This window comes from Salminus brasiliensis, chromosome 22 (genome assembly GCF_030463535.1).
Source record: "Salminus brasiliensis chromosome 22, fSalBra1.hap2, whole genome shotgun sequence".
Classification (NCBI taxonomy): Eukaryota; Metazoa; Chordata; class Actinopteri; order Characiformes; family Bryconidae; genus Salminus; species Salminus brasiliensis.
The window spans coordinates 8,731,660-9,020,017 of record NC_132899.1 but is presented as its reverse complement, the minus strand read 5'-3'; the positions used below and the strand labels follow the sequence as shown (position 1 = coordinate 9,020,017).

The 288,358-nt window shown below is 41.3% G+C and overlaps 2 protein-coding genes across 24 annotated transcripts in view; both read left to right on the top strand.

The window, feature by feature from the left end:
- Positions 1 to 87,484, top strand: part of ryr2a (ryanodine receptor 2a (cardiac)) — a 256,694-nt gene extending 169,210 nt beyond the window's left edge. For 8 of the 23 annotated variants that reach the window (XM_072666821.1, XM_072666820.1, XM_072666819.1 and 5 more), the window contains 76 exons: positions 103 to 220; positions 1,090 to 1,250; positions 2,228 to 2,387; positions 3,162 to 3,248; positions 3,632 to 3,858; positions 4,980 to 5,832; positions 7,409 to 7,609; positions 8,238 to 8,343; positions 9,061 to 9,204; positions 9,379 to 9,652; positions 10,272 to 10,386; positions 11,785 to 11,917; positions 12,289 to 12,392; positions 14,465 to 14,600; positions 14,973 to 15,159; positions 15,787 to 15,898; positions 16,064 to 16,184; positions 16,429 to 16,598; positions 16,802 to 17,022; positions 17,982 to 18,072; positions 18,419 to 18,559; positions 18,652 to 18,815; positions 19,156 to 19,234; positions 19,365 to 19,454; positions 19,578 to 19,715; positions 20,798 to 20,875; positions 21,156 to 21,231; positions 22,053 to 22,176; positions 23,066 to 23,181; positions 23,440 to 23,504; positions 23,652 to 23,773; positions 24,966 to 25,015; positions 26,815 to 26,875; positions 27,110 to 27,348; positions 27,880 to 27,961; positions 28,950 to 29,080; positions 29,270 to 29,590; positions 30,128 to 30,368; positions 30,771 to 30,858; positions 31,290 to 31,382; positions 32,276 to 32,446; positions 33,685 to 33,744; positions 37,288 to 37,422; positions 38,962 to 39,074; positions 39,912 to 40,008; positions 40,405 to 40,511; positions 41,053 to 41,104; positions 41,796 to 41,846; positions 43,579 to 43,635; positions 46,530 to 46,629; positions 47,284 to 47,363; positions 47,486 to 47,562; positions 47,764 to 47,837; positions 50,347 to 50,364; positions 53,345 to 53,497; positions 55,816 to 55,904; positions 56,048 to 56,176; positions 56,387 to 56,491; positions 57,218 to 57,299; positions 57,441 to 58,243; positions 58,918 to 59,421; positions 60,089 to 60,162; positions 60,454 to 60,601; positions 61,512 to 61,598; positions 62,489 to 62,716; positions 64,856 to 64,986; positions 67,006 to 67,048; positions 67,210 to 67,343; positions 68,176 to 68,236; positions 70,083 to 70,229; positions 70,434 to 70,568; positions 76,373 to 76,529; positions 78,381 to 78,445; positions 81,855 to 81,955; positions 83,678 to 83,729; positions 85,448 to 87,484. In XM_072666821.1, coding sequence (XP_072522922.1) covers positions 103 to 220; positions 1,090 to 1,250; positions 2,228 to 2,387; positions 3,162 to 3,248; positions 3,632 to 3,858; positions 4,980 to 5,832; positions 7,409 to 7,609; positions 8,238 to 8,343; positions 9,061 to 9,204; positions 9,379 to 9,652; positions 10,272 to 10,386; positions 11,785 to 11,917; positions 12,289 to 12,392; positions 14,465 to 14,600; positions 14,973 to 15,159; positions 15,787 to 15,898; positions 16,064 to 16,184; positions 16,429 to 16,598; positions 16,802 to 17,022; positions 17,982 to 18,072; positions 18,419 to 18,559; positions 18,652 to 18,815; positions 19,156 to 19,234; positions 19,365 to 19,454; positions 19,578 to 19,715; positions 20,798 to 20,875; positions 21,156 to 21,231; positions 22,053 to 22,176; positions 23,066 to 23,181; positions 23,440 to 23,504; positions 23,652 to 23,773; positions 24,966 to 25,015; positions 26,815 to 26,875; positions 27,110 to 27,348; positions 27,880 to 27,961; positions 28,950 to 29,080; positions 29,270 to 29,590; positions 30,128 to 30,368; positions 30,771 to 30,858; positions 31,290 to 31,382; positions 32,276 to 32,446; positions 33,685 to 33,744; positions 37,288 to 37,422; positions 38,962 to 39,074; positions 39,912 to 40,008; positions 40,405 to 40,511; positions 41,053 to 41,104; positions 41,796 to 41,846; positions 43,579 to 43,635; positions 46,530 to 46,629; positions 47,284 to 47,363; positions 47,486 to 47,562; positions 47,764 to 47,837; positions 50,347 to 50,364; positions 53,345 to 53,497; positions 55,816 to 55,904; positions 56,048 to 56,176; positions 56,387 to 56,491; positions 57,218 to 57,299; positions 57,441 to 58,243; positions 58,918 to 59,421; positions 60,089 to 60,162; positions 60,454 to 60,601; positions 61,512 to 61,598; positions 62,489 to 62,716; positions 64,856 to 64,986; positions 67,006 to 67,048; positions 67,210 to 67,343; positions 68,176 to 68,236; positions 70,083 to 70,229; positions 70,434 to 70,568; positions 76,373 to 76,529; positions 78,381 to 78,445; positions 81,855 to 81,955; positions 83,678 to 83,729; positions 85,448 to 85,543 — 10,936 coding nt within the window. In that variant the 3' untranslated portion in view covers positions 85,544 to 87,484. The remainder of the gene's footprint in view (positions 1 to 102; positions 221 to 1,089; positions 1,251 to 2,227; positions 2,388 to 3,161; positions 3,249 to 3,631; positions 3,859 to 4,979; positions 5,833 to 7,408; positions 7,610 to 8,237; positions 8,344 to 9,060; positions 9,205 to 9,378; positions 9,653 to 10,271; positions 10,387 to 11,784; positions 11,918 to 12,288; positions 12,393 to 14,464; positions 14,601 to 14,972; positions 15,160 to 15,786; positions 15,899 to 16,063; positions 16,185 to 16,428; positions 16,599 to 16,801; positions 17,023 to 17,981; positions 18,073 to 18,418; positions 18,560 to 18,651; positions 18,816 to 19,155; positions 19,235 to 19,364; positions 19,455 to 19,577; positions 19,716 to 20,797; positions 20,876 to 21,155; positions 21,232 to 22,052; positions 22,177 to 23,065; positions 23,182 to 23,439; positions 23,505 to 23,651; positions 23,774 to 24,965; positions 25,016 to 26,814; positions 26,876 to 27,109; positions 27,349 to 27,879; positions 27,962 to 28,949; positions 29,081 to 29,269; positions 29,591 to 30,127; positions 30,369 to 30,770; positions 30,859 to 31,289; positions 31,383 to 32,275; positions 32,447 to 33,684; positions 33,745 to 37,287; positions 37,423 to 38,961; positions 39,075 to 39,911; positions 40,009 to 40,404; positions 40,512 to 41,052; positions 41,105 to 41,795; positions 41,847 to 43,578; positions 43,636 to 46,529; positions 46,630 to 47,283; positions 47,364 to 47,485; positions 47,563 to 47,763; positions 47,838 to 50,346; positions 50,365 to 53,344; positions 53,498 to 55,815; positions 55,905 to 56,047; positions 56,177 to 56,386; positions 56,492 to 57,217; positions 57,300 to 57,440; positions 58,244 to 58,917; positions 59,422 to 60,088; positions 60,163 to 60,453; positions 60,602 to 61,511; positions 61,599 to 62,488; positions 62,717 to 64,855; positions 64,987 to 67,005; positions 67,049 to 67,209; positions 67,344 to 68,175; positions 68,237 to 70,082; positions 70,230 to 70,433; positions 70,569 to 76,372; positions 76,530 to 78,380; positions 78,446 to 81,854; positions 81,956 to 83,677; positions 83,730 to 85,447) is intronic. The other 15 variants (XM_072666818.1, XM_072666815.1, XM_072666813.1 and 12 more) reach the window with 8 other exon arrangements.
- A 69,804-nt stretch (positions 87,485 to 157,288) lies between these two features.
- chrm3b (cholinergic receptor, muscarinic 3b) lies at positions 157,289 to 285,441 on the top strand. The gene is made up of 3 exons (XM_072667413.1): positions 157,289 to 157,615; positions 199,274 to 199,371; positions 276,413 to 285,441. The coding sequence occupies exon 3, from the start codon at positions 276,444 to 276,446 to the stop codon at positions 278,181 to 278,183; it is 1,740 nt and encodes a 579-aa protein (XP_072523514.1). The 5' UTR covers positions 157,289 to 157,615; positions 199,274 to 199,371; positions 276,413 to 276,443; the 3' UTR covers positions 278,184 to 285,441.
- The last annotated feature ends 2,917 nt before the right edge of the window (positions 285,442 to 288,358 follow it).

Genomic DNA, 288,358 nt, shown 5'->3' with positions numbered 1-288,358 from the left:
CTTCATTATGCTGATCAGCTCTCAAGATGGAGATGGATTAATAGAAGTGCAGGGCATTATCTTCTACATTATTCCCATGTCTGAGCTTTAACTGTTGTGCAGGTTCATGTTGAAGAGGTCTAAACCTGACTTCAGTACGAGTAACTCTTCAGCTCGTCTCTCAGAGGAGGTGTTGGCGGATGAGAGAGATGATTTTGAGTACCTCATGCAGACGTCCACGGTGAGAACATCCACATACAGATTGATGCTAACATGCAGAGCCTGAACTGTTGTTTTTTTTGGCCAATAAAAAAGGCCAAAGCTGAGGAACCACAGATTTTTCTGCATATACACCGATCAGCCATAAGATTAGTACCACTGATGAGTGAAGTGGAAAAACATTGACTTTCATCTAAAATGGCAGCTGTCAAGGACTGGATATGTTGGGCAGCGAACAGTCAGTTCTTGCAGTTGATGTGTTAGCTGGAAAAATGGGCAAACATGGTCAAGGATCTGAGCCAGTTTGACAAGGGGCAAATTTTCATGGCTAGATGACTGGGTCAGAGCACCTCCAAAACTTCAGGCAGGTCTTATGGGTCAGTTCCTACCAAAATTGGTCAACCAGCGACAGTGTCCTGGATAAGTTATGCTGCTCACTCTGTACTACTGCAACATCTTCACTTGAATCCATTTAACTGCCTTTGGTAAAGCTTGTCATGACCAATACTTCCAGTTGGTCATGTAGCCGGTAGTCATGCTACACCAAGGAACACCAAGTAATCAGAGGTACAGATTCTAAAAACAGAAGCTGGGTGGTCTTTGGTAAAGTGCAGTAACAAATAAACAACAGAAAATGAAAGCAGATGAAATATATGAAATATGAGAATTGGCATTTCATGGATCTGGGCTTCCCCATGGTTGGGAAGTGTAATTTGTGCTTTGAGCCACTCTTAAAGGACACCTTTTAGATATGCATTTTTGGACAAGCTGAGAGATCCATCACTGAGAACTATCACTGAATTATAATATAATATTATTATATTATAATGTTCGTCATAATCATCAAACATGTGTTGATCGTTTATTTTTGCTTGTTCTTTGGTATGTCAGTACTACTACTCGGTGCGGATCTTTCCGGGTCAGGAGCCGTCCAGCGTGTGGGTTGGCTGGGTGACCTCGGATTTCCATCAGCATGACCCGGCCTTTCAGCTGGACAAAGTCAGAACAGTCACTGTTACCCTCGGCGATGAGAAGGGCAAAGTTCATGAGAGGTTAGTGATGCTAACAGCGACACAGGTCTGCGGTTGGGTAGTTGTCAGTGGCAGGGAAGCCACATTGCACATGAAGAAGGGACAGCTGTTGAACACGTACAGAACACATACAGCCTGCTTATGTACTGAAGGGTGTTTTAACCATGTGTTCAGGTCTCTTGCCAGCATTGTCCAGCGCAGTCTGCTGAAGGTGCAGTATTGAATGAGAAGAGCTGCAATCATGGGCTCCTTAACAAAAAGACCAACGTTGCAGTAATGAGTAGTTTATTATGGTCAGGCCCTAGTAGAACTCTTTCAGCGCCCTATTTTAGCGATCTTTTGACGAGCCGTCCACCGCACAACATGCAGCTTGATTTAGGGCGTATCGGTGTGTCCTTGCTATTGTAACAACGGGAAAAGTACGCCTTGTGTGGCTCTATACGCACAAAAGGCATGTACTAAGTCTCTTACTTATTCATGGGTGTGTTTCGGGCGTAACGTGTAATAAACCAATCAGCGTGTCACTCTCCATTCCCTTTAAGAGCCAGGTGAGGCCTGACTTTGGCGGATTGCTATTTCATGGCGCAAAGCAGGGGTGTACAAGTGTTGGGCTGCACGGACCTGTGTTGACAATTTACTGCCAAGATAGCAACAAATGTCTGACTGCTGACGTCTGCCTAGGCTGTGTTCAGTCAGTGGTTCACCTGTGTTTTCCGTTGCCAAGACAGCAATACGCCAGAAATGTACCTGAACACATAAATATAAATTTATTGGCAAACACCGTTGCTATTAAATGACGCAGGTGGAAGGTGTGAAAATACTGTAGGCAGGGTGTAAAATAGCAATGAGCAACGCAGTGCACCCTGCACAGAGTGTAAGATAGCGGCCTAAGTGTTGTTGCACTGTGTGTCACAGTATTAAGCATCATGTTGTACTAAGAGTGCTGAGGTTTTGTAATTGTTGTGTCTTTTGCTGTGGTGATCTGGTGTCTGTTGCAGTATCAAGCGTAGTAACTGCTACATGGTGTGGGCTGGGGAAAGTAATAACCCGGGCCAGGGCCGCAATAACAATGGTCTGGAAATCGGCTGCATGGTTGACACAGCCAGTGGCCTGCTTACTTTCACCACCAATGGCAAGGAGCTCAGCACTTACTATCAGGTAGGATTGTGTGTGTGTGTGTGTGTGTGTGTGGGGGGGGGTTATAGGTATAGAATCAACTGGGTATGTGTGGGTTTGGGCAGCAAAGCATTGCTGTTTGTTGGTAAAAAAGAGAAGTTCTTCATGTGACTGTGATGATATAATCTACATTATATGTCCAAAAGTATCCAGACACTTTTTAATTCATGAATTCCATAACGTTGCACCTATTGCTGAGTTATGCTGCCTGCCATCAGCAGCTGGAGGCCGAGAGAGCACAATTGCTAAGGCCTTGCTGATCGGCCTCAGATGAGTTGGATTGCCGTTTGTGATCCCGAACTGAGCATCCAACCTCAGTAATGCTCTTGTGGCTGAATACAATCAAATCTTAAAAAAAAAACAGCTGGTGGAAAGCCTTTAGAGAGAAGTAGAGGACATTACTGCAGCAGAAGGGGGACAAACGTCCTTTTAATAGCCTTGATTTCAGAAGAAATGCTGCATAAGCAGGTGTCTACACCAGAGTTCCTCCAGTACAGTTCTGGAGGGTCAGTGTGCACAGTTTGGCGATTTCCCTGTTAAAACAAATCCATTACAACCGACGACAGACAATTTGATCCAGGTTTGTTTGAGGGGGGGGGGGGGTTGCCAAACTGTGCTGGACGCTGGCCCTCCAGGACTGAATTTAAAGAACCCTCGTCTACACCTTTTGGACACGTAGTATATTCTGTATGAGTTATAGTGAATAAGTATGAGTCTATGTGTAAGTGTTACTTTTACCTTTGTTTATGTGTGTAGGTGGAGCCCAGTACTAAGCTCTTTCCTGCAGTGTTTGCCCAGGCTACCAGCCCTAATGTCTTCCAGTTTGAGCTAGGACGCATCAAGGTAAGTAAACACACACACACACACACACACAACCTGTTCACACATATTAATCATATAAATACACTGCATTTAGCCAAGACATGTTTGCTATCTAAAGTTTGCTTCTTTAGTTTTGCACTGGAGTTACACAGCTACTGTACCTAACAGGTGATGGAAACACATATCCCACAAATTAGCGTGTTGAAAGCTGCTTCAGCTATTGTTAAGTGATCTAAAATAGACTGGCTAATGCGGGTTGTGCCACTGTGAGACACACTGTTATCAACAAACAAGGACAAAGATATGGACACAAGTAAGGTGTGTCCATATGCTGCTATTAAAGCCACACAACACTGTACAGAGTGTAGTAATTCATTGTGTGTGTGTATGTGTGTGTGTGTCAGAACGTGATGCCACTGTCGGCAGGCCTGTTCAAAAGTGAGAAGAAGAATCCGGTGCCTCAGTGTCCGCCCCGCCTCCACGTCCAGTTCCTCACACCTGTGCTCTGGAGCCGAGTGCCCAATCACTTTCTCAGGTCAGAGGTCACCAGGGTCAACGAGAGGCACGGCTGGATGGTGCAGTGCCCGGAGCCGCTGCAGTTTATGTCCCTGCACATACCTGAGGAGAACAGGTAACACCCATATGCAATATATAGTATATATATAAAAATCCTCTAGTACTGGTAAAAAATGAGCAAAATGGGCATAAAACAAAGTGATCAGGACAGAAAGCAGGACAGAAATCTAACCTTTCAGTTAGTTTTTCCATAATTTCTTGGCGAAGATCACCAGTAATGATTTATGGGAAATATTGTGTCGCTCATTAACAGCAAATCTAATAGAAAATTTAATATCTGAAAAAAATAATCTCATTAGAAAAAATAACTCTCTATAAAAAACAAGCAAAACGTAAAAAGTCATATCAGAATATTATGACCACTCCTGGTTTGGAATGAACCGGCCATTCTATCAGCTCCACTGACCATACAGGTCTATAATTACAGACTGTCTATTTCTCTGCATCCTTTTTTAGCCTCCTTTCACCCTGTTCTTCAATGGTCTGGACCCCACAGTACCACCACAGAGAAGATATTACTTGGGTGGAGGGTCGTTCTCAGCACTGCAGTGACACTGACTGACATGATGGTGGTGTGTTAGTAGTGTGTGTTGTGCTAGTTTGAGTGGATCAGACACAGCAGTGCTGCTGGACTGAGAATAGTCCACCAGTTAGAAACATCAACAGTGTCCTGCGGGCTGTGTCCTGTGACCACTGATGAAGGACTAGAGGATGACCAACACAGACTGTGCAGCAACAGATGAGCTTCTGCCTCTGACTTTACATCTACAAGGTGGACCAGCTAGGTAAGAGTGTCTAATAGAGTGGACAGTGAGTGGACAGACACAGTGTCTCTAAACTCCAGCAGCACTGCTGTGTCTGATCCACTTGTACCACCAGCGCAAGAACACACTCCATGGCAGTGTCACTGCAGTGCTGAGAATGGCCAACCACTCGAATAATAGCTGATCTGTGGTGGTCCTGTGGGGTCCTGACCACTGAAGAACAGGGTGAAAGGAGGCTTACAAAGTATGCAGAGAAACAGATGGCGGAACAGTGGTAGGTGAAGTTGATAAATGGACAGACCAGGGATTTTAAATACCTTTACTGACCATCACATTCTGAGTAGTGACCACTGACTTACATTTCATGGCTGCCTAAGACTTTTGCACTGTACTGAGTGTGTGTTGGTTCCAGGTCGGTGGACATCCTGGAGCTGACAGAGCAGCGTGATCTTCTAAAGTTCCACTATCACACCCTGCGGCTCTACTCAGCGGTGTGTGCGCTTGGCAACAACCGGGTGGCCAGCGCCCTCTGCAGCCACGTGGACGAATCGCAGCTGCTGTCGGCCATCCAGAACAAGTACATGCCAGGGCTGCTGCGCACGGGCTACTACGACCTTCTGATCGATATCCACCTGAGCAGCTACGCCACGGCGCGCCTCATGATGAACAGTGAGTACATCGTGCCTATGACTGACGAAACCAAGAGCATCACGCTCTTTCCGGACGAAAAGAAGAAGCATGGCCTGCCGGGCATCGGCCTCAGCACATCACTGCGCCCACGCATGCATTTCTCCTCACCAGACTTTGTCAGTGCTGTCACCGGGAGCAATGGAGGCTGTGTTGCCGGGGGTGACTGCTTCCAGTACAGCCCCGAGTTTCCTCTGGAGACTCTGAAGAGCCGCACCATGGAGATGCTGACTGAAGCCGTGCAGGAGGGCAGCCTGCATGTTAGAGATCCAGTAGGGGGCAGCACAGAGTTTCTCTTTGTGCCACTTATTAAACTGTTCTACACGCTGCTGATAATGGGCATCTTCCATAACGGCGACCTAAGGACCATCCTGCAGCTTATTGAGCCCAGTGTATTCTCCCAGGGCCCTGGGGCTGAGGGGTCGTCTGGAACATCGGATAAAGAAGGTGGTCCTGGGGAGAGACGGTCTGAGGGAGGCCCCACAGGTAGCGGAGGAGAGGAGGTGGACAGCACAAAGTGTAGCTTGCCCAAAGAGGGGTTGCTGCAGATGAAGCTGCCTGAACCAGTCAAACTGCAGGTCAGAACTTATTAAGGGCTTTGAAAATTAAGATGTGAATGTGGTTTTATAGCTGCACTGCTGGAGGGCCCACATAGTTTAACACAGCTTGTAGCTGTAATGTACTTACTGGACCCGATAATTAATTTAAACACAAGGATATGTGGACCAACACTACAAGTCCTCCTACACATAACTACATAATTTACAAATTAGTTTAATGGTAGTTTCTGTTAATAGTTAATGATGCTAAGAATGTAATATAAAAGCTTGTAGTAATCCACTAGATCCTGTATGTAAGCCTGTACTTTCTCACTCTTATAACTGCATTACTGTCATAATTAACATCAGTTTCATAGGCCCCAAAATCGAACCCTGTGGGAGTCCAAATGGTTACCAAATGATTCACAATAGTTTCTGTATTAGGAAAAATAGCTGAATAATACACCTAGAGCTCCATAAATGATTGAATGGTGAGTTCTCTGCTTTGGAGTTTGGAGTTTTACTTTTAGACTTGATTAAGCTTAGAGCCGGGAAATAAGACATACACTGAAAACCTCATTAAAGTACAAATATGCTGGTAAAATCTTTATTACATTTCAAGAACAAGGTGTAGTTTCTGTCTCACTCTTTTTACTTTCATTTTAAACGGAGTTATATACCCACCATTGCCCCTGCTCCTCCTGAATATTCAACCTCTACCTGGCAGGGGGGTTCTGGCTTCGGGTCCCATCCGCTCGAAGCTCCCTAAAACTCCAGCCTAAATTTCTTATGTTCTCCTTCCTTGCCTTAGCTAGCGTGGTCTGCACTTCACAAATAATAGTATTCAAACTACAAAAGCAATCACACACCGGTAATCAATGTAGCACCATATACAACAACACTGTACTGTCTGAGGTCAGAGCTCACCCCTCATTTATTATAGTTCCAGTCAAAACAGCCATTAAGTAGGCCAGTTGTTTTTTCAGCATCTGGAAAAAACACAGAAAGTGCCAGACGTCTCAACAGCTAAATCTAATATCAGTATTGTTCAGGAGAAACACACCCATCATCCAAATACATTTAATAATGTTGACTTCTGGACTCCATGTTCTGTTGTTTCTGTTTGCTTTCCCTTTAAAAGCGTCTTGACCAGCTCCACATCCTGTCAGAAGACACACAGTGTTTAGTCTTCTTCTACAGTTTTTCTCCATCCTTCCAGTGAAAGATGTTTTTTTAGACCCTTTTCAAAGCTCAGAGGCAGTTAGGTGGTCTACGGTTGTTGGGAGTTTGACTATGGGCATGTTTCTTTAGTCTAGGCTTAGACTCTGCCTTTTTTTATATAGGCTTAGGCTTCATCCAGGTCTGGGAAACCGGAAAACAAATTTTTGTCCCACTTATTTTCCTCTGACCTTCTGTTTTCGTATACAAGTGGACTAGATTCTGTCTGATCTCCTCAGAAGTATCTGCTGACAAATGCCAAACCTGTGCTTACTTGCTGTTTTGACTAGAAATTAAGTAATTGAAGGTCTTTGGTCTTTCAGGAAAACCAAACAAATTACATGACAGCAAAGGCCTTTCCCTCTCTCTCCCTCTTTCTCTCTCTCTACACTCTCAGATGTGCCACCTGCTGCAGTACCTGTGTGACTGTCAGGTCCGGCACCGTATTGAGGCAGTGGTAGCCTTCTCGGATGATTTTGTGGCGAGCCTACAGGACAACCAGCGCTTCCGTTATAACGAGGTCATGCAGGCGCTCAACATGTCAGCTGCCCTGACCGCCCGCAAAACCAAAGAGTTCCGCTCACCGCCCCAGGAACAGGTCAGGCACCTTTCAAAGACTGAGCTTTTGTAAAGACACAGGCTGATTAGGGATCGTACCATTGTACATTGTACTGTCTAAATGTACCGTTCACTTCCCAATCACTTTCAAGTCCAAACATAGCAGCTTGTTTTCAAGTCATCATGGCTGTGATGTCACAACAATGAACACATGTCCACATGTGGACAGGGCACTGAATGGTACTTTACCAGTGTTTACATACTGACAAAATTAAAAAGTAATGGATATGTAGCTTCTAAGTTAATTATTTCCATCCCTAGTCCTGGAAGACCACACATTTTAATGCTTAATCAGCTAATTAACAAGGCCTTCTTGTGTTGAAGGTGTTGTGTTACAGCCGAAAATATATGCAGGGCGCAGGATCCTGGGTTGACACCTACTAAAAGAGAGAAAATGGCTGTACATTGATGATTTGAGTGGACCTGAAGGGGGAAAAGAAAAAAGTAGAATAGGGTAGTAGTAGTAGTAGGGGTGTTAACAACTGTTCTGTGTTGGAAGCAACTGTTTGTTTTGTAATTAATACAATTATTTGATATATTTAATAAAGAGTACAGATGCCCTACTGTGAAGTCTGTGGCACATGTCATGTTTGCTTGTGTGTTCTCAGATCAACATGCTACTGGGCTTCAAGGACGAAAAGCAGGAATGTCCGTGCCCAGAGGACATCAGAGACCAGCTCCTGGAGTTCCACGAGGACCTAATGACCCACTGTGGTACTCCCAGTTTCACAATAACACATAGAGGCTGCACTGAAGGCCTTTTCAGAAGGAATGGCATGCGTGAAGATGCATTTCTGTTGTCTTGGTTACAGTTATTTGCATGTAATAAAGTGGATGTAATAGTCTAATCTCATATTATAGATCATATGGACCATAAGAGCGTAATTCACTTTTACTCCACTGTCATTAATACAACCATGCTTTGAGCACCACCTCCTGGACAGCAGTGCATGTGCATTTATTGACAAGCTAAAAGAAGCATGTGGACTGAGGCGGTAGAGTAATATCACAAGATTTTCTGGTAATATGATTCGGATTAAGCAGCGTTATGCAGTTCTGGAGAGACGTCTCGTGCAGCTTCTCCAAAGTTCTATAGAGCAGGAGCAGTGTTCAGGCCCAGAGTGGTAATGACAGGGACCCCATTCTCTATTGCTAAAGTTGTTGTTGTTGCTTTAATGGAGCAGTTTGGACAGCTAATTTGGACGTCATTGATAAGGCCTTTGTTTTTGGGAGGATTGTTGGTCATTTGCCCATGCGGGTCAGTTTGGCAGCATGAGCTCTTCAACATTTCATTTAGCTCTGCAGGCTAAAGAACTTGACTGCTAGAGAGAGAGAGTGTGTTGTGATATTGAGTATTAGTGTTAATGCGCATTCATTTTGATCATAATGTTGTGGATGTGTATCTGTGTGCATGTATGTACGTTTCTGTAGGTATAGAGATTGATGATGAGAAGGCAGGTGAATCTGACGGAGATTTCACAATCAGAGGGCGTCTGATGTCTCTGGTTGAGAAGGTGGCCTACCTAAAGAAGAAAATGGCCGACATGCCAAAGAAAAAAAAAGCCAAGAAACCCAGTAAGTCAACCATGTTGTTATTACCATTATTACAACTATTACAATTACTCCTGTAATACTCCTCCCTATCCAACAATAAACATTACATGGTGTGCCAGCCAGCTAACCTGGGCATCTACCCTCTCTGAGAACTAATAAACATGACACTGCTTCTTGCCTCCCTCTCTCCTGTAGGCACTCTGCAGCAGCTAATTTCAGAGACGATGGTGCGCTGGGCGCAGGAGTGTGTGATAGAGGATCCGGAGCTGGTGCGGGCGATGTTCGTGCTGCTGCATAGACAGTACGATGGTATCGGAGGGCTTGTCCGGGCACTGCCCAAAACATACACCATCAACGCTGTGTCTGTGGAGGACACCATCAATCTGCTGGCCTCCCTAGGACAGATTCGCTCACTGCTCAGCGTCCGCATGGGCCGCGAGGAGGAAAAACTCATGATCCGCGGCCTCAGGTAAACAAACACACACAGACACACATTTTTAGTGTCAGCACACAGCATTATACATATAGTGACGCCCCATGAAAACCTTTGTATTTTTAATATATTTGGACATTTGATCTTCATTTCAACAATATTGTGAGATGGAGGTAATATAACCCATATAACTGCAGTTTTCCTGTGAGGAAAAAGTTAGGACACCCCCACATGTATTACTACTTCAGAATAAAATAAGAATCAAGTGAAGGAAATTGGCTGCAGAAGAGTAGAACATAGTTAGAGAGGATTTTGGAGGAGTCTTGTCTTAAAACCTCAGACATTTAGATTGATTTGCTCTTGATTGTTGAAGTGAGTGGTGAAGAAGATCACCATGGCCAGATCCAAAGAGCTCTCTGGGGCTTTCAGAAAGAAGGTTGTAGATGCAGGTGAGTCTGGAAAGGGCCTTAAAAAACATCTCAGAGCAGTTAGAAATCTGCCGTTCCACTGTCTGGAAAATCATTTATAAGGGGATAACATATAGGTCAGGCCATCCTAACAAGTTCATCCCAAGAGCAGACCTTAAGATGTCTAAAGACGTCTTCAACAATCCGAAGATGTCATTACAAAAACCATTGTACCTCCTCTTCTGCAGTGACATCATGAACAATAAGGTGTTCTACCAGCACCCCAACCTGATGAGGGCTCTGGGCATGCATGAGACTGTCATGGAGGTCATGGTCAACGTGCTAAGTGGAGGAGAGTCCAAGGTAATGGCATTGTCACTTTCACCACACCTAGGAGACATTTACAGCCTTATCATTTACAACACATCCAGCAGAGCAGCATTGCGTATCACAGACTTAGCAGATAATTACTAGGTAATCACCTGGAACACTGCTAGCAGATATTTAGCACCTCATTACCCAGAAACGCTGCTGAAAGAGGGTTTGAACTTCATCACATGGTATACACTCCACAGACAATTACTGTTTTGTCACTAAGAAAGAGACCAAGTGGAGAATTCATCAGCCATTCTACCCAGCAGAGAGCAGAAATGCGTAGCATAATCAACACATGTACTGCAGTATTCCATAATGGCTTGATCTGACTTACAGTTAAGGCCCATTGCCTGTAATGCATCACCTGCTTAAAGACATTAGATTGTATCTGTATTCCACTCTCAACCCAGCAAATGCTCTCAACCCACAGTATCCACACCCTTCTTATTTAAGGTGTACCCATTGCTAAGTCATACAACGTACAATACAGAATCTCCATGGGAAAGCATTGCTAGGCTCCAGGTGGCACTATGACACTATGACCTGAAGATTGCTGGCCCCAACAAATCCTAGGTCATGCTGTGTGTCATCAGCAGCCAGGGTAGACTACTCTCTCTTTACCTCCATCACTCCAGTGTGATGCTGGCCAACATAGGCATCTCCGAGCCAACACATCAGAGCTGGATACCTGGCGCTTTTCTCTGAGTGTATTGGTTGCCTGGTGATACTGCATTGGCGGCAGTTTGAAAAGAGGTGGTGGCTGGTTGCACTGGTCGGAGGGGCTGGTCGGAGGGGGCATGTGTCAGTCCTCACTCTTCCAGTGTTGGGTGCATTATATGTAATGGTGAAAGAGAACCAACAAGTGGGTTGCTTAATTGGCAATAATATAAATAATAAATTTTTTTTTTTTTTTCTTTTTTCTGTATGATCACCATTGGGCGTGCTTGTATTAATGGTCCTCGTTCTGATGGATTTTTAAGCATGATTCTACAGAATAGGACACATTAGCCTAAAGTCACCATACCCAATGCACACATCTAGCCAATCCTGGTATTGGGCATGGTGACTTTAGGCCAATGTGTGCCATTGGGTTGGAACTCCACATTGGGAGCAATGTTCTCTGGAGTGATGGAGCTCAATACGATTAGAATAATTTGGAGTGGTGTTTGTGATCCATTACTAATCATCCAATGATCTCAATGATGCTCTTGAAACTGAATGTAATCCAGTCCTCACACTGGAACATTAGTGTACATTACATATCAGTAACTATGATATGACAATAATGTACACAAAAGCTTGCTATGTTTAGGTAGTTTACTTCTTACTGGTTTTTACTGGTTTGCATGGTTTGTCCTGAACTACCAGTTTCTTTTGCCTCTATAGGAAATCACTTTTCCCAAGATGGTGGCCAACTGCTGCCGTTTTCTCTGCTACTTCTGCCGTATCAGCCGTCAGAACCAGAAGGCCATGTTTGACCACCTGAGTTATCTTCTGGAGAACAGCAGCGTGGGTCTCGGTAACAGCTCCCACTTGTCTTTAATTTAAAGCTGACTGATGGTTTTGCTATTGGGTAGTGAACAGTCCCTGTGAGTGGGTTGAGATCTTTGTAAAAGCCAGAGAGCTTAAATCTTTTGGGGAGCCCAAACTTTCACATGGGGCTTCTTCTCCTTTTCTACCATAAAAGAGATCAGGTCATCTTCCACTCACTATTTAAAACTACTCACAGTATCCAAGGGTGCCTAAACGTTTGCATGCCACTCTATTAATTTCCAGGTACCTGGAAATCTGAGACATCATTCTGGAAACATCTAGAAAGGTTTTCTAGGTGTTTTTGTAGTTTGGGCAGTAGTGTGCTGTGTTTGCAGTAAAACCTGTGTTTCTCTCCAGCTTCTCCATCTATGCGTGGCTCCACTCCACTGGACGTTGCTGCTGCCTCTGTGATGGATAATAATGAGCTAGCCCTGGCACTGAGGGAGCCAGACCTGGAGAAAGTATGACACACACACACACACACACACACACACACACACACACTATTTTCTTTCTGTCTCCTTTTCATTCCCAGCCTCTTGTTCTTGTTCTTGTTCTTGCTCTGTTTCTTTGCCCTTCTTTATTCAGACTGGCAGCTGTATTCAGGCCGATATGTACCTGAAGTACACTAAAGCTAAATATGCACAGCAGGCCGGGCATACAAGGAGAAACAGAGCCAGAACAGTGTGTGACCAAGCACATCTAAAAACAGAGCACAAGCTAGAACACAGGGAACTAATTCTGTATTACTGTATCTCATCCTGAGTCACGTCCATACAAATACAGCTCAACCCACACACTGTTGCAGTTTCCTTTCTGCTCAGAATTTGGGTTTCGCTGACAGACGTCTCGCATATAAACATAGTTCAAATGCAAAAAGCAGATATTTCTGCTGCTCTTCTACATTAATAATATGATTTCTCACTGATTTTGTTGTGTTTATTTTATGTGAAGAATCATAGATTTTTATTTTGCTTGTGACACAAATTCCTTTTCTGAGAAAGAACAAATATAAATATGCCTTACATGCGAATTTGACCATGTTCAACCTAAATGGACTCCTTACTATCTGCCACTATTAATATTACCACTATTTACTATCATTACTCTGACCATCACTGCCAACTATATTAGGTTCTACTGCACCATGATTATTATATAATATTAATCATTAATTAAATATTATATTATGATCAGAGCAGTTCAAAAGTATAGATGGTTTGGTAAATTTTTGTCAATAATGTTTAAATAGTTCTGACCAGAGGAGGACGGGCCAGGTCCCCCTTGTGAGTCTTGGTTCCTCCCATGGTTTCTTCCTCCAGCTCTGAGGGACTTTTTCCTTGTCACTGTTGCTGTTGGCTGCTCACTGCTAACTTCTTAAGTTATTTCTTTTTATTTTCTGCTTTTTACTAATTACTAATTGTGTAAAGCTGCTCTGTGACAGAAGCAGTTGTAAAAAGCTATACAAATAAATTTGACTTGACTAGACTAAATACTCTGATTAATCCAGTCAGTAATAAGCTGAAGTGTGGGTGTGTGGATATTCACTTGGAAATTCACTTACTGGGAATTCCACTTTCAACAAGGAAAGGAAGTGCTTTGGTAAGAAATGTTCTGTGGTGGCGAAGAAAGTTAATTGTTTTTAAAAGCTAATTATTATAGAAATTGATTGAATTATGAATACACTGCCTGATGTCTGAGACTCTGTTTAAGGATAGTTTTGAGAAGACAGTTGGCTTAAACTGTATATTAGAAAATGCACGTAGGGCTAAAATACACTAGATGTCCAAATGTTGTGGACACCCCTTCTAATAAATGCATTTAGCTTCTTTAAGTGGGACCCATTGCTGCCGAAAATAAGCAATTGCACATACACATAGCTTTGCTAGTCCCTCTAGAGAAGTACTGTCAACAGGATAGGGCCCTCTGGGGCTCAGGCTTGGGCTAGAGGGGTGTAAAGTCCCCCAGCATTGAGCTGTGGAGCAGTGGAACTGTCTTCTCTAGAATGATGGTTGGTGCTCCATCCAGTACTTTTGGGATGACATTGGGAAGTCGGGATATGGTAGGGTGGTGAACATCCAACATGCTGTCCTCACTGAAACTCTGAATGCAATAAAATCCTTTTAGCTATGCTCCTCCAAAATTAGTAGTTTTTTTTTTTTTTCTGGACTGTAGAGACAGTTACTCCAGCAAAGGCAGGATAAACTCATTTTTAATACCCATGTTACATATTTACCACTATTGTACCATTGTCACCATTATAAATCAAACCCACGTGAAGATTGACTGTTGGGTTTGGATAGTAAATAAAATGGCTGTTTAAAATGATTGTATTGTGGACATGGCAACCCCGGTTCTCATCACCACTACTGTAAAGAAAAGAAAGAAAGAAGTCAGTAAGCTTCTCTAGAATACAGCATTTCTTATTAAACCACTTTCAGTGACTGTTTACACACATACTTATATAATTACTCTGATGGTTATGTACTAATGAGAGAGAGGCGTGTGTGTGTGTGTGTCTGTCTGTATGCAGGTGGTTCAGTATCTGGCCGGCTGTGGGCTGCAGAGCTGTGTGATGTTGGTGTCTAAGGGTTATCCTGATATCGGCTGGAACCCTGTGGAGGGAGAGCGATATCTGGACTTCCTCCGCTTTGCTGTCTTCTGTAACGGTGAGCGCTGCACTCTGATCCAGATCATCTCTGACTCTTCCCAAAGGAAGTAGTTTTGTGACTGTGCTCTCCTGGCTGCTGTCATGTTGCTTCCTTTCTGTCTGAATCGCTTTATCCTGTCCATCTTCTGCTAAGCTGAAGTCCACTGAAAGCAAATCTATCAGAACTAGAATCTAGAATCAGATTACTAAATAATGTGTTTTTCAATAATTAATTCAAGAAAAAACACTGAATTTAAGGTATGTCCAAACTTTTGACTTTTGCTGTATCTGGCAGAGCGCTCAGTTTGACAGGGTTAATAATCTTGACTCTGTGTACAGTGCATGCTGAACGCTTACTGTCCCTCTCTCTCACTCTGTGTCTGTTCTGCAGGTGAGAGTGTTGAGGAGAACGCTAACGTGGTCGTCCGGCTTCTGATTCGCCGGCCGGAGTGTTTCGGCCCCGCCCTACGTGGTGAAGGTGGGAACGGGTTGCTAGCAGCGATGGAGGAAGCAATTAAAATATCAGAGGACCCCAGCAGAGACGGGCCGTCCCCTACATCAGAGGACAGCAAAACACTGTATGTCATACAGTGCACACACACACACACACATAAAGAGCAGTTTCAGTCATGTCTGTATATCCAGACATTTGCAGACACCTTCTCTTCCAGAATTTCTCCTGAAATCAGGGAGTTTATCGTTTCTTTGCTGCTGTAACAGCCTCTACTCCTCTGAGAGGAATAACACAGATGCTGGAACACTGTGAAATTGACAATGACAGTAAAAGAGCTCAGCATGTGAAATCTGGTCACTGTTGTGATTCTGCTGCTGAATAAAAGGAGGTCCATGCTGCCTTTATTGATGGATGCACTGTGAGCGCATGTGCTTTCACTGCTTCACAGAGGACAATTACAGTGCTATGAAAACAGTGATTATCGTTTATTGATCAGAGTTTGTGGCACAAAGTAATAAAAGACACACAGTGTGACATTGATGTGAAGCACAGAGTACTGATCGCACCCCCCTTGAGTACTAATAGCACCCCCTTGTGGACAGTCTTTCTACATGTTAGTGAGTGACAAGCCTGGTACATGAGGTGCTTCATATCTTAAAATTACAGACAGATAGACGGACAGAGAGATGAATGGACAGATGGACGGATGTTTTCTGTCTATACACTGTGTGTGTGTGTGTGTCTTCTGCAGCAGTGATACTTTGGAGGATGAAGAGGATGACACCATACACATGGGTAATGCCATCATGACCTTCTATGCTGCTCTGATCGATCTACTGGGGCGCTGTGCTCCGGAGATGCATGTGAGTCTCCCACACACACACACACAAACACACACACACACACACACAAACACACACACATGCACGTACATGAGAAACATCTGTTTAATGTTTGAATTAGTGTGATGTTGGAAACTTACAGAGACACAGGTTAAAATAGTCAAATTCTGCTCAACCCCCCCTCAGTTGATCCATGCAGGTAAAGGGGAGGCGATCCGTATCCGGGCTATCCTTCGCTCTCTCATCCCCATAGAGGACCTGGAGGGAGTCATCAGTATCCCCTTCCCCATGCCCACTCTCGCTAAAGGTAACATACACTTAATGCACACGATCACACTCATTAAAGACCAACCGCTTTTGTCAACCTCGTCCACACTGGCTAGTGTCGTGCTGAGTTATTGGGGGAGAGCGAGGGCTGTCCTACCCACCTTCATGGACTCCAGATGGCTGTGGAATCAGAGGGGATTTAATGTGGGAGCTCCGGATGGAAGGAACTCTGCCCCTCAGGAGCCCTCCTTAATGTTTTATGTTCTGTCCCGTTTGTTCCTCAGATGGTTCCGTGGTGGAACCGGATATGTCTGCCGGGTTCTGTCCTGATCACAAGGCAGCGATGGTTCTGTTTCTAGACCGTGTTTATGGCATCGAAGACCAGAACTTCCTGCTTCACCTGCTGGAGGTTGGCTTCCTGCCTGACCTCAGGGCCGCCGCTTCATTGGATACGGTGAGTCATGTAGAACATACTTGACTTTATGTAAATTATGTAATTTATTTATTTAAATTTTTCATAATTTCATATTAGCAGACTAAAAGACATATTTGCAATTATTTGTTGGGGAAAGTTTTTTTGATCCATGTTAGATTTTACTGCTACATCACTCACACATCACTGTCTCATTGTCTTCTGATGCTCTGTGCGATGTGCAGGCTGCTCTGAGTGCCACAGACATGGCTCTGGCTCTGAACCGATACCTATGTACAGCCGTGCTGCCGCTGCTGACCAAGTGTGCCCCTCTGTTCGCCGGGACGGAGCCGTTCGCCTCGCTGATCGACTCCCTGCTCCACACTGTCTACCGGTTGTCTAAAGGCTGCTGTCTCACCAAGGCTCAGCGGGACGCCATTGAAGAGTGCCTGCTCGCTGTGTGCGGGTGGGTGAATAGTTCAGTGTGTGTGTGTGTGTGTGTTTATCAAAGACATTAAAATACACATTTTAAAAATATTTATATATTTATATTTTCTATTGATAGACATATCTTATACAGTATTATCTTAGTAATATATCTCCAGTAGGTGAACACACTTAAAAAGGGGTTCTTCAAAGGTTCTTTAGACCTTTTATTTATAAGGTTCTTCTCTTTAATCAGTATGATGGAACCCCTTAAAAAAGGGTTCTATATAACACCAAAAGGGTTCTTCATTGTCAATGATTTTAGAGCTGTATGGAACCCTTTTTGCTAAACATATACAAATATATAAATTAAATATATTAATTATTAATATTAATATTTTTATAATTAATATTTATTATATATATTATTATTGATTTTTGTTTACTTAATAATAATAATAATAATAATAATAATAATAATAGTATTAGTAGTAGTAGTGTTAGTGTATGTATAAATATATATATATATATATATATATATATATATAGAGAGAGAGAGAGAGAAAGAGATATAGATGATAAACATCTAAATATATTTAGATGACTATAATGTCTAATGAACATTAAAAAAAATTGTTTTAACTAATAACTATAGGATGAAACCTAAAGACCAGCTTGAAAATAAATTGTATGTGTTTATTACACTAATTTAGAGTTCTCCACCAACCCAAAACATGAGGCTGACAGCTGGCAGAGGTCCTGTGGTCAGAAAATGACCTCTGTGTAAATAAAATAAGGAAATGCCATGTTTGAGTTGGACATTATCTGATTGTTTTCTTTGTTGAAGTCTTAAAATGTTATAAATTTATTTTCTCATACATTTACTGTTGAATCAGAATCACAGTAAGACTGCTGATCTGAACAGATCTACCCCATCATTATAATAACAATAATGAATATGTTGGGTTTTTCACAACTGTTGTGCATGTGTGTTTTTAGCAAACTGAGGCCTTCAATGATGCAGCATCTGCTCAGGCGGCTGGTGTTTGATGTTCCTCTGCTGAACGAACACACTAAAATGCCTCTAAAGGTGAGAGATCCAAATCTAGTACACAGATTAGCACCAACTGACCTGAATTACCATTATGCAAATAAGGTTGTTTTAAATACATATTTGTACCAGATTAAGACACCTATATAGATCTGGTTTCTCAAACCTTGTTGCAAAATAACCCTGGCTTAGTAAAAGAGCACCTGCCCATTCTTTGTATCAGCCAGTCAGTCTGATCATGACAAATGTGTGTGAGCTAGTAGGGACCATTTAGCGTAATTGTGATGGCATTGTGCTGTTTTTCCATTCAATAGTTTCTGTTAATGACCTTAAGAACAGTTCTGTGGGGGGACGTAGGAATTGAGGCTTTTTCTTGTGTTCCCAGCTGTTGACCAATCACTATGAGCGATGCTGGAAGTATTACTGCCTGTCTGGGGGTTGGGGCAGCTTCGGTGCAGCATCTGATGAAGAGCTTCACCTCTCCAGAAAACTCTTCTGGGGAATCTTTGATGCCCTGGCCAGAAAGGTATGCCACGTCAGTGCATCTCGAGATAATTATCCCGACGACCTATGAGTCGTGCTTAGACAGTGGTAAAGGTGTCGTGTTTGTTCCCTCAGAGGTACGATGCAGAGCTGTTCAAGCTGGCTCTGCCTTGTCTGAGTGCTGTAGCCGGAGCTTTACCTCCAGACTACATGGAGTCCAACTATGTGGCAATGATGGAGAAGCAGTCATCCATGGATGCAGAGGGCAACTTTAACCCACAGCCTGTTGACACCAGCAAGTTAGTGCCACTTTTCTCATGGGATGGATTGTTATTGTTATGGATTGTTGTTATTTAATGTTACTAATGTTATACATGTGTTTAAAAAAAATATTCCCCAGATCACCTTCTCTTGACAAATATTGATCTTGAAAATAGCCGAAAATCCAAAACTAGTAAAAAAAATCGTAGCCTTAAAGCTTTAAAATGTTACATTTTAAATTTTCAATCTCAACATTAGCTTCATTTAATGTTTACTAAGAAGTACTAACATTTCAATGCACTGAAACATTTCAATTAGTGACATTGATTGCTACATAAGCCTGCTTTTATTGATGAAATCATTATGGTTTTTCCTCAGTGTGAATATTCCTGAGAAACTGGACCACTTCATCAATAAATACGCTGAGCACTCTCATGAGAAGTGGTCGATGGAAAAGGTAATGAGGCTCGCTGCCGGAGCGACATGAGCTCTTAGAGCTTCGGTTTCTGTCTTTCCCCTAATTTCTCTGTGTTTTTCCCCTCTCTCTCTCTCTCTCTCGCTCTCTCTCTCTCTCTCTCTCTACACAGTTTGCGAATAGCTGGGTACATGGTGAGCAGTTATGCGAGGCCTCTAAAGTTCATCCTCTGCTGAAACCCTACAAGGGACTGTCTGAGAAGGTACTCCAGCCACATTAGCTAAAGAGTAGACATAGTGTGTTGTGTGTCTCTTGTGTTAAAATACTGATCAACACTGGTCGTCCACGTTATATAAGGCTCTTACCTTGTACTTCTCTCCTCCAGGATAAGGAAGTGTACCGCTGGCCAATCAGAGAGACTCTGAAGACCATGCTGTCATGGGGCTGGAGCATAGAGAGGACGAGGGAGAGTGACCCGGCTAGCTTACACAGCCGGACTCGCAGGATATCTCTCTCCAGCCAGGTCACAGCACTCTTTACGCTGTATAGAGCTACAGTCCAGCTTTGTTAGCGGGAACGTTAGCCTTGTACATTGAGTTTTGGTGATTGGTCCTCAGAACAATGAGATTAATTAGTATTATGTTATTAAGCACTTAATCTAAAGTTGGTTTCAGGATATCCAGTAATACATTACTTTGTCCAAGAGTTAGCTAAAGGCACTTCTTGCTTAGAAGTATGGCTAATAACTGTGTAGTTATACATTAATAAATCATGCAAAACAGTGTAACTACTGGTGTTGTGCTCACTGTCCAAATGTTTGAGGACACCCCTTCTAATGAATACATTCATCTACTTTAAGTTGCACCCATTGCTGAAACTCTAAACACAGTAGAGAAGTATTGTCAATAAAATAGACACTCTGGAGCAGATAAACATGAACCTATTGGCAGCATGCCTTAACAGTAGGCATTGGCTGGAGGAGTACAAATTCCCCAGCATTGAGCTGTCTTCTCTGGAATGGTGGTTGGTGCCCCATCCAGTGCTTTTGGGATGAGTTGGAGAGTTTGGGTGATGTGGGTTGGTGGTCATCCAACATCCTGACCTCAGTATCTTCACAGCAATGCTCCAAAATGTAGGAGAAAGCCTTCACTGGACAGTAGAGACAGTTTCTCCAAGTTTCTCCCACAAACGCAGGATAAACTCATTTTAATACCTATTATTTCAGAAGAAACAATGTAAGAGTGTTTGTCCCAATACTTTTGGCCATACAATGTATTAAAATGAACTGTGGCTTTTTCTATTACGGCTGTTGAATTGCACTTGTGTAATTGCATGAGTCAGAACTGAGATTGATATCCATGTGTAGGTACACAAGCTGTACAACCACAAAACATCTGTAATAAGTTATTAGTAGTTACACGGTTATTACATGATTATTAACATGTAATTACACAGAGATGCAATATTAAGTGTGTTCTAATGAGCTTATATTCTTTTTATTTGAATGGGCGAACATCTAAACACAATTTGCTGTGATTCAAATTTCAAAGGAATGAATTATTAAATTTGTTTTTTTCTTTTTAATAAAATATTTGCTCGCTATAGCTGTCCATCGAGGGCGCCCATGGCTTCAGCCCCCGTCCAGTAGACATGAGCAATGTGACACTCTCCAGGGACCTACATGTAAGTGAAACCTTATTGTTTGTACAGTTCTAATTTACAGTAGAGTTTCACAAGTGCACTGTAGCGTTAATCTCGTCTCGTCAGTTTAAAACACTGCTCAGTTGGACACTTGCTCTGCCATGATCTTAATGTCATTAATTGATCATATAAATGATGTAAATGATGGAAGCTTTAGTAATCTGTTCCCAGGTCAGTTCCTCACATTACACACTGGCTCTGAGCTGAAGTATCTCCCACACTGTGTTTTTTCTTTCTGGCACTGTGTGATTGTGTTTTGCAGTCAATGGCAGAGCTGCTGGCAGAGAATTATCACAATATCTGGGCCAAAAAGAAGAAACTGGAACTGGAAGCCAAAGGTACGTCTGAGATCTGTTGAGTCAAAGCTGAAGCCGATATTCATGTGTAATTACACAAGCTGTACAAGCGCTGTGCATCTGTAACAAATTCATCATGAATAGTTACACTGTTATTATATGGATTGTGACTGTGTAATTACACAGTTATTAGAGACACAGTAGGTCTCTAGATACACTCAAAGACGTAATTTGAAAAAGCCATGTGTCACTGTGACTAAGTGAAGCCATGAAATAACTACATTTTGAAAGGTTGAACATGTATGAAGCCCCTCATCCAAACCCAAGGTCCTATAAATTCTCTACCTTGTTCCTGAGTCTTCACCACCCTGTCTTCTCCCTTTTAAGCCTGTCATCTGTCACCCCGGCTTCACTTATCAGAGGGAGCGCTGGCTCCTACCACAAAGCAGAAGCTACCTGAGCGAAAGTCTCTCCCCTCTCTTACAGTCTTCTCCCATATGATTTGTCATGTAATGCCCCTGATTTGGTTCTTTGACTGCTTTACATGCTCCTTTTGGGATGGATCAGGTTTGTTAGACTAGGGAAAACTCAAAAGAATGTGCAGAGCTTGGTGTCTTCAGGACTGGGATTGTGAGCCCTCGCTTTATTTAACAATCCAGTTCCCTCATTGCAGCTGACCATTACAGTCCTTATGTATTAACTTATGGATTAACCAGTAGCATCATTTTAACAGCATAGAGCTCCTGTAGGAATTCCCAGAAGTTGCTATCTGGATGTTTTTTAACCACGTTTTGACATTTATGGCCCAAACAGAAGACCTAACCCTAATGAATTTTCACTCTTTCATGTTGCTTATTTAACAGGTGGAGGGAGTCATCCGTTACTCGTTCCCTATGACACTCTAACTGCCAAAGAGAAATCCAAAGACCGAGAAAAAGCACAAGACATCCTCAAGTTCCTTCAGATCAATGGGTACACTGTATCGAGGTGAGGTGCACATTTAAGATCATTTATGGTTGCTTTAATGCATCTTTAATGGTAGTGTTTGTACAAACCACACCTTTAATATAACTGTTCTAACAAAGGCCTTTACCTCACTTTTAATACTAGTGTAGCACTTTTAATAGAAGTCCTTTACCTTTATTAACCCTCTGGAGTCTAAGGGCATTTTCTCAATTTTTTGCAAATCTTACATTTGCCTTTAAAGGCACTTGCATACCGGATAATACCCACATGTTTTATTTGGAAAATGTTTAGAACTACATCAGCTCTCTATTTAATGTGACCTAGAGCAGAGGGTAAAGAGATACTCTAACCTGAACCCTAAAAAAAAAAATTTAAGTCAGGATATTTTTCATATTTCCTGTGAAAACATTCATTTACTCATGTAGACAAATTGTTTTGGTGCTGGAAATGGCTTTACCAGAGTCTCAGCTTTACAAAAGCAGTGGAATTTAAAATACCAAGAGTATATAAATGCGAGAGGCAGACGGCAAGTTTCTCAGTGTCTATTGGTCAGTTTCACGCAAACCATAGACTGACGTACAAATCCACCAATTACAAATGAGAGGCAGATGACGGACCCATGAATTCAGACAGGGTGAGAGGCAGAGGTGAGTATCTCTTCTTGACAGTGTAATAGAGTAACTCCGGATGTGAGTAATGTACACTCTGACCATGAGAAGCAATGAAAAGGGCAGGCTCTACAGATCCTGGTAATGTCTGAGCTGCATTATTAAAAACATTGAGAAACGCATGAGGTGCAGGCGCATTCGTAGACTTCAGAGGATTAATGATGTCCTTACAGGGAGGTTTATTGTATTTTTACTTATAAACTTAATTCAGCTGTGCAATTACAAAAATCTTCTCTCATTAGGGCTATGATGGAGCAGGAGCTTGACACCCCATCCATTGAGAAACGCTTTGCCTACACGTTTCTGCAGCAGCTCATCACATATGTAGATGAGGCCCATGAACACATGCTGGAGTTTGGTGAGCACCTTAGAAACTAGCACTTCATCAGCACACCACTCAAAAAGCTTATTCCTTCACAAAGTAGGACTTTTCTTTCATACCTGTGTGCTTTGAATCTTAATATTGCAGCACTGTTTGACGAAAGGCCTGTTTATACTCATTATTACTGTATTTGACAGTAACATATAATAGCATCCATTAACCCCATCAAAACAGACATCAGTAGTACACTAATACTATGGTGTTTTCATGGGTTTATTTTCGTGTCTGCTTCAGATGTTAGCACACGACCGAAGGGAGAGAAAATCCCTCACGAGCAGCAGATGAAGTTCTTTGGAAAGGTCTGATGCTTGTTCTCGGTTTCATTACACTTGCAGTTCAGTCTCCCTCAGTATTATGCAATATTATGTGGAAAGCAGCTGAAGTAAATCAAGGGATTCTCAAGATCAAGACACACTCAAAGTTGCATTTTCACAATTCTCTCACAGGTCGTTCTGCCTCTTGTTGACCAGTACTTCAAGAACCATCGCCTCTACTTCCTGTCTACCGCTGTCCGACCAATTGGCAGCGGAGGCCACGCGTCCAATAAGGAGAAAGAGATGGTGACCAGGTGGGTGGTAAGGTGTCTCTCGGAGTAAAACACAGTAATGCATCAGAATGAATAAATGAAGGCAGGCTTACACACCTGCTACATAAATACAGGACTGGTCAGGGCTCCTCAGAATTATTAGCACTCCTGTGGACAAAAGTATTGAGACACCTACACATTACCCCCTACAGGAGCTTTTATGACATCCCATTCTAAATCTGTAGGCATTAAATATGGAGTTGGTCCCCCTTTGCAGCTCTAACAGCAGGTACAGGAGCAGCGTTGGAGGCTTTTATGCACTGTGCAATGGTGGCATCCTATTACAGTACAATAGTTGAATTCAATGGGACTTAATGAAACACCTGAATTCAACAATTAAGAGGTGTGTCCCAATACTTTTGCCCAGATGGTGTATCTTGCAACTAGGGAATTCAGCTACTGTTAAAAAAAGAATAGATAAAAGAAGGTGCATCCTTTCCTGACACAGGTGTTCAGTTGCATTCACACAGTGTATAGAATCCATAGTAAAGCATTGACAGTGTGGCTGTAGCATGTGGCTGAGTGCAATCAAATTTTCCAGAATCTAGTGTAAAGCCTTCACAAAAGAGTAGAGGCTGTTACTAGAGTAAAAGAAGGCAAACTCTGTATTAATGTACTTGATTTCAGAAGAAGTCCTGGATGAGCAGGTGTCTACAGAAGGTTGGATAGTGGGATGGTTGGATCTAAGGCCTTCAAGACCTTTATCTCATCTTTAGCAAGCAGCTGGATAATTCCGAAGGGCACTGTATGAATATGACCGTACAGTAAATTAACTTCTACAGAGCTGATGTCCTTAGTTTACAGCAACGGTGCTGATCCCACTACACAGGACTATGGGAGCTCATTATGAATGAACACAGTTTGAAGGAATAATTACTAATAAAAGACTTTATGCAGATGCATTAACTGTGAAACTGTGTTAAGACTGTGAAACTCATTCATCTGAAATGTTCATATGTTCCCCTTATAGCTGCTCTTCTTTGCCTTATTTATCTACTCTCATTAACTGTCTTAGTATGTGCAAATCTCTTGTCTAGGCTTCAAGCTGTCCTCTCAATTTGCTTCTTCTGCTTTTGTCTGTACTGTGTCTGTACAAGCAGCTCTACTGATTCCACTAACCTGTTTCATCTCCTGTGCTTCTGATTCTCTCTCCTATCTTTTTCCCTTTGCTCAGTCTTTTCTGCAAACTGGGAGTTCTTGTCAGACATAGGATATCTCTGTTTGGTAAGGTTTCTCGAACTGCGGGGGCGTGTGTTCTTCATCGGTGTGTTAAGTTTTTGAGTGGTGTGTGTGTGTGTGTGGCTGTGTCGTTGGTGTTGTCCTGCCTTTGGGGAGCCTCCTGAGTGAAGCAGACAAGATAGTCTGAGCCTTTTTTATGTCTTCTAAAATCAGAACAGCTCCAGAAGCTTTGAAGCATGTCCCTCAGCTGAAGCTCTTCTAAGCCAGTTATCGTGAGGTGACTTGAAATGGGATGAGCAGGAGATTAAAGTGTTGGGTGATGTTGCATGTGCCACAACGTGTCTCTCTTCCCGTTTGTTGTGCTGTGGTGATAAGACACAAAGTTTGATGTGATGCTTACTGTTTCCATCAGCCTGAATTTTAGTAAATGGGCTAGAGTCCCAGATTTTGGTTGAACGGCTAAAGGGTGTTGAAAGGGTGTCTAACAGCTGTCCAACTATGTGTGTGTATATATATATATATATATATATATATATATATATATATATATATATATATATATATATATATATATGTATATAAAATGAAGAGACATCTTCATTTCTTTTTTCTTAAATCTCTCTGGCAGCCTTTTTATTCCAGACATTTCATCAAACAAAGCTGAGTTACCTGAATTTGCAGACTATGAATGGCATAATGTCCCAACAGCAGTGTGAAAGACTAGTAGAGAGCCTGCCAAGACATGAGAACTGTGATTGGCAGTCAAGCTTATTTCACCATAGTGATTTCTGAATAGATAGATAGATCGATAGATAGATCACTTTATTTATCCCACGGGGAAAGTCTGTTTTACAGCAGCAAAATCAAACAAGAGAGCAGCATAATAAAGGCACTTAAATGCTCTCAAAGTTCAAATATTAGCACTGTGTTGTTTAAATTTGAATAATAACTTTGCATTATAATTATTACAATCATTTCTTTGCATTATTCGAGCAGCTGTTTTTGAGCAGTTGTCATTTCTGCAAATAAATGCTCTAAAATAGCAAATATTTTTATTTGGAATTTATTGGAAATGTTGTCCATGGTTTATGAAATACAATGAAAAAATAACATTTCCATTAAAAAAAATAGTACCACCAGAGGAACTGATTATGTAAGATGGTCTCTTAATTTTTAGGAGCTGTGTGTGAGATCCGTTGCTGATATAGATGTGGAAAGGCATCTACAGATGTGTATTCCCTGTAGAGAAGCATTGGCACACATAAACACACAAACCTATTGGCACTGTGCCAAAATGCCAGGCATGGGCTAGAGGGGTATAATACCCCTCTAAACGTTGTGGAGCAGTAGAACTGTGTTCTCTGGAATGATGGAAGGTGCTCCATCCAGTACTTTTGAGATGAGTTGGGGAGCTGGCATGGGGTGGGGTGGTGATCATCCAACATCCTGACTTCAATAGCAATCTTGTTGCTGAATACAATCAAATCCCCACAGCAGTGCTCCACAGTAGAAAACCCTTTCTAAACTCTTTTTAACTCTTTTAATACATATTTGTTTTCGTTGCCGACATAAAAATCTTGTGGCTCCAAAATCCCGGCTTACAGGAGAGGATTTTGGAGCATTTCTGTTGGGCTGTTTATCATGAAATTTGGACACACTGTAAAGGACAGCTGTCAGAACTTTGAGCACCCTTGTTTGAACAAAGTATTGGACTGTGATCATTGTAGCTGCATGCTATGTAAGTGTTTGTGCTTCACAAAATAGATGCTGTGCTACAAAATGTAAAGCATTACCCAGCAGGCTCTGTGCTTTGCTCTGACATGTTTCCTCTGTAACTTTCTCAGGAAACGACTCCACCTCTATTGTGAATTGCCTTCATATACTGGGACAGACACTGGATGCCAGGTCAGTGACGACTCCTCCTCCTCCTCCGGGTAACACTAGCTCAGGAAAATCAGTGCTCCATTAGCTTTAAAAGATAAAGCCATCTACTGTTACCGCTCTATGACTACAATGACTCTAGAACATCCCATAAAGTTAGCCGTTTCTGACATGCTACTAAACCTTCACCCACTACCCTATAATCATGCCCTTTCAGGCATTAATGTTGATGATGCTTGAAATCCCCCTCGTCTGTAGGACAGTGATGAAGACAGGTTTGGAGTCAGTGAAGGCGGCCCTGCGGGCGTTTTTCGACAATGCTGCAGAGGATCTGGAGCGGACGATGGAGAACCTGCGGCAGGGTCAGTTCACCCACACCAGGTCCCAGCCCAGGGGAGTCACCCAAATCATCAACTACACCACTGTGGCCCTGCTGCCTGTTCTCTCCTCACTGTTCGAACACATCGGGCAGAACCTGTTTGGGGAGGATCTTATACGTGAGTGTACATTTCACATGAAAGGTTGGGATGTGGAAACAATGGGCTGGCCCTGGAGTAGCTGAGGCACTATTATGAGGAATTCCTGCTTGGGTCTGCAAAGTTAATGTGGGTGTTATTACCATTGGTTATTAACCAGGGATTTCAGTTTCTACATGTCAGCAATGTGTAAAGCACCAAAAGCTACTATTTACAGGGATGCTAATCTTCAGCATGCAGGTCCATGTGATGCCTTACATTATATGCTGTCATCAAGCAACATTTTTGTAAATTTCTTGTGTAATAACTTTTTGTGATGTAGCTTTTAGAGGGTTTCCTATCAGTACCAATGTGAAAAGTTCTGACATGGCATGTTTCTGTGGTGCATTTCACACCAGATCACTCTGAATGACTTTGTTTTATATCTTAGTCACTTAATCATGCAGAACATTTGGGCATTTAAAAGCTTGGTTGTGACCCTGAATTAGACACTTCAGACCTGTGCATTCAGGCTGTACCAGTGTATTCAATTTACTGTGTCTTGTTTGGCAGTGGATGATGTCCAGGTGTCCTGTTACAGGATCTTAAACAGCCTCTACTCTCTTGGCACCAGCAAAAGCATCTATGTAGAAAGGTACTGAACAGATACATGCAGAATTTACATTTCAAGCCATTTTTCTATTCGCTTACATGAGTCAGTTAATACTTTTAGAGGCAATATTAGCACTCGGTATCACTTTACTAAGATGGTCCCTTATAGATGCCTCGTAGATGCTCACCTAAAATTCAACTGAATATGAACTAAATGCAACTAAACTGTAAGTTGAATGTAACCCTACACCTAATCCTTACATTAACCTTGCCCTTGAATCAACCCTAAATCCTAACCCTAACCCTCTCCTTACCCTTAAATCAACCCTAAACACTAATCCTAACCTCCACCTTACCCTTAAATCCACCCTAAATACTAACCCTAACCTTCACCTTACCCTTGAATCAACCCTAAACACTAATCCTAACCTCCACCTTACCCTTAAATCAACCCTAAATACTAATCCTAACCTTCACATTACCCATGATAAACCCTAAACCCTAACCCTAACCTTCACCTTCACCTTACCCTTAAATCAACCCTAAATCCTGACCCTCAACCTTCCCCTTACCCTTGAATTCATTCCAAATTCTAACCCTAACCTTACCCTTGAATCAACCCTTAACCCTAACCTAAATCTTACCCTTAAATCAATCCTAAATCTGAAGCCTAACCTTCACTTTACCTTCGAAACAACCCTAAATCCTAACCCTAACCTAAATTCTAACCCTAACCTTCACCTTACCCTTGAATCAACCCTAAATCCTAACCCTAACTCAAACTTAAACCTTAAATTTAACCCTAACCATACCTCTAAAAGGTTAAGGTTATTGTTAGGAGTAGGATTACTTTTAAAGTTGCATTTAGAACACATTAAGTTGAATGTTAGTTGAATACCAGGTGAGCATCTACGAGGCACCTACAATGGACCATCCAGGTAAGGTGTTACCTAGCACTGTTTTCTGTAACATATAATATAAGGTTTAGTGTTAGCACTGTGTTGTACTGCTGTGCTTTGGGCTGTGTGCAGGCAGCGGCCTGCTCTGGGCGAATGTCTGGCTGCGTTTTCCGGTGCGTTCCCTGTGGCCTTTTTGGAGCCAAATCTCAACAAATACAACAGCTACTCCATCTACAACACCAAAGGCTCCAGAGACAGGACAGGTGAGTAGAAACACCTACGTTCCTAAGTCTCAAAAGGTTGGTAGAGATGTTGGATGTATCGACTGACTATATTTAAGATTGAATTGAATTTGTTAGCTCTGTTATTAACTCAATTAAACTGAACTTAACTAATTAATGCAAAACATTCTCCTCTCTTTCATTTCCTCTCGCTCTCCCTCCTTCCACCAGCCTCCGGCCTCCCGACCCAGGTGGAAGAGGTCTGTCCTCTCGTGCCGTCTCTGGAGAAAGCTCTGGAGGAGATCATGGAGTTAGCAGAGTCGGGGATGCGCTACACTCAGATGCCGCACGTCATGGAGGTGGTCCTGCCCATGCTCTGCAGCTACATGTCCCACTGGTGGGAGCATGGACCCGAGAGCAACGCTGAGCATGCAGAGAGCTGCTGTACCTCCTTGACCTCTGAACATATGAATGCCCTGCTGGGGAACATCCTCAAGATCATCTACAACAACCTGGGCATCGACGAGGGTGCCTGGATGAAGAGACTTGCAGGTAATTTCAGGACCATCCTGATCTTTGACCTTCAGTGAAATACATGTCCAAACACAATGTCCAAATATTTGTAGACACCCCTTCGAATGAATGCATTTTGCTACATTAACTTGCACCCATTGCTGACACAGACGTGCAAATGCACACACAGCCTGTCTATTTCATGTAGAGAATTACTGCTATTAGAATAAGACTCTCTGATGCAGACAAACATGAACCTATTGGCAGTCAAATTCTCACAGCAATTCTCCATAATCTAGTAGAAAGTCTTCCCTGGACAGTAGAAACAGTTACTCCAACAAAACCAGGATGAACTCTTTCTTAATACTCTTGATTTCAGGATAAGTAGGTGTCCCAATACTTTTGTCCATGTATTTATATAATGTATTTGTTTAGTATAACTGAACTTTACATACATACCACCAGGTTAACCACTAATTAGCATGATGCTACATCATCACATACTGTACATACTGTACATCATCACACATCTTAACTTTTCACAAGCCCTTCTCACCACTACTCTTCCTCTGGCAGTCTTCTCGCAGCCCATCATCAGCAAGGCCCGGCCGCAGCTGCTGAAGACCCACTTCCTGCCGCTGATGGAGAAGCTGAAGAAGAAGGCAGCCACAGTGCTGCTAGACGAGGAGCACACCAAGGCTGAGGGGAGGGGCGAGATGTCCGAGGCTGAGCTACTCATCCTGGACGAGTTCACTATCCTGGTGCGGGACTTGTACGCCTTCTACCCACTCCTCATCCGCTTTGTTGACTACAACAGGTGAGAGAACACAGCTGAGCACACGGGTGCACTGACTGAAATATTGGTAGGGTATTGAAGTGAATGCCTAAAAAGGAGCTGTCCAAGACGTCTTAGACAGCACTTATAGCACCACCTAATGGGGAATCTGCAGCCTTCACATCTAAAAAGGCCAGTCAGTTGAATGTGGTTGTATGTATAGCATACACCCTGCCCCCTTTCAGCCCACCTTTTCTGATAGGATGCACCCAGATACTTCGTTTTGGTCATTAATGGTGGTTTCCACAATAAACAGAAAATCAGAGACTCCCTGAAGAGACTTAAAGACGTATCATCAGTACAGTTTTGAATGGCTGTGTTAGATGTTTTTGCCCGTGAGTGAATTCCTGTGAACGCTGCAGTTCACTGTGTGCTTGTTTTCAGAGCAAAGTGGCTAAAAGAGCCAAACCCGGAGGCTGAGGAGTTGTTCCGCATGGTGGCAGAGGTCTTCATCTTCTGGGCCAAATCGCATGTGAGTGAAAACATACACACACACACACACACACACACACCATCCAGAATCACCATCTTATGTGCACTCTATCATTGTCAGTTCTAGCTATTGGCTTATTAGTCAACTGTGACAATGAGCCTAATTCTCAGAGATACTCTATTATTTTCTGTACTTGCAGCATTTTTGATACTTTGTGGGAAATAATTTTGCTCTTGGCTTCTGGGAGAAGCCAGGCAGAGAGTCAGAGGTCACTGTTTTGTGATGGCTTTCTGACTGTGAATGAGTTTGGTTAATGTTAGAGGTTCAGCTGAACCATGTTGAATTGTGGTGAGACTCATTTGGAATGATCCCACTAAGAGGAAGTTCAGTCAAGAGTGAAATGAGGCATTTGGGGTATTTTCTTGTGAACTTTTTGACCCTGAGTGTTTTTGTGTTGCTTTATTTTACAGAATTTCAAACGGGAGGAGCAGAACTTTGTTGTTCAGAACGAGATCAACAACATGTCGTTCCTCATTACTGACACCAAGTCCAAAATGTCCAAGGTAAGAGAAGTGGTACACAGTAACGAAGTGCATGTATTCCATTACTGTACTTATGTACTTCAAGTATCTGCAGTCTGATATGTGCCAATATAGATTTTAATATATATAATAGATTAGCTTTATTAAAATATTTGGAATTTGTATATCTAACATATGGTTGTCATATTAAATTTTTGTGACATATATTATTTTGAATTGCCTATTTGTAAATATGAAACATATATTATACACATTTTTTATACATATTTTTATTACTGCTGCATATGTGTACATATCAGCATAACCATTTTAAAATATGGAATTTAAAAATATAAATTAGCTTTATGTCAACATGTGCAAACATATATGTGTAAAACATATAATTAACATTTGATTATTAAAACAAATCTTTATATAATGTATCATGCATATATTACATAGGTGATATATGTGTACTATCATTACCATTTGTTTATTTGTATACTACATATATGAACAAATATGTATTTAAGCAAATGTGGTGATTTTTACTACTAATTATATCAATAATAATAACAATAATAATAATAATATATATATATAATTTAATAATAGTAATAATAATATTAATATGTACATATATTTTAGAAAAATGCTCAATTATATGTGCATATATCAGATTGAAAAATATATAAATATATATAAATATATATATCCACTTTTTTGGTCAAATGTGTTGATGATACTTGTTACTCTAGGTAGGAGGTAGGAGAAAGAAATTGATCTACTAAGATTTCAGATAGAACATGTTTTTTTTTTTTATTAAAGCTAACTAGTCATAGCAGACATTTCACAAAAAACTTGCCCCCATTATTATTATTATTATTATTATTATTAATATTATCTGATGTGCATGTCTCCTTACTGGCCTGCAGGGGGCAGTGTCAGACCAGGAGAGGAAGAAGATGAAGAAAAGAGGAGATCGGTATTCCATGCAGACGTCCCTCATTGTGGCTGCTCTGAAGAGACTGCTTCCTGTGGGGCTGAATATCTGCGCACCTGGAGACCAGGAGCTAATCGCTCTTGCCAAGAACCGCTTCACCCAGGCATAGAAACACTCACTTTACTCTACACATACACACATCCTCACACACACTCCAGCAAGAGAGGTTCACGCCCATGCAGATTAATGGATGCGTAGAAAGTTTCATTCAAATTTAAATAGAACTGAGTAACGGCCAGAAAAGGCTGAGACCAGTTATTCATTTCCTAAAGAGCCTGCATCAAGGGAAACTGCGTTCCCTCACTTTTATGACATGATAATTGATATACTATGTAAACGATATTTTACATTTAAAAAAAAAATAGCTCCAGTTTAGCTCCACCCACTCACACTGAAGTTCATCCCGGCTTGCTTTTGGCATGTACACAGGACAGCCAATCAAGCATGTGTTAGTCTCATAGATACAGTTACTAAAAACAACCTGTTCATTTAAAAAGATGAGTATGGGGCTCAGCCGACTAAGAGGTTGAGGTGTTCGCAGCCACACAGCCAATCGTAAATGATTCCATGCGGCAAATCATTCATTATTAGCCATGCCAGTCTTCTGGGTGTGACCAGCTTATGTAATATGATCTCAGCACTTAGCACTGAGGACAGATTGTCAGGTTATGCAGAGTCCCTTATCTAGTTGACACAAGCTTTAAGGGACGTATCGAGGCAATCTGAGTGATGCTCAGGGGAGTGAGATCCACGGCCAGCTGTAATACCTGCTATACGCTGAGACTGTGGCCTGACGCTATGACACTGTGGCCAGAGGATTGCGAGTTCGAATCCCGGGTCATGCCGCTTTCGCCATCAGCAGCCGGAGCAAAATCGGGGTGGGTAGATGGCGCTCTCTCCCCACATCTCTCCCATTGTGATGCTGGCCGACACAGGGCTCTGTTGGATGCTGTATCAGAGCTGGGGATCCGTCACTTTCCTCCAAGCGCGTTGGCTGCCTAGTGATGCTGCACTGGCAGTTTGAAAAGATGTATCGGAGCAGGCGTGTGCTTATCGTCACCCTCCTGGTGTTGGGGGCATTGTGAGGAATAGGAGGAGTCCTAGTAATTGGGTGGGTTAATTGGCTCAGCTAAATTGGTAAGAAAATTGAGTAAATATGAAATATATATATATGATTATGGACCTCAGGAAAAGCAATGCAGGTAAAATGTAGGGTATGGGGCCTTTAATATTGCCTCACTCTTCTTAGAGAGGTGATTTAGCATAGCGGGACAGTTGTTGTATTTGTAATTTGCATTTTCCATTCAGTGGTCAGTAAAGCGTCTTGTTCTTATCCAACAGAAAGACACCGAGGATGAGGTTCGGGAGATCATTCGCAATAACCTTCACCTGCAGGGCAAGGTGAGGAGACTAGCAGTGTTTTGTTTTTTCTTCACCAAGACATCATATTCATGTATCAACATTCAGTACAACTCTGTGTGTCTGCTGTCCTTCCCATCTACTCACTCACACAGCCGCTTTACATCGCATGCCTCCCGTGTTAAGCTCCTCTTGCTCCAACGAAAGTGATAAAGCTAACAGGATAATGAATGAACACTAAATGGGAAACAGTTGAGACCCCAAACCCTCTTTCATTATTAGCCATGCTAGTCTTCTGGGTGTGACAGGCTCATGTAATATGATCTCAACACTATACTGAATTTTTCAGTCACTTATCATGGTGACACATGCTTTAAGGGACGTCTCGAGCCAAACTCTGCTTGCGGCAGTGAGGTGCGTTTGGTAGAAATTGTCAAGGGGTTTGAATGTCAGTAGTGTGAAACATTTTAAGGTAGGGAATGAAATCAGCTCCACAACCAGCTGTAATACCTACTTTACCAGTGCTGTGATTTCATTTTGGTTCAGCAGTTTTACACACCAGCTTCAAACTACTAAAAATCCCAGAAAACAATTATTACACCTGAAAAAACCTAATCCCGACTGACTGTGCCACCTCTCGCTTATGCGAAACGATTTGTATAACATCTCCTGTTTTAATACTGCAACAATCAGCGCTTCCTCTATGATGGCTCAGACAGGACAGAGACAGTACAGAGCGTGTTGTAGGTCACAGCAGCTCTGTTGGTCAGGGAAGTGAATTTGCATGTTGAACTCAGTGTGAAAGTTTATTTCGCCTGTCGGGACGACTCTCATTGAGATACACAGAATTTCGTGCAAAAATGTTTTCAGACAAAAAAGCAGGTGGGTGTTTCTGGCTCCCCCTACAGTCAGGAAGTGTAATTTGCGCTTTGAGCCACTCCTAAAGCACAGCTGCACATATGCATTTCTGGACAAGCTGGGAGTGAAATAAGCATGTGGACTGAGGCAATATTACAGGATTTTACACTAATATGAATCAGGGTACATAGTTCATGTAAGCCTTGTCCCCTTCACTTCACCAAAATTGCATAGTCGCCCCCAAAGGGGCTATGTTCTCCCCATGACCGGTCAGTGGAGCAGCAACATGATTTTGAAGCTGTTATAAAAGTGCTACATAATGCTGCTTTAAAGGAATGGTTCCGTCTTACCCCAGTAGTTATGTCTGGTGTCTGAAGTTTGTTTCTTTAGTTTTGAACCGGAGCTACACGGTTAATGTAGAAGTAATGAGCGCCTGCATCATCCAAACATTTTTAATGGCATAATAAATAAATGTAGCTTCAGTGCTAAACTAAAGATGCAACTTTAGACACGAAACATGTTTTGACTGATTGATTTTTGTGAATCATTTTTTAAACGTGAATCATTTATTCAATACTGGTGTAAGCTGGTGGATGCTGGTTTTGAGCTGGTTTAGCTGATCAGTCAACATTATCATGCTGATAGACCTATTGATACCATAGTATAATCATACTACAACAAACTATAATATAATACTATAAAAATAGTACAATCATGTAAATTTATACAAATAATGGTAATATTGCGGGTAATCATTCTAATGTCATTATAATAATAATAATAATAATATTAATTGTTATAATAATAATAATAATAAAGAGCACATTCTGCAAAAATGGTAGTTCTTCATGTTTTTTTGACTTGAAACCAAAATATTTGTTAATTTAACAACGGACATTATATATTATGGCATATTATGGTATATTATGGGATCAGTGATAAAAAAAAATACATTATTATTATTCTCATCAAAACTCATTAGGACTTTATACTTGCATGCCTCAGCATTTTACCTTCATTTCACTGTCTTTGTGTCCATCTCCTCCACTCTCTGCATGTCTGCATGTTCCTGTACCTGGCACCCCCTGCCCCATCAGTATCGGGTCTTCCACTTCAAAAAGCTGGTCAAGCGGCTCATCATTGTCCTGAAATGGATGAAGAGTCGCCAGGCCAAGCTGGCCACTTCCGAAATGCCCCCCCACAAACGCATGCCCCTCCGCAAGCGCTCGACCACTTTGGACCTCCCAAACCGCAACCCGCGGGTGCTGCTGAACGCCTTGAAGAAGTCCTCCTCTGTGGATCACACCTCCAAGCACGGAAGGCCCTCCCCGCGGCCACCTGAGAATCCCCTGTTCTTCCGGCCCCGCGAGAGCCACCTTACTGCACGCGGCGTGTTTGGATGTAGCACGCTGGTGTGTAGAGAACAGCAGGGGTCGCTCCTAACATGTAGACTTGTAGCATGTAGCTAATAGCATGAAGCATGTATCTCATAGCATGGCGCATTTAACACTGGGCTTTGGAAAGGCTGGAATCCTGCGTTTAAATTTAAGTTAAAGTTTTTTCTTTAGTATTGCACTTGAGCTACAAGACTAAAGTGGGTTCAGTGGTGAACTATAACTTTTAGAGCTAGGTCTTCAGTTTGGAAAAAGAAGATTAACAAGAAAGTATGAGAACACTCATTTCCGCTAGCATCCCTATGAGATTTCTAATAGTGTGTTAGTTCTGGATTTAACACACATATATTAATCCTAACACTTTCCTTATCATAGCTGACCTCCATTTCTGTCATTCTTTTTAACTTTTTGACATTCTTTGAACCTAGTGTCCAACTTATATGGTGAATGGACCAATAGAAATGCTCCAAAATGACTTGGTATACAGTCTTTATTCATTGAAGTCCATGGAAAGTTGAGAAGGTTTTTTTCTATCTCCTGTTAAGTTGCCATTTTGGTGATACAAGGTTTTTCACAGTGTTTTAACTGAAGCCCGTAGCAGATATTTGATTGTTGATTTTTTTTGCTATAAAGAGTCCTGGCACAGACTCACCATTGCAGTTCTCTATTTCTAATGCTGAGCTGAAAACCTGGCTAGACTACCACTTCTATTTGCATATTTGTAATAGTGACATATCTGAGACTTTTCATTTTCTCATGAAATTGGTCCCAAATTTCATTGTTGCTTAATTATGTTAGAGGCTCATCTGATGTATAGGATCGTCAGTCCAACTCCTGAGGCCTCCATGTCCATCAATTCAGTCGCTTAGAGATTTGCAACCATTTAGTTTTCAGTTAAAACTTACTAAGACTATTACTCTGATAAACAAATGGAATAAATGACATTCTTTTGTTTCTCAGATATCATTAGACCTTTTGTGAAGCTTATAAAAATGTGTAAAATTACAGACAAGATGAGACATCTGCTGCTTGGTCCCTTAAAATGTTCCACTTTTCAAGCCTTGCAGTTTGCGTAATGTTAATTGGTTGGGAGCTTCCTTTGCTCATTGAGTATATTTGTTCTGTAGCTCCAGTTCAACACTGAAAAAGCAAATGTCTTGGACCAAACATGTCATGGGCTGATTGGCTACATTTGGTAAAGGGGGAAAATTGTGTCAATTAGTTTTTTTTTTGCCAAACTTTTCGGCTTTAAGCGCTTTTTAATAGTGTTTTCTATTAGTTGATTGACTCTGTTAATTTCCCTAATGCTTTGCGGTGGTGCTCATCTGTGCAGCTGGAGGACCCTGCTATTCGCTGGCAGATGGCCCTCTATAAAGACATGCCCAACCGCAGTGAGGACACATCAGACCCGGAGAAGACTGTGGAGAGAGTGCTGGATATTGCTCACGTGCTCTTCCATCTGGACCAGGTCAGTGTACAACAGAATGGCAACTGCATGGTAGCAGTTATTTACTCTGGTACAACCTTAAGTATTGCTTTATGTGTTCAAATGGAGCAGTGTGGATGTATGGGATGGAAATAGGATTTGTGTACATATGTACATATCTGTAGAAACCGATACATAAGATTTTATAGGTTAGAAACGTTGATCGACATCACAGAGTAAGCAAGGATTCATTTCTGTAGGGTCACACATGATTGGCTGGAATGCTCAGGCCAATCAAAACATATCAAGTCACACGTTATGTCTGCTGGCAGGACACTTTACTTCCAAATTTTGAAATATCGCCAAGGCCTGAGGCATTCTCTCTCCTGCAGATAGTGAGGAACCTTTCCATGCATTCATCACATTGAGATTAGATTATTGCAGGGTAGTTTTATCTGCTCTCCCAAAGACCTCTGTTACACACCTGCAGGCGAGTCCAGAATGCTGCTGCCAGGGTTCTGACTGTCTCGAGAGAGAAAGTGGGATCATATTACACCCCCCCCACCCCCCACACACACACTTCAGTCACTGCACTGGTTACCTGTTAGTTTTATAATGAAGTATAAGGCTCTAGTAATGACTTTTGAATGTATTCATGCTCATGCGCCTCTTTACCTCGTTACCGTAGTGAGTGAAACAATAGATATGATCCAGCTAGGGCTTCCAGGTCTCTCCTCAATAATCTGCTGGCAATTCCCAAAGCTTGGGAAGATTGAAGACTATGGCCCAAAGCTCTGAAACTCTCTTACTGAGGAGCTCAGAGCCATTTCATCTCCAAACAACAACATATCGGCGATGAAGCAGCATCTGAACATGCAGTAGATTATAGAGAGACTTAGACTGAAGACTGCTACTGAATCCAGCTGTTTATTACTTAATTTGGAGAGTCCAGGTTCAGATCTGTAGATGTTCACCGGAGGAATTACTGATCTTCTAACAGATCTCCCAACCAGCTGCTATAGACCTGCTGCAGACACCAGTCTGGAACTGGAGCTCAACTGGATTAGGCTGAGGCCAGGTTCCGGTTAGGATTAGGACCAGGGTCAAGTTTAGGTTTTGGGTTGAGTTTCAGATTAGGATTAGGACCAGGATGAGGGTTAGGTTTTGGGTTGAGGTTCAGGTTAGAATTAAGGCCAATGATAGGGTAAGGTTTTGGGTTGAGGTTCAGATTAGGATTAGGACCAGGATGAGGGTCAGGTTTTGGGTTGATGTTCAGGTTAGAATTAGGGCCAATGATAGGGTAAGGTTTTGGGTTGAGGTTCAAGTTAGGATTAGGACCAGGGTTAAGTTTAGGTGTTGGGTTGAGCTTCAGGTTAAGATTAGGACCAGGATGAGGGTTAGGTTTTGGGTTGAGGTTCAGGTTAGATTTAGGACCAGGATGAGGGTTAGGATTTGGGTTTAGGTCCAAGTTAGGATTAGGACCAGGGTTAAATTCAACCTGTGGTGTTTGATGTTGAATGTGTGTCCAAAATCAAAGTTTTTCTTGTTTACTAAAATAGTGAATTTTGTTTGCTTGGTCAGGTGGAACATCCTCAGAGGAGTAAGAAAGCTGTGTGGCACAAGCTGCTGTCCAAGCAGAGGAAGCGGGCAGTGGTGGCCTGCTTCAGAATGGCTCCTCTATATAACTTACCCAGGTGTGCTTAACATATACAGTAGAAGAACACACTCCTTTATTTTTTAAGCAAGAATCTTTTTACAGTTTCAGAATAACATCAAGGATAGAGGGCACTGTTCTGCACCTGCATATCATTGCTCATTGCAGCCAAAAAGTAAATATGATGATGATGTAGCAATGGGTTTCTTCTGGTGACTCTTCCAAGAAGGTCATGTTTGTGCAGGTATCGCTGCACAGTAGAACAGTGCACCACCACTCCAGAGTATGTTAAATCTTCCTGAAGGTCTTTTACAGTCAAGCAAGGGTTTGGATTTTTCTTTCCAGCAATCCTTCAGGCAGCTATGTTCTCTTCTTGTGGCCCTCTCCTGATTTGTGGACATCAGGTATTTAAATTTTTAGAGTTGCTAGGAAGCTGCGTATTGAAGGAGATTCCAGGAGTCATAGTATTTAAAAAGCTTTGAGATTTGCATTACCAGGTCTTTTCTAATGAGGAAAAAGCCACAGCCCTAAAGTCTGAGACCCCTTTCAGCATTATCCTAGAGCTCCAACGTTTGCATGCGCTGCAACCTTTTTACTCTTTTCATTTTTTACTAAAACTGTTCAAAACAAAAGAGTTCTGTTCATCTTACTATTACTACTCACTGCAGTATTACAGTGCATTCCCTATTAAATGTACACAACAGTCAGTGAATGTCACACCATGTTTCTTACACACACTCCAGTTTTAAGCACTTGAGGACACCTATGTCTCAAGAAGCAGACCTGCAGTTTTTTAGTTATCATTTTAGATATTGTACATCATGGCCATTTCACAGTGCTGTATGAATGTTTGTCTGTGCTTTATCTTCGTTCCCAGGCACCGAGCCGTGAACCTGTTCCTACAGGGCTACGAGAAGTCCTGGATTGAGACAGAGGAGCATTATTTTGAAGATAAGCTCATAGAGGATTTGGCTGTAAGTGTTGTATGCTGTCAGAAGCTGCAGTGCGGTCTCAGTGCGGAAACTCAGAGTCTTTTATGCATCCTGAAATGATGCTCACTTTTTTTTTGTTTTACAAAACTAAAAACACATCCTGGGGCTTTTGTTTGTTACACATAATACAAGAACACTTTAGCCTTGCTCCAGAAAATAGGCTCCACGCTAGAGAGAAGAGACAACATTTTTATTCATCAGCAGTGTGCTGAGTATTTCAAATTGGACGAAACTTTACAGAAAACAACAATACTTACAATACTTACAATACAAGATATACGTGCTATAATATTATTATTATATAATAATAATAATGATGTATTTTTATTGGAAAGTCCTTGGAGATTAGGAGCTGAAGTTGTCTGTTTTGTATCGTAGAAACCAGGTGGAGAGGAGCCGTCCGAGGAGGATGAAGGGGTCAAACGCATTGACCCACTGCACCAGCTCATCCAACTGTTCAGCAGGACAGCACTGACTGAGAAATGGTGTGCTCCCCATATATATATATATATATATATGTAGCTCAACTCTCACCTGTAAATTTTCAAATCTTGGGTTGAGAATTTTTTATCCTTTGGTCTCATTTTTTTATTGTTTCCACGTTTAGGCAGTTACAATCAAAACACCAACATTATTTAATCAAACCATATAAATATGTCATGTAGAAACTTTAGCCTATCCTCAGAATATTTGGAGTATCTTTGGAGTAAAATGATAAAATGTTGTGCTAATGGAATATGGATTATTTTAGTCTTTTAGAGGATCCACACTCTCGAAAGGACATCGCTGATGATTTCTGTCTGAACTTAACATAGGCACTTTCAGTTCCGTATAATTCTGAGGCATATGGTGAGAATGGAAAATCGTTGTAATGGGTGTTAATAATTTATCACTGGAAAAGAACAGGGAGAGAAATATGTACTGTTATTAATATATTTATTATCATTATTTATTATTTATAATTTCACTATAGGTCTTGTATATCTTTAAGCACTAATACATACTTGTGTAAATTGTCTTTTTCAGTAAACTGGAAGAGGACAGCCTGTACATGGCCTATGCTGACATTATGGCTAAGGTGAGTATCCTTCATTTAGAGCACAAAATTTGGAGCACTGCATAAGACATGCTGCTAAAGAGGAAGATGGCCCTGTCTCAACAGATTGTATTCCAAAGACACAAAGACATTGTACACACCAAAGAGATTCACAAGTCCCTTAATGTGAGTCCAGTTTCAGTCCTGAGTCTCTGGGCCACAAGACCAAGGTCTTGAGCCTTTGGGGTGGAGTAGTAGAATCTCTAATGGCTGGGATGTGAGTCTGAGTCTGACAGACTTGACAAGTCATGTCATTGTCCAATAAAAAAAAGATTGCGATAGCGATGGGACAAAAGAAAACAAGACTACAGTTGCCAAGACAGCAGCAGTCACTGCAATATTCATAATTCAGTGTCCTCAGAACCGTAGGTGTGTGTTTCCCAGTACTGTGCATAACCATATCAACCCTGGCAGACACTCACAAATCACTCGCGTGAGGCCGGATCTGGTTTTATGATTTACTGTGTTAAGGTTGGTCTTTGGCTTTTCTCAATGTGCATGTCCTAAGTTTCTAGACCTCAACCGCTCCCCCCAAAAGACCACCGCTAAGAAAAGAAAGCTGCCTACAACAGGCTTACAGAAAAGGCCCAGTAGCCTGCAGTGAAAGACCTAAGCCTCTTCAGTAAGATCCATTCGGTTCTCCTGACACACTTGCTCTGTGTGTTTTCCACAGAGTTGCCATGACGAGGAGGAAGATGAAGAGGAAGAAGTGAAGAGTTTTGAAGTAGGCGCCGTCTTCCTTCAGGCTACATTCTCTGTCCCCATCCCACATACCTTAACACAGATTCGTTAATATGTGGGCATCCCACTTTTATGCTGCTTTTGAAGATTGCATGTTGAGTCTTAAACCTCCACCTCTGTCCGATCCACCTTCGTTCACTTTTTTTTTTGACACATGTAGAGTTGGTGAGATGCTACTGTGCTTATATTGTCTACAGTACAGTGTTCCCACTGGCATTTGGCTTTGGATTTGGTTTAATTTCTGATTTTCTGAATTTCTAAATTGACTCTCTTAGTCCATCTAATTAGTCACACTGTACTGTTGGCCTGTATGTGTGGTCGGTTTGGGACAGTTCATCATTAGCAAACAGCAGCAACCCAGTTCTAAGGCTGTGACAGAACCCTGTCAGTGTGCAGACATATTAACAGGAACAATACAACTGAACAAGACAACCATCTCCTCCATTAGTGTCGGACACAGATGGAACTTGGCTTCTGTCTTTAACCCATCCATGTAGTGAACACACACACACATACACACCAATGAAACACACATAGTGACTATGAGCACACATGCCCGGCACAGTGGGCAGCCATTGCTGCGGTGCCTGAGGAGCAACAAGGGTAAAGGGCCTTGCTCAAGTGCCCAACAGTGGCAGCTTGCTGAGCCTGGGTATCGAACCCATAACCCTGTCAATAATAGCCTGAAGCTCTAACTGCTGAGCCACCACTGCCCCTTCAAACAAGTGAATTACCCTGATGTCCTAACCTTTCTCATTATTAGCCATATTATCTAATAGTATCTAATGTAAATATGGACAAGGACACTCTGGTCTAGACTAGGAAAATGTCCTTCTGTGAAGGTAGGAGGACTGTTTGCCACAACTGCTTTATGGTGGATGTTTGTGGGTGACCTCTTTAAAATGTGTGTTCTGGTGTTCATAAAACCCTTTAGGATACACACAAAATAGACAAAAGTATTGGGACACCTGCTCATTTATTGTTTCTTTTGAAATCAAGGGTATTAAAAAGAGTGTATCCTGCTTTTGTCTGAGTAACTGTCTTCACTGTCCAGACAAAGCTTTCTACTCAATTTTGGAGCACTGCTGTAAGGATAAGAGTGTAAGTGAGGTCAGGCTGTTGGATGATCACCACTCATCCCCAACTTCCCAGCTCATCCCAAAAGTATTGGATGAAGCACCAACCATCATTCCAGAGAACACAGTTCTTCCACTGCTCCACAGCTCAATGCAGGGGGGCTTTACCTCTCTAGCCAAAACCTGGCATTAGGCATGGTGCCAACAGGTTCATGTTTAACTGTTTCAGAGCCTTCTATTCTGTTGGTAGTACTTCTCTACGGAGAGTAGACACACTGTGTCTGTGTGTGTGCATTTGCATATCTGTGTCAGCAATGGGTGCAACTTGTAAAAAGTAGCTGAATGCATTCATTAGAAGGGGTGTCCACAAATATTTGGACATATAGCGAACATCATCGGAGAAGGATTTTCCTAGTCTGACCGGAGAGTCCGTTTAAGTGTTTGCAGGAACGTTCACAAGGACCTCAGCACTGACTGGCTGCTTTTGTGTTAGCATGGCTAACGATCACTAAGGCTGTTCTAGAGGCTTCCATGGTTGTTTACCCCCCCCCCCCACCCATCTGTGTTTTTACTCCAGTTAGTTAAAGAGAGTCAGACTCTTAGGGTGAAATATGAATTGACCAAATTTTGTTTCCGCAGCGTGATATTATGAAAGATTTAAGCCTCAAAATTGCCAGCAAAGAAGAGCAATCTCTGGTAACCAAGCTAAATGTCTTTATTGGTTGCTTTTCCTTTCGAGTTTATACTTCCTTTTGAAACCATCTGCAATCAGTCATTTGTTCACCCCCTGGTATTTTTTAACTTGGGTAAAAAAAAAAGTAAACAGTTGGACCTGTGGTTTTCTGTTGGGTTTTTGTCTTTCCCTCTTCCCTCCCATTCAGACACATGCTGCTGCCTAGCAGGACCTGCTTGCTGCTTGCTGTGTGTTGCCATGGCTGCTGTAGCCCCACAAGGGCAGTGATTTCTGATTTCATGGACATGTTGTGGCCCTTCTTTATGCTAAGCTTCCAGCTCCCATGTCTCACAGCTTATACCGCTATTTTGAAGTGACACATTAATGAGCAATGTACACATGCTTTTCAGTGACTCGTCTTGTACGTTTTTAATGGAACAACCTCAGGACAGATCTTCGCAATGCAGTCCATAAGGAACCTGAACTTTATTCCACTTTATAGATACATTTTTATTGCTCAGAAAATTGCAGAATGTCAGCTTTCAACTTTTTTGACTTCGGTTACACCGATCAGCCATAACATTAATACCACCTGCCCAATACTGTATTGAGTAGGTCCCACCTTGGATCTCCACAACAAATCTGAGCATTCGAGGCATTGATTCCACTGTGGAATCTGGCACCAAGGCATTAGGTTGTGAGGTTGGGCCTTCATGGATCGCATCAATGAGCCCATGGGTACGTGCCCATGACCTTGTCATGAAATCACAGGTGTATACGTTCTTGAACCATTTTCGGTAGAGACTGACCACTGCATACCAGGAAAGACCCACAAGACCTGCCTGATGTTTTGGAGATGTTCTGACCCAGTTGTCTAGACATCACAATTTGGTTCTTGTCAAAGTGGCTCAGAATCTTTGCTTGCCCATTTTTCTGCTTTTACCACCTTCAAGAACTGACTTTTTACTTTTTTGCCCGATCTATTCACCCTTGACAGACGCCGCTGTAGATGAAGATAATCAGTGTGTTTCACTTCACCAGTCAGTCGGTGTTAATGTTATGGCTGATCGGTGTACGTCGCAAATTTTAGTTCATCTCAACATATTAGCTGTGAAAAAAGAATTTATTGGAAATTTATGGATAATGGGTTGGCTTTGTGGGAGGAATTGGGAGGTCATTATTTTTGCATTAGTCAGAAATGAAAGACAGTAACTGACAGAAAATCAGCAGTTATTTCAATGTACCAAGTTCCTTAATGACGCTGTTCCATGACTGTAGTGCAGATATTCATTACAGTCATTTCTTTAATAAGGCAGCTGAGCATAGTAATTTCTTCATGTTTTACAGATAAGTTGCTTTGTTTTTTTAATGAGTGGTTCTTTATTCCTACACACGATTTCTCTTCCCGTCACTCTGTTACAAGTTTGGTACGTTTTCATGTTATCTGCCTAGAAGACGTCTCAGAACTGACTGCTCGTTGTCTCTTTATTCATAATTCATTCTTTTATGTCTTTTGTGGTATTATTTGACTCTCAGATAATTACTCTCAGATAATTTCCACTTTTTAGTTCTGGTCCATCTGTAGTTTAGTTAGTTTCTGCACATCAGCATCTGTACATTAGTTTTTCCTTTTGCTTTTAGAGTCTTAGTTCCTCTCAGTATTTTTTCATCATGCTCTCATCATTCTTTTATTGGGTCTTGGTTTCTCTTAGCGTTCTGTATCATGGTTTTAGAATAGTTCTTAATTTGAACTATTCCTCTCAGTGGTGCTTTCTCACGCTCTCAGAGAATTTCCACTTTTGAGTTCTGGTTCCTCTGTGTAGTTATTCTTCATGCTTTTAGATTTTCACAATTTTGAGTCTTGGTTCCTCCCAGTATATTTTCATCATGCTCTTGCAGTTTCTTCTTTTGGGTCTTGGTTCCTCTCAGTGGTTCTTTCTCAAGCTCTCAGAGAATTTCCACTTTGAGTCTTGGTTCCTTGGTCTTAGAGTTGCACATTGGTTCCTATCCGTGGCCCCTTATGGTTTTAGAGAGCTTGTGTTTTTTTTCTTCATGATTGCTAGTTTAGCTAAGAGTATAAAATAATGCAAATACTAGACAATAACGTACACAGTATATCTGTGGGTAACTCGAGTTTTGGTGTGAGGTGTTGTGTTTTTCCAGCCCTGATTCTAATTAATATCAGTGTACTGGGGGTCTATTCCTGCATATTCCTGGGGTTAGACCTGCATATAACCGCTACAGAACAAGAAACAAGAAAGGTGAGTAGCATAGCAATTGTCCGGTTACTTTTGGCCCATCAAAAAGGGGGTACTATGTACAAACACTGTAATACAAACACAAAAGACTGTAATTCCTTTGTGATTCACATGCTATGGACATGAATACAGCCTAAAATGAAAGCTGGCATTCTGCTCCGTAAACTCGTAGTCATCGTTTCATTTCATATCCACTGTCCTGGACTGTCCGGTTAATTACGGGCTGCATTGTGGATGTAGTCTTAACAGGTTTTGGAAAATCTGAACACACTCAGATTTTGTATGAAATAAATGTGTATTTATTATAGAACTGAATCTTTGGCACTAATGCTAATGTGCTGTGTTTGGTTTAAGGAGTGAGGAGTACTACCCTGCAGCTGCTTTGCTGTTATACTGTGTTATTGGGTCCGTAGGAACAGCCATAGAAATGCTAATGAGTATGACAAGACTTCAGGTTGATGATGTGTAACTGTATCATTTGGCTTGACCATGCACTAAATTTCAGGCACTAAAAACACAATGATGATCTGTGAAACTGTCACTGTGCACCGAACCAGTGTAGAGATCCAGGAGCACAGCAGCAGTCTGTAGATGATGCTGATTTCTTTACTTTTGTTCCTGTCTTCCTTTCCTCTTTCCGCCCTGCCTCCTTCCTGCAGGAGAAAGAGATGGAGAAGCAGAAGCTACTGTACCAGCAGGCTCGACTCCATGACCGTGGAGCAGCCGAGATGGTGCTGCAAACTATAAGTGCCAGCAAAGGTGCAGCAGACTGCTCTTCTAGTTACCTCTGACCAGATATTAAGAAACAAATTATATTATATATACTATATAGTACAGTATGCGTGTGTGTGTGTGTGTGTGTGTATAAATATGTATACACTACAATAAATAATATATTTCAATAAGTAATTATAAATAAAACAAAAAATAGAGATTATATATACATATAATTATTGTTATTATTAATTTATAATATTGATTAATTGGAATACATTATTTTCTACATTATCTAAATGAATATTTTGCTGATTACATAATTGTTTTATTCTGCATGTGAATTAGGAGCTTTCTGTGTTGAAATTTGAGTTTTCTGTCACAAAGTGCTCAGTATTGTGCTCGGTATTGATTTGTTATCATACTGACTGTAAAAGGTCACTGCTATTTAAATTATATTCCTATTCACATACTTTTAACAAATCTCAGAATTTTCAGCTTTGTATACAGATTACATAAATGCAACCACTGCATTGAGACTATGGTGAAGAGTAGAATAAATGTCTGACAAAATACCTTTTCACATTAATCTTAAGTCCGGGAGGCTGTCATTAATATCCTGTTTTTACTATATGTTCTTCTATATTTATGTCTCTGCTGTGTTAGACAGTGTGGGTTTCTTTTAATTGTGCCCCACAGGTGAGATGGGACTAATGGTGGCGTCCACACTAAAGCTTGGTATTGCTGTACTGAATGGTGGAAACTCTACTGTTCAGCAGGTAAACGCTTCAGTTAGTTTGGAGCTGTACAGGAGCTGATTAACACTAACGTCTATGTGTTATACATGCAATGCTATGATGCTATTTCTTTTCCTCTAATGATCTTTTTTATCCACTGGTAGAAAATGCTGGACTACCTAAAGGATAAGAAGGATGTGGGATTTTTTCAGAGCCTGGCGGGACTTATGCAGTCCTGCAGGTAAGGCTGTAACGCCAGGTTCGGCAGGTCTTAAGCTCATCTCTCTGGCAGCTTCATGAGAAAATAAATAATGACAAATATTCACAACTTATCTACGACTTAAATTAAGCTAGACAGTGGCCTGTTGTCACCAGTTGTCGTCTCTATTTGTCTGTCTGTCTGTCTGTCTGTCTGTCTGACTGTTGGTTGTATTTACTACAGCGTTCTAGACCTGAATGCTTTTGAGAGGCAGAATAAAGCTGAAGGTCTGGGGATGGTGACGGAAGAAGGATCAGGTATGTTTTCCGACCGTTCTTCTAACGTAATATTGTATTTATTACTGCCATTGCAGTAATTACATATCTAATTAATAACCAATTGTTCTTAATTTATATTTCTAAGATGCGATTTCATAAACTGAGCACTCCTCTAAGGTTTAGTATTTATATCAAAACATACTCAATGTCTAATCATCATACATTTATTCATTTTCACCTTTTGTTTGATGTTTCTATCCTTTAATATTGATTTTAATATGTAGCAATTCAGCCAAGTTTCCCGATTTCCAGTGTACATGTCAGTGACATCTTTGTAACATTATTTTTCTTTATTTATTTTTATAGTATGTATGTGTATGGATGTACATGCAACTGTTAGATCAGATGTGTTTGTTTTCTGTCTGTTCATATTTTTAACCATTAACAGTTCACAGCTCAATTCGATCAGTGACAATCCACAGTCCGAGACAACACTTCATCCCAGCTGTTTATGAAATTTTGAAAGATGTTGATGTAGTCGTCTTTAAGGGTACCATGACAAAAAAACTGATTTCCATCTCTGACAATAAAAGCTAAAGAAGAATTCATGGAAAATGAGAACATTTAAGAGCACCTATTTTCCCTTTTATCTTTGCTACTAATTGATCCCCACAGAATTGTTTTTGATGACATACCTTTTATTAAAAATGCCGTATCCTAAGCTTGACAAGATGTCAACCATGTTTTAAAACCTCTGTGTTTTGTTGCTGTCTTACTAGCTTTATTGGAGTTCCAGTTTTGTTTTATTCTTCATTTTAACTTGAAAAATGAAGGACAGGTCTTTTTCCTATTGTTGCAGTTTGTTTCTTTTTCCATGACTTTGTGCCCTTCTTTTTTGTCATAATACCCTTCTATTAAATTAGAGGCATGTGCTGTCTTTTATTGCTCTATCAGACAATTCTTTGCACTTTTGTTTGGATTCAGTCAGCTACGTTCCTGCTAAATAATCAGCTCCATAAAGCCTCAAGCAGTCGAACACTAGTGGTGTCTGCAGAATTATGCACTTGAATCAAATCAGGAATCAACACTATCTGACTCCAGCAAGTGATTCTAGTGTGTAATGGCTCATTAAAATGATGTATTTGTCAACATAAAGTTGACCTTATAATTTTCTATATGTAGATGGTGTTAGTGTGAAGATTCTGTTAATTACAGATTACAGACTTATCAGTTTTCTCATTTTTTATGCATTCTATAAAATCTTTTCCCTAAAAGGTTTATAGTAAAACTGTATAGTATGTGTGTATGTTTAGTCATACTGCAGTGGATTATTCCTACCAATCTCATTCTTTTTATTTTTATTTTTTTCTGAACGAACAAATACACTAGTGTTCCAAACTTTGGAATCAACATTTCAACAATACTGAAACAATCTCATTGCTATTTCAGTGGAATTTACATCACTTACATGAATACATTTATAATTTCAGTGTATAAATTCTATAGAATCTAATGTGCTCCTCCTGGGCAACTCCACAGTTTTTACAAGCACACTAAAAATATGTAAATAGAAAAAATTAGAACTGTGTCCAGAGTTGAAAATAGCTAACAACAGAAAACAGTAGAACATCAAAACTCTTTACCTCATTAATTAATATGTCAAAAGTCAGGATTTAATATAAAGGCTGATAACAGCCAAAATTTACATTGCATTATTTCGCACTTTGTTCACTTTTAATTCATGTAATTATTGAAGTAGTAAGTAAATATTTGGTTTCTAAATCTGCATTGTGTAAGACATTATTATTATTATTATTAGTAGTAGTAGTAGTAGTAGTAGTAGTAGTATTAGTAGTAGTAGTAATATTATTCTTATGAGCTCCCAGGACAAAATAGTTGTCACCTTGTGTGTTAAAGGTGGTAGTAACTTCAGGCTCCTGCAGATGGCGCTGCACTAGGCTACTCAGGCTATAAACACCTGCAGGGTGTGCAAACGGGATTCATAGATCAAGAAGAGATACTACAGCGCAGTGAGCTTCTGCTTTCTGACCCATTTTCCACACATCCAAAGAGCCAAACACCCCACAGGTATTTATAGCCCGCCCATCCTTGTGCAGCGCCATCTGCAGGAGCCTACAGTTACTACCACCTTAAACACACAAGGTGACAATTGTTTTGTCCTGGGAGTTTATAAAGTAGCACAGATAATTACTATAGCAAGTGATTCCAAACTTCTGAACACTAGTTGTTTATTAATATTGTTATTATTATTATTATTATTATTAAGCTTTCTCCCAACACTTTTCTCCCAACCTGAACTCCTTACTTCAGAAACTCCAGAATCTACATGTAGAGTTCAGCAGTTTCAGAGGAGGGTCATGATGATTCAGAACTTTTCTGGAATGCTGATGATTGAATCCAAGTTCATTTTTTCCCACTCAAAAAAAAAATCAAAGTTTGACTTTGTACTCTGTTTGACCTCTCACTATTTTCTTTCCTTTTTTCTTTTTTCTTCTTTTGGGTTCATGTACTGTCTCCCCCTCCTCAGTCATCACCCATGAGCGTGGTAATTATGCACTTCTGCCATTTTGCTGTGGTTTTAGCTTTGTGTCTACTCTGTTCAGGTCCTGAGCCTCTATACGTGTCACATCACGTAGCAAGCCCCACGCAGACACCCACACACATGACCTCCCGTCACTCGGCGCACCCCACCCCACCCCGCTCTGCGCTCCGGCCCCACTATCGGCCCTTTAGTGCCCCTCTCAGGCCCTCTCGGAGCTGCGTTGCACCTGTTTCCCCCATGTTTCTCTTAGACTGCCGCCCTGCCAGCAGACCTGTAGCCAATCACACACTTGTTTTTGCCTCCCTCTCAGGATTTGCACAGTTTCTGGCACGCTAGATGTAAGAGCAGTTAGGTGTTTTGAAGCCACCCCGACCCCCTCCCTCTCGGTCCCGTCACGTCCAGTAATGTCCAGTCCCGTCCCTCCGTTTTGTCCCTGGTCTCTTGCCGCAGTGGCTGGGTGTTTTTAGTGGAGAGCGTCTGTGTGGTGTATTTTCGTCTCTTTGGACTCGTGGCTTACTTGGCTGCACCGATGTGTCCGACCGAAGGGTCACTCCGTAGCCCTCGTCCCCCCCAACCCCTACCGCCCCAAAACCTTCTTCTTCTGCTTCTTCTCTTTCTCCTCCTCCTCCTCCTCCTGTTCTTCTGCCTCTTCTTCCTTGTCTTCCTGCTCCAGGCTGTTCAGTCTGTGTTCTGTGGCGTTGTTCTTGCCGTTACTTTAGTTTGTTTGTTTGTTTGTTTGTTTGTTTATTAGGTGTTTTTTTTATTTTTTTCTCCACATTTCTTTTCTGTTTTTTTCTGAGTGAAACTTGTTTGGTTTGAATTTGTTGTTTTGTTTCTTATCTGAAAAAATCAGTGTTGTGTTCTTTGAACTTCTCTTGTCCCATCCATGTTTCTGTTCAGTGGTTCCATCCTCAACACACACTTTTAGAAGTGCGGTTGTACATTCTGACTGGTAACGAGAATGATAGACCAGAGGAAGTCTAACCAAATCAAATGTTTTATCCACAGATCTTTTTTTCTTCTGTTGTTTTTGCCAGGATTATGCGATAACCACTTTGCACTAAAAGTCTAGTAATAAAGTCAACACAGTTGCAGTATAGTTGTTATTAAGATGCTAGTATTGAGTAAGCCCGTAAAACTGCATTAGAGTTGTATGTTCTGTTGCATGTTAAGTATGAGGCAGCTGCAGAGACGCTGTGGAATCGCAGTGTGTAAATCAATGAGTTTGTAAGGCTTCTGTTCTGGTTTATCATCGTGTGAAAATAAGCCTGAAAGTGCTTATCTCAATCTTCAGTCGTCGTGAGGAAAAGTGGGCAGATAAGTAATTTCATCAGTTCATCCCTTTTTAATACGAGCGCTTTCTCGAGCGGCTCTTAGGTATGGGAACGTAAATGCATCCACGGGGTTCACACCAGGCAAGTAACACACAGACTGAAGCTAAGCACTTTCAAGCTAATTGGATGTAACACAAGTACAGCTTTTGTGAAATTAGTTAGACCTGTGCCCATGACTATCAGAACTGTATATTGTAATTAAACTCATTTCAGAATCACTCTTGGACGGTGCGCCCATATTCATTAACCATGAGAAGCCTGCATGGTTAATGCAGCATTTTATTCCCAGTAAAGCCTCTCCAGCCTGCAGACTTACCAAACATACGGAAAATGTAACCGGCTGTACAAAACAGCCCTGGGTAGATCTTGATCAGAATGATGATCATAAATGATGATCAGAAAAATGCTGCACTTGAAAAAAATACTGATTATATAATACTACTGTAGCTGAGTTCACGCGGCTTGCTTACACTACACTGCTCACTTACTTTGTGGCAGAGTGTTCATAAAATTCAGTGGTAGTAATGGGTGATATGGCAAAATTCTGTATTATATATAATTATATATATATTCTATATATAAATATTTTGTAGTATATATATATATATATATATATATATATATATATATACTATTCAATTCTATGTTCTATTTTGTATTCTGTTATTCTATTATTATTGTCATATATATATATATACATACATAAAACTGTGAATATATATATATATATATATATATATATATATATGTATATATCTATATATCTATATAATATATGTTTGGTTATATAATAGTGAATTGGCATTTGCTTTAACCTTTTTAAGTAGGTTAACTGTAATCTAAGTAGGTTAACCATGGCTTATTGTACTACAAATAGGCTTATTTATTTAACTAAAGTATATAAGTCAAATGTTTTTTATAGCATGAAACAGAAAAACAGAACTAAACAACATGTAAACCTGTTGTTAATGTCTTGTCTTCAAAACACATATTTTGATCTTTTTCTTCTAAAAACCTTCCCCTGAAAGTTCCTCCAAGCACCACAGTCTCAAATGGAAGAAGCTCTAAAGGCTCCTCAAGGATCTTATGCTTTTAACAGTGTGGAACACATGATTTACTGTAGAAGCATTCCCTTATCTGACTACTGTTGTGGATTTGTAGAGATATCTTGTCCTATGATGGAAGTCCCTGACTACATTTGCCCTCTTCATTATACTTTAATGCCCCCAGACCTTTCAAACCACCCGCAATGAAATAGAAGTACATAAGCTTTCATACTTTTACCTTCCTGAAAAAAACAAATCCACAGAATCTGTAACTAAGACTCCCAGTAGATCCCAGTAGAATTTGTGGTATCAAAAAAGCACAGCTGCACCGTCTGATTGTAACTTAGTCAAGTTCAGCTGATTAGAAGGCCTGTCTGGCTCCATATATTTGTATATTTATACAGATATTGATCAGATATTCAACATCACATTTCTCTGAGCTATCTGTATGTCATTAGTCGGAGAGGCCCAGGAATAAAATGCTGCTAATCCCCCCCATTGCCCATATGTTGTTACATACTCTGATAGCCAGTAGTGTCTCCCATCTGTGTGTGAGTGTGTGAGTTGTCTGAGGGCTGTGCTCGAAACATGCCCCTCTCTCAGACTCTGTACGCTGTGTGGAGTTGGCTTTCCGCTGCTGCTCTAACGCCTGTGTGCTCTGGTCTGGCCGTGCAGGCGAGAAGGTGATGCAGGACGACGAGTTCACCTGCGACCTGTTCCGCTTCCTGCAGCTGCTTTGTGAAGGACACAATTCAGGTGAGAGATGCTGCATTGCTCTTGGATATGATGTTGCACTTTCTGGGAGTTCTGGGAGTAGAAAATTCTGTGCTAATCGGACACAAGCAGGTTTCTTTGTGGACTATTTTGAACTACTGCCCAATATACTGCCCAACTCCATCTACTGGGAATAAACTATTAAAAAAAGTACACTATATGGACAAAAGTATTGAGACACCTGGTCGTTCATTGTTTCTTCCAAAATCAAGACTTCTAGGTTTTGAAGCATTGCTGTGAGGATTTTAATTGCATTGAGCCACTACAGCATAAGTGAGGTCAGAATGTTGGATGATCACCACCCCACCTCGACCAAAATATCAGATGGAGCCCAACCATCATTCCAGAGAGCACATTGCTCTGGAGAACACCACTGCTCCACAGCTCAACACTTTATACTCCTCTAGCCCACGCCTGGCATTAGGCATGGTGCCAATAGGTTCATGTTTATCTGCTTCTATTCTATTGACAGTACTTTCCTACAGGGCCTAGACAAGCTGTGGGTGTGTTCATCGCATATCTGTATGCATTCTAGCTCTATTTGAAGAATTGTCCACAAACATTTGGCCAAAAGCTTCTCAATACTATTGTGAAACAGTGCTTCAGACATGGAGTGTGTTCAGCAGTAATGCAACTTTTACAGACTTTAAACTCTTCAGATATCTGCTTTCAGTCACCAGCCACTGTGAACAGTTCTGACTGACGGTTTCTCAGGAGCAGAGCAGACCAAACCTCTCAGAATTACTGTGTTTACATCTAAACTATTTCAATTATGCTGGATTTTTGTATTGAGGATTACGTGGAGGCTACAAAACATCTGTATCTGGTTGATTTAGTGTTTGCTTATTCGAAATACTGACAAATAGCCCACGTAATAATAACCAACATATATTTTTCCAAATGACCCTTTTAAATAATAACAAAATCACTCTAAATATCGATATATTTGAGCAGCCATGCCCATCCCTACTTGTTTTCTTGTTTTTTTCAGTTTGTTTCAACACCTCCTTGCACACCTCCCATAAAAATCAAGCATGCACAGTCTCTTTCTGATGGTAGATGCTGTAGTTTGACCTCAACTATGGCAAGAGCTACCTGTAGGACCTGCGATGACATTTCTGGATTGTTGGAGCCTTCTTTACACATCTTGTGTCACCTTGTAAATTATAAAACGAACAGTGAAATGGCTTTTCTAATTGTGCTGAGATCTTTTTAAATTATCTTCCCAAACTCATCTGCATCTGATACCACTGACTTCAACAATCAGGAGCAAACCAAGCTGAATGTCTGAGGTTTAAATGAGACAGGCTCCTCCTAAATCCTCTCTAGCAATGTTCTCATCACCTGCAGCTGATTTTCTGCACCTGTTCTAATCTAATTGTAGGCATTTTAATAGTACTTTAATAGTAATACATGTGGGGGTGTTTCCTTACACTGTTATTCTAAATGATCTTCAGTTGTATGTGTTTGGTTATATTACTTTCAATTTCTATCACATTACCAATGCCAGCTTCATCCATATGGTATCTGAGTACTTGGCAATCTGTCACAACTGGTAAACACTGGTCTAACAACCTTGTCAGGCTGTCATGTGTAATCACCCTTAGCAAATTCAAGCGTTTAAGAAGTCTTTCCCAATGCACCATAATTTAACATAACGTAAATCAACATGAAGAAAATCTAATAAAATTTATTTGTATAGCCACAAAGCAACTTTAAACAATCAGTAATTAGTAAGATAGAAGAACAAAATTAATAACATAAAAAGACATGAAAAATCTAAGACCCCCAGTGAGCAGCCAACAGTGGCAAGGAAAAACTCCCTCATGGCTGGAGGAAGAAACCTTGGGAGGAACCAAGACTCACTGGGGGACCCGACCCATCTTCCTCTGATCAGAACTATTTATTAATTATTGATAAAAGTTACCAAACCATCTAGACTGTTGAAGTGCTCTGGTGTGCCACATATTCATAATCATAATATAATAATCATGGTGTAGTATAATATTAATAGTCATAGCAGTGATGGTCAGAGTAATGGGAGTAATGATAGTTAATAGTGGCAGATAGTTAAGAGTCCATTTAGGTTTTAACGTGGTCATTAGGAAGGTAGCAGTGGTGGGAGGGTGTGCCGCTGGTCTGGCATGGGTGGTGACGGGCCTGCTGGTTGGACTGGTAGGTGGCAGCAGGTCTGACGCAGGTAGTGGGGACCCCACCTGCGTCAGACCAGCTTTGAAAGGGTCTACTGTGGAGCATGTTCTTAGCTGGGCACTGACCTCTATGTGTGTGTCATGCCACAGATTTCCAGAACTATCTGAGAACGCAGACAGGAAACAACACAACAGTTAACATCATCATCTCCACCGTGGACTACCTTCTACGAGTGCAGGTGAGATAGGAGAAGGAGTTGCACCTGGTTCAACCGCCAACAAGACCATCAGTGCTATTCATGCTCTACTAGCTCATACACATGTTAATCAGCTTTTCTTTGACCATCAAAGCTGCCTTAATTGTGGTCTTTCATGTCTCCAGGAGTCAATTAGCGATTTCTACTGGTACTATTCTGGGAAGGATGTGATTGACGAGCAGGGGCAGCGTAATTTCTCCAAGGCTATCAATGTGGCTAAGCAGGTCTTCAATACTCTTACGGAGTACATTCAAGTACGTCTCTACATTATTCCTGGTTGTGATTCCAGTTTGTTGGCATGAAACCACTTTGGTTATCCTCTTCTCAGTTAATTCAAAAGGATGTAGTTCTTGGTTCCACATAATTTTCTAGCTAGGCCTCAGTTCATCAGTAATGACGCTTGTGGCAACCGGACCATGCAGTGGTTACAAGCCTGTCAACCCTCTTGTCATGTTTTGCCACAGGGTCCTTGCACCGGTAACCAGCAGAGCTTGGCGCACAGTCGCCTGTGGGATGCTGTGGTTGGTTTCCTCCATGTTTTTGCACACATGCAGATGAAGCTGTCCCAGGTACGGAGCTGGTAACTCTGGAAATAAGAGCAAGCTGGGTCTGATGATGCGTAATTCATTTACTGGCTCAAATAGTTCACCAGCCATGGCTTCCAGTGTGTATTTACCCATGTACAAGTCCTACTCTCTGGTACCGAAGAGTCAATGGTTCTTTGTATTGGATGTATAGCATTGGAGTGGTAATTGGAAGGACACCACTGTTTTAGTGTGTTCTACTAAGCTTTACATTAAGAATTAAGATTTTTTTTTTTTTAAGTAAAGCGTTACATTGCCCAGCATGACAATATATGCCACCTGTTTACTGAGTTCTGATCTGGGTTGTAATGCTAATGTTCAGAGACTTGGTTGAATCCAGGGTCAAGCTGTCTGCCATCAGCAGTCAGAGCCTGGGAGAGCACAATTGGCCTTGCTCTCTCAAGGTGGGTAGATAGCTCACCGTCTTCCCTCATCACTTCAATGTGCTGCTGGCCGGCATGGGTGTCTGCTAACCGATGCATCAAAGCTGGGTACCTGGTGCTTACCTAAGAGCGCCTTGGTTGCTCAGTGATGTTGCATTGGCTGCAGTTTGAGCTGGTGGCTCGTTGGACGAGAGAGAGTGGGTTGGGTAAATGTCTATCTAAGATTGGGGAGAAAAATTGGGCAAAAGAAAAAAATCAGCATGCCACACAGATAATGCCTGAAGGCAGGGTGTTTGTTCATGGTGACGATGACATTTCTGTATTGCAGGATTCGAGTCAAATTGACCTGCTGAAAGAGCTCATGGATCTCCAGAAGGACATGGTTGTAATGTTGCTGTCTATGTTGGAAGGTAAGTGTGGCCTAAGCTGTTGAATTCAGATCAGGGCAGTTCTTATTTGACCCATATATGAAAAACAGCATAATGGTAACAAGGTGATCTCCACCAATAGTCTCATCCCCAGAGATCTGAAAGCTTCTTTTCTCCTCTCAGGAAACGTTGTGAACGGCACCATCGGAAAGCAGATGGTGGACATGCTGGTGGAATCCTCCAACAATGTGGAGATGATCCTCAAGTTCTTCGACATGTTCCTCAAACTGAAAGACCTCACATCATCAGATGCCTTCAAAGAGTATGACCCGGACGGGAAGGGGGTCATCTCCAAGAGGGACTTTCACAAAGCCATGGAGAGCCACAAGCACTACACCCAGTCTGAGACCGAGTTCCTGCTTTCCTGTGCCGAGACGGATGAGAACGAGCTGCTGGACTACGAGGAGTTTGTTGAGCGATTCCATGAGCCGGCCAAGGACATCGGCTTTAATGTGGCTGTCCTCCTGACCAACTTGTCGGAGCACATGCCGCACGACTCCCGGCTGCAGACGTTCCTGGAGCTGGCGGAGAGCGTTCTGAACTACTTCCAGCCGTACCTGGGCCGCATCGAGATCATGGGCAGCGCCAAGCGGATCGAGCGGGTCTACTTTGAGATCAGCGAGTCCAGCCGCACGCAGTGGGAGAAGCCGCAGGTCAAAGAGTCCAAGCGGCAGTTTATCTTTGATGTAGTCAATGAGGGAGGTGAGAAGGAGAAGATGGAACTGTTTGTCAATTTCTGTGAGGACACCATCTTTGAGATGCAGCTGGCCGCGCAGATGTCCGACGCCGGGGAGCGCTCGGCCAGCAAGGAGGAGAGTGAGAGGGAGAAACCTGAGGAGGAGAGCCCTGAGATGGGCTTCTTCTCAGTCACCACTGTACGCACAGCCCTGTTGGCCCTCCGCTACAACGTTATGCTCCTGATGAAGGTGCTTTTCATTAATGTTATGAACAGCCAGAAGAAGGTTTAGATGAGGTTAAAGGAATAGTGTGGTGTAATATTTTAATTTCACCAAATACACATTTTCACAGTTTGGACAAAAGTATTGGGACACCTGCTCATTCTTTCATTCTTCAAAAATCAAGGGTATTAAAAAATAGTTTATCCTGCTTTTGTTGGAGTAACTGTCTCTACTGTATAAAGAAAATTTTTCAGTGAGGATTTGATTGCATTTAGTGACAAGAGCATTAGTCAGGTCAAAATGTAGGATAATCATCATCCCATCTCATCCCAAAGGTACTGGATGGATAACCCTCATTTTCCACTGCTCCACAGCTCCATGCTGGGAGCTTTATACCCCTCTAGCCAATGTCTGACATTAGGCAGCATGATGCCAACATGTTTATCTGCTCCAGAGAGTCCTATTCTATTGGCAGTACTTCTCTACAGGGACTAGACAAGCTATGTGTGTGCGTGTGTGCATTGAACATCTGTCTCAGCAGTGGGTGCTACTTAAAGTAGCTGAATGTATTCATTTAAAGGGGTGTCCACAAACAATTGGACATAGTGTGTAGGTTATCTCTAGACATCTTAAACTTGTTTATCTTGGTAAAAAGAAAGTCTGAAATTCAGTTATTTCCATTATTTCCATTCTAATTCAAGGTTCTGTCCATGAAGAGCCTGAAGAAGCAGCTGAAGAAGGCCAAGAAGATGACGGTGAAGGACATGGTGACCACGCTGGCCTCGTTCTATTGGAGTGTGCTCATGGGTTTGCTCCATTTTGCATTTAGTGTGGCCCGGGGCTTCTTCCGCATCGTCTATAACAGCTTCTTAGGTGGCAGCCTGGTGGAGGGTGCCAAGACAATGAAAGTGTCGGAGCTGCTGGCCAACATGCCAGACCCGACGCAGGATGAGGTGCGAGGTGAGAGCGAAGAGACAGAAAGAAAACCAGCCGACAAAAACTCACCTGAAGAAGACTTGGCAGATCTTGCTGTGGCCACTGAAGACACTGACCTGCTGTCAGATATATTTGGGCTGGATCTGAGGCGGGAGGGTGGGCAGTATAAACTAATGCCACACAACCCCAATGCCAGTCTGACAGAGCTGCTCAATACACCCGTGCCACCACCCCCTACACCTTCACCTGAACTCCGCAGGAGACACCAGGTATGAAAGCTTTGGGTTCATTTGAACTTCCCTGATGTACCCATGATCACTTCTGTTTACGTTACTGCCCTGCTGAAAAATCCAGCCCAAGACCAGCTTTTGCTGGTAGCTGATTTTGGATGGTCTGAGCTGGTCTGAGATGGTCAGGGTGGTTGAAAAGTTGGTCATGCAGGTGAAAACTAGCAAGTTGGTGAACCAGTTCTTGACCAACATAATCAAGTTGCAATTGTGTTTGGTCATACTTGATAGTGCTGGGCATTCTGGTTGACCAGCATGGTCATGACTAGCATGACTAAGCTGATTGACCAGCATAGCATCACCAAGCTGGTCAGTGATGCTGGTCATGCTCTTCAACCAGCTTGGTGACATGCTGATTGACCAGCTTGGTAGCTTGGTAACGCTAATCATGCTGGTTGACCAGCTTGGTGATGCTGTACTGGTTGGCCAGCTTGGTCACGTTGATCATGCTTGTAGACCAGCTAAACCATCAAACTCATACAAAGACATACCCTGTGGTCATCATACCCTAAGCTGGTCAACTATCTTAAACAGCTTTGCCAGCTTAAGCTGTCCAGGCTGTATTTAGTTTCAGCAGGGTCTATATGCTGTGTTTTAAGACATTAACAGTACACTTCTTGTAGTATTAACTCATCTGTTTGTATTCCAGACAAAGAGTTCATCTTCATCGACAGATGAGAAAGAAAGCATGGAGGAGACCAAGTCCATCCCTGAGAAAGCAGAGTATGTAGGATATTTTTCTTTGGTAATTTGATTGATTGTTATTTAAAATCCCTACGGCTAAAACACATTGAAAGAGCCTAGTTCACAATTTCACATTCAGGTTTGCATAATGTCTCAAATGTGTAGACTTCAGAAATACGCCTGAACGCATCTTCTGCTGTCTTCCCTTCAGTTTAACTCTTATAAGCGAAATACAGCAGAACTGCTGTAGCGCACCTGAAGATGCAACATGCACCGGGGGCTTTTTTCAATTTCTGCTTTCATCTCTGTGAATCTTTGTGTGTACCTCAGAGGGGAGGATGGGGAGAAGAAGGAGATGCAGAAGGATGTGCTCAAAAAACAGAAGTCTCGGCAGCACCACTCCTCCAAATCAGACGAGCCAGATCTTCAAGAGTCCGCCTTTTGGAAGAAAATCATTGCTTACCAACGCAAGCTGCTAGTAAGAGAGCTTCATGCAGACTGAATTTACCAGAGTTGCAATGGTACTGTTATTTCTGTCAGATAAGCTTTTGACTAGAGCTTTTAACTAACCAGTAATATTATTTGTTTTCCATTTATCAAAAAAATATTATTATTAATATTATTATTATTATCTATACAATTATTGGGAAATTGTATCTGCAGTGGGCTGGCTCTCTTCCCGGGAAGTATTCCTGCTTCGCACCTAAGAATGAGAAGCATATTCGAATCTTTCTGCTAAACAGAACTAAAGTGGTTTAAACTCAATTTATATATGTATTTTAAATTATATATACATAAATACTTTATATGTGTATAAATAGTTTCAATGGTTGTTAAAAACTATTTATAAAAACACCAATTATTTAGCTCACCACTAATTACTGGCTTTTTTTGGCTGCATTATCACTAGGACACAAGCTTCCGACCTTCCGATGATGGAATGACACCTTAGGCAGTTGTGCCCCTGGGGAGCCTAATATTAGACTCCTCGTTTTTTTTTTTAGATTCAGCGGCAGAGTCCAATGAGCAGAAAAGCATTACACGGTTTCTCGTAGACCACATGTGAGCTCACTGCTCATACAGTGTTATTTCTGTGCTGGTAATGGATTACAATTTGATCAAAAAGTCAAAACCTGTCTCTCATCTGGTTACTAAGAAAATATCCTGTTTTAAATAGCAAATTGCCCCTTTCTGAAACGGGACACTTTGAAATGTTAATGTTTTTGTTATTTCAAGTCGTTTCCATGTTATTCCCGTGACATTCCATTAATGGAAAGGTTCCAGAGAACGTCTGGCCCTAATGAACGTGTTTTACCAAACCCTCTGCTATTTGCTTCTCTTTTGCTGACATCTGTGATGTATTATGTTTTCCTTCTGTCCTATTATAGAACTATTTTGCACGGAATTTCTACAACATGAGAATGTTGGCTTTGTTTGTGGCCTTTGCAATCAACTTCATCCTGCTGTTCTACAAGGTACGCTATGTGACCGGCTGTCAGCCCAGGTTATTTGCTTTTGGTTACAAGACATTGTGTCACTGTGTGCACACCAGCCATTGACCCAATAGTGTCTATAGTTGTGCACCTGTTTACCTTAATGTCTGTCAAAACAATCGGGGGGGGGGGCTTGGGGTCATCTGTTTTTACCTTGTGTTTGAGCTTCCGGTACAACACCAGGTCCATTAATATGGATTACAACCACAGCGATCATAATCATACAGTCGTAGAGTCATCAATTATGCTTAGTTAGAGGGTGTCGCAGTGACTGAAAGGAGAGGGGAATTGCTATGGAGCACCTTATAACTTCTGTCCACCACCTTCCAAAGAAGAGGACCTGGGCCTGTGGTTAAAGGCTCTAAATTTAAAGCATCCACCCAAGCGTCCAACATCCAGAACATCCTCACCCAGGGAAATGGCTCAGTTATGAAGCTCCGGCAAAGCGGATGCATCGGGTGCTTATGGGGCTCCTAGGTAAGCTCTTAGGCTAACGTCTTACCTTACAGGCTCACAAGCACCCAACGCTTCTGCCTCACCAGAGCCTCATAAGAGCAGATGTGTGGAGGCATGGGTGCATGTATAAATGTAGAGCCTTCAACCTGAGATGCAGGCCCTCTTCTTCCTTACAGTGTTGTTATTTATGCTGTAAATAGCTCTAAATACTGTTAAATAGCCTGTAGCATAGCTAGCTACTTTATGATCAGTGTCCACAGCAGCAGGCTACTTCAGACTGCATTCACTCTGAATATGATAACGACCGTAAACCGTGGGTGTGGCAAGACCTATAAGGTTGGTGAACGTTCTGAAGGAGTGTATTATGGGTGCATGAAATGACTAGAATATCAGTTGGTCTCTGTTCTCTTTCTAAGGTGTCCACGTCCTCAGCAGTGATGGAGGAGAAGCAGGTTATTTATAGTGCGTCCTCAGACAGTGGCCTACGTTGGGACCCTCTAGGCGACACGCCCACTGATCGGCCAGTGACTGTGCACTTTGTGCTGGAGGAGAGCAGCGGCTACATGGAGCCCACACTGCGGATCCTGGCCATCCTCCACACCATCATCTCCTTCTTCTGCATTATTGGATATTACTGCCTCAAGGTGAGACGCAACTAGTAGTTATCCTGAACTGTCAAAAACAGCTGTACCACCATCATCTCAATGTTGGACTCCTGTGCATATTATATAGATGTAATAGCAACCAGCGAGCTGTTGTTTCTAGTTTAAATGTCAATTCATTGGCTAAAGAGGGATTGGAAATAAAGTTAGGCTCAGAAACAGCTGAAATCAAGTAAAGTGAATAAATGAGGTCCTCATATTAAAACAGGACTGAGCTGCAGACCCCCCAAAACCACCACACACTCTCTTACTTCAGTTATATTAGTTAATACAGGTCAGAGAGACTGCAGACTGGTTCATTGATCTTTATAAAGCCCTGACAGCCTCTTACTCCCTAATGCAGGTTGCACTAGGCATCCAGCAGTATAATTGCTTTTTAAATATTTGATGTAATTTATTCAAATATGCTTATCCAATACTGAAGCTTGGACGTTCACCAGAAAACACACAATGCACACCAGATACACTCAGGAATGTTCTTGTATAGCAATTTTTGGGAAAACAGCTTTCTAATACATTTTAAGACAGAATTGCACATGTTTTATGACATTACGCATCTGATTTTTACCAGTTTGACCAAGTTTGAGAACCTCTTTTATTTAAAGTGCAGGAGAGGTATTGTAGAGATATACCTAATTTGAAAGTTTCGGTACAGGTACAGTTTTACAGTATCACATTATAACCCAACCATTCACAGTGGTCCGATTCGTAAAATGTGGTGGTGGGAGCGCTATATGCCATGCAAAATGCCTAGTCCAATTCATACAGATACAGTGGCAAGTGGCAGGTATTTTAACACATGACCTCAGTATCAGTCAGTCAAAATCAACATGGTAATGGGCTCAAATGTTATGGTAATGGTATGGTAACACTTCTTAATGCCTGTTTGGGTTCCAAAGTTGACTGAAAATCTAAAAGAACCAGAGGTACTGTCTGATCAAATACAGGAAAAGACAATTCTGTTTTTATAAAGGAAATATTTAGTAAACAAACAATATCAACATGGAATTAAATGAAACAATAACTTTCATCCATAGTCAAGAGACATCATGTTGGAAAAAATGGAGTAAGAAAAAGAGTAGATACCAGATAAAGAGGCAGTTTAAGTGCTTGACACAAACTGCATGTTTGCTCTGAACTGATGACTTTAATTCTGCTTAAATTGTGACATGCCATAAACAGTGGATCTCTCCTCAATGTCAGTCTGTTTTTCACTCTAATTTGACATTAAACAATATTAAGAAAGTTACTTTTCAACTTCAACTGCATTAAACATGAAACGGCAGCAGCAGACAGGCAGACAGTAAATACAGGCAGTGAATTTGTACAAAAACACTGTACAAGAGACTATACAGCCATTTACTCTCTGGAGTCTGAGGCCTGTCAGACACTTTTGAGGTATTTTGACATGCCTTGGTCTTTTTACATACACTGTATGGACAAAAAGTATTGGGGCACCTGCTTGCTTATTGTTTCTTCCAAAATCAAGGATATTAAAAAAAAGGTTTATCATGCTTTTGTTGAAGTAACTGTCTCTACTGTCCAGGGGAGAAGGCTTTTAGATGTTAGATGTTGGAGCATTGCTGTGATGATTTGGTTGTATTCAGTGACAAAAGGTCAGGATGTTAGATGATTACCACCCCACCTCATCCCAAAAGTTCCACTGCTCCACAGCTCAATGCTTGGGGTTCTTATACCCCTCTAGCCCACATCTGGCATTAGGCAGCATGGTGCCAATAGGTTCATGTTCATCTGCTCCACAGAGTTCTTTTCTATTGGCAGAACCTCTTTACAGGGACTAGACAAGCTTTGTGTGTGCGTGTCAGCAATCTGCGCTTCTTGAAGTAGCTGAATGCATTCATTAAAAGAGTTGTCCACACATATTTGGACATATAGTGTATATTCAGAATCACTAAGCATATTTATTGAGATTTTGCAAGAGACAGTGGTGGAGGTGACTGTCCCACATTATCCGTGACATCTTATCAAGCCTACTAGACAACATGCCTGCCCGTTTGGGCCTAGCTCAATCTCCTTCCCATTCTGCAAGGCCCACAGATTTACAGCTCGACAGCTACAGTGTTAAAAAGCACATAACCAGCTAATCTCTGTCTGCTCTAGGTTCCCCTGGTGATCTTTAAGAGGGAGAAGGAGGTCGCCAGAAAGCTGGAGTTTGACGGGTTGTATATTACAGAGCAGCCATCGGAGGATGACATCAAAGGCCAGTGGGACAGACTGGTCATAAACACACAGTGAGTCTGAGCGAGTGTGTGTCAGTTTATTACTACACACACACACATACACATGCGTGCGCATATAGGCATACACACACACACACACACCCATTACAGGAGAATGCAGGTCAGCGAGAGATTGCAGCTTGGTTCGTTATAGAGCACTGAACGCCTGTTACAGCCTAATACAGGTTGCACTGGACACCCAAGAAGATTATCACCGTCTAAATGCCAAATGAAATGACCGTGCAGCCGTAGACGATCACACTGTCTGGTCAGCATCATCTGGAGCAATGTGTTTACCTTTTCTGTAGAGCAGGTGAGGAGAAGCTGGTAATGAGGCAATACTGAAACTACAAGGCTAAGTTATATAATCCTGTACTCCACCAATTAGTACTGAGTGAACTGCAAGACTTAATAATCACACTTGCTTGAAACCGTGCTGAGCTCTTAAGCAATCTGTAAAAGATTATTCCAGTGTTGGTTGACCTGAAACTGCAAGAGCAGAAAGACAAAGCGAGGTGAGGCTGTGCAAAGCTGGAGGTTGACCAGGACACATTTATATTTAAGGCATTTAGCAGACACCCTTATCCAGAGCGACTTACAAAATAGCTTTGCTATTTACCCCAAAAAAAACCCAGCTAGTTTTAATAGACTAATAATTTAAAGATACCTCTAAGTTTAGACACGACTAAACACAAGTCAATAAGGAGACCACTCTGCTATTCGCCCAAGTATTCTCGGTAAAGGAGGGTCTTCAGTCTGCGTTTGAAGACAGTGAGCGACTCTGCCGTTCGGACACCCAGGGGAAGCTCGTTCCACCACTTTGGTGCAGGACAGAAAAAAGCCTGGACGCTTGTCTTCCGTGGATTTTGAGGGATGGTGGATCGAGCCGAGCCATACTTGAAGCTGGAAGGGCTCTTGGCGCGGATCGGCTTTTGACCATTGCCATCAAGTACGGAGGGGCTGGTCTGTTCTTGGCTTTGTAGGCCAGAGTCAGGGTTCTGAATCTGATGTGAGCAGCAGCTACAGGAAGCCAGTGAAGGGAACACAGCAGTGGAGAGACATGGCTGAATTTAGGAACATTGAAGACGACCCGTGCCGCTGCATTCTGGATAAGTTGCAGGGGCCTGATGGTGCGTAAAGGGAGACCAGCCAGAAGAGAGTCGCAGTAGTAGGACACTATGGGCACTTTATGCCGCGAAAGCACTGTGATATCCGAATCACTAAGTGCAGGTATTTGCTTAAAGCAACCATATATGGCATTTTTACAGCTTCAAAATCAAATTGATGTGTCACTGACTGGGGAACCTGGGGAAAATGGTGTCACTATCGTTGCTACTCTGGACTTGGTAGACTGCACAGTGTAACATGAGTCATGTTTGTGTAAAATCCTGTATTACTCTACCACCTCAGTCCACATACTCCTTTACCTTTCATTGATGGTTCTGTATCTCAGAGGGTGTCCTTTAGGGGTGTCTCAAAAAGTGAATTACACTTCTACACTGTAGGGGGAGCCCCGGAGCAAGAAATACCTATACTTAAATAACACTGCTTTAAAAAACAGAGTTTGGATGATATTACAAGCTGATATTTGCTGATAGATTTATTGAGAATTCACATGTGTAAATGACACTGTGCTAGTGCACTAGTACTGCATTTGTAAAACTACAAATGGAGTTTTCCCTAATTTTGTAATATTTTTATTTGTACATTTTATCGTCTGCAAATGTGTACATTGAACACCTCAGATTTCAGCATTACAACCCCACAATTCCCATATGAGTGCATGCCTAGTTTATATTGAAACCCAGTGTATTTGATGGTAAGACAGGAAGACGAAGGACTCTTCCAGCTGAATATTATGCAGTATTATGCAGAGGGGAGGAAATTATCTACAACATAAAGCTTCAGTACAGAGCAAAATAAGCAAGCTGATGGGGGAAAATGTGATGTGAATATTTTTTTTAATATAATATAAAATAATATTTTAATAAAATATGTAATATTCTTAAAAGCATTCTGTCGGTTTTGTAGGTCTTTTCCAAACAACTACTGGGATAAATTTGTGAAGAGGAAGGTAAGTCTTAGTTTGTCAGTTGCTTTGAGATTTTGTGAATTTTAAACTTAATGAATGCATGATTCTAACAAAAGCTTTACAAATTACAAATTATTTTCAGAGGTTTTGATCAGTATTGTGTATTTGTGTGTGTGTGCACGTGTGTGTGTGTGTGTGTGTAGGTGATGGATAAGTACGGAGAGTTTTACGGTCATGATCGAATCAGTGAGCTGTTAGGGATGGACAAAGCTGCTCTGGACTTCAGCGACGCCCATGAGAAGAAGAAACCCAAGAAGGACAGCTCATTAGCTGCTGTGTGAGTGTGTGTGTGTGTGTGTGTGTGTGTGTGTGTGTCTGTGCGCATGTTTACTACCTGGTTGCAACTAAACACTAAACCTGTCACACAGGTACAGCAGGGGTTTTCAGATGCTGTCCAAAAGTTTCTTTTCTTTTAAAATCAAGGGTAGAAATAGGAACTCTTCTGGTACGGCTTTGCACTAGAGTTTGGAACATTGCTGTGACTATATGATTGCATTAAGGCACATGAGCATCAGTTCTGGATCACAAGGTGTTTGATGGAGCTCCATCAGTCCAGAGAACACAGCTACACTGGTCCACAGCTCAACGCTGAGGAGGGGGGGGGGGGGGGTCTATCTACTTATTTATGTCTTACACTTTCTGCCCAAAAGTATCCAGTGTATAGACATTTGGCCTCTTTTTAGTGCATGCATGTGTGTAGTCAGGTTTGCAGACCACAGGTCAGTGTTCCAGTGTGCCGGATACCCATTACACTAACCCAAATAAACCCAGAGGTCAACACATACTGACTCCAGCACCTGGAAGATATAACCCACAACCTCCCCTTCTGTCTCATCCTCCTCTCTAAATATGAATGAGGCTGGTCTTTATTTTTATACTTTGTTCAGCAGGGGGCAGTAGCGATTAATGGTTGACGCTTGCCAGCCAGAAATGACCGCCTAAGAAATCTTCCACATTCTCTTCTCAGGGTTTCTGCCTTGAATCATTTTTATATTGCACGTATGAAATGTGAAGTGATGTGGTGATGATGGCGATGATGAGCAGAGTTTGTTTGCCTGGTCCTCTGTTTTTCATGCACCTGCTGTTTCTCCTCTCTCTCCCGCTGGCAGATTGAACTCAGTGGACGTCAAGTACCAGATATGGAAGCTGGGAGTCGTCTTCACAGATAACGTAAATGAATATCTGTTATTCTGCACAACAGGGTGTAAACTCTGATCCCATATTGACTCCATTAGTTTAGGATTCTCTGCCAAGTGGTTTAGTTCGTTATGAAATCTTAGGAGATAATACAGTGAAAAAGATGCTACACATTAAAGTTAATATTCTTACAATCTTTTGTTCATATTTGATGTTTTCCCAAATGTAAACATTTATGTATGCAAATGAGGTGTGATCTTATTGAATATGGTTCAGGTCATTTTTGTGGCATGAAAGGGATTTATTACAACATACGTCTGTAATATCTTTCAGAATAGGGTTAAAAATGAACATGCATTACCTAGAGAGATCCAGTAAGCCAGCAGTATTTGTGGAAGTGCAGTAGTTATTACAAAAGTAGTAGACAGATTTAGATACTAGTGCTGCAACAAACCACTATTTTTACAGTCGAATAATCTATTGATTAATGATTATTAAAAACGAATTATTGGTCGATTATTCAGATTATTAATCGCTGAGTTACCAAATAACTCTGATGTAGCTAGCAACTTTTTAAATGATATTATATTATATTATGTTATGTTTTTCTTGATAATATAAAAGATGAATAAAACTCCAATGTATTTTTCCTAAATTTAGAACCAAAGATGCACAAAGTAGCAATAAAATATAACAAAAGTATTTTTTTTCTGAATCAGCTAAAAACAAAACAGGGAAAAAATTGCTTCAGTTTGATTTGCATTACTGCTTTGTTTGTATTAACCCTCCTCTGCTAGCAGCGAAACCAGCCATCTAATTGGCTCTTTTTTGCCAGTGGCCAGTCTTCTTATTTATAATGTCTCTGGGTTAACGATATTAAAGAATCCTCTTTTTTACACTCATTATTTCCCTGTTATTGTAATTAATAATTTTACATTTTAAGTCTCCTCTATGGCTCACCGCCTGCCAGAATTGTTCATGTAGAGAGAGCTCACCTATTGGATATTCACAATGTCCATGTTAAAGTCTGCATGAGCCAAGACTAAAAATGTAATATTTAATTTCATTTAATTTTAATTGTATTAATATTAAACATGGTTGAGTTTATCTGCATGTCAAGACGAGAAAAAGACAAGAGGTAAGACAGCTATCCTGACCTCCTTACACCAGACAATTACGATGATGGGAGCGTGCTGCAAATCTAGCAAGTGTCTCGCATTTTTTTTCCCGACATTGGAAATTTGTCTGTGACAGTGAAATCACTGTGAAGAAGTCTCTGGAGGCGGGGCTTAGAGGAGACGGAAGCCAGTAATAGTCCTCTAAGTATTTCACGGTTGCATGCACTGTAAAGTTGCAAATTTTGGGAATATACAGCAAATTATGAGGGAAAACACGCTGCAGTAACCATATTTGTGTGGAGTTTACAATTTCAGAGAAGATGGATGTTGTAGATGTGATTAATCCAAAAATAATTCATGTAATTCTTTTAAACACACAAATTATTCCAATATAGACAAAGAAAATATCAAAAACACTCTGAGAATTTTACTTGAGCTAAAAAAGTCCATGCTTTATTTAATATTACTATAGTCAGTGTTGAGGTTTTCTAATATATGTATTCCGTACCTCTCAGGCATTGATAGCACTACAGTTTAGCTGAATATACTGATGTGGATAACAATGAATAAAAGCTAGTGTTAATGAGCTTGCATAGTGTCATTTGCATAATGCTAATTGTTGCTGTTAGCTGCCATTAATTATTAATCACATTCGCATTTGGGTTAATGATTCTTGAAAATGTGCCTTTAATTGCCTTATATTACTGTTAAAGGTCTCTCTCCCTTTCTCTCTCGCTCTTGCTCTTTCTCTGTGTTTGCAGTCTTTCCTGTACCTCGCCTGGTACATGACCATGTCCATATTGGGCCACTACAATAACTTCTTCTTCGCTGCTCATCTGCTGGACATAGCCATGGGCTTTAAGACACTGAGGACCATCTTGTCTTCTGTCACTCACAATGGCAAACAGGTACGACCCGCTGTCTCTTTTCTGAGGCCTGAAACTGACCCAATACAATCAGGCATGACTGAGGATGGCTATTAGTGGCGCAAATGTAATGTTACAATTTATAGTCTGTCAGTGTGGGTTATTGTAACAGGCTGCAGCTAGTTATAACTGTCCTGTGACTAGCCTGTGACTGTGTTTCTCTTTCCCTGTGTTCATTGTGTGTAGCTGGTCTTGACGGTAGGCTTGCTGGCGGTGGTCGTCTATCTCTACACGGTGGTGGCCTTCAACTTCTTCCGCAAGTTCTACAACAAGAGTGAGGACGGAGAGTCTCCAGACATGAAGTGTGACGATATGCTAACGGTACAGTTTACTACAAATAACAATTGCTAATGACAACACTGCTTTACTCAGTGAGTGTGTTCACATGCACTTCATAACTACAGAACAGCAGATTTTGTCAGTTATCTGATCAACGTGTGTACATGCACTTGAGTAATCAGATAATGGCAAACACAGAAACAGACCGGTCATAAGCCACGGCATGTCAATTAGTTGTTGCAGCACCAAATGTGTTAAAACATGTTGGTGAATGTTGTGGTTATAATATTATGTAATATTGCAGAGTAACACTCTATTACATAGTACACTTCAGATGCTTTATCCATACCTAACATATCTTTCATTTTTGTTCAGTTGAACATCTAGGGTTGACCTGGCCCTCACCAGAATTTCACTAGATACACTATAAACTGTGACCCCAATGTGATCATAGTGGTTAATAATATATAATATAATAATGTGGGTCTTTATAAGACTAAAATGCACTTTTAATTAATCACATTTAGTTTCACTGGGTGTAATTATTAGTTATATTTACAAAAAAACACTATCCTAACCTAAACTTACTCCTGGTCCTAATTCTAACTCTAATCCTAGCCCTAATCCTAACTTTACTCTTAATCCAAAATCTAATCCTAACCCTAATCCTGGCCATAACACTAACCTTAATCCAAAATCTATTCCAACCCTAATCCTGGCCATAACCCTAACCTTAATCCAAAATCTATTCCAACCCTAATCCTGGCCATAACCCTAACCTTAATCCAAAATCTAATTCTAACCCTTATCCTGGCCATAACCCTAACCTTAATCCAAAATCTATTCCAACCCTAATCCTGGCCATAACCCTAACCTTAATCCAAAATCTAATTCTAACCCTTATCCTGGCCATAACCCTAATCTTAATCCAAAATCTAATTCTAACCCTTATCCTGGCCATAACCCTAATCTTAATCCAAAATCTAATTCTAACCCTTATCCTGGCCATAACCCTAACCTTAATCCAAAATCTATTCCAACCCTAATCCTGCCCATAACCCTAACCTTAATCCAAAATCTAATTCTAACCCTTATCCTGGCCATAACCCTAACCTTAATCCAAAATCTAAGCCTAACCCTTATCCTGGCCATAACCCTAACCTTAATCCAAAATCTAATCCTAACCCTAATCCTGGCCATAACCCTAACCTTAATCCAAATCTAATTCTAACCCTAATCCTGGCCATAACCCTAACCTTAATCCAAATCTAATTCTAACCCTTATCCTGGCCATAACCCTAACCTTAATCCAAAATCTAAGCCTAACCCTTATCCTGGCCATAACCCTAACCTTAATCCAAAATCTAATCCTAACCCTAATCCTGGCCATAACCCTAACCTTAATCCAAATCTAATTCTAACCCTTATCCTGGCCATAAGCCTAACCTTAATTCAAAGTCTAATCCTAACCCTCATCCTGGTCCCAATCCTAACTTTGCCCTTAATCCAAAATCGAATCCTAACCCATATCCTGGCCTTAACCTTAATCCAAAATCTAATCCTGGCCCTAATCCTAACCTTAATCCAAAATCTATTCCTAATCCCGGCCTAAGACTAACCTTGCTCTTAATGCAAAATCTAATTCTAATCCTGGCCCTAATCCTAACTTTATTCTTTATCCAAAATCTAATCCTAACCCATATCCTGGTCCCAATCCTAACCTTAGCCTCAACCCAAAATTAAAATTTCTATTCATAAAAAACCTCTCACAGAAATACTCAACATGGTCAGTGATTGGTCAGGATGCTCTCAGCACACAGTAAAAAGCATCGTGGTTGTTCAGGGGGCTCATTTGCATATTTCACCTTTCTGAAATATCAGTACTGCAAAGGCCGCCATCACATTAACATTTCACAAGGTATTTGCATTGGCCTTTGCAAACATTCATTTGTTTGACATCTCCTGTAAATAAAAAAAATGTGGTTGCCTTCTACAGTCACTATAGGAGCCTGATTGACTCCCCTCTGGAGGAACGTTTGCGTTTGATTTCCTGTTAATTGCCACAGTGTCTTGCTGTGATAGTATGAGCGCTAATTGTGCTGTATATGCCCTGACACTGCTCGGTGCGTTGATTAGGGCTGTGATTGCCCCGGCCCGTCCCAAACGCTCCCTTCATAATTAAGGCCTCAGAAAGGTCCCGAGCAGCCAACTGGAACAATGGCTTAATTAAGTGCACATTGTTTCTTATTGTCCCGAACAGAGAGAGAGAGAGAGAGAGAGAGAGAGAGAGAGAGAGAGAGAGAGAGAGAGAGGGGTGGGACAGCTGAATGCAATTAGAATCAAAAGGGAAGAGGTACCTTGGTCCTGCTGCCCCTAAGATTTTTACGGCAAGCGTTGGGTTGCTGGGCCGTACCTGTGTGTGTGGTGTTTTGAGTCTCTGTTCGCCCCAGTCCTTATTTAACAAGTCAGTTCTGTTTATCTCAAACTTTCAAAAGCAGTTTGCTAAGACATGTTTTCAAAAGTGAACTAGTAGATTAAATGTCTGCAGTGTGATTTAAATTTAGGGTGGAAAATGGGAACAGGCCTGAAGTCACTTGTGATAAAACACTTGTGTTTAACAAGCCTCGTTTTAGTTAAAGCATGGTTAGAGTGTGTAACTGTGCCACATTTGGAGGTACCAGCATCCTCGAAACCAAACTCCAATTCGAATGGACACATATTTATTGCTGTTCTCTGGAATTTACGTTTTTCGGCCTGGCCTAATATGAAAGGTGACACACAGTAATTGGACGCTTGCCAGGAGTGATCAGTCTAGAGCGTTCTGCAGGAACACTGCACAGCACTGCACAGTTTGGTTAATTACCTGCTCCATGCCCAACTGATATGGCTATGGAGGCTTTGATAATTAGCATAGGATTTAAAATAAGTGGACTATGAGGAAGAATAATAATAATAAGAGAGAAACTCCCCAAGAGCATTAGAAAGAACCATAGAGAAGAACCAAGACGGGACCAGTTCCCTGAGCGCATGAGAAAGAACCACTGAGATCAACCTAAACTATAAACTAATAGGAGAAATCCTAAGAGCATGAGAAATAACCCCAGAGAGGAACCAAGACTCAAAGTCAGACCATGATAAAGAATGACAGGTAAGATTCAAGACTCAAAAGAAAAACTCTAAAAGACCATGAGAAATAACCACTGAGAGGAACCAAGACTCAAAAGGAGAAACTCCCAAAGATCATGAGAAATAACCACTGAGAGGAACCAAGACTCAAAAGGAGAAACTCCCAAAGATCATGAGAAATAACCACTGAGAGGATCCAAGACTCAAAAGGAGAGACTCCTGGGGCTCATGAGAAATAACCACTGAGAGGAACCAAGACTCAAAAGGAGAAACTCCCGGAGCTCATGAGAAATAACTACTGAGAGAATCCAAGACTCAAAAGGAGAAACTCCCGCAGATCATGAGAAATAACCACTGAGAGGAACCAAGACTCAAAAGGAGAAACTCCCGCAGATCATGAGAAATAACCACTGAGAGGATCCAAGACTCAAAAGGAGAGACTCCTGGGGCTCATGAGAAATAACCACTGAGAGGATCCAAGACTCAAAAGGAGAGACTCCCGGGGATCATGAGAAATAACCACTGAGAGGAACCAAGACTCAAAAGGAGAAACTCCCGGAGCTCATGAGAAATAACCACTGAGAGGATCCAAGACTCAAAAGGAGAAACTCCCGCAGATCATGAGAAATAACCACTGAGAGGATCCAAGACTCAAAAGGAGAAACTCCCGGGGCTCATGAGAAATAACCACTGAGAGGAACCAAGACTCAAAAGGAGAAATTGAGTAAGAGCATGAGAAGTGAGAGGACTGGTTTATATAGGGATGTGGGTTTCTCATGTTCTTTACTTTTGGGGGTCTTTACAGTGTGTAAATCTAACCCTGCTTTGTGGAGGGTGTAATTTAGCCCGGCTGAGTATCTGTAATCTGTAGAAATATCTTCTCGAGTATGGTTAAAACGTGCAGGAGACGTTTGAGAACATGAGAAGATGACTAATGAGCACATTACCATGGTTTCACTACATAAAAGGTCTCTGTTACATTTAGTTTTACCCCACTCTCCCTGACATACCTTATATATACTCCTGAGGGGTAGAGGCTGGAGGGGCATGGTTGAGGTGCTGCATTTCATTTCTTGTGTTTCATGATTGTCTCATGATGTATCAAAAGCCCACTGGCATCATTATATCACTCAGTCTCTACTATAGCGTTCGGGGCGAATTGGCCACAAGACCTCGTCTCGGTTTAGGACACACAGAGACACAGAGGAAAGGCTATATATGGGGTGGTGAGACAGTGTTCACATGTGTGTGCTGATGTGGGGAGAATGCACACCGACACAGGAGTCATAGTAACACTCCACATCTCTCTACTTTAATCCTGCCAGAGCCAGCCACCCATGGCATTCAATTTCCATCTCTCTCTCTCTTTCTCTCTCTTGCACGCACTTTCACAATCTCACAGTCTCTCTCCTATTAAGGTCAGACAGTGTGTGGTTCTATGCTACAGTAGTGCAGATTGTCATCCTCCAGGAAAGGTGACACAAGGCTTAGTTATGAGGAGGACCACTGCCCCAGCTCCAAAAATCCCTCACACTGACATCTGAAAGGCCTTTGGACCATGTGTTTTTTTTCAGGGCACTTACAGAGGTGAGGAATGTGATCAGATGTTCCAACTGCAGTAATAAATAACAATAGTAATTTCCTAGGACAGAACATTAGTGAGCTTGTGTGTTGAAGTGGGAAGTAACTGCAGGCTCCTGCAGATGAAGCCATAGTAAGAAGGAAGTAGCTGAATCTGCAGGTGTATAGAAGCATACGGTCATACAGGTCTACCAGCAGTGGCAGAATTCCCAGTCTACATGAAATTCTTTTATTCAGGCATGGAATTGAACCTGGTCTGCTGCCTGAAGGACCTAGTAGTATGCCAGCTGTGCACAACCAGCACACTTTGACATCCATTGATATAGCTGTGCTGTATTACCACTGAACAAACAGGTTTGAATAATACAACCTGTTCAGTTAAGAGATTGTGGCTTTTCCCATAGCATACTCCAGTGCAGGAGTCATTGTATCTGCTCCTGGAGGGCCAGAGTCAGCACAGTTTATTCATGTCCCTGCTCAAATACCTCTGCTAAATCTAGTAATTAACCACTGCTTTGAAAATCAAGTGTGTTTAAACAGGGATGTGTTGGATTACAACCCTCCGGGACCAGAATTGATGACCCTTGCTCTAAAGTGTTCTAGCGGAGAAGCCTTCATGCTCTTTGAGAACAAAGAGAGGTGTAGAGGTTTGCGTAGTGTGGTGAGTAACAACACCGCCTTCCCTGCGGCAGACTAGGAATCAAATCCTCAACCGGACAAACACACCACACGAAACCAGTGAGGGTTAGTGGGCAAGTCTCCAAATGCTAAATTTACCTGCCTGTGTAACACGATTCACATGTAAGTCGCTCTGGATAAGATCTTCGGTCAAATGCCATAAATGTAAATAACAGTCCTTTACAGAGTTCTGCACCTACTGTTTAAACCCAAACTATGCAGAGGTCATTTAGTTTACACAGGCACTGGGCTCTAAAACACCCATCAGTTTAAACCTGTGTTCTCTTGGAGCTGTAAGAGACTTTCTGACCACTAGCCTGCTGTGACCACATGTGGGGCTGGCCACTTTGTTACAGCACAGAAGGAGAATCAGAGTTGCACACACTCCTCGGTAGCACCTGAGCTTGCTCAATTCTCTACTAAATTTTTTTTTATTAATTGTTTGTGTGTTTTCCCTGCAGTGCTATATGTTCCATATGTACGTTGGTGTCCGTGCTGGTGGGGGCATCGGCGACCAGATCGAGGATCCAGCAGGCGATGAATACGAGATTTACCGCATCATCTTTGACATCACCTTCTTCTTCTTTGTCATCGTCATCCTGCTTGCCATCATTCAGGGTAAGAGTGATGGGCTTTAAAGGGGAATTTCCCCAATTTATCCACATGTCTGAAAAATGTAGGCGAAATTGGGGAATACTACAAATGTGCAGTAATCCAGGAGGAAATATACGATAATTATAATAATGCCACTCAGTGTCTGTTAGCTGATGTTGGTGTTCTCCATTGTAGTGGGTCAACTGTACAATGATGCTGTGTTATCTCACTGTTATCTGTAAACATGTGTCCCTGAACACTGAGATAAATAGAGAAGTTCAGTGCAGTACAGTACAGAGCACTCAAAAAAAACTCTCTCTGAAGACAAAGACAAGGACAACCACAATTACTATTAGTGCTGGAATATGATTTCCGCCTTTAACCCATTTGTGCAGTGAACAGACACACACATACTAGTGAGCAAACACACAGTGGAAAGTAAGCACAGTGCTCAGGGAGCAGTGGGCAGCCATTGCTGTGGTGCCCAGCAAGCGGAAAGGGTTAAGGGCATTGCTCAAGGGTCAACAGTGGCAGCTTGCTGAACCCACAACCCTATCATGAATAGCCAAGTGCTCTAAACGCTGAGCCACCAGTGTGACCACTGTGGCAATAAAGACCGGGTTTACTCAAAAAAGGAAACTCAAATAGATCTTAATTCAATTCAATTCAATTCAATTCAATTAATTAATTGAAAACTTAAAACCAGTGGGACAAGCAGTGCTGCTTTCCTTTAAAGGCTAACATTTTATTCACATTTAATATAGATTGGTATTTTGCTGCACATCCCTTCTTTTGGATGACAGCTGGAAGTCTTCCGGGCAGGGAGCGTATGAGCTTTACACAACTGATGCTCAGCCAGGCTTGTTGGATTTTCTCTTTTGGGTTGCCAGAGCGTGGCAGCTTTTGAACACGCCTGTCTCTTTCCACCACTTTAGTGCACTTTTCACACTTCAATTTGGAACTTTCAGTCTGCAGTCTTTTTCACAGATGTTACGTTTAATAAAGGCCATGTTTATGAACCCCAGCATTAATGGTGTTACGCCAAGCTAAACATACACCACATCTCTGTCTATATCTTTATGTTTGAATGGCCCTTGTTTATAGCCATTCTGTAACACTGCTCTAAAATCCTTCTCAAAAAAGTCAGGTTTGTCTCAGTGGCAGTTGTAAAAATGTGCTATTTTATATGTAGGATAATCAGCTGAGTGTGTGTGTACATGAAGACTGGCCTGTGTGACCAAAAATGTTTGAAAACATTATAGTTTATATGTACTATATACATATATACACTATATGTCCAAATATCTGTGGACAGCCCTTCTAATGAACACCTTCAGCTATTTTCAGTTGAACCCATTGCTGACACAGACGTGCGAATGCTGTAGAGCAGTACTGCCAATATAATAGGATTCTCTGGAGCGGATAAACATGAACGTATTGGCACCATGCCTAATACCAGAAGTGGGTTAGAGGAGTATAAAGCCCCCCAGCACTGAGCTGTGGAGTAGTGGAATTGTGTTCTCTGGAATGATGGTTAGTGCTCCATCCAGTACTTTTGGGATGAGTTGTGGAGTTGGTGATGAGGTGGGGTGGTGATCATCCAACATTCTTACTTACACTAATGCTCTTGTCTCTGAATGCAATCAAATACTCAGAGCAGTGCTCCACAATCTAATAGAAAGTCTTCTTCCTTGGACAGTAGAAACAGTTATTCCAACAAAAGCAGGATAAACTCTTTAATACCCAATGATTTCCTAAGAAAGAATACATTAGCACGTGTCCCAATACTTTTGTCAAAACAGTGTAGTTTTAAGTATTAGCTTTTAAATTAGTTTTTGGGGATTTTAATGTGTTTGAATGTGTATGTGTTTTCAGGTCTGATCATCGATGCATTTGGTGAGCTTAGAGATCAGCAAGAGCAAGTGAAAGAAGACATGGAGGTGAGTACACACACACACACACACTTACCCACTTTGCAGATATCTGATGTTATTTCCTTTGAACCTCGTCAGCGCAGTCTCAAAAGCTTTACATCACCTTCGCTGACGTCTCCTGTTAAACTTGAAGCTAATTGCATATTTAGTGGATGTCAGGTCGCTGTGACCTGTGGCTAATGGGCTCTGACTGCTTCAGTGAAGAGTTACAGCCCGGTAGATGTGTCTCTGATAAAGAGGTTTTACAATGAGTGAATTTTTTTCCCCAATGTGGCGGCTCTGCTGTTGGGCTAATGGAATGAGCCTGTTCTCGCTCTAATGACTGTAATTACCAGCTGTGTCTGTGACATCACTGCGCTGAAATTTAGCTTTTTCCGTTACTATGACGCCGACCTGTTTCCAGACATGGGTCGAGCTGGAGATATTTATTTTGAGAGACATAGAAAATTTCTTTTTCAATTTAGCGGCGCTGTTCTATAAAAAGGTCATATGTGGTTGCCCTATTTTATAGCAGTGATAATGATGAAAATGTGGCAAAAATAGTCAGACAGTCAGCTTAACACAGCAAGACTGAGCAGCTTTAACAGTTGCTGTTCACTTCTACCTTTTTGCCATATGTGGGCATTAAAATAAAATACAAAACTGATCAGAAGTTTGGAATCATTTATCATCAGAGATGGACAGATCAGTGATTTGGGTGACGATACTCATCACCTTTCAGTAAGACCAGCCAATCATGATACAGATCTAGGGGCAGATGGTCCGAGAATCGCTAGTTTGCATAATAGGCCTTGCTCTCTCAAGGGTGGGTTGATGGCAGTTCCTCCCAAAGTCATTCCTACTGTGCTGTTGCTCAGCAGAGGCGTCTGTTAGCTGTTGTCTCAGAGCTGGGGAGCCATGCTTTCCTCATAGCCTGCTGGCTGAATGGTGGGCACTGGCTTCACATGTGTCAGAAGAGACATGTGCTAGTCTCACCCTCGTAGTGTTGGCGCGGAGGTGAAGGCTAGCATTGTGATAGAGATGGGGGGTAATTGGCCTCACACCTTCGGTACAAAATGGGGTAAAAATAGAAATTCATTATATAAAAAAAAGCTCAGAGTGTCATTAGTGTTGGTGTTTGCCAACTCTGCTGTGTTCTGGTACTCACTGTATTGGGCTGAGTGATGCTTTCGAAAGGGGTATCTGGTTAGTGGTGTTAAAAGTGAGCTTCCCCCAGAAGGCAGAGTTAGTTTTACTCATTCTACAAGTATGTGAGTTCGAGTCATATAATCCCCCAGTCTGATGACATTGTATCAGCACAGTATCAGACCTGGGCTTTAATGGGATTCTGCAGCAGTCAGTGAGGTCCGTATTGGCATCTAGCGGTTGAATGAGAAACTGCAGTGGGCTGTGACCTTGCACAGAGCTGCCCCAACTCACAAAATATGGATCATATACTAAAACGCTACCGCTATGGTCCAGGGGGCGTCGCAGGTTCCGATCTCAAGCCATGCTGCTTTACCATCAGCCAATGCAGTCCAGGAGAGCACAATTGGCCGCAGTCTCTCCTCTCATCCCTCCTGAAGCAATGTTGGCCAGCACAGGTGCCTGTTAGCTGGTGCGGCAGTGCTGGGGACCCGGTGCTTTCCTCAGAGTGGGTCGGCTGCCCGGCAATGCAGGTTGAATAGAGGGGTGGCTTGCTTCTCATGTCCTAAGTCCTTAGTAATGGGTGCATTTTTAGTGCCAGGAGATAAAGAATGTCTTATGTCTCATTCTGATTTCAAGACCCCAATTCTGTTTAACTGAATTGACTGAGATTAAAAAGAGATCTTGAGAAGACTCTTTTCTCTGCGATAGAAGCTTTGCTGTAGTGCCAAAATAATACAATACTGTTCAACCTGATCAGAGGGACCAGTCCCATGCCCCCAGCTATCTGTGCTTAACTTCAAGATAAGGATGTGACTGGGGATTCTGTGACCAGGGGATATTAAGATAAAGAGACAATAAGTCCAGGAGAGGACTTTAGTGCATTGCCCACTGCAGTTTTCACAGTAAGCTCTTAATATCCCAAGGACTTGTTGATCACTGTTTACCCACAATTCTGTACTTAAGGTTACACTTAACATCTTCTAGTGCAACAAACTGTTGATCTAACAAATTAGCTCATGAAAGAACTTTAGGCTTGTCATGGGATTAAGGTCTACACTAGTAGTGGTATTATCTCTGCTGATACAATACAGATGAGGCAACTTTTAGCTCTAAAATTTTAATAAATAAAAAAAATCTAAATCTAAAAATATTAAGTGAAACCAGAAAGGCATGAACCAGATTATTAGCTGTGTGTTACTGCAGTGTTGATTGGTCTGATTGGTCAGGGAGAAGAGTCAGACTATAAGATTATAAGATATTAAACACTAAAAACACTATAAATCATCTGATCTAAACTGTGGGGCTGCGTTATTTATACAAACACAAATATCAGATCGGTATCGGCTGAGCATCATGAGACTATGATCAGATCGGGGCAAAATAATCTGGCCGGGATATCCCTAGTTCTTATTCAGGAATCTGACACCACACACAAGGGACATATATATGTGAATAAAACAGTATGTCAGTGGTGTGAGAGCATTATTAACAGTTTACATGGTGTGATGTTTTTAATCAGCACTGTTTAGAATAGGAAACAGTTCAGTTCAGTAGGTTCAACTTATTGGTCTAAAGTAATGGATTTATTAATGACAGCTATGAATTTATGAATTTATGAATATGACAGCTATGAGTTATGAATAAAGTATTGAGGCTGTACCACATACTGTATTTTGTGAAGGAAGCAAATACCACATAAGAAAACAACCAAATACTACCTGCATAGTACCTGGTACACAGAGAGTTAGAGTAAAAGGAAAAGCAAGCTGGGGCTCCAAGTGGTCCAGCAGAATGAGGGACTGTCCCTATGACCAGAGGATTGCTAGTTCGAATCCCGGTCATGCTGCTAGCCCCGGTCTTGCTCCTTCTAGGGTGGGTAGATGGCACATACACTGGCAACTGCTGGCGGATGCATTGGAGACGAGTATGCGGCGCTTTCCCCCCGAGCGTGATGGTTGACTGGTGACGTTGCATCGGCAGCAGTTTGGAAAAAGAGGTGCTGGCTGGCACCCTTCACCCTCCCAGTGTCAGAAGCATTGCATGTGATGGGGAGAATTTGTATAGGTTGGGTAATTAGCCATCCAAATTGAGTCTTTTACTGTTTCTGCACTCATTCTCCCTCCAGCTTGCTTAAAATTTTGGTTTATGCAGAAACGGCGCTGGGGTGTGTGCTAGACACGTAGATTTTGAAAAGCTAAAGGGTCTTTTCAAGTTCTACAATAGTTCTTTTCTAACATCTAACATTCCTCAAATGTGCCAATCTGCTGTTCCTCTGCTTCTCCTGCAGACCAAGTGTTTCATCTGCGGAATCGGAAATGACTATTTTGACACAGTTCCTCACGGCTTTGAAACACACACCTTACAGGAGCACAACTTGGCCAACTATCTGTGAGTACTGTGTGTGATGTGTGTGTGTGTGTTTGAAGAAGCTAGAGAGAATTCTTTTAAACCTTAAGCACTTACGACGGGATGGCTGTGTGAGCGAGAAACAGAGAGGCAGAAGAAAGTGAAGGGACGAATGTGATGAAATTGATCACCTTATGCAGCTGGGAACATCAGGCCGACACACTGTGTGAATTAAGAGCATGCGTGTGTGTCTAGGCAGTACAGAATATTAATATAACACTTCACCGAATGGCTCTACAGTGAGAGTGATGACACACAGCATGTCAGTCTGAACCAATAAGACAGTCTAAAGTCTCTCTAAAGGCTGAGGAAGGGTGTGTTAATTGCCTCGTCCCTCCTGTGCGTCTGAGCATGTCTTAACCAAACACACACGTTTTGACTCTAGAGAAGGGAAAATGGGCTCAGGGACACCTCTCGATGAAACGGTTCATGTTTTATTTTTCTCATTTCATCTTGATTTTTATCAGGAGAATATGAAGAAGAAGAGTTTACTGAATATTCAAAACGGGGTTCGTTCTAATGAGGACCTTCAGATGAAATGTGCCAGTTATTAGAAGCGAACATGCTGCGCTAGATATTGTGCTGCTTTATACAACAAACTCAAGACTAATCAAAAGCTAATCAGACAGACATATTAATTTTGCACAGTGAAGGTACTGCTCTTACAAAAGGACTGGAGCTGGAGTGATGGAAATCAGTTACTTTGAAGTTTGAGGGTCGTAAACCATCAGTTGATCAGTAGGTTGCATTAGTAAATTTTGAACCCACCTGTAGTGGCCTTCTGATGTCCAGCATCAAGTTTTGATTTGAACCCTTTTGCAAATACGTCCCCACTGATGGGATTTGCTCTGGCAGGTTCCTAGTTACAACAGTACCACCCATGGGATTCGAACCTTCAGCTTTAATTCTACTGTTTTTTTAAATCCATCTGTTTTTCTATACTGTACATTGTGAGTCTAAAACGTGTGAATGTTGCTCGCTTGAACTCTCAAAATACATTCCTATGATGTCTTTCCCTCGTTAGCGTTACTCGCTAAAAGACAACGTTAATCATTCCACTAATCGTCTCATTTGTCCACCGTGTTTCTACTACAGCACTGATTATTTTGCTGCACGGTTTGAAGTGTGATCTTTAAAGTATAGAAGTGTGTGGTTTGTGACGAAGCCATAGTGAAAAATCTGCCTGATTATCCTGTAGAGTGGGGAACACACTAATTGGATTGGGTTAGTCTTACAGGGGAAAGTGGAGTAATGTAATTATTACCAGTGTTTCCTCAGACTTCACACTTCTGCATCACTGAAGGTTAAAATCTCAGATTATATTAATCCCATGTAAATATTTCATTATATTCTGTGGACAGTCAGCTTTTCTGAGGATGGTTACTGACAAATTTACATTGAACATTGAATACATGTGAACAGTCACAACTGGGTCATATAAAACATATAGGTCACTAGTGATTGGGCAAATTTTAGATTTTAGAAGTAGATTTGGTAAAAAAAAAACTTGTGTTTAATATTTACTGATATTGAATACCGCCCAGCTGCAGACCTGAGTCACAGGTTTAGTTTCATGCAAAAACAAAGAGGAAGGATTATCTTTAGAAAATGTTCTGAAAGTAAGATTTAATTTTTCAGGTCAGCAGGCAGGCGGAATGCAGTGGCGCTGACTGAAATGCTAATGCTTTTTTTCCTTTTATGCAGGTTTTTTGTGATGTATCTCATTAATAAGGATGAAACGGAGCACACAGGCCAGGTAACCTCCCAGTTCATCTACTGTCAATCAAACAGCACCCACACTCTCTTTATCTCTCTCTCTCTCGCTCTCTCTCCCTCCATTTGCCACTTGTAGTCTCTTGCTGAAACTTTGTGCATCTGCACAACCTATCGGCATGCTTTTTTATCATATTAAATATGGTTACAAAGTTATACATTTAATAACACCATTTAAAAAAATATATACCAGTCAGCCATAACATTAGCACCACAGGCAGGTGAAGTGATCAACTTTGATTATCTTCATCTACAGTGGCTCCTGTCAAGGGGTGGATATACTAGATACCCAGAGAGTAGAACGTCAGGCAGGTCTTATGTTTTTTTTCCTGGTATGCAGCGATCAGTACCTACCAAACGTTCTCCAAGAAAGGACAGTCGGTGAAGCAGTTGCATAGGGTCATGGGCACCTAAAGCTTTATTCATGTGATCCATGGAGGCCCCACCATCTCACAACTTACAGCACTTAAAGGATCTGCTGCTAATGTCTTGGTGTCAGACACCACAGGACACCTTCAGCGGCCTTGTGGAGTCCATGCCTATATGGGTCAGATCTGTTGTGGTGGCACAGGGGTGACCTAGTCAGTATCAGGCAGGTGGTACTGGTACTAATGTTATGGCTGATCAGTGTGTAAACTAGAATAGCATAACATATTAAATATCTAACTGCAACAACATCAAATGAATACAGCATAAGATATTAAATTGAAAGCTGATTAAGTGTTTTAGGCATTTTGATATATTTATATTTATATTTAGATATAATACATAAATAATGTTTACTCAGAAAATACTCTTAGCTAGTTTGTGTCGGCTAGGCTCCAAAAGATACCTCTAAGCTTAAATAATACTAAATACAAAAGTCAGTATGGAGACCACACTACACTTCGCCCAAGTCCACTTGAAAGAGGTGGGTCTTCAGTCAGCGAACAACTCTGCTGTTCAGACACCCAGGGGAAGTTCAGTCCACCACTTCGGTGCAGGACAGAAAAAAACCCTGGATGCTCGTCTTCCGTGGATCTTAAGGGATGGCGGTCAAGCCGAGTCGTGATTGAAGCTCGGAGAGCTCTTGGTACAGATCGGCTTTTGACCACTGCCATGAAGTATGGAGGGGCTGGTCCGTTCTTGGCTTTGTAGGCCAGGGTCAGAGTTTTGAATCTGATGCCTAGCAGCAGCTACAGGAAGCCAGTGAAGACAATATCCTCTCCAATATCCAATACATATTACAATAATACAATTAGATGGAATCAGTTATTAATTTAATAAAAGCCGAACTAGAACATATTAATAATAATAATCACTTCCAAAAAAGAGTCATTTTTCACTATAATTTCCTATACCTACAATAACCCAAAGGTTTCCATATACAGAGAAACACTCAACAAAATGACAAAGGTTGCACATAGAAAAGAAACTGAGAATTACAGAGATAGAAGAAATAAAATAAAGTGATATTCCAGATTTTATATATTTTGGAAGCTACACCACAATTATTTTTTTTATTTAACCAAACCCTCACCTAATTAAAGAGTAACCATTCAAATGACCAAAAATTGTGAGCAGCTGTTTGACGGGCAGTGTTAGAAACCCTTATTAATCAGTGCCTAAATGAGCTGATTTGATTTGATTAAGTCTTATTAAACTGCCTTCTGTCTTGGTCTCCTGTCTGTTGGTCACTGCCGCTTCTCTGTGCCGCTGCAGGAGTCCTACGTCTGGAAAATGTACCAGGAGCGTTGCTGGGAATTCTTCCCGGCCGGAGACTGCTTCCGCAAACAATACGAGGACCAGCTCAACTAACACAGCCTGTATACATATACACACAGCCACACACATGTACGTGCACACACACACACACACACAGAAACATAGCCACACACACACACACACACACAGACATACGTACACTTGCAGAGACTCTGGTCCCTTGGACTTCCTGTTTCTCCGTGGCGGATGCGGAGGAGGGACCAGGAATGCTTTTGAGATTCTGTACATACTGCTCCACTGTCTACCTGTACCCAGAGGAACACGCTGGGACAGAGAGCGAGCGAGTGAGAGAGAGAGAGCGAGCGAGAGAGAAAAAGAGAGACGTTTGAGTCTTTGACGCTTCTCCATTCTACATTTGCTTTATTCTATTCACAAACATAAGCAAAAAAAAAGAGAGGGGTGAGCGATGAAGAGGAGGAGGAAGCGCGTTCATCTCGAAAGGAGGAGAGAGAAAGGACGTGTGAACGGATGTGTGTGACGAACGAATGTGATCATCTCACTCATCCTTGGCCTCTTTGTATGTTTGTCAGGATGGAGGGATGAGGGTGAAAGCAGGGGTGATGTATGTATGGATGGATAGATAAACAGATGCAAAAAGGAAGGCAGGCACCCTGATATTGGCCCGGGGCAACAGAGGGGACACAGTGCCTTACCAAGCAAAGGGTGAGCTATGCAAGGTGGGATATGAGAGAGAGGGAGACTACTATAGAGGGGAATAGATAGCGAGTCAAGAGGGCTACAATGGGTACAGGCCTAATAGGGAGGGCATATGTTTAGGAGTGTGTGTTTGTGAGTCTGGACAGATGAGGTGAAACTGTAAGATGAAGAGAGGCGTTTTAAAAAAGTGCTACAATATAAAGAGTTACAAAGATATGAGGCTTGGGTGAGGTGTGGTGGAGTATGATTGAGAGTTGTTGTTTTTTTTTGTACCCCTCAGGACATCTGTTGGGTTTTTCATATCAGCAGCACCTCACCCTGTCTTGTTTGTTTGTTTGTATTTCTTTCTTTATTTTGGTAATGCATTTATGCAACAGCAGAGTTAACTGTTTATATCCAAGTTCTAGAAAACTTATCTCTGGAAAAAAAAAGAAAAAAAATCATTTTTTGCATGTTTATTATGCAAGTTTAAGAAAAATCTAAAGACGCGTTGCCTACGTCACACCGAAACGAGTTTTATAGGTTTAAGGTCATTTAAGGTATCTCTTATGCTATCCAAGTGTTGTGGGCTTTCTTGTATATTACAAACCCCAGTTGTCATCAGCCAAGAATACATAACTCTTTTGGTCCAGGAGTCTGTCCAGGCTTTCTCCCATGCCTCCCTCGAGACACTGTAGAAAACGTGCATCTCCGTCCAAATGGAAGTTTGACCCACGCCGAAGCAATATCCATTCAGGGAAGCCGTCCAGACTGGCCTTTGGAGCTCGGAAAATCTCGCTTCAAACCTGGAGGACCAACCGATCTCATAAGGAAGAAAGACCTGACATCATTTCCCAAGCTTTGGAGCACCTGATACCACGATCTGAGCACTGGATACGTGTATCATAAAGCAAAGTATTACTGCATTACGGTAGATTATCGCTTATTATTATAACTTCCCATCTTTAAACTGAACATTGCACTACTTTTTTTGGTTGTCGTTCATTCGTTTGTTTGTTCCATACCCTCGTCACCGACGACGAATAAGCGCTTTCCATATTTGTCTCACACGGAATAATGTGAAAACCATTGCAATAACAACAACTTCGGCTCAAGCCAATCTATATGATATAAGTGGAATTTTACTCATGTAAAGAATTTTGATAACAAAGATCATGGATTAAAGAAAAAAAAAAAACTCATCGGAAAATAACCTGTCACAATTACGTGTGCTGTTCAGAGTTGTGAATACATAACTATGTGTTAAACCTGTAAAGGAAACTCAAAGACAACAATGGACTTGCATGATTTTGAAAAATAAATTGCTTATTTATTGAAGGTTGTAGGGGGGGCGTGTTCTTGAAGTGCTCCAAATTAATGGGCATGACATCTGTGCAGCATTGTCACCTTAGATTCACTGCAGATATACAGATACATACCTTAATGGAGGCATATGCAGAATTGTCGATCACATTATGTGGACTCAGTGTCACTCAGTGAGATATGGCCCAGTCCTGGTCCACACTTTCTTACCTACTTACCAGGCATGCTGTGGAAGTATAGAATGACGATATGGAGATAAGCATGGCTTATATAGCTGAGACATGGCCTTACCTGACCCATAGTACTGTAACATCTGCTATCTGCGTTCTCAGAGGTAAGTTGGTGGAAAACTTTGGCAATATATTTAATGTACACTTATTGCTTAGTCCAAATGTAGTCGGACATCCAAGATATGTTGGTAACTCCTTCTTTTACAGTCCCTTAAGTTATAGATAGATAAGTATGAGATGCAAACTTGGGTAGCATGTTGAGTTACAAGACAGTCTAGGTAAATAGTGAATAGCAGAGTGGTCACCCTATTGACTTGTGTCTAGTAGTGTCTTAACTTGGAGGTATCTTTGAATTTTAGACTTTTTAAACTAGCTGAGGTTTTTCTTAAGTAAATAGCAAAGCACTTTTGTAAGTCGCTCTGGATAAGAGCGTCTGCTAAATGCCTTAAATGTAAATGTAAATAAGTCTACAATACCTGACAGGTTCAAAGTATTATCTAATTAAGTGGGAGGTACAAGCTCCAAAGTGCAGTATTCGAGCAGAAGGTACAGACAGAATTCAGACCTCTATTACTTTGAATGTGACAATGCTTCTACCTCTGCTCTTAGCAATGTGTCATAGTCCAGGACTTTGAGTTTGAAATTGACTCTGGACGGAGTCTAAATAGGGTTAAGATGCAAATGAGAGCCAAGACCGACAAGATCTTTCAGTTGTAATCCCTTTAATTCTTCACATTGATATCAGACTGTTTCCTCACTGTTATTATGAAATTCTTAGTTGAGATCACAGACTAAATTTGGCAAGACCGGTGATCACCATTACTTTTGAGTTCAGGACAAATCTGAGACAGTATGAAAACATCATCAGGGCTGAGTTAAATACTATACCCTAATATAGGCTCCCATTACCTGTTTAATGACAGTACCCTTATAGCTCCAGTGAGAGCTAAAGAAGCAAACTTTAGATACCAGACATAAGTGAAACGTAGAGGCCTATGCTCTTTAACAGTGCACTGTTAATTTTGGTCTGATAATGCTGGTACTAATACCGAAATGTCTGAGAATATAGAAGAATTGGAAGGTTATTTTTCTGTTAATATAATTTTAATTAACTGAAGTATTACCAAAATGTTACCAAAACTCATTGAAATGAGTCGCCTGACTGTTGTGGGAAGTCGCTTCGTGAAGGTGCTGCAAGCTCAGGAACTCCCCAGGGCCAGTAGTTCAGTCCATCACCACAATCTGGAGTGGTTTTCAACTCTTTGTCCAGAGGAGTTCTCCGGTCTGCTGAGCCACTTCACCACTGTCAGTGTTTAGTGTCATGCCAGCTCTTTATCTCTGGTCATGAAATGTGTTTACTCTGCTACCTGACGCTTCCATTAACCTGGAGGGCAGTTCCAGCAGCAGGTTGACAGGTAAATCAATGGCAAATCCCCAACAAAAAAAACGATCTGTGGTATGGTCAAGTAAGACATGCTTTAAACCTGCTATAGGTGGGTAGATTAGTATCTAAGGGCTGTGAGAATATCACAGTAAGAGTGCTGATCTGTCCTCTTATACACTTCGCGTGACGAATACAAAGTAAAGCCAGTGTTCATTCTAGATTTAGTTGAACCATTTCTCTTTTCTTTTGCCTCTTTGCTTTTCTTTCTACCTTTCTTTCTTTCTGAACGTTAAACCCCAGACTTTTACAGAAGCATCCCAGCTTACATGTGCATGTTGGGCCTGTATGGTTAGCCCAAGTGGACACCAGAACATTCTGTCCTCTGAGTTTCATGTTGGCACCACATATAAAGGGTCAGTGATGGGATTCGGAGGGATTAAACATGGGCCCCATTTGATTGTACTCGTAACATGGGCCTACAAGGTGGGCTGTAACAATGAGGGCCCGTTTGGGAAGTAAAAAGTCACATACTAACCCACTCAGAACCCATGCCCACCTGGAACCCACCAAGCCCTTGTTTATCTCCCTACATGAACAATGCTGGCTGAGATTATGTGAGAATGGGAATTTTTTGCTCTGGGGCTCCCCCTACAGGACACGCTTTACACATGCATTTCTGGACAAGCTGAGATATACAGAAGCAGTTGCTTTAAGGTAGAAATGCTACCTACTGTTGCTTAAAGTAAAGGTGTCTAAAATGTGACATTACAAAATTACAGTTAGACTCCCTGAGGTTTGCAAAGATGAAAGAAAGAAGAAAATCCACCAACCCAACATTTGTATTGTATGTCATGGTGGATTATCTAGTTTAAATAAAGAATTTGGATTAGAAAATCCATTAAATCTGTTTGCCCTTTGGGGTTCTAGTGTTGTAACCATTTATTGAGTCTCTATATTTTAACATTCATGTGAAATTAAGTTCATGTTCCATGTATCTGTAAATATCATTGGACAAAAGGAATGGGATAGAACCATGGGACAGAGGGGTAGGCAAATGAACTGGGAGACAACTTGGACTAATGTCTTTTGGGTGTCACAAAACCCCAATCACCAATAAAGTCAGTTATTGAGTCAGCAGAGCGTTGGAGACTTTCCTGCACTATGCTCTGAGCTCTGAGCTCAGCACTCGGCCCTGACCCCGCTCTGTAACTTGAAGTGGTCTGACACTTCGTAGCTGAGTTGCTGTGGTTCGGAAATGCTTCCACTCTTCAATAATATTTTATCCTATTACAGAAGCATGCTGGGATTCAGTGAGCTTTTTAGAACCACCCATTTTCACTAATATGTATAAAGGCAGATTGCATGGCTAGGTGGTTGATTTTATATACCAGTGGCAATGAAACTAAAACACCTGAATTCAATGATCAGGATGTGTGTCCCAATACTTTTGTCCGAATGGTGTAAATGAGTCCTATAAGATAATGGCATAACAGGCTGATGTCTAATTAGATGTTTATGTAATTCTACGCTGTTAGTTGTTTATACGTTCTCTATACATGGTCCTTATGACTTTATGGCCCATGCACTTTTCAGTGTTCTAGGAGTATTGATGATGCACATGGTATATAAGCACACAGTGATTGAATTTCCATGATAAAGATACTAATCAGTTTTCCCACTTTTTTTGTTTTTACCACACAGTTGTGACCTTTCCTGTTGTCCTTTGCTGAATATGAATGTGTATGCAGCTGAGGGTGTCCTTGCTATCTCCACTCTAATGACAATGAACATTATTTACTCCAGCCACTGCAGTGACCAGTAACTCCTCTGGGATTGAGGTGACTGTGATTAAGGTCATTATGTGGTTAATTGGATATGTTAGTGCTATTGGTATAGTGTTACAACAGCGTTTTCTTTGGGGATTCTTTGTATTCAAACAGTGAAGACGGGGGTGATTAGCAGGTATTGATTAGCCAAATGATTAGGGTAATGTGTGAGGGCTAATACTGGCCACACTTTGGGATTCAGATCTGTATGAAACTTCATATCCATCCTTCTACCCATCAAGGTTCATATCTGAACTGATAATTTCTACTGAGATCTTTTAAACAACACAAGCTTCAACGTCCACAAACCTGAACGATTATCCAAGTGCTGAGGAGCACACAGGTCACCCAATTTTGTGGACGGTGGAGCGGATTGAGGCCAGTGTTTCAGGGTGCTCCCATGTCTGTATTACCTTCTGGCTCTCCCTTTATGGGTCCTCACCTGTGAATCTTGGTTCTTCACAAGGTTTCTTCCTTCAGCCCTGAGAGAGTCGCCTTTGGCTTTCTCACCGGGGAGTTTGGGTTTTTATGTTTTGTTGATCTCTTGTCTTTTTACTGGATTCCTGTGAAGCTGATTTGTGACTAGGTCAGTTTTTAAAATCACTATACAAATGAATTTAATTCATTTTCCTATTCCTAAACCCATTCCAGATATTAGAACAAACAGCCATTGCTTTGTCTTATTCTGATAGCATTTTTACTTGAAAAAAGAAAGAGTAATAATTCATTCTTGACCTAAGCAGAATTATCTGCCAGTAGAATAAGAGAGTATCACTGGGTAAAATTACTTAAAATTAGTAAAATATCTCAAAACAAGTTAAATAATCAAAATAATACTGGACCTTATTCACCAGTTGTTCCTAAGAATGGATAGGTAGGTAGGTAGGTATGTAGATAGATAATACTTGTCAGATCAAAGATCTGAAATTTGTCTTGCACAAGAATAGTAGCTCTGTTAGAACACAATATATTAACATCACAACACATAAAAATACAACATTATACAATCCATACAACATATAATTACTCACATTTTCCACCTTTGATAATTATGGATTAATCTCTTGCTTTAATTTAAGGATTGACCTAAACTTTGGAACACTGAAGCATCGTCCAGATGGAAGAAGTACATATTCTCTGTTCAGGAGAAGTAGAAAAACACCACATACGATTGTACCATTCGCCAGTGCTTTCCTATTTGGGATTTGTTTAGTATATGAGGACAGTGGGATCCATCATCATAAGAGCAGAGCTGTGGACAATTCTGTGCTTCAGAAGCAAAACACATCACATCATTTTGTTAGGACAACATAAATTTCAGAGCAAATATTTTGTTATCTTATTGTTATTGTTAAGAAGATATTAATGAATGAGGCCCATTTTCCACTGTTTGCAGGGTCAGTGAGAATCTAGGTTTTGTCCAGGACAGAGGCAAGCATCGGCCACGTCCTTGTCTGAACTGGAAAGTCTCTTTCTGAAACTAAAACTATTCTGTAATGGGTTTCTGTCACGTTTCAGCTGGCTGTGTCCACAGCAGGGTGTCTTTTCACAGTTTCAGAACGAGCGTAGTGCAGAGTCCCATTTTGCATTCAAAACAATGCTCCCAGTGCAAGACTGCCTTCTTTCCCCCCTCAGCAAGTGGAGTCCACTGATAAGGGAAGTGGTGTGGTATGGTGTGATACAGCCATGCGATGATTTTTAACATGCATCCTCAAGCTCCGCTGCAGTATACTGTCCTGTCTGTTTGACAGATGTACAACTTTGAGAGACTGTACATTAATCCTGGTGACATGTTTACTTTGAAACACTTGTCCTTCTTTTGAAGTCTTCAGTTTGCGTCTGCTTTGTCTGCACAATTTTGAACCATATGTGGAATTGTATCATTTTACATGTCATTGCCATACTTAGCAGATGCTCAGATTCTGAGAGATACACAATTGTAGTCAAATGCCAGCTGTGTTCAGCCCTGATGAAATTTGCTTATTGAAACAGTTGTCCTTTAAACAGCTGTTTCGTGCACCAAGCTGCAGCAGCCTGCATTCACAGAGGACTTTATTTGAATCTCAGTGCTTGTAGCTTGTTACACACAAGGTGTGTTAATACTTTATTTGGAATAAATGTACTGTATGTTTGTGCCAAAATGAATGCATTGATTTGCTATTATTGTATTATCAGCAGGAACAATATGAGCGATTGTAAAGAGTCAGATGTTTAAACAACCAGATTATGAAGAAAGCACAGCTCTGGAGTTCTGCTAGAAGAAGATGAAAGCATGCTCTCATGTTGAATTCCTTCTTTTTTGTAAGCACCATCATGAAAGTGTTCCCACCAGCAGCAAGTTGAACTTCTTCCAGACAATGTTCCATTAATATGATTTGATCCAGCAGCTCTGTGAATAACCAGGTTTTTCAGCAGTGACCTTCAGTGGGTTACCCTCCTCGTGGAGGTGATGACCGTCTTCTGGACAACTGTCAGGCCAGCAGTCTTCCCCATGATTGTGGCTGCGTGTGCTGAGCTAGACCAAGAGACATGGTATTTGTACTGTTTAACTACTGTTTATGAATAGTAATTTGCTCCAAACTATAAATGAAATATTTAAATGATTTAAAATGATGGGGTTTTATGAGCTATAATGCATACTGTTGAAAAGTAAAACAAGGAAAGGCTTGTAAATGGTTGTAATGAATATAAAATATGATAATCTACTTTTTAAAATTAAATTAAAATAAAAAATTTAAAAAATGTAAAAAAAAAAAAATAAATTTCACCATATTTAAATTTTTAAAAGTGTGTTTGCACCTCATGTGCTAATGTGGCTTCTGCAAATAACATCATACAATTAGTTTTAGGAATAACTTTTATGGATAGATATGAATTTTACATCATGACAGGCCAGTAAAGGTTGTTTTCTGGCCCTAATGGAGGCAAACATGTAAGTTACAGGGATGCTTATATATTTCTCCAAATGCCTGACCAAGAATTGACCATCAATCTTAAACCAAAGAACCAAAAAACCCAAGGTGGAGGTTAGCCAACAAACTAGGTGTGAAAGCAGCCTTAGTCTAGGGTTAGGCCTAATCTGGATCTGTGAAACCGTCTCAGCTGCTGTGCTCTTCAAAGCAGCTGGATCAGATTGAGCCTCCCCAATTCTAATGAACATATTTATAGTATGGTCCTATGAATCCTTCGATACCTCATAAACCGGAAGAGTCATAATTAGGCTAATTAAACTCTTTACCACATCAGTGTACAAACCACATGTGTTAATGCCATGATTCCATGTGTCCGTCTGCTGGCTTCATTAGAGGAAGCTATGACATTTTGGCTGTAATGATAAATAGTGGTTTAGCGGACACAATGGTCCGAAGGAAACGGGCAGGAAAGCCATTCTGATTTCAGTAACTGCTCACGAAACAAGAGGAAAAAATCTATTTAAAAAAGCCCACTGGAGGAGGCAGGATTACGGTGTGCTGCCTCCTGGAGGAGAAGGTCCCTGCACACACACTCACAGTGGAGATGTGTGGTAATTCAGTGGCTCTGCTGAATGCAGAGCAGTGGTGCTCAGTAGAGGCTGAAGGCATTTCCCCCAGGGCTCTGCTACAGAAAGTTTGTGGACCAGAGGAAAGCTCCAGACCCTTCAGAGTCACCTGCAAATCAGAACAACTTTACAGGAGAAGGAAAAAAAATGTCTTAACAGTCAATGGAAATCAATGTAAAAATTGACACTTTTATTTTAGAGCATTTCTATTGGTCCAATCATCATGCCATTATGATACAATGTAAAGAACAGCTACCAAATTCACATTATGTCAATAAGTGACAGTACATTGAACAGATACGTAGGTGCATAGAAGTGCATGTTACTCTCCATACATGCTGCACGGCATTATTAACAGGAGTGGCTGTTCTGTGCCATTTCTACCCAAAGGCTGAGCATCACACGGGAGGAAAAGCGGCATGGATTTTTTGCGGACGTCAGCGCAGCACCTGACTCTCTGAAGCTGTCAGACAGGAGGACACCTCAGGGAGACATAAAGACATCACACCTGAGATGAAAAAGCCTTTATTCTTTAGACGTTCAGTTAGCCGTGTGAGAGCTTAACACCTCGGCTCCTATAAAATAGGAGATACAGAGAGAGAGAGAGAGAGAGAGAGAGAGAGAGAGAGAGAGCATTGCTCACTTCTGTCCCATGAGGAATCAGCAGGTCAAAAAGAGGGTCATCTAAATTGATGACAGTTTTCCAAATTATTAATATACATATACATAGCCTGGATTACCTGTATTGATCATGTCTTGGTCACTTTACAGTAACCACCTTTAAAAAACCTTTAGTTTAGAACCTTTAGTAGAGTAACTGAAGACAAACTAAAGGTTCATGGAGGAGAAGATCCGACAAACAGGAAGGTTATTAAGAGCTTTATACACGAGCAGCAGAATTCTCAAATGTATGCAGTACTTTAAGGGGGCCAGCGAAGGAAGAATAGGTGTTGTGGACCATCTGGTGCTTGTGAAGGGAGGAAGAACCGACACCAAAGAGGGGACTTACAATACTCTAAACGTCTGGAAATAAAAGCATGGAAAAAAGATGCAGCAGCAGAATTGGAAAGACATGCAGGTGGAAACAGAACCTGTAAGAATCAATCATGCAGTTTCAAGGACGTGCTTTTGGCCGTGTAAAAGTCTGAGCACCCCTGGTCAGAATGTCTGTAACTGAATAGTTAAAGCGATAGTCTGGATGTTTGGGGGATTTAGAGACCTCTCTGGTGACAAGGTGTAACTGCACCAAGCATGCGGAAGAGTACTTTCAAAACGTGATTTGTGGTGCGGTCTTTTTCCAGGCGGATGAATCTGATCACTGCAAGTTTACATTCAATCAATCTGTGGAGTATTCAGGGTGAACTCAGTCAGGGGAACGTCTTCAGAGGATGTAAGTGAATTATATACAGTGTCCTAATATACATTTTTCATCATGATAGGCCAGTAAAGGTTGTTTAAACGTAAGTTACAGGGTGCTTATATCTTTCCCCAAATGCCTGACCAAGAATTGACCACCAAAAAAAAAAAAACTAAAACTAAACTAAAACTAAAAACATCATGGGTGGAGGTTAGCCAACAAACTAGGTGTGAAAGCAGCCCTAGTCTAGGGTTAGGCCTAATCTGGATCTGTGAAACTGTCTCAACTGCTGTGCTCTTCAAAGCAGCTGGATCAGATTCAGCCTCCCCGATTCTAATTCTAACATATTTACAGTATGGTAATCATGCTGATCATTCACACCAATACTGTATTTAGGTTTAAACCATTTAAATGCAGATACATACTGCCGCTGTCTATAGAAACAAACATGGATTTCCACAATAGGGACTTTTTAGTTGATGGTAAAAACATTTAATGCAGTTTAATGTAAATTAATTGCCAGTATATTGTTTAGTTGATTTGTGATGAATTGTGTGACAATGCTGAGAGTAATTACAGCCAACAAACGTAAAATACTGAAAACTGGGGAAATTGGGAAAATTGATTTTTTTTAAAGGCTTACTTTAAGTTGCAGTGACAGTTGCAGGCTGTGTTTACAAAAAGACGGCTAGGATAGCACTTGAAATTGTGATAATTGTGAATAGCTATTTTTTCAAACCACCAAGGCAAAAAAATAAAAATAAAAAAGTGTTAGTAAGCAAACCAGAAACTGAAAAAATACTGAAACTACTGTTAATTAAAGTAAATGCTGCCCACAAAGCCAGAGAAGGCTACAAGAAGATAGCACAGTGGTTCCAGGTAGGTTTCCTCAGTTTTTGGTTCTCTGTATTTAAGAAATGGCAGTTCATGGGATTTGTGGAGGTCAAGTTCCTTCAGGAACATTTAGCAGACTCTGGAGTGGTGGTGCACTGTTCTACTGTGCAGCGACACCTGCATAAATATGACCTTCATGGAAGACACCAGAAAAAACATCCTCATAACAGAAGTCATCAAAACAAGCCTAATGTATGTTGGTTGATTCATGATTCATGCTGTTGGCCTGCATTTTGGGTGCCTCAGTCAAAATTGAGATTCATCAGACCAGGCTAAAGTATTTCCATTTTCAGATGTCCAGTTTTGGTGGTCCTATGAACACTACAGCCTCAGTTTTGGATGGCTGACAGAATTGGAGCCCAACGTGGTCTTCTGCTGTTGAAGCTCATCTGCATTTCTGTCTGCTGAACCATAGCTCCCTGGATGTGTGTGCATTAAAATCCCACGCAATCGGCATCCCTCAGGTCACCCCCCTCAGTTCACTCATGACTAGCGCACCCTTCAGGTCACAATATCTGACACCAGGTCTCAGTCACGCAAATGAATGTCTATCATAATGGCAAAAACCAAACACTGACATTTCTGAATTCATCTATGGGTCTGACGCCAGATAAACTCTACTAATGCTAGCCGCTCTCTCTTCCTCTCTCTGTCCCCTGTTCCTGCTTTAATGTGTGATGGGCATTATGCCTCATGTATTATAGCCTGACCTTAATTAGCCTCACTTTTAAAGGCTCCTATTAACAGCAAAGTGAAAATGCCACTGTTTGATTAATGGATTTGTAGTGGCAAGGGTTCGCTGAGGAAGTTGACCCCATCTGCCTGGAACCTCTGTGTGAAATTCAGAGGCATGTCTCGAGCAAGCAGCCGCTGTAAACAGCTCCCGCATCACCACAAGCTGGGTCAAGAAGCCGCTAATCATTTGGGGTGGTAGTCCTGATACACCCGGCCTTTATGAGACTCCAGTAATGCCTGGATCCTCACTTTTACCATGGACCTGACTCAGAGTTTGTGATTTATCTAACAGAAAATGAGTGACTTTGAAACACACACCCTCTGCTGATTATGACCACTATTTATGACCCTGCTGAATTGCTAATTAATATAATTAGTATTAATATTATTTTGAGATATCTGCACTATTCCAACTCAGAACATGATGTTCTATTCTGGTCAGGAGTAGCGTGCTAGCATCCGTTTTGTCCCACAGATATGAATGATGGAATTTAGCAGACAGTCATTTCTGCATTACTTTTGTGCAATGATACTAGTACCCTAGTAACACCTCTGCAACCACATGAGATCAAGGAAAACATCTAGCAACATCCTAGCAACCACCTAGCAATTGGATAATAACCACCCAGCACCCACCTGAGACATTATAGCAGTCACCTTAAATAGCATAGCAACCACACAGTAACAGCCTGAAACCCATTAGACATAGCATACCAACTAGTCAGCAGCACCCTACCTTGCAACCACCTAGGACATCATAGCAATCACTTGGAACAGCAACAGCAACCCCCCATTAGCAATCACTAGCAACCACTTGGGAATTGCTTCAGCTGTGCAATCACTCTGCATTTCCTTATATATTATCTTTTATTAATAATAATAATAATAATAATAATAATAATAATAATAATAATAAATAGATGAATAGATGCTCTTAGCTGCTGGTTAGTGTGGTGTATCTGTCTTAAACCTGTCCAGCTCTCCTGTCTCCTCTGCAGTTTCTGGGCCTCTGATGTGGAACTGCAGCCTGAGGCAGCCAGCTGATAACTGAGTGCAGCTTATCTCTGTCTACCTGTCAGTCTACACAGCCTCTCTGTATCTGACTGATTTCTCCTGTCTCTCTCTCTTTCTCTCTTTTCTTGTTAAACACCTCTCCATATTTCCATTCTCTCTGCCAAGCCATCCTTCATGTCCTTTTTAGATCATCTGGGCCTCATCCTCTAAGTAACAGAACTTCATCATTCTTATCAGCCATTTGAAAGTGAGGCATGCATAACTGTCTGTCTGGTTGACGGTGGCAGTTTTTACTGAGCCTTAGAAAAAACACATAAAAATCAAGCTTGTTAATTATATGTTTGGATTTGTAAGTTTAATTAAAATAGAAATTATTTAATAAAAGAATAGTTCGATTTTTAAAGACTTCTAATGCACATTGTTAATATTTTTTAAATACATTATTTCAGTGATATTAAGAGACAAATGAGTGCACAAAAAATTGCCCTTCCTAAGTATGCATTTAATAATGCATTTACAAATTTCATCAGTAGAATTATGCCAATTAACCATGACATTGGCACCACCTGCTTAATATTTCATAGGGTAGTGGGTAACCCAGCTGCCCTCTGCAACCTTGGCCCAGGGCAAGATTTCTAATGCTAGAAATCATGCTGTTATCAACTGTTAATGATTTCTGTTTTTACTTTTTCTTTCCATGTTTTTTCCATAGTATGTTAAACTCTGGCTACTGGTTATCTCAGGATGTCTCCGACTTCCCAAAACAGAATGCAAACACAGCCTCTAGTTTCCAGTGGTCAGTGTTAAGATACACATGCAAACCTTTGGGCCTTGAGCCTTGAGCCTGTCCTCATTGTAAGGCTGGAATTGTAAAGATAAATGTCTCATAAGTGGCTCATTGGTTTTAGCCATGCTTCCAGGACCATTATCATAAGATTATTTATTTTCCTCAAACAAATTATGAAATTGAGCTTTTGGAAGTCAAATGTCAAAAAAGAAGAAGAAGAAAGAAGCCAGCTCTGAGGTCATGTGGCTCACTGGTATGTGCAATGCCTCCATCATTAAGAGGTTGTGGGTTCAGCCAGGGATTCCTGACCATCAGCTCCTGACCATGATTCGAGCTCATGGGATCAGATGGCTGTGGAAATAAAATTGTCCATTATGGTCCATAATGGTCCATTAATTCAGATCCTTTTTTTATGTTTTATCTCCCATTACCTTCCTCACCAGTACCACCGTCTTACGCCTAAAGCCCAGACTTGGCCAAAAAGCCACTAAATGCTGCAAAGAAGATTTGTCTTGTGGTTAGAAAAAGAACCTAAAAAAAGCCCACTTTCAGTAGATCTGTTTATAACCAGCAGATAAGGTATCTCCTACTCAAGTGACCCTCAAAAAAACCTTGAGTAAAAACAAGCAGGGGAACCCCAAAACCAAACCCCCCAAAAAAAGGCTTGCTGCATAAGAGATGTGGTGGTGTAGTGGTAGATACCCTACCATCCTTCTAAAAGCTTTGTGCGGAGGTTGTGGGTTCAAATCTTGCTCAAGCAAGATTTGAACATGTTTTCAGAGTGAAGCTTGAAATCAGAGAGATAAATGTGCAAAAACACCCAACGCAAGTGTGAGATCCTGTGGCTTGATGGTAACTACCGTGCTTCCGTGATCAGGAGGTCAGCGGTTCAAGTACAGGTCTCCACGTCAAAGGTGATACCCGAGAATTGGGGGGGGGGTTTATCTGGGTCCCCCCCCCAGCCTGTGGCAAGGTGTGTAACAGGGGTTATGAAGCAGAATATTAAAGTGTTGACTTAAACTTTTATTTATCTATAGGTGCGCAGCTGCCAAAAAACCCTAACACCCACACTTTCATTTTTGGAAGGAAGACACCACTGCAATGCCCACCACCTGACACTCAAAGCAAACCCCACACAGGATTTGAACTCACAACCTCTTATGCCCAAGGCAAAGCTTTTCCCACTGAGCCACCAAGCTTCACACACAGTCACTTCTTTTTTTGGGGGGTTTGACCTGAACATTGATTGACAGCAACAACATCACCAGTTCCCTCCACCTCCTGAACACGTGTTAAAGGAGCAAACAGCTCAAGTAAGGACTGATGTAGCCTGAAGAGGGAGACTGAACAGAAACATGGTATACTCACGACGTTCTCAGATTCAGACAGTATCATGAGCTAGACAAGTTAGAGAAATGTGAATTTGATAGAATCTTTACAAGTGAAACTTTAGGTAAAACCTCTTTAAGTTTATTTTTTACTGCAATTTCAACCATATACAAGTACACAGTGACGCACAATTAAGTATTTCCAGGACCATGGTGCACAACATTAAGGACCACAAATGTGCAATCAGAGCAAAAACAGTAGAATAATTAAGATAAATATGAAGGAGAATATAAACAGTGCCATGCTGTACTGATTCTCCTTTACATGTAACGATTGGTGGCAGACAGTGGTTCATTTAGTGTTGGGTTTAAAGCCAGACCGCTAGACTGTGTAGTAATCAGTCGTCCTTACATTCCATCCACCCAGCACCAGACATCATATGGACATTGTTTTTTTGGACCACATAAAGCCAGTAATGTAGCCAGTGTAAGGTGTGAAGTGACCGCCTTTGACGACTTTGATCCTCGTGTGGCATCAAAGGACCACCAGCTGTAGCCAGTCACTGATGCTGTATTCTCCCGCATGATGGACTCGCCCTAGGTTCCAGCCTCCCTACACGAGTCAGTGAGTGTGCTCAATACAGTATTGAAAAGCACATACACTACATGGACAAAAGTATTGGGACACCTGTTCATTCATTGTTTCTTCCAAAAGTAAGGGTATTAAAAAGTGTTTATCCTGCTTTTGTTGGAGTAACTGTCTCTACTGTTCAAGGAAGAAGGCTTTCTATTTTAGAGCATTGCTGTGAGGATGTGATTGCATTCAGATACAAGAGTGTTAGTTGAGGATGAGTGGGAGGATCACTACCCACCTCATTAACAACTCCCCAACAGTACTGGATGGAGCACCAACCATCACTCTAGAGAACACAGCTCCACACCTTAATGATGGTGGGGCTTTATACCCCTCTAGGTCACACCTGGCATTAGGCATGGCCAATGGGTTCATGCTTATCTATACTTCTCTGCAGGGACTAGACAAGCTGTGCATGTGCATTTGCACATCTGTTTCAGCAATGGTTGCAACTTAAAGTAGCTGAATGCATTCACAACAAGGGGTGTCCACAAACCTTTGGACACATGCTGTATCTCCCGGAGGCCAGACTTCTAACGAAGTGGACAGTGAAGGCACGGACATGTGTGCGAGTTCACAGAAACAATGGAAAGGTGTTCTCTTTGCACAGAGCTGCGTGAGCTGTCCTTGTCCTTGTTAGCAGGTCCTTTCATACACTGGTTACTTGCTGGTTTTAAATGGGTAAAATATGACAGTAAACACACACACAGCACCCTGTTTCTCAACTAATTGGTGTTCTCATCAGCTTTATTGTGCCAATTAGGCAGAAGCCCACCATGCTTTCCATCTATTGATCAGACACTAATGCAACAGAGCTGCTTAAGAATTATTGATCTGTTTACTTGCTTGGTTGTTTATTTTTCAGATTGCATCACTTTAAAACAGGGGAGTCAGACTTCGGTCTTGGATGGCCAGAGTTCCATGAGTGTAAATGCATGGCCTTTAGACCAATTTGGACTTGGACTGTGTACATGCGTAGGTGTCATGTGTAGGTACCAGTCAACATTACTTTTAAAAATTTGGGGGAATTTAATAAAGAATTCTATAAAAGTTTCGCAAAAAAGAAAACAGCAACAAACAAAACAAAAACAGCAACAAATAAAAACAAGCAATATCAGTGCACTATCAAATGAAACAGCCGTTAATCTTCTGGGAAAACTTCACACCAAATGTTGCAGTGCAGTGAGAATCTGATTGCATTCGGCCTCAAGAGCACTACTGTGGTCAGGTGATGTTAATTCATCATCAAAAACCCCGGGCAGACCTCAATCATTTCAGAGAGCGCAGCAGCACTGCTCCACAAAACCCAATACTAGGGGGCTATACACCTCTATAGATGCTTGGCACTTGGCATGTTCTTCAGAGCACCCCTTTTTATTGGTCAATGCTTTTCTATTTTACAAGTTTTGTAAGCAGAACTGAACACTTGGGTCAGTAATGGGTGCATCTTAAAGCAGCTGAACTCTGAAAAGGATCTGGGTCTGGGTAATTTTGGACATAATGTGTATGAAACTTATTAAATGATCCAATAAATTATATGGGGTTTGCATTAATTCACCAGACATTTACGCAAATGTTGCAATTACCTCTTCTAATGGAGTTGTAACAGTTGCCTACTTGTCTTCTTATTTGTAGCAAAGTGAAAAAATGAGTCTTGCTCAATTCCTCAAATAAATAAATAAATAAATAATAAAAAAAAACAAATAAATAAATAAATCCCATGCTCTCCCTTACATTACAATAATTAGCTTGGCTTGGTTACACTTCGGAGTGATATTCTAAACTGGAAAAAAGTTGCATAAATGAAGAACACACTTAAAATCACACCAATAATAAAAGGTGTGACTACAGTATATGTGGACGTAGCGCCTCATCCCAGTAAAGCATGTGAAGCCCTGAGTCTGCCAATTCCCACAACTAATAGAAACTTACTGAAGACCTTTCAATGACTTGGGTTTTCTGGTAAGTGCACAGTTTTACCTGTGTTACACTACATTATCTACACTATATGTTCCATACTGTGCTTAATGTCTTTTCTCTCCTGGGGTAACAGAGACAGCTGTTCCCACCAGCTGTTTATGTTTTCAGTTTTGTGAAGCTGAAACTTGGGAACCTTCTGAGACAGGCGAGAAAGACCTGAGCAGGTGAGAAAAGCTCCCAGCATTAAAAGATGCAAGTATAAAATATATATGTATATAAAATAGTCATTTTAAAATTGTAACAATATGTGTCTCATTATATAACCAGCTTATGTTCTTACTTCAGTATTACTGGCAACACATCTTACCAAAATGAGTTCCCTGCATTAATACTGGGAAAATGAAAGAAAATGGATCATGAAACCCAAAATAATGAAAAAAGAGCTAATCATAACTAGCTCTTAAATTACAGTTATGATTTATTGCAATTGACAATCATTCAGCTTTGAAATAATAATAATAATAATAATAATAATAATAATATTAACAACAGAAGAACTTTATTGCATTTGTGCCTGGGCCATAATCTGGATCTGAAAGGGTTAACATTGCTTTACAATGTTATTTACAGTCAGATACCATAGTAAAATAGGTACTAGACAATATAGTAACCTAGATAAATGTAGCTTACCTTAGAACCCAATAACAGAACGGTTTTCCGCACAGTTTCATCATTCAGCTCCGAGAATGAAATAAATAAAAACTGAAGGCAAGGCTGACGTTGTCTCGTCTTTGGTAGCTCCTTAGTCTACTTTCCCAGTCCACCTTAAATGGTGTAACACATACAGTCCAAACGTACCATTTAAGGTGGAACTGAAAATTTGACCAAAAGAAGAAACCAACTTCAGTCTGGTTTAAAGTAACACCACCCTGCAGATGATTGACAGATCACATCAACTTCACCATTAACTCACTCTCTTATTAACCTAGTAATTTTAACAAATTCACTGCCGCCCAGAATCTCTAATCAGAACTGACGGCCAGTGATGGATTCTGGCAGAGAGCGCCCCTAAGAGTCTCACAAAATGAATAGGTTCTTATGGAGCTTCTGTGTAAAATGTATATTTAAAAATATATACATCCATACAGTAAAATAAATATTGAATGTGCCATTTGTTTTGCACCCCTCAAACGTAATATTTTATTAATAATTTGTTTATTTATTTATTAATCTCTTTTCAATATGGTGAATTAACAAATAAACAGTAATTAGGCTGTAGGATGGGCAGAAGTGAGTCTCTATAGAGGATGTAAACTTTTACTTAGAAAATCAACAACATGTGACTGTAATTGGATGGATTTTGCCATAATTATTTGATTAAAATATGATTTTGATTTAATGCTTTATTATATCAATAAAACATGATACATTATTACTATATAATGCATCACAAACAAGGATTAAATGAATAAAAGATTACATCAAAAATAAAGAAATTCACCTAAATCTGTCTGCTCAGGTACCACCATCTCAGCTTGGGAGAAGTGAATGTGTTCTGCTTGGTAAGCTCTGAACGTCCTCCCTAAATCAGCCGCCACTCTTTGCTTGCAGTTCCTAATTGCTGTCAGTGTGAGGACAGAGTTAAGCCCCACTCTCTCAGGCCTTATATGTAGAATCCAGCAGCTAGAGGTCAAAGGTCACTAAGATTTTGGAGCCGCTGTTTGGGCTTGTGATCTGAATGGTGGAAAGAGTCATTTGCATCCCAGCCATCTTTCCCGTTATGATACAGTCTGTGTCACACTGACCAGACGGGAGCCGATGAGATGCAATAGTGAGAAATTCATTACAACCACAATGAAACACTGGGAGCAGGAGGAGGGCTGGACTGCTTTTGGTCCTGGAGGGCCGCTTCAGCACAGTTTGCGGATTTAACTCATCGGTTTTGCCAGGTTTTGTGTTTAGATGTTGACTGAGCTGGACACCAGTTTTCCAGGACACTCCTGGGATCACAATGTACTGCAGTCTTTGGAAAAAGGGTTCTACGCAGTATTAAAAATGATTCTTTGATTCATAATGATAGTGGAACCCGTTTGGTGCTATATAGTATCATCTACTAAAGGTTGTCCACCTGTCCACCACTTCGCACCTGTCTCAACTATTTTTGAACAATATCGTCCCAATGTTGATGATGATAGTCACTGTACTGGTGAACGTCTCAGTGATGTACTCTACTCTGCTTCTCCCTGAGGCTTGTTAGTTTTCTACATTTTAGAACACTAGCTTTGGCTGAATTTGGGTCAGACAAGGTTATATATATATATATATATATATATATATATATATATATATATATATATATATATATATATATATATATATATATATAAATAAAACAACATGGACAGCAAAATCCCACATGGTGGATCTGCAGCTTGTGTGTGAGGAATTGAAATTGAAATATAAGCTACACATGTCCGTGTAGGCGCCTTTATTGAAGCATTGATCTTGCGCTGAACGCTTTTCCTACATGATAGATGTCGCGGTCTGCTCACAGACTCTGTGAAAATGACCAGAACTACAATGACCATCTGTGCTGAAATACACACAAGTGAACACAACGGACAATATCAAGATCAGAAAATGACTAAAATCATGTATGTATTGTACGATAAGTCATAAGCATAACTATCAACAGGCCTATACTTATATATACACTAACAGTCGTCCCAATATTGAGGGTAATCAATCTTTGTATATGTACGGTCTAAATGGAGGCGGAAAAAACAGTTTACACATCATAAGAAATATTAAAGATATATAAAAGCTTGGATCCTGGGACATTTGGGAAATCCTGGAAGGGTGTAACATACCCAGGTGCTGCATCTACATACCTCAAAAGCTGCTGCTTCTTTCTCCTGATCCAGCTTCTCTCCTCCATGACCCAGGAAATGATTTTGTGATCTTGCCGGCTGTTCAGATACCAGAGAAGATTACCGAAACTGCTCAAAAATAAATTTAAAATAAATAAATAAATAAATAAATAAAACTGTCAATGTATTAATGTTTCGATAAATAGAGGACATGGGGACTGCTAGTTTAGTACCAAGCCTAAAGTTACAAACTCTAGTTTATTTAATAAAAATAAATCACATCTGCATTATTTTTAAGATTCGATAAGTAGCAAAAATAAATTATTTATGTGTGTAAATTACAAAATGAATGGTTATACTTCAGAACAATGGGCTCTAACTGACATTTAGATTTTTCATTACAGATTTTGGCTCTTAAAACATTTTTCCTTATTTTATGCCACAGTAAAGGTTCAATAAATCACATCATTATTTAAAAACTCTACGGTTCTGTAGAAAAACTCCACTTTTCTGTAGGGTTCATTCAGGGTGTTCATTCAGGAGGGGGCAGATACTATTTCAAGGCACTGTGGAAACAAACATACAGAAAGCAGAACAACAAAAGGAATGAATTCATGCCCAGATTGAATAGCATTTTCACTCTGATGAGAAAAGTGAAGCTGAAGGTGAAGGTTAGCCGTCTCATCAGGATTCAGGCGTCCGTCGTCGTCCCGCCACAAAGCACGCTGGGTGAAAATAATTACCTACTGCGGTAATCCGCTGACCCTGATGTCCATCTGTCCGAGCTGCTGGAGAAAAGCAGAATGATGCTTTTCTGTTTGTCTGTCATGGTAAAAGATAACACAGAGGGGGGTTTATATACACTGAGGGTTTGGACGGTTCTGCTCTGTCCTGTCCTTACTGTAATGACCTGTCAGATCAGTCAGACACTGACGGAGCACTGATTCCATCACCCATTCAGTGCCTGAAAGAGAGAGAGAGAGAGAGAGACAGAGAGAGAGAGAGAGAGAGAGATGGGGGCCCTCTTGGTGGTGGGTGGATGGATGGGTGGGTGGGTGTCCTCTGGGTGCCAATGAGTAAGTAGGGGACCCTCTTTGCACTTTGCACTGAATTGAGGACCCTCTTGGCAAGGAGTTAAGTGGGGGCAGTTTGGGAGTAGGTGGTTTAAGGGCCCTTATGGTGGTGGGTGAGTTTGGGTGCCTCTTGGCGGTGGGTAGATTTGGGGGCCCTCATGGCAGTGTGGGTAGAGTTAGGGGGACCTATTGTTGAGGAGTGTGCAGTGGTAGGTTTGGTGGTAAGTGGGTTTGCATGCCTTCTTGCCGATGGGTGGGTAAGGGGCTCTTTTGAGGGTGGGTGAATTGGGGTCCCTCTTTTTGATGGGCCCCCCTGGTGGCAGTGTATTATGGGGCTTCTTGGTGGTGGGCGGGGTCTTTTTTTTTTTTTTTACATATTTAAATATTCAAATTTCTCTATTATTCTTTAGCATTCTCAAACATTTACACAATTCAGACTTACCATTACACACCAATAAGAGATCAGAGAGAGAATCTTCCTTTCTGGTCAGTGCACACTGTAATTAGTGTGTGTGTAAGAGTGAGTGAGTAAGTGAATGTGTGTGAATGGGTTTCTTACCCTTTTCTCCACTACTCAGTCCTTTTTTGCTCCTCTTCCTTTTCCACTCTCTCCCTCATGATTTTTCCTTCCTCTCATTTTAGTCTCGCCCAGAGCCTCCCTCTCCCTCTCCCTCTCTCAGAGCAACAAGCGATCAGTAATTTCCTACGGGAGTACGCAATTTGTAGCAGCAATTTGGTGACAAGTGGCAAGCAACACAGCGACACAGTGACAAGCATCAAATCGAGCTGAGATTTTTCTCAACTTTATGCAAATTAATTGTGATGCAGTGAAGCAATATTCTAAACGAGTGGCTCCAACAAAAGCTGCAATCGAGGTAGGGTGGGTCCTCAGTAGGAAAACTCTCTGTTTCAGGGCGTTTTCACACCTGCACTTTTGAGTCTGGTCAAATCAGACTGTGGTTTGTTTTCACCCTTGGTGCGATTTGTTTAGGCAGGTGTGAATACAGTAGTCACACTTGAATGTGGACTAAAACAACTGCACTGAGCCCCCTCAAGAGGAGGAGGCCTCGGTCTGGTCCCAAACGAACTCTGGAGCAGGTCGTTTGTGGTGAGAAATGATTTGACCTCGATTCGACCTAACTATCAAGAGTTATGTAATAACTACAAGTTTGGAAGAAGGGCCACGCCCAAACTCCTCCTCTCTGTTACTACGCACTATAAAAACGCCCTTCTCCCCCCTCCTTCTCGTTATGAAAATTCCTATCCCACCACCACCCCTGCTCCTCCAGCCCACATTATTTCCCCCAAGCGTGGTCTGCACTTTGCAAACCTCAGGTTTGAGCTAAACAGCTCCCACAGCCAGGTGTTAATAACAATAATAATAATAATAATAATAATAAAAATAATAATAATAATAATTCTTAGTAAAAGGCCAATAGTTAAATCATCTCTGATCGTTAATACTGCCCAGATAATTTTGCTACTACTAGAGCTATGAACTGATGCCATCTCAGCCGTTGCTCCATGTTAGTCCAGAACGCAGGGCCTTCTTCCTGTGTTTACTTTCTTGATCCCGCCCCAGACAGGGCTGACCAATAAGTGTAGAAAATGTTCTCACATGGTTTGTTGTGACGCATTTTGGTGTGTTGGCATTTTCCCTGTGGGAAAACAAACCAAACCAAGTGCAAAATGCTCCAAATGTACAAACTCTTCAAATAATTCGGACCAGAGCAAACCAACTATAGGTGTGAAAATGCCTTTATGGTCACACAAATGGAACAGTCTAACCAGGCTGTGTGGAGACATCACTGGAAAGGTCCCGCCTCATATATATGCTGAGAAAACTTGTGTGCTTTTCCATTTCATCACGGAAATCAATTATTAATCATAAAAACTAACAGCTTTTAAACAAACTTTTCTCCGGAGGTCTAGAAGAAGTAATCTAGAGCTGGGAAGGATACATCAGTTGCATCCTCCAAATCACTCTGAGTAGTAGGCTGCATGTCTGGGCTGAATATGAAGTGTCCATCACTTTGGAGCAGCCTTCTATCATATAGGGGCAGAGAAATGCAGCCTCTCTCGGCTCAAGCCTAGACTTTGGAATGCAACTAAATACACAGTGGTCCGAGGTCCCAACTTCTGCTCCCTGAATTCTTTGTTCCTATGAGCATTTCTTTCCTATTCTCAACAGTGTGTTGCTAAATATCGAAAGAAGCTCATAACCACTGTTATTTTAATATTGTTTTCATTTTGAACACATTTAATAATGATTTTTTGAAAGAAGTAGAACTTTGTACACATCCACGTGCAACAACGCAAGCAGCCTCAAACACACCCGTGAGAAATGACCTCGGGGCGACTTGTTGCTTGGGGCTGCTCTCTCTGTCTGCATCTCCTCTCCCTCCTCTTTATTTTAAAGCTTCTCTCTACAGTGGGGGGTGAGGTAAGGATGGTTGGGGTATAGTGTGGAGTTTGTCACTCGCTGTCTCTCAGACGGAGCCATGTGGATCCATATTTTACAGCGAGACGAGCCGTGTGTCAGGTTTCCAAAATTCACAATTAGATGTTTCTGGTTCTTTTTGTGTCTGTGTGAAATTTCGCTGTGAAGGTGCATGTCGGCCTCAGCCTCACCCAACCTCAAATCAAATTTACTGGTTTACAAAATCAGTCATCAGCAGGAAGACCAGAAATCAACAACATAAAAGGACATGACAACCTAAGTGAGCTCCCCAGTGAGCAAGCCAAAGGTCACAGTGCCAAGGAAAAACTACCTCAGAGAAGGACGAAGAAACCTTGTGAGTAATCCAGACTCACAAGGGGGACCCATCCTTCTCTGGTCAGAACTATTTATAAAATTACTGATAGTCACCAAACCACCAAGACTGTTCTACTGCTCAGGTGTGCAAAATAATCATATTGTGATTAGTAATGGCGGTAATACAGTCTGTCCTCTTTTCTATGTCCAAACTGTGGTCACTGAGTCTATGGTTCGCTGAGTCTATGGTTCACTGAGTTCTATGGTCGCCTTATTGTATTGTGTTTAGCAATGTCTAAGCTTAGAGGTATCTTTTGAATTATTAGTCTATTCTAACTAGCTAAGGCTTTTCTTGGGTAAATAGCAAAGCACTTTGTAAGTCGCTCTGGATAAGAGCGTCTGCTAAATGCCGTAAATGTAAATGTAAATGAGTCGGTACCAGGATCCGTCTCTGCTGTCTGTTCTCATTTTCTCTCTCTCAACAATAAATAATATTAAAAAATAAATAAATATTAGATTTAAATCTAAATTATGAACAAAAAGGGGGAAAGAGGGAATGTACACATATATAGCACTTTCTGACCAACCCCCCCGCCGAAGGTCTTATTGAGGTTGTGTCTCTGCAATTATAATATAGTGTCTAGAACATACCCTCTCGCTTGTTCTCAGTATTGATCCTACATAAACAACTGTGTATGATTATTATACTGGTCATAAAAGGACAAGCAGTTCAATACAGTCTACAGCTGCTGCCATTATAAATGAGCTGCAGTGTTATCAGTCATCACAGAATTGATGTCCACATCAGTGAAACTTCACTGTGGAGAGATTCAGAAGGAGATTGATTTTCGCATTTAATCCAAAAATATCATTTTATATTTAATACCTTTTGTTAAAAGGTGACAAACAATGCATTTATTAAATATTAAAGCTTTTTTAATAGCTGAGGTGTTAATGTATAGATAGGGAGTATGTGAATTAGGGGCAAAAAATGCTGATATGTTGTTTACAACCCTGTTATTTCGCCTCAGAATGAAATATGCTGCTTTTATTAGCTGGTTTACGCTGTCATGATAAGCGACAGCCACATAGCCTAGCCTAGCTTAGCACAGCTTAACCAACCAAAAAAAATGTAGCAAGTTGACCTAGCATTAGCTTTTAGCCGCTCCGGAGTCGCACAAACACAAAACATCAGCATCAGTGTCTGCTTCAGTCGGCCTAGCATTAGCTTCTCGCAACTCCAGAGGTGCCCTTGTGCTGGGTAACAACATCAGTGTCTGCCTAAGTTGGAGTTCCTGAGATGCCCTCAAACAGGATAACAGCAACCATGTCTGCTTCAGTAGACCTAGCATTAGCTTATAGCAGGTCAAGAGGTGCCCTTACACAGGATAACAGCAACAGTGTCTGCTTCAGTCGGCCTAATATTAGTCTTTAACAGCTCCAAAGGTACCCATGTGTTGGGTAACAGCTTCAGTGTCTGACGGAGTTGGCCTAGCATCAGGTTTCAGTAGCTCCTGAGATGCCCTGATACAGGAGAACAGCAACAGGGTCTACTTTAATAGACATAGCATTAGGTTTTAGCAGCTCAAGAGGTGCTCTCGTGCTGGGTGACATCTTCAGTGTCTTTAATATTCTCCCAAAGTAGCCATTACGTTTTGCCTTAAAAGGCTTTCTTTTTTGGTGGGCTGGGGGTATGTTGTATATTGAGTAAAGACTGTTACATAACAGAGATAAAGAGAGAGAGAGAGAGAGATTTGTTTGTATGAAAGAAAAAGAAATATTGAAAAAAGGAGGGGAGGAGGGTTGGCGGGAGAGTCTACCATAATGACAATCACACAGTTGGACATCTGGGAGATATTCAGCCTGAGGCGTTTGTCCTTTTTCTCAGGTCGAGACAGTCCGGGACTTGTTGGAGAGAGCAAAAGAGAATTTCCAAATGTCTAGGTGAGGCAAAGGGCACAGCTAATGTCTTTCAGATGATTGCTCTGCAAACCATGGCTCTAATGAACCCCCCCACCCCAACTCTGACTCAGCCATTAGTGAGTATCTGTGCTGAAATCTGGCAACCCAGCAACCCCACCTATTCACCATGTGGAAATGAATATGCAGCTGGACTGATTACATGCGTCTTCAGCATTGTGCGGCCTGTAAAGCATGTCAGATGATAAACGGGCTGAACATCTCCCACTGCTGCTCATCTCTGACACTGTCGGGTGGGGGCTTCTGTCCTATTATATTACGACCAATTACCCCCAAATAAATAAATAAACAAATAAATAAAGTCTAAAGCAGTTAAAGCATCTTAAATTCACTATGATATTCTCTGATGTTACGCAAGAAACTATCGGCACAGCCCGATCATCATGTAGAAGTATTGTATAAGTTCTTCACTTTCACTAGAGAGTGAACATTTCTTCATGCATCTGCTACGATATTGAACTACTACTGTTGAACTCCAGCGCTCCTAAACAAGTTCTCATTAGTCAGTTAATAATTGAATTAATATACAGAGTCGAACAGACAGAGTAGTAACATATGGAGTGAGGCAGGCTGCAGCTGAAGACGTGCCTTCTGTTGGGGCTTTCCAATATTCCTTCTCAGACAGGGGTCAAAGCACAGGTAGGCAGGTACAACAATAGCGAATCCATAGACTACAGTCCATACAGAACCCCCCCCCCCCAAAAAAAAAAAGGGGGGGGGGGGGTGTTCTTTCAACATAAAAGCCGTTTCTGAAACAATGCACAATGCCCTATTCACAATTCACTACATGTGAAAATCAATACAGATACATATATAACACACACACACATTTACATTATATATATATATATATATATATATATATATATATATATATATATACACACACACACACACACACACACAATATATGCAGATCACTATATAAAGCACTAATTTAAGGAACACAATTTAACATGGTAGCAATCAATTTTGGACACTGGAGCTGTGCGACAGATTGCTGCAGTGGTTTCCAGTAAAAATGTGTTTCAAACCCACCAAGATGTGTCAATAATAGCTGATTTTCAGCATTTCAGTAACAGTTAACCAAACCAACATGGCCTAATAAAGTGCTCTCATAAATGTTTTAAAATAAGTTAGATAAATAAATTATGGAAATATAAATTGTTTTGTTTGGGTATTCATTTTATAATTTATAGATTTTTTGTGGCACAATCCACGGTATGTTAATGCATTTATAATGTCAGGACACATGATCCTGCAATCAGAAATGTAATAAATAAGAATAAACTGGAAAACCATGAATAAAGTACAACTGCACATACAAATAAAAACTAGCTTACCTTTCCAAGCAATGCAGCATCACTGCTCATTCCCATGCCAGGTTAACCAGTACACGGAGGAGGTGAATCTCCTCACAGAGTATCAGATATAGTCTTGATATTTAAGCAGTGAGACCTGTGTTTGAATCGTTGCACAGTGATCTTTCAAGTCCTGGCAGAGGGCCCTGAATGTCAGTGTTGCAAAACCTGCCCAAACTGGCTGGAAAAATGCCCAATCTGGCAACACTGGTCACCGAACAGTCTGAACGTCGCTCTTCCTCAGAGAAGCTGCACACCAATCTTCAAACCAAACAAGGCGATGGATTATGGGTGTTCCATCTCTGTTTAGTGTACATGAATTGAACATTATTTTACAACAGTTTACAATGCATTGTGGGATTGTTACAATGCACACAGTGCAAATCCTGCACTCCCTTTTCAGACACTGATTCAAAATGATGACAGAACCCCAAAGTAGTACACTATATAGTGGATAGGACACAGTTCTGCACACAGCTAAAGTCACTTCACAAACACCTACTCCAACAGGAGAGTTGCAGAGTGTCCTAATGAGACTGAGATTGGCTTCAGGTGTGTAGAGTGCCATGATTGGGTGGAATCTGGGAGGAGTCTGGCCACAGACAGGACATTCTGTTGCAATGTGCTCCATTATCCTGTGTGCTCCAGAAAGGGTTGGAGTTGTGACAGTAATGATTTTTAATACATTTTAAAAGTACTTCAATTAAATTAATATTTATTATGCAAACAACCTACATATTGGTCCGTTCAGTAAATATTAAATTACTAGAGTTAAATGCCATGGAGAATTCAGATCATTAGAGGCATTAACATGCCCTTAAATCACTATACATTTACAGGTAATCTATAAATATATACATAATAATGAATACGTATAAATAATATATTATAAAGTACTTCAATTTGTTTTTTTTATGCAAACAACCTACATATTGGTCCGTTCAGTAAATAATAGAGTTTAATTAAGATCGGTTCAGTAATATTTGTCATAGAGATATCTGTTGCTGTAAGGAGAGGCATTAACATGCCCTTAAATCACTATACATTTACAGGTAATCTATTAATATATACATAATAATGAATACGTATAAATAATATATAGATGCATCACATCTACATAACTGTATAAATAATACATGCATCACAGTTACCTCCCATTCATTTCTAGCATATGGCTTGGCATGATGAGGGCCTTTAAGGATCAGTAATCACATTGGCTGGAATTTATTGCTTGGATGTATTACTGCACACACACAAATAAATCTATCCAGTGGCCTATCTGCACACCAGGACGTGGAAAAACTGCATCCTGGTGCGATGCAATATTGTGTGCCACCTGTCTTTCTGATAAAGGGTGAGGATGAATCCTCTGAGTGCTTTCGCTTTCCTGCCCTCCTCCAGATTAGGATCAGGCATGTCACTCTGGCTGAGAGGAGTGGGCGTCCCAAGTTCAGATAAGACCCCCCCCATCCTACTGTAGTTAATAACCCCGTGCGGTTGAGGTGTTGTGGACGAAGCACAGGCTGACATGTGGTTAAGGCTTTCAGTGGGAGTGATAAACTGCAGCTAAACTGCATTGTTCTCTCAGGGCTATTGTGTGTGTGTGTGTGTGTTGTTGAAGAGTCTTTTATACACACTATATGGACAAAAGTATTGGGACACCTACATGAGCTTTTATGTCATCCCATTCTGAATCTATATGCATTGCCTCTTTGCAGCTCAACTTTAGTGAGCTCTATATAACTACTTATACTTTCACTAATGTGTGTAAAGGCAGACTGCGTGGCTAAGTGCTTGATTTTATACACCTGTGGTAATATACCATATACCATATACGGACCATATAAGGTATATATTTGTATATACTCTATATAGGAGATTAAGATTAAGAGTCTGGTGGTCAGTCCAGTTTAGTCCATATATAGAAAAATAGCTGCCAAAGAGAGGTCGACACAAGGTGGGTCTACCCACTGGTCCTGTACAATCCACAAAGTAACTGGCCAACAGGTTGTGGGTTAATGTGAGCGGGTACTGAAGCACTCTGGGGCACGATTCTAAGGGCCTGTAACTGACAGGGGCCCTAAAATGTATTAACTGGGCAGGATTATTAGAGCTGTGGGGCAAAGTGTAAAATTTTTTCTTGGGGCCCAAAATCTTTGGCAGTGCCCCTGGGCTCGGGTGACCATGGTGTACCATGTAGATGCACCAAGCAACGTTGATGCATCTACATATGACTGTACATTTGGTCCACATCAGTTTAGACCTGCCCATTTCCAGTGATGTGGAGTTGCTTATTGGTTAAATTATATATTTAGTTGATTTTCTAAGTGTAGTTGTGGTAGTGGTAGTCATGGCCGAGTGGTTAAGGCGATGGGCTGGTAATCCATTAGGGTCTCCCCATGCAGATTCGTATCCTGCCAGCCACAAAAAGTTTGCTGGGGCAGTGGTGGCTTAACAGTTAGAGCAGCAGGCTATTGAAGACAGGGTTGTCTAGATACTAGATTTTGGAGGATAAATGCTGTGAGGATTTGATTGCATTCAGCACCAAGAGCTTTAGTGAGGTCATGATGTCGGATGATCACCACTCTACCTCATCCCCAACTCCCCACCTCATCCCAAAAGTGTTTATCAGAGCATCATCAATCAGAGAACTCAGTTCTTCTGCTCTACAGCTAAATGCTGGGGGGCTTTATACCCCTCTAGCCCACACCTGGCATTAGGCATGGTGCCAATAGGTTCATGTTCATCTGCTCCAGACTGTCCTATTCTATTGGCAGTATTTCTCCACAGGAAGTAGACAAGCTGTGGGTGTGCATTTGCAACATGTGTCAGCAATGGGTGCAACTTAAAGTAGCTAAACGCATTCATTAGATGGGGTGGCCACAAATATTTGGACACTGTTTTACATTTACAGGTATTTAGCTGTGCTGCACTGTTGTGTTTACACAGACTTGTGTGTCTTATTGTCCAGAATACACCATGAAATTGCCCTTCTCTCATAGTCACTGGCCCCAGCAAATGGTCTAGAACCTCCAGTTGTTCTTTGCCAGTTTTGTGCAATAAAACAAGGATTTTTTAAATTCTGCAAGCATAACTACATGCATACGTGTTTGTTCTGGCTTCTGGAGTGGGACGTTTGTGTATTATTAATTTTGCATGTGCTTCTCCTTGAGTGCTTACAGTTACAGACAGGTGTAGGTGAACGTTCTGGCTTTAGGGATCTGCAGAAATCTAGCATTAATAATTCAGCTGGAGCAGTCAGGGGGCAGCTACCCGGGGAGATACTCCCATTCATACGTAGCCTTGCCAGGTTCTTATTAATTTCTTTAGCTATTATAATAAAGTGCAGATTCAATTTCCATTTAAATAAGTACTCACAGTTGTGAGTCCACACACATGCTCTAATGTGTCAACTGTTCGTCTGCATAGGAAGCAGACAAAGACACATATACTTACACACACATACACACACACACACCCTGGTATCAGCACTGATTCTGTGGTCTTATGCATGAAGGAGGCAATTTCATGTGGCCTTACTAATACATTCAGTTCCCTTTATTACACAACATTGTGAGGCACATGCAGAGGTGCCATATGGAGGGAAGGGGAGTTAGAGCAATTATAATGGCCTGTGACTGACAGAGGCCCTAAAAAAAGTGGTGGAAATGAAAATTTTAGCTTAGCTCATAGTGAAATATGCTAATTTTGCTCCCCTAATATTAGTTCCTAAATAGCTTCCCAGAAAGTGGTGTTCACATTTCACACCTCTTTTGACTGACATGTAAACAATATAGGCAAACCTGTTTTAACAGTCCATTCATACTAAATCAGCCCCCTGCATGATGCCATGCTTAACAGATACAGCTTCAGGATCAACCACCCGGTCTGCACATCCCCATACCCCTACCAGTGAACCAGCCCTGTCTCTCCATCCCCATACACCAACCAATGAACCAGCACTGAACCAAACCTGTCTCTTCATCCCTATACCCCTACCAATGAACCAGCCCTGTCTCCCTATTCCCATACCCCTACCAATGAACCAGCCCTGTCTCCCTATCCCCATACCCCTACCAATGAACCAACCTAGTCTCCCCATACCCTACCATTGGTCCAGCTGTCTCCTCGTCCTCATACCCCTACCAATGAACCCAACTCTTCTCATTCATATACACCAACCAATGACCTAGTCCTGTCTTCTCATCCCATACTCCTATCAGCAAAATAGCCCTATCTCCCCATACCCTACCAATGGTCTAGCTGTCTCCTCGTCCCCATACCCCTACCAATGAATCAGCCCTGTCTCCCTATCCTCATACACCTACCAATGGTCTAGCTGTCTCCTTGTCCCCATACCCCTACCAATGAATCAGCCCTGTCTCCCTATCCTCATACACCAACCAATGAACCAGCCCAGTCTCCCCATACCCTACCAATGGTCCAGCTGTCTCCTCATCTCCATTCCCCTACCAATGAACCAGCCCTGTCTCCCTATCCCCATGCACCTACCAATGAACCAGCCCTGTCTCTCCGTACCTATACCCCTACCAATGAACCAGCCCTGTCTCCCTATCCCCATGCACCTACCACTGAACCAACCCAGTCTCCCCATACCCCTACCAATGGTCCAGCTGTCTCCTCGTCCCCATGCACCTACCAATGAACCAACCCAGTCTCCCCATACCCTACCAATGGTCCAGCTGTCTCCTCATCTCTATTCCCCTACCAATGAACCAGCCCTGTCTCCCTATCCCCATGCACCTACCAATGAACCAGCCCTGTCTCTCCGTACCTATACCCCTACCAATGAATCAGCCCTGTCTCCCTATCCCCATGCACCTACCAATGAACCAACCCAGTCTCCCCATACCCCTACCAATGGTCCAGCTGTCTCCTCGTCCCCATACCCCTACCAATGAACCAGCCCTGTCTCTCCATACCCATACCCCTACCAATGAACCAGCCCTGTCTCTCCATACCCATACCTCTACCAATGACCCAGTCCTGTTTTCTCATATGCTGAGCTGCTATATATTATGTTGTGGCCTCATTTATTTTTTTACAGCCTCAACATGTTATTTTGTGGCCACTAGAAATTGAATTTATGGCCTGAATATATTATCTTGTGGCCACTAATTCAAACAAGCACCAGGTCACTCATTTTATAATCATTTTTATTGATGCATCCTGAAGACATTTTCAACATGAACCATTTCATATTCAGCCACATTCTGAGGAATAACTGCGCAGGGGCGTTTATCCCTTGACAACTACCTTAAAAGCATCCACAGCTCAGATTCAGGGCTATTTTTGTTTCAGATTGATTTGTTTTATAAGAGAATCCATTTTCAAAGTCATTTTCTTAGCCAAGTTGTCCCACATGTGTTTGTCACAGATTTTCCATCCCTTCTTTACAGCGTCTTTTCACTGTAGCTGTAGCAATGGAGGGCAGTCCGTTCTGTCAGTCACTTTGACAGCCCGCTGGGTGATGTGGGAATTATTGACAGGTGAAAGTAATCACTGTCTTAGCAAATTACACCACCAGCGTAAAGATGAACAGAAGGTACGTGTCTTAATTAAATGTGAGTTTCTGAGCCTTTGAAGTCAGCTGCGTTCACTGTCCAACAGAGACTGGGTTTCTGCTCATTCGGAGACATGTTTTCATGCATCGCATTTAAGGTGAACAGCGGGGCTGTTTCTGGACAAATTCAGAGAAACATCTTACCCACCTCAATTATATTCATTTGTATGCATGAAAAAATAATTCATAATTATTAAACTGAGCAGGGATAAATGGTCATGGAAAGACACAAAAACATCCATTTTAACTAAGTACAGAGGACATAGAAATCTACTGAAATGTCAATTACAGTGTGTTTACACGATGTCTGTATTATACTAATTACATTTTGGCATTACAGACTTTTTGAAAGGAATAATAACAAAAAACATATTCGCATTATGTGAGAACACATACTCCTACTGCATTGCTTGGGGGTCCTAAAGAACTGCTTGTACCCTTTTTACCCCAAAGAGTTTGCAAACTATTGCTTTGCTACATTGCCACTCTCTGTGGTCTCTCCACCACACCTCAGAGACATTAACATGACTCTCTTTGATCTAATAACTTCTTTTTTTGTCTAAATTTTCCCTTTTTTCTCCTAACTTGGTACTGCCAATTAACCCACCCATTTGTAGCTCCCCCTAGCACAAGCAATACTCCCGACACTAGGAGGTTAAGGACACAGAAGGACAAGACACATGAGAAGGCAGCCACTATCTCTTTTCAAACTGCTGCCAATCGCTGCGGCATTGCTGGGCAGCCGACACACTCTGAAGAAAGAACCAGGTCCCCAACCTCCACCACACCAGCTGACAGACGACTGTGCCAGACAGCATGGCTTTTTTTAGATGGATGAGAAGAGAGAACGCCATTCACCTACCTGGAGAGAGCCTGGCCAATTGTGCTCTCTCAGGCTCTGGCTGCTGATGACAAAGCGGAATGGCCTAAGAACTTCTTTCTCTGTCTATGTCTGTCAAATCTTCTCCTCATTGGCTGTTTCTGGGCCATCTCTGCTTCCTGACAATGCATGAGGATATACATGATATCCTTGTCCACTTCCCCCATCCTGTGCACAAGCACTAACGCTCCCTGTTGTCAATTGGCTGTAATAGCGTTGCAGTTTTGTCTTAACCCCTTTTACAGAGCCAGGGCTGTGTAGGAACACTGGACAGCTACCAGACCATGAGCAGATATTCGCTGAATTTGACAAAAAGTCACATTGCTTTCTTCACCTTAAAACAGCAAACAGACGTGAGCAATAATTTCTCGTTCTGTTCACTTACTATTAAAAGTTCAGTTAACTCAATTTTAAGGTGGCCTGGTGTAACTGATGTGCATGGGCCAAATACACATCCATTAACCCATGAGTAATCGGCATTGTGATGGGTGCTGTGCTGCCTGAAGGAAGAACTCGGACCAAGGCCGCCCCTGACAACTTTGGCTGATGTTGTGTTAACAAATAGACAAAGCCATTAAATCTCTGCAGTGAACATTCATACTGCTTTCTCTCTCTATCTCTCCCTCTCTCTCTCTCTCTCTCTCAGATAGCAAAAAAATGTAATTTAATAAATGTATGCTGTGAACAATAAACAAAAGACATTGGGGAAACAAAACTAAATATATATAATATATAGTCCCTTAAAGCTCTGGAGTAAACATTTAGCTTTGAAGTAAACACTCTCTCTCTCTCTCTCTCTCTCTCTCTCTCTCTCTCTCTCTCTCTCTCTCTCTTTGGTATTTGGTAGAAGTTTAGGGACATAGAGACATAAAGACACTTTCTCTCATTTTTTTTAAATGTAAGATCATCCTTGTTGGCTGTGGAAGAAAAGTTACCTGTGCCTTATTTGGAAGAATAAGCATAAAGAAGTTGGGACCAACTGGTTTAAATAGACTGAATCAACCGTTCCATACAGAGAGATCACAAAGTCCAAGGCAGGAGCTGGGGAATTGGCTAACCTTGGGCTAGCAATGTGTTACTGGGCCACCTGCGGACAACGGCAGGCTAAATCATAGCTAAATCAGTCTCCTTCAAAAGTCACACCCTGACTTTCTCACTCAGTTGTGATGGTGAGAGACGGCACAGGGAGAGTTCAGATGGAGAGACAGACAGACTGTGCTTTTTAATTACTGGTGGACCAGCGCTAACAGCACTAGCTCCGCCAACCCGAGAACTCCTGCTCTCACTCTGTGGAGCAGGCAGGGAGAGAGTGACCTTCACACTCACACACTCACTCTCCTACACACAGAAGTTTGTATTTCTGTCTTTCTAGGGAATATTAATTGCCTTGGGAATGAAGTACATGCTGCTGTGCTCCATCTAACCCAAGTCTAACATTAACCTCAGCATCCAAAAGATCAGCTTCAGCCTTTTTCTTACTTTCTCTAATAAATGTTGTGGATTCTGGAAGTGAAAAGCATTTAGAACTCATTATTATACATTAAACTAAGTCCTTCATTAAAGTAAATCAGGTAGGCCACTGGACGAACTGAACAAATCCATACAGTGTCTGGAGAGAAAGTTAGCAACCATAGTCGTGTTCTTTTAACCAACAGATCAACAGCTTTACTGACTGCTATTACATTCTGACTACTGATCACAGGACCTGTGGACTCATTAGTTTTTATTCTGAGACTATAAAGTCTAACAATATTGATGACTGTCTAATACTTTTGAAAAGAACTGTATGGACCCTCTCTTACACCCTGTGCAAGGCTTGTTGTGATGCCCATTGCTAACTCACACCCTGTCGCCTGCGCCCATTTAAATAGCAGCAGTGCTCACAAATATATCCACGCTGATGGGCTTGGGGATCTGGAAATGAGGTGTGTTTAGGTCAATTTCTGGCGTATTCTGGTGTCAGACGTTCATTGCTATTTTGTCAGTGAATTGTCAACATAGGTGCGTGCCCAGTGTGCGTACACCCCCGCTTTACACCACTGAAATAGCAATCCACCAAAGTCAGACCGCACCTGGCTCTTAAAGGGAATGGCAAGTGACACACGCCTGATTGTGATTGGTTTATTGCACGTTATGCCTAAAACACACCCATGAAGTAAGAGACACTTTGCACATGCCTTTTGTGCATTTCAAGCCACACAAGGCGTACTTTTCCCGTTGTTACGATAGCAAAGACACATTGACACACCCTAAATCAAGCTGCACGATGTGCCGTTAACGGCTTGCTGAAAGATCACTAAAACAGGACCCCATGTGTTAGAAAGATGAATGGAGAATCACAGTTTGATCTCCGTTCTGATGTATTGTAATAGTCCACAGTCATTTAAAAAGGGATCTTCAGAAAAGTCATGTAGCTTATTAATTATATAGCACATATTGTGAAACCATTTTTAACATATGCACATGTACACAATGCAGCTGAGAAGCAACTACATATAATCACCACACCATTTAGGTTCACATATGGAAGATGGAAGTCTAAAATGCTGTGGCCTTGAGCCAGAACTGTATGGGAACATGGTCAGGAGAAGGTTCTGGCTTGTCGTACGTATGTTTTACACAGGAAGTTAATTCCTGCAGTCTGCCTTGTTTTTATTAGTATTTTCCAGATGTGGGGTTATAATCATGCGCATGGTTTCTAATAATCGTTTATTTATCCATATTTATTCATGCGAGCATGAAGGCATATTTGACCCTATAATTGCTGATTCTAGAGAGGATAAGCACGCCATGATATAATTAGCATGGCATTCAGCAATTTTCATGATGGAGCCATACCCTTCCATTTAACTCAACAAAGAGCTGAAAGGTAAAACCATTCAGTTGTATTTATTTATTATCTCTTATTTATTTATTTATTTATTCATAAATATATTTATTCATTTACTCCTTATTCTGCCTTAAAGGTAGGACTCGAGTAGGCACAGAAACATCCTTCTTGGCTCTTCAGCAATAAAATGCATTGGTTCGTATGTATGCAATCATCTAAAAAATCATCCTCTGTATGCTGTCTTTCCCTACTAGTGAATTTAATTAATTAGATAAATAAATAAATAAATAAATAAATAAATAAATAAATAACAATACAAAAGAAATAAAAAAACAGGCCCACATTGTTTAACCATCAGACAGGGTAACTTTCTGTAAAGGAGCTTTGAGAGGTCACCACTGCGAAAATGTCTAAGAGGGCCAGTAAGTACGTACTTTACAATTATAACAATTCGCCATTTCACACCAAACCCACTCTCAATGATTTTAGTCTTACTCTCAATGGATCAATTTCACATGGGAAGGTAGGGTAAGGTAATTGTCACATTTTTATTAAAATAGAAAATTATCAGTTTCTCATTGATTTTAGTCGGAATGATCCGATCCCGCAACTGTAAAGATTCCCATGTCTTTTACCTTCTGAAAAAGAAGCCATATAAATAAACGTAGGTAAAATGAATCCCATGCGAATCAGTGGTAAAGATCCTGTCATATCATATGTTTTTTCTCCAGTATGAAGGTGGTTAGGAAGCATTTAGTTTTGTTGTGTATGGCACAGATACCCCAGGTCATTCAAGCCTGTGGCAAATCCTGCCTAAGGATTTCCCAGTAGTGACACGGCTGCTGACAGCTTTCATAAAGTCGTTGTATACCACAGCCGATAGCCTACATATGTGTTACAAACATGTAGCTGCTAATTTTGAACTAAAATGTCATTATTTTTTAGTTTTTTGGAGGTGGTGGCAGTGTGTAAATCGAGTAGCCACTCTGATAAATGACTGCTCAGTCATTTATGTCGAGATTTATTATCCTGTGCTAGTCAGTCATGAATTTTACAGACGTCCTGTAGTTAAATTACATTACTCCACCTTCCCATGGGAATCTAGCCCTGTCCGAATAGGGCTTTTGTCATAAGACATTGCCACAACATTTTTCTTCCAGTCGCATTTGCCTGTAGGTGTTTACTGCAGAAATCTAGTCTTAGTCTTCAGACCTCTCAGCAATGTTTCTCTGAGGAAAGTCAAAAGCCAATGTCATTTTAAACCCTATTATTTGTGTCATGTATTAAACCCTCCCCTCTTTGTGACCTGTGTGTGAATATTTCGACTGTGAGGCAGAGGTCAGGTGGAACTAGGCCTTTGATAATGACACGGCCAGCCGGCATTAACCGCAAGCCCATTGTGCAAATCGCTCATCATTTTCTTTTCCCAAGGTCCACCATGTCCTGGAGAAAATCAATAGTTTCAGTTGCAATCTTTCAGTCCTCGCCACATAAGGGCCCTTTGATAGGGGGCCAGTGTTCATTTAATGCTACACTCAAGCGGCCACTTTCAGCAGAGACCACTCTAATGATGGACGTGACTTCAAAAGGGGGGCTAATAGCGTTTGCCATTAGACGTCCTTTTCAGTCTCTCCGCAGAAGCTCATGAAATTCATACGCAATCTTGTTGTGTACACACATTTAGAGACCACTGCGATGTTGGCCTTGGTTATTGTAGGACAGCTCGGCTCGGGCCTAATTAGAAGTCTGTTCTAAAGGCAGCTCTTTTTCTGGCAGGACATTTGAAATGGAAAGAGTTGGAACATTCCCTGGCTTTGTCAGACCTGTTAGAAGGTAAAGGCAGCACAGCCCTTTTCAGGAGCGGCCTGTCACACACATCCGACCTGAGATTAGCCGTGATTTAACAGCTTGTCTATTTGTCACATTTAATTGCTCGTATACAGTGAAGCGAGTCGACCTCACCAAAGAGAGAGAGAGCGCGCACGAGAGAGAGTGAGAGAGATAGGGGTGATATGACAGCTGAACCACCCCCGCTGGAAATCCTTTTCATTTTGTAAAGCAGACTGGGCTCATCTCTTCTCTATATTCACAATATACAAGACTAATGGGTCTATCTAGCACTTCAGACGTTAAAAAGCCCATATACTACAATTTTATATATCCCCCACCCCACAGAGGCCCACTGATAATGCTTGAGTGGGTTTATATGCCGAAAACATACATGGAATCCATCTTTTTATGACTATTTTCTTTATGCCTTAGTATCAAACAGGCTTTTTAAAACTGATAAATGCAAATGCCCTTTGTTCTGATTGGTTACCCTGTATTGTGCCTCATTCAAAAAGCAGACCAGGCTGAAGCACTTCTTAAAACTTCTGCATGAAGAGGTTGGACTAAACGGCTGTAGGCCGAATAGATGGCTGTACAATATGTGGACAAAAGTATTGGGACACCTACGCATTTCATCTACCCGAGCTTCCCATTCTAAACCCATAGACATTAACATAGAGCTTTAACAGCAGGGTTTGAACTCTGCAGTTATTGAGTCGGCAGAGCGTTGGAGACTTTCCTGCACTAAGCTCTGATCCTAGCACTCGGCCCTGACCCCGCTCTGTACATTTACGTGGTCTGACACTTCCTGGCTACGTTGCTCTATGTGGTTCCTAAATGCTTTCACTGTTCAGTAATACCACTCACAGCTGATGGTGGAACATCTAGGAGGGAAGAAATTTCACCAGCTGATTTGTTGATGCAGTGGTGGCTCCTATTACATACAGAACCATGCTGGAGTCCAGTGAGATCTTTAGAACCTCCCACTCTTTCACTCATGTGTGGAAAGAATATACGCCACACCGTCTATTTTACACCATGCAGACTGTTATCCTCTACACAGACCATTATTCTCCACACAGACCATTATATTCCACACAGTCCATTATACTCCACACAGTCTATTTTACTCCACACAGTCTATTTTACACCACACAGTCTATTATATTCCACACAGACCATTATACCCCACACAGTCCATTATACTCCACACAGTCTATTATACTCCACACAGACCATTATACTCCATACAGTCATTATACTTCACACAGACCATTATACTCCACACAGACTATTATACTCCACACAGTCCATTATTATACTCCACACAGTCATTATACTCCACACAGTCCATTTTACTCCACACAGTCATTATACTCCACACAGTCCATTATACTCCACACAGTCATTATACTCCACACAGTCCATTATACTCCACACAGTCATTATACTCCACACAGTCCATTATACTCCACACAGTCCATTATACTCCACACAGTCATTATACTCCACACAGACCACTATACTCCACACAGTCCATTATTATACTCCACACAGTCATTATACTCCACACAGTCATTATACTCCACACAGACCATTATAGTCCACACAGTCCATTATACTACACACAGTCCATTATTATACTCCACACAGTCCATTATTATACTCCACACAGTCATTATACTCCACACAGTCCATTATACTCCACACAGTCCATTATTATACTCCACACAGTCATTATACTCCACACAGTCCATTATTATACTCCACACAGTCCATTATTATACTCCACACAGTCATTATACTCCACACAGTCATTATACTCCACACAGTCCATTATACTCCACATAGTCCATTATTATACTCCACACAGTCCATTATACTCCACACAGACCATTATACTACACACAGTCCATTATACTTCACACAGTCCATTATACTCCACCATTATACTCCACACAGACCATTATACTCCACACAGTCCATTATACTCCACACAGTCCATTATACTCCACACAGTCCATTATTATACTCCACACAGTCATTATACTCCACACAGTCCATTATACTCCACACAGACCATTATACTCCACACAGTCCATTATTATACTCCACACAGTCATTATACTCCACACAGTCCATTATACTCCACACAGTCCATTATTATACTCCACACAGTCATTATACTCCACACAGTCCATTATTATACTCCGCACAGTCCATTATTATACTCCACACAGTCCATTATACTCCACACAGACTATTATACTCCACACAGTCCATTATACTCCACAGATCTTTTGCATACTTTTGCATGTTCCGCCTACAGCAGTTTAGCTCAGCTTAGCCCAGTGTTGTTTCAATTTTCTTTAAAATTAATAATGAATATGACTGAGGCACAATACAGGGCAGCCAGTCAGAACCGAGGCCATTTACATACATTAGTCTAAAAGCCACAGTGACAAAATCGACCCATTTTAAGAGATAAAGAGAGGTTGGACAATGGTTTTGTAAAAATTCATCATCTTTGGTACATAAACCCACCTCAAATATTATAAATGGACATCAGTAAACCATAAAGCATAGAAATTCCTCACACTGCTTGAGTGTAAACAACTGGAAATGCAACAAGTGCTAGAGGCACAACAAAAAAATCTTCACATTCATCCACACATATGCATTCATAATTTATAATCTACAGTAGTGGTTCCCAGATAAGGTGCAGTCATTAGTGTTCCCACCTGTGTCTCCTTTGTAGCCCTGCCCTCTCGTTATTTTCCCCAGGCGTTCCTGTCTTCTTCTGCTTGTGTTCTCTTAAACCCCTGTGTTTGCTTTGTTGGTTGTCTAGCATTGGCAATATTGTTGATGTTGGTTTGCTTGCTGTGGTTTAGGTTTCTTGGTTTGTTCACTGGTTATTTTGTCTTTATTTTGGGGTTTGGTTTTTATTTGTGTCTATATCATGGATATTTCTGTACTTCTGAATTCTGTGTGGAATTCTCTGTCACGCTTGCATCCTCCCTTAACCCCACAAATGTTACAAGGCTACAGTAAAAGTAGGAGAATAGTTTATCCGGTGGCATACATCCAGAAAGTATCTTGGCTCTGCTTACAAACTGAGAAAAAAACATCTTACAAATGCCTAATTTGAATAACTGATTAAGTAAACGAATACTAATGTATTCTGGTTTCTAAAATCGTTTCCAGAGCTTGCTCTGTACCTCAATTAGATTAAATCAGCATAATTAATCAAACATCTGGTTTCAATTTTTTCATTTATCCAAGAAAAAAAAACAGTATTCACATAGTTAATGATGAACTTTCAATAAAGCTGCAACAATACTGTATTGCAGACCATTGTGAAAGCATGCAGGCAAGACGGACATGGAAACCTATAGTTATACAGTTAGTATAGTTATAGTATAGACTGTATCAAAACTATCATGCAAAAAGCTTGTTTCTCCAAAATGGAAACTTTTCAGGAGAAGGAAAAATCTGGTTAACTTTCAGTGTAAGTTAACTGGAAGTCACTATGGAACATTTCTATTGGTCCATTCATCATGATTATCAAATGGTGTCAAAACAGTAAAAGTGGATTCATATTAAAAATGTAATTTATACTATTTTAGTTATATTATTTGGCCATTAGTTAAACATGAACCTTTTGGTCCCATACCTAATGCCAGAGGGCTTATATGGCATTGAGCTGTGGAGCAGTGGAACTGTGGAATGTTCTCTGGAATGATGGATGGTGCTCCATCAGATACCTTTGAGCTGAGGCAGGGAGTCTGGGATGAGGTGGCGTGGTGATCATCCAACATCCTGAGCTCACTAACACTCATTGTCACTGAATGACAAGATATATCGGACATTCCAGTTTTTTTTTATTTAAAAGTCAAATTAAATTCGAAGTAATTCTTTTTGTTACATTATTTGACCTTTAGTTATACAGACTAACTGCTGTTATGTAAATATTACAAGAACAATTACTGTGATTTTTTTTGGTTTTTAAATATTATTTCTAAAGTAATATTATATGTATTACTTTGTATGTTCTACAGTTTGGTGTTTGTCCCACTGGATCTTTCAGTTCTTGATCTGAACCCTGGTGTTTATTTGATTGCAGAGAGTAATCTCAGGCTTGAGCCTCTAAATTGAATATTACTTTTAGCTGTAATAGACAGTGGGGTAATATGAAATGCCCTGGAGGCAGCTGTAATAGACATTGATTAAAGAAACCTGTCTGTGGTGCTGACACAGATGCCTCACATATCTTATTGAGGCTGATTATGAAACAGAGGCCTGTTGTGAGAGGGGCGAGTCAAATAATTTATCATGGTTAAAGAGATACAGGTTCATACAATACAATCCATTTAGTGCCTTGTTTTGTTGTGATATTGTAAAGCGGGAGAAGCGCTGGATGATGAATCTGAACAATCCAAGCAAAAAGCAAATGGTAGAGATATATAACACAGTGTAAAGAATCACAAGCTCTGTCTCTCTTTTTATTCTGTGCACCCCTCTCTCCCTCTCTCTTTCTCTCTCCCTATATATAAAGTGTTGCATCTATATGTAGCATTTCTATGCCACTGTGTATTATATCAGATTTGTCAGCATTATAAACATCACCCAGGAGGGCAGTTAATGGGTCCGGAAGTGTCTCTAACATGGACGAAAGGCTAGTTTGTCTCAGCCGAAACATTTGTACATAGTGTGAGCCTGCACGTCTGCCACAGTGTGCTGTTCACCGCTGCACGGAGCTCAGTGGTGAAGTCGTCCAGCGGTGTTCATATGCTAGAGCTCATCAGAGTCAGAACTGCTAGGAAGCCTCCTGTGACGAGTTTAGCAGAGCAGAGAAGGAGCAGAGCATCTCTTTATATTAACACCACATCACATCTCTGAGTGGACAGACTAAAGACCAGCACTTACTGAGCTTCATTCTGGAGGAGTGGCCTGAACACCACAACGAGCAACGAGGCACATCGTCGTCTTTTTACATTTAACTGAACACCCGGCCCGGCGCTGACGAGTCTGTTTCCCAAAGGTTTCAACCATACTTTGCTGATAAACTATCTGCTCAAGTTAAAGGCAACTGGACTCGTCAGCAATCCATCCGAATTACTAATGATATCGATGTGTTGCCTGGCACAATTCATGCCTGCTTAGAAGATAAAGCCTCATATCTGAGAGCACAGAGTCGTGGGAATTGTCTTAGGAGAGTTTTCACCTGTTTTCAGGCTCATTAAATAGACTGGTTCATCCATGTTTGCTAAGTTTCTTGAGCATGCCACTAAATTTGCTGTGACAGTGGGCACTCTTTTGTCAGTCTGTACAAGGGGAGCTCTGAATTTCTGCTGAATTATGACTGTACAGTTACACAACAGCATTCACACTGAACATTGTTAACACTATAGTCACTAACAGCCGGAACAAATTCCTTGTGTGTGTGAGAACATATCAATGAATCTTGGCCAATGAATCTGATTCTGATTCTAAACGTCTTTTTGCCACTTGGTGGGCCTGGCCGCAGTGATGGACAGACATGCTGCTCATCTGGAGCAGCACAGAACACAATACAACTCCAAATGCTGTGACGTCACCATAATGGAGTGACCTAACCTGTTCCTAGTAAAGCAGTTTGGTGTAATTTCACCATCATGTCCCCCGGCCTGATTAAAGTGGCTGAGAACAGATGCTTCTTCAGTCTGGATCAGATATGCTTTCAAAAAGCTGATGTAACTCAACTTATGGGAGCTAAATTGGGTCTGAAGTGTGGTTGGAGTCAGTCTTCCTGACATTGCATTTACACTGCTAAAAGAACATTACCTCATATGGTGAAAAGTCACTCTTAGCCTAATCCAAACTGACCCAATCTGTGAACAGCATAAGTGCTTAGCGCCTCAGCTCCATTAACTGACAGGAGGACATCATTCTCAGACACAGGCTTTGTTCATTTACATTTACGGCATTTAGCTGACGCTCTTATCCAGAGCGACTTACAAGGTCAGTCGTATTACAGAAGAGGGCTAATGTAGTGTTAGGAGTCTTGCCCAAGGACTCTTATTGGTGTAGCGCAGCACAGTCACTCAGACCAGGAATCGAAGCCCAGTCTCCCATATGCACAGCAAACAGAAAGTTACACTGTACAATGAAAAGTTACACTCTACTAATAAAACTCTCACTAAGTTATTGAGACAAGTAAAAAAAATGAGGCTAAGAGGAGATCTTAACTTATAATATACATAAGGAATATTTCTTCATGATGAATGACAGATCTAAATTATTCAAGCTACAACAGTTTCAGTTTACTGGGTTCTTGGTAGCTGTAATGCAGCAGTTCTGAAACCTGTAAACAACAGTGAGAGCTAACAAGGTTAAAGTTCAGCTTCCAAACAGTAGAGTAAAATTAACTCACTGTTAAAACTTAGCCCCCCAAAGTCCACAATGTAAGATATCCATATCCCCAATATAAAATCTTAATGATCCTTTTTTGTAATTGATACATAAAATATATTATTGCTCATTACTTATATTCATTAATATTATTTTTCTTTAAAAATATTTATTTCATACACTTCTCTGGAGGAAATAAATTTTCAAGTTAAGATCTTATTTTAGTCTGGTTATATTTCTCCTCAACATGGTTAAGTTCTGTTTGAGACCATTAAGATGTTCTCCTGCTTCTGAACTTCAGCTCCAGAGAAACAACCCCGGGGTTTTCTCCTTTTGTTCAGAATAACATCTCACAGGTGGCTTCATCCATTTTGCTCAGACTGATCTTAGCTTCTTATCAGACAAGTGTAAGATCTTCTCAGTTCTTATAAAGCTCTCTTCCCCATCTCAGAGGTCTTTCAGCAGTCTATCAGAGCAGAAGGAGAGCTCATCCCTTTCTCATAAGTGTCCAAACCCCTCACAGTTAAGCGCTGATGTTGACCTCCGCTTTTCTCCTAAGGGAAGTTTACGAGAAGGATTTCAGAATCCAGTGAAACAATACTGAGATCTGCTTCATTTCTCCTCAGACAAAAATAAGAGAAGACATTTGTCCTTTGGGTTTATATATAATTTATATATAATTATATTATTTATAAATATATTAATATTACTTTTTTAGAGAGTTTTTAAAGACATTTTTCAACAGAGAAAAAATGACTACACTGTGGCTACAGTGAAGAAGTACTGGTAATGTACTTCTAGTTGTCATGGCGTGTTAGGCCAGACATGAAGGGATGAACACTCGCAGAGATGGAATCCAATGCAAGGGGGTTTATTCAAACAAACGAATATAAAACACCAAGAGTACAAAAAACATGAGCAGCAATGAGAGGGGAATAACGTGAACAAAACCGAAACATGACAACACAAAGGGTAAACATAACAGACCTGGGACTGGGAGTTGGGAGCTGAGCAGTGTGCTGCTGCAAGCGCAGGTCGCCTTCCTGGGACGTGGATAACCAGTGAATCCTGACAGTGAGTGAGCGAGCCTCGCTGATAACGTGGTTAGCAGGGTGACCTGCTTCTGAACTGTGGATACCGAGCCGAAGCTGACCGTAACACACCTCCAGTCGTATGAGGAACCTCTCGAGCGACCTCAAGGTTCCAAACGATACAATTCTCGGCTCCTTAAATACCCCCAGTCCCAGGTGAAACACATGAACCAAACAAACTGAATCATGAACCTATACAAGTGAACCAAACACATGAACAAAAATGAGGCGGAAGTCCTTATTTGGACCTGTGGCCGGCGGCTCAGAATCGTCCTGGGGGAGGGCGTGATACCGAGGTGCTGACACTAATAATACAAAGTTATCATGAAAAAGAGCATCTTTACTACTAATAATAATAATACATGTAAAAATGTAGTTAGAAAATTCTCCAATGACAGCAGCAGTACATTTCCAGGTTCCAATGGTGAGACAGTAAAAATATTACACTGTTTTTACACTGCACAGAGCCAGGTCTTAAATTAAGACCAGGTCTGAAACACACTACGGCCTAAACCTAGTACTCACATTATGTAACATGTAGAGCTGTAGTGCAGCACTGTATCCCTCATTTGCAGTGGTTTCGAGGAATTCGCAAGGTTGTATTCCATCGGTGTTTCTGTTCATCAATGTTCCTCACTACACTACCCAGCATGCACCACTAAATTCATCATAAAGCTTAACAGCGATAAAGACATCCTGACTTCAGAATCCTGAAGCCACTGATATAAAAGCTAATTTGCAAAGTGCAGACCACACTTGCTAGCTGAGGCAAGGAAGGAGAACTTGATGGAACCTGAAGCCAGACCCCCCCTTGCAAGGTAGAGGTTGAGCATAATTGGACCATCAGGAGGAGCAGGGGCGGCGGTGGTGGGGTGCAAGTTTTCGTCAGGAGAAGGAGAAGGAGGAGCGGTTTTATAGTGCATAGTAAAGGGGAGGAGGAGTCTGGGCGTGGTCCTTCTCCCAAACTTTCAGTCATTACATACCTCTATTAAATGCTGGTTAGCATTAGTGTAGCTCCTACCTACTGCAGTTGTTGGAAAGGTCCCATTTGTCTTTATGAAAGACACAGTTAAAGTAAGGAATGCGAGGAGTGGAAAAGGTGAAAAGTACCAAGAGGCGAATGCTAATGAAAAATGGGTTTGGCTCCAGTACCGGATAACACTTTAGCTCAAGGCGCTACACTTTAGAATCCATGCATTAATACTGCATTCTCCTGCCTTTTTTTATCTCCCTGTGCAAATGTGTTGTTTTCCTGAAGAAATATACTGAACATGGTTAATGTTAGTGATTAGTAGAAGTTAAGTTAACCAGAAACTCATTTTTAACCTTTCAGGCAGAGATATTGGAGTCAAACTGAGGTAAAGTATCTTAATATCTGGACTGTTATCTTGCAAATGCCTGGCCCACACTACAGGATCATTGAGCTGCTGATGAGCTGCTGCTAATTTAAGGCTGATTTGCTCTTCCTGACATTCGCAAAAAGTCTCCCGATTTCAGGGTGATCGTAAAGAATGATCTTCCCAGATGATCCTGTAGTGTGGGGTGTCTATAATCCACTCTTTAGTCCTCCAATCCAATCTCCTCTCAGAGCCGCATTAAACATGTTTAATATTTTTATGACTCTGTGTCCTGTAGTGTGGGGTGGACACCGATGCTCTTGTGAGAACTCATGCCTGAAAGACTTTTAATGAATAAGAGCAGAGCTGAACGGAACTCGTCAGTGTGTGTGCGGAAGAAATGAAAAGTATTGTGGTTTAAAAGTCACATCATTTATTCTTAGCCTTTCCTGAGCAGAAAGCACTCAGCACTAGCATAGCAATTGTTTTACTCTCATACACCATGTTTGTTTACATCCAGTTTGCGAGAAACTCCCACCTGCTCTCACAATGTAACAGTTTGTGAGAAAGTCCTGCAAGGTTTTCAGGATTGGAGCCTCTTGTTGGGTGTGCATAATCTTAAAGTGTGTGGTGTTTCATTCAGGGCAGATGGTGAAGTGTAGGGACTGACCAACAACGGTCAAAGACAAGATCGGTTAGGGTTTTAAAATCCTTTTTTGGGGCAGGTAAAAGTTCTCCTTTTCATTGACATTTTTGTCATTTCTGCCCTTTGAGAAATCCACCAACATTGTACTGACTTGAATGCAGTAGCTTAGCTTCCTAGCAATAGCATATCTGGCATCTACTTCTGAATTTGCCAGCTGGAGAAAACAAAATCCAAAGCACTTGGAGGCTTTCAAAAGTTCCATCTACCTTCAGAAGCAGTGATGGTTAAAAAGTGTTAATTTCGGTTAATATTGCATTTTAAATACACCCAGAAAAGTATCATGTTATGAGTAAGCAGTTTTTTTCCACATCATGAAGAATTGCAGTGTGCACAACTTTAATTAAATATTATAAAAGATTATTAGATGATGATGATTGCATCTGCAGTTGCAAATGAGGAAAAGCATGTGCCAATCATAATGAAAATGAAGATACAAAAAAAACTCTAAATGCAGAACTGCTGTCCTGTTAGCTCTAATGTGAAGTCAAGCCAGCAATGTGATTAACATCAGTAATGCTGAAATGATAATCAGAATGTCTTCTGAACATGGATCCCCAGACAGAGTGCTATTGCTCATTTGAAGGTAATTAATCAGCTCTCCACCTCAACACTGTTTTCACTCTGACCCCTCAATGCGAGTAATTGCCTGTCACCCCAAACCACACTGGGCTAATTTGATTATTCAAAATTCCTTTATCTGTTTTCTCCTCTCCTCCAATTAATCACCACGGACATAATTATACGGTCAATCTGGAGCTCAAAGCAACTTTGATTGCATCTATTGGGATATTCATTGTGTTTTTGGTGCATACGTTAATAATTATCCTCCCTCATCCTTTACAAAGTTCAATACCATTTTCATTTGTGTAATGGCCTTCTTTTTGTTTCGAAGCTGTTTGCTGCAGAGATCTTACAGAGGTAAGACCAACAATAACTAGCCAATCAGGCAGACACTGGTGTACCGATGCTCTGTCAGCAAGTGCAATCTTCCTTAACAACTGTTGTGAAGCTTAGGAAGCGATGGATTACAAACTAATCAATGAATAGGGCTCAAACTGTATTAATCTTGCCATTGTTGAATAATGGCAGGTTGGTATGTGAAAGTGAACTTTCTGAACCTCAAACACTGCTGTGTCAAAAGCAAAACCCATGTAAGTAATCTGAGATCTTGACCTCTTATATTTACTCCCCTAAAATGTACATACACCCAACACATCTGCTGGTGGGAGGCTAAATGCAATGGCTACTTCAGGAGAAAATCTAAAAGCTAACGCTAGGCCGACCAAAGCAATGACTGATACTGTTATCTGGCATGCTGGAGCCTTTGAAGCAACTAAAAGCAAAAGCCAGATGACCAAAACAAGGAGTGATGCTTTTATCCAGTGCACTGGTAACTTTGGAGTTGCTAAAAGACAACACTAGGTGACCGAAGCATGGGCTGATGCTGTTTTCCTGGGTACTAATGACTGCTAATACTAATCCAATGACTAACAGATAATGCTAGGCCAACTGGCTACAATCCTTTCAGCTAGCTAACAGCACACTCTGCCAACTGGACACGAAGAAGACCCTGAAAGACACTATCCGGTATGATATACTGCATGTTTTTGTGTTATAGCCAAACCTAGTATAGGCCTGGCTATGCAGCTACTATGACCTATTGCAGTGACTTAAACCAGCCAATGAAAGCAGATCTCATCTTTTGTTCATGAGCCCACAATAAAACGAAAATCAATAGGCTTCATTCAGAGACAAAATAACAGGGTTGTAAAATGCCATCTGAGCATTTCTTCGGCCAAAAATGGACTGATCATACATCAACGAACATTGCAAATAGACTTTGAATCAGCTGTCGGCTACAGGAATTAAATTTCCCCATTCAAACTTATTGAATTTAGGCTGGAGTTCCGGTTCACTACATTATTATTGAGATTCCATTTTAATGTGCTATGCAATGATGGTATTTGCGAGGAAGGCTTTTGACTCTAATTAGCAGCGATCATGACACTTTAATCTGAGCTGGGCCCCGGCCTGTATGGTAATAACAGCTTTAGTAGATTGCATTAGTGTCTTAATTCCTCCTGGGAGGCTGACAGGAAGTGTGTGGGAGAAGAGAGAACACAAGCTGTCCGCTATATCAGAATCCTAGTGATGGATTGATGGATAAATGGATGCATGGAGATAAGAAATTGGACAGATGTATTTTAATGGATGGATCTACAGTATGTGCTTTAAAGTGACTTGATCAACAAATTGAGCCACATTACATTATCTCTCAGGGCGAGGAACATTCAGACCTGCTTTTCAAATCCCTCACCACAAACCTCTCATCTGTGCATATCCTGTTACCTGTTGTTTTTGACAGAAGGAGCATTAAAGCAAACTGTGATGTCCATGTTCTGTCTAGACGAGGTGAATTTAGAATGCAGAGGGTGTTTCAAGCCTCAATTAAAGCTGCATCAAACAGTTAGTAAAGCTACACTGAACTAGTGATATTCGCTTATAGTGGGCCAGGGAGGGCTCTTAATCATCACTTTGCACCTTTATTTGCTGGGAATAATCTCTTCAGGCCTATTAATGCATTTGAAATGCAAATGGCGTTCATGAAAACAAAGTCACCTCTATCAGACAGACTCCTCATCAGGCCCTCTGCATCATTTCAGATTGTTGCCCAATCTTAGTCTGCTGAAGCCTCTTTGGAAGACCGCAAAGCATCGGAATTGCTTGCCTTATGGTTTACCTAATTGTTTAAGACTGAAAACAACTCACTGAACAAGCAGGAGCAGGTGCTAGCATCAGCAACAGTATCCATTTGTGGACTGGTGATGCCTGGTTTAGATGAATGGTACAATTGGACAGCTCTACAGCCTTATAGACCTTCTCAGCATTATGTGAGAATTGGTATTTCTTGCTCCTGGTCTCCCCCTATAGTTATAGTTTTGTGCAATTCCTAAAGAACATGCTTTTCACATGCATTTCGGGACGAGCTGAGAGATACAGAAAAGTCAGTGAAAGAGAAAGAAGCATGTGGATTAAGGCTGATAGCAAAGCTCTTCTTATTACAACTCAGTAGAGCATCACTTAAGCTAAAATGCTACATAATGCTGTTCGGACATGATTCGCTTAGCTCGACAATTTACGCATCACTATCCCACCAAATAAATTGAACATGTCTGTCCAGATAAGAGCATGGTAAGGTTTCATGGTCTTGTCTTCTCTGCAACAGCTCCAGCTCTAACAGGTCCATGCCCATTTTCACCTGTTTCTAGTTGGTTGTGACTATCAAACAGTTAGTAAAGCTGCACTGAACTAGTGGTATTCGCTTATAGTGGGCCAGGGAGGGCCCTTAATCACCACTTTGCACCTGTATTTGCTGGGAATAATCTCTTCAGGCCTGTTAATGCATTTAAAATGCAAATGGAATTTATGAAAGCAAGGTCACCTCTGCCAGACATCAGTAGGCCCTCTGCATCATTTCAGATTGTTGCCCAATCTTAGTCAGACCTATGTTCTGTGATGCGGACTGAAGTGCTCAACATCGTCAGTATCAACTGGAAGGCCACAGGGCTTCATGCGTATAAAAACATGCTAATGAGAGGACAGGTTAACTCACTTCCACAACATGTTTTGCTATGAAATTAGGGTAATTGCAGAAATCTGCTGCAGCCTGCATCCCAAGTAGCCTCTTTAGAAAATGGCAAAACATCAGAATTATCAACCTCATGGTTTACCTTATTGTTTTAGACTGAGAACAACTCACTGAACAAGCAAGACTTTTTAAGACTGGTGACTCCTGGTTTAGGTGAATGGTTTAGAATTAGACAGCACTACACCCTTATAGACCTTGTCTATCCTGGGAAGATCATGGAGAAGCATTAGCTCCAGCTCCAACCAGTGATATTAGCTTATAGTGAACACCTGTACATGTGTACTAATGGGTTCTGCCATAGAGGTAATCCAGAGTGTCCCTTGCCAGCTCCTAATTCTTTGTTTGTTTTCCTAATAGCTTATTATTTCATGATACAATCTGAATGATATGGCTACGCTCTTGTGTCCATGCCCATAATGTCTGCTAGTTTTTGAAGCTGACTGCCTGTAAAGCCACTACCTCTGGCAAAAACAAGAATGAAGTGAACTCACACTTACAGTAAATTGCCTCTGACTCTGCATTACCACAGGAGATTTCACTAACTATGCATGCGGCATGTATGCTTACACTCCTAGAGGGCATGTTAGCTGAATTTCAGAACAACCACCAGCTAGTTCAGCACAGTGCAGAATTAGTAGATAATATTAGAAGGTTAAAGCAGATCCACTATCTAACCTATACATAGCTTGCCACATGTAACAGTAGTGCCATTTACACTCACGTACAGGTAGTCAACCTCTAGGGTCCACCAGGAGTCTAGGCCCCCCTTGTCACTGTCTAAAGAAACATTTTAAAAATGGTGACTTTTCAAGAGAAGCCAAACATTTGCATGGAAGTCTATGTAAAATTAGAGTTTATTCCAAAGTGATTCAGAGCATTTGTATTGGTCCTTTCATCCCAAATTATTCGATTTGCAGTTTACACTAGATAAAGGCAGTCAACCCAACATCTAGGGTCCCCCAGAGGTCAAGGGCCACTAAAATACAAAAAACAAAACAAAATTCAATTAAATTAAATTAAAAAATACATTAATGAAAATGATTATAGCAGTTCTTCTACGCAACTGTAGCCCATTCCCACCTTGGATTACATTAGAACATGCCTTAGTTGTACACGCACTTATAGCTTCCATAAATGCAAATGAGATAAATCACCTGTTCACCTGAATGGACAAAGTTTCATTAAAGCAAAAAGGCTATTTGCACCTGAGAGCGTTTATATTCGCTTTCTGCCGAGTTTTTTTAACTCAAGCCCACAAATTTGAAGTATTGAAGTACCTCAGAATTGTCATATCATCAAGATGTTACTACCAGCTGTTTGCATGGCAACTGGTAAATGTACCACATTAACAATATGAATATCCACAGTGATGGAGCAGTGACACTGATCACAGCAAAGACAGATGGTCTACTGTCACGTTGTATCAGAAAGGGTACTGGCTGGTGATGTGCCACAGCTCCTAAACTCAGGAACATGAACAATTCTGGTGTTTAGGGCCTTCTGAATGCATCATTAGATCACACTGGTCCTGGCTGAACCCTGTTGCCACCCACGGCTACTTGAATGATCACTGACTCCTACTTCGTTGAAACATGAGCAAAGCACACCAGTGTTTCTGCCAGTTCTTTGTGAAACCTTGCTGCTGCTTTAGTACTGCTGAGACACGTATCCCAACATTGGTTCTTTGCTTATTTTTCCATGTTCAGACCTTGATAGCCTTCTCCTCAGAGTACATCTGTTGTTGTTAGAAACCTGATGCATCTGGGAAGAGCGTGAATAAAGCATTTTTCAACCTTGCACCCAACCACCTCTGGCACCTCGTCGCCACACTCACTTAGCATTTAAATTTTTGCATTAAATGCCTATGAAGAATGTGCTCTGTGGCTCTTTCTGGGAGTCTGAACCCAAAAGGAAAACAGAGCAGCTGATACCTCTGACAATTATATATGGTAATAAATCTTGCAATATTCCTTCATGCTGACTTTTTGGCACTGTTCCAGCCGCACAGGAAATCCTTGCATCCATATTTGGCGTTTTTACTTTAGAGGAGTTTTAAGGTTGCTTGCCTTCTGGACCAGCTCCAAATTAGGCAGAGGGTCTGTCCTTGATGGAGCTAAATAAGGCCAGACATGAACTGCTTTCACAGTGGGCTGAAACAATGGTAATGATTGCACTCTGCAAAGTGGTCTTTTAGTCAAAACATTACTTAGGCCTGTTGTGATGTCTGAGAAAGGGCCAAAAGGGTTTCACATTGTACTCTTAAAAGACAGCTCCTGTTTCTCTCTTTATGGGAAGAGGAAGCTCACTGACCTGGGTCACTTAATAAGCATTATCATTAAACCAGAACACTGATAGCTCTGAGAGGCTTTTAGGTGACATGCAAAGGTGAAAGCTCATCATAGTGAAGGTCATTAATAAATAGACTGCTGTTTTGTTGATGCTATTATTGATAATGTATCATTAAAGGAGCGTTATGCAAGATCTTTTTGCTTGAGTAATTGAGTAATTCACGCTTTGAGTTTTACACAGCATTTTACAAGTTGAGAGATCTAGTGCAAGTGGACTGAGGCAGTACACATGAATATCACTTGGGTTATGCAGCATTAGACAGTTCTCACAGGCATTATTTTGCTACACACTGTAGTTTCTGCTGTACCGAGCCAGGAGTAGCATAGACAGCAGCACTATTCTCCAAATTATATGTCAATGGAGCATCAACATGATACTGAAGCTGTTATTTTAAGGCATAAATGCTACATAATGCTCCTTTAAAGGAGCATTATGCAAGAATGCTTCCCCTAAATGTTGCAGATTAAAATCTATTTTTACTCCACTGCAGTAAATACACCTTGGTCAGAGGTGTGCATGCATTTGTTGACAAGCTAAAAGAGAGTAGAAGAGACAGAACAAGACAACCATATTCACCATTTGTGTTAAAGGACTTTGGCCTCTGCCTTTAACCCATCTTTGCAGTGAACTTGCCTCCTATAGCACTGTCTATACTGTGAATACCGAGCATGCTTCTTCTTATAGCTAGCTGAAGACCCACATTTGTTGGCGTATGATGTTTTGTTGCTGTAGTGTGTTACCGTCGAGCAAAGTTCCTGAGAGGCAATGACAGAGACACTATTCCCCCCTTAGAGGTCAATGGAGCATCAATATGATTTGGAAGCTGCTATTTTAAGGTACAATTGCTACATCATGTTTATTTAAAGTCAGAAGCTAGTTGGAAAGACTCTCAGCTTAAGAGAGGCTTCTGTCTCTCTCTTCATCTGCAGTTTGTATGAGAAACATTTTCTGAAGGACATTAGCTGGCCAAAGCTTTAGCATGTGTTTACATGCCTGGCATTATGTAAAGCTAGTAGTTGAGCCATCTGTTAATATTGCAGTGCTGCAGTACAGTCATTACTTTAGCTCAACTTTTTTGTTTATTTTGCTGAACCATTTTTTAATTATCTGTGCTTATGTAAGGGTTTCATTTCAACCGAGGCCGTAATAATGCTTGGGCTCACAGTAATGTTGCTGAGACAGTCAGAATGAAAAAATGAAAAGATAGACCAAAAAATGAAGACCAGCATGCTTGATTTCTGACACAAATTAACAGCTTGATTTACACCTTAACCATGGCTCAACGGAGAGTATAATTAGACAGTAAAAATGAACAGATGTTTGTGCTTCAGTTGTCTCACCATGTATGATGAAGACAAAGATACGCAGGGCTCTTCCACCTGTCCGCCTGGCCAGGTGAGCTGTGGAGCTGAGGAGTAGGCGTTGTTCTGACATGAAGACATTTGCTTCCACAGTGAAGCTGTGATTACACACTTGAGGCTTTGTCAGTGAGGCTGAAAATCGCCTGCAAACTTCCGTGACTGCTCTTGAATTTGATGCTGAGGCACAACCAGGCTTGTTAGCTTTCCACAGAACAGGACTAACACGTTGCATGCCTTTAAGGTGCTCCTACTAATCGGTTGCACATTTCTAACACTTTTCTATTTATTCAGAAGTAGATAAACTCAGGCCATTTTCAGGTTGTTTTGAAGCTAGCTGTGCAGAGTTGTGAGCATCTTGTGATACTCTAGGTTTAAGGTTAGAAGTATCCAGACATCCATTCTAAAAAAGACTCTGAACGTTTTTGTAAACTTACTACAATTATTTTGAGTACACCAAACTTCTAATGATAAGCTAACAGAACCTAAGATATGCAGTCTTGTTATTCTATTTTTAAAAGTTTAATTTACTCAACTTTATAGCAGCAAATTTACCAACATATTAAATTTAAGACACCAAATCTGGGATGCATTGGAGTGATGAAGGTCAGTTGAACATGGCAAGACAAAACAACCATATTCACCATTTGCGTCAGAACAAAGATGAAAATTGGCCTTCACTTTTAACCCATTAGTGAACACATACACACTAGTGATCAAACACACACAGTGACAGTAAGCACATGTGCCCACAGCAGTGTGCAGCCACTGCCGTGGTGCCCAGGGAGCAGGGAGGATGAAGCCCTTGCTTAAGGGCCCGACAGTGGCAGCTTGCCTAGCTTGGGTGTCAAACCCACAACCCTGTCATTGAATTAGAGTGATGAAGGTCTACTGAACTTTTTTATGATGAGGTGGAGTGATGAAGGTCTACTGAACGTTTTTAACATGAGGTGGAGTGATGGTCTATTGAACATCTTTGGGATGAGTTGGAGTGATGAAAGTTTATTAAACATGAGTTAGAGTGATGAAGGTCTGCAGAACACCTGAGGGATAATTTGGAGTGATGAAGCTCCATTGAGCATCTCTGGGAAAAGCTGGGGTGATGAAGGCCTGCTGAAAATCTTTGTAATGAGTTGGAGTGATGAAGGTCTGCAGGACAACTGTGGGATCATTTGGAGCGATGAAGCTCCATTGAGCATCTCTGGGATAAGCTGAGGTGATAAAGGTCTGCAGGACAACTGTGGGATTATTTGGAGCGATGAAGCTCCATTGAGCATCTCTGGGATGAGCTGGGGTGATGATATTCTGCAGAACAACAATAGGATCGTTTGGAGCGATGAAGCTCCATTGAGCATCTCTGGGATAAGCTGGAGTGATGAAGGTCTGCAGAACAACTGTGGGATAATTTGGAGTGATGAAGCTCCATTTAGCATCTCTGGGATGAGCTGGGGTGATGAAGGGCCGCTGAAAATCTTTGGGGTGAGTTGGAGTGATGAATGTCTGCAGAACAACTGTGGGATCATTTGGAGCGATGAAGCTCCATTGAGCATCTCTGGGATGAGCTGGGGTGATGAAGGTCTGCAGAACAACTGTGGGATCATTTGGAGCGATAAAGCTCCATTGAGCATCTCTGGGATGAGCTGGGGTGATGAAGGTCTGCAGAACAACTGTGGAATCATTTGGAGTGATGAAGCTCCATTTAGCATCTCTAGGATGAGCTGGGGTGATGAAGGTCTGCAGAACAACTGTGGGATCATTTGGAGTGATGAAGCTCCATTTAGCATCTCTAGGATGTGCTGGGGTGATAAAGGTCTGCAGAACAACTGTGGGATCATTTGGAGTGATAAAGCTCTGTTGAGCGTCTCTGGGATGAGCTGGGGTGATGAAGCCCCACTGAAAATCTTTGGGATAAGTTGGAGTGATGAATGTCTGCAGAAAAACTGTGGGATAAGTTGGAAAGATGAAGGTCTGATACACATCTTTGGGATAAGTTGAAGTGATGAATTAGAGTGGAATGTCTTTTGGATGAAATGGAGTGATAACGCTCATAAAACATCGTTAGGATGATGAAGCTCCTTTGAAAACCTTTAGAATTGGGAGTGGCAGTTTTGATGCAAGGGCATAAAATAATCTTTAATATGAGACAAAAAAGTTGGATTAGCTGATATCAGGACACCTTTTTGAACATATAGTGTTGTACAGCATCCAAACAATCTGTTGCTATTCTTCAGATGCTCAAATTCCTAACAGTTTCTTGACATCTGAAACTATACTCGGGAGATGAACTGGGAAAAGGAATTACTTGTGCTAAATGAACACAGCCATTCTCATTTTTGGCACAAATCATACTTGATATAATGAAACATTCCTTTAATAATCCTTTAATAAACTAGAACTCTGTTAGGGTCAGTAGCCTACTTCTCCATTCAGAAGTTACATACCCATACGCACATGAGCCTCTAGCAAACTCCTGTATGTGTGAGATGATAATGACCCAGGCTGAAGCACTATCATCTCACCATGCACGTTCCCCTCAGCAGAATGATTAATGGTAAATGTCCATTTGCATACCTTTCCACTTCACATGCATGGGTAAACCACAGGCCACGAAATGAAACGCAATGTGCAATTTAGTGGCTCTGTCAATTAATTTGCTCCCACGAGTTTGCAGACCATATAAGCTGAAGCATCCGCTCTGCTGCCTGTGCTTTGAGCATTGATAAATGGCCTACATGTCGGAGCTTGTTTTGACGTGGGAAAAGAAAAATGAATCTGCTCTGAAATCTGGTTATCTGGCAGCTCAAACAGTAGCCACTCCAGTTCCGGAGCAGAGTAATCTGGCCAGTATTTTGATAGTTCAGCTGAGATGCAGTTAAGTAAATGCATAATGCTAATGGCTTGTGAAAAGTAAATGCTTTGTTCCGCTGCGACTATGAATAGCTGGAACTTGCAGAACGCGTGTACAGTGAATTGGATAAAGAGGGAAAAAACTGAACTGGGAGCAAAATATCAGTCAGCTATCTAAAACAAGGGCTCCCGTGACAGAACTGCCTGAGCATTACCAGTTGATGCCACAGCCATGCATGGTTGAAAGTCCTAGAAAGCATAATTGCCAGTGCTGTCTCTCTTTCTGGGTGGGTAGGATGGTCCTTTCTCTCCCCCTCATCACTCTCCCCCATGTGAGGCTAACCAGAGCAGCCATCTGTTTAAAGGTTCTGTTGTAGTCAGATTTGCCAGAGTCGACACTAACACTCTGATGATCATGATTTCTATTCTCTGTAAATCCACACAGAATTAATTAATAGCTTTACTCTTTGCCAAGTTAACAAATACCCTCAAATCACCTCCTGCTACCTGCTTTAAACCAGTTGCCTACCCTCCATTTCCAGCACCCGTCAAGCTCCATTGAGCGTCTTTGGGATGAGTTGGAGTGATGAGGTCCAATTGAGCATCTTTGGGATGAGTTGGAGTGATGAAGCTTAATTAAACATGTTTGGGATGAGTTGGATTGATGAAGTTTAATCGAGCATCTTTGGGATAAGTTGGGGTGATGAAGCTCAATCAAACATCTTTGGGATGAGTTGGAGTGATGAAGCTCAATCAAATGTCTTTGGAATGAGTTTAATTGATGAAGCTCAATCAAACATCTTTAGGATGAGTTGGAGTGATGAAGCTCAAATAAACGTCTTTGGGATGAGTGGGAGTGATAAAGTTTAATTGAGCTTCTTTGGGATGAGTTGGAGTGATGAAGCTCAATCAAATGTCTTTGGGATGAGTTGGAGTGATGAAGCTCAATCAAATGTCTTTGGGATGAGTTGGAATGATGAAGCTCAAATAAACATCTTTGGGATGAGTGGGAGTTATAAAGTTTAATTGAGCATCTTTGGGATGAGTGGGAGTGATAAAGTTTAATTGAGCATCTTTGGGATGAGTTGGAGTGATGTAGCTCAATTGAACATCTTTGGTATGAGTTGGAGTGATAAAGCTCAGTTGAACATCTTTGGTATGAGTTGGAGTGATAAAGCTCAATTGAACATCATTGGGATAAGGTGGAGTGATAAAGCTCAATTGAACATCATTGGGATAAGGTGGAGTGATAAAGCTCAATTGAACATCATTGGGATGAGTTGGAGTGATAAAGCTCAATTGAACATCTTTGGGATGAGTTGGAGTGATAAAGCTCAATTGAACATCTTTGGGATGAGTTGGAGTGATGATGCACCTTTAAAAACCTCTGGGATAAGTTGGGGGGATGAAGTTCAATTTAATATTTTTGGGATGATCTCTTTACTCTTTCCAAGTTAATGACTGACACTTGTCCTGGTTCCTCTCAATGTTTCTTCCTCCAGCTTTTGCTTGCTACTATGGCCGTTGGTTTACTGACTTGTGGTTTCATTTTTTTAGTCATCGTTTAGTTTATTTTTATCGTATTTCTGAATTTCAGTAAAGCTGTAAAAAAATGCTAAAGTAATCAAAGTAAATTTGATTTGGTTGACTTAAACTGGTGTAACAGAATTGGCAGTTAGTGGTCTCCTCCAAGCATGTTAAGCGTGTGGCGCAATGGTGGTTGGTGTGGCGGAACAGATAACACCACCACCTGCCACTGAGCAACCACACTATGTGGGAGACTGGGGTTCGATTCCCGGTCTGGGTGACTGTGATGCGCTACACCAATAAGAGTCCTTGGGCAAGACTCCTAACACTACACTGACCCACCTCTGTAATACGAGTAACCTTGTAAGTCGCTCTGGATAAGAGTGTCTGCTAAATGCCATAAATGTAAGCTGTTCATTGACATTGAATTAGCAGCAGTTAAAAAATATGTGGCTGGTTGGCTTCATGTGAACCACATGCCAGCCTTTTTCCCTTCCAGCAATGGTGGAACTGTGTGATGCATTGAGTCTAGCTAGTGGGTGGGAGTTGGAAACGACCAAACCAAGGGAAATCATCAATCAAAACATGATCTGAAGTAATAACTGATTTTGCAATACACTGAGGTCACTTTTTCCCAAAATCATTCAGCATGAGTGCACGTTACAGGTCCATGCCTCTTTCATTTGTTTCTTGGAGCCCAGGTGTCTGAGGATGGATGTGATTCCATTTGCACAGATGTCACATCCCTGATCTATTCACTAAAGACCACGGCCCCTACCCAGCATCCTTCAGTAAACATGAATAATATGAGCAGTGGGGCTTGTGATGAAGAAAAATGAGCCAGCATGAATGAGGTAGAGCATTTTAGCATCTTCCCTGCAATCACACACACAGGTATGGCACACTAGAATTTGGGTTTATCAGTGTGGAGAATGATTGTTTGCTGAATTTTCTCAAAACAATTATGGAAAATAACCTTTTTGAGCTGGCCTAATATGCATGCAGAAACAGCAATGATTCAAGGCTTTGTTCAGCACCTACAGTGTGAAATTTGCACAGTTTCCATTTAAAGTTATAGTTTGTGGGGAAAAAATGTGCTATATGATACTAGAGCATAACACCAAATTATCTAAATGAACAAAATGTAATTTTTTAAATGAAATGTAAAAAAAAAATCATAATGGCTGGTACAACTGTTTTTAAATATGAAGCATCATTTTGTAGATAACCATAAGTGTGTTCACATGCACTCAATAATCTGATCATAATTGGATTTCTGCGGTTATCTGATTATTCAAGTAGCCACGTAAACAGCATACTCCGATGTTTTAGACTGGATTAAGGCCTCAGAAACCAGATTAATCTGAAATCTGATAAAGAGAGCTGCATTTTACGTCAGTAATTGGATTGCTTAGTATACTCTTAGTCTGATTTCTTTGCACATGCACGCAAATGTATCTGGATAGGACAAACACCTGTTCCAAAGTAGCTTGTCTTTGTCTTTTCAGCAATATAGAGAAAACTGAAGACAAGAAGCATTCATATTAATATTATAAGATTCATATTTTCTGGTAAAGTGAGTTTGTGCAGAGACATTATAAATGAGGAGACCAATGGCTGAAATATGAATGGGAGCTTGCATAAGGCTCAGCATGGCGTCTGTTTACAGATCAAGTCCCACCCTTCAGCAAAAAGGGACAATCAGCTTGCTGGTTACGCTACAAGCAGAGGGTCGACGTGCTAGCCCCCCTCAATTGGCCTGGCACTCTCCAGGGTGAGTAGACAGCGCATTCTCTCCCGTGTCGCTGGTGTGTTGGAGCTGGGTATGCTGGACTTCTCTCCAGGTGCATTGTTTGCCCGGTGATGTTACATCGGCGGCAGTTTGAAAAATGAGTTACTTGACTGCGTATGTATCAGAGGGGGCCTGTGTTGGTCTCCATCTTCACCAAGTTTGGGGGGGGGGGGGCATCGCGTGCAATGGGGGGAGAGTATGTACGGATTGGGTGGTCCACATTGGGGTGAAAATCGGGGAAAAATCTGAGAAAAGAAAAAAAAAATAGAAATCTGACCTTTAGTTTCCAGTATTTTGGTCTCTCCCCATTCATAGAGAGGTTGGGGCCTGGTTTTCTGTGACTGGAAATAACAGCCTGGCGGTGTTGTAAAGATGACTGCCAAGTGAACCGTCTTGCCTATAAGGACTATAAGGTCCACGATTACAAAAAGCTGTGTTTGATGTTTACGGCACATGCTTTTGTGAGATTATTGCCTGGTTGCAAAGTAGAATGTGATTACCTTTGGACTCAAATAAACCCAGAATTTTCCCATTGTCTGATTACCCAAGTGCATGTAAACTCACTCACTATGTCATATGTCTTGATTAATTGATGAGACATATTTGCATTTATCCCTGACATGACTCCAGAGACTCTGACATTGTGATTGGTCTCTCGCTGTATTTATTGTTAGACAAATTTCCCTGTTCATGTAAATGCATGACTTTAAGCTGGCAACGGATGTATTTATTAAGTATTTTAAGTTGTTCTTTGACATATAAATAATATATGTCAAAGTAGTGTTTGGGGTAAAAAATGCTCAGATGCTCTTTAACTAGCTTATTTACCACCCTGTTACTTTGCCTAAGAATGAAACAAGCTGATTTTCCTTTTATAAAGGGCTTGTAGGGGAAAAACCCCAGAAAAATCTTTTATTGGCTGATTCCTGACCCTGGTGACAGCTTGTTGAAGCAGTATATTATAGCTTAGTTTTAGCACTGTAACAAAAACACTGTAATAACCCGAGTCTTACTGGGGAGTGTTGCTGTACTAGCCCTCTAAGCTAGCCTTGCCCCAAGTCATTTCCCCAGGTTTGGCTTTCTTGAATAGCTCAGTAGCTCAGTACTCAGCAGTTGACATTTTAAGGAGTAGAGACAAAGAAAGAAGCTGTGCAGCTGTTTTTTTTTTGCTGTCTTTGCTGTTATAATGCATTTGATTTGGTGGGCCTTTGTTGCTGTGGGGCACACAGGGTCGCTTTATCATTCACAGTACAAACGCTGTGTGGTCCACTGCCTCTAAAGGTGGTTTAAGTGATTGAATCACAACTCCCGGGTCTCCTCGGAGACACACTGGACACTGTTGCCATCTGTGCTGCGTTGTACACGTAGGATCGGAACACTCAGAATGCATGCTAAAGCCACCGGGGCCATATTTGCATAATGGACAAATCACATGAGCAAGTTCATTCTACATTTTTGGACAACGTACCACAGATGTACCTTGTTGCTCGGGTCTCACTGGCCTTCAGCTTTGGTCCTGAAGGTCAGCCATCTGTCTGATTTGGAGAGCAATGGACCCATGGCATTTTCTCACTTCCTGTCTGACTGACACACAGTGACGTCCCTCATCTGACCGAGAGGCTCCGTCTCTGTAAATATGAATTTGAAATGTGCAGATTAAATGTGCTGGAAAGGTTGACGGCTGACAGAGTCAAATAATACCGGGCTGATAACCGTTTTTGCTTTGTTACAAAAATGCCTGGATCCTGTTCGGAAATGGTGTGCAGTTCTATGAGGGTACACAGCTATAATTCCCTGAAGCATTGTAATGCTAAGCTCATATCTTAACTGTTCAAAGTGATCCTTGCTTTATCGTTTTATGATGGCTTTTGGGAGCCTTTGCCATTTTAGTAGCTGGTTAGTGTGTGATCTGCTCAGTGATGTCCCTTGACGGTCTATGATGCTATAAATGCTATAAAACACTATAAATGCTGTTGCTTTTTATTGAAATGGGAAATACAACTCATGAACGTTTACAATATTGTTGCATTTGGGTCCATTTAACATTCAGAAGTGATAACAAAAGCATGGTGTCATTTAACATGAATAATTTCTTGCTAGTAGCTCATTGAATCAAGCAGAGAAAACATCCCGATTTCAGGATAGTAGTAAGTACAGATTATAATCCACACCACATTTCGTATAAGCAGAAAGAATTTGCATCCTTGACATCGTTACCATGTGTTTTTGTTATTATGCAATTATTTAAACTGCTGATGCTAAATTATTAATTATTAATATAGCTTTTATTAGTTTTAGGGGGGGGGGGGGGGTCTGGTTCTGATGCATCGGCCAGCAGATAGAGAGAACGCGCCATCTACCCACCATGGAGAGAGCAAGGCCGATTGTGTTCTCTTTGGGCCTCGGCTGATGATGGCTAGCAGCATGACCAGGATTTGAACCAGCGATCCTCTGGTCATAGTGTCTTATTCCGCAGGACCACTCTGGGGCCTAATATTATTTTTTTAACACCATTCACACATTTCTGTTCTCATATTGTCAAGCTAAAAAGCTGACTAAAAACATGACCAAATGCCTAGAATTAAGTTTTATGCTTGCACTCAAGCAATGTCCAAAACATTATGGTGCCTTGGAAACTTTGAAATTTAGAATTTGAGTGAAAAAAAAGAAAAAGAAAAAAGAAAATGTAGGTAGAAAAAAATATATATATATGACTAAGCATTATACATTATGGAGGACACTGCAGCTACATTACAATGCATTGAAAATAATAATAAAAACAAATATGACAATTTAGTAAACATAAATATAGAAAATTTACTCATAGGACAGTCCTACTAGCTGATACATCTAGCTTGTATAGGACTCCTGAAGCTTGACGGCTTAGTTTACAGACTGAAAAATGATTTACAAAAGCTTTTAAAATGAATTGTGTGTTCACTGTATGTTAAAAAAGGCTTCTCCAAACAAGAGCATGATAGCAAACCTCCAGACTTCATGTAAGAGCTGCACAATTTAGCTATAGACTTCTGTGTGATAGCTCACAAGGTCAGAAACATCCAGTGAAACTGAAGACATTCTAAACCACGATTCTTGTGCATTAACATTCAGCAGCCATTGGATATAATTTAAACTCCATCACAAACACACACAGACAACACACCTCTGTTAATTTGTAGTGCTAACCCCTCGGGCACGGGCAGCGGTGTCGCGTACGTGGAGTTAATTATTCGAACAGGGGCGACTGAAGTTCATGTCTTAATTAAAGAACATAGAGAGGATTCTGTCATTCCTTGTAGTTTTACTCATAAGGGTACATGTCCGTCTGAAATGGCATGATAATGTGACACATAATCACCTGCATGTTGCGGCCTTCATATACAACTAGCATGTGTTTGCACCTGGACTTTCAAGTCTAAAGATTTCTGAGATCAAACAAACACATGCCTGTAAATTTTATTACTTTTTTATATTTGTGTTTGTTGAATCGAAGGCGAGACACTGTAAGCAATGAAATGATTTTAGTTCCTTTAATCATATTTGTAAGATTTTAAGGACAAATTGCATACCATGCTGCACCAATGAGAGTCCTTGGGCAAGATCCTTAACTCCTAAAAAAATGTAATGGCAAGACTCTAGATAATCCAGATGTCCAGAGAATCAGGACATCTGGCACATTAGCTTTAGACAGATGAATCTTGGGTTTTGCCACAGTATGTTTTAGTAAGTGTTTCCTCTCTGCACACCTCCCAAAGACTTGCTTGTCCAGTTACGCTCAGTTTGCATGAACCTCGCACCTTTGCAGGGAAAGGTTTCTAATGTTGTGGAGTGGAGTGGAGTGGTGTGGTTATTCCAATGATTTCTGGGTGTTACTCTTAGTCTCACTCTCTGCACAGCATGCTATATCAAAAGGTCTTCATTAGCAACTCATTTGACATACACAAGTTTATCTTCAGCATCAGTTTAGATATGCCCATTATGTCCTGCAGTTCCGTCCATTCCTAGGCAGCCTGCTGCTGAGTTACTCATGACATTGTAATGGACAGAGAACACAGCTAAATACTTGTTCAGCACCAATGACGGCTCGAAAACTGCAAGATTCATCTCTCAGGCTCAGAGAGGCATCAAAACAGGCTGTGTGCTGTCTCATTCTGACACGTTCTCCAACAACACTGTCTTACAGTCTTACAGCATGATGGAGCTCAGAACCAGTGTGAGCTGCTGAGTAGGACTATAAGATTGCTGGCTAGAGCAGCTGCCTGCCTGGGAGAAGCACAGGTTTAACTTTCTGGTCAAGTCATTAAAGTGGATCTTTGTATTACTTAAGATATATCTTATTATTATTATTCTGACCATATTTTATTAAATTTCTCTCATTCATAATTCATTAGTCTGCACTGATCAGTCAATCACATTAACACCACTGAAAGGGAAGTGAATAGCATTGATTACAATGGCACCATACTTATTAAGCAGCAAGTCAACGGCCAGTTCTTGGTGATGTGCTAAAAGCAGGAGAAATGGGCAAGCATAAGAATCTGAGCCACTTTGACAAAAGGCAAACTATGATGGCTCGATGACTGCATCAGAGCATCTCCAAAACCTCAGACAGGTCTTGTGGGATGCTCCCAATATGCAGTGGCCAGTACCTACCAGATGTGATCCAACAAAAGACAACCCTCATGGAAGCCCAACGTTTCATTGATGCAATCCACAGAGGCCCCACCACCTCAGAACTTATAAGAATTGGCTGGTATCATTATGGTGTCAGATACCACAGGGTGCCTTCAGAAGTCCTGTGGAGTCCATGCCTCGATGGGCCAGAGCTATTCTGGCAGCACGAGGAGGACCTACACAATATTAGGCAGATGGTTTTAATGGTATGCCTGATCTGTGAACATTTCTCTTGGTATGTTTATGTAATGCCACATGAGGGAAGGGCAGAAGCTGGATAATCCACATGGAAACTCAGATATCAAAACTAGAGGCAGGAACTCAAAGCAACGGCTTGAGCTCAAAATAGGAATGAAGAACCATAACAGCATTACACATCATATTAGCAGTGCAGCAAGTACAGACATCCCCAAATGGCATAAACCAGAAGGAAGTTGATGAGCTTCAACAAGAGACAGGTGTGCCTCCTAATCTAGATCCGGTAAGGGGCGGAGCTTCTTGGAGCAAGGCAGAGAAAATCCAGACAAGAGCACATTAAAAAAGCCAAATCAGAAGCATATGGCCTGGTCGTGTGCAATACCACACTGAGCCAGGAGAGGGAATCTTTGGCAGTTTAGTAATATTAATATTTATATATTAATATTTCTCTATTAATATTTCTCTATTAATATTTCTAATATTTCTCTATTTTCTCTATTAATATTTTTCTCTTGATCTTTATGTGTAGTAATACTCATATGTCTATAGTTATGCTTAAGTATATACATGGACAAGTATTGGAAAACCCATGATTCAAAATCAAGAGCTTATACTTGCTGCATTCAGCAACAAGACCATTAGTGAGGGTCAGGATGTTGGATGATCACCACCACACCTTATCCCAAAAGTACTGGATGGAGCAACATCCATCATTCCAGAGAACACAATGCTAATGGGCTTTATACCCTTCTAGCCCACACCTGGCATTAGGTATGGTGCTAATAGGTCCATGTTTATCTGCTCCAGGCAGTCATATTCTATTGGCAGTACTTCTCTACAGGGATTAGACAAGCTGTGTGTGTGTTCGTCTGCACACTCTGTATATGTAAGCTCTCAACAGCCCTACAGCAGAACCCTGTGGGACGCCACAGGTTAAACCAAATCATTCACAGTAGTTTCTGCAGTAGGTTTAATGACTGAATGAGAAACTCAAGGGATTAGTGGCCATTTTGACTGAAATCTCTGTTTACTAATGTGAAAATGAGAAGCTCCTATTATATTTCTTACATCCCATTATATATACAATTTTCTCTACAAGGGCCAGGCCAGCCGTTTGTGTGCATTTGCACATCTGTGTCAGAAAGGGTGTCCACAAACATTTGGACATATAGCGGATCTACTAGTGTATCTCAGGGAATTAGAATATTGTGTAAAAGTCAAGCTCACACATGTGTACACAGATGGTCAATTATCACTAAATAAAGCCTAGACTCCCCAAAAAACTAGCTCTGCCATACGAGCACAGCAGGGCCAGGTCTCTCTCCCTCTCCTTCAGAAAAACACAGCAGTGCACAGCTGCTCTATTGCTCTGTTGGTGGTCCTTCGGCTGCTGCTGTGTGCTTTCACACATTTTTCTCTTAATTTCTGTTTTGCCATGATCGATCGTTCAATACTGTGACGTGATGGCTTGATTAGAGGAGACTTATGTAAGAACATGGCCTTCCTGGAACGTACAGGATCCAGGTTTAAAAAACACAGCCTACAGAACAGACTCTTGGATAAGGTCAGTGTGAGGTAATAGATTGAGAGTAAATAAGTGTGGTAATTAAAGAACACTACGCTGGAGTCTGTGGTGAATATGGCTTCTATAACATGGCAACTATAAGAGCATAATTTCTATTTTTCTGCCTAATTTATCATATTGTGTGGGGTAGGGGTTGTGTTTGTGTTTTCCAGTATATTAAATGAATCAAATAAAAAGCTATTCTTCACTTATTCTCACTTATTTTTATCAGCAACACATAATCTGACTCATAATTTATCTAAATAAGCATATTACTATGTATAAACCAAGGTTTAAACGACTATAAATGAATGACAACCACAGCTAGACTAACAGACACATAGCACATATCTTCCATATGAAATTATACCCTAAAACATCTGCTTATTTAAAGTCAGTAGCTCTTTAAATACAATGCATGTACTTAGCCTCTCCCCCATGGAGGTGAAAAGCGCATGGGGGTCTCACTGTTCAGGGACAGATGTTATTGTTGGTCTTGCCATTAAAATAAAGTCATGATGAAAGAAGGTTTACCAAGCCTCTGCACCTGAGCCCACTATACTGCTCACATCACTCACCTCACCATATAACAACTCATATGGTCACACACAGACACACACACACACAGACATTAATATCAGAAGACTAATAATAAGCATAGCTCAGAATGTCACTCTGGGACAGGATAAAAATCTTGCAGAAAGGAAGAATCAATAAATCGGTCACTCTCTACATTATGAAACATGACCAGGTTATGCTTCAGCGTCCTAATCTAATAAACACAGCCGGCATGATGTTGGTATTACCGTGGTGAGATGTGCAGTGTATGGTTTAATTTAATTGTAATAGTAACACTAAGAAATACAACTTTTTCTTTTTTGTTTGTTTGTTGTGGACCCATTCAGGAAGCGGATATGCAAGTCAACCAGCTGGTTGACTCGCCCAGTTAGGGTAATTCTAGGCATGAACTAACATGTATCACAGGATAGTCACTGTAATACAATAGAATTAAGTTTACTGAGCTAAATAAAACATGGACATAAATAAAATATGTTCATCCCTTTAATTACAGCCTCATGTACATGTTATATTTTTCAATGTGTCAAATGTGATGTTTATAGCTAGCTAGCTAGCAAGAAAACTGTAGCTCTAGCTATATCACAAACCTCAACAAGACTCAACAAGGCTAAGCCTGTTTTTATTACAATACAACTTTAATATAAAGAAGAATCTGTTGAAAATGTGCACTTTTCTAGCATCAGTACATCGCCATCAAGTAATGTCTCCATATGTGAGGTAAAATCTTAAAATTTTTATTGGCTAACAGGAGAAAGAGCGGTCAGTGCTCTCCTCACTATTTAGTCAATAAACACATTTGATTTGATACAGTGTTTAGAAGAGACAGATATCTATATATCTATCTAAATATATACATATATCTTTTTTTTATCTTAATCCCACCAATGATTGGTTGTAATGTTCTGACGGTAACTGTAAGACTGTGGCACCATCTGGGTGTAATCTGAATTTCCACTAAGAGCAGGCATAAAGTTAATGCCTAGTAGAGAGCAGGCTTAACATCAGATTCTAGACCATTTTAAGGTTATGATAACTGCCTAACATGCGAGATCATTGTTCTGTAAAAGATCCATTTTATTGTACTCCACGTTTCTGTATTCAATTCTATGCTTTACTGCTCTTTCTTTTTTTCTCAATTCTCTTCTATTTTATTCTATTCTGCCTCCCGGGAGGAGGACATGCCTGTGGAGAGAAATCATGTGCCTCCTCTGTTGTCTCTTTGCCATATCCTCCTCCCACATCTGTTAGTGTGGACAGGAAGCCTCTGCAGATGGTATGAATACTGTTCCACATCTGTGATTTGGCTCAGGTGCTATTAAACTAAGACAGGGCTTTCTGAATGCTACGACATCAGGTATTATTACATTGGCGAGAGCTTTAAATAAGACTATATATATATATAGAATTCAGCCATGTCACTCCTCTGCTGCGTTCTCTTCTCTGGCTTCCTGTAGCTGCTGCCCGAATCAGATTCAAAACCTTGACTCTGGTCTACAAAGCCCAGAATGGACCAGCCCCTCCGTACTTGATGGCAATGGTCAAAAGCCGATCCGCACCAAGAGCCCTTCCAGCTTCAAGTACGGCTCGGCTCGATCCACCATCCCTCAAAATCCATGGAAGACAAGCGTCCAGGCTTTTTGCTGTCCTGGCATGAACTTCCCCTGGGTGTCTGAACAGCAGAGTCGCTCGCTGTCTTCAAACGCAGACTGAAGACCCACCTCTTCTGAGAGTACTTGGGCGAATAGCAGAGTGGTCTCCTTACTGTCTTGTGTTTAGTAGAGTCTAAACTTAGAGGATCTTTAAATTATTAGTCTATTAAAACTAGCTGAGGTTTTTCTTGGGTAAATCTGGATAAGAGCATCTGCTAAATGCCTTAAATGTAAATGTAGAACATTATGACGACCTACCTTGGCTCAGATGATACTAGCGAGACATCATGCCTTGGACTGTATTAGGTGTCCATTATAGTGATTACTGAGACATCCTGACCTCAATACGCAAGAAGTCCATACTTAGTGCTCCTTCACTACATCGGCTCTTACAAGTCTTACAAGGGGGACCATCTATCCTCCTCTGGTCTGAACTAATTATAAATGATTGATAAAAATCACCAAACTACCAAGACTGCTGAACTGCTCTGGTGTGCAACATATTCATAATCATAATACTGTGTAATAATCCTGGTGTAGTATAATATTAATAATAATATTAATAGTGGCAGATAGTTAAGAGTCTGTTTAGGTTTTAACGTGGTCATTAAACAGGTAGCAGTGGTAGGAGGGTGTACCGCTGATCTGGCATGGGTGGTGGTGGGTGGGAGGAGGAGGGACAGGCCTGCTGGTCGGACTGGTAGGTGGCAGCTGGTCTGACGCAGGTAGAGGGGACCCCAGCGGGCAGTCTCCCAGCAGGTCTGGCAGGACGAGTGGGTGAAGGACCATTTACTCAGAGAAGGTGAAGAGACAGAGTTAGTCCTGACATCCTATACATGTTTATTGAGCACACTGACATTGATGCTCACTGTCCCTGAATGGAGGTGTGAGTTAGGCCCCATAATTTCCACCATCACCATAACGCCCTAGTAAACCTAGGGAGTAGGGCACAGGCACAGGCACTTCTGACTGAAATCTGACGTTTAGGGCGTAGACATGCTCACTAGCCACTGATTGTAAGAGGCTAGTGGGGATAGGTGGACTTAATATTCCTAAATGAAAGCCGGGGTGTGTGTGTGTGTGTGGGGGGGGGGGGGGGGGGGGGGTGATTGGAACCTAGGCTGTAGGTCACAGGCATGGTCACTTCTGAATGGTTTCACAGGGGGATTGTCCGTGACACTGAAAGTTAACGGGAGTGTGACTTGCAGCGAGGGCGGAGTGGAGGGGGCGGGGTTTGGGACGGTGCAGCCCTGGAGCAGAGCGCGCGCTGCGGGCTCCAGCAGAGTGAGCGCGTTTCTCCGGGACTCCCAGCAGCAGCAGCAGCAGCAGCAGCTCCGCGCGCCACCACTTTTATAGTGTGTTTCATTGAAGAAGCCGGTCAACCTCCGCGCACCTGCGCACGCGACTCCTAGACACATCCAGTTTGGCACGAGAGACAGAGAGCGAAAGATAGACTTGGAGAGAAGATAGAGAGACATATATATTACACACACACAGAGAGAGAGAGAGAGAGAGTTTCCCAGCAGGTGACCCGTGTTTTAGACGGAATCCGGATAACACACGGATCTGCACGGACCCCACGGAAACTTGCTGCACGCGCTCTCCGGTGGCTTTAGAGACTCGGAGGTAATGCACTTTTGATTCAGGCTCTGCTGTACTTTACCTCTTGCCCGTTTATTAGCTCAGACACTTCTTGGCTCTGAAACGGTGCATTCAGCTTTTCTGCTCTGCCTGAAGCTGTGCTGTGTGCGCTAAGGTGTGAGTTGTGTGTGTGTGTGTGTGTGTGTGTGTGTGTGTGTGTGAGCCTGGTTGAATTGGACTGCAGTGCGCTCCTGTTTAGGACTGCACGAGATGGACAAAATCACGGTGCTGCTGCTGCATATGGAGATCTCCTGATTTCACAGCTGTTCTGTACATTATATCAGAACTGCATGATGAGTGGACCAATAGAAATGCTCCAAAATGACTTAGAGACTTACATAGACGTCCACTGAAGGTTTGATGGTTCCTTCTCCTGTAAAGTTGCCACTTATGAGGTACATTAAGACTGGACTTGGGTTTTGAGGGCAAATGCTGGATGGGATATTAGATGGGTGAACTAATAAATGTGATCCTGTCTGAATCTGTCCTGAAGCAGCACACACTCCCACTGTGTAATGTGATGTTGGTGGCTGTGTGCTCCTTTCTTTGGGGTAGTGGGGTTTGAGTAGTTTGAGCATAATAGCCTACTTTTAGATGCTCGTCCTAATTAGGACTAGTAAGTTCACCAATTTTTCAAAAGCTGTTAATAAAAGTCATGTATAGTGGTTTGATATGGATTGTGCCTGAGTCTGGTTTCCCGAGAAGGATTTTACACCGGATGGTGGTTTGGATGGTGAAATTTTACGACATTTTATTATCATCACCATTAAATACAACAATTAAACACCCTTAACAGGTGAAGGGAATAACACTGATTAATGGCACCTGTCAAGGGTGGATATATTAGGCAGCAAGTGAACAGTCAGTTCTTGAAGGTGATGCGTTGGAAGCAGAAAAAGTGGTTAAGGGTACGGGCCTGAGACGACTGGATCAGAGCATCTCCACAACATCAGGCAGGTCTCGTGGCACCTACCAAAAGTGCTCCAAGGAAGGGCGACCAAGACTCATTAATACAATATATACAGAGGTCAGGTTGCGCCCCTTAGACGACTTAAGGGATTTGCTGCTAACGTCTTGGTGCCAGATATCACGTCTTGTGGAGGCCGTGTCTTGACGTGTCTCAGCTGCTTTGGTGGCATAAGTGTCGTCTACACAAAATTAGACAGGTGGTTTTAATGTTATGACTGATTGGTGTATAGGCCAAATCTCAGGAGACATTTTTTAGGCTTCTGAGCTGAATGATTTGGGTAGATTATTATTAACTCATTGGCCTTTTTTGTATCAAGCAGCAAAGACTAATAATGATGTCATTAGTACACCTTTTTACCCCAAAGCTGATATGATACACAGCCCTAACAGATGCATGGACATGTACTTTAGACAGAGCATTCAGATGAGCATACATCTTCACAGATTACACACCATTTAAACATGGGTTTATAGCCTTTACCAGTATGATTCCCAGTGCTTGTGTAATAGGAGGCAATTTTAGACAAAAGGCTGGAGCTTCCCCTTAAGGCTTCTTATTTTGTACCTTAAATGGAGTAGAAGACATCTTACTAGAGCTGGGCAATAAGACGATATTTTATCGTATCGTGTTAATTTTTTAAAATTGTGATATCAATATGCTTTCCTAAGCATATCCAGGATACTGTTAGTGCTAAATAAACACTGATCAGCTGCAGATTGAATTACTAACAGTGTAATTAGACTGGATTAATTAGATGAAGAGCAGCAGATGTTGAATAAAAATCACTGTATTCAGTACAGGAGAGTCTCTGAATAGTAGTTTATAAGAATCTGTCAATCTGTCAATCAATCTGTAATTATATATCTCGTAATAAATATTGTGTATCGTAAAAAAAGTCTTTAAATATTGTGATATAGTATTTTTACCATATCGCCCAGACTTACATCCTATCTAATGTACCAGAGTACTAGCTTTTGCTGTTTTTTTCACAGCGAGTGTACAGTGTAGACCAGCAAAGAATGACAAATGACATGTGTTTGCAGTCACAATTCACACAAAATCACAATAAACACACTGCAGGAATGTAAGCCATTAAGTTTAACACAATAGCCAGACAGCTAACAGGTTCCTCCACTGGAAATCTAGATGTTCTGTTGAAATAGTCACACAGCTTTACGGCTGTTTTACAGCTTAAGGAAGGGGCAAGCATGTGTATTCTTTCAATAGATGGTCAATCTTTAGGCAGTTGCAACAGGCTATATCTGACTGACCCTGAAGCTTCTGACCTTTTAACCTCTAGGCAACCTTCAGGAAATCTGCATTCCTGGTCCACCGTCACCATTAGACCATACTACATTTGATACATGTACAACTTCCATGCCTCTGATAGCCTACCACAACTGTTGTTATTCATGTTAAACACAGTGTTGCATCTCCATTAGCTTGATGCTAACTGTGCTAGGTTGAGGATTAGGCTAGCAGACAAAAAGGCTGCTTACAAAGTGAATATTCCCTGATGAAAAGCTGTTGTGTAATTGAATATGTATGATATATAATGATGAATCCACTCTGGAATGAATTTAGTGGAATATTCAGTGGTCTTTGTTAGTGCAGGGATGTTTTTTCTAGTGGATTGTGAAGATCACTATCTTTTATGAGGCTAAGACTTTATCCTATCTTTATTAGACACAATGGGGGTCTGAATGGGGTGTTTGATCCTTCATGTCTTATGATTTGTCCAGTGTCAATCTTACATTATTTCTTTTTTCTTTCTGTCTTTTACTAATTACTAATTATGTAAAGCTGCTTTGTGACGACAACAGTTGTAAAAAGCACTATACAAATAAATTTGACTTGGCTTGACTTGCATAATCTAAATGAACCACTTTCTGATTGGGCTGCTGATTAAAAGTTCAGATATTATAAAAGCCAATATAGATAAAACACCATATTTAATGACATTTTTTCAGGCAGAGTAGCAATGGTTTATGCAGCGCCTGTGTACTTTAGGCTCCTCATAAAATTGCAATGGAGACTGGCTGAAATTAGCTACATTAATCAGCCCAGTGCAAATCCTGTGTATGAAGATTTTAATATAGGTATCAGTAAAGAAAAGTGGTATCATGTCGTCTAGAAACACACTGGTGAACCCTTGATTCCTTGACCTAATGCTGGGCGAGATGCCTCTTAAATCAATATCAGGATTAACTGAGCATTTGACCTTGATTATGATTAATGAATGATTATGTTGCTGGATGTCAGTGGGGTTACACTGTTGGGGTCCAGTAGAACTGCTTTGCTTTAAATCAGTGGGATCCAGTTGTTGGGGTCCAGTGTCATTGTGTAGCTGCTGCTCGAGTTGCTCAGTTGGCCAGTGGGATTTTGTAGATGGTGTCCAGTAAGAATGCACCATTGCCAGGGTCCAGTGGGATTGATTTGATTGAATTCAGTGGGACTGAGTTGTTTGGCTTCAGTAGGATTGCACTGTTGGAGTCCAGTTGGATTGTGTTGTTGGGGTCCAGTAGGATTGTTTTATTGGTTTCCAGTGGGATTGCTTTGATTTAATCCAGTTGTTGGGGTCCAGTGTGATTGTGTAGCTGCTGCTCGAGTTGCTCAGTTGGCTCGGTGTTTGAGTTCACCTCCATGTTGCTTCCATGTTGAAGACTGGATGGGGCGGAGTCACCTGACTACACCTCTAGCATTAGTATGTTTTTAAGGGGACAGTACATGAACACACACAGTGGGGAAATGATTAACAGAATGAAAAAAAGCTAAATGAAATAATCAACATGGGCAAGATTGAATCTATTAGTGGTTTTAAATGTTGGTTTTGATAACTTGGCTGGTCAGTTATTTTTCACCAAAATCATTTACGTGTTGGATAAAAATGAATACCTTTAGTAATCAAAGCACCACAGAAGCTTATCTGAAAGGTCTCAGCATGCTCACAACACACAATTAGAAAAAACCCAGTCTTTGGTAAAGGTCTTGTTTGCATATTGTGAAAGAAAAAGATCAATGATAATTGTTAACAAATATGACCATGTCTTGTGAAGCTCTAATCCCAGGCATCAGTGCAGTTAATCAGTTTATGGAAAAAAAGCACCATGCTCTGGATTTGACCATGAAAGAATAGAAGCTGCTGAGCTAAACTAGCGTATAGGGAAAAAGCCATCAGTGACACAAGAGAAAACAGGGTGAAAAAAGGCTCAGTGGTTTTGTGTGCATCAGTGTTGAGTCAGTTGGGAATGACATGCATGTGGCATCCTTTATGCCTTTACTTTCTAGACATGGAACATTATCCTGTAAATATTCTATCTCTCCTCTCTTTCCTCTTTTTTTCTTTCTATTCAAGATACAACCTAAATTATTTTAAGCCACTGAATCAGAATTGTGTCTAAGAGAAAGGCATACATACAAACATCTTTCAATAAGATATAGTTTATAAATCTAATGAGGAACTATAAAGATTTTTTAAGAATGTGCTGTGAATATTCATGGACTGAATGATTAACTACATTCATTTTTATAGGATTTTGCAGGGCCGACTTATGTTTACGCTGAAATATCTATTTATTTGATTTGCTCTAATTAGTATTTGGCAATGAAGATATGTATTTAGTTTAAATGAATGAAACAGTGGATTTAAACCATGGTTTTCAGACTGTTTCCTGTTTGATCTCACAGTGTTAAATACACATTAATGGCATTGTTTGTATGGAAGGATATAAAGCTGTGTGTTTGGCACTGTGATTGGTTTGTGTTGTTGGGGTCCTGTGAAGGTGTGCTGTGGAGCTTCATTGGGACTGTTTGTTGGGCTCTATTGAGATTGTGTTGTTGGTGTCCAGTATCATTTAGATGTTGGGATCCAGTAGGATTGTGTTGTTGGGGTCCAGTGAGACTGTGTATTTGGTGTTTAGGGAGATTGTGTTGTGGGTGTCCTGTAGGATTGTTTTCTCAGGGTCCAGTGAGACTGTGTATTTGGTGTTCAGGGAGATTGTGTTGTGGGTGTCCAGTAGGATTGTGTTGTTGGGGTCCAGTAGAATCGTGTTATTGGTTTCCAGTGGGATTGCTTTGCTTTTATTCAGTGGGATCCAGTTGTTGGGGTCCAGTGTAATTGTGTAATTGGTGCAATCCAGTGGGTCCAGTGTGGTTTTGAGGTTTGACTCATCTCTGCAGGAAACAGAAGGAGGGAGGCAGTATGGAAGCTGTCCAAGCGTTCTTTTCGGCTTTTGAGACAGCCGGTCTGCAAATACGCAGTGTTTGTCTTTTACTGACCACCACTCTCTCTATTTCATTGTCTGTCTATCTGTCCACTTTCTGTCTCTCACTAAAATCTCTTTTACCCTGTTCCTCATTGTATCTCTTCGTTACCCCCACCTTCACTCTGTCACTCTTTCTCTGTGACTTAGAGTGAGCTTGGTCAGCTGAATGGTCAGTGATTTCAAAGGCTGCAGATCTAATGCGATGTCAGTGAGACTAATGCCAGAGAAGTGATTGATGCTCTTGTCTGTCAAGCTGTGTTATAATGCACCACTCTGCCTTCTGTGGGCATTCTGCAGTCAGCTCTAAACAACCTACTGTTATTGCGCACGTCACTGGTTGCATTCGTAGAATTGCTTCCCATTGTACAACTGTGAGCAAGCCGTGTGACTGTGTGTTTATACTGACATTAATTCTGTCACTGCGGTTGTAAGTTGTTTAATGTGTGACGTATTGCTGATGATGGTGAAAGAGATCAGATCAGATCAGATATTACAGTGAACATCAGATTGGAATTAGTTTTTATTTCAGCCAGATACCCAGATAACCTGAGGCTAAAGCCAAGACTGCTTGGTCAGAGAAGGTGAAAGATGTGGCATTCCTATCAGTGAGCCTTAAATCTATGCTACTCTGTAAACTGCAAAACCACACTGGTTTTCCCCATACTGTTCTCACCTTTGGACATAATGTCAATCTGGCAGTCGTTCTTTACATTGTGTCAGTATTTCTTGATGAATAGACCAACAGAAATGCTCCAACATGCTCCAAAAAATCCAAATAAACACTGATTCCCAATGAAAGTTAAGGTTACGTTTTTTCCACCATTTTGGAGATACAAGGTTTTTGCATGACTGCAATGCTCCCAGGCTCCCAGTTTACTGTTAATTGTCTCTCTGTAGGTGTCTGTAGCTCGCGAGGGCAGTGGCGGCTCAGCAGTTAGAGCACCGCTCCGGGCATGTGTGCTTACTGTCACTGTGTGTGTTTGATCACTAGCGTGTGATCAACAGATGGGTTAATGGCGGAGGTCAAACAACATCCGTGTCCAACACAAATGGTGAACAATGGTGAAAATGACTGTCTCATCTTGTCTTGTTGAACTCGAGTGGAGCATTAAAATGACCCCTCGATGTCCCACTCAAACACCAGCATGAGATGTCAAATTTTCATCTTCTAGTAATAACGCCCCCTAATGCAGATCAGTCAACATCACAACTGGAAACACGCTGCATTTACTCATTACTCTAGTACATTAGCTTAAGTAACGTCTTAAATAAATTGTCCCTTTATGAGTCATTATAACAGAGGACACTTTTTACTCTTCCTCTCGAACATATTTGGAATATTTTAAGAGGACAAAATGACTGACACAGGGAATGTTCCTGCTTTGCACCCAATCATCCAAGTTGGCTCCAGACCCACCGCAACCCTGATTAGGAAGACGTTGATAAGAAGATGATGGATGAATGATTATAATTCTGTGTGTTCTGTTCTTCCAGAGATGCCTATTTGGTGCCTTAGTTGACCGTCATTCACACTCCCACACCTCTGTCCAGTGATAAGCTCTACATGGTACCAGTCTGCGTCTACTTGTTACTGGTCATTAAACAAATTCAACAAATTCCAATTCTAATTCGGTTTTAGTGTGAATGGGCCCTTTAATGAAATGCTATTTTCATGGTGGCTGATTTAGTTTTTTTAAGTTCAGCATTGTTAAGGTGGCGTCCAGATGGGAAATATGTTCTGGCCCAGTGTTACGCGCAGAAGTGTTTATATATACAGCTGTTCTACATAAACAAGTCCTTCGAGTATTATTAATTAATAAACCCAACATTTAAGTGTGCTGGCTGAGGTTAGTCTGCTGGCTACATGCTCTCAGGCTACGTGTAATTTCACTGGAGTTGACTGTAGGCTTAAACATGTCCTGAAAGACTCCCCGAGTTGATGGTCCAGTAAGAGCTGATGATTGGTTGAGCACTACTGTTTAACACATGAGCCGTGTACGAAATAATGGAAGCACTACATGAACTATTCCTACTCCACTACACCATTCACTAATGGACAGGGACCACCATAGGAGCACCACTGACCATTTTTATTACGTAGGTAGAAAACCATTCTCAACACAGCACTGGCAGTGGCATGTTAGTGTGTGTGTGTGTGTGTGTGTGTGTGTGTGGTGCTGGCAAGACTGCATTACGACACAGCAGCTTCAGTTTTGTTGGGTTCTTTAAACACCTCAATGTCACTGCTGTGCTGAGAATAATCCGCCAAACAAAACGTCCAGCCGACAGCGGTCCTGCGGACAGGAGCTGACCGCTAGTGGACGGTAGAGGATGACTCACACAGATGTGTGTGCATGGAAGAAATGAGCCGTAGCTGTGGGGACAGCTACAGATAGGTGTGTCTAAAAGGGTGACCAGTGAGTGTAAACAGCATATAAAAACTCCAGCAGTACTGCTGGACCAGCACCACACACACACACACACACACAGTCAGAAAAGAATCCCCATAATGTAAGAAAAGCATTACCTTAACCACTATGGATGAACATTTGAATCATTTTTGCTGCTTAAATTTCCACATTTTTAACCTGGTAGTCTTCTAATATCTAATATTTCATACTGTTAGCCTTTAAGTCTACTGTATATCCTATATTTCTTTTTTTATTTTAGTTTGTGTGTCATAATTTATTTTCATGGGACCATTTTTTAGAGATTGAAAAATGGTCCCATGAAAATAAATGATGACACACAAACTAAAATATACATAAGGAAATATAGGATATACAGTAGACTTGAAGGTTAACAGGACTGGAGTCCAATACAGAGGGCTGGAGCCCAATACAGTTGGCTGATTTCCCTGCTCTAACACATATCCACTAAACCTGCCAATTATCAGGTGAGGAGAATCTGGTGAAACCGAGCAGGAACACCTCTAAGTTGTAAAGGAACCCAGCTGTCCAGGAATGAAGCTCCTCAACCCTGCCGGAGAATTCCACAGGCTGTTTTCGTTGCTTTGGCTTTAAGATTGTATGTGTAAATGAGCTGATTCTTGCTGGCGACGCATAACATCAGTGTGAGTAGAAGGGTCTCATCAGCTGTAGGTTACATAGATGGATATATGTAAATGAGATAACTTGTGATTCATCATAATTAAAGGTGCAATAAGTATTTTTTGAGTGAAAGTAATTTATATGTATAAATGCTATCAATGGTAATGCATTAATGCACATGATTAATCTGCAAACTTTTACACGTTAACCTTTTTTAACGCAAATTAATCATCTAACCAGTTCTATACAGTTCTATGCATTCAGTTTGCATTCTGAAGCCAGAGGCTTGAGTCTGGTCTTGTAATTTAACAGAAAAAAATGATGCTCAGATAAGTTTGGATTACCATGTACATAGTGTGTCCACCCTTAGTCAACAGAAAAAAAGTCTATTATTAATTAAACAAGTAATATTTTTACATATACACTTTTTTACTTCCACTAATAATTATCCAACTTATCATTATTAAACAATAGCCATATTTGTTCAGCTTTGACTGAGTAGTAATTGCTTTAACACGGTGTGATTGATGGCACCAGTGCTGTATAACAGCAGGCTTCAGTCTGATCCATAAACGGTTGGTGCAGGTCCAGGAATTTGGTCCAGCTATTGAGTTACACACCTGATTCAGCTCATTACAGTCATGCTTGATGGTGTTTGCTTGATCAGTTGAGTCAGGTGGGCTCCTCACCTTGGCTCACACAGATCATTTTTGGGAGAAGACTGGGGAACGCTGCTGAATGCCTTGGCTTCCCTCATCCGGCACACGCTGCAAATTGAAAGCTTGGCTTTTCCATTGTGTGACTTTAGAGAAGATTACATTCTTCTCTTAGGTCTTCACTTCTGCGCTGGGCTTGCTTGTCTCACACACTCTGTGGATCTCAGAGACTCCGCCAAGCACTGGGGTTTTGTTTTCATCTCCCCTCGGTTCTTTATGATGTGTGAGACGGCAGTGCTGAACCTCTGAACGTGTTGCTGTTAATGGGGTCAGCGGCACCAGCTGCCGGAGCCTCAGCGTAAACATGGGCCCTTTGTGTTTCTCTCTCTTTATCAGACGTCTCATTAAGAAGTCTTCCAGATGTTCCCCCGCGAGTCAAGCAGGGCAGTGTGTTTGGATAGCTTGTCTTGCTTCGTGCTTCTAGGTGCTTGTTGTTGGTCCCCGTCGTGACGCAGTGCTCTGTGATCGGGCTAATCTGAGTGTGACTTTCTGTGTGAGCTGATTGAATGACTGATGGCAGTTTCTAATATTTAAAACTAGATCACGTCAGCTGCCAAATACGCTGATGTGTTTGTTCTCAGTGTCTTACATAATGTACCGTCATGTCGTTATATTTGCAAGTGAACTCTGTTTAAGCTCAGCTAAGTGCAGTTCACTTTCAGCTGTAGCCTCTGTTCCCCCATTAGAATCGCATCACTGCTTCACTGGGGTGAGAAGGACGTAATGACTCCTTGAATAACCTTCTCTACTTCAGTCCTTGGGGCTTCTGAGCTGTAAATAATGTATTTCTCATGCCAGGACGTCTATGGGCTTCTGCATTTGTTTTTAATAGACATGCGGTTAGTTTGGTGTCGTATACTAAATGACATTATACTAAAATAATGGGGCTTTAAATGGTCTTTCAAATGCAGTAGAGGAACCACTTTTAGTTCCCTAAAGAACCATTATTGTACTAGAGATGAGTGAAGAGTGTGACAAAGTTTTAAATTGTTAAATAAAAGGTTATTTACACTCACCTCTCTGTTACAAACATGGCAGTGTTTCTTAACCCTGGTCCTGGAGGCACCCTGTCCTGCCCAGTTTAGTGCCTCCCCTGCTCCCAACACACCCGATTCAACTACTCAGCTCATTAACAAGATCTTTTACACGTGCAGGGGGTGTGTTATAGCTGGGAGTCCACTACAATGTACAGGGCAGGGTTGAGAAACACTGCTTTATGGAACCAAAAGTGCTTCTTCTATGGTATTGCTTAAAAAAACCTTTCAAAACAAAACAGTTTTAGTTCTTTGTGGAACCAAAAGTGGTTCTTCTACTGGATTAATTTTATAAATCCAGCACAAGAACCTAATTTTCTATATTAACGATATTAAAGGCCTTTATTACATTGTTTATAAGCCTTCAGTAGATTAACTGTCACTCTAATCTAGGTTTGGGGCGATAAAGTAAATTTAGATTATCGATTATTGTCTGCAGAATTAGTTATGAGTTACCCCATGTGAGCATCACAGGTTTTATTTGTTTCAGTCATGTGACCTTTTACTTACAGACTGCAGCTCAAATGTTAGAATTAGCTGCATCTCAGTCTGAGAACAAACAGAAAAAGAAATCTCAGCAAATGTTAAGTATGGAAATAAATGATTTGCTTAAGATTTGAAATAATGTATAGTTTCCAGTAGTTACAGTAGTCCTATGAAGAGTGTAAAATATGTTACAAACATAAAAAGCTTGCTTAAATAGTTTATTTACTTGCCTGGTTAGGTGGTGCCTCAACAAATGAGATCAAAAACTCTATTGTACATTTCTATGGTACGATTAGGATTGGCACAATAATTGAAATGATTAAATATAGTGCTAAATATCTGACTTAATAGTTTTCAGGGGTGTTTCAGCTCTGAGAGCTTTTTGAATGAAGCACAATTCAGGGCAGCCACAAGTTTGTTGTTGGGAAATAAAGTTGGGAATGGATATCGATGAGTAGCCAGGAACGTTCAGCTAACTGAGGCTCAGATCACCCATGTTCAGAGGATAAAACCTCATAGTTGAGTGATTGGCCTTAGGAGAGCTTTCGACTGTTTTCAAGCACATTTAGTAGACTGTTTAATCTGGGTTTTGCATGCTTTCCCTTTTAATCAAACTTAGCATGTTGACAAATTTGCAACTATGGTGGGCTTGTTTCCCACCTGTTTTCAGAGCATTACTTCACCACCCAGTGAAGTAAACCACATTTTGGTGCATGGATTCCAGAATTGCAGAAGTAATTAGCTTCTCTTCTCTTGAGCTTTTGGCAGTCTGTAAAAGGAAGCTCGGAATTTCTGCTGAATCTGTTTGTGTAGTCAGGTGCACAACAGCTCTTTCCTGTTTTGACTTTTAGTGGCATTCATCCTAAACGCTAATGTTGCCACTTGGTCAGTATTTTTGCCGCCAGTGACATCATGTGCATACTCATTTTGGTATTGGTATTTCCTGCTCCTGGGCTCCCCCTACAGTCAGGAAGTGTAATTGGTACTTCAAGCCACTAATAAAGGACATGCAGTACACATGCATTTCTGGACAAGCTGAGAGATACAGAACCGTCACTAAAAGTGAAGGAAGCAAATGACACAGCGTTGCTTTGCTCAGTACTCACAAGTGTTGTTCTGCCAGCTTTAAAAAGTTGCAGTAACATTGTGCAGTAACTGGCTTAATGAGCCTGACGTAATGACCGAGACGCCATCCCTGTTACAGCCAGTGGAGCATCGAAAGGAGTTTAAACCTCTTATTTAAAGGTCCAAATGCTACAATGTTGCTTTAAAAAGGGGGACGGCCTATTGTTGCAGGATTATGAGTTTAACCCCTTAAACAGCCTATGGGCAAACTTCTATTACCAAAGAATAGCCCCCTATTTTGTACAGAACTCCCTGTGATTACTGGATAATATGCCTTTCAGCATTAAGGGGTTAAATCCAGCAGTGGATCTTCCATACTGGATGAAATTACCAGCCAACCAATTTACAGGTTTAAAAAAAGGCCCTATTCAAACCTGCATGTTAACTCATAATATTGAGATAAGCTTGTTTAGTTAATTGTACAACTGGTATTCTGTTAACTGGACCTTACTGACTTGCCTCATTCAGAAGGGATTGTGATGATAACAGAATGCTCCCTCTGGCAAACATGTATGTGACCTAGAAATCCATATGCTTTCTCAAATATTTACTGGGCTGCTTGTGGAGGAGCTCTTAAGAGCACTAAATCCATCTGCGTATTAATTCAGGAACAGTAAATACACCACAAAACCGTGCTATATTTGACATTAGGTTTGTGTTACAACACATTCACAAAACTTCATTAATAAACTCTACTCATAAACCTTTGGTTACAAACTCGTTCAAGAAAAGGGGGGCGATCTTTAGTGCACTTTTACAACTGTATAATTACGCTCAATTTAAAGTATCAAGGTTAAAAGGGGTGAGCCGGCCTGTGAAGGAGTAAATAACTTTATATGTCTGATTCATCCCAGGGTGAAACACAGGGGTTGATCTCACTGATTCAAACCATTACTGTCCACTCGGCTCCAAACACCTCTCCTAAAAATAGATTTACCCTTTGAGCAAAAATGCAAGATTTATAACGTTAGCGTTCTGAGAGGCTGTTTGCCTGGTGTGGGAAAAAAATCTCCAGCCTGAGCAGGATTTAATTTCTGCAATGAACATCAATTTCATGACAGCAAAGGAGAAAGAAATACAGCTGGTCTTGCTTGCTCCTGCTAACCCATCCTGCTGGAATGACACCATAGATGGATGTCTGTAAAACCGTTTAACATAATTTAACCAGCAAGTCACTTTTCCTCCTGTAACTTCGATGTACAGCCGCAGTGCTTTCCTTTGCAACCAACGGAATTGAATTCTTTAGCAAAATCCCTGACAAGATGGTGCGTGCCTCCCAGAACGGACAGAGTTTGCTTGATTTTTCACTCATCTAACCATGATTTGTTTGCATTAGCTGCTGTCCATTATGCCTGTCTGGCAGTAAGTGCCTGCAAGGCTTTATTGAGGTTAAATAGGTCTTTGACTGGTCATTCTTTTGGGCTGACAGGTTTGACAGACCGTAAGCACGGCCTGGGCTCTAGAGAGAGCGCTGCCTCATGAAACACAAACATAGCAACTGAGGCCTCGCAGCGAGGGAGTATCAAACATAAACTCTTAAGTGCCTGGAGCCCCTGTGGTGACACCAAGCGTCAAGCTCAGCTCAGGCCTTAAGACCAACATTTTACGATGCTAAAGTAAGCAGCAAATCATGGTACCGTGAGGTGCCATGCAGGTCACGCAAGAACTAGCGTATCTCCTCTGAGATGATTTCATCCATCCTTTGGGTAACCTAGGCCAAATTAACACAGTTTCCGAGGTGGGAACCTTTATGTCTTATCTCTCTGTCTGTAGTTTAGTGGATTTGTAAGGCATGTTGAGACAGGCTTCCAGAGCCTTTTGTGAAAGTAGGGAGTTCTGAAACCTTCTTGGAAACCTTAGAGTAGCAAAGCTGTTCTGAATGTTACTGAAAACAGAAGGAACTATGACCATTACATGAAATGTGTCACAGTCGCATCATTTCCGTTATTTCCATGGCGATGTTTTGTAGTGGACTGAATTCCCAATTAATTTAAGCATGCCTACATTGTTCAGATCTTTTCATTCTGAGTTGATGACTCAAACTCTTGTAGATGATCTTACTCATACATTCTCAAACCTTCAAAGGTTTCTATGAGTAATGCCATAGAAGAATCACTTTTGGGTCCCTAAAGAACCTTTCAGAGGTGAGAAGCTTTCTGTCTTATCTCCATGTCTGCATTTTAGTAGATTTGTAAGGCATGTTGAGACAAGCTTTCAAGACAACCATTAAAAGGTTCAGAGAATATTCATGTAATATAGAAGTTGTATACAGGTCACACACACACATGGGAACCAGCATCTCGTCTAAGGACATATATCTAACTAACTCTTTAACTGTTGTTCTGTTGTGTACGGTTTGTTGCTGCTGTCACATTCACAACGAGGCTCTGAGCTAATTGCTAAGCTGAAGTTCCTTTCTACCTTAAGTAATGCAGCAGTTCTGTTCTGCTGTGGGAATGTGCACAGTGTAACTGGGGCAATGTTTAAGGTGAATGGAGAGCTAGAATTAGAAGCCAACTTTACCTCTGTTTTGGCTGCTAATTAGTAACGTCACCTCACTTATCAGTTACATTAAAGCTCTGGTTTGTTTTGCTCACCGAAATAATGCCACAGATTAGCTCTGTCCAGGGTAGTTTTTTATATATATATATAGCTCTGAGTTTAAACAGCTTGTTTTAAGGCCACACACTGAAGTTTAGTATGTTTTTACATAGAGACATGTACTTGTAATGAAATTCTAAACACCAAATAAAAAGCAGTTTGGTCGAGCTTGGTCGAGATTCTGTTTCCCTACTTGCTTACTGCATTGGGGTGATTTTCATTGTTTCATAGTTCTGAAACTTTTCAAATGTGCAGTTCCTCAACCAGTACATGCTGTTCCTTTTAAGAAGTATCAGGATTTATAGCCGTCTATAGAGTATTTAAGTCAGAGTTGGTATTGGTATCAGTACTCGGTATCAGCAGATACTTGAAAATCTGGTATCGGTATCGGAAAGGAAGTGGTATCAGTAATCCCTAATGGAGTTTAGTGAATTTGTATGGTTATGTTGATACAAGCTTCCAGAAACTTTTGTGGAACTAAGACATTCTGAAACCTTTTAAATTCCCAAATAATTTAAGGGCCTACATTTTTGCTGACTCAAACTCTTTTAGATGATTTTACTCATACATTCTGAAATCCTCAAAGGTTTCTTTAAGCGATGCCACAGAATAATCACTTTTGGGACCCTAGAGAAGTATGTATGAAAAAGAAATGTATCATGTGAAGAACCTTTGAAAGGTTTAGAGAACCTTCACGTAATGTGAATGCTCTATTACAACCTAATGCCTCTTTCAGCAACATATATGTTATGTGGAGATTCTTTAAAAACTTAAAAATCCATCACAAATCTCTTTAAAAAAATGTTTTTTTAAAGAGCCATGTATTGATTGCCATTCCACTATGGCAGTGAGTTACAACCTTGGTCCTGTGTTTATTATTCCCTGCCCTGCACATTTCAGTGTTTTACCTGATTCCGAAACAGCTGATCCAATTAATGAGCTAATTAATAATTCCTGAGCTGAAGTAGTCTAAAATGTGCAGGGCATGGAGTACTCCAGAACCTAGGTTGGGAATTTGTGTTCTGTAGCGTCATGCAAAGAACATTAATTGAATGTGCCATCTGTGTAGATCTGCAGAAAAACAGGTATTTTGATATATTTGATTATTCAAGTGAATTAATTGACTAATAAATAATGAAATGGCTATCGTATTCATATTTGCAAAATATGCTGGGGGGCTTTATACCCCTCTAGCCTGCACCTGGTATTAAGCATGGTGCTTATAGGTTCATGTTTATCTGCTCCAGAGAGACTTATTCTATTGGCAGTACTTCTCTACAGGGACTAGACAAGCTCTGTTTATGTATGCATTTGCCCATCTGTGTCAGCAGTGGTAGTAGTAGTAGTAAAAGTAGTAATTTTGATTAATAACTGAGTAATAAACATAGGGTTCAAGGGTTTATTGGCCGTTTGGACTGGAAGTTAAATAAACAAAGGGTGACATTTACCCAGGGTATATATTAAGTGTATGTTTACTGATATGCAGGCCAGAGGCTCTGCCATCTTTTTAAAAAGACTCCCAACTGACTCTCACTTCTTTTAATCACTGTCAAAGTGGACAATTAAGAGCTTCCCCTTGAGACACTGTGAGACCTCAGGCCTTTATGCTTATCTTGCCAAAAGAGTGACAGCGCTAGATCAGATCATATTCCCATCATGCAGTTTGTCATATTTGCCCTTGTTCTGGGCTACAGTGACTGGCAGTCGGCCCTGAAGGCCTAAATGCTTGTGATTGGAAGTTGCAGTGAGACAGAGGCAGGGGACCCAGTCATTCTCTTGATCCTGGAGTTGCCTACAAAGTTACACAAGGAATTTTGAAGTTTGACACAGTTCGCTTGCTTTGGTAACAAAGAATTCGCTTTGCGTGTCAGTTTTAATGGTGCCTGCCTACAGCACGTTCCCTTTGATAGAGGCGGGGAAAATGGACACGTTTGCTCTTATTAATGACATGACTGTCTGTCAAAACTGTGATGTTTCAGCAAATCACATTCGTGCACATTTAGATTTTCTCACAGATGAAGAACCATGCCATTAATACAAACTTTTACTCATTTGCATATGAATGCAGACAAGGCATGCTTGCCATGTGATTGATGCCTGTGAAGCTAGTGTCTAGCTAGGCAAAATTCTAGAAATGGAGCATGCTAATTCAACCAGGAGAAGTGTTTTACTGGAATACAGGTGAAACGCTAATGGAAATATGAGTAATAAATGTTATTTACTGAATTAAATTCCAACAAAAAACAGAAAACTTAAGATTCATCAGAAATCTGAGTATCGGTTGATGTGGTTCCAGAAGTTTCTGCTTTCAAATATTTAAAATACTCTTCACTGAACGTTGAGCATCTAAAAATAGGAGGTCATGCTCACTACTCCAACACTCTCCTGAGGTGTGTGTTTGTCTGAGCTTGATCTCAGACTAGGTCTAGACGGTATCTACTATTCTTAAACTGTCATACCTTGATAAATGACTGCGGTATACGGTATAATTAGGGTTGAAGAGTAACGAAAGCTGCTCAAGTAGCGCAGCTGGTTCTACATGAACGTGGCTTCCATTCACTCTCATCTGGTGTCATTTTAAAACCAATTACTAAAATACAAAGTTCAGTTTGCTCACAGAGTGACAAAGTATTTTTTTAAATCAACTGTTCAATTAATGTTAAACCATCAGTCTGACAACAACTGCAACTGTTAAACTGCTGTGAATCAGGGTGGAGAAACTGGTTAGCATTAGCCCAGTATAACAGCCTGAAGTATGGCTGACTGAAAGCCCACTGAGGACAATGACTCAGGTCGAGCGACTGAAGTTGGACGGACAGAAAGCTGAATTGAAAGTTTTTTTCCTGTGGTTTTGGGTGTGTAACCCACTCTCTGAACTAGCCATTGCTTAGCTAGCTCAGCTAAAGATTCACCAAGTATAAGACAGCTCTGTTCAGCTGCTGCGGAGTGAGGATGATAAAATCAGACTGGTGCTGGAAGTAACAGAAAGGTGGAATGTGACCGGTTCTGCTGTGTTTGGACTCATAGCCGACAATCTAACCTTAGAACGCTTAGCACGCTAAACACCACAGCACAGGCCGTGTTCCAGCTAACTGAGGCTCAAATCACACTATAGAGAATTAGGCCTCAAATCTGAGAGCACAAAGTAGGCCAGAGGACGATGGGTCGGGTCCCCCTTGTGAGTCTTGGTTCCTCCCAAGGTTTCTTCCTCCAGCTCTGAGGGAGCTTTTCCTTGCCACTGTCACTGTTGGGGCTCACTGGGGGTCTTTGATCCTTCATGTCTTACGTTATTTCTTCTTTCTTCTTTGTCTCTGTCTTTTATTAATTACTAATTATGTAAAGCTGCTTTGTGACGAAAACGCTATACAAATAAATCTGACTGACTCGACTTGACTTGACACAGTCCAGCGAACCGTGTTTTCGACTGTTTTTGGAAATATTAGACACGATGTCGTTCTAATTTTGAGATGGTCAACATTTTTAAATACCACAATATATGGTAGGACTGTTATATCACCCATCCCTGTCTCAGATTTCATCCTAATAAGGTTTTATTGAATAAATGAATTAATTAATTTCCAACAAATAATACATACTTTTACAGATAGAGCAATTGGAGCAGTATTACAATGAGCAAAACACGGTGTAGAAATATGATAAATATTCAGGAATAATGCATAAGACCATATACAAAACGCATAAGACATAGCCATATAATGTGCATTGATTGACTGAATGGTGCAGCATGTTAATAGAGTCTATCACTGAGGTCACTGTGCCTGTTAGCTCTTTGTGCATTGCCTGGGGCTGGAAACTAATTTTGAGCCTGGTGGACAGCACCTTGTGTCAGGACCAGAGAATAGATTAGTGTGTATCTGCATGTTACTATGCAGGCTGTAGGCTGTGACACTGTCCTGACATATAATTCCATTAATGTTCCATCTAAAAAGCCAGCACCCAACCGTGTAGCCCAAGGCAAACACATCTCAGCTGACCTTCACTTCAGGAGCTCAGTAATTTTTTCAAGCCAGGCTACTGCATCCCATCCAGGGACTCCATTATTAGCTGTATGAAGAAGAGGGGCAAATTTAAAGCAAAGCTAGCTCTTCAGTCAGTTCTGTAGCTCTCACAACTGACCGCTGGACTGATTGATTATATGGCCCTGCATAGATAAAAACTAGTTGCAACAAACGACTGTTTTGATAGTTGATTTATCTATTGATTATTGAAGTAAAAAACAATTCTTTTGTTTATTAAAACTAAATATGAACTTTACTGCTATTTTAAAAGATGGATAAAATGCCAGTATCTGCCGTGGCAATTTAAAACCAAGTATGTTCAAAGCAGCAATAAAATAAAAAACCTAAATCAATCAAGAAATGCAAGAGTAATTTTAGCTTCAGTTCGAAAGTATGTTTTTTTTCTGCTTCGATTGTATGGTGACTTTTATTCTGACATGGTCTTTCCGGAGCTGCATTATGGTCGACCCTTCCTCTTCTAGCTAAGTAACCAGCAAACCAGCTCTTTTTGTTGAAGGGTGGGACTTTATCTGTAACTGGCAAACCGATTGGCTCTTTTTGTTGAAGGCTGGGACATTCAGATGCCATGTTCAGCATTACGAGAACTTCTTTGAAGATTTCTCCTTTTCACACTCAGGGTAAACAGTAACAGTAAACAGTAAAAGCAGCATTAAAACTGCATTCCACACTGTTCGGTTAAACTTTGGCATTTAATTCGCGGCTCACATACGTCCAGAACTGTTCCTAGTTAGCACACGATACATACGCATTGCCAACTAATTTGGTCATCAATATTAGTCAACTAAATCGTTACATGGTGCTATAGCAGGAACCCCTCTCTCTTTTAGGTGGTGAACTAGTCTACTCTTCGATGATATACACTCCTCTAGCAGTTTATTAGGAACAGCTGAACACCTCCTCATTTAGGTGGTGGTGTAATGGTGTGGGGAATGTTTTCTTGGCACACATTGGAAACATTAATACTAATACCAAGTCTCAAATCCACACAGCCTTAAGCCTTAGTCTGTTCGTGACCATGAAGAACCGCTAACTATAGTTTTCCTTGTTAATAAGCGCTCATGTGGGGAAGATAAATTAAAGAGAGAAAAAGCAGACAGGGAGCAGAGAAAAATAATGAGTGCAAATTTATGAGAGACAAAAAACTTGGTTTGAAGGTTCCACTACGTAAAAATTCACATCCGTACTTGGTGTGAATAGCCCCGTGTCTGTATGACACATCCTTTGATCCAGGTTTTCAGTGTAAGGGTCAATGTTTAGTGTGAGGCCTTAGTGCTTTTTGTGCCAGAAGCAAAAGACAAAAGAGAACATTCTGTGCTTAGACTGGCTTGATCTACGTGTTTCTGTGTAACCTGTTACATCAAGAAGCTGAATGTACAGTCTGTGTGTCTGATGGGCCCTAGATCAGAGTTGTCTGTCCAAACTAGTAATTGTTTTTGATCGGAATCTCCATTCCACAACATATGCTACAAGATTTGCACCGAATAAAACAAATTCAGATTAAACCCTTAAACCAGAGCCCCGATCAATGGTCCCGTCTGTCAGAACCATTGTCTCCTTTGTAGCTAGTCTGAGAGCGGATCTCTGAGATTTGCTTGTCTTGCGAATCCCAAGCAGTGAGCAGAGTCTGCTGTTTCCGTGACGACGCTGATCCCATTCCTCTGCTGCTTCTGTCAAAGCGACATTTTTCCCTTGTTGTTTTTTTCCCTTCTTTTCTCCAGGAACATGACCTTCCGCGGGTCGCCGGATGAGGCGAGACTCAATTTGTCAGGTTTTGATTTAGAACTCAAAGGACTCAGGTGTGTGTGTGTGTTCCTTTGCTTCTGTACAGAATGTTTTTATCCCTTGACACCCCCCCAAATTACCTGCTCTGGCCAGTGGCCCCCGACCTGGTGAGACATCACCTTACACTCCATGTGATGGGCAGCACAGCGGGGTGAGGTCACAGGCTTGTTAGAAAGGGTTTGGGTAGGGGTGTACCGCGGTTTGGACCTCACGGTTCGGGTATGGATTCAGTACAGCAGGGGGAAAAAGGGAAAGAATACAGTTCCCAAAGTGATGCTTCTAAATCCACTACAGTTCCTACAATACATGCAGATCCAATGGCTTAAGGTTGCCTGGTTGCATCCGTGTTTATGATATTACCGTATTTACCATAATAGCACCTACTGTGCATTTACTGTGTGACCTTGTGCACCAAACTGTCACCCTGTACTGTGACATTTCAACAGTGTTGTAGCCTGTTAAAGTAGCCTAATCTGATTACTGTCTGTTAGATGTAAAAGAAAAACATTTAAAATGTTAATTTTTGTAATATGTTAATGAGTTAATTGGGTATAGAAAAAATAAGTCACAAATTTGTAGTCGGTAAATTGATATTTTAAATAAAAAGAAATAAGATACTCTAGGTCACACAAACAATCATACATCTCACGTTTTGCAAAAAGGTAAAATCTAAATAAAGCAATAAATTGTCATATTTCAAACATATGCACCAATCAGCCATAACATTAAAACCACTGACGTGAAGTGAAGTGAGAACATTGATTGTCTGGCTACAGTGGCGCCTGTCCTGGAGTGGGCTACACATATTAGACAGCAAGTGAACAGTCAGTTCTTGAAGTTGATGTGTTTGAAGCAGGAAAAATTGGCAAGCATAAGAATCTGAGCCAATTTGTGAAGTTATGATGTCTAGACGACCGGGCCAGAACATCTCCAAAACATCAGGCAGGTCTTGTGGGGTGTTCCTGGGAAGCAGTGGTCAATACCCACCAAAAGTGCTCCAGTGGAGGACAACTGGTGAACTGGTACCCAGGGCTTTCTGCTGCATGTGGGAAGCCTCTCTGATCCGATCCCACAGATGAACTACTGAATCTCAAATTGCTTAAAAAAAGTTAATGCCAGCTCAGTCTGGCCTTCATTTCAGACTAAGCTAGACAAATTGTCAAATATCAATAACTATAAGTATTTGTATGTGACACTGTATCTGTATACTGTATCTATCATTAAAACATTTGAGAAAGACATTGTACAGTTGTTTGCAGAAGTTCGGACATTAAATCACTAATTTGTCTACCTAAAAATAAGGAATAAACAAGCTTAAATATGTATTTTTAAGCACAATTTATCACGTTCTTTCCTATGAAAAGGACCAAATATCTCAAATGTGTTTTCTTCAAAGACTTTGTCTGTCTTTAAAGAGAATTAGGCAGAAAAATCCAATGAACATGAATTATCACTCACCCCAGACACAGTTTCTATCCTCTTTACATTGCTCCTTTAGTTTACAGTGGGAGATGTGAGGCTAATATTGCTGACAAACACTAGATTTAGACCATCGCCAATGTCATCTACTATGCTTTTTAGTTACTAGTTATTTAAAGTCGCCTTTTAGTAGAAAATCAAGCCTTATGATCGACCAAAAGGCGAACACCTGAATGAACACATGATCAGAAATGCTTTTTGGGGCTTTTTTCATTTGCAAGCCAAAGACCTGAATTAACATTGAAGTCTGAGTTTGGCAGCAGTTGAACCTGACTTGTTCTATTCATGGTCTATTCTGAGACGTTGCAGCAGGCCTGGCGTCAGGATCATGTAGACGAGCAATCACAGGTGGAGAGAATTACGCTGCTGTAATTATTCCTGCTCATTTTATTCCAGAGCAGGAGAAAAGGAACTGGAAATCTGCTCGTATGTGCAATTAGTTAGCTGCCAGACACTGTAGTCCCCCCTGCAGCTCCAGTAGGAGCGTTTAACAGAGGCTGTGATGTGATATATGCTCACGCTCTCTGCATATGATGATAAAGAGCCGGGCCGACTGAACCCATTAAACTTATTTCCTTTTCACAGTGAAAGCAATTCTTCTGCATTTGTAGAATTTCCTGCCTTGGGTAAAAAGTATAGGACTCTAAACCTCCCATTCTAGAGAACTTTCAGTGGAGATATTTAAATAAAAAAGGGGAGTGTATGTTGCACAGAGGACCTGGAGGAACATTTATTCATCCCTTAGTTTAGTTTGGGGGGGATGACAGAGTTTATTAAGTATCAAGCAAATACATCAAAGATTTAAAGATGCATCCAGGTCTTAAACTATGAAATAGCGGTAGGTAATAGGGCTGGAAATAATTGTAATCTATGTAATCTTGCTCATGGTTTGCTGTCCCCACTGTGTGTATTCAAGTACTGTCCCCTTAAAAACATACTACCGTATGTGTGTGTGGCTTCTTGTGATGCAACAGGGAGGAGAAGTCAAACACCGAGCCAACTGAGCAACTCGAGCAGCTTCTATAATCACTTATTAATCACAATCGAGATAAAATGTTCAGTTAATCATGATTTTTGATTTGACACATCACCCAGAACTAGTACTTATTCATTTTCAGAGAGGAGGCAGAGCGAATGTTGGAGATGCGAAGTGAGCGCAGTCAGTGAAGCAGCAAAGTTAAGCAGAGTTTAACCTTATGTAAACTTGGCAAGAATCAATGCGGTAATAACGGATGGGAACCGAGCAGGGTGCTGCAGGCTTATGTCCGCTATTGCAACACAGTGCCCCTTATTTGGTTCCTGGATATTTGTCCCTACAGTAGCTGGAGGAGAAACACTGCTGGAATCTGGCATCATTCATCATCAAGGCACCTCCTGCACCTAGTCGTCCTGCTTCATCCAGGCTTGAATTGTTTTAAGCACCTAGAGAAAACGGCAGTGGTGGTTTAGCCACAAACAGGTGGTGGCAATCACTAATAACAAATGCAGTTGTCTGCTCTGACTGACTGCACAGACAGTGATGCACTAAACACAGGTGGAATTTACATATAAGCAATTTCCCTCCAGGACTTTTGTCTGATTTATGGTATACAAATCAGGGAAGGTGTTTGATTTGTGATTTGATTTTGTTTACATTCTGCAATGACTATAGGCAGTAAAGTATGGCGTTTTTTTCCCATCATTTAAACCATAGCTATGATTTCCACGTAAAAGCCAACTGATGATGAGCAACCAGCGGTCTGGGTGACGAGAAGCAAACAGTATGTATGAGCGTACAGCAACACTGCACTGTATACTGCCAATACTGAGTTCACATAAGTAAAGTGCAAGTCAATTCTACATTTTCACACATTCCAACAAATAATGCTGATAAATTGCACTTGTGCTGTTCCAAACCTGGCTTGTGCTGCGCCCCCTATTGGCTGAAAATTAAGTTCTGCTCCTCTGTTCTACTTTAAAATGAAAATAACTCTTTCTCTCAGTTTAACTTTTGGTCTTATTATAAACTATATAAAACACTTAAGATAAGATGTTTAGACCATAAATCAATTCAAATCACATTTATTGTCACATCATATTACACAGGTGTAAAGGTGAGTGAAAAACTGTAGTAAAACACAGGAATTTACAATAGAGAAATACAGGATATATACACATTAACTTGTACTATAAATACTATATATATATATATATATATATATATATATATATATATATATATATATATATATACTCACTATACACACACATACATCCCTTGACATACTCTCTATGTACATCAATTTAACCAGCCAGTCAGATTTTTTTAAAACATCCTCTTCCCGACTGCCGACCCGTTAATTCTTTCACAGTTAGTAGCTTTGCTGAAGCCTTTGTAAATACACCACCACAAGTTCAGATTCCTGCATAGACAGACTGGAGAGCTAAGAAGCTAGTTACTGCTTTTAATAACACCACTCTACTTGATTCAGTTACTCCCTGGAAAACCAGATGAAAGCTCAAGCACCAGCCCTGACTAAACAACACCACTCAAGAGTAAATGGAAAAGAGAGAGGCTGCAGGTTTCTATTTAAATTTTAAAAACCTCCCAGTGTGCTTTTCAGGAAGCTGTGAAATCAGCCAGGGAAGACATCATCTCTAGAAATGGTCATGAACCTAAAGTGCTTTGTCAGTAATGGTAATTTTCTCTTCTTAAAAAAGTGAGTCTTAGTCAGAGATATTAGGAAATTTCCATCCAATCTCAAACTACTGTTCATGTTATTGGAAAGGATTGGGGAAAAAAGTTCTCTAGCAGAGAATGATGGTCACATCATACAAAGCCCAATTCAAATGTTCCGAATAAGTTTATATTGGGTGCTGAGGTAAGTTTAGATTAGGTTACAGAAGTTCGTCTGTGATTTTATTTCATCTGGATCGACCATGTACTTTTTTTCTGCCCTGGCCAGATCATTTTAGTCCCGTCCTGATTCAAGTCAAGTCAAGTCAAGTCAAGTCAAGTGGGTTTATTGTCATTTCAGCTACATACAGAGTACACAGTGAAACGAAACAACGTTCCTCCAGGACCATGGTGCAACATAGACAGTGCACATGTTTGTTTTCAGGTTTCACTCATGAGTATCAAATGCTTTCTGAATCTAATGGTTGTTGGAAATCCGGTTTCACCCTGAGCAAAACTAAAAGCCAGCATCTCTTCGACTGTTTGTACACAGCTATTAAGAATGGGATCATGTGACAATGAGATGCTAACAAGAAACTAGAAACTCACTCCTCCTCTGGTAATATGATTGCTGTCTGGAGGAGATGTATAGAGATGTTCTGCCCTGCCCTGATAAACTAATCCATTTCGAATTAAGGCTTTCGAATCATTTCAGTCTGGTTTTAAACCCCATCACAGTGAGTCTGCTTAGTTATAGGTGACAAATGACCTGTGTGTACTGCTGATTTTGGTAACCGTGCCATCTTAATTCCACTGGATCTCAGTGCCGCCTTTGACACTGTTGGTCACAATCTGCTCATTGATTGCCTTGAGCTCTTAGTGAGCCTCAAGGGGACAGCTTTGAGCTGGTTGAAGCACTATCTAAATCATAGGATGACCTTTGATAACATTGGAAATGTTTTTGCTGCTGTTTCCAACTTCAGCTGTGGAGTGCCACAAGGATCAATACTTGGTCCTGTGCTGTTTTTTCTCTATATGCTTCCACTGGGCTGAATCATTTCAATGCCATGCTGATGATGATACCCAGCTTTATCTACCTTTGAGGCCTACTGACCAGTTTTTACTCAGGCAACTTAATAATTGTCTGGAAGACTGTTATTAAGGCTGTTACAGGTAGACAGGTTTTTACAGGTTTTCATTCTCTTTAGTCTCCACAAGTTGACTACTGTTGTGGCTAAAAAGCTAATGTGTTTTCTAAAAAAAAGACACCTCAGGTAAAAAATCTTATGTCATATTAAACTTAATACATGCAATGTAGGGAGTGAGATCTCTCTTTGGCCCTCTTACAGCTTGTTCAGAATACTCCTACAAGACTGCTTACCAGTACTAAAAAAATGGGATCATATAGCCTCGCTGCACTGGCTTCCCATACACTAGAGGGTTCAATTTAAGGTCTTTCATTTGCTTTTAAGGAGTTGAATGGACTGGCGGCTTCCTACATCTGACCTACTTCACCCTGACTCTGGTTCCAGGTCCCTGAGGTCCTCAGATGAGGTGCTCCCTGGTCTCGGCTAAAGCTTAAGGGCGACCATGGATTTGTAGTCGCAGTACTGAGACTGCGGAACAGCCTGATATTAAAAACAGGGCTGAAAACCTATTTTTCTTGTTTAGCCTTCGCACGCGGTGGCTGTCTTTCATTGTTTTAGCACTCTGTGTTTACCTTAATTTATGTACAGCACTTTGGCTGTAGATAGTGCTTTATGAATAAAACTTTATTTACTTTCTAAATGAAGTTCATCTCTGTAGGACGTGATTACTGCATTGTAAATTTTTCTTCTTTAATTATTATTATTATTATTATTATTATTATTATTATTGTGACGACACACAGGATTCCGTTGGATCTCGGGTGATATGGTTCATTTTCAACATTCTTTATCAAAGCAACTATTTTGTCATACACCGATCAGCCACATCACACCGACCCATCGAAGCAAGACCTATGGCGGTGTCCTGTGGTATCTGGTGCAAAGACATAGAAGCAGCAGATCCTTTAAGTCCTATAGGGGCTATGTGGGGCCTCCATGGATTGCATTAATGTTTTATATTTTATCACGACACTTTAAAGCAAGCTGGACTTTGAGTGATGAATTGGTGCATGGTCACCTAAATAGAAACATAAATGGTAGAATTAATGGACCAGCTCTCTATGCCCTTCTTTTCCTGAGCTGCTGAAAAGAATGGTTGTAATTTACAAAGTTAATTGATTTGCAAGGTTGTGCTGAGAGCTAGAGGTCTTACCTGGGAATTCTGTGGTCACGGCCAATTTTAGAACAGGATATTTTTTTGTAAAAATTACCTTTAAACATTTCCCCCTTACTTTGTGTTTGCTAATGCTGGTAAACTCGCCCATTTCCTTCCCAAAATGAAACTAAAGCAGTTCATGTTGGAAATGCTGTGAAGTCTTTGCACTTTTTTTCTGTAATATAAAATGGGATAATTAATTCACTGAAGCAGCAGTTGACGGATTAGTAGATCAGACTGGTCATTAGTTGCAGTCCTATAAATGAACGTAACTAAAAAGCGAGGAGTCGTGCTAAAGACTCCTCCATCTGCTTTTGTTCGGTAAAATCAGCAGCAGTACTATTGTGCCAGCACATTTGGCAGGATGAGCAGAATTGGAGGGGAAAAATATGTGCAGTAAATTCTGTTTGTGAAGGCCGGGCGGATGCAGCCTGAACGCTCATTATTCAGAGATCCAGAGTGCTTTGCTAATGCATTCTGGCTACGCTAGTCACTGCGCTAATGCTTCCGCTCTTTTTCGTAAAGTTCAGTCACAGAGATTCCGAATCTTTGTCGCCATAAAAGAATTTGGCAAAGTTTCAGAGTGCAGTATGTGTGAAGGGAGTTGGCGCTTTGGGCTTTGAAGGCGGTTAGCAGGGCTCTCAAAATCCAGTCCTGTAGGACCACAACACTGCGCAACTTTGTATTTTCACATTTTCACAAAATCCACCTTTACTGGCAGTGTGTGTGTGTGTGTGTGTGTGTGTGTGTGTGTGTGTGTGTGTGTGAGGAAAGGAGGGAGTTAAAATCATGCAACTATGTTAATGGTCATTAATACATAAACATTTGCTCAATTACCAAAACTAATAAATAGCCTTAACAGCCTATATTGCTAAATGATCTCCCCTAATTTCACCCTGAGTGTCTTAAAATAAAATACATCAAAAACTTGACTTTACTTTACTTTACTTTCACCACATTTTTTGGTAAGAAATATTTAAAAATGTAAAAAATATTTTAATAAATACAGCAATAAAATTAAAAAGTCTGATAAAGTCAAACTGATTTGTGTTTATTTACATTTGCTTTTAGACCTTTTAAGGCTGTGGTCAATTGGTCGTGGTGGGAAGCAGTTTGACCAATGGCCGATGTAGAGCTGGTACATGTCGAACAATGGTGGTGGTGAGAAGGCGGGATTTAAACAGACTGACCATGTGGCGACTGTAGAATCAAATACTGATGTGAAATCAATGTGAAATCACTGACATTTTACACAGTTTTAGAGCAAACTGACTAATTTCAAATCCAAGGTTGTGTCCAACCTGGACACATTTGTCAAATCCCAAAAAGAGAACATGTCCCGGAAAAAGAGGACATATGGTCACTCTGTATGGATTATTCCAGAAACTAGAAAAAATTCTGCTGTTTTGACATATTTCCTTTCATAAAATGCATGTGCTTCTACAGGCTGTTTCTGCACAATCCTGCCAGATCAATCACGTGTCCAGCCGCCCCACAAACCTGAGCAATTTACCTGCACCTGTCCATTTACTAAACTCAACCTTCACACTTGTCGCAGTTTTACAGCCATTTCACACTATTGTGTCTGACAGACAGTGCAGAATCGTGGTATAGTGGCTCTCTGTAGGTGGACTGGACCATACCCTGTCTTCACTGGAGTAAGCTGGGTATTTTGCTAACTAACAGGCTCTAGTAATGATTAATATCAGGTTTAAATCTTTAGTGAAGGAGAAGTTCAACATCCAAAGTGAACACTTATCTTAGCAGGACTAAAATGTAAGCAAAAGCTACTATAAAAGGGAAATTAAAAAGGTGTTGTGTATTTAGAAAAAGTCCAACATGTAGGCTCACAATATACTGAGATATCCAAGCTGTACAAAGCCACACTCCTTTTGTGCCTCTACTGAGAGCAGTGGCCATTATTATCCAAAGTCAACACCCTAAAATGAACTACAGGCCAAACACATCATACGAGACTGAAAGCGTTATTAGTTGTCTTTCAAAGAGGACCATATTAAACTGGGCCATATTACAATAGCAAAAAAGGTTCTATTTAATGTGCATTGGCCAAAACTAATCATTTGTATGTATTGTCATGCTCAGTGCTGGCTGGACCTTTAAAGGTGTTCCTGGAGCATGCAAATTTTACTGATTGTATTTTCATTTTTGTTCATTTGTTCATTTTCTCCAGCATTTAAACACAGTAGCTGCTGAAGCGGATTAATAGACCAGTAGAAATGTTCTAAATGACCTGGAATAAACTCTTATTTTACACTGACTTCCATTCAAAGTTAAAGACATTTTTGCCTTCTGGAGACGTTTTTCATTGGACGTTGTTTTTTAGCACTATGTATATACATATGTGTAAGGACATTGTCAACATCATGAAATCTGTTTAGCATTTTTTTTAGCATTTTTTCTACTTTACTGAGCACTGAGATCTACCAATAAACTTACAAATGACAATTATATTTATATCTGATATATATTTGCACATGGCAGCTAGTCTTACAAATAGGTAGTTTTTAAATCTTAATAAGTATGATATATTTGATCTGGTTTCTCTATTTGCTCCAGAAGAATCCCATTATACTTTTAAAACACCAGATAAATGCAGTTTTGCTATTGAAAGCTCAATATAACTGCACTCAGTCACTGCTTATGTCATTCATCAGCTGTTTTATGTGATTCTTAACATTTTAAGTTTACCCTGCTGTTGGGAACTGCAATGTTTCACAAACAGATAAAGTGGGCATTTAAATAATCAACCAGAAAAGTGGAGGCGGACGAGAATGCGGGTACACAAAAAACAGACAACAAGAACCAGAAAAAACACTGGGAAACTAACACAAATACAAACACACAGGAACCAATCAAGCTAAGCTAAGCTAAGCTAAGCTAACAAAAGAAACCAAGACCAAACAGACCAAGCAACCAAACTGTGAGCTACCACAAACGCACACGTACAAGACCAGACAAAGAAACACTGGCACCAAAGAACTGCTTATACACAGACCAACAAGCAACACCTGAGACTAACAAGAGGGCAGGGCTACAAAGGAGGCACAGGTGGGAACACTAATGACAAGGCGGTGCTAGGGTGGATACAAGGAACAGAAACAGAGCCCTGTGCTGATGTGCAGATGGCAGGGCAAAACAGAGACACAGACCAGGAAGGGAAAACTCAAGGTAAAGACAAAGACACCCGCCACACAAAGTAAGTGAGACGAAGGCCGATCGCTGCAGCTGGGAGCAGCAGTGAAGATGGTGTCCTTCGCAATTTGACTTGGACAAGCTCACATCAGAGCACTGTGTAACAGCAGTCATATGTCAGCATGACGCAGCTTATATCCAGCCTTCGTCCATTACTGTGACATGTATTGCATGTCGTACAGTTTAATAAATGATACCCTGCTCTAGAAATGGTTCTGCAGAGTGGTTTGGCTACTGTAATATTTGAAAGCAAATGCAACTTGAGCTCAATTTCGTTGTACATAGTGCAATGACAACAAAAGTATCTTATCTTATCTTATCTTATAACATTAAAACCACCTGTCTAATATTGTTTAGGCATCATGTGGTATCTAGCACCATGGCATTAGCAGCAGATCCTTTGGACAGTAGGTACTGACCACTGCATACCAAGAACACCCCACAAAACATGCCTGATGTTTTGGAGATGCTCTGACCCAGTCGTCTAAATGTCACAGTCTTGTCCAACACATGTCTTTGAACACATCACCTTCAAGAACTCACTGTTCACTTGCTGCCTAATATATCCACCCCTTTACAAACATCACTGTAGATGAAGGTAATCAATGCTTTTCACTTCACCTGTCTAGGTTTTAATGTTATGGTTGATCGTTGTTTACGTTGACCCAGAGATTGATATGAAGATTATAGCTGCTTTTTTAAACCCTCGCGTACACACCAAACTCTCACATACACACCAAAAGGTATTTTCTGAAGTCAGTGATGTGTCCATACTAGGTATAGAAAATGGAGGTTGGTGTTGTGTAGTGAGGAACACACTACACCAAGTGTAAGACAACAAGACAACAGTATTATTAGTTAAAATCAGCAGATTTACCTGCATCACTGCTTTGCCCGGTTGCCACAATTTCACAGTGGTGTTTACTAGAGCTGGGCAGTATGGTGATATTTTATCAGATCGTGATAATTTTGTTACTGTGATAACAATATGCTTTTCTAAGCATATGAAGGATACTGTTAGTGCTTAATAATAATAATAATAATAATAATAATAATAATAATTAGACTATAATTAATAATAATAATTAGACTGGATTAATTAGATGAAGAGCAGCAGATGCTCAGTAAAAATCACTGTATTCAGTACAGGAGAGTCTCTGAATAGTAGTTTATAAGAATCTGTAGCTACTGATACTAATCACTAATCAATGTCTGTGATTATATATATCATGATAAATATCCTGTATCATGAAAAATGTCTTTACATATTGTGATATAGTACTTTAACCAATTCACCCAGCTCTACTTCAAATATTGTGATATAGTATTTTTACAGTATCGTCCAGCCCTATCTTTAAATATTGTGATAAACTATTTTTACTGTATTGTCCAGCTCTATCTTTAAATATCGTGATTACAGTATTTTTACCATTTCACCCAGCTCTACTTTAAATATCATGATATAGTATTATTGTCTATATTGTCCAGCCCTCTCTTTAAATATAGTAATATAGTATGTCACCCAGCTTTATTGTTTACCTCTGAAAGCTTAAATGTTAGCCTATCCACAAATCTACTACAGTGTCCTGTTCACAGTGCCTCTTCTGTCTGCCCTGGAATCTCATGTGAATATGAATGGGAACGAATATATACTCATTACTGTCAAAAGCAAAAATCTTATCCCAATCCCAATCCATTTTGTTTTTCACTTTTTGACATAATGTGAATCTGACAGTTGTTCTTTATTTTGTGGCAAATGTTCTTGACCAATGGGTCAACATAAATGTTCTAAAATGACTCATATATGTTTGCATTGACCTCCATTGAAAGTTAAGAAGGGGTTTTCCAACTCTTGTAAAGTTACCATTTCTGAGATACAAGATTTGTGCTGGTGATGATTTGAGACAGGAGCAGACATTTGAACACCACAACCTTTTGCCAAACTGATAGATTGGCCAGAAATCAAATTTACACAATTTTAGAGGTTACTTCAACATCTTGACCCCAAGCAAGCAAATGATGATGTAGACATGCAGATCATGTTTTTTAGAGCTAATTAGTGCCAATAACCTTCAAGGAAACTTCTGAGATTAGCTACATTAGCTTTGTAGTGGACAGAAGTAAATGTCAGACACTGACCATGTCTTGGTTGATCTGCTACATTTTGGATAAGCTGAAAATTGTGTAAATTAGTTTTTTTTGCAAGATTATTAAGATTTTTTACGCCTCTGCCCTCAGAGCACCACTGTCACACCCTTGAGCAACTCGCTTAACCCCCTGCATGTTGGTGAATAAAAATATTCTCAAGACACGCTGCCTTGCCTGCTGTCCTTAAAGTAGCCTTGCCGCAGTGATTAATGAACCTGAGAGAAGAACCGTGGAGAAAAGAGACTTAACGCTGGACAGCTGAATCTCTAATTGTTCTGAGCTGCTGACCAGGCTGTGCAAGCTCAACTGAAAAAGAACGAGGTTTCAGAACCATCACTGCCCACTTCATCAGAAATGCCTAGCTTGTACTTCCACTGACTGCCCACCTAATGAGCTCGGCTATATAGATGTACAGTTGGAGATGGTAGCAGATCTGTTACTGCACAGTTTATCAGCTTTCTCCTGCATTCATCACTGGTCAGTTTCTGACTGCAGGACTTCTGCTGTCCAGATATTATTTGGGTGGTGGATCATTATCAGCACAGCTGTGACACTGAAACTGTTCCCAGTTCCTTTAAAACAAGTCACTTTCTATGCATGTGTGTGTGTGTGTATGTGTGTAGTGGTACACACTCTGGTCTGATATATGTGTTTGTTGGTCTACTGGTGTGTAGTAACTGGTTTATAGTGGGTGAATGTGCTGTAATTGGGTTTCTATAGCGTGTGTGTGTATTAGCATTAGTCGGTTCTGAATGGGTTCTTCAGTGCTGGTTTATAAAAACGCTGGTTCTCCCGCTGGTAAAACAGAGCGTTTCAGTGAGAGTTTTATAAAGGGTCATATATTATGGTCTGTTTTCATGTTCCACTGTAAAATAGCTCCACACTGCAGACTCTCAACTCCTTTATTTACCTTCTGAGAACATCTGCACTGCTGCCGACTGGGCGATAATGTCCGCTAATGATGCCTTGAGCACACCAGACGGTGCTCTGACCACCGTTGTTAAAAGACTTGGAAGTGGGTTGGAATTAGAAAAAAGCCAATATCCAATCTGTTGAAATATGTCTGGACTGACATTCCCAGTGGGTGTATGTTTTGCTGTCTCAATGAGCAGATTTGTGAAAAGAGGAGATAATTACATGTTTACTGACGGTTAAGCTGCTAAGAGTGTTGAGCTGGTAGGTACTAAGTGAATGATTAGTAAATATTGGGAGATGGACTATGAACTTTAGATATGAACTTTCAGACATATCTAGGGATTCAGAGCAAACAAAGGGCACTCAAGAGACAACCTGTGACACCTGGGGAGGGGAATGAGAGGACAGGGCTACAATGTAGTTACAGGTGGCAACATTAAAGGCTGGGTGGGGCTAAGGCAAAGACAAAGACCAATACCGAGCCATGTGCAGTATTGCACATGACAGACTGAAAAAAAAAAACTGACACAAAGACCAGGTTCGACATGGGAGCAAGGTGTGGCCACACATTACATTATTTTACTTAAGCCAGACATTGGAGAAAAGAAGACAGTGACCCTTAGTTTCATGGCGAGTGCATTTGGAAAGCATCTTATTTTGTAAGATTTTGTAAAATGCTTGCTAAGAGAAGAACAAATAAGCCTAATAAACTGGCTAGAGGTGTCCGAATTTTTCTCAGTGTAGTTTCGAGACCTTTGGCTTGAATACGACAGAGCTCGGACAGAGAAGCTTTAAGATAAGAGATAAGATAAGATAATCCTTTATTAGTCCCGCAGTGGGGAAATTCTCAGTGTCACAGCAGAAGGGGATAGCAAGACACTTAGTTACAAAAAAATGTAGATAAATAATTTACACGATATACACAATATAAATAAGAATTTAAAAAAATAGCAATAACTATTATTTACAGCAAATGACTCTTAATTGCACATGGGGGGGATATTGCACATAGTATAATAGAGAAAATAATAGAGAAAGCGCTTCAACAACTTTTTAAGAGAGAAATGAGATGAAAAAATGAGAGATAGTTGTGAGATTAATTCATATTTCAGCATAAATAAAGTGTAATCTACTCTCTGAGCTCCACAGTAGTGTCGCTGTGTTCACATCGCTAAGTAAAACCGCTGATACGTCACTAGGCCCTGTTGCATGATTGCAACGTTTCTCTGAAAGGAACTGCGGGGTGCACCAAGCAAGGAGTACCTTTAGTAGTGCAGAGATTGTTGTGAAGTTGTGAAATGTACTCAGGTAAAAGCTGCTCTGATAAGATGCCTGAAAGAGGTGATATTTTCTAGGAAAATGAAGAATAACGTAGGCTCCCGAGTGGCGCAGCTGTCTAAGTGCTGACCTGCTCATCAAAACATAAGAGATTTAATGCTGCCAGGAGACCCAGAGTGAAGAAATGGCCTTGCAATTTCTGGGTGTGTACAATTGGCCTTGAACCCCCCCCACCACCACCACCACCAATCAGGTAGCATGAAGCTAGCCAGTGTGGCCCTCTGTTAATTGATGTGACTGGTGTGTTTAGCTATCCAGGGACACTGCATTAGCTGTAGTTGGAAAAGATATGGTGGAGCTTCATGCAACCCAGAGGAAGTACATGCTGATGTTCCCATTTCCTCCTCATAGGGCATTGTATGACGAGGGAGTTCTTACTAGTGGGTGAGAAGTGTAAATGACTAAATTAGGGAGAAACTAACAGGTGTTTTTCTCATGCGTTAAACAGTATTTACTGTCACCATCCAGTAGATGGTTCTTAATAACAATCTCCTCCTTTCACGTGCTTTTCAAAACTCCAATAAGTGCACATGCAGCGAGGTGAAAGTGCAGAAGAGTGATGGCCACCCTTTGACCTCATTAAAGTTGATAAAGTTTGTTGTCTATGTTGAAAATCACCACACTTACCTTTCACACCAGATTAACGACAGTGCAGAACATTAGAAAATCTGCTTCTACATTTATACGACGCCTAAGGACTTAAAGGACTTAAAGGGTTTTCGCTCTCTCTTTTAAAATGATGTGAATGTTGGTGATAGCGTCTAAATGTGTAGACTAGCGGACTGGCAGAAAACTAAAAATAGAAAAATGTATCTTTAACCTTAAGCTTAAAGCAAACCTGAGCAAAACACAAGAGGTGTGTGTGTTTAAACCTGTTAGTGTTGGGTAGGCCAGTGTGTTTGGAATAGGGCTCGAACCCTAGTTGCGATGGAGATGGTGTCACCAGGGGTGTGATGTACACATCGAGCACTGCATGATGAGGAATTTGATTTCCAGCGTGATTCAGCAGTCGCACGCAGAGCGGAGGTCCCTGAGTAAACTAATGGAGCTCACCGCCGCGCTCTGTCCGAAATCCAAGCACATATCGCCGCCGTCGCAGGAAAAAAAGCTCATAACTCTGCTGCTGACAGGCTTTGTTCCTTTATTTATTTGTTTGTTTCTGCAGACGGTAAACAGAAAGCTCGCTGGGCTTTTCTGCAACTTGAAAAGAAATGTCTCGTTTAAACAACATTTCGTGATGAATGGCTCAAATCTGCGTGAAACACAAAATGCATTTTTCTTCTCTCCTGAAAAAGCTGTTTGGATTGATTTTTGTGTGATTATTATTCCTCATTCAGTGCTGTGCATGCTAGCTCAATGAGAACAATGAATTTGTGCAGCTTTCAATTTCTGCCATTTATTAAAGCAGATGGAGCCCACAATAAGAATACAGACGTGTCGGTGTAAGTCACCGCAGGGCATGCAGTCGAAAATACTGATAGCATTCTGGTTTAACTGAGGGCAACAGTGTATTTTTGCTGTTTAATCTGATCTTCTCCATGAAAGATGTGATTTCTCGGGGCTGTAACTACTTCTCAGGTTGTTACAAACTACCAAGAAGACACATTTTTGGAAATGAAAGTCACAGTGGAGATGGACTTCTTATTTAAAAAGGAGAGTCTGTAACCACCGTCTTTAGTTGTAACAATGAAATTTTTTATTTCAATCAAAAGAACAGTGTGGAGAGAGTCTGCCAATTCTGAGTGCCCCTCGATCTTTCTCTCCTTCGACATAGGAATACCTTGAGTTTTTATACCCTACTTCACATCATATTCTGTTGGATTGTTCCCATATGTGGAATGTTTGCATTTCAGGAACACTCATTAGCCCCCACCATTACATACGTGGTCCACAGACACATCTGGACCACGTTTAAATCACTGTCATGTCCACCCAAAGGGATGTCCAAATCTAAACAGCATCTTATGTTTGTTCGATTCATGTATAGTTTTCACATTTGGTCAGGAAACGGGACCCCCTTTCTTTACTACATCTACCCCGTGTGGCTTACCATATCATTCCTCAACTCCATACCATTCCTTCAGGCCTATGAACATCTGCATAGCCAATAAATACACTACCACAGTACAGTAAATAAATTAATCGAGTACTTATCAATCGTTCGGCCATTCTGAACGTGCAGCATAGAGCTTCTTTTATTTTGTATTAGAAAACACAGAAGATTATGTCTTACACAACCATGCAGACCTGTTACTCATCTGATTTATGGGATTTAGGGAGTCAAAGGGGACGAAGACAAAGTGAGACAGTTTGGTCAGTTTAATAAGGTAAACATTGACAATTAAGCCATTAAAATGACATCATAATGGTTATTAGTATTAGTATTAGTACAGTTATTAGTAACTGTATTGTTCTTGTCCAATGAAAAACTTCCACAAAACAGCAACTTTACAGGAGGAGGAAAAAACCTTTTTTGGAGCATTTCTATTGGTACATTCATTCAGAATTATTTATACACTGTGCAGAGCAGCTACAGGGTTCAAAGGATGGAGGAAACCCAACATTCAAACAGAGCTGTGCTTCTCAACCTTGGTCTCGTTTTAGCGGATGCCCTGCTTTAACACACTCCTGCAGGTCTGAATAGGCTTGTTAATGAGCTGATTAGTGTAGTCAGGTGTGTTGGGAGCAGGGAAAGCACTAAACTGTGCAGGGTAAGGTGCCTCCAGGACCAGGGTTGAGAAACACTGATTAAGAGCATAGCTTACTAGCGCTAGCTTTCCCACGCAGCACAGAAACACTTGAGTGTTATGGAGCACCAGAAGACCTGCGTCTGTGGTCGAAGGCGATACATTTATTTATTTAAACATCCACCCAAGTATAACACAAAGTAAAGAAAGATGGCTTCCCCTATTGCTTCATAGAAAATAAAGTGGATAGGATTAAGGATGTGCAGTCAGTTTTTTTTTCAGATTTCTGTAATCGTAGGACTTAACTGTAAGAGTTAATGTGGAGTAGTGTGACAGTGGTTAAACAGAAGAAGAAAGAAACAATGTACAAGAAAAAAAAAATCTAAATTAATATGGGGCTGTATACTTATTTACATATAATTTTTAGGTGATAATACTGTTAATAAAAAGTGTGAAGAAGCGAGAATGTTAAGTTACAAAAAAATGGACAGCACATAAAGGAGTACGAAAATATGTATGTAAGAATGTATAATGAGTAATGAGTGTATATATATATATCGATAACAGGGTTGTGGGTTCGATTCCTGGGCTCGGCAAGCTGCCACTGCCTTGAGCAAGGCCCTTTACCCTCTCTGCTCCCCGGGCCCTGGAGTTGGCTGCCCACCGCTCCGGGTGTGTGTTTACTCACTGCCCCTAGTTCACTAGTGTGTGTGTGTTCACTACCACAGATGGGTTAAATGCGGAGGACACATTTCACTGTACAGTGACAAATACGTGCACCTTTACCTTTTTAAATATATATAGAATATATATATATTTCTGAATCTCATCTGTAATCAATTAAAGTAACTATCTATAATATCTAGCTAACTTCAGCTAGAGTAGTTAACATAGCTAGCTTTAGATAAACACGTCAGCTAGAGTTTGGTTTCATAACAAAAAATGCAAACAAAAATGTATTTAGTATTTACCACCTGAGCCTAACAGCTATTTCAGCATGAGCTCACGCTGTTCTACAGAGACCTTAAACTAGAACTCTACTAAAACTGCAGAGCGTTTCATCCTGAAATGTTATATTGCATCCATCTGTGAAAACAGCGCCCTGACCTGAGATTAATGACAGGGTCCCTGCATGCTGCGGTTCTTTAATGATAGGCTCTGCTGTCGGAGTTGAATAGTTTGGCAGTGACTGAGTTTCCATTAGAAACCGAAATGCAGGATGAGAGAAAGTGCATCTGAGGCGAGCGAGGGAGCGGAGAACGGACAATCAAACTCAGCTCTGTCATATTTCGTATTTCCACCTCACACGTGTTCAGGCCAGTGGAGCAGTGAAACACCTGCTTAGAGTCGTTACATAACGAGCCTAAACTGAGATGATTGAGCGAGTGGGTAAAACTGATTGTGGGTTAGTGGAGGTTGGAATAGAGGTGTACCTGTCTGTGCATCTGTTAAAGCCCCTATTAAGAAGCTGCTGAAAGATGCTGCAGCTGGCCTGCCAACTGCAATAATACCCAAGTGCTGGTACTTCTGCTGTAATACACTCGAGTCCAAAAGTATCCAGACACCACTTTAATTAGTACATTCAGTTGCTTTAAGGTGCACTCGCCTCCACAGGCATTCAATTGCACACACATGCATTATATGATCATTATAAAAAAGCATTGACCAATAGATCAGGACAGTCTGGAGTCTCTGCATGTAAGCCTAAGGACATACATATACACATATAGCCACATATGGCAACAACCATCTGGGATACCATAGCAGTCATATAGTAGCAAATACCCAGCAATCACCTGGGATATTAAAAAAACACCATGGAAACCAGTTGGCAAACCCCAGAGCAACCGACTAGCAACAGTATAACGTCCATGTACCAAACACTAAGCAACACAATAGTAACTACCTGGGAGATCATGGCAACACCATAGAAACCACCCAGCAACACCACACACCACAATCTACAGCTACCTAGCAACTCTATAGTATCCACTTGGGATACCATAGCAACTGCGTAGCAACCACCTAGCAACTCTATAGTGACCACTTGGGATACCATAGCAACTGCGTTACAACCACCTAGCAATTCTATAGTGATCACTTGGGATACCATAGCAACTGCGTAGCAACCACCCTTATAACAACATATATATATTTGAGAATTTCCCCACTGTGGGACTAATAAAGGATACCTGGGATACCATGGCATGCACCTAGCAACACCATACCCTAGCAACAGCCTAGCAACTGCCCTGGAAGTGAGAACCAACCATTCTGTGTTCATTTGCTTAATGGCCTCAGTACTCCAATCCCATTCACAAAACTACTATCACCAGTGTGCATCGTCTGGACACCCTTTTACTGACTGACCGGCCCTCAGTCACTTTCAGAAACTATTTGTGAATGAAAATCAATTAGTGGACATTTGTGAGCTTCCTTTATGGCCATTATCTCTAACACTGCTACACACTTACCGCTGTGCATTATAAAAGAGACAATCTTTGCAAGATCAATTTTGCTGCGCGTGTGTTTGCATGATTTTGCATAATTTGGAATGCATTTGAAAAGTGTGGTGTGTGTTAACTGTGTAATAATCAAAACACATAAAACAGGGTAAATCTGTGTCTCCTGTAAACCTGGTGGTTGTGATGGGTTGAGTGGTGCATCTGGGTCTAAGAACATTTTATCTGTTTGCCAAAATTATATGTTGTATTAATTTGAAAGCCCAGTCATGGTGTTATTTTTTGAGCGCTCAGGCTGATGTAGGCGTTTATTTTCCCATGCTTCTTGTTGCAGAGAAGCATTATCATGTTTGATTCTCTCATTTAGAGCTGATGTCTTTATGTAAGTAATGTGGTTGTACTGAGCCTGTGACTAAATGCTGTTATTTATTCAGAAGCTCATAATTTGTTTAAAACGATTGGGTACAGCATGGCTTCTTTTCAAATGTGCATTTATAGATGTTGTTTTAAGTTTGTACGAGAGAAAAACAACAGATTCATGTTAATCGAAGTGTCTTTCTTATGAAAAGATTATCTACAGTGCTGTGAAAAAGCATTTGCCACCTCTCAGTTTCTTCTATTTTTGCATATTGGTCGCATTTAGATGTTTTAGAATATCCGGCCAATTTTATTATATGACCAGGACAATACAAGTGAACTCACAATGTAGCTTTTGGCCCACTCTTCTTTGAGGAATTATTTTAATGTGGCTACATTTTAGAGTTTTTGAGCATGAGCTGTCCGTTTAAGGTCTTGCCACAAGACACTTTAGAGGAAGTGCAGCCTCTAGCGGAAACCAAGCAAAAACTACAACAATGATTACCTCAATCTACACCTATCAATCCTAATCTTAATCAGGTTAACCTACACTTTAATTTACACCATAGTCTACACCTAATCCTAATCTTAATCAGGTTAACCTACACTTTAATTTACACCATAGTTTACACCTAATCCTAATCTTAATCAGGTTAACCTTCACCTTAATTTACACCATAGTCTACACCTAATCCTAATCTTAATCAGGTTAACCTTCACCTTAATTTACACCATAGTCTAATCTTGACCTAACCTAAACCTAACCTTAACCTACACTTTACACCTAAACCTAACCCAGACCATACCTTAACCAACACCTTAATCTACACTTAAACCTATTATTAACTAAACCTACACCTTACTCTACACCTTATTCTAAACCATAATGAAATGAGGAATCCTTACTGATTCTCCGTTAATTCTCCAAAAGTCCCCAAAAGTTCATAAACAGCAGGATTTTCTCCACTATTGTCATCCAGTGCTGTTTTCCTGGAGTACGACAGGCATGCTGTGTGTGTTTGTGTGTATTTTGCTCTACAGCCCTACTTGTGCAATGAACTTGTTTTTTGGCAAATGTGAGATGAGCCTTTGTGCTCTGTTTGGTCAGCAGTGTTTGGCGTCTTGCAACTCTCCCATGGATGTCGTTTTTGCTTAGTGCCTTTCTTTTTGTGGGGTTGTGTACAGTGACCTTAACTGAGGAAAGTAAGGCCTGCACTTCTTTAGATGTTCGACTGGGGTGTTTTGGGAGCCTCTGGATGAGTCTTTGATACGCTCTTGGTGAACTTTGGTATGCCAGCAACTCCTGGGAAGGTTCACCCCTGTTCCAAGTGTTCTCCATTTGTGGATAATGGTTCTCACTGTGGTTCACTGGGGTCCCAAAACCTTAGCCATGTCCTTTAGATTTGGCTTTGATACTTTTTAAAACGTGGCATCATGTGCTGCTAGCCGTCTAGTCAGGTTCTAGCCAGTGATTTTTACATTTAACAGGTCTGGAAGTAATGATACCTGGGCGTGGCTAGTGAAAATGAACCTAGTTGTCATTGAATTTGGTAACTGGTTGATTTAGCAGCTAAGGGGACAATTCCTTTTCTCCATGATAATTCCTTTTCTCTGTGATATAGGTTTTAACTCATTTTTATCTTCAATAAATGGAACAATAATTTAAAAGCTATATAGTCTGTTCACAGACATCATGCCATTGGGCTTAAATGCATGGGCTTTGGCTTTATTCTTTATTCTATATTAAGGTAGCTCTGTCAATAATAATTTGCATGTATGATATTGTTGGACTTGGAATAAACCTTATAAGCTTATGTTATATTGAAAACTGATAATGAAAACATTTTGAAAGGATAGGTGTCCCCAAACCTTTATCAACACAGTGCATGTTGTGTAATGATGTTACTGTATTTATTGTAACCTAGATTAAAGAACTGTGTACAGTTTATGGACAGTTCAACATTCTCATTTCTCTGTTGTATCCTGTCTGATCCCCATTCTGTTTTGTTGTCCAGGCCCAATGTGTGTTGGTGAGGATGGCGTGTGTGGGGGCTGACCGGACACTGGGCTACACTGCGATGTGACTGCAGCAGTGTTATCCTCTACACTCTGGGTAAGTCCTGCGAATTCTTCTTTTTTCTCTGCTTCTCAGTGGAAATGGGTGTAGTGTAACTAAGAAAATGGACTTTGCTAAACCAAGGAAACATACTTAGCTTTACCTTGCAAATGGGTGTGGCTTAACCATGGAAATAGATGTAGCTTCACTGGTGAAATGGACCTACTGTAGCCTTTCCAGGTTAACCATGGAAATGGACATTGCTTTATCATGGAAAGGGAAGTAGTTCCATGGTGGAAATGGGTGTAGCTCAACAATAGAAATGAGTGTAGAGTAACCATAGCAATGAATGTCGCTTCACCATGGATATTGATGCAAGTTTACTATGAAACTTCGCATAGCTTAGCTTAGCACTGGATATAGCTTAACTATGGAAACAAACTTAACTTATCCATGAAAATGAGGGTAGAATAACCATGGCGATGGATATAGCTTAAGCATGGAAACGGGCATAACTTATCTATGAAAATGAGGGTAGAATAACCCTGGCGATGGATATAGCTTAACCATGGAAACGGGAATAAGTTATTTATGAAAATGAGGGTAGAATAACCATGGCGATGGATATAGCTTAACCATGGAAACGGGAATAAGTTATTTATGAAAATGAGGGTAGAATAACCATGGCGATGGATATAACTTAACCATGGAAATGGGCATACCTTATCCATGAAAATGAGGTTACAGTAACCATGGTAATATATGTAGCTTAGCTATGACAATGGATGTAGCTCAGCTATGGAAACGAGTGGAGAGTGACCATGGCAATAGATGTAGCTTAACCATGGAAATTAAAATAGACCCACGTTTTAATTCTGTTTGTACTGCCTGAATTACGAGAGCTAGGCAGTAAGAGTAGATCTGGCTGGTTTTAGATATTTCTCCCACAACATTTAGCAAACTTTGAAAGTGCACTGTAAAACATCATTTGTTGATTTAACGTAAATTCAAATTTCATAAACTTTCTTAACTTATTATTTAGTGTTCACTAACATCAATTGGTTATCAGTCAGATTACTTACATTGTGTTAAAACATACACAAATACACTGGGTTGTCTATGCTCTCTGTTTTTCTTCCTCCTCATCTGAACAAAATAACCGTAGGCACTAATGCCCAATCCGGTTTTAGGATCTAAGATCAGCCTGTATGACCAGGTCCAACAGAATTTAGCCTCCATATTTTACCCATCCACTGCAGTGAACACCCATACAGCAGTAAGCAGCTGCCTCGGACGCCTGGTCAGGAATTGGGACTTGCTTAAAGGCACCTTAGCTGTGCCAGTCCAGGAGATTGAACCATTGTCCTTCCAGTCCCAAGCCAACTTCTCAAACCATTAGTCCATGGCTGCCTCACTAGTCCTGACCGGAATCACACCTCTGCTGCCTCGTGTTGAAAATAAAGGCGTTGGTTGCTGCTGGACACTGTATTCAAGGGTGCATATCCAAGATTCCCTGGTAGACATTAAACACTTGTAATAGTAAAAAAAATTAAACCTAGAGAAACTAAACCTGATTGTGAAACAAAAATGAAATCAAACTGTTGTTGGAACTCTTTCGGCCTAAAAAAAAACTCACTCGTCCTGTGGTTATTGCCGTCCAGATGTAAGAGTTTTACCACTGGGGAGATGTGTAAAGCTTTGACTATCCAACTTTTTCTGTCTGAATAAGTGAAGGAAGAGCGAAATGTAAAGAATATATTTTCAATTATTTATAAGTTCAATCCTGGTCATGTTGCCAGCCATTGACAGCCAGGGCCCCAAGTAAGCACAATTGACCTTGCTCTCCTCATCACTCCAGTGCAATGCTGGCCCGCACTGGCTTTTGCTGGCCGATGTATCAGAGCCAGGGACACTGCGCTTTTTCCTCCCAGCGTGTTGATTGCCTGGAGACAGTGCATCAGCAGCAGTTTGGAAAAAGAGGCGATGGCTGGCTGTGCACATGTCAGAGGATGGCGTGTGTCGGCCTTCACCCTCCCAGTGTCAGCATTGCATGTGATAGGGGGAGAATATGTATGGTTTGGGTAACTGACGATCCAAATTGGGGGAAAATGGGTAAAAATCTAAAATGAAACTTGAAAAAAAATTTACATAAATAAATAAAAATGGATGAAACATTACATAACTTTACACACTTATTTAAAATAGACTGTGAAGCTGAAATAAGTATAAAATAGTAAAGATAAAGTATCTTGTGAAAACGACTCGGATGAGCACAGTTTTTTCACAGGGTTACTTACTTAAATCTGATGGTATAAATGTACTGTGTTGCTTCCCAATTTTGGATGTACCTCATTGCCCAGCCCTGTCCCAGCCTTCAATGCCAGCACACTGACCCTCCTAACATCACCCCTTTTTAAACACCCTCATCTGCACACACACTTACACACATAGACAGGCACTTTATTAAAATCAACCCCTCCACATATTTCTCTTTCTTTTATTCTCCTGATATTTCTTCAGATGTCAGTGCTCTAAACTAACAGGAGCTGAAGTCAATAAGTTGAGTCGGGAGAGGCCCGAGCCGCGGCGGTTCTGTTTAAAATGAGTAGCCGGAGGTGTGCAGCGGAGACGGAGAGATGACACGCTGCGATACGGACGACCTGCTCTCAGACTGCTGCCGCAGGGTCTTGTGTGTGTGTGTGTGTGTGTGTGTGTGTGTGTGTGTATGGAGATGAAAGTTGAGGAATTTGAGTCAGTACTCCGAGTCCTGATGGAAGATTAGGAACTGGGGCAAGGAAGCATGACTGTACAATGCTCTGTCCCAACCAGTGCGCTCTAGAGGGGGTTACAGATACTGAGGTCAGGAAGCATCTGGCAAAAAGCTCCAAATTTCAGTGTTAATAGGTAGTTGCTATAGTGCCATATCAATCACCTGGGACACCAAAGCAACTACTTAGCAACTTCAGTAGCTACCACTTTAGAATACAATAGTAACTACTTAGCAACTGCCTAGCAACCCCATAGTAACCACTTGGAATACAATAGCAGTAGAATAGCAACTTGCACCGTAAAGCAACTTTTTAGCGACAGCTTAGCAACCACCTACTACCCAATAGAAACCACCTGCAATACCAAATCAGTTTCTTAGCAACTGCACAGGAACTACTTTCAATAGCATAGCAAACACCTGGTATACTGTATTAAATACTAAGCAACAGCATAGCAACGTCTTAGCAACCCCATAGTAACCAGCTGAAATACAATGGCAATTGCCTAGCAGCAGCGCAAAAGCCACTTAAAACAGCATAGCAACTGCCTAGCAACTCCCTGGATTCAACCACCTGCATAGCGATTGTCTTCAGGAATTTTTTTTGTTGTTGTTGTTATTATACAATTATTTTATTGTTATTATTATTATTGTTATTATTATTATTATACAACAACAAATATATATAGAAGAAAAGAAAAGAAACAATACAGACATTCTAAATGATCTTTATTTAACTTCTAGCCAATTTACTGTGCCAAGCTCAAGACCAAGAAATGATGGTGCTCCATCCAGTACTTTTGGGGAGTTGGGGATGTGATGGTTTGTGATCATCCAACATCCTGACCTCACTAACTCTTTTGTTTGCTGAATGCAATCAAATCGTCACAGCAATGCTCCAAACCCTAGTGGAATGCCTTCCCTGGACAGTAGAGACAGTTTCTCCAACAAAAGCAGGATCAGCTTGTTTAATACCCTTGTTTTTGGACAGTGAGGAACAGTGAATGAACAAGTGTCCCAATACTTTTGTCCACATAGTGTACGTAACTCTGAACCAGAGCAGTGAAGGTTGTTCTTGGCCGCAGTCTACCTCAGTGGAGTGTTAATTATTCAGGGTTTTGCATTAATGACGCAGTCGACCTAAACTGGGCATTGTTTCGATGGGAATCTCTGACGTGGAAACCCAACAATTACACTTTCTCAGCATTTCTATTTACATATAAAATATTATATACATATTTTCTCTGTCTCTGTGTATGAACATATATGACCCTCTCTTGCACACACATATATACCTTTTCTCATGTCCCTCTCTTTTACCTGCTGTCTATCCAATAAAGGAGGAAGTGACTGTGGTTCATTCATAATAGAGAGTGTCCTTGGTAGCACTGCAGCAGTGTATGCAGGCAGAGAAAGAGAACCAGAGGAGATGCTTTTAATGCTTTTAACACTCCAATGGCTTTATCACTATTTAACATGGAGCTGCTCCTTCAGCTTTCCCAGCATATCTGCCCATGGCAGTGCTCTAACACACACACACACACACACACACACACACACACACACACACACACACACACTATTTTCTCTCTGCATTCCATATAACTTAGCACTCATTATCCTTGTTGATGGCTTGCTTGTTGATTCAAGCACAATATTTTGGAGCTGTTTTGAACGTATTTTTTCCCCCTGCTCAGGTAATGGACACTAATAGCCTCTCAGAGGTGTGTGTAGGGATTGGACAATAACAGCATGGCCTTTCCATCAAAAGCACACTTCATTAATTGCTGCGTGTGTGTTTGATTTAGGGCTGTGCTGAGTGCTAACTGAACTGCAGTAGCACAGATGGGTTTGCTCAATCTATGGATAGCAGCCACACAGTACCAGTTCCTCATGGCATGGATTCCACAAGATGCTGGAAACATTCCTTTGGGATTCTGGTCCATGTTGACATGATTTTGTCACACAATACCTGCAGATTTTTCAGAAGTGCTTTAGCTTTCCTGAATCTCTCCTGTTCTACGACATCCCAAAGGTGTTATGTTGGATTAAGACCACTGAGGAACCCTGGACTCTGGACTCTGGACTCTGTCATGCTCGTGAAACCAGTTTGAGAGACATTTGCCTTCTGACATGATGCAGTATCATGCTGGAAGTAGTCGTTAGAAGATTGCTAAATTGCGGTCGTGAAGGGATGCACATGGTCAGCGTTCATTCTCTACTCATTACTCAGTATGACTGGTGATGACTGGTTGGTATTAACAGCCGCAACATTTAAGGAGTTCCTTATTCGGAGAATACTTGGGCGAATAGCAGAGTGGTCACCATACTGGAAGAGCCTACAAGCCTGGTAGCTACTGTTTTATCCTGACCAGGTCAGCCCACATTAATGTCCTGTTCTGTTCATGTTGCAGCATAGGTGCAGCACTGGTGAGGAAAACAGTGTGGTCTTTCTGTTAGCTAGCTACAATTTTTTTAATGTGTTCATGGTACTGTGGCAATCAATGAGGTTATGTAAGGAAATGGGAGAACAGTCTGACCATCCAAATCAGACTGGGCGACTTTTTATATTTTTTCCCAATTTAGTCAAGATTTCTAAATTCCTCCCAATAGATAGATAGATACACTTCCCCTATGACACAGTGCTACCAGCACTGGGAGGGTCATGTGCTTCACGAAACTGTCACAAAACTGCTGCTAGCAGCTTATGCAGAATCACTTACACAAGTGCTTAATCGTTCACTCAGAATATCCAAAGCTAGTGGCAGTGAATTCAAGATCATTTTGAGCCATGAAACTGCCAGAAATGAGCACCCAATAACCCTAATGACAGCCGAAAGTGCTTGGACAAAAGCACTGACTGCCAGTTCTGTAACATTAGCTAACAGACACCCACCTGTGCTGAGTAATGGGGCATAATGAGGGCCATTCTACCCACCTAGAGAGAAAGAGAGGGGTCAGTTATTCTCTCTGGGACTCCCAGCTGGCTGTGGCACCATGGGGCATTGCAAAAATGTGCAGCCTCCTGATAATAGGCCTTGCGCTTAGATGGCTGCCCCACTCTAAAGCTCAGTTTAGACACTTGTAATTGAAATCTGACTATAAAACTATAAAAATTTATGATTTAAGAAACAAATATAATGTGCCCTGCAGAGATCTCCCAGTATAAAGTACACCAGTGTTCCTGTTAAACCATCTGAGCGTTTGAACAGCTCCATCCAGCTCCATTTGTGGAGCCCCAAACTGCCACGAGGACAATCTCCGCAGTGAGGAATTTCTCGCTTCCGTTACAAAAGAGACAACGATGTTTCACTTTCAATCCATCCTCACAATACCCGAAGCTTTCAGCAGCCAGCGGCCGTGAAATAGTGAAGACGCCCAAAACCCTGTTGGCCTCCAGTCCCATCAGGGCTGTGGCTAATCTGAGGCGAGTGAGGGAGGTCATCTCTCTCTTCTCACTTGCCTCAATACATCTGCAGCCCTCTGCCTTTGTCCCGCTGTAACCCTCAATTCCCACACAGTAATTTTGCTGGTGTGAGAAGGAGAAAGGCTTTTGCCATGACCTCCCAATGCAGACTCCACGATCAATAACCGCTCATATATCATTTATTTGGAAGATAGACCAGGTGAGACCCAAACCCCTCTCTCTTTATGCCGGTTTGTTCTAGTAATGCATCCATTGTTGTACGTCTGGTGTGTGTAGTCACTGTATGTGTAATTACTATTTCTATGTCTTTCAAAATAACAGTCAAGTCTTAAAAAATAGCACATATGGAAGTAGCCCTTACTTTGCCTTGATGCACTTTTACACACTCTTTTCATTCTCTCAGGCACCTCCATGAGGAGCCTCCTGGGACTCTTTTCCCCCAACACGACTGAAGAAGATTTACACATGCTTGAGACCTCTAGGGGGAGCCTGATCATAGTGTGACCAAAAATGGTCACACATTTTGTTATTGAATGAATCATACATCTCAGAGCCATCAATCAACATTTCCATGCAGAATTAGATGTAAATACAAATCTGGCTAACATAATACATACTTCAGCAAGAAGCTAACATTAGCATGCTAACTTGCTACGGCAGCGCTAATGGGCTAACACAAGGGCTAACGTGGTGATTACTCTAACTAATACAGACTGCTCTGGCTGGTAAGATTAACTCAGGCCCACTCTGTCTAAGATGTTTAGATAATGCTATGCTAACTTTAGATAATAGTGTAATATTTAAGATCTTAATCCTTAGGATTTTTATTTAGTTTATTATTTAATCCTAATGCAAAAATGATTGACATTTTTTGTCATCATTGGCTTAGCATATCTTGTGGAGTCCCACAGGGTTCTGTTTTGGGGCCTATGAGACTAGAATGTAGATATCTGAGCAGGTGCATTGCGGTCTACAGGGTTAATGGCGTAGTAGAGTATGCAGTAACTGTCTTTGGGGAGTGAATTCAGGATGGGGACGTGAGATTGGCTTTCACACTGGCTACTGTAGTCTTTCTGTGTTTACTTTTTGGATTAAACAAATAATTAACTCTGAATAAACAGATGATGCAGGCTTTATGCTGCTCGCGAAGGGAAAATAGAGTGACTAGTCAACTTTTTAAAGGAATGACTATCTGGAATATTAGGATCATATCTGGAAAAGGCCAAGCCACATTAAAATGCAAGTGTACAACCACTTTAGGAGGTGGTCTGAGACCCATTTGAGAAAATTAGACATTCCGACAACCTAAACCCCTCCCAGTACAACCAAAACCCCTCCCAGTACAGCCGTATGTGTATATCAGATTTCAGTCCGAACATTTGACTACCGAGTGTAAATGTGATTAAAATCTTAGAAGAATATGCAAAGTGACCAGGTATAAACAGGGTCTCAGGCTCATCACTGATAAAACCGTGTCTCCATAGAGTGTGCTCTTAATAATAGAGGTGCTACAAAACCCATCACAATTTTGGCTTCATAAAGAACCATGTTTGTAATAGAGATGTGCGAGGGTGAAGAACCTTTAACCCCTTAACACCCCAAGGCCTATTATGTGTGATGGTACCCTGCACTGGACTGGTGTCCTGTCCAGGGGGTATTTCTGCCTTGTGCCCAATGATCCCGGGTAGGCTCCAGTTCCACCGTGGAAGCCCTAGTGTCCCTCTCATTTTATGAGAAAGAAAGAGAGTTTTCTATTTTCCCCTCGTGACTGAACATTGTACGGTGTGTTTTAAAGCTTGAAGCTCTTCCAACATCCCCTTCCCTTTTCTTCCGCTCTCTTTCAGCAGTTTCAAGGTCAGAAATACGTGTTTGGCACGGATGGGTGTGTTTTTGTCAGCGCGGTGTCCTGTGTGTGTGCGTGGATTAGTAGTAGACAGAGGATGTGCTTTAAGGACTCCTGAACCTTGAAATTTACACATTGTTTTATATAGTGCACTGTCAGAGTCTACTGGGGGAAAGTAAAGAGTACGTAGTGCACAGTTAGAGATACACTGTGTGCCAGATGTATGAAGCTTTTGCTCTAAGCCTTAAGTTTAAACGCCTAAAATGTATGTGCCATTTTAAATATGCATTTCTCTTCTCCTCTCCTATCCTCTCTTCAGATCTCATCTCATCTCATCTCTCCTCTTCTCACTCTTCTCTTCTCTTCTCTTCTCTTTTCTTCACTTCTAATCTCCTCTCCTTTCCTCTCCTCTCTTCTAATCTCGTCTAATCTCGTCTCTCCTCTCCTTTTCTCTTCTCTTCTCTTCTCTTCTCCTTTCATCTCTTCTCTTCTCTTCTCTTTTCTTCACTTTTAATCTCCTCTCCTTTCCTCTCCTCTCTTCTAATCTCGTCTCTCCTCTTCTTTTCTCTTCTCTTCTCTTCTCCTTTCATCTCTTCTCTTCTCCTTTTATCTCCTTCTCTTCACTTCTCTTCTCTTCTCCTTTCTCATCTCTTCTCTTCTCCTCTCTTCTCTTCTCTTCTCTTCTCTTCTCTTCTCTTCTCTTCTTCTCTCTTCTCTTCTTCTCTCTTCTCTTCACTTCACTTCTCTTCTCTTCTCTTCTCTTTTCATCTCTTTTTTCTCTTCTCTCCTCTCTTCTCTTCTCATCTCTTCTCCTTTCATCTCCTTCTCTTCACTCCTCTCCTCTCTTCTCCTCTCTTCTCTTCTCTTCTCATCTCCTTTCATCTCCTTCTTCTCTTGACTCCTCTCTTCTCTTCTCTTCTCTTCTCATCTCCTTTCATCTCCTTCTTCTCTTGACTCCTCTCTTCTCTTCTCTTCTCTTCTCTTCTCATCTCCTTTCATCTCCTTCTTCTCTTCACTCCTCTCTTCTCTTCTCCTCTCTTCTCTTCTCATCTCCTTCTTCTCTTCTCTTCTCTTCTCCTTTCATCTCTTTCTTCTCTCTTCTCTTCTCTTCTCTCCTATCCTCTCTTCTCTTCTCTTCTCTTCTCCTTTCTCCTCTCCTATCCTCTTCTCTTCTCTTCTCCTTTCATCTCCTTTTTCTCTTTACTTATGTTCTCTTCTCTTCTCCTTTCTCCTCTTCTCTCCTCTTCTCTTCTCTTCTCTCCTCTTCTCTTCTCTCCTCTCCTCTCCTCTTCTTTTCACTTTTTTTCTCCTTTCTCCTCTTATCTTCTTTTTCTTCTCTTCATCTTTCTTCTCTTCTCTTCTCCTGTCCTCTCCTCTCTTTTCTTCACTTTTATCTCCTCCCTTACTTCTCTTCTCTGCAAATCTCACTAGTGAGACCGTACTTGCTAAAGGGTTAACATATAAGTTCTTCATTTTAGATTAGATTTAGGAGAGAAGATTAGATAGATGCTAATCCACGTCTATCATGAAGGAAGTCACCTGGCAGTTTCAAAGGCTATGCTCTTCTCTTCTCCTCTCTTGTCTTCTACTTTCTTCTCTCATTGTCTCTTCTCTTCTCTTTGCTACTCTTCTCTTTTCTTCTCTTCTTTTCTGCTCTTCTCTTTTTCTCTTCTTTTTTTTTAGTTCTCTGCCTGTCTTTGCGGTGATGTTGATCTCTTCAGAATACAGACAGGTGAAAACTCTGGCTTCTAAAATAAACTCTAAATCATATCCTAAATGATGATTCATTGAATAAGTTTTAGCTTGGAGCAAGTTCTGGGTCAGCCAGTAATCTTCGCTCACCTGTTCTGAGAACAGAGTTCAGCACATAAACGTATGAAAGATTTGTCTCTACCTGTTTTAAATGCGTGACAGACAGGGTGCTTTAGAGGCAGCTTCTCCTGGGGAACAAATCTGCAGCTTTTTCCACCCTGCATAGCCACACATTTAACCAAGGCAGAGGATTACAAATGTGTGTGTGTGAGATCAAATATTTATGGCACATCTTGTCCTCCAGTATTACATGAGCAGAGGGACCGGGATGCGAGAGTGTGTGAGAAAACGGTGTGTCTTCACAGATGGGGAGGGCATTAAGAATACGGGATTGGCCTGGTCTTGATAAAATGCTGTTTACAATGCAGACTATTTTTAATGTATGCAGACTGTTTAGAATGCAGGGATGCGCCCTGTGGCTGGGGCGGACTCAGGAGAGTCCAATAGCATGAATTCACACTAAAAAACATAATAAACTGAACTGAACTGACATTACTTTGAGCAGTTCACTGTGATGTGTTGTATTTCTTATATTGGATCAAATCTGAGTTCGGTTTAAAAGCAGAGCAGTGTGTTTTATAGCTGCACACCAGATGAAATGAGCTCTCTGAGAATGTGTGAATTGCTTTCTATAATTCAGAAGCATTGTTTTATGGTTTATGTTTTCAATCTGAACATGAAGCATGAACATGCATGTTCCAGCCAATGACTGTAGCTTGTAGATTCTTGTTCTGATGGAAGCTCTTAATGAGGATTGCTGCGAATGAGATGCAGCAGGATCCATATGCAGGAAAGCATTACTGCAGGAAGCCAAGTGTCAGTGTTGTGATCACAGTCCAAGGCCAGGAGACCAGTAGAGAAATGAACCAATTTGAATAGATTCAGGTTTGTTTTCATTTGTGCGAGAAACACTCTGGTTGACTGAAGGTCTGGGTCAGGCAAGATTCACCAGTCAGGAGAAACTAAGGACATATACGTACACAGTATATGCACAGTACTGTGTATCGTTGTTATTTAAAAACCTTGGATCTGGCAACTATACAACAACAATATATACTAATAACTAATATATGCACACACAGATGCTGTATAGACAAAAGTATTGGGACATCGGCTCATTTGTTGTTTCTTCTGAAATCAAAGGAATTTAAAAAAAGAGTAGATCCAGCTTTTTTTGGACTAACTGTCTCTACTGTCCAGGGAAGAAGGCTTTGTGCTAGATTTTAGAGGAGCATTGCTGTGAGGAATTGATTGCATTCAGTGGCAGAAGCGTTAGTGATGTCAGGATGCTCAAAAAATAAACAAAACGTCTAATCAACGTCTAGCTTCCCAAGTCAATTATTTTGATTTTTCATTACGTTAACACTTGCCCCGCTCTGTGCGTTTATGGACTTTCCCCTTACATACTATACTACCGCGTGTGTAGTCACATGACTCTGCCCCGTCCAGTCTGCTACATGGAAGCAACATGGAGGAAATGATGATTAATTAAAATAATCAATTAATCGTCATCTTGATTTGAGGTCATATCGCCCAACACTGCCTCTAGCCCACGTCTGGCATTAGGCATGAGGCCAATAGGTTCATGTTTAGCTGCTCTAGACAGTGCTATTCTATTGACAAGAGTGTGTGCATAGTAGGGGTGTCCATAAACATTTGCCCGTGTAGTACATATATGTATGTATGGATTGCCTTCTGTTTGTATCGTGCAGTGTGCTGTTCAGGAGGGCTGAACTGAAACACAGTCTATAGCCATAAAACTTTTGTCATCAGTTTACTCCTAAGCACTTGGTGTAATACCTCTGTGTGAGGTAACACTGTGGAAGGAACGCAAGACGATATCTTCAGTAAGCTTCTCTGTAATGGTACACCCCACATCAAACCTCGCTGAGACTTCATTCATAACAACACAGGCCTTAAAGCCCACCAAATAATGTATCAGTCTTATTAATGTGGGGAAATATAGTATAATAAAATCATTTTAACAGCCTCTAATTCCCCAGAAGCATTCCCGTCCACACTGATACAGTGAGGCAGTGAGGCAGTGATCCCTAGTGAACGCAGTGCCTGTGTTTATCAATGTTTCTTTCTCTCGTAACTTTTTCTAGGACATCGTCAGCTCTTTGTACAGTAAGGAACACACACGTCAGTGTAACTATTTGGAACAGCCAGCGATGAGACTGTGTGTGAGAGTGCTGGTCCGTACAGTACTGAGACAGACAGATATGGCTAATGTTGACATGATAGGAGAACAGGACATACTGATCTCCACCCTGCAGAAGGACAAGCCGTCTGTGTATCAAAGGGCTTTCTCTATTGTGGAAAACAGTTGCAGGACAAATGAACACAGCCCAAAACGCAGGACGGGGTCACTGCTAGTCAGAGTCTTTGGTATTTTATTAAAATGGTACTTCATTTGTGTCACTGCAGCATTTTTTCATTGTGTAAAACAATCACTAAGAATGTTGTAGCTGTTCTACAAATGTGTAAATTGTGAAAAATCAGTCTGTTGATCATCAGGATTACAGTTAGACACTTATTAAAGGTTTACTGCATTTTCAGGACTGTAGTTTTTTTTAAATAGTTCAGGCCAGAGGAGGATAGATGGGTCCCCCTTGTGAGTCTTGGTTCCTCCCAAGGTTTCTTCCTCCAGCTCTGAGGGAGTTTTTCCTTGCCACTGTCGCCTGTGGCTGCTCACTGGGGGTCTTAGATTTTTTGTGTCTTTTTATGTTGTGGTATCTTGTCTTTTTACTAATTACTGATTATGTAAAGCTGCTTTGTGACATCAACTGTTGTAAAAAGCTCTATACAAATAAATTTGATTTGATTTGATTAGTTTAGAAGATGGGTAAACACTAGAGATGGTTTACAGGTTTGAATATAAAAAAGTGTGCCAATATCCTTGTTGTTATATAACCTCCTGAAGACTAGTTCTAGGAGCTTTGGAGGGGGGTGACTGGGACTTTTTATTTGCAAACTTGGTGTTTAACCTTCTGGGATCTACAAACGCACCAGCACCTCAGATTTAATAGATCTCGATTTTTCTGTTAATATCGTTGTGATAATACAGAGCAGAAATACGGTTCAAACATTCCCTGAATGTATAGATCCTGTCTTTGGGCCCTCAGAAACTCATCACCTGCCTCTCACCATGTATACACTATTGTGTTCATAAATTCCACTGCTTTTGTGGAGCTGAGACTCTGGTAAAGCCATTTCTAGCACCAACACAATGCATCCACCTGAGTAAATATGTATGTTTTCACAAGAAATATGAAACATTTCTCAAATCTGACTTCAGTTTTTCAGGTTTATGGGCAAAGTATCTGGTCACATGGTGGTCTAGCTCAAATTGGGGCGTTATAGTGAGAGCTGACACTGTTCTGAACATGTGAGTATTATCTTGTATGCGTGTGCCTTTAAAGGCAAGTTTAGGAAAATATGCAAATGCCAGATTATTAAACAATGCAGTTGCAATAGCTTAAATAAGAGGTAGAATGTCTGTTCTTCATGATTCACACCATCACATTTTAGCACTGTGTTTTGCTATTTTTGTTGTTGTTGTTGTTGTTGTTGTTGTTGTTGATACTGATACAGATAATGGCACCTGAGACTAACTTTCTTAAATAAAGTACTCTAACTTTCAGTACCTTCAGTACTTTATCTAAAAGGTGCCGTTGTCAATATATGTTTAGTGCTCAAAGGTCTGTGTAGCTTTACAGACTACAGACAGATGCTCACAGTTAAAATAAGGTAAAATAAGAGGCTTTAATATCAAGGGCTCCAAACAAACCAAAACATCTGAGCACAAATGCAAAGGAAAGGGACTGCCAGAGGCAGAAAAAGGAGGCAAACACAGAACAATATACTAGAACCACGGGCAAAAAAGGAAAGGCCAAAACACAAAGACTATAAAAGGGGCACAACCGGTTAGTACACTGTATGTTCAAATGTTTGTGGACACCCCTTTTAATGAATGCAGTCAACTGCTTTAAGCTGCACCTATCGCTGACACCAATTTGGAGATCCCAGCTGAGATGCCTATTTAATTTGTCTAAAATGTGTCAAATACGTATGAATGTTTTTTTTCTACTAGACTACACTCAGCAATTACCTTTTATCAATTTCAAATCAAGTCTGGGCAATATGACAATAATTTAGGAATTTTCTGAGCATATTGAGTTTCAGTGCTTAATCTGATCAGCTGCACAATTTATTACAAACAATGTAGTTGGACTGGATGAAGTGCAGCAGATTTGAAACATAAACCACGATTCAGGATGGGAGAGTATTTGAATAGCAGCTACTGATGTATTTTGTCTGCAATCATATATCACATATCATGTCGTGTATCACAAAAATGTCTTTAATTATCATGATATAGTACTTTTACCATATCGTCCAGCCCCAAATCAATCAATACAGTTTTCTCCTACATACAAAGTTAAGAATTTCTCTGTTTAAATGAACTACAGCTGAGAAACAGTTAAGATGAAGTCACGCTATGCTTTTACATCACTGTCAGTGAGTCCGGTAGTTAATGCTAAGCATCTTCAAGCCCTCTACAGCAGACCAGCCCTTCATTTTTCTCACTGTTTTTGAAGAGTGATTTTGAAGAAGGTTTTGGTGGCTTTGGACTGAACCCCAGCAGGTCGCAGCCTGAAGACTGAATTGATGACTCTGGCTTTAATTAGTATAGCCTGTATTAGTGATGTGATCAGTTCTTTACAGGCTATGCTAATCTATGCCAGAATCAGCAATGCAATGGATCCGGATCCTTCTACACCCGTCCTCCTGGGGGAACTACAATCAACCACTTATGGATTTTTTTGTCATAGTTTGGTGTGGTAGTATTTAAAATGTGGGATTTCTGAGCAGCTGTGTAGCATTTTGACCTTAAAATAGCAGCTTCAGGATCATGCTGATGCTCCACTGACTGTAGGAGGGAGAATCACGCCTCTGTCACGGCCACTCCGGGCTGGAACACTGCTACTGATCTGTGGAACTTCGGTGGAGCTGCATGAGACCTGTAGCCAGAACTGTGTAACACTGCATAACCCGAGTCATATTTGTGTGAAACTGAATATTATTCTACAGCCTCAGTCCACATTCTTCTTCCATTTCTGTATCTCTCAGCTTGTGAACAAATGCATGTGTACTACTGTCTGCGATGGAGCACTCAGAGCCAGATTTGTATTCAAGGTTGTGGGGTAAAAGTGAATTACACTCTGTAATTACACAACTGTAGGGGGAGCCCTTTAGCAAACACTACCAATTCTTACATATTGCTGCTTTAATATGCTTTTAAAAGCAATCCAAACTTAATAGGTACATTTTGGTTAATTATTAATTAATTTATTTTTATTTATTTATTTTTGCTTAAAAAAATTGCCAAAAAACTCTTTCAAGCATGATACACTATATGTCCAAATGTTTGTGGACACCCCTTCTAATGAATGCATTCTATCTCAATACTTTTGTCCATATAGTGGAGATGATCATAATGCATTATAATTCTCCCAGTTATAAAGGTGAAGGCTCAGCATGCTGCTCTTATGTTGAAGCATTCTGTGGAATGAATTACTGCTTTTCATTTACTCAGCTTTTCATTTTTTACTAACATTAAACGGGTTTGTTTAAGTCTCGCATGCAAAGCTATTGGTTTTCAGTCAGAGGGGCATTTTCAGCTGTGCAGTGTGAGAGTTGGGTCTCCGATTACATGATTAGTCACTGTGGGAGCTCGCTGTGTCACATCATTAATCTCTGCTGCAACTTTATCTGCTAATTAATCGCTCTCCCTCACTGCTGTGGTCAGTGGCATTTTGTGAGTGTGTGCGGACAAGTGGGCGGGTGTGGATGTGCTTTGATATGAGTGTGTGTTTTTGGATATATGTGTATCTGGCATGTATGTATATATATGTGTGTGTGTGTGTGTGTGTGTGGTCCATATAAAGAAACCAAAAATGGTCCCTGTTTTTTACACACTTATATTTATAATGTTTCAGTCCTGTCCTCCCCTTTTTCAGCTCGCGTACACTACATTCAACAACATATTTATGTAAAGCTCACACTGTTGCTGGGTTAAGTATAGGAGTAAGTACACTTTAGAATTGCAATGATATGAGATTTTCATGAAAGTTCATGGTTTTACAGTATCACAGTTTCACAATACGTCCTTATCGTTGTTGTTGTTGTTGTTGTTGTTCTTCTTCTTATTATTATTATTAGACCCATTAACCCCTTAATAGTCCAAGGTTTTTTACACACTAAGGAATACTACAGGGACTTCTGTCAGGGACAAACTGATGGGACTATTCTCTGGTAATAGAAGTGTGTAATAAAACCTTTGGCCCGCTGGCAGGCCACTAGTCATTTAAGTAGTTAAAGTTAATTATATCATTTTACAAAAATAATGATTTAATAATTTTACAAAAAGGGAAGATAAATATATGTTATTAAGGGGAAGTATAAGTAATACTTATATTGCTTGACATTATGAATAAATAATGAAAAAAAGCATAGGAGGTAAAGCTCATTTAAACTTTTTTTTAGTGACTAATTATTATTTTCATTATGGATTTATCTGCTGATGCTTTTCTGCATTCATTAATTGATTGTTTGCTTTTTATACTCTTGGTGGGATTCCTTCGAATACGGTGGTATTTGTTTTTTTTTCCAATACTGTTATTAAACGAATGTACACGCTATGATAACCATTCCTCTTCATACCATGGTGAACCTAAAACTGCTATACTGCTGCAACTCTAGCCTATGAATACATACAGTAAGACCCCTGTTTTGTTCTATATAAGATATTTGATATAAGATATTGGTGGTATTTAAAGCTCTAAATGGCGTCTTTCTGACCTGTATTTTCACCTAAGCCAATATTCACCCTCCCATGTTGCTGTTAGCTACTCGCACTCTGAACTGATACCTAAATGTTTTCAGTCAAACTCATATTTTTATATATATTTTTCTGTATTCTCAGTCTCGGAATTCCTCTTAAATGGCCCTTAAATGGCTCGTAGCCCTGTGTCCAGGTAATATTTCATTCCATTTAATTTTAATTTTAACTCAGTTTTTAATACATATTTGTTGCTGATTTTTGTTGAATACTACAGCAGATTGTCTGACTCCTGTAGTCTGTAGAAAGTGCTGTAGAAAAACCCTGATTTCACTCGACTTTCACACCTTATATTTGTGTGAAAATGAAAGGTTCTTGTTTGAAATGAAAGTTTTCATCGTTTGGTCTGAAGGTGGTTTGGACACCTGAAGGGTTTGAGTGCTTATGGGTGGTGATGTCACAACAAAGGACCACCATGAGTGGGCTTGGGCTTTATTACCAAGCACTGCTATTCAAACTAAACTCAGTACATTTTGCAGAGATACAGGTAAACCTGCTTAGGCTTTACAATGTCCAGTTAGAGCAAACCAACACAGGAAGCATTTTCAGGAAACATCAGTTTTCTATCAGTTGTATTCCACAATATCAGACACTATAATGATGACGGTTTTCAGCATTATTTTATTTGAAGAAAGTAGGTGTCTGCTGACTGTGTACCGAATGCAATTCATATTAAATATTAAATCTGAATTTGAACAGTTCTTCTGAAGCTGGATTGGGGAAAATAGCCTGTTGTCTTAGTGTTCCTGCTTTGGTACTTATTGTCATTTTAAGAGCATATCAGTGTGTTGTCCATACTTCTATACTGTTTCTCTGCGTAGGGTAGGAAGCAGTTGCACAAAAACAAACAGCTCTTCACAAGTTGCAATGCCTGTTTGTGTGTGTGTGTGTGTGTGTGTGTGTGTTACAGGCTAATTCAGATCAGTAAGGGGGTGTATGTATGCCTCAGCGTATCATAGTTCATTCATCTGAAGTAGTATTTTAACTGCATCAGTCTGGAGAGGTAGAGAGGTAGAATTGTTATTACAGCAGTTTACTATCTGTGTTTAAACCTGCAAATATAAAATTATTACTAGATTAGATAGCATAGATTTATTTAGTAAAAGCTGTCCATCATAGAATCCACTATGAAATTAAATCAGGGGGGCTTGAGGAAGAGGTATGACTCTCTGTCCAAACATTAAAGCTGAGGTGGACCATGCAACATGACAATAACCCAACGTAAATCCAGTAAACTTGCTCAAAAAAGAAATAAAGAGTTCTGGAATGAAATGAAAGTCCAGATGTTAATTTGTTGGGATGTTGTGGGGCAATGAAACCTCTCAAAAAGCTGAAAGAATTCTGCATGGAGGAGTGGGAAACATTCTTTCAGTAGATGTCAGAGACTGGTAGATGGTTATAGCAAATGTCTGTTGGAGGTTATTTTTTACCAATGATCTAAATACCAGCTATTAGGGCATAGACTGTCCTAACTGTTTCCTCACATGAAAATTGCACTGCACATTTCATCAGTTGTATGTGTTTAGCTATGTTACCTCTCAATATAACATAATCTCTCAAAATAATATTTAAATTGAAATAATAGATATATAAATGTATATATATAAATGTTTAAATAGCAACCTTTACTATAATAAACACCTAAAATATTGTTTAGGCACCTAGAAATCATGTGGCAGCACCACAGCATCCACCTAGCAACCTTTTAGCAACACTATAGTCATCAAGGATACCATAGCAACTGTTTAGCAACCACATAGCAACCATCCTAGCAATACCATAGAAACCACCTGGAATACTTTTGTAAGTCGCTCTGGATAAGAGCGTCTGCTAAATGCCTTAAATGTAAATGTAAATGAATTCCATAGCATCTCCATAGCAACACTATAGCAACCACCAAGCAAAAACAGTTTCACCCTGCTGATCATGTAGCAAGAGCCTAGCAACTGCCTAGAAGTGGGGACCACTTAAGCGCCAGAAAATGTTTAACCTCCTAGCAGTCCTCCTAGCAGCAGCACCATAGCAACCATCTGGGATACCATATCAACTGCCTAGCAACCATTTAGCAAAACCATAGCAACCATCCTAGCAATACCATAGAAACCACCTGGAATACCATAGCATCCCCATAGCAGCACCATAGCAACCATGAAGCAAAATACAGTGTTACCCTACTGACCATGTAGCAACAGCCTAGCAACCGCCGGGAAGTGGGGACCACTTAAACTGCACAACCATCCAGCAGCTCCTTTTGTAGTTAATAATGACACCCACATCTCCGATGGCGCCGCAGCGGGCTGAAGCTCACGCCCGTGGTCTTTCATACAGCTCAGTCGGACACACAGAACAAACACATAAGGGAAGCAGACTCGGGGGCCTCTGTGCAGACTGGACTGATTAGCTGCTCCCTGTTGAGCAGCGCCCCGTGCATGTTGTTGCCGGCCAGGGACTTTTAAGGACAAGCCATATCTTTGTTGTGGCCCTGACTGTGTTTTCAGAGCTTCTGAGCAAATTGCCAAATAAGGTGACCTCACACACGCCCGCCGTTTTCTGACTTTCTCCAGTGTTCTCAGTTTTGTTGATTTGTGCCACAGCCAGCGGTTAAAACAAATAACCAGAAATACAGCAGCTCTGTTTCATCTAGGATGGGATTTCATAGGTGAGTGTTTGCAGAGGTTTTTATGTCTTTGTGTGTGTGTGTGTGTGTGTGTGGTAGTGAGTCCCTGGATCCATCTGCAGTGCAGTCCATTCCTAATTGGACCGTTCTGAAGTCTCTGTTGTAAGTCCAGTTAAACATCACGTAATAATCATCGTAAAATAATTTCATCATTTATTATTAAAGGCGGTGTGTCTTCGGCAAGGAGACTGGATTCTGTCCTCTTCTTGCTAATTATGTAATCAGCAGTGCAGCTAATACGGCAGAACTGACGTACGGAAGCTCTGTCTTAAGTTCTATATTAAGGATACGTTTCCTAGATTACTTCTCATTAAGTTATGATGCTCCCCGATCCGACCAGTGTCATTTAGTGCGGAGTATCAGCCGATACTGATCTGATCTGATCTTTGTGTTTGTATAAAAAATACACAGCCCCCCAGTTTAGATCAGATGAGCCTAGTATCAGTTTCTATAATCAGACATTCTGGACTGATTGATTTAGTTTAGTCGAGACTTTTCTTAAAATCACTGTTTTATAGTGTTTAATATCTTATAATCCAGTCTGACTCTCCTCCCTGACCAATCAGCTCCCAGCTCCTTTACAACACTGCAGTCAAATCACTTCCTGTGTGGACTGTGGACTGATATCTGTGGTTGTTGGTCTACTGGTGTGTAGTAACTGGTTTATAGTGGGTGAATGTGCTGTGTGTGTGATTGGGGTTTCTACAGCATCTGTGTGTGTTTGTGTGTGTGTGTGTGTGTGTGTGTTAGCATTAGTCGGTTCTGAATGGGTTCTTCAGTGCTGGTTTAAGAACAGAGAAAGGCGAGCAAGCGGTTCTCCGGTCCTCCTGCTGGTAAAACAGAGCGTTTCAGTGAGAGTTTTATATAGCGTCAGATATCATGGTCTGTTTTCATGTTCTGTAAAATAGCTCCACACTGCAGACTCTCAACTCTTTTATTGACCTTCTGAGAAAGTCCGCACTGCTGCAGCCGGCTGGGCAACGTTATCTGTTAATGGCGCTTTGAGGACACCAGATGGCGCTCTGAACACCGCGGTTAAAACAAAGACTGCGATTGCGATTAAAACAGCCAACATATAATCAATACATATAATCAATTAAACTATGCCTGGATCTGCCCCGATCCTGATCCACTAGATTGGTGATCATTCAAAACTTTTGCCCCAAAACTCCTGAGTTTGCCCCCCTGCCCAGCTCCATGGGCATGGTCCATACTCGCGGAACCAACTGGTAGGCAAAATGTGTCTATTCTACTGACATTTTCTCCTCAGAATAAAAATATTAATGAAAAATATTTGTAAGTAACTTTGTAAAGAAAAAAAAAAATTGTAAAGACTGCTGCTTGTGTCCGCCATGTTGCTTTTTCTCTCGAGACGGGCTGGCACTAACCCAGAGAATACACAAGGCAGCAAAGGATATGTCTACGCTGCCTTCGCAAATCAGCATGGTCAAGGTACCTTAGCAGGAAACTCAATGTAAGCTGCACGACCATGAACCAGCCTTTCCCAGCCCATTTGTGTGTGTGTGTGTGTAAATGTCTGTCTACTATGTGTTATGTTCCTAAGGACCTACTGTGTTCACACATACACACGTAAACCTCCTCACACACACATACATACACAAACAAACACATATGGTTTCACAGATGCAGCGGATTTACTTGTGATGAGAGAAGGATAAAGAGTGATTCTGCACGGCTTACGCTCGGACAGAAACAGTCTGTTACAGAAATAAAGCCACTGATGCCGTTTCATTCGGAAGAGCTTGATTTATGAGCACTCTTAGCACATTAAAGCCTGCACAGTGCATTAGCACTCACATGCAACAGTACTTGCTTTCTTATCTGTTGCATTTACTGCTTGTAAAAGTGAGTAAAATCATCACAGAATGAGTGTAAAACCTTCTTTTTACCACTAAGTCTGATGAATGTGATCATTTCTAGCCACCTCTCTCTTTCTGAAGCCAGAAGAGAACAAACAGATTCTCCACTTGAAAAGTTTTACCCTTCTTTCACTCTCCAGCTGCTCATCCAGGCTCATCCACTTCCTCTGAATCGTTGAGGGCTTTTTCATCACTGCCAGGGGAACCTTTTTTGGATTTTAGACCTAAAAGCAGCGATCCATCTGTTCTGAGACAGTTAAATAAAATGTATTATTCATTAATGCTATTTTCTGTCTAGTAATATTCAGTACTATTCATATATCATTGATAATAAAGTGTGTTATACTTCACAAACTAATTACTTTGACTCTGTGATGGAAATTCTGTTAAGATGCACGTTTGTGTTGAGAAGCAGAGAAAGGGTTCACAGATACTCTCAGAGACTCTCAGAGGCCACAGCTTTCCCAAGTCTGACACTCTCTGTAAGTGATGCTGCACAGCATTAGATGAATGTGTGTTACATCATGCCGGTGCAGTAGGGTTCGTTAGCATTGTGCTACCTGCCTTTGCTGAGTCATTATTAACCCAATGAACTGGAACAGCAGTAGTCAGCACAAATCCCCATGCAGTGTTCATCTAAAGAATCAATTTTCTCATTAACACTTACACACACACACAAACACACACAAACACCTCTTCCAGAAACAAAAGTACACAGGGTTGAGCTGGACCTGATCCAAAACATGCCTTCTTGTTACCAGTGGTTCAGAGTCAGATCAGGTTAGCGTATTATCTTAATGTGTGTGGTTTGAGCCCTAGGTGTATTATTATGCCATTAATCTTGTTATGACTTCAGAAACTACTACAAATGATCTGGTTTAGTGTATTTTGTGAAATTCCACAGGGTTCTATGTTAGGGTCTGTGAAACTGATGTTAGTTATGAGAGTATTACAGTTTTGAGAGTGAAGGACTGAGGTGCAGGCCTACACACAGGGTACACAGTTTAAAAAAATTATGATTTTTTGTAATTGACATTTTTTTTCCCACCTTTAAATGGCAACACAGTCCCAGACGAAGGATACCAAAAACACAGGAGTTAAATGACTATCATGTTAAGTTACACTGTAAAACATTTAACCCCAAAAAAGACTGCATGTGAAAGCAAGCAATTGAACTGGGTTATTCATAAATCCTTAAATATAGATTATAAAATTATTTAGAATTAAATAATAGTTCGTTCAAACTATTTATTTGAGTTAAATAATCCCAAATCATTTGTTAGGTTGAATGGACAAACCACTTTTTTACAGTTTTGGTGTCCAATAACTAACATAACTAATGTCCCAGCTAACATACTTTCAGAAGAGGCAGCTTCCGTAAATCCTGCAATTCTTTCAGTTTCTCCAGTTTCTCAGAATTACCATTCCAGCTGATACCAAACCTGTGGTAACAATCCTGAAAGTACTGGTTGCTTTATTAGTTAAATTGATCACAGCTTCTCTAATGCCCAGTAGACACTACTATGGGCAACCCAGTAAAAACCTCCTAGTCCTTTCACCCAGCATTTACAGTATTCCTGTCCAGAGAGGCAGTAAAATATGCACACTCCCAAACAGAATGGACAGATGTCTTTTTTTAGATAATGATATCTGATTTCCAACAGGCATCTTTATTGATAGGCCCCATTCAATAGACTCACGCAGGTCTAGTAAGTAATATCTATGCAAATGAATTAGCTCATTAAATCAATCTTGTCTTTTAAACTGGAAAAAAGTGAAAGCCAGTGTACAATCAGGAGATAAAATAAACAGATTCTGCAAAATGGAAATTTCCATCATCATTGTACGGATAGCTGCAAGCTAATGTACAAGCAGCATCTTGATTAGGCCTGCCACACAACAGCATTTTATAGAATACTTGTTGGTGTTGCTGTTGATGAGTACCCGAACACTCGTTTTGAAAAGCATCCTTAAAAGCAGTTACTGTACGTGAAGAACAATAATTTGAAATATGTGAGGATGTCGCATGTGATAGCACAAATGAACTGAAATCAGCCGTGAACAAAACTCTTCAAATGTTATACAAATCAAATAAGCTCATTCTAATCAACTGAGCATGCACAAAGTAACTTGCCAATAGATCCTAATAATAAAGGTTTGTTCTTGGCTTGAAAAACTTATAATAGAACCATGCACACATGAATAATCTTCCAGATATCACTTAATGAATTGTCCACTTATGAAAAACTAAAGGCTTTACCTTTGAAGGTACTTCTTCATCATTTAGCTAGCAAGCAGGCTACTGCCTCATGCTAACTGCTAATAATGCAAAATCCACCATTTAGGAGAAAGATGACAATGAAAACACTATATGGACAAAAGTATTGGGACACCTCCTCATTCATGTTTTTTTTTTTTTCAAAATCAAGATCTTAAAAAGAGTTTATCTTGCTTTTCTTGGAGTAACTGTCTCTACTGTTCAGGAAAGACTTGGAGCATTACTGTGAGGTTTTGATTGCCTTCAGGAACAAGGTCAGGTGTTAGTAAGGTCAGGATGTTGGGTTATCACAACCCCAATTTCAGGGGGTTTTATAGCCCAGCTCATGTTAGTGCAGTGGAGATCAGAGTAAAATAAAGAATTGAAGAATATTCAGCCTCCAGTGGAACAATCGCTGTAATCTCTATGCGACACAAGGACAGGGCTGTTTGCCTCGTTCGTCAAGAGCACTGGGTTCAAAAAACACAATCTGCATTACCATTTCAAACCTCGCTATTAGGACAACCGCGACTGTTTGAACGAAGCGTTTCAGTCGGGCATGCTGAGTGATTTCTGCTCCTCTCGCTCCTCTGAGATTTTCCATCCCCAATCTCAAACAGCACACTCTCCAAATGTCAGCCGCGTTTGGCAGCACTTACATCTGTGAGCAAACCTCTTACAGACCCAAACACCTCGAATCTCCAACAAGAGCGGGATTCACTGATGATCTGATCAGCTGTTGAGTCTGAGAGTGACAGACTGCCAAAATCTGACAACACGACTGAGAGGAAGGCTAGAAAATGTCTAGTTTACTTTCAAAAGTGTCCAATTTTTCCTTTCTGTCTGCCCACCTCCCTTAAACAGCCAGCAGGCCGAAAGTGGTATTAAAACTTCTATTACCAGAGAATGGCCACACCAGTTTGTACAGAAGTCCCTGTAGTTACTGAGTAATACACCTTAGTGTGTAATAAGCCTTGCTGCGTTACAGGGTTAATTGTGATTGGCTAAAGCAGTCTAAAGGTGCACTGATTAAACCCCACATTCTTAACAATCAAAGCTGCCAGAGAGGAGGCCTTTGGGACAGAAGAACCACAATTGGTTCCTCGGGGAACCTTGAAAACAGTGAGTTTTTTTGTACCCTAGGATGAAAAGCTGTCTTAACCTTGGCATAGTTGAATAATTAAAGTTCAGTACATGGAAGTGACAAACCATGCCCACTGCTGTGTCCTCTTCCGTCCCTTTTTTTTTTACTGCCTCGAAATTTCCATACACCCAGCCCACAAGCGAAAGCTCGGGGTTAAAGCAACGACAACTTTAAGAGAACATGGAAGCAAGGCTACAAAGCCTAAAAGCTAATGCTAGGCTCACTGGAGAAAGCAGAAGGAATGTATTGTAACTTGGGGAAATCAGGGGAGCATCTCTGCACATGGAAGCTGGGGGAGCATATCGTGTAGCAGCTGGAGCAGCGACTATAAAGTTAAGGCTAAAAGCTAACGCTAGGATGATCTGAGAAGGGAGGCCAATGAAGTGGGTGGGTGGTAGGCGGAATCTCTTTAGCTAGCTAATTGCACACCGTGCCAAAAAAACGCTCAGGGTGTTTTCACACTTGTCTTGAATGCATTGGTTTCATATGAACCGTGGAATTTCATTGCTCACTTTTCTGCATGCATTTTTGCTAAAAGTAGCATTTTACCATTGAGGAACACCTTCAAACAAGGAGCCGTTCCCATAGGAGAAGGTTTTTCGCCATGCGAAGAAAAAATTGCACCAATCACGTAATGCCAGGAGTGAAAAGCTTCCACACCTGCAGTGGGCCTCAGCTGAGTCTTATAAATATGAACAGGAGGGCCAGGGATCGGACCACCCCCGGGCTTGAAAACAGCTTTCACACTTGACCAAATGTACAGAACCCTGAAAAGACAGCGGCATTAACTGGTAACTCAGGAATAATTGCAGAAATTGCAGTTATTGTTTTGGTGGTAATCAAGGCAATGCTATGGTATGCAATATGCCTATTGTGATCTGTCACGGTGCTGTAAACCAGCCAATAAAAACAGAGCTTATCTTTTTCTCCATAAGCCTCCATAAAAGGAAAATCAGTGCGTTTCATTCTGAGGTAAAATAACAGGGTTGTAAACAGTCTAGTAAAACCGCATGCACATTGCATTATTATCGCAACCAAAGACAACAATTTAAAATACTCAATAAATGCATTCTGAGGCACCTTTAATACTAAAATGTGAACATGTAGAACCTTTTTATAGCTTAAGAAATCTCCAAATAATATAAAGGTTATGTACCAATAAGATCTTTTTCAGACCACCTTCTCTCAACTTTCTCCAGGGGTTAACCAGCAACCAGAGACCCCAGGAAACCACAGGACACTGTAACTAAGGAAGACAAGGAAGTAAGGCTCTCTAGGACTAAGCAGGAAACAGGCTGTGCTAAATGGTGTGACGACTTTGCCGTGTGAATAACAGATGAGACGTGTATAAGCGCTGAAGCCATAATCAGAAACAGGTGCATGTACTAGGGTCTGAACGACTGTGTTCTCACTTCTTCTAATGAGCTGCACTAATAGAGCAATCACACCAATCACACATCAAGACTGAGAACACCGTCTCAAGACTGAGACTGAGAGGCCGTTTTCACACCGAATGTCCGTGCCGGATTGATGCTTTTGTTAAATTATTTGCATTTGATCTGTTTTGGTTTCACGTTGCAGTTTAGCAGGTGCTCCTATATCTACCGCCCATCGTCATCTTCATGATTGGTTTGTAGAAGGGCGAGTCTGTCTGTCATTGGCGTGTTGTCAATTTGGTAGGTCCCCTTTCCTGAAAAAAATGAATGAAAATTATTCGTTTTCTTCGACTAAACTGCTTAAATTATGGAATTAATACCAGCAGCACCAACTTTAGGCACAGAATTTGTGATTCGAGAGTTCCAGTTCACTAAATGAGTGGCTAACAGATATCCATCCCACGTGCTACCTCCGATTGTTGCTACTTCTTTTCCGGTCCTGTTTCTTCTGCTGTTGTCGAATGAATGAGTGACGATAGCCTGCCTTAACTTCCTGTAATTGGTCTGAAAGTCTGAAATATCTAAAAGAAGGTCTTTAACACTGCAAACAGTTCAGTTTAAGTCTGACCATATTAGCTCTGGACTGTGTTTTCGAGGCACCTTTCACATCATGAAGTCTAAAAGTATGAAAGCACCCTAACCTTTTAAAACCTTTAGACGCTACCGTATGTGGGCCGACGCTCTATTCATCTCTTTCATAGGCCCTAAAATAGAACCCTGTGGCACTCCACCAAATGTTTATACCAAACAGTGACTAAATAACTAAATAAGTTTAATTTTTGTGATGAATAACCTAACGTAGGGTTCAAGGGGTTATTGTATGGATCTGCTAGCTGCTGATGGCTGTAATAGTGGAAGCAGGAGTTCTCAGCCAGGCTTGATCTACAGCAGTGCCAGGACCCCACCTCTCACAAAGTAATGGACAAAGAGGGGAATAAGAGTTGTCATCTTGAACAGAAGTGCTTTATAGGCTTCAGCACTGAGAGGCAGTTCATTTCCAGACAAAGCCATCTAACACCCACTATGCTTTTAACCCAGTCGTGTTTTTCCTCTCTCTGACTCGTTCCTAAGAGACCCACCATAGTGTCACTGCTTGCTTCTCTCTGCCTCATTTCTGCCCACATGCATGCGGCTTTGTAAATGGCCCTGACTGGATGGCTGCTTCTGAAAGCCTGGATCGGTTTCTGATGCTGCTTTCCAGTTTCCAAATCCAAATCCTCGCCTTGTAAAAGTGAAATCTTTGTCATTTTGCCTCCAAATATGCAACAAAGAAAGCAAAGTTTTGCAGAGCATTTAAGACACAGACTGGATTGTTACCAGCTCAGACTGGAAGGAGGAATGACGTGTCTAAATGTGAGGAAAGCTTTAAACGCTGCCTGTGATTGAGGTGCCAGGCCATGAATTCCTTTATAATGGACAGGTAAGAGGAGAGCACTGCGAGTGCTTTTTTCCCATCTCTACTTTCCGTGTCCCATGGCAAAGTTCCTGGAACCCACCACCAACCTGTCTCCTCCCTTTTACTCAGTCATATCCTATAGTCCAAACTCACTCATCATTCGTGGGTCAGGCCTTCTAGCACAAAACAGAAGCCTGAAGTCCAGGCCAAGTTCTCTAAATGCCTCCCAAACATGTAGGTTGATGTAGCGTAGTGGATAGCAGCACTGCCTTTCCTGTGACAGGCTAGAGTTCAGTTTTCAAGCTAAGGAAGCGCACCACCCTTAAGAACAAAACAACATGAGCGACATGAACAACATGAGCCTCTTTATGTACATTTTCTGCTGAATTTAGTCATTTTTAGTCTGCGTAATCGTCCTGCAGTGTTTAGGATATCAATTCTGACCCTACTGTGCAATGTTAGGTCTGATGCTTGTGTTTCCGGGTTGTTTGTCTCATTACCCCCCGTAGGAACGGACGGCAGAACTTTGGGCGTGAAAAAAAAGGCTGTTGGTGTTTTTGGTGTTTGAAAGTTCAGCAGGCTTATGCTGGCTCCAGCACACCTACTAATTGCTTGTGATTTTCTCCACTAGCGCTGTCCTTAGAGACATGGTCAGAAAGCTACGCCAGGGCTGTTGGACATTTTTACATGTTGAACACGAGACACTTGACAAATAAGACGCAATCAACCGAAACCTAAAACAATGTGTAGAGCTGTGATTATAGCTGAGCCTCTTTCGCTTGAGCGACAGAGCCTGGTCCTAAATCCTCTTACACATGCAGAGCGCAAGGCTTTTTTAGCTTGTTTGTCATTGACTCAAACGTGGTGTGTCCTCTTGTTGAGGATATATTGAATTAAATGTTACCTTAATAATTATGTGTGACATTTAGCACAGAGTGATTTACTCCGCCAGTCCCGGAAAAATTTCAGATGTTTAGATATTCTTTATCAATATCTGCCTTAAAGAAGGTAGATAATTTTATTGCATTGACAGACAGACGGACAGACAGACAGACAGACAGACAGATAGCTAGATCAATAGATTGAACATCATCGAAACGGACATTCAGAACCTCAAACTGACCAACTGAGAAACTCAGCAACTAAGCAGCTTATATAATCCTTCATTAATGGTAATCGAAGTAAAATCTTTAATTGAGTGTGATCCTGAATGCAATCAAATCCACACCGCAGTGTTCCAGCATCTATAGTATAAAGCCTTCCAGGAGAAGAAGAGGCTATTATTGGAACAAAGCTGGTACATACTCATGCTGCTTTGCCCTCAGTGGCCAGGGTCCGGGACGCACAACACAATTGGGCGGGAAGATGACGCTCTCTCGACTCATCACTGTTACGCGATGTTGGCCAGCACAGCTGTCTTTTAAGCTGGTGACCGACAGTGCTGCATTGGTGCCGGCATTTATGTGTCAGAGGAGGTGTGTTAAGTCCTAGCTGGTCCGGCTAGCTTTGCATGTATCGGAGGAGACGTGTGTTAAGTCCCTAACCTCCTAGTGTCAGAAGCATTGCCAGTGCTGGGAGGTCTTATTGCACGTACACTCACCCAATTGATTAAGCCACATATTAAAAAGCTCAAACTATGTGGACAGAGCATTATGACAAACACCACAGTTCAACAGTCTAGGATATTTCTGCTGGCAGCTTTAGGCTAGTCATTGTGCAGCATAGTCGATAGCCTACATACGTGTTATGAACATGTAGCTGCAAGGCAGTGTGTAAAGCGAGTAGCCACTCCCATCTCAGTCATTCATGCTGAATTTTCTCATCCTTTGTTTTACAGGCGTCCCATGGTTAAATTACATTACTCCACCTCCCCAAGCACAGCTAATCTCGTCCAAATATGGCTCTAGAAGCCTTTTGAAGACTCCATGCTGTGAAATTAAATGTAAGGAAATATCTCTCAATAAGGATGATGTTTTTTAATGAGCGGATTCAACCTGTCCTCCAAGCCCTAAAACAGAGAACTGGCCCAAACCACTGCTGGACTGACCCTGAGCTGGAGGTGTAGATACTGACAGTCATCTGTCGGAAGTCTGCAGCTGAAAAGTGATCCAAGGAGACCTTTCAGCACATAGTGTGAGTCTTTAGGGGGATTCGATTCTGTCAATGATCTTCTCAAATTAGTTTTTAATTGGAGATGTCTTTTCATTCCTTGTTTCAGGCATTTTTATCACTCTCATATTTCCGATGAGGGAAATGGAGTCATTAACTGTGGGGAGATCTGCTACCACAGGTATAGTTAAGAGCGCAGTGGAAAGCACAAGGGTGCCATCAGTGAATCTTATCCACTTTACTGATGTCTTTGAAACTTTTGAGCCTCAAAGTCTTTATGAATAACAAACTGAGTAATTAGTCAGATATTAGACGTTTGTTATGAGGACAGATGTGAGCATTAGCAGCAGTGTTGACGACTGAAGGGGCTCATTATTAGCTTATGAGTTGAACCAGACAATGGACCTTATTCACCAACCGTTCTTAAAGCCCCCTTACACAGTTTTCACCAAGAGTCTGACATTCACCACTGTTTTCTTATTTGGGATTTGTTCAGTTTATGAGGACAATGGCATCCATCGTTATAGGAGTTGAGCTCTAAACAAGTCTAGTACGACTTTCTTTAAGAACAAATTTAAGAAAACTTTTGGGAAGTTATTAGTGAATGAGGCCCATTGTTAGTATGTCACCTGTGTTGAGTTTATTGTCAAGGCTTTGTCTGATGTTTGCTGAATCTGAGGCGTGTTGAGAGGTGTTTATCTTTTGTCTGTAGCCTTGTTCCAAAAAAGGCTTTTGATTTTAAGAAGAATACCATGGATATTGACTTTTTGAGCATTTGATATCTGAACTGCACCATTAATCCCATTAACACGACCATTTCAGGTCCCCATGGACCCATATGACATGCCATGACACCACCGCCTTAAACAACATGGGTCTGGGAATTGACTATTTAAACTATTCTACTACTATTTCTATAAACAATTAAAATGTGCTGGTGGGTTAAATCATTTTCTTTATTATTAATTAAATTAAATAAAGGAAATTAATGTATTTTATTTCTGGTTTTTAGAATGATGGGAGGGATATGAGATGTAAGGTGTATCAGATACAGTGGTGTTGTTATGAACGATCCCCCATGAACCCACATGAAATGCAATGACACCACCACCTTAAAGAACACAGGGGTCTGAGAATCGGCTTTCTATAAACAATTCAAATGTGCTGGTGGGTTAAATATTTCTTATTATTCATTAAATTTATGTAATTAATTTTTGGTTTACTTCATACACAGGGTTATATGAAAGTATCTTGCACCAGACAACCCCAAATGACAAGAAATACATCAGTAAATATGCTGAAATGTGTTTGACAGATCAAGACATTGATCAAAACTAATATTTAAGGATTTTTTCACAACACAATAAATAAAGGAGTTCACCACCGTCTTGGGTATTTTTAAATTGTTGTCTAATTATGTGATAATGTAGAACTGGGGTATTTTTGGCAAGGTGATCATACTGTGAAAATGTCACCCGTAAAACCTCTAATCAGAATTCTGTTTATTTTATTCAGACTGTTTTACTGTTTTTCTGTACTGATGAAGCCGGGGTGTGTGCCGTCGGATGGCGTGCCTCGTGAGAAATATCTGGCCTTCTGAGAACTGAAAAAGTGTCTATTGTGAGAGACAAAAGTGCTTTTTATAAAAAAAGGGTCTGCTCTCTTTGTGAGTTGTGGCGTGGTGTTTTTTATTGTTTGACAGTGCTGATGAAGGAGTGTGTGTGTGTGTGTGTGATGCTGTTCAGTCCTCTTTCTACTACTTTTCATTCAAATCCCCAGGCTGGTTAGTATTCAAGCTAGTCCTGGGGTGAGTGTGGCTCCATCCTGCCCTTTCCTGAGCCAGATTTCTGAATGGCAGTATTCCATCTCAGTCTACATGTGTTTTGTAGACCTGAAAAAGGCTCATGACCATGTTCCCCGAGACATCCTGTAAGAGGCGTTCCGGGATTATAGGGTGCAGGGGCTGTTAAAATGGGGAGCTGTTTGGTCCTCGTACTCTCTCGGTGCAAGAGCTGTGTCCATTTCCTCAGTCAAGCTTGTTCAGTGTTGCCACTGGAACAGAAAGGGCGCCATGCAGGTCCTGCAGACGGTCTCTCCTCCAGCTAAGTGTAACCCGGCCTACATACAACATAGCAGAATATGGTTTAAATAACATATTTCTGGAGAAAAATAGAAAACATACAATATTAGCACCGGGAAAACTGGAAAGGCAGCATAGAAGGAATAAATGGGCTGGTTTGTGATTGAAACATATGGGTATGGGCGGAGCTACATGTCATACTGCAACCAGACAGCCGAGGCGCTAGGGCTGTGGTTGCTTCACTTTTCAGAGATGTTGGTTGTATTGGTTGTATGACTGCGTGACGTTTTACACTGCTTGCTCTACAACGCTACACAGTGCACCACAGCAACTCCATAGGTCAATTAAGCCTGGAGCTCCGACAGTGGCCAGTTTTATCAGGCAGAAACGGTCACAACATCTTCATCCCTGAGGTGCCACTAAAGATTCTGTGAAGGGCATTTTCCTCAGAGGTCGTGTCCAGTCTCAGACCTGAGGTCAGACTGCTGCAGGCTGCTGCGTTTGACATCAGTCAGTTGCATGAGGTGCAGCAGGTCCTGGATCAGTGTTGAAAAGCCAGGCGTTACCCATGGAGCTTAAAGCAGTAGAGATGACAGCAGGCGTGTCTGAGGCTACAGGCTCTCGGTCTCAGGTGGGATTTAGAGCAAGGTTGAAAGACGTGGCTGTGGAGGCTGCTTTCACCCAGCGCTGCCTTAGATTTCCTTTGGTATGCCTTTTGTAGGTTTGGATTTATGTGGAGAAGAGGCTATTCACTGTGGGAGAGCACTGTGTGAGCATGCCATTTGCGATTTCAGCAGCGTACTGTGGCGTTCTTTACAGAAGCATGGATTTTAAAGCTACAGCTGTAGTAACTTTATCAGGTAATTGCTTCATTATTTGACGTCCATAACCCTTAGAAGTCTACAGTTATTTTGCATACACTCGGCTTACTTTGCATTTTAGCGTATCATCATGTGAAAAAAATTACACATTAGGAGACCCTATAACACCTTTGTCTTTCTGGACATTTGATCTTTATTTGATGATGGAGGTAATATAACTAAACACATACGACTGAAGAAATGGCTTCAAAATTTATTTGTAAAATGTAATGAATAGGAATGCTGTTTTCTTGTGCGGATAAGGTTAGGACAACCCCACATTTATTACTACTTCAATGCCTAAGATTAGAATCAGGTGCAGCACATCAGCTGCAGATGGTGAGAACATGGTTAGAAAGGCTTGTGGAAGAGCCTGTTTTATTTAAACCTCAGACAATTATGCTCAGCAAACACTAGAAGACGTGTACAGCCAGATAAACAGAGGTTGAACACTCACAGAGATGTAATCAAAGCAAGAAGGTTTATTAACCAATACAGGTAGAACACAGAGAGCTAAGGAAGGGGCCAGAACTTAGAACCACAAGCCGTGCTTGGGCAACGGGGGGATAATGAACTAAGGGCTGAGCAGCGCTCTATAAACAAAAGAGGGGTAGCTGGGGAACCAGCCGCTAGACTGAGGGGCAAGGCCGACCCAAACTGACTGTGCAGCATGCTGCCCTGAACGTAAGCGAACGTACCTCACTTGCCTCTAGGGGAAGTCGGAGAATCTCGCCTGAACATGAACTGTAAACTAGAGTCGCTAGACTGAGGGGCAAGGCCGACCTAACCTGACCTTGCAGCGTGCTGCCCTGAACGTAGGTCGCCTTGGAACGGAAGCAAATGTACCTCGCTTGCTCCCAGTCCCAGGTGCAACACATGAACATGGCATTGAACACTGAGTGAACCCAACAGAACACGAATCAACACAAATGAACACAAATGAACCGGAAACAAGGCGGAAGTCCTTATTTGGGCCTGTGGGCGGTGGATCGGGATCACCCCGGGAGAGGGCGTGATGACGAGGGCCTGAGACAGACTATGATCTTGCAGGGCTTTGCAAGACTGCTACCAGATTCATTTTATTTTTTTTATAATTTAATTGTATTATTTTCCTGTTATTTTAATTATGTATTTTACAAGGCTCCTCCATGTCTTACCTACTTGCTAGAAGTGGAGTAATTTCATACCCTAATTTTGGGAGGAAGGACCATGACCAAGCAGTAAAATAGACAGTAGTGAGTTATGAATAATAATAGAAGGGCAGATGAAGTTACAGATTCTCTGAGGGTTAAACACACACACTTGCAGCAGCTCCGGGATGCAGTCTGCCCGTTTCCTCTCTCTAACAGAAGCTTTAGTCTTAATGATTTTGTTTTAATGATCACAGTGTCCCTGGAAGCTCATTAGGTGTGTGTGCGGGGCTGAAGCGGGCCTTATGTGGGCTTTAGTGCAGCCATCTGGTGCAGGGAGGAGAGAGAGCTGTGGCCAGTTTCAGAAGCGTTTCACTGACTTTCTGTAGCTCAGGCTGAGCTACAGACCCTGCTGTAATAGCAGAGCATCAGACAGAGCGTCTGCCTGAACTACCAGACCAGTGCAGAGAGTTTGAATTCCAGAGTGATTCTCTCTCTCTCTCTCTCTCTCTCTCTTTCTCCCTCCATCTCTCTCTCTCCACTTCTCTCAGTCTCTTTGGTCAGAGAGTTGGGATTGTTATAGGTCAGTGTGTTGGTCAGTCTCTGGACCAGCTGACACAGGGGACTCTGTTCACTGGAGTAGGTCTGGGCAATAAGGTAAATACATAGTCAAGTCATCAGAGACAAAAAAGAAGTGACGTAAGACATGAAGGATCAAAGACCCCCAGTGAGCCCCAACGGTGACAGTGGCAAGAATAAACTCCCTCAGAGCTGGAGGAAGAAACCTTGGGAGGAACCAAGACTCACAAGGGGGACCCGACCCGTCCTCCTCTGGTCAGAACTATTTATTAATTATTGATAAAAATGACCAAACCAGATACAGCAGATAGGTAATAGTGGTGATATTAATAGTGGCAGATAGTTAAGAGTCCATTTAGGTTTGAACATGGTCATTAAACAGGTAGCAGTGGTAGGAGGGTGTGCTGCTGGTCTGTTATGGGTGGTGGTGGGTGGGGGGTCTGATGGTCGGACTGGTAGGTGGCAGCTGGTCTGACGCAGGTAGAGGGGACATCAGCAGGCAGTCTTTCAGCAGGTCAGGCTGGGTGACCATTTACTCGGAGAAGGTAAAAAGAGAGAGTTAGTTCTATATCAAATACTATATCACGATAATTAAAGACACACAATATGTATCACAATATTTATTACGATACATGTAATCACAGACTAAAAACATCAGTAGCGACAAATTCTTATAAACTACTATAAACTACTAACCTGCAGCTGATCAGTGTTTATTAAGCACTAACAATATCCTTAATATCAAAACAAAATTTATCATGATAAAATGTTGTCATATTGGCCAGCTCTAGATTGGAGTGCTTAAAACCGCAGGCTTGTTTTGGGACTTGATTACAGATACCTCCAGAATTTAGAAGCTCTTTTTTCAGTGTTGGGGATTAGGGGATTTTTTTTGAACATGTAAAATCATTCTGCAGAATTCTGCATGCAGGACTTCAATGGGAATTCTTGTCCCATCATGATGACTGAGTGGTCCACATACTTCACTACAGTGCAGTGCAGTACTGTCAGAGATCTTTAACCAGATTCTAATTGGGAGGTCAGTCTTGATGAATCCCAATTAGATGAGTCCTCCTAATTTGATGAGTCCTCTCCAGGCCTTTTCTTTCAGTGTATCCACCGCCAGACCAAAGCCTCCTGAGGTAATGATTTTGAGTCACAGGTAATCATAAGACAGGGCGCTGTCAGCTAGACTTCTCTCTCTCTTTCTCCCCCTCTCTTTGTTCCTTCTCTCGCTCTGTCTCTCTCTGTCTGTCTCTCTCTCTCTCTCTCTCTCTCTCTCTCTCTCTCTCCATTATCTTTTTTTTTCTCTCTCTCTCTGTCTCTCTCTCATTCTCTTTCTCTCTCTCTCTCTCTCTCTCTCTCTCTCTCTCTCTCTCTCTCTCTCTCTCTCTCTCTCTCTCTCTTGCTCTCTCCTCTCTCTCCCCATTATCTCTCTCTCTCTGTCTCTCTCGCTCTCATTCTCTTTCTCCCATCTCTCCCATCTCTACCATTTTCTGTCTCTCTCTCTCTCTCTCTCTCTCTCTCTCTCTCTCTTTCTCTTTCTCTTTATTTCATTCACTCTCTCTCGCTCTGTAGTGCTTTCCTCACTATGGTTTTCTCCCTCTCACTTTTTGTCTGTCTTTCAGCCCCTCACACTGTCTCTCTCTGTCTCTCTCCCTCTACTGGCTGGTGATTGACCCTGTGTGTGTAAGTGAGTGAAAGAGAGAGAGAGAGAGAGAGAGAGAGGGAAAAGGAAGAGATTGTGTGTGTGTGTGTGTGTTTGTGTGTGTGTGTGTGTGTGTGTGTTAAAGCCCACACTCCGTCTGCTACTGAAGCATCAGAATCAGTGAGTCAGTCTTCAGCACCGTTCACACTCAAACAGCAGAACAGCGGCAGCTCTTAAATGACGGTTCTGCGGGTAATGCAGGCTGACCTGCTGACACACGGTCAGAAATAATCACCTGCCTGCCTTCCTCCAGCACCAGCCCTGCACTCCCAACAACACACACACACACAGACACACACACACACCAGACCATGAAACCCTGCAATCAGACATGATCCCCGGTTCTAAAGGAAGTTGTTAATGGATGAAGGTGTATAGGTAAGAACCTGGAAATATGCTGCGTCTCACAATACAGGGATTACAATTCAGTGTACTGTGATATATCGGGATATGGTCAAGCAGTATACTGCGATATATTACATTTTTTTTATTCAATTGTAGGAAAACTGCATTGGTATATGAACACACTCCATTTGCACACAATCTGAGAAGAAAGAGTTGACTGTTTATGCAGTCAGAACAGTTAGATCTGAGTACAATAGTGCTTTCTAGTGGTGGGAGTTTAAACACAACACTAAATAAACCCCTGCCTGCCACTATTTATTAAAATACTGTGTTTTTTAAGAATTGATGCAGTATTGCAGCACATAGTATCACAATACTTTGATGTTTTAATGTTCCTTACACCTCGTACTGTGGTGACAATATATTTAAGCAATAGAGAGGGAGTAGTTCCACAACAAATGAGTAAGTGCTGTGCAATGGGACCGAAGTGGAGGTTCTTTAAGATACCTGTTGAGCCCTGTACACAGTCCAGGATGCTGAAACTGTAGGGCTCACATTTTGTGGTATAGATAGAGCCATAGATCAAGTTCTGCCAATAAAGAGTTCTACATGAGGAGATCGGTCACTGGGTGAAATATGAATGGAAGTTCTCGTAACGCTCAATACGGCGTCTGTTTTGGATAAAGTCCCACATTTTAACAAAAGGAGCTAATGACGCAAGTGAAAAGGTTGGATGTGCTAGTGGGGAAAGCCCTCCTTGATGTGTGCATGTATACAAGTACAGTAGCCAGAATAAGCAGAAAGATCTGGAGCCGAACTCTGCAAAGTACTCATGAGGGTTTTATTAGATTTGATCAGCGATTAAAAATATGTTTTTAAAACGGTGATCTGAACTGCAGTTTCCAGTATTTTGGTCTCTCCACATTCGCAAAGATGGGAGCCTGGTCTTGTGTGACTAGAAATAACTGGCTGACGGCCTTACAAAGATGGCCTCCAAGTGACCAGGCTTTCCTATCAAGGCTTTGGTTTATTTCAGCCTTTTCAGTTGTTTTCAACACATTAGCCGAGGTTAAGTTTTAGTGTGAAAAAGCTGAAGAGCGCTGAAGAATGCTTCTCATCCAATCAGATTGTGAAGTCGGAATTACCTGTTGCATAATAAATTCAGCCATGTCACTCCACTGCTGCGTTCTCTTCACTGGCTTCCTGTAGCTGCTGCCCTCATCAGATTTAAAACCCTGACTCTGGCCTACAAAGCCAAGAATGGACCAGCCCCTCCGTACTTGATGGCAATGGTCAAAAGCCGTTCCGCACCAAGAGCCCTTCCAGCTTCAAGTACGGCTCGGCTCGACCCGCCATCCCTCAAAATCCACGGAAGACAAGCGTCCAGGCTTTTTTCTGTCCTGGCACCAGAGTGGTGGAACGAGCTTCCCCTGGGTGTCTGAACAGCAGAGTCGCTCACGGTCTTGAAACCCAGGCTGAAGACCCTCCTTTTTCAGAGAATACTTGGGCGAATAGCAGCATAGAGTGGTCTCCTTAATGTCTTGTGTTTAGTCATGTCTAAACTAGGAGGTATCTTTGAATTATTAGTCTATTCAAACTAGCTGAGGTTATTCTTGAGTAAATAGCAAAGCACTGTTGTAAGTCGCTCTGGATAAGAGTGTCTCCTAAATGCCTTAAATGTAAATGTAATGTAAATGCATAATAGTTCATTTAAGAAAATGATTAAAATAATACATGTAATCATTATTTCATTGTACTATTACAACAAATAATGAGAAAATGCTACTTGCTAATGCTAATTATTTTAGATATCATCCAGGCTTGCCAGGCAAACACATCCATCTGTGTCAACCACACCTCGATGCTGCCTGTTTTCGAGCGGGCTGCTGTCTAATAAAGCACTGAATAATTGAGGCCAAGTTTTGATCTAAATGCTGAGTGTAATTAATCCTGACTTTGCTGCCTGCAGATGCAGAAGCATAGCTGTGGAATCAGCCTGTTCAGACACGTTTCACACACAAGCCAGTCATTAGATTCCAGCGAATGATGTAAACACAGATTAGTGGAGAGCGTACGCAACAAGAAGGCATCGTCTCTCCTCAGATCCACAGTGAACCCGTGCCGATTCCAGGCAGCTGTTTCTGGAGGAACTCGCCAAGACTGGAGAGCAGCTGTTTCCTGAAAGATCCCAGAAGAACTACTGGATAAGAGAGAGTAGTCAAAGTGCTCTTATTGATCTCAGCACTGTAACACTGTGGTGAATCTCGGCCCAGGTGTGTTTCTTAAATGGTTTATAGAACCCAGCTGGCCACCAGCACTGATAGGCATTGTTTTCTGGTTGAAGGCTGACCAAAATTCAGTGTTGTACAATGGTGACCAAAACCCGACACCTGCTAAACTTCATAATGCTAGCATCCACACAGCATGTAATTGTTATTTTAATCAAGGTGTTAGAGCTTGATGGAGCTTGATTGGAGTTGGAGATTGGAGTGTTGGTTTTTGACAGATCACTGTGATTTAGAACCAAAATTCAACATCTGTTAGGGCAGGACAATATGGTAAAAATGTTGCAATATTTCATGACATTTTAACGAAACACAATATTTATTGTCATGCAAAATTCACCAGTAGCTGCAGATTTTAAAAAGCCATCCAAATACTCTCTCATACTGTTTGATATTGTGACACAGCGTTAACCAGTTTCACAGCATACTGTGATATATAAGTTGCTGGTTATTGTGAAGGGTATGTTTGCTTATTAATTGTACTGGAATAAAACCTTCCAGACCTCTTCCACCATCCACACTGTTCCCTCCCTCCAGACTGTTCCTTTCCGCCAGACTGCTCCCTCCATTCAGACTGCTCCCTTCCTCTAGATCTCTTCCTCCATCCAGACTGCTCCCTTCCTCTAGACCTCTTCCTCCCTCCATACTGCTCCCTTCCTCTAGACCTCTTCCTCGCTTCAGACTGCTCCTTCCCGCCAGACTGCTCCTTCCCTCCACACTGCTCCTTTCCACCAGACTGCTCCCTTCCTCTAGACCTCTTCCTCCCTTCAGACTGCTCCTTCCCGCCAGACTGCTCCTTCCCTCCACACTGCTCCCTCCATCCAGACTGCTCCCTTCCTCTAGATCTCTTCCTCCCTCCAGACTGCTCCTTCCTGCCAGACTGCTCCCTCTATCCAGACTGCTCCCTCCCTCCAGACTGCTCCCTTCCTCCAGACTGCTCCCTCCCTCTAGACTGCTCCTTCCCGCCAGACTGCTCCCTCCATCCAGACTGCTCCCTCCCTCCAGACTGCTCCCTTCCTCTAGACCTCTTCCTCCCTCCAGACTGCTCCCTTCCTCTAGACCTCTTCCTCCCTCCAGACTGCTCCTTTCCTCTAGACCTCTTCCTCCCTTCAGACTGCTCCTTCCCGCCAGACTGCTCCATCCCTCCACACTGCTCCTTTCCGCCAGACTGCTCCCTCCATCCAGACTGCTCCCTTCCTCTAGATCTCTTCCTCCCTCCAGACTGCTCCCTTCCTCTAGACCTCTTCCTCCCTCCAGACTGCTCCCTTCCACTAGACCTCTTCCTCCCTTCAGACTGCTCCTTCCCGCCAGACTACTCCATCCCTCCACACTGCTCCTTTCCGACAGACTGCTCCCTCCATCCAGACTGCTCTCTCCTCTAGATCTCTTCCTCCCTCCAGACTGCTCCTTCCCGCCAGACTGCTCCCTCTATCCAGACTGCTCCCTCCCTCCAGACTGCTCCCTTCCTCCAGACTGCTCCCTCCCTCTAGACTGCTCCTTCCCGCCAGACTGCTCCCTCCATCCAGACTGCTCCCTCCCTCCAGACTGCTCCCTCCATCCAGACTGCTCCCTCCCTCCAGACTGCTCCCTTCCTCTAGACCTCTTCCTCCCTCCAGACTGCTCCCTTCCTCTAGACCTCTTCCTCCCTTCAGACTGCTCCTTCCCGCCAGACTGCTCCATCCCTCCACACGGCTCCTTTCCGCCAGACTGCTCCCTCCATCCAGACTGCTCCCTTCCTCTAGATCTCTTCCTCCCTCCAGACTGCTCCCTTCTTCTAGACCTCTTCCTCCCTCCAGACTGCTCCCTTCCTCTAGACCTCTTCCTCCCTTCAGACTGCTCCTTCCCGCCAGACTGCTCCATCCCTCCACACGGCTCCTTTCCGCCAGACTGCTCCCTCCATCCAGACTGCTCCCTTCCTCTAGATCTCTTCCTCCCTCCAGACTGCTCCTTCCCGCCAGACTGCTCCCTCCATCCAGACTGCCCCCCCCAGACTGCTCCCTCCCTCTAGACTGCTCCTTCCCGCCAGACTGCTCCCTCCCTCCATACTGCTCCCTTCCTCTAGACCTCTTCCTCCCTCCAGACTGCTCCCTTTCTCAAGACCTCTTCCTCCCTTCAGACTGCTCCTTCCCGCCAGACTACTCCATCCCTCCACACTGCTCCTTTCCGACAGACTGCTCCCTCCATCCAGACTGCTCCCTTCCTCTAGATCTCTTCCTCCCTCCAGACTGCTCCTTCCCGCCAGACTGCTCCCTCCATCCAGACTGCTCCCTCCCTCTAGACTGCTCCTTCCTGCCAGACTGCTCCCTCCATCCAGACTGCTCCCTCCCTCCAGACTGCTCCCTTCCTCCAGACTGCTCCCTCCCTCTAGACTGCTCCTTCCCGCCAGACTGCTCCCTCCATCCAGACTGCTCCCTCCCTCCAGACTGCTCCCTCCATCCAGACTGCTCCCTCCCTCCAGACTGCTCCCTTCCTCTAGACCTCTTCCTCCCTCCAGACTGCTTCTTCCCACCAGACTGCTCCCTCCATCCAGACTGCTCCCTCCCTCCAGACTGCTCTCTTCCTCTAGACCTCTTCCTCCCTCCAGACTGCTTCTTCCCGCCAGACTGCTCCCTCCATCCAGACTGCTCCCTCCCTCCAGACTGCTCCCATCCTCTAGACCTCTTCCTCCCTCCAGGCTGCTCCCTCCATCCAGACTACTCCCTCCCTCCAGACTGCTCCCTTCCTCTAGACCTCTTCCTCCCTCCAGACTGCTCCCTCCCTCCAGACTGCTCCCTTCCTCTAGACCTCTTCCTCCCTCCAGACTGCTCCCTTCCTCTAGACCTCTTCCTCCCGCCAGACTGCTCCCTCCATCCAGACTGCTCCCTTCCTCTAGACCTCTTCCTCCCTCCAGACTGCTCCCTCCATCCAGACTACTCCCTTCCTCCAGACTGCTCCCTTCCTCTAGACCTCTTCCTCCCTCCAGACTGCTCCCTCCCTCCAGACTGCTCCCTTCCTCTAGACCTCTTCCTCCCTCCAGACTGCTTCTTCCCACCAGACTGCTCCCTCCATCCAGACTGCTCCCTCCCTCCAGACTGCTCTCTTCCTCTAGACCTCTTCCTCCCTCCAGACTGCTTCTTCCCGCCAGACTGCTCCCTCCATCCAGACTGCTCCCTCCCTCCAGACTGCTCCCATCCTCTAGACCTCTTCCTCCCTCCAGGCTGCTCCCTCCATCCAGACTACTCCCTCCCTCCAGACTGCTCCCTTCCTCTAGACCTCTTCCTCCCTCCAGACTGCTCCCTCCCTCCAGACTGCTCCCTTCCTCTAGACCTCTTCCTCCCTCCAGACTGCTCCCTTCCTCTAGACCTCTTCCTCCCGCCAGACTGCTCCCTCCATCCAGACTGCTCCCTTCCTCTAGACCTCTTCCTCCCTCCAGACTGCTCCCTCCATCCAGACTACTCCCTTCCTCCAGACTGCTCCCTTCCTCTAGACCTCTTCCTCCCTCCAGACTGCTCCCTCCCTCCAGACTGCTCCCTTCCTCTAGACCTCTTCCTCCCTCCAGACTGCTCCCTTCCTCTAGACCTCTTCCTCCCGCCAGACTGCTCCCTCCATCCAGACTGCTCCCTTCCTCTAGACCTCTTCCTCCCTCCAGACTGCTCCCTCCATCCAGACTACTCCCTTCCTCCAGACTGCTCCCTTCCTCTAGACCTCTTCCTCCCTCCAGACTGCTGGATGATGGATGGAGCACTTTCTCTACCTGTACATATTCTCTTAACCAGAACAGCTTAACATGGTATTGGGAGTCTTACCTGTATTCCCACCATCGTGCACTCCCTCAAAAACAAACTAGGCTGAGGTCAGCTGAACAAATGTGAACCAAACACACGGCAGAGGGGAAAGCATTAGCTTTTTTTTTTTTTTACCGGTAGGACTCGAGAAGCCAAACTTAGTACATGTGAAGTGAACAACATTAATTATCTGTAGATGCTGACGCAAGGCCAAGAGCACAACTTACAGGACTTATAGGATCTGCTGCTAACGCTTGCTGCCAAATTCCACAGGATGCCTTCAGAGATGTGGTGGAGTCCATGCCTCTTATGGTCAAATCTGTTGTTCTGTCTACACACAATATATAATCTTCTGGCTGACTGATGTATGTGAGAAGAAACAACTTAAAATACTCAGTAAATTCCTTCATTTTAGGGGTTAAAATGGAATAATAGGTAAGGTCTGTATCAGCCAGTACTCGGGATGACATTATCAGTATCGTTCTACCTCTAGAAGAAAGAGAAATCTGTGTGCAGTTATGTGAAATCTGTGCTGTCATTAGTGCTGCGAAGCCTCAGCTCAGCAAGTCCACACAGAGGGGCTCAAACAGCTCTATGTCATTTTGTGAAAACCCTTTACTAATGTTTACACGTGGACTAAATGTGGTGCGTCCGAGATGCCGGAGCTGTGTTTGGGATTAAGGTTTTTGAGGAGAGGAGTAACAGAACTTGCTGTGGTCGTCTTCTGTAGTCGTCTGATACTGACTGAGATGTTCAGCGTGTTAGTCAGTATTGACTTAGACTCGCTCTCTTATACACACCGCAGTGCTGATTGTGGTCGTGATGGAGAATCTCTACTGGTTTGCCTGCAGCATTACTGATGACAACAGACTGAATCAGTGCAGGAAAAAATCAACGCAGCAAAACTCAGCATCTGATCAGCAGATACTGTAAACTCTCAGCAAACAGCTGTAAAGCTGCCAGGCTCTGTCTGAGATGTGCGGCAGGTTTTACTGCTGTCAGTCAACACTGTGACACAGCGGCCAACAGTGACGGGCTGTAGGACAACAGAACTGATATCAGAGTATCCATCTTCCAGTCTATCCAGTCATGTTATCCATACATCTTCTTATTCGCTTCCTCCTGATCAGGGTCATGGTGGAGCCGGAGCCGCATTGGGCAAAAGGCAGGACTAACTACCCTTTGGACAGGGCACAGGTCTATTGCAGGGTGCCAGTCTATTACACACACCCATATATTCACACACTCACACCTAGGGATGATTAAGCATAGACAGTTCACCTACCATGTGTGTGTGTGTGTGTGGGAGGAAAATAGAGTATCTGAAGGAAACCCATGTGGATGTTGTGAGATCTCAAAGTCAGTGTTTAATGTCTGCATTATTTTGTAGTGACAGTTACTTTACTACTACTTTACTTTACTTTACTTACTAGTTATGTTTCTGTTGTTTTACAGCATATGGGGGGGTGAACTTTGTATATATATATATATATATTTAACAATATTTACAGGGCTGCAAACTAACTGTTTTTGATATATACTAACTGTTTCTACTAAGTGTTTCTGGGGCAGTGGTGGCTCAGCGGTTAGAGCGCCAGGATATCAATAACAGGGTTGTGGGTTCGATTCCCGGGCTCGGCAAGCTGCCACTGTTGGGCCCTTGAGCAAGGCCTTTTACCCTCTCTGCTCCCTGGGCGCTGGAGTTGGCTGCCCACCCCTCTGGGTGTGTGTGTGTGTACTCACTGCCCCTAACACATGTGAGTGTGTGTTCACTACCAGATGGGTTAAATGCAGAGGACACATTTCGCTGTATAGTGACAAATACATGTACCTTTACGTTTTTATTGCAATATATAAACACCAAAAACTGACACATTTTTTAAACAACCGTTAATCAAAATCTGACACTTTTTACTAGGTTACACCAAAAATTGTAGCAAAATCTGACACGTTTTTCACCAGATTTCATCAAGAGCTTACAGATTTGTCACCAGATTACACCAAAAATTTTATCAAAATCTTTTTGCCAGACTGAAACTAACTTCCATATTTACACACCATCCCCTCGGTCAAGCTCCATTATTGCAAAAAAGGGTGTGAAAGGGTCAGTTTTCCATAATAGGGTTTCTTTGAAGTAGATAGATGACCAATAGCTGCAAGAAAATATAATTATATTGAAGTTTTGTGATATTACAATTTGCAATACTGTATCGATTCTTAAGAAAACAGTATTGATTTATAATTGATTTATAAAGATTGAGAATGGGGCTGTTAGTGTAGTGTAGTGGGTAACAGCATCAACTTTCAAATTGCAGTCTGATTGCCTTCTGAACCTGTTTAATTATATTGGGAAACTGTCTCTGGAAAAAGAGCAGGAGGAACAGTGTTTTATTCTTACTGGTTTACATTTTATTGGGATTGGAAAACAAGAAGCTTTTAAGGTACTTGTTCTGCACTGTATTAGTAAACCAGCTCTGTTTCTTTGCTATATACACTATATGTCTACATATTTGTGGACACCCCTTCTAATGAATGCATTCTGCTACTTTAAGTTGCACCCATTGCTGACACAGATGTGGAAATGCACACTCAGCTTGTCTAGTCCCTGTAAAGAAGTACTGCCAATAGAATAGGACTCTCTGGAGCAGATAAGCATGAACCTATTGGCACCATGCTGCCTAATGCCAGGTGTGGGCCAGAGGGGTATAAAGCCCCCCGGCATTGAGCTGTGGAGAAGTGGAACTGTGTTCTCTGGAATGATGGTTTAATACATTTGGGCTGAGCTGGGGATGAGCTGGGGTGGTGATCCAACATTCGGACCTCACTCACACTCTGGTCGCTAAATACTATTAAATCCTCACAGCAGTTCTCTAGTAGAGAAGTCTAGTAGAAAGCCCTCTTCCCTGGACTGTAGAGACAGTTACTTCAACAAAAGCAGGACAAACTCTTGTTTTAATACCCTTGATTCCAGAAGAAACAATGAATGAGCAGGTGTCCCAATACTTTTGTCCGTATAGTGTAAGTAAAGAACCACTACTAGAAGACCTCATGAAGGTCCATGAATGTGTGTGTGTGTGTGTGTGTGTGAATAGAGTGGTGTTCTCATGCATGTTTCAGGGCAGTAATCTCAACTTTATTAACAATTAAAAGATTAAGTATCTCTGAATCAAATGCAGAGTTAATGTTAAAAGCGCTTCACTAATCAGAACATGAGTTGGAGCGTGTTTAAAGAGAGTTGATATTTATGAATTTGGAGATAAGCTCTGAGATACCAGTAATAAAAGAGAGTTGTGTATTTGCTCTGCTTAACTGAGCAGTAAAGTTTAAAAAGCATTTCAATTGATCTTGTAGTACCGCAGAACAGTTCTGGCTCCGGGCGGCTCTGGGTGTTATCTGATGGTGCGTTTCCCTCAGAGGAATGAGCTGTGAAGCGGCCTTGGGGTTTGTGGAGCTTTCAGTGGGCCTCTTTAATGAGATTCCATCACACTGCATCATTGGTGTTACTCCCATTCACACACCAGTAACTGAGGCCATTCACAAAACACACACACACACACTCTCTCTCTCTCTGTCTGCTGCATGCTCACACTGCACTGCTGTTTCTGACTGACTGTAAGATCGGCTTAGGTTCAACCTCTATGAAGTTTAAAATTTGTCACCATTTGGTTTATTATTTACTTATTTATTTATCATGTAATAACACAATTATATAATTGATTATGTAGTTATTTACACAATGGATTACATGTAGGAATGTGCCAATTAAGTTATTTTGCCCCTGATCCTCATCTCATAATGCTGTTTATCAGCCAATACCGATCTGATCCGATCTTTGCATTAATAATAAGAATTATTATTAATAATATCCATTAATTATTTAATTCTTATTCTTATTCTTATTCTTCTTATTATTATTATTATTATTTAATTCATTAATAATAATAATAAAAATGAATAAATAATTCAGCCCCCCAGTTTACAGGCGATTAATATGCTGCTGATTAATATGTTCAGTAAAATTCCTTTATTTTTAGTATCAGTTTCTATAATCAGACATTTTATAGTGTTTAATATCTTATAATCCAGTCTGACTCTCCTCCCTGACCAATCAGCTCCCAGCTCCTTTACAACACTGCAGTCAGGTCACTTCCTGTATGTGTGTGTGTGTAGTGGTACACACTCTGGACTGATATCTGTGGTTGTTCTGTGGTCTTCTGGTGTGTAACATCTGTTTTATGGTGGGTGAATGTGCTGTGTTTGAGGTTTCTATGGCGTGTGTTTGAGATGGACAATTGGATCAGATGTGTATCAGTATGAGCCAAGTTTCAGCCAAAATATACAATCACTGTATATTATTGTACATAAATAGCACAGAAAACAGAAAACAGCTCAGACTGAGTCTGAGAACTGAGGCTAAAATCTGGGTAAAAATTGTGTAGTGTAAACCTGGCTTTAGCTGACATGACAGAACTGGCAGTTAGCGTTTCTCTCCAAATGTATTTAACTGTCCAATGATGTTCTTTTAGCAGCAGCAGATGTGGTTGGCTGGCTGGCTCCATGTGACTTGGAGGAAACCTGCTAACCATGCTAACCTTCATCCTACCATCTCTGGTAGCATGATGTGATTGGGGAGCCAAATTGACACATTTCTGCTAATGCAAGGTCCTGGCTGAACAAGCAAGAGTAAATTTAGAGGGTGGAGGCTGAGGGGCTGAGCTCCATCTTCACTTTCAATCCACAAACAGGGCCCTGGGCTGGAAAAGTTTGAGGGCTGTTGATCGAACAAATTGATATTTTATGACGATTCAGCAGTTTTCCCCTGAAGCGCTAGCTTGAAGTGCTCTACATTTATCTGCTCTGTGTTATATAAGGTCTCATCATGGCCCTTAGTAAACAAAAGCGTAAATCTTGTCGTTGTGCTGTTATAAAAATCCAATTTATCTGATGCTCTATAAAAGCCAATCTCTTTAGAGCGCATGCATGCATGCTTTATGGCAGGGACTAGTGTTGAGCACTGTGCATGTGATAACACAAAGTGCTTTGGTGAGCATTGGGTCCGGAGAGGGCTGAATGTATTTCAGCTTCCGATTCAGTGCTGTATCATGTGGACGTGACTGGAATGGGGTTTAAATCAAGGAATCCGAGCACATGAGCTCCGGTGATTAACAGCAAGGGGCTTGAATGTATGTTGGACCGTTGTGTTGGATATTACAGTGCGAATGGAATCTTTCTCCATTCTCTCCACTTTAATAAGTGAGCTCTGACTAAACTACTAGTTTCGGAACAAGAAGACAATCAAGTCAATTAGCCCCTCCCTATAATGCATTCAACAGATTCATTATTATCAGTTCTCGTACTTAAGCAGTATCAGTATGTAAGTTTCAGTATGTTGGTAAATCATTCATTTTAATGTTCTTAATAAAGCAGAGTGATTGTGAGGTTTAGCGATTCCCAGGTTTATTGCTTGGATTTACTTTGGCATGTTAAGTGGTTATTAGGGTGTTGCTAGGTGTTTCACATCCTATCAGAGGTGTTTACCAGGTTTTTGACCACAGGCTGCTTTGGTATCCCAGGTGTTTTCTTGGGTTGTCTTGACTGGCGATTGCGGTGCTGACCCAGGAGGTGTCTAGGATGTAGTTGTATCTATGAGTGCGATGGTGAGGTTAGGATGTGGAATGGTCATCAAAAGTGGGGTTAGACGCAGGGCTAGAACACATGCTAACACTTTCATTTACTTAATACACAACAGAACAACACTGTGTGTTGTGGGTGACTGTGGGTGTTTGAGGATGTAAATTGTAACTTTTTAGCAGAAACATCAAACATGATGATGTAGATGACTGCTTTATTCAGTCTTGCACACCCCTGCGCCCCAATTTCACCCCCTCCCTTATTCCTTCGTTTAGAATCCCACTTAGTGAGCACATCCTGAGGCACCTGAAGCTCAGCTACTCTGACTCTCCTGTTGTTTGATGTTTTGATAACTCTGCTGGGTGTTATCTTCTATGAACCAGACAAATAATCCAATTTCCATCTGACCCGTTTGTGTTTTTCCCAAAAGAGTCGCTCGACCCAGAGCGAGGGGGAAGGGGTGGGCTGCATTTTTATTGTTTGTTGTTGATGCATAACATTTAGATGGCAGGACGTTTAATAAATATTTTAGTGTTGGGTAGGCACATAAAACGAGCGCTCATCCTTTGAAAATATTTAATCAAGCTCATCTTTCAAACTATTTGGAGTTGAAGGATTGTGGTAAAGACCTTGCGGGTTGTAGAGGGTACTTTATTAGTATTATAAGTTTAGTGTTTTTTTTTTTACCCCATTTTCCCATGTGAACTCCCAGTGGCAGCTCAGCGGTTAGAGCTCCGGGCTATTGATGACAAGGTTGTTGGTTCAATACCCGGGCTCTGTTCGGCCCTTGAGCAAGGCAGTAATGGCTGCCCACCTCGCCTACATGTGCTCACAGTCACTGTGTGTGTTTCACTGGTGTGTTTGTGTGTGTGTGTGTTCACTGCACAGATGGGTTAAAGGCGGAAGCCAAATTCCATCTGTGTCCGACACAAATGGAGAAGATGGTTGTCTTGTTGTCTCGTCTTGTCTTACTAGCACATCTCCTATGACACATGTGAAGCCAGCCACCTTTTCAAACTGCTGCTGATGCAGCTTTGCTAGGTAGCCGGTCCGCTACAATATAACGGGTAACAGATCTAATCACATGGCTAATCGTGCTGCTGGTGGCAAGCAGCATAAACCAGCATAACCAGCGATCCTCGGGTCATCCTGGCAGCGCCCTTAAGGTCTGGACCACTAGGCTCCATTATTACAGCCCACCCAATCACTAAGAGCCCCGAAGGTCTAATATTTAACAGCTTATGCAAATATATGGCAAGACTTGGACGTCTGACATTCTTAGTCTTCTGTGTTCATTGGGAAATGTGGCAATGACTGAGCTGGAGATGAACAGTACTGCTGTGTTCATTGGCCTTTTTGGATAGAAAGGTGTTTCTTCATTTGCCCGAGTCCTACAGTAGAGCCCTGAGTGGTGTTCGAATCGACAATACAGTGTGTTTTGGTGCTTCATAGGGATAAACAGCAGAATGGAGAGCCAGCAGGGTGTAAAAATCAGCCACTCTGAACCTAATCACTGCATAGACATGCACTGTGCATTAATCAGCACTGCCACTATGTGATTGTATCTCTGTATGTATATGTATGTGTGTGTGCGTGTGTGTATGCATGAGAGAGACAGTAAATACCTAAATCACTTGTTATTAATTTCTGACAAATACTGTTTCCAAGGAAAATGGTCTAATGCCAGTGTACGGTATAGAAACGGATATTCTGAGTAATAATAATATAATATAATAATATAATATAATAATATAATCCAGCCACTGCAGATAATCGGTGCTTTTCACTTTACCTCTCCGTGGTGCGAATGTTATGGCTGATGAGTGTATATACACTATATTCAGTTAGTGGTTCAATTCAACTCATCCAGAATGCAGCGGCACGGGTCGTCTTTAATGTCCCTAAATTTAGCCATGTCACTCCACTGCTGCGTTCTCTCCACTGGCTTCCTGTAGCTGCTGCCCGCATCAGATTTAAAACCCTGACTCTGGCCTACAAAGCCAAGAACGGACCAGCCCCTCCGTACTTGATGGCAATGGTCAAAAGCCGAGCCGCACCAAGAGCCCTTCCAGCTTCAAGTACGGCTTGGCTTGACCCGCCATCCCTCAAAATCCACGGAAGACAAGCGTCCAGGCTTTTTTCTGTCCTGGCACCAAAGTGGTGGAACGAGCTTCCCCTGGGTGTCCGAACGGCCGAGTCGCTCGCTGTCTTTAAACGCAGACTGAAGACCCACCTCTTCCGAGAGCACTTGGACAAATAGTTCTATGGTCGCCTTATTGTATTGTGTTTAGCAATGTCTAAGCCTAGAGGTATCTTTTGAATTATTAGTCTATTCTAACTAGCTAAGGCTTTTCTTGGGTAAATAGCAAAGCACTTTGTAAGTCGCTCTGGATAAGAGGACTGCTAAATGCCATAAATGTAAATGTAATGTAAATGTAATTCCTTTTCACTCTGCTCTCGATGATACAGCTTGTGGATTCTTGTTACAGTGGAGGCTCTTTATGGAAAGTGGAACTCCACATTTTGCTACTGGCTGATTGAGTGCCATCCAGCGTAGTCTGCAGATGGTGCAGAAGGTATCACTTTAAAAAGGAGGCATTTAAAAGTCGTATTTGAATAAGAATGCACTGTGTGTGTATTGCTGAGCTTTAGCTTGCCCCAGATAACATGCCCATGTATGGTTAGCCCAACTGGAAACCAAAACGTTTTTTCAGGGATTCAGGGATGGGACCTGGAGAGTTTAAACATGGGCCCCATCTGGGTTGTACACTGCAAATGGGGCGCAGATGAGACCCATGTGAGTTTCAGGTGGGCTGTAATGATGGGGAAGCCGGACTGGGTCCCAGTAACAACACATGTACAAACCCACCTACTGCCCATGGCTACCTAGCAGCCATCTAGCTTATGTTCTACTCGTGTGAGACCCACGTGAGCATGTTGGCTGGGGCGCTACTATGTTATCTTTGACTGCCCTAGTAATTACAGATTTCATTCCAATGCATCTTTAAAATTCATGTGAAAACCTCAACTCTGACTGAGTGTGTTTGAAGGAAGAGAATGTTAACACATAGTCTGCTGTGTGTATCCAAGGTCATCAGCTCATTAATGAACCTCTTTGGTTTATTTTGAGGTATCAAACAGACACACCTGCCTTCTGCTGAGAAAATCCCTCTGCTACCATATTCCCTACAGTCCCTTCTGACAGTTCTGAGTTTTCCCCCCTCTCTATTAGCATTCTAGACACAACAAGACATCTCATACAGAAAAGTCCTCTTTCACAGCCATGGGAGTCCTCCTTTTTGGCTGGATGATTCTAAAAAATGTTGATTGCTATAGCGTCGACAACTGCAGTGATGGCATAAAAGCACCATAAACTTCATCTCCAATGCCTCAGACTTAATGGATGTGATAATAGAGGCAATGACTGTGTTTCCTGAGACTGAGCGGGAGCTGAGCAGGAGGTGCGACTCCAGAAAGTTGTGCGACTTCATTATGACTAAATGAATAAAGCAGGGACTCATTATGCAATCCAGTTTGCGTGCCGTATACTGCTGGGATGCATGAACGCTAAATGGCCATTTTCAGGTGGTTTATTTTCTGCATGGTGAGCTAATCTGATACTAGGGAATGCGTGCTAGGCAAACGGAAGCGTCTCTAAAGTCTGTTACATTTCTCAGATGGTGCATTTTTCCAGTTTTTTTCCTCCATATAATATAGACCGATCAGCAATGACATTAGCACCACATGCCCAATAATGAGTAGGTCCCCCAAGTACTGCCACAACAGATCTGCTCGTTTGGGGGTGTTGGATTGCGTGACCACCACCCCACCTCATCCCCAACTCCCCAAATCATCCCAAAAGTATTGGATGGAGCACCAACCATCATTCCAGAGAACACAGTTCTTCCACTGCTCCACAGCTCAGTACTGGGACTGGCATTAGGCATGGTGCTAATAGGTTCATGTTTATCTGCTCTAAAGAGTATACTGGCAGTCTGTTCTATGGACAGTACTTCTCTACAGGGTCTAGACAAGCTGTGGGGCGTCCATAAACATTTAGACATATAGAGACACATAATTGAAAATAGGAGAGGTTATTAATCTGCAGATGTGTATATTGACCTAAATTAGGTTGCTGTATTATCAATGAAAACACACATATCAGATTGGATCAATGTCAGCCAGTACTCACCATTAAGGCAACATTATTTAGAGGGCATTGGGATAATTCTATTCATGAGCAGAAGAGATGATTATGGCGATTATCTGAGTTTGGTTAGAAGCTCTTGTTGTGTGTACAGTCAAATTACCCAGTAATCAAAACACTGTTTACATTTCTACCACGTGTGTATTGTTTTTTTAACATCAAATCTACTGGAAAAGTCTTCATGCTTCATGGTGAACGCGTTTCTAAGGCAGTACTCAGGCTGTTGTTGAACAAACTCCTGTGATCACAGTCCAGTTTTCTTCACAGCTTGCGTGCTATTAGTAGCAACCTTTCAGCTGAGTGTGTTTACCAATGAATTACAGTTAGTTATGTAATATAATGAATTACATTCAGATGAGCCGTGTTTGTGCAGAAAGGGGTTTGTGTGTGTGTGTGTGTGTGTGTGTGTGTGTGTGTGTGTGTGGCAGACACAAGAAGAAGAGACAGAGGGAGTATCCTGTACTAAGGGCCAACCCAGTTAGTACACAAAGGAGTCATGTTGGCACAGTGGTGTCATATTCGCTGGCACTGGATCAGGTGGCCTTCACTCATCACACACACATCAAGCACTTACACAGCAGCTACTTGACTTACTGCTCAAGAGTTTACACTCAGGAGATGCTACAAAACTCCAAACCTGAGCCTGGAAAACAGAAAAACTGTTTGCCCCTGAAAACATCATCAGTTATTAGTGTGATTGCAGTAGGTCTTGGTCTTCATCATCTTCCAACTGTTTTTGTCCTCTATTTATGAGATATCCACACCGTCCCACCTTTAAATCATCGAACAAAACTCTTGTGGCCAAAACACTCCCGTAAGAATGCATTGAAATGTGTCCATAAACTTTTAAGCAAAAATTCAACCTTTTCTAAAGGACACACTTCTCAAGCTACAAACTGCAAATTTGGAAATATTGAAGAACTAATAACGTAGTTTTATAATTTGTGCTTTCTGAACTGTTCCACTGTTTGGATTAGGTAAAAATATCCTACCTATAGGACTAAATGGTGGAACGTTCAGAAAGGATGAACTTTTATGCACAACAAACTTTTTGCACCCCACATTTTGGACAAAGGTTTGTGGACACAGCTCTATTAGCAAGATGTATTCATGAGCTATTGAACTAAACATCTTTTGGGCACCCCATCACCATCAAGACATCCCTATTTCTTTCTCAATGATCGACTACAGCTGGCGGTATTACAGTGGCACTATAAGGTTCTGCATGAACTGCACTTTCTAGTTAAGAAATAATGTGAGAAACAAGGAATTTTAACATTCAAGTTAGTAAAAAACCCATCAGGTGAACCAGAGTGGCTCAAATAACATCTCATAGTTCAGCTTAGGATCCCCAAGAGAAAACTCCAACCCCTATAATTCATTTTCCTAAAATGACACATTTTACTTCTAAAAGGCCTAGAAGAGAGTTTGAAAACCCAGTGATTAAACCAAGGCATCATCCAGGGTTTGCCCTGCTTTGCTGCAGTAGCAGCGTCTACTCTACTCAGTTGTGGGAAGACTTTACACTAGATGTTGGAACATTGCTGTTCGCCCAGGATTTGATTACCTTTAGCCTTGATAGCACTGTAAGTTTTACTTCAGGATAATCAGCATCTAAACTGTGGGCTGGATTATATATACTAACACAAAGATCGGGTCAGATTGGCATCGTCTGATACTCAGCATTAAGACTCGGATCGGAGGAGGAAGTAGCCTCATCAAGACGTCCCTATGGATATTGCTTTCTTGATGATTGACCACAGCTGGCGGTATTACAGTAGCGTTCCCTTGTGGTGTTAACACTCATTCACAGCATTAATAATGTGACGAGCATTTTTGGTGATGCATGGAGACACATTTTAGTAAAAAGCATAAACAGAATCCACCCACAGTAGATCCAGATACTTTTCGGATATAAAAAATGTGTGAACAGCCTTAAAGCGCCCTGACCAACTGCATGTTTCCTTACACTAAATTAAAAGCAAAAGCAAAAGTGTGATAGAAATCATTGTGTTTGATGTTGTGTAGGGATATAATGTATTTGACACATAGCCCCAACCCCCCACCCCCAATCTCATTTCATCCCAGAGTTAAAGGATGGTGCTCCAACACTACAGAGAACACAGTTCTGCTGTTACACAGCCCACACTTTTTTGCACACCCCTGAGAGTAAAATGCATTAGAAACTGTTTTCAGTTTCATCTTAAACAGCTTGATTTGCTCAAAGGATGATTTTCCTGAACGCAAACCGTTTGCAGACAGCTGCACTTAGAGATTTGAATAGAATTCCCGCAGTAAGAGTTTTGTTTGAGAACAGTGCATATAGTATTTTAACAAAACACACCTCCGGGGTTTGTGTGACTGCCATGAGTTTTCTGATTCAGCACTCAACTTTGCAACTGTGTATGGAGCTATATTTACAGCAGAAATGCTGCACCTTTACCCAGGGTGCTGTGCAGATAATGAAGTGATAGTGGCACCTCCTGAACTGACAGAGTCCTTCCTTTCTGCGAAGATCCTCTAGTTTACACGTCGTCACAATTCCAGGGAAACGTGTTTTGAAAAATCTGTGAAAATCTTACCTAAAGTGCTATACACACTACTGAAGGTATTACTGATACTGTAGCTGAGATATTAGGTATGATTACTTTGATGATGACATTGTAACAATACAGGTTCTGGCATCTCATGAGCATCAAACTATGCAGTCAGCAGAGCGGTGTTAGCTTGGGCCTAGTGTTTAACTCAGTCAGCTGGTTAAATTGCATAGGCCTTAATTACAGTGTGGTATTTATTTTGCCGTAATTACAGAATAATTAATAATAGTAACTAAATAGTAGCCTTATATAATAGTGAATAATTCACAATAGTTACTGGATAATTCATGATAGTAACTGAATAAATTATATCAGTTATATTAGAAAAACATAAAGTAATTACTAAATAATGCACAGCAGAACTGAATAATTTAGGTAAGATCAATCAATCAATAATTAATCAACAATTTAGGTCAAATACTAAATAGTTCATATTAGTTATTGGATAATTGAGACGTGATACTAAATAATTCATAGTGGTTACGGATTATTTTAAAGTAGACTTAATGATATTGATGGTTATTGGCTATTGATGACAGGGTTCAAAACAGGTCCACTGTTGGGCCCATGAGCAAGATCCATAACCCTCTCTACACCCTAGGTGGTACAGCGATGGCTGACCGCTCCGGGCATGTGTGCTCACTATGTCACTGTGTACGTTTGCTCACTGGTGTGTATGTGTGCATTTACTGCGCAGATGGGTTAAAGGTGGAGGTCAAATTTAATCTGTATCTAAAACAAATAGTGAATATGGGTCTTCGTCTAGTTCATAATAGGTAATGAATCATTAGTGGTAAATACTGCATAACTTGTAACGGATAGTGCCTGATTCATAATAGATACAGAATAATTGATCTTAATAATTTAACTAACATAAGATATTGAATAATTCATAATAGGTATGCAAAATTCATATTTTACTTACTTAATCATTATTATTAATATAAGTAACTACTGTAGTTGAATTAATACAAATAATTTATTTTACTGTAGTTGAAAAAGAACAGGGCAATCTGGACTTGGCTGTTACCTTCTCCAAATCCCTTCAGTAGCTTTCTCCATTAATACTGCAAATAAAAGCTGTATAACCTCATATGGCCTCTGCAGGTTTTCATAAATACAGGCCCATTTCAGTGTCATGAATAAAACCTCCTGTCTGGAAGTCTTCATTACTGGGATGGTCATACCTCTCTCCTCCCTTTCCACTTAAAATCATGTGGCAGTACCGTTCTTCTCGTCCTCAATTAAACACTGGTGCTTATTGAAACAGCAGAGACCGGCCATTAAATTAGTGCGTAACACTTCACTGATGGGTCTCCATCAGAATCAGAGGACAGCAGGACAGATAGAGAGGGCAAGAACAACTACTGTTACTTCTACTGCTACTGTTTATTGGTGTTATGTTGTTGTTGTTGTTGACCAGTGCTGCAATACTATCATGAAGGACTTCTAATACTGTTAAAGGACTGTTAAACGTGCAGTGGCCATCTGGTGGAATGGCGATGTCTTCTGGCTGGTGTGGGAGACAGGTGCTTAAGACTGGCTGCACGAACTGCCACGTCTGGGTCGATCTGCTGACCGCGAGACTGAAACTGTCCAATCAATGAGTCTGATTAGCTGCGGCTGCTTACGGTGGATAAGGGAAGGTTATGTCAAGGTGCTTTTGTGGAGCTCATTTGCAGTTGATACCTAGCCAGTAGCATATTCTTCCTTTCAGCTAATCAGACTAGCTCAAATTTGAGCTGATTAACCCTTTAAACCTCTCATATAGTTATGAATCTTCATATGATCAGTTCAGTCCAACTGTTCCACTGCTCCAGAGCCCTACACTGGTGGGCTTTATACCCTCTAGTCGATACTTGGCACTGGACATGGTGACCTTTAGGCTCATGTGTGGCTGCTCCAGAGCATCACAATCTATCTGCTCTGTGGAGATTCTACATGCTGTGTGTTTACCTGGAAAGCTACCTGTGCCAGCAATGGGTACATCGTAAAGTAGCTGAAAGGAGAAGAAAGATTAGAGTATCTGGATACCTAGAATGGAAGTTGGCAGGGCTCAGTAGCCAGCTATTAGCATGGCCATGGTCTACTGAATTGAATGTGATTCACTGACAGTCTTTGCTCAGGTTCAAATTAGTTGAGGTCCACTTTATTAGAAACCCCCACCTACAGAGACTGTGGTCCATTGTGGTGGTGATCAGTTTGCATGGGTCAGTGTCAATGTTGCTACTCTGCTGAGAATGGAGCTCTTGAATTATATCTGGATAACAGCGGCCCTGTGGTCAGAAACTGCCCAATGATGAATGGGGCAGAGGGGGGGGCTGATAAATTGTGCATGCCAACGGATGGACTACAGTCTGTAATTGTACACCCACTGTATGTACAGTAGTCGGTCTGTAAGCTCATAAAGTAGACACAGAGTGGAAGTATGAGGTAGGTGCATGTAAGTGTTTTGTCAACTGACTTGCATGTCATTGCTGTCACGCAAAAACCTTGTATCTCCACTTTTTGATGTAATGTGAATCATTTTTACTTCATCTATTGAAAGTTAAGCGTTTTTGTTTTGTTTTTTTTTGCTTCTCTTGTTAAGTTGACATTTTGGACATGCAAGGTTTTTGCGTGACTGCGACAATATGGATGTACAGTATACCTAAAGAACTCTCTCTCTATCTCTCTTTCTCATCAGTCAGTATCACTTTCCATTTCCTGCTGTCAGTGTCCGCGTGTGTCTGCATTAGTGTTCATGGCCCATTAGCCGGCTGGGCTGGGAGGAAAACATAGCTGTAGTCTATGAAACGCTCAGTGAGGCGAGACTCTACCTCTCTTTATCCATCACGTTGAGCCACGCCAGCTACTGCTGTGGCACACGTGCCATCTGACATCAGATATATCGCGTTGGAGACACAGGTTACCTTACATTACCCAAAGTATCAGTATCAGTAGCCGATTACAGACTTTACTCCTACCAAGGTAGTAGAAGCACAGTGGTTGAACTGCTTATCAGGGATGAATCACCACTGGACATTGTTTTAGTGTAAGTTTAGCCTTAATTCTTTGTCTGGAAAACCAAATTGACTCCTCCATCACACCAAATCCCATGTGAGACAGTGAGAGTGCCCCTGCCACTAATACAACATCATTGGACATTGAACATTTACTCCCAGTTGTGTTGTATCAACTAACAGACACCTTTACCGACCAGCATCGTGCTCAGTGATGGGGGATAGGGACAGCCATCCTACCCACCCAGAGAGAGCAAGACAGATTGTGCTGTCTTGGACTTCCAGCCATAGATGACGATTTATTCTTTAAATAAGTTTCACTTTCAGAATGTTTCAATAAACATAGCCATTTTTCCTCCAGCTTTCAGATTTGTTGATAGCTGAAATATGTGCTGGTTTATGAGTTTAGAGCATCCAAACTTTAGTCTCGCTAGCTCACGGCCTGGGGGTTTTCCCTGTCTGATCTAATTCCAGGTGGAGGGTTTCATTCAGCGAGATGATTTCCCTTATTTTTAGTGACTCAATGCAGGAACGCATCCCTCCGTTCCAGCTCATACCCCAGCATGAAGGCAAAACAGTCCCTCCCCAACATCCCAGAGAGCAGCTCAGCATCACCACAGGCAAACCAAAACACCAAGAAGTAATGAAAAAGTGTTATTGATTTATGAGGAGCAGCTGAAATATAGAACCGCAAAGACATCCTGATTTAGAGTAGCAGGGCTAGAGCTCCAAGACCTGAAAAACAGAGGGATTATAAGAAGCCCACAGAGGCTAAAGCAGGCTGTAACCAGCCACTCATTACACACAGCCACCACAAAGCCCTGCAGAATCCATCTCATTTGATCTCATCTTCTTATCCGTTGATCCAGTTCAGGGTTGCAGTGGCAATAGGGCGATCACAGAAGCTCAGGTGTCCCTGTCCCCCGCATGCTCTAGCGGCTACTGTTGGAAGATCCCTAGGTGCTGCCAGGCTAGCCGGGGGACATAATCCTTCCAGCTCTTCCCCTGGATCTCTTCTCAGTTGGTCGTGGCTGGTAGCCTCCAACTGGGCATCCTTATGCCTGGACCACCTCGGCTGGCTACTCTCAATGCGACGAAGCACAGGCTCTACCCTCAGCCTTCCCCTGATAACAGAGCTCCTCACTCGATCACGAGGAGTGGGCTCAGCTACCCGACAAAGAAAACTCATTTTGGCTGCTTTTGTGTCTGCAATCTCGCTCTTTCGGTCAGTACCCACACTTCCTGACCTTAGGTAAATGAAGAGTCTTGCTTTCAGGCCGGTATATTGACTGCATTACTGCAGCTCATAATCCCTTTCCCCCATCACTCATGAACAAGATTCTAAGATACTTAAATTCCTCCAGTTGGGGTAGGCTCATCCTCCAAGCTACCATTCTTTTCTGGGATACTATCTGCAGAATCCACCTGTCCGATATTCAGCAACTCTTACACCTGTGCATTTATTTATACACACACTGACACACACACTACAGGACACTCCTACCTTGTGGCTCCAATTTGCTGGTTAGAGTCTATATCGCTGCTGTTGAGGCACAGTTTCTTGGTTGCAGCCATTCTTCCATCAACATCAAGTCAGAACCACTCTATGCCAGACATTTTTGGCTGGAATGACCAGATTTTGTGAAGTTGTTTGTTTAATTAGGGAATATTAAATTGTTTGCCCAGTATCAGGAATCGCACTGCGGGCTAAGTGTATTGCTACACCGCTAATGGTAATATCTGTGACTCTAGCAACTAGCAAAAATCCCTTTGTTAGGACTGTATGAAGACCAAGAACAAGAACAAGAAGAAAGCGGTCTACCATTCTGGTCAGTCAATCAGAGCATTCCATTTTAATCAGATATTTTAGATATTCGGGTTTGGGTTCTTCTTGATTCACAAGAATCAGAAAGCCATGTGTCTCCACAAAGTGAAAAACAGCAAAAATGGACATACAATGTTTGTTTGTTTGTTTTTTGCATGACAGCAATAATCCAGATAACATGTCCATGTAGGGTCTCTATAGGTAGCCATGGAACATAGGGTTCCATGTTGACCCCGCATATGGATGCCCACCTGGGTCAGTGATGGTACCAGGAGGGGTTAAGTATGGAACCCTGCATATGGGGCCTTTAGATTAGGATGGACTGTAATGATGGGGCTCATTTGGAACGCCCAACTAGCTCCTGGTAACACATATACACACCCACTCAGACCCCATGCCCACTTGGAAGCCACCTAGACCACATTCCACCCATGTCAGCCTCACAAGAGCATTTTTCTCTTTGCAGCTGTGGCTTGTCTCCTTTACCAGCTTTCCCAGTTCTCATTTTTCCTCTATTCTCATATTTCATCCAGGTCTGCTTTCTGACCAATGAAACTGACACATGATGAATGGGCAACAGTGTGGTACTGTCTGCTGCAATATGTTACCCCATATATTGAATACACAAGGTGGATGAAGTGTACAGAAGTGGCCTGGTGAATGTTTTACCCTACAGTGGTTTTAAATGGTCCAGAGAATGCCCTCTGTTTTGATGAATAACGAGAAGCACGGCAGATGTAATATTCTTCCCACCTCTTTTTTCTCTTTGGCTTTTGGAGCAATTGAATCAGGGAGAGGCAAATGGCTGTGTCTCAGAAACAGTTTTTCTTCATGTGGCTCTACATTCCTGCAGGTTTCTCTCTGCGGACTCAGAGTCCGGTAAAGCTTGGGATTAGGAAACACCGGCTTAGGCAACATGAGCAGAATCATAACAGGTTCAGATGCTGCTCTTAAAAATAAAGTTGCTACAAAGATCTAAAGGAAACGAACAGGCTGAACTCCAAAATACTTTTCACAAGCTGAAACAAATCAAAAAGGAGAGAAATCGGACAACACATACTTTCCGTTTGACTCACAGATAAAACACAAACGTTTCGGGAGCTAGGCCTTTCTCAGCATGCTCAAATGACACCAGCCAACACTGCTATACAGACCAAACAGGTGCAGACCACCCCCTACAGTGGGTACAGTTTGTGAGCTTCTTTGTAATCCGCTAATTTGTGTGTACATATATGCACATACAGTGGGGAAAAAAAGTATTTAGTCAGTCACCAATTGTGCAAGTTCTCCCACTTAAATAAATGAGAGAGGGCTGTAATTGACATCATAGGTAGACCTCAACTATGAGAGACAATCACATTGTCTGATTTTTAAAGAATTTATTTGCAAATAATGGTGGAAAATAAGTATTTGGTCACCTACAAACAAGCAAGATTTCTGGCTGTCACAGACCTGTAACTTCTTTAAGAGGCTTCTCTGTCCTCCACTCATTACCTGTATTAATGGCACCTGTTTGAACTCGTTGACAGTAGAAAAGACACCTGCCCACAACCTCAAACAGTCACAGTCCAAACTCCACTATGGTGAAGACCAAAGAGCTGTCGAAGGACACCAGAAACAAAATTGTAGACCTGCACCAGGCTGGGAAGACTGAATCTGCAATAGACAAGGAGCTTGGTGTGAAGAAACCTACTGTGGGAGCAATAATCAGAAAATGGGAGACCTACAAGACCACTGCTAATCTCCCTCCATCAGGGGCTCCACGCAAGATCTCAGCCCGCGGGGTCAAAATGATTACAAGAACAGTGAGCAAAAATCCCAGAACCACACGGGGGGACCTAGTGAATGACCTGCAGAAAGCTGGCACCAACGTTACAAAGGCTACCGTCAGTAACACACTACGCCGCCAGGGACTCAGATCTTGCAGTGCCAGACGTGTTCCCCTGCTTAAGCCAGTACATATCCGGGCACGTCTGAAGTTTGCTAGAGAGCATTTGGATGTTCCGGAAGAGTACTGGGAGAATGTCTTATGGTCAGACGAAACCAAAGTAGAACTGTTTGGTACAAACACAACTCGTTGTGTTTGGAGGAGAGTGAATGCTGAGTTGCATCCAAAGAACACCATACCAACTGTGAAGCATGGGGGTGGCAACATCATGCTTTGAGGCTGTTTCTCTGCAAAGGGACTAGGACGACTGGTCTGTGTACATGAAAGAATGAATGGGGCCATGTATTGTGAGATTTTGAGTGCAAACCTCCTTCCATCAGCAAGGGCATTGAAGATGAAACGTGGCTGGGTCTTTCAGCATGACAATGATCCCAAGCACAAACCTTTGGAGGGAGTTGAAAGTCTGTGTTGCCCGCCAACAGCCCCAAAACATCACTGCTCTAGAGGAGATCTGCATGGAGGAATGGGCCAACATACCAGCAACGATGTGTGCCAACCTTGTGAAGACTTACAGAAAACGTTTGACCTCTGTCATTGCCAACAAAGGATATATCACAAAGTATTAAGATGAACTTTTGTTACTGACCAAATACTTATTTTCCACCATTATTTGCAAATAAATTCTTTAAAAATCAGACAATGTGATTTTCTGATTTTTTTTTCTCATTTTGTCTCTCATAGTTGAGGTCTACCTATGATGTCAATTACAGGCCTCTCTCATCTTTTTAAGTGGGAGAACTTGCACAATTGGTGACTGACTAAATACTTTTTTCCCCACTGTATATCTATGAATTGGTCTGGCTTTTCAAGATCTTTTTTTCTGTTATAAAAGCTTCTAATTTATATTTATATGTATATTTATATTGTGTATATATTGGTAATTTATCTACGTTTTTGCATCTGAGTGTCTTGCTATTCCTTTCTGCTGTGACACTGAGAATTTCCCCACTGTGGGACTAAAAAAGGATTATCTTATCTTATCTTAATTTGATTTGATTGATCAAAATCATGCAGCTTTTTCTTTTAGGATTAAAAGAAACATTTAAATAGGGTTATTCTTAATGTCTTTATTGTCTTTATTTACACATGATTCTTATAGACATCCTCAAACTAATGAGATGTTCATGGTTTGGCGTGGGCTAGAGGGGTATAAAGCCCCCAGCATTGAGCTGTGGAACTGTGTCCTCTGGATTGATGGTTGGTGCTCCATCCAGTACTTTTGGGATGAGCTGAGGAGTTGGGGCTGAGGTGAGGTGGTGATCATCCAACATCCTGACCTTATTTACACTCCTGTCACTGGATACAATCAAATCCTCATAACACTGTTCCAGAAATCTTGTAGAAAGCCTTCTTCCCTGGACAGACTTTGTTACTCCAACAAAATCAGAATATATATATTTGTAATGCTCTTGATTTCAGAAGAAAAAATGAATGAGCCATATTGTCCGAATACCTGTACCTTATCTTAAGGCAAAAGTCTGGCCGTATCTGAGTCTGAGAAATGGCCGTATCTCTGGACAATTGTGAAAGTGATCCTTGGTGATGCCATGGTCGTGCATAGGCGAAAAACTTAAGTCAGCACAATTGAGTGGGGAGGATGGCAGGGCATCTCTGAGTGGTCAAAGCACACAGCTGTTGGCTAGTGGACAGAAGGAAGCACATAATGCAGCGCCCTTCATTAAGAGTGCTGTTGCTCAAGGCAGAGCTTAAGTGTGTTCATGGAAACCTTCCAAAGTGCACAGAACATACTGTATCTATATTTAAACACACACCATCCCGTTTATTACAACCTCTGTCCACTTTCCAGTTTATCAGCCCCACCTAGCTTGTAGGTCCAGATGTACAGTTCCACCTAAAGTCCTGGAAATAAAGGTGCCACCCATTGAGATGCCTTAAAAGAACCATGTGAAGAAGGTTCTTTAAGCCAATAACAAGTGGTTACATTTACAATTCAGTTATGTATAGCATGTGTAACAAAAAGCATGCATAACAAAAAGCAAGAGACTGATTAAAATGCCTGACAAGTGGGTTCCAAACACCTACACTATATGGACAAAAGTATTGGGACACCTGCTCATTTCCTTTTTTCTCCTGAAATCAGTGTCATAAAAAAGGGTCTATTCTTTCTTTATTGGAGTAACTGTTTCTACTGTCCAGGGAAGGATTTCTACTGGATTATTACTGTGAGGATTTGATTGCATCGAAAGACGGGAGCATTAGTGAGGTCAGGATGTTGGATGATCATTACTCGTTTGCATCAAATTGATTCATAAATAATGAACAATACAGTCGACTGATGAGTCTGTAGAAGACAAGAAATTATTATTTATAAGGCTGCAAATTTATGTCAGGCCTACCATTTTTCTTTTACTCTAAAAATAATGCAAATCTCTCATTTATTTTGTTAATTTAGTTTTATTTATGAGTATTTGTGAGTTTTTATGTTTAAAGTTGATGAACATAAAGAAGAAGAAGTGATTTTAATGTTTTAACTGAAAAATATATATATATATTTTAGAGCTTATTTTAAACATGAACACACACTGCTGTCTGTCTCAATCGTCCACAAATCCAGATGGCAGCCTGACATTATGTCAATAATTAAAATCTTTTGCAGCGTCTCTTTTACTAAATTTACTGATTATTTACTGATTGGCTCAAAAATATATTCCCATATGGGAAAAAACAAATGAACAAATAGTCAAATCTAGTATTTTTAAAGTATTCAACGAGCAAATCTGATCTGACTTATGATCCGGGTACAGCCCTAGAGTCCTATTCTATTGGCAATATTTCTCTACAGGGACTAAACAAGCAGTGTGTGTACAGTTGCACATCTGTGTCAGCAATTGGTGCAACGTAAAGTAGCTGAATGCATACAGTAGAAGAGGTGTCCACAAACATTTGTACAAACATAGTGTTTTTCCCTCAGTGTCCAGCGGGAGAATGGATATGCATGGGTATGCAAATCTACTGGATGCATGAAAAGTATTGAACTCTAGGCCTTCAGGGCTTCAGTTTGTTTAAACTCTCTCTTACACACACACACACACACACACACACACACCAGGTCTAAGTAATTAGCTTGTGCATTAATGAATGCCGGTTCTGTGGTTGAAACAGGAAAAATACAGTAGCCGCGGGGTGCATGCACTGCGGGGCAACATTGAGCCACATAGGCCTAAAGCTTCTCTCTGTGGGGAACTAATCAAACTGGAGGCTGTTTTTAGGCTGAATAAAATGCTGATCCAGGGTCAGGTTCTATGTGTGGTTGCTGCTCATATTAATTGTGCACTAAGCTGCTCAACTAATCCAGAGGCTGCTGTCCTGCTTGCGGGTGGCTTCTGAGTTACAGGAAGAGGTCTGGGGTCAAAATTAATGAAGTAACTGTGTAATAATGCTGATCCAGATCCGGGAGATAATCCAATGGCCGATGTTTATCAGAAAAAGATCTCGGGGACTGCTGAATGTGTCGGACACATACAGGATGTTAGATACGGTTCTTGACGTTCCCATCGTAATCAGTGAGATTATCAACAGGAAGCTGCTGATCCTGGATTAGTATTCGGACTGTTTATCCACCCAGGCCCTGATCTCAGCAAACACAGTAGCACAATCGCAAAGCAGTTGGGCGAGCTGGTGCTTACAAGTAAAACGGCCCAGTTATGCCAAATTCCCAAAGTGTGTTAATGAAGGTAGATGAGATGGATTTGATCAGAATCAGAATCAGATCTTTATTGATCCCAGGAGGGCAATTACAGTTGTTACAGCTGCAACCGTTTGTGTAAGAATAAACACTCTATAAAATAAACACTTTGTAATAAACACTTATAAAATAAATAAAATACATTTACAACAAAGAGAGAAAAACATGAGAAATGAGAAAAATGTAAATATATATAAATTATATGAATTTAGTAGAGTGACATAGTGGTAATGACTGTGATAATAAATATGGAAAATTATTATAATATTTATTATTGTAATACAATTATTGCACACATTAAATTGAATTACAGTGTTATTATTAGTATTGCACATATAACCAGTATAATTTAAGCATTGCACAGCTGAACCATTCTGTCACACACTGAGGGAGGAGTTATAGAGTTTGATGGCCATAGGTAGGAATGACCTCCTATGGCGCTCTGTGGTGCATTTCGCAGAAATGAGCCTTGCACTGAATGTGCTCCTGTGTTTCATCACCGTGTTGTAGAGAGGGTGGGAGCCATTATCCATAATGCCATGCAGCTTAGACAGTATCCTCCTCTTCGACACTGCCATCAGCGAGTCCAACTGCACACCCACAGCATCACTGGCCTTGTGGATGAGTTTGTTGAGTCTGTTGGCGTCAGCCACCCTCAGCCTTCTGCCCCAGCAGATATGAGGTATCTGGAGCACTGTGACAGTTTGCTTTTCCACACAGTCTAACTGTCTGTTGTAGCACTTAGCCCAGCCTTGCCTCTTTATTCACATTCCCCCCTATTCGTTTCCGTACCTTTGCCCTGCTTTGTCATCAGTGTTGCCACCTGTGTGTCATTTGTAACCCTGCCCCCCCCCATTGTCTACCCTTGGTGTTTCTAGGAGTCCCTTTGGCTGTGTCTGAGACTGTAGGTATCTAGCTGACTTCATGCCTTAATGTCCACGTTGTCTCAGAGGGCAGTGGGTATCGACAGCTCACTGCTAGATATGAGGGTTTAGCGGTTTTGTCCCTAGCTGTTAGCTTTTTCGCCCAGTGAAGAAGAAGGCTAGATTACTGCACTTCGATTCAGACATGACTGGGTGTCCTCCTGCCTCAGACTCTTGTCTTTTTGCTCTATTTTTAAATAAAAACACATACACTGATGTCCGGCCTCGAGGCTTACCTGCTGTGACATCCATCATATACACCCAGTGGCCACTTTATTAGAAACCCCTCCCAAGTAGCACCATCTTTGATCAGGTGATCAGGGGCATCACAGCATTCGGAACGAAAGGTGAAAACGCCTGAAACTTACCTAAACACCTCAAGGATGTTCCTTTTTTGTGAATTGTGTTCACAAAGACAAACATTAGCTTGTTTAGGCTAACGCTGCGATGGCTCATAAACAGTGATATTAGCTGACCACTCTGACTACCTTCTAGCAGCCCCTTGTTGGTTTTATCTACTTACAGTGTGGTTCACTTCAGCTACAGGATACAAGGAAGCTGTTACTGACATATAATGATTGGTAAATTGCACATGATGCTCATAGGCGATGCTGGATTTGATACTAGGAGCTAGATTAGTACTCTTCTAGTTCTAATCAGCAGGTTTAACTGTGTGTGTTTTAAATGTTCAGGCTGGGTTGAGTGAGTTTCATAACACAGAACTGTTTGTTTTAAATACTTGAGGGTTACATGCCACTGTTTTTGCAATATTTATATTTTGTCTTGTTATTTATTACACCTAGGCTGCTTGCATTATTTATTAGATTTCAGGCAGCTGAAAATAACAGTTATGCTTTTCCTATTACTTGATGAGAAGATAGTTCTGTTAACCAAATGCTCCAAAAAAACAAAACAACCTTTTTCAAGTAAGTATTCATGTCAAAATACATTTATATAATTGGTTTATTTTTTGTTATGGTTTTGAGAATTGGTAATGAGAACTGTAGAATTATAAAAGTAATAACAGTACCAATACCAATGCTATAGTCACATTTCTACAGGCCACTGAAATGTGTCACTGTGCTGAGAATGGGCTTGGGAGTGGGTTATGAAGTGTTCTTGACAATGCAAGATGGTCTAGACTGACTTTCATCAAGTAACTTGAGGTCATAAAGTGTCAAGTGTGTGGGTGTAAACAGTAGGGGTAATGATAACAGTTAGAACAGTGAGTGGAGCATCACTTCATTAAAATGGTTTATAGTTTTTATGATTTTACTCATGGACACGTACAGAGCCAGACTTGCATATGCAATATGTGTAGCTAATAAATCAGACCCTTTTATGTGCTTTAAAATGTGCTTTCCTAAATGTCCAACTGTGCAGGTGTTCAAATCTACAGCTCCTGCGGTGCTACACAAATCCTCTAACCGCTACCCGAAAAACATCAAATGCAGTTGGTCTGAGAGTCAGTCGTGCTCTTAGGAAGTCTCTTTTCCTGAGTTTTTGCTGATGGTGGAAAAACGCTGCTGGTTTTGATGTTTGACCCTCATTTGTTGCCATACTTCCTTCTTGCTGTTGGATGAGAGGAGATAAGAGGAGCGAGAGGCTTCTTTTTCATCTCATCAATCCTAATTTTGTCTTGGATCTATCCGTGTGTGTGGACAGAGATAGTAGGGGAAGGGACTGATGTTGTTAGACTATCTCCTCTGAGTGTCTTTGTGGACAGAATGGCCTTTTGCAGATTTGCAAACCATCTTACAATTGAGATCTTCCTAACTGGCAGAGAGAGTTTTTTTTTTAAAGCTGATATCTCATCATCTAGTGTGATCAATGAGGCGTTTGGGAAAACTCATTATTCAAGGTTAGCAAGTGTCACTCTGTGTCTGTTTGCCTCTCTGTACTAATCCTCGGCCTGTGCCAAATCAGGGGCAAGTCATTATGGCCAGATCACTGGGTCAGAGCATCTCTGAAATGGCAAGACTTGCAGGGTGCTCCTGGTCAGCAGTGATGAGTGCTGAATGACAGTGGGTTTTTTGGTCTCTACGTTTTACAGTGGTATAAGGTATTACCAACAATCATGTAATCTGTTTAAGTAGCACAGATGGTTCTGCGTTAATCTCATCCTGCATTATTGTAAAATGTTAAACTGTCAGTCTGAACACAACTGCAAATGTTAAACTGCACCGAATCAGGAGAGAGAAGCTGGTTAGCCTAAGGCCTTTAGCTAGCTTAGCTACAAATCCACCAAGAATCAGGCAGCTCAGTGGAGCTCCTATTGACTAATTCATGTGAGTGTTACTGTCTGAGAGAGCCAAGTCCAGCGATTGGTTTTGGGAGTAACAGTAAGGCAAAATGGGACTCTGAGGTTCTCACGTGTTGGGACTCGTAGCTGGCCAGCTAGTCTTAAATAAGTTATCTAGCAGGCTAAACATCACAGCACAGACCATGTTCCAGCTAACTGAATAATCCTAAGCATGTGTTCATCTGTTTTCAAGCACATTGAGTTGACTGGTTCATCCAGGTTTGCTTCTTTGCCTTTGCAAACAAACTGGCAGCAAGGTGTTGGGCACCTAAGGCTTATTAAAGCACAAGGGAAATGAAGGCCATCTGGACCGAACCAATAGTAGGTCTACTGTGACACAAAATTCCAATTTCCCAGATCTCAGTCCTATCCAGCATCTGTGGGAGGAGTTGAACTACAAGTCTGAACTGCAGGGGCACCTGCACCTGGCAACATACAGTATTTAAAGGATCTGCTGTAAAGTCTTGGTGCCAGATACAACCTCCAGGGGTCTTTTATAACCCATGCATACTGGGTTAGAGGTGTTTTGGCAGCACCCAGATGACCAACAGTGTATTAAGCAGGTGTATACTCACTGTGCACTTTATTAGAAACGTCTACTTTACTGTGTACCAGAAAGGTGGCACCACAGGGATGGGATATCTCAGCGGTTAGAGCTCCGGGCTATTAATGACAGGGTTGTGGGTTCGATACCTGGGCTCGGCAAGCTGCCACTGTTAATGCCCGTCACTCTCTCTGCTCCGCATGCCCACCGCTCCGGGCATGTGTGCTCACTGTGTGTGTTTCACAGTTGTGTGTGTGTGTGTGTGTGTGTGTGTGTGTGTGTGTGTGTGTGTGTGTGTGTTTGTGTTCACTGCACGGATGGGTTAAAGGCGGAAGCCAAATTCCATCTGTATCCAACATTAACAGTGAATCTGCTTGTCTTGTCGTGTGAGTGTATATGGAGTGCGCAAATACTGCTCTAATGATGGAGTTGGAGGTTTAAGCCTTTTGATGTGCTTTACATTGTTTAAAATTAATAAAATTTTAAAATATACATATTTTTAGTCAACAATTTACCATTCTTATCCATAATGGGTATACATAGAAATGTGAAAGGCATCTATGTGCATGGACATAAAGTGACTCACGTAACTGTCCTTGAGTAGTATGTGTGTGTGTGTGTGTGTGTGTGTGTGTGTGTGCGTGTGTTTGTGTGTGTGCAACAGAAACAGAGAGCTTTACTGATGTAACAGAGAGAGATGAATAGGTTCATTATGCAGCACTCTTTATTTAAGAGTGCATAATGTAATGAGCTTGGGCCAGTTTCTGGACACCTGCCCGGCTATACAGATATTTTTGGGCACCCTTTCTGATGCTGCTTTAAGTTGCACCCATTGCTGACACACAGCTTGTCTAGTCCCTATTGAGAAGTATTGCACCATGCTGCTGAATGCCAGGCGTGGGCTAGAGGGGTATAAACCCCCTCAGCATTGAGCTGAGGAGCAGTGGAGCTGTGTTCTCTGGAATGGTGAATGGTTCTACAAAATCTAGTAGAAAGCCTTTAATAAATAAATTAGTTCATGTCATGTAAACTTGGGACTATCCTGGCATGTGCTGATTGGAGGTGGTTATGTTTCTGCTTGTCATCAAATTTGAAGCCAGAGAAATTGCAGAGCTTTACTTTCTCCTTCAGTTCAGGCTTGTTTGCAGATACATGCAGCAAATATGACCCTGTTGCTCTGAGAGCGCTCTGAACTTCAGGCCACACAATCATTCTCTTATCTTTTGGAGAAATGAGAGATATGACCCAGCCAGTCTTTAAAGTGCCAGTTCAGTGACGATTAACATTTCTTCAGTCTTCTCCTTGCTGCAGAAGTATCCCATCAGTCAAAACATGTCTAATGCTCAAGGTTTTGCACTGGAACAATGAGGCTCTTGTAGCTGATGCAAGCTTCTGGACACCTGCCCGTCTATACAGATACTGCACTGGAACTGATGGAAGTTTATACTCCACCAGTTAACAGTGTGCCAACCTTTACCCTTTCACCCCCAACTGTGCACATCTGAACCCTTTTCTGCTGGTCCTCAAGTAGGTGGCATTTCTGCTGTTAAGCTCCGTTTCTCTATTAACCATGGAAGCTTTGAAAACACGTTGATGGGAGTGATAGAGGCTGAGGATGTAGTCACTAAATCACTAAACTTTAGTCAGAGCCCAGTTATGTACCTGTCAAATGATGAATTCCATACTTCAACCAAGACTGTAGTTAAATAATATGACATCAGAATCCCATTAAACCTATATTTTCTAGCTGTTTGCCTATTTTTCTTCATGTGTCAACAGTGACCCCTACTAATTTAGCCTTTTCTGTCCGTTGCACACTGAATCTGAATCTCTATAAGAACATAACATATATACATAAATACACTGTACATACTATTACCTTAAGCTGTTACTGATTGGGACCTTCTGCCACTACCTTGTCTGTCTCAGTCATTGTATCACCTGTAACATTTACCCCTTAATCCATTAAGATGTTTTACACACTAAAGTGTATTACTCAGTAGCCACAGGGACTTCTGTTTAAACTGGTGTGGCTGTTCTTTAATAATAGATGTTTATGGCCTGCTGGCTGGCCATAAGCTTTTTAAGGGGTTGACTGATGCCCAGGCAGCATCATCCATCACAAACACTGGGAGGCTTCAATATACCAGTAACCAGCTTACAAGCTCTAGCCAACATGGTAGTTCTTTTTTGTGATGTGTAACATTAGGGTATATTTGACCTAATCCTTATTCACATTACACCTAACACCACAAGCCACGGTTTGTTTGAAGCCGCTGGTAACCTACATCTGAGGTTTCTTCTAATGACGTTCAGCTGGCTTCTCAAGGTGTAAATGTACAAAGTATGTCTTAAGAATATCTTCTAATAAACGTCTGCTGTTTCACCACTATTGCTCTCTTCTCTGTGTGAAATGGGCGGTCCTAAAACTGCATACCGCTGACCAATCACATGTGCCACTGAATTTAGCACAATTTAGTGGCTGGTCCCAACAGACAGAAGGTCCCTATGCAAAACCGTAGCCGGGGAGATTTGCTGACTCCATGCTAAGCTAACAGCTAACGCTGACTGAGTGGCTTTTACCATCTTTAATCTCCAGCATCCACGCTCTCAAAAACCATCCAAGACTTCCACAGCCCTCCATAAAAGCGAAATCAGCGCCCTTCATTCTGAGGCAAAGTAACAGGGTTGTAAATAAGGGTCATGTTTTTATTCAGATTTATTATTTGTCAAATTTATAGGATGAAAACCTACCCTGCAGTGCATTCCTGGTAAGGACCCCAAATATCAGTCAACCCAGGGCCCAGGAAGTTTACTGGACACTTTCATTGAACTTTTTATGAATTTGAAACTGTGTTGAAGTGACAAACGATACAATTTTCTGTTATTATTAGGTTAAACTAATATCCCCTCCCTCTGCTATATTTTTGACAGAAAAAAAAATGATAAACAAGCATTTCAGTTTTCACACTTCTATAGAAAATGTGATGAAATTGGTTTGCACGGCCCTGTTGAATTATGCATTCCAATAAGCTGCACAGTTTGGCACTCTTTGGCTGGCTGAAGAGCGGGCGTGCCAGTAAAGCAATCACTGAACTGAAGTGAATTAAAATGAAGTGAATTGAACTGACTAAATGCAGAGCTCGTCAAGACCACCAACTGCACACTCACACAGCAGCCTTGAAAAGACACACCGATGCATTTTCCTCCTGTGTGATTCTGGAGCTCGAATACACTGGCAGTGAAAGTGAAAGCCCCAGTAAAATTCTCATACTACTGAAAGTCTGACTCCAGAGACACCGTTCCCACTGCAGACTGTCCGGTCCGGTCTGTGATGCTGGCTTTTCCCATAGGAATAAATGGGGTGCAAAATTGTAGGTACCCTTTAAATGTAACCATGATACAAATGCACAATTGCCTTACCACCTTACACCTCACCATCAACATGGGATACCACAGCAACCACTTGGTAACACCTGAACGACCACCTGAGACACCACAGCAACCACCTGGGACGCCATAGCAACTGCTTAGCAACCATTAAGCAAATCATGGCAACCTGAAATATCAACTACCCAGGCTACCAAAGTTACCACCAAGCAACACCATAGCAACCACCTGGGGTACCATAGCAACCAAAGTTACACCAGAGGAACCGGCTATTAGCATCATATCAACCACCTGGAAAACCACATAGCAACCACCTGGCAACATTATAGCAACCACATAGCAACCACACAGCAACACCATAGCAACACCATAGCAACCACCAAGAAACCCCTTAGCAACACCAGAGCAACCACCTGAGATGCCACAGTAACCATCTGTCAACACCTTAGCAACCATTTAGCAAATCATGGAAATCCATTGAAGTACCAACCACCTGGGATACCATTGTAACCGCCAAGCAACACCATAGCAGGCACCTGAGATAACATAGCAACCAGAGCAACACCATAGCAACACCAAACATCTGGCAACACAATAGCAACCGCATAGCAACTACCTAGCAACACTGTAGCAATATTCAAAAGTTCCAATTTCCAAACCAATTTTTAGTGTTAGTACTGTGCTGTAATTTGCTATTAGGAATAAAAGGAAGATTCTTTAACACTTAAATTCTTTAAACCTTTTAATGGTTCTTTGCTCTCATACATCTCTGTTACAAACACAGTTCTTAATGGAACCAAAAGTGTTTTTTGGGGCATCGCTCAGATAACTCTACTTTTGAGTTTTGAGTGTAAAGCCCAGCAGTTTGTACATTAGCAATATCAGATTGGTATCTGGAAAAACATCGGTGTCACTTGACCTCTGCCACTGTATCCCACCCCTCCACACTTTAACCCATGTGTTAGTTTTCCTTATTGTCTTCCTTTTTCTCCATCCTTCTCCCTCTCCCTTTTCTCTTTCCTTTCCTCCACCTCTCGGTTGACCTCTAGTGTGCAGCTGTCAGGTCATCCTCAGCCAACCGCTCAGGTCCTGAAGTAGAACTCCATGTCTCCTTGTTTCTGTCCTCCTCCCTCGCCTTTCTCTCCCCCTCCAGGTGTCTATTCTTATCTGCCAGACCTTATGAACTGAGCTCAGTTCAAAAGTCTCTTTTTCTCTCTCTCTCTCCCTCTGAGCTTTACAACAGTTTGAAAAAAAAGAAAAAGGCACATGGTGGCATATGGTGCATTGTCCTCCAGTAATAAAGCAGACAGTAATTAGTACAGTGCTCACGTGCTTAAACACAAACTGCAATCTCAGACCTGTCAGTTCTGCTCCGGCGCTGTACAATGATCTGTAAAGCTGCTTATCCGAGAAATGTTAAATTGGGCAAAGCCACTGTTAAAGCTTTAGAAACAATAAGAGAAAATACAAATAAATAGATTAATAATACAGTGTGGTCTGACGTGTGTGTGTGTGTGTCAGAGCCACACTCACTTCTGATCAAGCCAGCATGTCAGCCTGTCAGCATGTCCAAGGCGAGTTCTAGGGACTGGCCACGCCTTCCCGGCTCACCTGCTCTCACTGTAGGACAATCAGCAGACTTGAAAAGCTCTCTCACTGTGAAGTCTCTGGTTTTGATATCTAATTTCTGAGCAGTCTTGTGTATTGGACTTTCGGGTTTTTGACCTTTTGCCTGTCTACTGACTCCTGATTTAGCTTGCTCTTTGATAGTTACTAGGTTTTTTAGTGATTTGAGGTTTAATACGGCCTGCACTTTTGTCCTGAACAGTGTGAACTGTTACAGTGGGAGAGTGTTAGCTTACCCATTTCCCCAACCAGTTCCCAGGCCTGGTTTATCTACTGGAGTTCAGACAGTCATCAAGCAAACCTGTGTTCTTCTAAACGTGGTCAGAAAATGGGCAAATGTCAGCACACTAGCAGCAATCTGTGGTAGTTGTATTTGCTTCTCCGCACTTAAAGAATCAACTTGATCTGCCAGCCGTCTTTGCCGTACCGTGCCATTTAAACTTTTATACCCCACAAATACGCATTGAACCTGCATTATGTTACATTCACACTTTGAATCAACTGGTCTTTGATGTTTATTTCCAGAAGCATGCTGGTTTCCATCGCCTTTCTGAGCCCCCTGTGGTGAGGCTGGTGTGAAGTTGATAGACCCCATTGTTTCAAGATAACAAAGTCACCATTTGTCTGCTCCGATTCCCCAGACAGTTCCATATGTAATAGCAAAATGAAATGAAAATAATCTACACATACTATACTAATTCCCAAATAAATCCCCCACAAATCAAAGGGACAAAATCACAAAGCACAGCAAGTTACGAGCAATGAGACAGCAGTGGCTGGTGAGCTTCACACTGCTTTTGAGGGCTAACCAGGAACCAGAGACAGCCAGTCAGACATATCAACACCCCCTGGCTTTGAGACCAACAACACAGTCTGACTGTTGACTGCTGACTTTAGGTTAATTAGGTAATGTTATCCTAATGATACACAGCAAGACAAATGAGAACATAGCAAGTAAAACTATTTATCAATATGAGATTAATAGTAATATTATAACATCTATTTTCAATAAAATATTTTCAAATTAATTTCATGCTTCATGCTTCTTTCTTGCTCTTTTGAGCAAGCTAGTGGCAACAGTGGCAAAGAAAAACTCTCTTGGGCTGAGAGGAAGAAACCTTGAGAGAAACAAGGACTAAAAAGGAGAATCTACCCTCCTCTGGTCGACACTGGATTGCACAATAATAAGCAAAACAGGAAAAATAACAATAAAATGATTTTAATATTTTAAATGACGAGGGGAAAAGTGTGCCTTGTGTGGCTCGAAACGTGCAAAAGGCATGTACTAAGTCTCTTAATTATTCATGGATATGTTTTGGGCGTAACGTGCAATAAACCAATCAGGCTTAAATCTTAAAAGCTGCATTAAGCTCATATTTTTGCACATAAAAGGCACATAAACACATAAAATATCCATGTAAACTTAACAGAGCTCACTTGTAAATAATTTATTTGCAGTTTTATGTCTTTAAAATAATTTTGTGTATGATTGTGTTTGCAAAGATATAGAAAGAGTTTGTTCAGAGTAAATTACCCCTGGCAAAACATAACCGTTAACAGTATAATAAAACCACAAATACTATATCGTCTCCAAGGGAGGGATTCTCCAAGCTTCTTGAAGGGTACTAATGGAAGTCATTCTCATGGCCTTATCACCCTCTTAATTTAGGACTGCTTTACAGTGCTGGAGTAAGCAGTCGGGAGAGTCGGTGGGACGGTAGTGTTTTGGGCTCATTACTGTGACTTGCAGTCATATAAACTCACGCATATAAACACAAACTGTAAGCACAGACAAACTGTAAACAGCACTGCTAAGTCTGTTCTTCAGTAAGTCTCGTAGAGAGAGAGATAAACAAGAACACGCAGTGTCATTGACGTGAAGCACCATAAGCTAGTTAATAGTGTTACAGCAATTACACAACTGTATTTGAGCCCTACCTTCACATCCCACCTTCGTCTTGTTAACCCATTTGCAAGTGAGTTCTGGCTGTCTGTGACGGTCCGCACAGAGTGAGTTATTTTGGCACCAGCGGAGGGGGAATTTATAGATAGAATTTGACCATTACTCTGCAAATCAACGGGCAATGACTGTGCAAATGATCGGAGCGAAATTCCTGTGGAAATGTTTTATTAATACAGCAGTTTTTTACCAGTTTTAATAAAGAGGTGACCTCTCGTGACTTTGATTCACTGGATCTGACTGATTTTTAAAGATATAAACAATGTGAAAGGTTTGCCCTGCGATTATCCCCCAGCATCTTAAAAATGTGCTACAGTTAAATGCAGTAAGCTATGGCTTCGATACCATTCAAGGTAGAACGAAAATTCAGGAACCTGAAGCGTAACTCCAGCCTCGTGAATGCAGTCGTGTTTGTTTACAGTGGCAGATGTTTGAAATGTTAGACTAAGGTTATGTGCTGAGCTGCACTCACAAGGCTGGAGTTATTATATAGCTTTTTACTGAAATATTCTGCACCTCCTTAAATGGAGTGGAAGACAGGGCTTCCACACGTAACTGTTGTGTTATTTTAAGGATGTATAGATGTAATGGTGTGAGATGAGCACAATTGTCTACATTGTTTTTTATATTAAAATGATAGAAATAAGCAATTCAACCTAATAAAAAGCGAGTGTGTGGCTGGTATGACTGGCGGGTTTGCATTGTTTAATGCAGGTATTGTTTTGTTTGGCAGTGTTGTAGACTTAGTTAACTAACTAAGTTAGTTGAACTAGTGGAACTAAAGCTGATTGTGTCATGTTTGAAGCTGAGAGCTCTATGTCGAACATTCAACAGCAAATCCCACTGGTGTGACTGTACTTGCCAAAGGGTTTATGTGTAAAATGTACCATTTTACCATATGTTAAGTTACCATGATAAAAACACAAGGTACTAAAAGCAAGCTGAGATGGTGCACCTTTGGTAGAGTGAATTTACTCTCTTTACTCTTTTTCTGTGTTTTTCAATAAGTTCTTATTGTTTTTCTCTCTCAGCTTTGTCCTCAGAATATGCCCAAGCGTCATCATGAACCTGACGTCAAGTTCCAAGCCTGGATTATTCACCAATAGCTCTCCTGGAATGAGAGGTTATCCAGACGTCGCCTTTATCCCTCAAGACCTCTGGCCAGAGACTGATAGCCGGCATGCCAATGTCTCCTTCCTCACACGGGGCACCAACTTCACCAACTCCCAAGATGCCACGCTCCCGCCCACTGTGGCATACCCACTTGGTGGCCACTCCATTTGGCAGGTCATTATAATTGTACTGCTCACGGGTTCGCTGTCTCTGGTCACCATCATTGGGAATATCTTGGTCCTTGTATCATTTAAAGTCAACAAGCAGCTGAAGACAGTGAATAACTATTATCTGCTGAGTCTGGCATTTGCAGACCTCATCATCGGGGTTCTGTCAATGAACCTCTACACCACATACCTTATCATGAACAAGTGGGCACTTGGTAACTGGGCATGTGACTTATGGCTAGCTATTGACTATGTGGCTAGCAATGCCTCTGTTATGAACTTGCTGGTGATCAGCTTTGACAGGTACTTCTCAGTCACGAGGCCACTAACGTATAGGGCCAAACGGACCACCAAGAGAGCAATGACCATGATCGGCCTGGCCTGGTCCATTTCCTTTGTGCTCTGGGCTCCTGCCATCTTGTTCTGGCAGTTCTTTGTCGGGGAGAGAACGGTTCCTCCAGGAGAATGCTACATCCAGTTCCTCTCGGAGCCCATAATCACGTTCTGCACAGCGATCGCAGCCTTCTACCTGCCTGTGACCATCATGACGGTGCTGTACTGGCGGATCTATAAGGAGACCGAGAACCGCTCCAAAGATCTGGCAGGGCTGAAGGGCTCGGGGAACCAGGGCAAGCAAGGCAGCCAAGAGGAAGCCACTGCCATGATGCCGCCTACAGGCAGCTCTCACAGCTGCAGCAGCTACACCCTGAATCAGCCAGGTCAGAAGGACAGAAGGAGGAAGAAAGCAAGCCACTTCCGGTTTTGGATGCTAGGCCACGTTGGTGGTCGTAAACGCCGTAGCGCCGGTGACCCTGAACACAGCAGTAGCGACAGCTGGAATAACAACGATGCTGGGGCCTCCATGGACCAGTCAGATGAGGAGGAAGAAGAAGAGTGTGCAGAGACGAGGGCCATCTATTCCATCGTGATGAACCTGCCTGGGATGAATGATCTGCCCAACTCCGGACAAACGGACACGTCCAAGCAAGACCATCTAAAACCTGAAGGCATTGCTGCGGAAAGACCTTCCTGCAAAGGCTTCTCCAAAGTTCCCACACAATCCCTGCCAGTTTCGGAAGGCTCTAAGCCTTCTGGAGGTTCTCCTGCCTCAAAATCCCCCCTTTCCTTTAAGGATGCGGCTTCGGCGAAGCGTTTTGCCTCCAAGGCCAAGACACAGGCCAACAAGCGTAAGAAGATGTCCCTGGTCAAGGAGAAGAAAGCAGCTCAGACTTTAAGTGCAATCCTCTTTGCCTTCATCATCACTTGGACTCCTTATAACATAATGGTCCTGGTGAATACGTTCTGTGATGACTGTATTCCCGAGACGCTGTGGGCTCTGGGCTACTGGCTGTGCTATGTGAACAGCACGGTGAACCCCATGTGCTACGCACTGTGCAACAAAACCTTCCGCACCACCTTCAAAATGATCCTGCTGTGCCAGTGGGACAAGCAGAAACAGAACAAGCCTCAGTTTCAGCAGAGGCAGACAGCGGCGGCCTACAGGAAGAAGGAGCTGATGTAGAGCTGAACCTTAACATGAGATATCCGAGACCGCAGAACATGTGGAAACATACAGACTTGTCTGAGGAGGTTTTTCTTGGGAAAGATTGCAGTCCGTTTGCCCACAGTGATGCCTTTTGTGGGGGGAACAGTTGTTGTACGCCCGCTCCGACTCCCTGTTCGAGTTTAAATGGCCAGTGTTTTCCAGCCTCCTCTTGTACCAGCACAGTGGGCAGGGGGACACCATGGGTACGACATCGCTGTGGATAAGAAAACAACCCGTTAACCCGTCATAAAGGAAGTTACAGATTCTGTGACTGTGTTCCACTTGAGCCTGGTGTTTTGTTTCTGATGTATTCGGCCATTGTGTGTGCGTGTGTGTGTGGTAATCGTCACTGATGCGTACATGCTGGCCAGAGTGTTTTGGTTTCTGTCGTGGTTTTTAAAGATATAGTGTTTTACCGCACAGGAGTTGCTTTACGAAGCTGTTTATATATGAATTGTGTGAGGTGGTATTTATCCAGTTTTAGACAAGTGATTCTGTCCTCATTATGCGGTCTGCTATTCATTCTGTACAAATCCTTTTATAGATTTTTTAACGGTGTACTCAGATAAGGAGTCTTTTAATGTGCGGCAGGTTTTGGACGCATTTTGCAATAAAGACAAAGTCAAAGGGAGTTGATTTTAACATTTTGTTCCTGCGTTTTCTTAATAGAAAACAACAAAAAAACAAACGAACAAAAAAAAAAACTTTGTTTGGACTGTGTGAAGATCAACGCTGCCCTCTAATGGTTGAATGAAGAATTTTTTTTTTTTTTTTCAGAAAGAATTACAAATAGAATTATAATTCATTAAAGCAAACACTTTCCATTTTATTCATTTTATTTTATTTGTTTATGTTTTTATCAAGCAGACATGTTTTGATATGCCTGTCTAAAAGTTAAACCACCAAGGCGCAATGGATTCTACAGGAGATTGTATCTTTACTGTAGGTCCAAAAGTTTGTAGACACCTGAGGCCGGATTCACAAAGCTTTCCTAAAAATATATAACCCTAGAATATCCTTTAATGCAGTTCTCCCAAAACATCTTAAGTTCTTAAATACCCTCTTAAGAAAGTCTTAAGTCTTAAATGATCTTATTGTCTTAGGATTTTGAAGATGTTTTCTTGTTTTTCAGTTATAGCTGTGCTGTGGAAACAACATAGAGGGAAGAAAAGAAATGCAAAATAATAAAAATATATCACAGTATTCAAAGACAATTCCATTATACACAATATTAATTGCAATATTCCTACATGCAGACATAATTCATCAGTAGCCGTAAGAATCTTTGTCTGCATGTAAGAATATTGCGCTTATTATTCTGTACTGATCTGTTCTGAACTGATGAAATATATTATTCAAATACATTGAAATATCACTGAGTACAGTGACATATATTCTAAATCTGCTGCACTTCATCTAATGAAACATCACTAATTTCACTCTCTGTAGCTGGTCAGTGTTCTTTAAGTACCGACAGTATCCTTGATATGCTTAGAAAAGCATATTGTGTATCACAATAACAAAATTCATCACAATTTCACTGAAATACTGTCATTTTGAAAACCCTGGTTCAAACATGTTCAGTAAACAAGAGCTAGAAATGAAATTTCCTTATATAGAAACTGACTGAGAACAAACTCCAGTTTTAATCCAGTTAACTTAGACATTCATTCTGTAATTCAGCTGATTCAAACTGGTCAGTTTAGAGGCCGATCACCTGAACTCTTACAGTCTAACACAAGTGTGAGGCTGTCGTAAGGTTAAGATACTTTTTTGAGAATACCAGTTGTTCTTAGAATTTCTTCTTAAGTGAAAAGTTAGAAATTTGACAATTCTTAAGAAGGTTTTTGAAGAATTACAATTTATCTTAACATCTAGGAATTTGTTTTGGTGAATCCGGCCCCTGCTCGTCAGCATTTCTTCAGAAATCAATGCTATTAATAGGCCGTTTGTCCCACTTTTACTGCACTAACTTCCTTAAATCCCAGTAAACCACTTTAACTACAACAATAATAGGTTTTCTGCCGTCTCTGTCCTGTGCTCTCTCTTGTTTTTTTTTTACTTTACTGTGTTTTAAATTCCAGCAGAACATGCTGAGGTTTGATTGTACACATCTGATCATATTTCTCCTTGTTTCTGAGGTGCACAGTTAAAACTAAAGGTTTATTGAATGGTTCTTTGGGCACTGCCACAGAAGAACTACTTTTAGTTCCATGAGGAACCATGTTTGGGATAGAGATCTGAGGTGGAGGTCTAAATACTCTTCACTTGATGTAAAGGTTCTGTATTTTCCTCACATTTACACTCTGTCTCTTTTACAGGCATGGTTCTCTATAGAACCAAAAGTGGTTCATCTGTGGCATCACTTAAACCATCACCTTTATTTTTCATATTTGAAAATGACCTTTTTTTTAGATTTGTACAAGTTGGCAAATATAAAGTCAGAAGCGTCATTTGAGCTGTTTTCAGATTATTTTTGTTAGATTTGTATCCTCCTGAGACACAGACTTTTGATTGTGTGTGCATTTTTAATTTCTCCTATTTGGGATGAGTAGGACCTAACAAGTACAAAAACTAAACTTGGTCTTTGTACAGGAAGAACATTTTAGCAAAAAACAATGTCCTCATATGAGGCCAAATGGTCAAAGTTTTAAAAAATTAAGCATCATGGTGCAGAGAAGCATGAAGAGAAAGTAATGTCTCTATATGAGGACACAGGGTCTCAAGAGGTTAATGTTTTAAATCACAGCCTTATTTTTACTCACTTTTTTCTTTTATCTCAGATCACCTGTGAGTTTGATGCTCTTCAGGACATGCTGTGGCCTATATAGATTCAGTTCTATAGTTCGGCCCAAAATAATACTTCTGTATGCAGAACAACATGTTCCAATCAAAATCATTGTGCCTCATTCACTACATTTCTTCTTTAAACCCATGTTTTTAATGAGGATTCTGACATTGACTGGTGTCTTATTTGGGATGTGTTCAGAACAGTTCAGTATAAGAGCAGAGCTGTGAACCTTCTGCAGTTTAAAACACATGAATCTGACGCAGAATTTTTTTCAAATTTAGGAAAACTCTTAGCAAGATATTAATGCATGAGTGAATGAGGCCTAACAGGAACATGTCTTCTTACACAGTGTTCAATCCATTCCATCAGTTTATGATTATTATAACATTCATCATGAGAAGGTTGAGCCCATACGCTCTGAAAAATGCAGGTTCCTTAATGGTTCTTGGCTTAGATGTATGGTTCTAAGAAAACCCATTTATTGGTTTAGAACAAAGGTCATAGTCATGACTTGAACATTGGGGGGGGGAAATCAATTTGCAGGAACTCATGGGATGAACCTTTTGTTATTATTATTATTACAATGACCTGACAAAGTACAACCATACATAATCACACAGTCATGTCCAAAAATACTGGCACTCTTGCATGCCTTTCAGAAAATGCACCACTTCACCTTCATTGCTGCCGATTTACATGCTTTGGTATTCAGCTGTTGTCTTCTTTCACATTTAAACACACAAAAAAAACCTGAGGAAAAAAGTCAAATCTGGTCTCAATCCTCAAAGAACTCCAGAAATGGGCTGGACAAAGTTACTGGTATCTTTTCAAAACTGTAAAAAAGAACTGGATTGCATTTTAAATGTGTATTTGTGGCCGTATGAACCATATGTTCCAACCAGTTTAAATGGAGAAAAGTGTTGATCCAATCTTTGGTTCAGTCTTGATATCAGATTTGACTTTTGTTCTCTTTGTTTTTGTTTGTGTAATAAATAAAATAAACTCAAAAATAACTAAACGTGAATATCTGAAGCACTTACCTAGTAACTGCAACAGTGATCTGAGAGAATTGTTGCATTTCCTTCTCATGTAAGTCAGAAACCTGACCTACAAACACTTTACAATTAAAAGTTACAATAAAAAGTGCACCCTTCAACAACATGTGGGAACACTGATGGATCCTAATATTGCATAAAACTAGAGATTGGAATATTGGTATTTATATTTTTTATATCAGTAATTTTAGGGGAACATTTTGAGCCTATCTGAAATCTGGAGAGGATGTGTTCCTACCAATACATATTGTGACTATGGCCTTGGTGTAGAAATCTTGCACATTTCAAAGACAAACATCCAGTAAAAGGTTATTTAGGAACCTAAATGTGGTTCTTCTGTATGGCATCCTTCCAAATAACCCTTTATTTCTTAAAAAGTGTGTGATGTTAATGATGTATCAGACTATCAGAGTTATAATGAATAATAATAATCTCTCTCTTGCTCTGTCTCTCTCCCGCCCCTCTTTTATACACACAGTATATCTATTTTGTAGGAAATTCATTTAAAATTAATTCAACTATATGATGCACGTTGACTTATCTTTTTTTTATTATTATACAAACAAATGTCACTCAGTTTTAATTTTATACAAATAAAATATGAACAACAGAGCAGCACAGAGAGTGTTAACTCACTCAGACGGGAGAGAGGAAGTTTTAAAGTACTGTGAAGGTTTCAGTGAAACATCAGACTTACACAGTTTTCATTACTAATGTCCCTCAGCCAAGACAGGTTTGGTGTCTGAACTTGGTGTCTGAACTGCTACCTGATTATACAGTAGTTTGGGGCTGGAGCTACAAAGCTAATATAGCTAACAAGCAATGGAAGCTTGTACCCCACCAGTTAGCATTGAGCAAGCTGTGCGGGTAACCAGGTTATTATTGTTAATAAATAATAAAAACGGTCAGTGTTAACCCTTGTAAGGTCTTCAGGTCTGTGAGACCTATTTTCAGTTTTTAACTTAATAAAAATGATACAAAGAATTATATTTTAAACCAAGATTCATTGGCATTGGCTCATTTTCTATGAGGAACACAACTCAGAAAACTTTTTCAGAGATCCCGTCCTGTATACCCCAATAAAATTAAATAAAATGAGCTCATTAACTGATAGAAAGAGACAGACGGCAGTTTTCAGAACCAAAATGAAGCTGAAGTGTTTTATGGTACATGGATGGATTCCTTGTGAAACTGCAAATGTCCAGCAGATGACAGCAGTGTCTCTGAGTAAACGCTGCAGTTCAGCTGGGTGTGGTCTAACGCCTGGCTAAAGAAGCTCTGATGAAACACTCATGGTCCATGGTCATTACAATCAAACGAGTCCAAATTAGAATTGAAGTTATAGTAAAATAAATGAAGAAGAATAAATTAAATTTTTACAAATGTACCGCTGAAACACTGTTGGCAGTGAGCTTTACACTCAGTGCTATACTAAACATTGATTCTCGAATCACTATCCACCATTATTGGAAAAGATTGATAAAAGATTGATGATACCATAATTGTTCATGATACAAATGAGTTTTGGGAGGAGAGTCTTCAGTGACTCCCCGGTCAATGACAAAATATTAACTATACACTAAAAAAATAAAAAAAATAATTATCTATATAAAAATGATACTTAATACATAAATAAACTAATTCATGACCACAATGTGTCCAAAATGGTGAAACAGTGTATAGACCAATCAAATCATGGGAAAAACTAAATGGACACACACACACACACACACACACACACACACACATATATATATATACTATATACACACACACAGTTTAAGCATTCAAATGGTTCTTTTAGTTAATATGGTTCCATATATCTAAGAACCATTTGAGGTATTAAACTGTTTAAAATGTTTCCTGGTTAATTGGTTCTTCTGTATGATGGAAAATGTTGATTTTTTAAAGAACCTTTTAGCACCAAAAACCTAAATGGTTCTTTAATAAAGGTAAAAGTTGAAAGTTGAAAGTTCTTTGTCTATGATTATTTTCTACACTCTTAAAAAAGGGTGAAGCAGTGTCTACCTATTGAACCATTACTTTTACTGAAGAACCCTTGAGAAAGAATTTGAAGCAGGAAAACCTTAAGAACCATTTGACTGCTATATAAAACTGATGGAAATGTAAAAGCTATAAGAACCTGAATTCATAAGTCAGCACACCTGCCTAAATGGTTCTCTGTCAGGTTAAATGTTCTACATAGGTGGTTATGTTTGTAGATGATTCTGTATAGAACCTTTAAAGTGGTTCTATATAGCACCAAAAGGCTCCCACCAAAAAACAAACCCTAAAGCCTAAGTCCTCACACCTCCTTCAAACCCTTTACTTTTAAAGACAATGTTGATCCATGACTACTTAAATAGTTCTCTGTCAGGTTGAAGGATCCGTAGACTTGTAGATGAATTTACTTGCTTATGCTTCAATTAAGACAGACTAACAGATATACAGACAGACAGCTAGATAGATAGAGAGACAGGCAGATAGATAGACAGACAGATAGATGAATAGACAGACAGACAGACAGACAGATAGATGAATAGACAGACAGACAGATGAATAGACAGACAGACAGATGAATAGACAGACAGATAGATAGATAGATAGATAGATAGATAGATAGATAGACAGACAGACAGACAGACAGACAGACAGATAGATAGACAGACAGACAGACAGACAGACAGACAGACTTATGCTTATGCTTTAATTATGAATCATTAAATGGTTCTATATAGCACCGGAAAGACTGTCACCATCATTATGAGCCAAATAAGCCCTTTAGTTGTACCTTTCTTCTTGTGTATGATGGAGAGGTTGGTAAATAGGGTTCTTTATGGTACTGTAAAGAAGAGACACACTGTTATATATAAAAACCTTGTAGCTCCAGTGGAAACTAGCACAGGAACATGTCTTGGCTGAAAGACTGTTTTGGAAAAGGGAGAAAAGCTGTGAATCTGATTTTTGCTGAACTGTTCCTATATCTAGGGGTACCTAGAGCGATTGCCTTTGGAGCTGAGTTTATATACAGCCTTTTATTTCTTGCCATTTCTGTTTCTGTTTGCTTATTTAAATCACTGATATCTGCATGAGGAATTGTGTAGCTGATCAATCTGAATGTTTTCTCTGAGCGGTTCCTTTTCGTCTGGCAGGATTAAACTGTACGTACGAGAGCAGTTCAGAGTGCTGATCTTGGATGCACCTCTCACCTTCGGTAGCTTTGGAGGGCCGGCGTGATCTACAACTGTGAAGTGTGTTTAATGTTGTAACACAGACTTTGTGCTGATGTACAGAAATTCAGATTCAGCCTCATATGATGGTTACTTTGTAAGAATGTCTATTTCTTATTGTATTGTTGTAATGGTTCATTTTCTCATTAAATATGAATAAGGAGCAACTGTGTGTTTGGATTCGGGCTCTGCAGGGTGTCTTGACTGGGTCTTGTCACTAGGGGTCAGGACAATACAGACCAATGACTGCACACAGCCGCAGCTGTGATTTTTTTGCCTGTTTCAGTGATCAGAGTGTAGAAACAAAACAAAAACAAATAATAAAACTAAATACTTATATTTAATGATAACACAATAATAAAGCTTTACAATAAATGACTAAAGAAGGAAACTACAAGTAAAATTTGTAAAATGCAGAATGCCTTAAAATTCATTAATGAATGTCAAATAAATAAAGATAAATAGCAAATAAAACTATTTAACAATAAAATAACAAATAATAGACAAACAGCTAGATCAATATAATAAAGAAGAACCACTCAAATATTTAAGAAAGATTTTAAATAAATAAATAGATAGACAGTCAGACAGACTGACAGACAGATAGACAGAGAGACGGCTATATAGATAGAGAGACAGGCAGATAGATAGATGAATAGACAGACAGACGGACAGACAGATAGTTAGACAGATAGATAGATAGATAGATAGATAGATAGATAGATAGATAGATAGACAGACAGACAGACAGATAGACAGACAGACAGATAGACAGACAGATAGACAGACAGATAGATAGATAGACAGATAGATAGATAGTTAGATAGATAGATAGACAGATAGATAGATAGATAGACAGACAGACAGACAGATAGACAGACAGACAGATAAATAAACAGACAGACAGACAGATAGACAAATAGATAGATAGACAGATAGATAGGCAGACAGACAGACAGACAGACAGACAGATAGATAGGCAGACAGACAGATAGATAGGCAGACAGACAGATAGATAGACAGACAGATATAGATAGATAATAAAAAATAGAAGCTTTAAAAATCAAATTAATAATAAAAGTGAAATGGTTAAAGATCATAAGGAACAGACAGCTTTATATTAATAAGATAACTCATTATAATTAGGAAAGTTATGAAAGCTTTAATATAAATAACGCTACGGTTTGCGTGCGGGGAACCGGGGGGCGTGGCGTGTGCGTGGCGTGTGCGTGGCGTGTGCGTGACATTACGACGCAGGTTTCTTTAGGCGGGAACCTGGAGGAGGAGGGAGCCTAGAAGACGAAGCACGAGTCCCGGAGGAAGCGGAGAGTAGCTGCAGACCCCCGAGCACACTCCCTACACCCCTCTCTCTCAGCACTACACCAGTTTAACAGCGTGAGACCAGAGCACATACACCAGCACAGGGGCAGGTTTTAGTTTGAGGGTGTTTTTAAGGGGGAACTGGGGTATTAAGGTGGAGACGTTGATGGCAGGGGTTATTTATTTTACATGAAGCTTAAAAATCCCAAACAGCAAGAGCAGCTGACCCCAGACTGACAGGGGGGCACTGAGCCTTTAACTGGCCTTTTTTTAATAAGACGTTTGCTTTTTCAACCTGGGGAGACTGTAAGTGTAATTCAGCCTTTAGACGTTTGTTTAACTGGGGTTAGCCCCCCTGCATTCAGAGGACACCTGGATGATGGACCATTGGAGAGACACGTAACTGAAACACAGCAGGACACATCAGCTGCTGCTCAGGTAATGCAGATCACATGCAGGTTATAGAGACATCGTTTAAAAGGTAAACTAAGAAAGTGGGGGCAAAACCCAGGTGAGAGAGCCTTTGCTAATGAGGGTCAAAGGTCATGACTAATGCAACACCTGGATAGCCAGCTGTTTACAATCAGACCTCACCAGGGAGCTGCCCATGTCTTCTGAGTTCATCTGTAGTAATGCAAAACTCCAAATATTTGTTGCATACACACACACACACAAGCATACACACACACACAAGCATACACACACACACAAGCATACACACACACACACAAGCATACACAAGCATACACACACACACACAAGCATACACACACACAGCTTGTCTAGTCCCTGTAGGGAAGTACTGTTAATAGAATAGGACTCTTTAGAGCAGATAAGCATGAACCCATTGCAACCATGCCCAATATCAGGAATGGGCTAGAGGGGTATAAAGCCCCCCCCAGCATTAAGCTGTGGAGCAGTGCTCTCTGGAATGATGGATGGTGCTCCATCCAGTATTGGTGATCATCCAACATCCAACCATCCGCACCAGTTCTCTAGTCACAGTGACTTGACTTGTTTACTGTACAAAAAGCAGGTAAGATGAATTTTGCTAATGGAAAGGTCCAGCATGACCAGCTGTTTACCATCCAGACCCACCTGAAAACCCAACTGACAGCACTTTGTAACGGTTTTGTAATTTTGGCCTAAATAATATTTTTAAAACTATATAAATCTTTTCAATACATAAAATCTGAAGCCACAGTTGGGTTTTCAGGTGGGTCTGGATGGTAAACAGCTGGTCATGCTGGACCTTTCCATTAGCAAAATCCATCTTACCTGCTTTTTGTACAGTAAACAAGTCAAGTCACTGTGACTAGAGAACTGGTGCGGATGGTTGGATGTTGGATGATCACCAATACTGGATGGAGCACCATCCATCATTCCAGAGAGCACTGCTCCACAGCTTAATGCTGGGGGGGGCTTTATACCCCTCTAGCCCATTCCTGATATTGGGCATGGTTGCAATAGGTTCATGCTTATCTGCTCTAAAGGGTCCTATTCTATTAACAGTACTTCCCTACAGGGACTAGACAAGCTGTGTGTGTGTGTGTGTGTGTGTGTGTGTGTGTGTGTGTGTGTGTGTGTGTGTGTGTGTGTGTGTGTGTGTGTGTGCACACTTGCACATCTGTGTCAGCAACGTATGCAACAAATATTTGGAGTTTTGCATTACTACAGATGAACTCAGAAGACATACACCACTGGTATATGGAAAAATGCTGACTCAGTAAATCACGGCACTCTGAATGGCTTTGT

Excerpts from the sequence above, each read along its gene's own strand:
- chrm3b (XM_072667413.1), top strand. The coding sequence starts at position 276,444 with ATGAACCTGACGTCAAGTTCCAAGCCTGGATTATTCACCAATAGCTCT.